The sequence below is a fragment of the Malaclemys terrapin genome, chromosome 1, assembly GCF_027887155.1.
Source record: "Malaclemys terrapin pileata isolate rMalTer1 chromosome 1, rMalTer1.hap1, whole genome shotgun sequence".
NCBI lineage: Eukaryota > Metazoa > Chordata > Testudines > Emydidae > Malaclemys > Malaclemys terrapin.
In genome coordinates, this window is record NC_071505.1 from 230,595,333 (window position 1) to 230,848,136 (window position 252,804).

Sequence of the window (252,804 nt, forward strand, 5' to 3'; positions counted from 1 at the left end):
ACATTAGACAGGGAGCTGCCTAAACTAGCCAATGGGAGATGCTGACAAAAGGGGTGTGTCCTAAGCCTCACCCCTCTCACAGAGATAGGCACCTAAATCCAGGCTGCAGGGTCATGACCGGGCTGCTATCCTTGCTTAGCGATCCATGAATGTGAACCCCTGTCCTAGAGTCAGGAGGCTTAGGCACCTAAGTAGTTTCTTATGGGAATGAGTTAGGCGCCTGCCTCACTCCATACAAGATGGCTAGTGGTAGTGATTGCTGGTGCCCATCTTATAACTTTTAGCTTAGCTGTCAGAGCGCTGACCTGAGTTCAGTTCCACCCTCTGCCATGGGGGTAAAGGATTTGAACAGGGGTCTCCCATGTCTCAGGAGAGTATTCTAACCACTGCACAATTCTGATGTGGGGCTCCCTCAATCTGTCCTGTTGAAGCTGTTCCACTATGGATAACTAATGAAAGAGTGATAAGAGACCCAGGAGACAGTCCCCCTGCTCCTACTTCCTAGGTGGGTGCTATAATCACCAGGCTACAGAGTCATTCCTATACTCGCTCACTCTTTTTGGCCTAAAACTATTTAAGTATTTATCCACAGGAGAAGGGCTTCAACAGGACAGACTGAGAAAGCCCCACATCAGAATATCCCATATCTCAGAGGTAAGAGCACTTAACTATGTGTCAAGCAGAGAGGGGGAAATAAACCTGGGTCTCACACACCCCAGGTGAGTGCGCTAATCACAAGGATTGATACGGTCTCCCACAGTATTCTTGCCAGCAAGTTAAAGAAGTATGGATTGGATGAATGGACAGTAAGGTGGATAGAAAGTTGGCTAGATCGTTGGGTTCAACAGGTAGTGATCAACTGCGCAAAGTCTAGTTGGCAGCCAATATCAAGTGGAGTGCCTCAGGGGTCAATCGTAGGGCTGATTTTGTTCAACATCTTCATTAATGATCTGGATGATGGGATGGATTGCACTCTTAGCAAGTTCATGGATAACACTAAGCTGGGGGGAGAGGTAGATACGCTGGAAGGTAGGGATAGGGTCCAGAGTGACCTAGACAAATTGGAGGATTGGGCCAAAAGAAATCTGATGAGGTTCAACAAGGACAAGTGCAGAGTCCTGTACTTAGAACGGAAGAATCCCATACACCGCTACAGGCTGGGGACCGACTGGCTAAGCAGCAGTTCTGCAGAAAAAAACCTGGCCATTACAGTGGATGAAAAGCTGGATATGAGTCAGCAGTGTGCCCTTGTTGCCAAGAAAGCTAACGGCATATTGGGCTGCATTAGTAGGAGCATTGGCAACAGATCAAGGGAAGTGATTATTCCCCTCTATTCAGCACTGGTGAGACCACATCTGGAGTGTTGCATCCAGTTTTGGGCCCCCCACTACAGAAAGGATGTGGACAAATAGGAGAGAGTTCAGTGGAGGGCAACGAAAATTATTAGGGGGCTGGGGCACATGACTTACGAGGAGAGGCTGAGGGAACTGGGGTTATTTAGTCTGCAGAAGAGAAGAGTGAGGGGGGATTTGATAGCAGTCTTCAACTACCCGAACGGGGGTTCCAAGGAGGATGGAGCTAAGCTGTTCTCAGTGGTGGCAGATGATAGAACAAGGAGCAATGGGCTCAAGTTGCAATGGGGGAGGTCTAGGTTGGATAATAGAAAAAACTATTTCACTAGGAGGGTGGTGAAGCACTGGAATGGGTTACCTAGGGAGGTGGTGGAATCTCCATCCTTAGAGATTTTTAAGGCCCGGCTTGACAAAGCCCTGGTTGGGATGATTTAGTTGGGGTTGGTCCTGCTTTGAGCAGGGGGTTGGACTAGATGACCTCCTGAGGTCTCTTCCAACCCTAATCTTCTATGATTCTGTGATTAAATTTACAAAATGGGCCAGATTTTGAATAGGACCTGGTGTGCCTGCCAGATTGGGTCCCACATGCAACTTAGGTGGACAAATGCCTATCTTTCCCTGATTCATGAATTGTGCTTAGGCTTAGGCAGGAGAAAGGCATCAGGACACTGGCCCTAGAATGAGGTGGAACTATGCATGCCCAGAGGCAGAAACATAGGTGCTGAGGGAACTTTTACACTGAGAACATGGGTGCTGAGTGAGTTACAATGTTCAGCAGGAGTTTTCTGTATTGCCGGGGAGCCTAAGTACCTTTGTGGATCCCACCCCCACTGCTTGATTCAACTGGATCACAACAGAGTTGGGGAGGAAACTATGTTACAAAACAAGAAACCCACCCCATAATACTCTGTGTAACTAAGTCAATCCTATCATGACCATTTTACTAAACATCACACCAATTTTTGTTTTAAATTGAGGATGACAGACACTGACTGGCCTCTGAATGCCCTGCCCTAGCAGTCTTTTTCAAACTAGGTAAGTAGGAAGCCTTGCATAATTTTCAATGCACTTTATTGCATCTTGGCATATGCCCTATGCCACAAGGCATTTGACACTTTAGCTTCATTAGTATTCCCAGCAGATTTCTTAACACTGGAATTATTGCTGGACAGAACACCAACCACCTTGCTGACCAAACGTTATGAAGGGGCTGAAGATTTTATTTCTCAACTGCGGTTACATAAAGTATTTTTGACATATGCTGGCCCTTGCATAGATACACAAACTGGGGAGGGTGCAAACAGCTATATCCTTGGGCAGAATGATGGTCTATGTCCCAACATCCCCTGTACCAGCGATCAGACCAATTAGTAGTAGAGGCAAGCGCTTGCTGCTGCCCTTAAGGGGTGGTGTAGTGGCAAGTTTTCCTTGTGTGCCAGATACCTCTTCAAATAGCAGCTGGCGCTTCCCCTGAGACCATAGCTCTACACTGCCCCCTACTGTGGGCCAGAGCCCAATGGGGACAATCTGGTCCAAAATTATTAGTACATATAAAAAATTATGACTAGCAGGCACAGCTGGTCTTTACTTAACTTGTCTTTTTTTTTTTTTTTTTTTTTTATGGCATTGTATTTCCTGTACCATGACGGTATGACTAGTCCCTGCATCTAGGAGAGTTGACTGTTGTGTAACTGTGGGAGAGAGGGATAGGGTCTTCTCTTGGATGGAGCATATAAAAAGCCATCTGAGGTCAGGAAGGGCCAAGAGAATCCCCTGGATTGCTATCATTTGTGTTACAGTATTCCAGCCGCCAACATTTTCCTAGGTGCATTTCACCAGCCTGACACTCCTGGGCTGCAATTCACAATTTATGGAATCCTGGGAGCCCTCGGCTAATGCTACACCATTGCAGTGCCTGGGGAAACAATCAACATTCTTTCACAATGAGTAAGACCTGCTGAGAACAAGAAATGGTGTCATCCAGTAATGGCTTTGTATTAATGAGTGAGTATAGATTATTGTACCATGGTGCTTTGATATGCATGAGAGGGCCTTGAAATAGCTCATGACAAAAAGACAGTCAACTTTATAGCGATAGAGAGCGCTTTATTTTTACATCATACTTTAAACATCACTTCAATATCTGTGCCATGTATAATGAATTATTATAACGTGACATTTTGATGCACATTTGGGAATGGAAAAGTGATACAATAGCACAATCAAGTGTTTGTAATTCATCCAAGCCCAGGTCGGGACACCAGGCAGCTAGGCTGGTGGGCGGACTGATTTTCTTCAGGTGTCTGATTGAATGTGCACTAGTTCCCCATTCCCTCCCTTTGCAAGCCCATCAATGGAAGCACATGCAAGAAAGAAGAGGCATTCTGCTCCTGCACGCATGCCTTGCTCACTCCAGGCAGGCTGAGGGCTGAGCCTTTGCCTGCATGGAAAGAGAAATCCACTGCTCAGTCGATCATCCCTGGCTCTTGACAGCCACCACTGGGGATAGAGTGAAGAATCCAGAAGTCCCTCTCATCCAGGGGAAAAAGAGAAAAAAATCTGACCCAAAATGTATTGATATGGATTTTCAATATGGAAGAGACCCTTCTCTGTTCCCAGCCCCACTCCCAAGACTCCTGGTGCTGAGTTTCCAAGTCCCCCACCTTCCTTTCTGTGATGAGTAGCAGTCTGAGGGCCGGACTGAGGGAATTGTTATTTATTCTTTGTATGGTGCCCAGTTACATAATAGATTCCTCACAGTGACATTTAATTAAACAAAGTTCTTGTCTCAAGGATCTTACAACCTACAGTTAAGACGTAACATAACAAGTGAGGGTGAGAACAAACAACAGTGGGCTAGGAGCCAGTCGGACAGCATTAAATAAATAAGATTATGCCATGACTCAGGTACCTGAAGCAGACTTCGTACAGACAATTATTCTTCTCTCCTCCTTTTTCCTTATGCCTTGTGGCAGGGGCAAGATTTTAGGAGGGATTTTAATGATGTCAGATTCTGGGAGAGCATTCCAGGCGTAGGTGGTAGAATGGAATAAGGCACAGTGATGTTTGTGTGGGAGAAACAGGGAGAAATCAGTCAACTTTAAGAGAGTGAAGAGGCTGGGGTAGTGCAGTGAGAGACCTGGGCAGAGATATAGAGCCTTGTAAACAAGGACAAGAACTTCAAACTCGATATACAATGTGATGAGGATCCTTTAAAGAGACAGAGGAATTGTAAAAGAGCAAAATTAGTGGAATGGAGAGAGAGAAGGAGGGAGGAAGAGAATATGGCACAAGAGAAAGAAAGAAAGAAAGAAAGAAAATGGAATATGGGGGATGAAGGAACAGATACTAAGCAGTGGAGGAAAAGAGGTGCCACATCTGCAACAGGAGTGAAGGGAGGGAAAGAAGGTATAGCAAAAGCAAAGAAGAGTGTGTGTGTGTGTGTGTGTCTGTCTGTCTGTCACCATCCATGGATGTGGAAAAATTGGAAACAGTCCAGCAGAGGACAACAAAAATTATTAGGGGGCTGAAGCACATGACTTATGAGGAGAGGCTGAGGGAACTGGGATTATTTAGTCTCCAGAAGAGAAGAATGAGGGGGGGATTTGATAGCTGCTTTCAACTACCTGCAGGGGGATTCCAAAGAAGATGGAGGTCGGCTGTTCTCAGTGGCGGCAGATGACAGAACAAGGAGTAATGGTCTCAAGTTGCAGTGGGGGAGATCTAGGTTGGATATTAGGAAACACTATTTCACTAGGACGGTGGTGAAGCACCGGAATGGGTTACCTAGGGAGGTGGTGGAATCTCCTTCCTTAGAGATTTATAAGGCCTGGCTTGACAAAGCCCTGGCTGGGATGATTTAGTTGGGGATTGGTCCTGCTTTCAGCGGGGTTTGGACTAGACGACCTCCTGAGGTCCCTTCCAACCCTGATATTCTATGATTCTATCCTCCTTCCCTCTCTCTCTACCAGAGAGATTATATAGAGCATCAGACAGCAATGTAATAGGTTAAGCCTATATCTCAAGGCCTGAGTGTATGCTGACTGTGTGTTCACATTCATACAGTGTTCCCAGGATCATTTTTGTTTCAAAAGAACTTTTTCAAAACACTTTGTAACATGATCACAGTTTATTTTCAACTTCACAGAATTTGGCCTCAACTAAAAAGACAAGACAGAAATAAAGACAGTGAAAGGACAAAAGGTTCAGTGGGGCAAAATAAATAACTAAAAATGGAGAAGTAGGACTGCCAAAAATAGACCCTTATGGGAAATCCAAAAGCAGAAAAACCGTCAGGTTCAAGTCAGCACACTTGAAAAAGTAATGTAAATCGGAGCATATCTCATTACAATTACATCTTTGTAACATGAAAACATAAATCAAATTCTGCCTTCAGAACTACATAAGTAGGCCATGGCAGAACTGGCCTTAAGAATTTTTTTTTTTAAACTAGGAATGCTGGAGTAAATAATAAAGAAGGCTTATGCAAGATCATAAGAAATTTTACAAGCCTACGCATTCTGAAAATCTGTTTTCACTTCTAGGGTTACCTTATTTATCTGCTTCTGCTAAAATTCCACTCTGGTACCATGCTGTAGAACCAAACATGGAGAAGAAAAAATTAGTTCTAAGCTCCAAAAGGTGTATAGAAAAATATTCAGATAGATAGTTTTGCAATTCAGTGAACGGTTCCTGTTCAAAACTGCTCCTGCATGGGCCGTACATTTATTTTGTTTGCTATAAACAGTTAATATTTAAGCAACATATGAATATTGTGGGATTCCTTTCACACCCAGGCCCGTTATCTGTTTAAAAAGAAAAAGAAAAAAGGTCAATCTCTAATTGATTGCTTTGGAAGCATTCATATCTCACGCAATCAGAACACACATTATAATTTATTAACCTGCCCACATCCCTAAAAAACTCTACCCCCAAGTAGAGCTCACTATAATCTGAAAAGGGAGAAGAGCCATGTGACTACATTAAGTTCAGGAGGGACTTTACAATTGCTAATAGTGATTGGCAGCAGTACAAAACCCTAAAGTTGATTCCAGATCATAGAACACAACTCAGTAATTCTCCTGTTCTACAAACTATCTGTGTTAGGGTTTATATAGCCCCCATTACCATAGGGTCTGAGTGCCTCACAGTCTTTTTACTGTAATTATTCTCACAACACCCCTGTGAGGTAGAAAAGTACCATCTCAGTTTTACAGTTGGAGAACTGAGGCACAGAGAGGCTAAGTGACTTGCTCCAAATCACACAGGAAGGTTGTGGTAGGGCAGGGAATTGAATCTGGGTTTCTGGTATCCCAGACTCATGTCCTAACCACTGGACTATCCTTCCAAAGTGTCTCTAGACTGATGATGTACTTGTATTTTACCCACTGTAGCACAGTAACTACCCTTTCATTTCATGCTATTGTCGTTGTGGTGATGCATAAAGTACAGACACTGCGTCCCCACCTAGCATGGGTATACATAGCAGTGTAGATGGTGAGGCACTGCTTAGGTGAGCACAGTACAGACACGCCTGAATAGTAGGGTAAATATCCTACACAGCTCTCTACACACCCAAGCTGTGCCTCCCCATCTACACTGCTATTGTTAGCAGTGTAGTGTCCCACAGCCAAAGACTTTCCTCTCCACAGTGAAAGGCTCTGACAGCGGAAGACAAGGCTGACCTTATGGGTGGGTGACATTGGTGACTGTCCAGCGTGCTGTGATTGGGGGGGGGGGGAGGCACAGTGATCAAGAGGCATGGAACAGGGCAGGAGAAGAGTCTGGGGTGCGAGCCCGGGGAAGGGAGCTCTGGGCAATGGTGGGGGAGGCAGTGGAGTCTGGAGACGATGAGCGGGAGCCTGGGGAAGCAGCAGGAGCCAGGAGTAATGAGGGTGCATGGTGGGGAGCCCAGGGAGGCAGCAGGGGCCAGAGGGGATGGATGGGGAGCACAAGGAGGCAGCAGGGGCCAGAGGGGATGGGTCAGGAGCCGGGGGAGGCAGCGTGGGCCAGGGGCAATGGAGGAATGGACGGGGAGGGAGCGGGGGCTGGGGCACCAAAATACAAGTTCACCCAGGGTGCCATTTTCCCTTAGGCTGGCCCTAGCAGGAGAAGGCTTTCCCTGCTGCCTTTCAGAGCCTTTCACTGCCATGTGTAGCTATACATCTCAGTGAATTTGGATGCAGCCTACCTTTTACTGTGGCACGTAGCTACATGTAACCTACATGCCACTGCAAGCATTGGCAAGGTCTAAGTGTTGACTCTGACTGCAATCTGTGAATTGTGTTCTATTCTCCCAGCAAATATTTTTTCAATACACCCGAAGGTGAAACAAAATGACCAACAAAGAGAGAGTAGTTTTGAATTCACTAGCTATAGCTAGAAATGTAATAATTAATTAGCTGAAACATGTCACTCACTTGTAAGGGAGTAAACAAACATTTCTTAATATGTTTTTGCCCTGCTGTCATTGGGTTTTAATAAAAAAGTTTTAGTTGTCTTATAAAAATGTAGCTACCCTGGGACTATTCAAAATGAGAGAACATACATAATTTATGACAGTACAATAGAAAAAAAGAGTGATGTTTGCAAAACTGATACAACATATAAAAAGAAGTAAGGGCCAAAAGGTTGAACAAAACTATAAAGGACATGAAAGTCCAGAACCATGAGGATCACAGCTGCATTTAAATCTGGGGGCAGAGGTGCCAGATTTGAACCAGCACTAACCAACCTAGAATGTTTAAATCTTTTTACTGAAAGAAACAAAATCCAATCACCTTGAAAATCTCCCCTGCCCGAGGTTCCTTTGCCAAAGCTGCCTTGTCTAGCCCATCATAGGCAGAAGTCACATACATTTCTGAATAATCTTTTCCACCAAAGCAGCAGGAGGTGATCCTTGAAGCAGGCAGCTTCACAGTCTGGATTCTTTTTCCTGGAGGAAAATATATTTACTTACTTTAAACTTTCTGGGGAAAATGTAACATGTAATTTGTTGTTAACCAACTGGACAGCCAGTACTGTGATTGTCAGACTGAGCCTTTTACAATATGAATATAGTGTTTCCCCATCAGAAAGAAGCAGTTTCCGTAAGGACAGTCTATGGGGAAATGTGCTCAATTGATTTGAAGGCACCATCTCTTACATTTTACTTTTAGCAAAGCTTCTGTCTTCTGTCTCCACACTGCTCCATTTCCTTTTTCACGTGCAGGCAATACTACGGTGTGTGAGGCAGTGAGATCAGAAACAGGCAGGCCATGTGTTGACTGAAGCACTAGTCTTGAAACTGCATGTCATGAAGGTGTTTCAGCACTGAAGAGACTCTTAAATCAATTGCAAGTTTAAAAAGCAAACATAAGGGACTGTACCATAGAGTACCCAACCCTAGATACTTTGGGTCAAATTCAGCTGCCCTGGACCAGCTATGGGGTTTTTATCCCTGTGTAGACATGCCCATAGAGAAACAGAGTTATATGGCAAGTAATCAAACACATATGGAATCAGAATTCTCAGCTGGTGTAAATCAATATAGCTCCCAGAAGTCAATGGAGCTGTGCCAATTTACACCAGCTGAGGGCTTGATCCCAAGATGTTTAACTCATAGTTAAAGCCTCAGTGTCCAATTAGCAGTGATAGTACCTCTACCCCAATATAACACGGGTTCGCATACAACACTGTAAAGCAGCACTCCAGCTTCCAGCCGGGGCACTCTGCTTCCCGCTGCCGGTGAGTGCGGGGAGGATGGGGAAAGGATGCCCCCTGGTACTCACCAGTGGCAGGAAGTGGAGCGCCGCAGCTGGGAGCTGGCGGAGTGGAGCGGGCTGGGGCCGGGCTGCTCCGCTTCCCGCCGCTGAGTGCCTATCAGGGGGCAGGGGGTGTGGATAGGGGCCAGGGGAGCAGAGGGGTTGGGTAAGGGGGTGGGGTCCTGGGGGTGATTAGGGACGGGGGTCTCTGGAGGGGGCTGTCAGGGGACAAGGAGCAGGGGGGCCAAAACAAGTTCGATATAACGCAGTCTCACCTATAGCGCGGTAAGATTTTTTGGCTCCGGAGGACCGTGTTATATTGGGGTAGATGTGTACTATTATTTATTAAGTGCTGGCAGTGTTCTTAGCTCTTGACAATGCACAAGGGCCCAGATCCACAAAGGTATTTAGATTCCTAAAGTCCAGTGATTTCCAAGATGGCTACAGTCCCCCTAGTACCTTCAACAGTTTTCCATCTAATAAGCAGAAGGAAGACAGGATTGTTCAGGCCTGGAAAAAGTGTAACTTAGACTTTTTTATTTAAGGTTTGATTTTATTCCCTTCCTGTGAGTTTTTAGGAGGGACTTGGAATGTGAGGAGACAGGAGAGTGGTGGATTGTGCCAGAGTAACAAACAGTAATTGTGCGTGACAGAAAGGAAGCATTCATCCCAAACTTCAGTTCATGCAGATGATCTCTTCAAACCTCTTGGGTGCAGCAACACCAAGCATTCCAAACTCTTCAGAATATCCCACCAACCTCAGCTTCTCAATTCTAAACTTGTCTTTCATGGAGCCAAGCTTCATTTTTACCTTTTCAACCTGCTTCATGATTTCAGCATTTTGTCATGGTTTTTGGACGCCATCACAAAACCTTTGTGCCATTATTCAGATAATGAAGGTTCCATTTCCAAAATTTCTCATTTAAAGCAAAATTTTACAAACTCCAATTGCTTTGGTCCTAATTCAACAAGGTACTTAAGTACATACTTAACTTGAAGCACATACATGAGAGCTTTGCTAATTCATGGCCTTTATCCAGTTCCCCATCTTCTTCTGCAATCACACCCAACATTCATTGTTTGCAAACTGAAAATACAGCATTGTATCCATGGCACGACTGAACTTGGGCTGGAAGGACTACCATTGAATGATTCCACATTTTACTTGTTATTATGCATTCTTACTATTCATTATTTGTATTGTCATAGCATCTAGACGCCCCAACCATGGACCAGGACCCCATTGTACTAGGTGCTGTACAAACACAGAACAATCCCTCCCACAAAAAGCTTACATCAATATAAGAACTTAAGAATGGCCGCACTGGTTCGGATCAATTGTCCATCTAGCCTACTATCCTGTCTTCTGACAGTGGCCAGTGCCAGATGCTTCAGAGGGAATGAACAGAACAGGGCCTGTCATCCCATCTTCTGGCAGTCAGGTTTAGGGGCCCCCTTAGCGTGGGGTTATATCCCTGACCATCTGGATTAATAGCCACTGATGGGTCTATCCTCCAAGAACATATCTAATTCTTTTTGAACCTAGTTATACTTTTGGCCTTCACAACATCCCCTGGCAATGAGTTCCACAGGTTGATGTGCGTTGTGTGAAGAAATACTTTCTTTTGTTTGTTTTAAACCTGATGTCTATTAATTTCATCAGGTGACTCCTGTTCTTGTGCTATATGAAGGGATAAATAACACTTCCATATTCACTTTCTCCAAACCATTAATGATTTTATAGACCTCTCTCCTATCCCCTCTCAGTCTTCTCTTTTCCAAGCTGAAAGGTCCCAGTCTTTTTAATGTCTCCTCCAATGGAAGCGGTTCCATACCCCTAATAATTTTTTTTGCCCTTCTCTGTACCTCTTCTAATTCAAATATATCTTTTTTGAGATGAGGTAACCAGAACTGCATGTAGTATAAGACAAGAGACAACAGATGGAGACAAACAGAGCGGGGAGTACAAGGAAACAATGAGACACTATTGGTCAGCATGATAGGCTATGGACTCAGCACTTCAGCAGTCTAACTGTTGCCAATTTTTTTTGTAGGTATTATGGCAAAGGAGAATTTTAAGGAGGGATTCGACGGAGGATAATGAGTTAGATTTGTGGATGTTGACAGGTTGATTATGAGTTTATGGTTGTTGCCATTTTCTTGTGCCTACTCCCCAGGGGAAGTGATCTGTTATCAGAATAGGCCACAAACAGAACACTTAATACAAAATAAGCCAACCCCAATAGAACAGAGGGAGCCTGCCTCAAGCAATGCATGTGGCACAAGTGATTCCCATCCTGAAATTGGGTTATTTACTACAGAATTCCAGCTCACCTTTGTGAGGGCTTACCTGTCTCAGGATCTATACGGATCACTCTCCCTCCATCAATACAGGCCACCCAAAGTTTCCCTTCTGCGTCAATACACATTCCATCAGGCATTTGTTCCTCCTTTTCTAATTGGTACAAAACTTTACAGCAGGCTGTGGAAGGAATTATGAAGTCAACACTGAATGTGATAGGTTAGCTATACCACTGTGATAGCTTCACTGTACCATATGCTAATTTAACAAATTCATTTAACATCTTCCACAGTCTCCTAAATGCTCTTGCAAACAAATCAACTCATTTTTGTGATGAAGGCAGACATCAAAATTTGATTTGCACATGTGCCTAGAGATGGCTGATGGGGCACAGTTAGTCTGATAAAAATAAACAGCCATTAGAACTGTTGTCTGAGGCTATACTGAATTCAGATGCCTGTGCTTTTACCAAGCATGAAGTACAGATCTTTGCTGTTGAAGAATTTGTTCTATCCATATTGCTCAATGTATGAGCCCTAGGCCAGTTTATGACTATCACAAGCACAATGACTTTACTTTAGGTACTCACCACTGATCTCTGCCTGTGTGTTTTTTTTCATATGCAAACCACAGAACTACTTAATTTAAATGTAGTTAATACATAATCTCTCCCAGACAAAGACCAAGAAGCCACTTTAATACGAAGAGAGACTGGCTTCTTGTTGACCAGCTATAAACTCATTATTTAATTGGGCTTTGGACACCAAGGACATGGTGGTCAAACTAGACACAGAGATTTACATGCTTAAACCACAATCCAGTGTGGTGTTCTGTGCAGACTGCTATGCCCACATGGAGTCCCATTGACCCAGTGAAGTAATTGGGGCTCTTCCCAGGTGCAGCAGTACACCTGTTTGGATTATAATGTAAGATCAGGACCCTAGTTTGCAGCCATAATGGACATTTGCCGGTATAAAACCAGGATGAAAGGAGATTCAGACTCACAGTGCTTTCATATTTTGGAAAGATAGGTGTCATGAAAAAATCTTCTCACCAGAAATTTATAAAAATAGGCAGAGGAAATCTACCTAGTTGTATTCCACTTCTAAATACTTCATTTATACATGCATAAAGTCTGCACAGACTAGTGTACAAAGGGAACCAATTCAGTCATTTGAATCACAATTGACATGACAATAATTAGTCTCAGTTGAATTGCTGCTATGTGAGATGGGCCAAAAAAAAGTTTCATTGAACATTTGTTCAAGTTTTTAAATGAATTTGGGTCAGTTGTACTCACACTCCAGTCTCCTTTCTGCAAAGACTGTAGTAAGCAAGGAATATTTGCCCAAGCCATGGATTTTACATGAATGCTACAGAACATTTGTGGAGAACTGTAAATTTATACTTGTGAGCATTCCTACTGGAAACCTGATTTTAAAAATATGCTTCTGTAATCAGGGAAGAGAAACATATGGTATGATCTTTTATGAGAGTTAATAGAAAGTGTACCAGTAGATGGCACTCAAGAATATGTAGCATTGTTTATGGGTTTTGTAGGATCGATACAATTCATTGTGATTGTGCACTGCAAACAGCTTCCTTTGTGCAACTCTTAACATCAGCTCTTAACTTGACCTAGCTGTCCAATCAAAACAGATTCTGAATTCTCACAATGAACTGTTCATGAACAAGCTAGAATCCAAGAAATGTTCACCAAATAATTTTGTGTCATAGATTGTGAATTTCTTTTTCTATTGACAATTTCTGAACAGAAAAATTTATAATTTGTCATCTACTTCACTGACAATTACATACCCAGCTCTTGCTGAAGGAAATCAAACTACATTGATTTAAAAACTGATTTAAGAAAAGCATCTATACCGATTTTTCCCGTGTGCACATCATAGTCAAAAGCATGGACAGCATACGCCAGACTATCAATATGAAAGAAGGTTCTGTGATCCAGTGACCAATCCAATCCATTAGAGATGTCCACCTGGTCTAACTGCTTCACTACAGAATAATCAGGAAAGAGCGTGTAGAGGGCACCTTGGCATCTCGCTCGCACACCAGGTTCTGTCTCCTCAGCCATGGTACCTAAAAGGATAATGGGATCAATCATTGGAAAGTACAGCAGCCTGGAGAATCTTTACACCCTGGTAACTACAATAATGACCTCCTCATGTTCTCCTTGGGGTATATACTTTTATTACTTAAAGGGACTCTGAACTTAAAATGCCTATACTGTAAACGTATTGTTACCTAGGTTATTAATAAAGACTTAGAACAACAGAAGTGAAAGATTTTTATAAATCCAATTTACATGTCACCATTAAAGCTGTTTCACTTGTTTACTTTTTGCATGTCTCTACTGGAAAAATGAAAGTGAAGCCAGTTTCACTGTTTGCTTGAGGTTTTGGTGGTGGTGTGCTGTGGATTTTTTTTTTTTTTTACAGTCACTTTCAAGTTGCTGTAATAATTGAGTTTTTAATGCCCATGGGGAATATTTAAGTTTTGTTTTTAATTTGTGGAAATCCTTCTATTGGTCTTAAATTTTATAAAAGCTTGTTTTACAATATTTGAGCCAACTTTTAAGTTGGGATTGTCCACTCATCACATACAGATATGAACAGCATATATAGAAAAATAATATTTCTCTTTCATTTTTCTAACTTTAGGCTGCTGCAAGACTAGGAAATAAGAATAAAGTTAACACCACCATCAACCCTTAATATAGTAAACTCCAGTCTGAAATTAGAATAACTATTGTTGGTAAATATTGAATAATAAACTGACAGACTATAGTTGACATAACACATTTGGACCTGTTTCTGGAACCACTGCCAAGCATAGAAATTACTGTCACAACTCTGTGGATCTGCTCCCAGTAGTAACTGCTGTGTTTGGTAGCAAGTGTTTGTAGAATCAGGCCTTTAATTTGAATCTATAAAGTAAATCTGAGTGTGGGGGCAGGGGGGGTGAATGCGTGAAATCCTGTCTGCCCCTGCAACATCCAGGACAGCCTCACTTTAGACTGTGAGTCCCTCCTCCTGACCTGTCTCACAATCAGAGGCATCCAAACACCACTTTCTGAGTCCATGCTTCTGCATTAATAGAAGTACCAATTCTCACACACTTCACCTATTGCTGAGTTAAGCTCAGCTGAAGAATCAAGTTCCCAGAGAATAAAAGTACAATACACATTAGAAATAGGCCTACTTCATTGAGAGTGAAAATCCTGCCAGAAACATACCAGCAAAAAATCTCCCCTTTGGATCCACTTTCCCATCATTGAACCTGTTGTTTGGTTTATCCTGTTCAAGTTCTGCAATAGTGGTTACTGACTCCATTTCCCAGTTTAAAAAGGCAAATCTGGTTCCCAAGGCAATGACATAACCCCCGCACTTTCGAAGGGCCACCGAGCCAACGCGAGCATCTGCAAACAAGAGAGAGAGGGGGAACGGGAGAAATTCAGTGAGTGTCAGATCATGTTATATCATAGGCTCTATATCCAGTTTGACATCACCATCTCACTAGATGTGCAGTGCCATTTCTTAGCTCTCTAATGGCATAGCTGAGATCAGTAACTGGATGGAGAAAAACTGGTTGAAGCTGAATCCAGGAAAGACTGAGATAATGTGAGTAGGAGAAGTGAGGCACTCTGAAGAACGTGCCACATCTATAACATTACCTTCCATTCAGATCATTAACATAGCTTGTAGTCTTAGTGTTCTCCTAGGCTCCTCACTACTTCTAAACACTCAAGCACCCAGAGCCAAGAAAAAAATCCATTTCATCTACCACTTCTGGGAAAACTGTGCCCTTTCGTGTTGACTTTGGACTTAGACACAGTGATCCATGCATTTCGAACCGCCACCTTGATAACTATAAATTCTCTGTCTTGTTGACTTGGGCCACCTCTTACTAAACAATTGATTGTAGGAATGCAGTTCACTGGTCTCAATAGAAAGTAAAAGGATGGCATGAAATACTATAAACTACTTGTGACTCTGTATAGGAAGAAAGATCACCATATGTACAGTAAGATATCACCACTGATGTAGCATCACTGTTGCACAATTGCGATAAATCTTATGCAAAGCATGCCTTGTAAGGTATCATTGGAAAGGTTGTGATTTGTTGAACAAAGTTATCCTGTTTATATTTATTATCATCGTGTATGAAATTATGGATCTTTGCTGTGTGTTTGTATCTTGAACATGTTGTGTTCCTAGGTAACACCCACAGGACAGATTTACATCAAGACCAGCCATGGTTGATGGGCCATTAAAAAGAATCAGCTCTTCCAGTGGGCCTCTCCTGAGGATGCCTCCGAGAGCATGTAGACAATGGATGCCTCATGACTCAGCAAGGGCACATAGAACATGTGATCCCTGACTCCATGTTTGAGACAGGAACTTTCCATACCCATGGGTTGGAGGGGGAAGGAGGTTATCAATGGGAGAGTGTGACATCATCGCCTTGCTTCTTTCCTGCGCCACATCTCTGAATTATGATTTCTAACAAAGAAGAGCTTTGAACAATGGACTGAGGACCCCAATATTTGAGATGAAACAGAGATTCATTACAAACTGGCAGATTTAACATCACTGCTATTATCCTGATCTACAAACTCTGAAATCAACTGTAATGGATATGATTCATTATAACCTCTTAATAATGCTCTTCCTTTTTATATATATATACCTTTAGTTTTTAGTAACTAAAGGATTGGCTACCAGCATGGTTTGGGGGTAAGATCTGAAGTATATTTTGACCTGGGGTATGTGTCTGGTTCCTTGGAATGAGAAAAATCTAATAGATGTGATTCTGATTTTAATAATCATTTATCACAGAACTCTGGTTTGTCTGGATGGTGTATGAGGGGCGAGAGGGCCTGAATGGGACTGTCTGTGGCTACATAACAACTAGTATAGCAGTTTGGAAGTACACATTTGTGAAACCTTATGATAGACTATACTGCCAGTTTGGGGAACATGCCCTGTTTTATGGCAGTCTGACCTGAGATTGGCGTTCTTAGCTGTGTACCATACTAGGTAGCATGACACTACTAACTAACTGACAAACTACTAACCTGGGACTGATGTGGCTACAGCTCCACTGCATACAAATGACTATCAGCAGAGATAGATCAACTATAACACAGGGGAAAAAACAACCTAAAAGAACAGAAACAAAGTAGCAAGCAAGTTTTAAGACTTAGCGTGGCACTGTCTTACCCACAGACACACTGTGCACTTCGTTGGTGACTGAGTTCCAGCGGCAAACTTTCTGTGAATTAATATCCACATATACAAGTGCATTTTCCCTTTCTTCCCATACTGGGCACTCTCCCATCCTGTTCTTCTCCTTCACAACAGACTCAATCTTAATAGAACACATGGCCTGAAAGGAGGAGAGCAAAAGATGAACCACATGAAAAATTCATTTTAACAAAAGAAGGCTTATTGTATTGAATTTTTATAGAAACATCATATTTAGAGCAGGAATTAGGGAACTATATGGTCCCATGGATGCCACATAGGATTAGTGAATATTTGGGGAATCCAGTACATCTAGTCTCTGGTACTTATATGGGTCCCATTATTATCTGATCTTAGCACCTCACAATCTAGGACTCGAATATTGAGACTTACAGTGTGAGGATCCCAGATTTATAAAACTGGACAAATTACCTTACACTAAAACTTGATAAAAACTCAAGGTGATATTTTCAAGCCTCGTATTTGCTAAGCAGGCTTCTGGAAAGAGAAAGGGAAAATAGGGAATAAACAAAAAAAGGGGCGGGGGAAGCCAAACATGAAAAAGAACTAAACTTTATAGTTAAACTAGGTGGGTGAGGCAATATCTTTTACTGGACCAACATCTGTTGGAGAAAGAGACAAGTTTTTGACCTTACACAGAGCTCGAAAGCTTGTCTCTCTCACCAACAGAAGTTGGTCCAGTAAAATATGTTACCTCACCCACCTTGTCTCTCTACTATCCTGGGACCAACATAACTACAGCTACACTGCATACAAACTTTATCATTAACATTCATTTTTCTACATGTATTTTCTGATGTTTCCCCGGAGTAATCCCTCCTTCCCCCAAATTCTAGGACATGGGTTTAATATTTTTGTAATGTTGCCAAGTGTTAATTCATACCGGGGATGTAATTGTAGTGTAGGAGTCGGGGGAGCGGTGTTTAAAAGGTAATAGGTAAAAATAGTATTTCAAGAACATAAGATCCCCTCTCATTAATATATATATATATGTGTGTGTGTGTGTGTGTGTGTGTGTGTGTGTGTGTGTGTGTATATTAATGAGAGGGATTTTATATATGCACCCACCTTATAGTAGCTCCATCTATCCACCAGTAGCTGAAAGCCTGTGCTACTACATAGGTGTAATATGTAAAGTCATGTGGTAAAAAAGCCAAAAATGGCTAAGAACTTAAAAGAGGGATGGTAGCTGACTGTGAAACCCAGCGATGATCAGCGACGGCTCCAGGCACCAGCGCTCCAAGCGCGTGCCTGGGGTGGCAAGCCGCGGGAGGCGCCCTGCTGGTCCCTGTGAGGGCGGCAGTCAGGCAGCCTTCGGCGGCTTGCCTGCGGGAGGTCCGCCGATCCCGCGGATTCGGCGGCAATTCGGCGGCAGGTACGCCGAAGCCGCGGGACCAGCGGACCTCCCACAGGCAAGCCGCCGAAGGCAGCCTGCCTGCCATGCTTGGGGCGGCAAAAAAGCTAGAGCTGCCCCTGGCGATGATTCAACCTGGTGATATTCTGAACAAGAAGAGCTCTCAACCATGCTTATAGCTGTTTCCCTTGCTTCACACTGACACAACAGACATCTAGGCTTCAGAGTGATGTTTGGGGTTATTGTGTGTACTGGATGTGTGGGTAGTTGTGTTGATTTGGGACTAGGAAGGTTGTGCTGGGAGATTTGTTTTGATTTGTGCAGGTGGCCAATGAGGGTTGTGCACTACCGTGAGGGGTTCTGTGTGTTTGGAGTTATTGTGTATGCTGGTTGTGTTGTTGTGGGGGGCTTGTGTTGGGCAGAGAGAGTTGTGTGGATTTCCATGGGTGACAAATGAGGGGTTTATAGTGAGGTGAGGCGCTGTGTGTGTTTGGGATTATTGTGTATGCTGGCTGTGTTGCTGTCTGGGTGATTGTGTTGATTTGTGTCTGGGGTGGTTGGTTGTGCTGGGAGATTGTGTGGGTGGCAAATGAGTGTATTGTGGTGAGGGGCTGTGTGTGTTTGGCATTATTATGTATGCTGATTGTATTGATTCGTTTCTAGAGGGAGTTGTGCTGGGAGATTTCTGTTTATCTGTGTAGGTGGTGAATAAGGGGTGTGTGCTGCAGTGAGAGGCTGTGTGTGTTTGGGGTTATTGTGTGTGCTGGTTGTGTGGTTTGGAAGAACTATGGCAGTGGGGCCAAGTAATCCGCCATTTTGTAGTCTCCCTCATACAACCAATTAAATTGTTGCATGCAAATTAGCTACAGAGTAAGGATGGTGATTGGCTGAGTAACCTCTGATCCCACAGTGGTCTAGGCTTTTGGCATGGCACAGATACATGCCTTGATGTTGCACAGGTGCAATTTGTAAAGCTGAAAAGTATGAAAATTTTAAAATTGGACAGTAACAGACTGTGAAACCCAGTGATGACTGAACCTGGTGATATTCTGAACAAAAAGAACTCTCAAGTATGCTTGTAGCTGTTTCTATCACTTCACACTGACACAACAGACATTCCAGGCTTCAGAGTGACATGCAGTGCTTGACTTTGCGACCTGAATAAGGTTCTTGTAACATATTTTGTGTTTGTAATTTCCTAGCTTTTTAAAAAAGCACACATTAAAAAATGAAGCTCCATTGTGTGGAATCATAGTGACTAGAGCTGGGTGGAGAATGTTTTGCAGTGGATTTTGAAACTTGGTCTTGTTCCAATTCAGAAAAGTTTGACATTCTCTGTGAAAATGGAATTACTGTTCTCCTCCCAGCTCTACTGGGAGCCTGGACTCTGGGGCAGTTTGTAAGCCACAAGAGCCTCAACTCTGAGAGAGCCCACTTGGCAGACTGTCCTGGAGCTGCGGATCCTGGAGGCCTGTGTTGCCAAGAATTCTCGAGCCTGGGAGCTAGGGCTCTCAGGACTTCCAGGCTCTCAGCTCCCCTTCAGCCCACCTGATGGCCTGATGAGGCACTGGGAACTTGAAAGCCGGGGTGCTCCAGCAGTTTGCCAGGCAGGCTGCCGTGTCAGGGGGGAGAGCTGGCAGGAAACCAGGCAGGATTCTTCTGTCAGAAGCCTGCTCAGTTTCCAGTGTAATTTCATCAAAATCAACATGGTCCCACAGAACATTTCGATTGTGACCAATCAGCAAAACCCAATGAAAAAATGTTTCATCAAAAAAAATGTGACCAGCTCTAATACTAACACCCACATAATTCATCAGCCAGGTTTGAACCTTTAGATCCACTGCCCAGACCTCTGCCACTTCAGCTAACAGGTTAAGCGAAAGTAGTTGTAGGTTGTCATCCTCTATGTGGACCTGCAGTAGAGGGGAATGGGACACTTTGCCAGTGTTTTCACAGATATTTGCTGACAGCAGAGGAATGGGGGCCCTCAGGGACCTTGGGTTCCATTACAAGCTCTGGAGGGGAGTACTGTCTAAGGGTCTCTTTTGTCTATTCCCACCCAAAATTGATCCCTTCTGCCCTGTCCCCTCCAACCAGTCCCTCTCATGTCTCTTTCCCATTCCAGGATCCTTGTCTCAGTCTCATTCTTCTGCCTATCCAGTCCCAACTTCCACTCCTCAGTTTTCTTTCTCATCCCATTCCTGGTCTCCTTTCCCAGCCAGTCCTAGTCTCCCTCTGGGCTCACTGTCCAAGTCCCAGTTTGCCCCACACTCTCATTCTCTCACCACCAACCATCGGCAGTGAGTGACTCCTGCATTTGAAGAGGCTGTGCGTGAGCACTGGAAGCTCCCTAGAAGTGGGGGGATGGGGCACCAGTTCCCGAACAGTGGCCTGCCCCATTCAGCCTCCTCCCCCTGAATCCCCACCCATGCTCCACCCCAGGCCCCACTCCTGCTTAGCCCTCACCCCAGAGGCTCACCCACGCACTCCACTCGCGCCTCTCCACCCCCTCTCCCGAGGCCTCCCCCCACCCACCGCTCACTCCTCGGAGGTGCAAGCAGCTGGCAGGGGGTCCTCAGTGGAAGAGGCGGCGCAGGGGAGGGAAGAGGCACCACACAGGCAGGGCCACGGGGAAGAGGATGAGTGGGAGCAGGGCCTCAGGGCTTAGCACGGGAAGGGCCCTGGCTCAGGCACTCTTTCGGTGGCAGTGATCCAAAAGCAGCAGACTGGCACACCTCCAAAGGGAGATGCACCGCATCCTGTTTGGGGAGGCGTAGCCTCTTATACCCGCCACCCACACTCCCAACTCTTTGTTCCCAGTCTCTTTGCCCAGCCACTTCAGTTCCCCCCTCCTGGCTCTTCATCCCATGTCTCTCCTCCCACACTAGCTCCCAGTCCTAGTCTCTCACCCTGGGCTGCTCATCCAATATCAGTCTCCCCACTCAAACTCTCCCAGGCTCTTTGACCCCAGCTCCCCTTTCCCTGGCCCTTGTTCCTGTCTCTTGGCCTAACCAATCCCAGATTTTCCTCCCTCCTGGGCTGCAATTCCATTCTCCCTGCTGAACCAGTCCCAGCCTCCTCTAACTCCTGACTCCTATTCCCAGTCTCCACTCTCTCCCAGTCCCAGTCTCCTTGCCCAGCCAATCCCAGTTTCCATCACCCACACCAAGATTTTTCCAAGGCTTATAAACTTGGTCACACTGGAGTGTTTTCTCACAGGGATAGCATCCTGGACACAAAACCCACCACTGTTCCAACAGCTAAAGCTAGTTTAAAAAAGATCACCAACATTTTTTAATATGGACACAACTTATTTTTCCCTAACCTCATTCTAAGAAATGGCTGAACCGTTTTGACAGAAAATTTTCAACGAAGTTCCACCTGAAGCAAACATTCAGTATGGAAAATTTCAGCCTGAATGGTTGAAGTTGGCAAAGTTGTAAGCAACTGAAAATAGGGTGAGAAGTGTCAGGGAAACTGTTCTGCAGGGTTCCAGCGACTTCTGAAACAGAAGACAGTGAATGCCACTAAAGGTCTCACAAACTAAAAGGATACTTCCCAATTCCTATACACTACATTCTTCTAGCAGGTATTTCCAATCTCCCCCACCCATTGGCCTACTATGATCCTCTCCCTTCATAATAAAAGGTGGAGACTCAGTGCTCCCATCCCACTGTGACAAACAAACTGACTTTTTGCTCCAGCTGACAAAACCTTCCTGAACTCCCTTGCCTCCCAGTAGTGACATCCCCAGCTCTGCTACCTGTGCTGTGGTAGTCTGGTTGGGTTCATCTACACAGCCCCTGGAAGCAAATCTGCCAGCCTGGGTCAACAGACTCGGGCTCATGCTACCACACTAAAAATAGTTGTGTAGATGTTCTGGTGCAGGCTGTACTTGGGTTCTGAAGCCTATGGAGAAGGGTGGGCTTCAGATCCCAAGCTCCAGTTAAAGCCACAACTTCAAAGCGCTGTCTACAGAGGTATTTTTAGAGCACTAGCAGAAGCCCAATCTGTCAACCGCATCTGGGAGGTTTGCTGCAGTAGGCTGTATAGACCTAGAGGTCTCCACACATCTAATTTTCCAAAGGGTTTCACATTTAACATGCCTAGTCTTAGTTTGTAAGATCTATGGGCAGGAATTATGGGGGAGATTCTCAAAAGCACAAACAGCAATTAGGTGCCTAATGATCATAGAAAGTCATTTGTGTTTTTGAAAGTCTCCCCCTTTATGTCTTCCTCTGTGTTTTGTACAGCATGCCACAGACATTATTTACTAAATCCCTCATATGGATCACGCCTGAGGTGAATGATCAGGAAAGTTAACATTCCAAAGAGAAACCAGTGAACCCTAACATACTTTCATGAAAATAACAACATCTGGTTCACTTTTTATGAAGGCATTATACATAATTATATGGACATTTTGGTCTCTTGACATCATGCCTCAGCCACTTTCAGACCAGACGTGGCCAACATGTATCATCAAAATCCTTTGCATATTGAAACATCTTGAACTTACCATTGCTTTGAGGAGGCAAGAAGTATATCTGATTAGGAACTAAAAGCCAAATGATATCAAAACATCCATTCTGATGTAAAAAAGAAACTGTATAATTAAAAATCTCTTTCCAAGAGTTCTCTTAAAATAGTATTTCTGAATTTTAAATATTGTGTGTCTTTAAAAATCATTGTTGAAGCAAAATTTGTGGCTTCAGTAGGTATTAGATATATCCAAAGAATCTACTATTAACCACTGGCTTCTAAGTGTGCTTTTTCCATCTCTCTTTCTCACACACACACACTCTCAATTTCAACTTCAGATTGAAATCTTGAACAAGGCAACAGCTGACACTTTAAGTTTCTGTCCAATTGAACCATAGTCTGTGAAAGATAATTAAGTAACTTTGGGAACACACACAATTTAAATAACACTGCAATTTTAACACAAACAAAAAGGCAGAATAGTCAAACCAAGCTATGGGGCACAAAGAGGAAATGTGATACTATTCATCTAATAAGGACTAATTAAAGAACACAGCTCCGGCAGATGAACTCAAGGACTGGGTTGGTGTCTTCTTTCCTATGCTGACCCAGTAAAACTGTCAGCAATTCAGAGATTAAAAATGTGTAATAGTTGATGTTATCTATACATAGCAGTTAGCTATTTACATTTTCTGTGCAGTCAGCAGTCACATGCATGATGAGGCATGAAACAAGGCCCTGAAAATGGTCTGTTTCATATTGCCAGCAGCAGCAGCAGGACAACCTGAGAGGTAGAAATGTCTTGCTCAACATTTTTCTCTGAGTTGTCATTGGGAACAGAGGAGGAAAATCCAGATATTTCACCATTCACGTTCCCCAATGACTGGCCCAGACTTTTTAAATTTAGAGACAAATGACTAGAGGGAAAAAATGAGGGGAAAAGGGATTTTGTAGTACAATGTCACGTGAGATCTCAAGGAAGGATAGTTTTGTGCTTAAGATACTGGGTTCTTTAAAATGGTGGTTAAAAAGCCATGTCTACACTATAAACACTTAGCCAGCACAGCTATACTGGCAGACCCCCTTGTGTAGCATATGTCAACAGAAGGAGTTTGTCTGTCAGCATAACACTGTGAATGTTATATATGTTCCATATGTTTTATGGAAATATGCTTATGAGTGTGAATATGATGTAACTGGAATATGCTTTATGCAAAAGATCTCTTGTAAGGTATCATAACAAAGGTTATAACCTACTGAATATATTCCTCCTATTTGTATGCATGTATCATTCTTGTATCTGAAACTAGAAATACGAAGTATAACTCTGAGGTCCTATTGTAATTATGCAAAGTGTGGGCCATTAATGATGGTTTAGAATCCTGATGGCTCCACTGACTAGGACAATTGGTTGTAAATGGTTTATTTACCTGCAAACTTTCTTGTGTATGTGTGGGCCAGCCCAGGAAGAATGGAGACTAGGGGCTTGTCTATACTTACGCGCTGGTTCGGCGGCAGGCAATCGAACTTCTGGGTTCGATTTATCGCGTCTAATCTGGACGCGATAAATCGAACTCAGAAGTGCTCCCCGTCGACTCCGGTAATCCTGCTCGCCGCGAGGAGTACGCGGAGTCGACGGGGGAGCCTGCCTGCCGGGTCTGGACCACGGTAAGTTCGAACTAAGGTACGTCGACTTCAGCTACGTTATTCACGTAGCTGAAGTTGCGTACCTTAGTTCGATTTGGGGGTTTAGTGTAGACCAAGCCTAGGAGTCTAACAGCGACATGTGACCATATCACATGATACTGGAATCCATCTTAATCCTTGTACTTTTCCACTGATGAGGCAGGGTGGGGATAGGGACAGACAAAATATTCCCACCTTGTGCTAAAACTATAAAAGGGGGTGGACCACGGCAAAGGGGGCTGCCAATCATGAGAAAACTCCTGCTTACCACCTGAGATGTCTGCTGGATCTAACAAAGATTGTACCAGGGGAAAAGATTGGGCCCAGACTAGGAAGGAGTCTAGTCTGTGAAAGAAGCTAATTGGAACATCTCAGCGGGTGAGATATTACCTGTAATCAGTTTCTTAATGTATTCGGCTTAGACTTGCATGTTTTTGCTTTACATTTTGCTTGGTGATTTACTTTGTTCTGTCTGTTATTACTTGAAACCACTTAAATCCTACTTTTTATACTTAATAAAATCACTTTTGTTTATTAATAAACCCAGAGTAAGTGATTAATACCTGGGGGAGCAAACAGCTGTGCATAACTCTCTATCGGTGATATAGAGGGTGAACAATTTATGAATTTACCCTGTATAAGCTTTATACAGAGTAAAACTGGGTGTCTGATTGTTGGAGGCAGGTAACTTGCTGAACTGTTTTCAGTTAAGTCTGCAGTTAAGTCTGTGTTGCAGCAGGCTAGCGTGTCTGGCTCAACAAGACAGGGTTCTGGAAGTCCCAAGCTGGCAGGGAAAACGGGCTCAGAGATAATTTCAGCACATCAGGTGACAGTCCCAACGGGATCTCTGTGACTGAACCCGTCAAACACCACCACCTCCCCTAATGACATAAGGTAAATCAGTGTTTCCCAACCTGTGTGCCATGGCACACTGTTTTGTCATCAGGCCCAAACAGGTGTGCTGCAGAATTTTTGTGTTTGTGTGTTTCACGAGCGTTTGTGCCAGGCTCAATTTCACAGCATGGAGCCTACCGGCCTTTCTTTCTTACAGCAAGCTGACTGAAAAATTTTCACCAAAGTTTTTACTATTTTAAAAAATCCCTTTTTGACTAAATGGAAATTTTGGGGGGAAAAAATTCTGTTTTCATCAAAAAAATGAAAACCAAAAGAATTTGTTCATTTTTCTTGGTCAAAAACTGAAAAATTGTCATATTTTAAATAAAAGCCTCAAAAAATCCATTTTCATCAAGAAATTTTCATCAAGAAAACACATTTCCCAACCAGCACTACTTTTCTGATGCCAAGATTATATGGCCATAAAGCTTAATACCATAGTGCCAACATGAAATGAAGCAATGCAAAGAAGTGAAGTAATAATCATAACAACAGAAATGAACGCACTGTTTTCTCACAGAGCAATCTGTATGCAGTATAGTCAGTCAGTCATCCCAGCTGGGAGGCAGCTATGAAAACAGCATCACAATGAAAAATTACAAGTCACATAGAGCTAGATGTAAATGCTCTGTGAACGTGCAAACATGGGGGAAGGAGGCTGTGAAAAACTCATCTTCACCCTGCCCAACAGCCAAGCACAATTGCTGTCCCTGTGCTCCACAAAGCACATGAAGTGCTTCTGCCCTGTGCCCCTTGAGGTGCAAGACACCCCAAGCAGGGCCCAGGCTTGCCAGTCATATGCACTGGCCAGCAAAGGTAACCCAGCATGCAGTGAGATGCATGTTTTACCCATTAAATCTCAGAAATTCTCCCAGAGTAGTGCACCTCTGCATCCCCCATCCCCACCAAAACAGGACCATATCTATAAAAACATGATTAACCCACAATTAGCACGTGTGTGTGCACGCGCACACACACAGAGTAAAAGTTTACCTCAACTTTTCCGTCTTTATCTTCAGTTAATTTGCTTCTTGTCCTATTGTTCTGTGAAATAGAAAAATTCTCTATTGAAATTGTCAACCTAATGGTATTCATAGATCATGATTATATCCCTCTGCAACACTACCTGTGGGTTCCCTGTTCCCTGATAGTATTTCCCCCCGCCCCCAACACCAACATTACACACACATACAGATCCTTTTTTCTCTCCTGATATCTTACCCTCCAAATCCTTATGCAATTGCTGTTGGGTTCTTTTACTTCTAGTTTTCCTAAACTGAATGTGATAGTGAAGACACTGAATTCATATACTAAGGCATTGTGACTTCTTGGCATGAGAGTCATATACTATTATAAATACACACACACACACACACACACACACACACACACACACACACACACACATTTTATTTACATATTACACACACCAGAGAGTTTGTCAATATGGCATTACAAATATTTACTAATTCTCTCTCTAGCTCTCTCCTTTTCTCTTAACTGCCCCACTTCTTCCCTCTAGGTATCCAACTTTACACCCACTTGAATCTCCTCCCTTTGGATGTAACCTGCATTTTGCAGTTTGACTCCTTTGTATTTGCCATTCTCCCCACTTTCAGGATCAACAACAAACTTGTTTGAATTTATACTGTTAATAAACAGGCATAAATGCCACTACTGACCTCTGTGGTATCCTACTTGGCAATGTTCTCTAAAAGTCAACTGAAGGGTTATCTTCATGTAACTTCCTTCTCGTTTGAAGAATCCCTCTTGAATGAAACTTGGATCAGGAAGATTTTGGATCCCAAGGCAGTAATTACTTTATTGCTTATTTCAATAGAAACTATTTCTCAGGTAAAGGAATATTTTGATTTTCCCAGGTCGGTTGGAAATAAATACACTCACCCGTGACTATAGATTTAGATCATGAGTAAAAAAAACCTTCAGGGCACAGCAGCTGCTCCTCCTGATATGGCTTTTCCTGTTGTTGAGTTCTTGCCCAACCCTACCTGAAATCAATGCAAGTAAGTCTCTGTTCAGGACATAGCAACATAAACAAACACATGCATTAAAACAAAAGTGAAGAAATTCCACTAAACTGGATGAATGGCAGCAGGGTAGGAAACATCAGGGGGAGGTGATTGCTGTTCTTTCTTTCAAATATGAATTGAAAAACATCTGTATGAAGAAGTTTAGAAGTTCCATTTAAGGGATGGGTATTCACCATACCTCATGCATAAAAATCTACCAGGCAGCTATTCCCCACTGGACAAGGTTTGGGAGCTGAAATGAAAGAAGCAGCCAGGTCCTCTGGGTGGGATTTGAGGTTGAGGTCATACAGCATTCCCACAGCACCTTACACCTGGCAAGCGGATGTGTTTTTTAGCAAATGATTCATCATTTTCCAATAAACGATTCATCATTTTCCACAGATTCCTTCACTGAAGTTCATCTGGTCCACCATATTTTAATAATGTTGAACACAGGCAAGTCCCTATGCTCGTTTCTATTAACTTGCCAATATTAATACCAAGTAGCAGTGCTCACCTTTGTGAACCTTGGGCCTGCAGGCCCAGAGTCTAGCAGGCTTTGGGCATAGAAGCTGTTTAGGGCTTTATGTCAGGGCATCTGGAAGTATTTGTTTGAGGGCACAGCTCCTTCCCATCACCATGGCATTGTGGCCAGGACAAAACAGCTGGAAGCAATCTTTGAAGAAATCAAATATACTAACATGTTGAAGTGCAAATATGTATTCTTTTATGTATATAGGCACCTGCTCCCATGTCGTGCACCCTATCCAGGAGCTTTACTAGCAACTATGGTGTACCACAGAGCGCAGGATGGAGAACATGCTGCGTGTGGATGCACTGCACAAGTTTACAGAAACCAGGATGGTTAATATGGACACATAGTACCACTGGAGGAGCAAAGAGAGCTAGACAGACTTCTAATAGTCGGACACTAGGAAAAGAATTAATGAGCCAAGTTCGCATACAGTGGGTTGGGCATCTATAGAGTGTGTTTTGAACAGATCAAAGCCAAGTCTCAGAACAAAATCACCGACAGCTCTTTTAGAGAAGCCAAAAAAAGCCAAAGCCATAGGCACACATAACAATTATCACAGTTGTGACAGATACATCAATTTCATAGATTTTAAGGTCAGAAGGGACCATTAGGATCATTTAGTTTGATCTCCTGTGTAACACAGGCCATAGAACTTCCCAAAAATAATTCCTAGAGCATGTATTTTAGAAAAACATCCAATCTTGATTTAAAAATGGTCAGTGATGGAGAATCCACTACAACCCCTTGGTAAATTGTTCCAGTGGTGAACTATTTTCTCCATTAAAATGTACATCTTATTTCCAGTGTGAATTTGTCTAACTTCAAGTTGCAGCCACTGGATTGTGTTATACCATTCTCTACTTGTGGCTCTTCTCTGAACCCTCTCCAGTTTATCAACATCCTTTTAGAATTGTCACTGGAACTGGGCACAGTATTCCAACAGTGCCAAAAACACAGGTAAAATAACCTCTCTACTTCTACTCAAGATTCCTCTGTTTATGCATCTCAGAATTGCGTTTGTTCTTTTGGCCTGAGTCTCACACTGGGAACTCATGTGCAGCTGATACACTGGTCTACAATTTTTGAGAAGTCGTCTGCTTCAAAGATAAAATGTGCTATTTATTATGTATTTTGATGTGCTGAATTCAAATATGACAATTAAAACAACTGATTGGCTACTGTTTCTAAGATATTTAAGTTTTTACATTTTATGTCTATGTAGATTGTGTAGATACTAAAGTTTTAATCATAAATTGTAAACCTAGGTCTTTTCATGTGTTTATGGGTGCTTTACATGATAATATTTCACCTGTCCTGTTTATGGAACACTTTAAAAATCAGCAAAAGGGTTATATAAATAAAATTTATTATGAAACAAAAGGCAAAAAACTATTATGTACATAGTTTAGTCCTATTCAGTGTCTACTCGGTGCTTCTTGGCTTCTCTCTTGTATTCATTAAATGGAGCATCTCTTGTCACTATCCAGCAATAGTCTGCGAGCATTGATGGGCTCCATTTGCCCTGATAGCGTTTCTCCATTGTTGCAATGTCTTGGTGAAATTGCTCGCCGTGCTCGTCGCTCACTGGTCTGCAGTTCGGTGGAAAAAAATCTAGATGAGAGTGCAAAAAATGTATTTTTAGTGACATGTTGCAACCAACGCTTTTGTATGCCTTGAGGAGGTTTTCCACCAACAACCTGTAGTTGTCTGCCTTGTTGTTTCCGAGAAAATTTATTGCCACTAACTGCAAGGCTTTCCATGCCATCTTTTCCTTGCCATGCAGTGCATGGTCAAATGCATCATCTCGAAGAAGTTCACAAATCTGAGGACCAACAAAGACACCTTCCTTTATCTCAGCTTCACTTAACCTTGGAAATTTTCCACAGAGGTACTTGAAAGCTGCTTGTGTTTTGTCAATGGCCTTGACAAAGTTCTTCATCAGACCCAGCTTGATGTGTAAGGGTGAGCTACCGACCCTGTCACAGGTGGTAACAAAATCTTCCTTGATTCAACAAGTGGTGGATGCTGAACACTTTTCCTCCCAGGCTCCAATGACTGTCAGAGTGGCCAATCTTTCTTGATGTAGTGGGAATCTCTTGCACAACTATCCCATGCGCAGAGAAAACAGCAGTACTTTGTGTAACCAGCCTGCAGACCAAGCAGGAGAGCAACAACCTTCAAATCGCCACAAAGCTGCCACTGATTTTGGTCATAGTTTATACACCTCAAAAGTTGTTTCATGTTGTCATAGGTTTCCTTCATATGGACTGCATGACCAACTGGAATTGATGGCAAAACATTGCCATTATGCAGTAAAACAGCTTTAAGACTCGTCTTCGATGAATCAATGAACAGTCTCCACTCCTCTGGATCGTGAACGATGTTGAGGGCTGCCATCACACCATCGATGTTGTTGCAGGCTACAAGATCACCTTCCATGAAGAAGAATGGGACAAGATCCTTTTGATGGTCACGGAACATGGAAACCCTAACATCACCTGCCAGGAGATTCCACTGCTGTAGTCTGGAGCCCCACAGCTCTGCCTTACTCTTGGGTAGTTCCAAACCCCTGACAAGGTCATTCAGTTCACCTTGTGTTATGAGGTGTGGTTCAGAGGAGGAGGATGGGAGAAAATGTGGGTCCTGTGACATTGATGGTTCAGGACCAGAACTTTCATCCTCTTCCTCGTCTGACTCAAGTGAGAACGATTCTGGTGCATCAAGAACCGGCAGTCCTTCTCCATGGGGTACGGGGCGTACAGCTGATGGAATGTTTGGATAATGCACAGTCCACTTTTTCTTCTTTGACACACCTTTCCCAACTGGAGGCACCATGCAGAAGTAACAATTGCTGGTATGATCTGCTGGCTCTCTCCAAATCATTGGCACCGCAAAAGGCATAGATTTTCTTTTCCTGCAAAAGGCATAGATTTTTCTTTGGGATGCAAAAGTCACTTCACCACAAACATAGCAGAAGTTATCTGCACTGTTCACACAAGTACGAGGCATCTCTGCTCACTTTGGCTAAACAGAAATGTGTCCCTTTGCAAAATCAAACACTGACAAATAAGAGAGCCCGACACTGTATGATTTCTAGAGCTGATATAGGGCAATTTGTTCAGCAGAGTGATGTAAGCTTCGTTATGATTGCATCATCCATGACTTCTAGGAATAACACGATGCAATTCATATCATGTATGACGCAATACCAGCTTCAGATTGCATCATTCATTGTTTTGCCTAAAAGGCAAGTACTGTCCAAACCCAGTCATAGATTTATTCATAGATCCAGTCAAAGATGTATTTTAGTCATTTCTGGTTTAAATTGAGATTCCTTCCCTTTATAACTCACGTACCTCTGCCATTCCCAAGCCAAGGGTCATATATACTGACCCAGTAGCATATCTTGAAAACTAGAACCAATCAACAATTTTAAGCCTCATTTTCGTTCTCAGTGACCCAGAATTAGTAAAGTTTGACTACATTTATTTCAGAAGCATTTTGGCTGTAGAGCAGTGTTATCCATCAACGCCCTCAAATCATTTTCAGTCATCACTTCCCAGGATAGCATTTCCCATCCTGTAAGTGTAGCCTACATTCTGTGTTTCTAGATGTATACATTTACCTTTAGCATATTGCTTGCTTGCACACAGTTTACCTAGCAATTTAGATTGTGTTGAATCAGTGACTAGTACTCTTCATTGTTTACCACTGCCCCAATTTTTGTGGCATTTGCAAACTTTACCGGTGATAATTTCATGTTCTCTTCCAGGTCATTGATAAAAATGTTAAATAATATAAATAGTATAAGTAACTGATCCCTGCAGGACCCCACTGATGATTCCCTGTTTATAGTAACAGTTTGAGACCTATCAGTTAGGCAGTTTTTAATCTATTTAATGTGCACCGTGTTATGTTCATTTATATCGTTCTAGTTTTTTAATCAAAATATCATGTGGCACCAAGTCAAATATCTTACAGAACTCTAAATATATTACATCAACACTATCACCTTTATCACCCAAATTTGTAATCTAAAAAAATAAAATAATAATAATAAAAGAGATATCCACAGTTTGACAGGATCTATATTCCATAAGCTCATGTTCATTTGCATGAATTACATTACCCTCCTCTAGTTCTTTATTAATCAAGTGTCATATCAGCCACTCCATTATCTTGCCCAGGATTGATGTCAGATCATCCCATTTATCTTTATAAAAATTGGCAAAAAGTTAGCTTTCTTCCAGTCTTCTTGAATTTGCACCAAAACTTATTGAAAATCAACATTAATAGTCCAGCGCGTTCCTCAGCCAGCTCTTTTAAAACTCTTGGATGCAAGCTATCTGAACCTGCTCATTAAAAATCTCTAACTTTAGTAGCTTCTGTTTAACATGCTCCAAAGAGATTAGTGGAATGGAAAGAGTGTTATCTTCACCATATGATCAGACGATATCATTTGTTTTTTCCTCCAAATACAGAACAAAAATATTTATTGAACTCTTCTGCCTTTTCTGCATTTTTATTAATAAATCTACCATTTCCTTCTAGTAATGGACCAATACCATTGTCAGGATTCTTTTTGTTCCTAATATATTTTTAAAAGTCCTTTTATTGTCATTAACTCTGTTGGCCCTATATTTCTCCTTGTGTCTGCTGGCTTCCTTTATCAATTTTTTGTAATTCTTAACTTCTGATCTATATTCATTACTATCAACTTTCACCTCTTCTATTTGTTATATTTTATTGTTTACAGCTGCTTTCACTTCCCATCTAAACCAGGTGTTTTTTTTAATTCTTCCTCAATTGTGACATTGTTGCTTTAGGGTATCAAGTAAAGTATTCTTAAATGATTCCCCATTATCATTCACATTTTTCTAATTGAATTCTTCCTCCCATCTGATTTTTCTCATAATTGTTTTCAGTTTTGGGAAATTGGCCCTAGTAAAGCACCAAGTACATATATTACTGGTCTGGACTTCATTCTGCTTCCACATTATAAGTGGAAATTATATAAATTATATATCTAGACTGCAGAGCTAGAATTGATATGCAAACTAGACACAATCAACTCCGGTTTGAATAAGGACTGGGAATGGCTGAGCCATTACAAACGTTGACTCTATCTCCCCTTGTAAGTACTCTCACACTTCTTATCACACTGTCTGTACTCGGCTAGCTTGATTATCACTTCAAAAGTTTTTTTTTTTTTTTCTCTTAATTAATTGGCCTCTCAGAGTTGGTAAGACAACTCCCACCTGTTTATGCTCTCTGTATGTGTGTATATATATCTCCTCATTATATGTTCCATTCTATATGCATCCGAAGAAGTGGGCTGTAGTCCACGAAAGCTTATGCTCTAATAAATTTGTTAGTCTCTAAGGTGCCACAAGTACTCCTGTTCTTCTTTTTGCACATTATAAGTGTTGTCAAATTATGGTCATTTGTACCTAAGCTACCATTAATTTTTAGTTCTGTGATCAGGTCCTCTTTATCTGTCAGGCCAAGGTTTAAGATGGAATTTCTAAACATAATAGATGACAATTTCCTAACTCAAAAAGTGTTGCAGCTAGCACAGAAGAATTCTAAGGATGTTTTAGTACTGTCAGCATGAGACCTCCAGCAATATCCTTGAAAGAAACCTTATTGAACTAAGTTTAAGTATCTTTGGAGTCCATTGAATTAAATGCAAAGGTTATGTATTATCGTGGATTGGGATTGAATATAATCTCTCTAGAGGGGAGATATGATGTGAACCCTGAGAAATGTTCTGAACTTCAGAGGACTGTATTAAAGAACGTGCCAGACAAGAATGGACTTTTGGGACAAACAGCATAAATAGTTTGCTTGGGGAATCTCTAGGTTGTGAATGCAAATTCTCTTCTTCCCCCCTCTTATACAAAAACCCAGCCATGTGTAGCTACATCTTGAACAGGAGACCATTGTCTGTTGATTACCTATTCCCAGAGTCTCAAGATCAAAGGCCAAGTTGAATAGAGAAATGGATGAACTGCCCAGCTGGTTATTTTGGTTCTGAGCTAAGGCTGTTAAACCTGTGACCACAGAAAAACCCCTTGGCAGGGTTTGAAGGACTGACTCCTACCAGAGCCCTAGTTGGAGTTGTGGGTGATCTCTGGTAATCTTATTAGCATGCAATTAGGTTCTTTTATTGTTTTTAGTATGTTTTCTCTATAGTATTTTCACCTTAAGAATAAATGTGCTTGCTTACAAAGAACTATATGGTAACTAATGAGTGCTGATCATTACTTTGTTCATAGCCTTCGAAAAGAAAGCCTGTTTAGGCAGTCTGGCTTTCTGGCGATATCACAGTGTAGGGAACTGTGTAACCTCGAAAAATTCCAATAAGAAGGGAGAGAGATGTGACAGCTGAAGAGCCGGGAGCCTAGAGTGGGTGCCTTTGGCGGACTTCAGAGGGGGAATACAGGTGCCGTTGCCCTGAACTGTACCAACAGTTACCATCTAAAGCTGGCAGCATTAAGAATAGAACCCTAGGACTTCTGGTTTCAGAAACAAAAGTCCTCATTACTTGAGCTAAAATGAGTATCTCCATTAGCTGAAAATAGCAATAAGGATTTTACCCTTTGTACACTGACTACTGAGAACAACAGTGCACAGTCAAGACAATGGATATGCTAAACCAATCACACTTGGAATGTATTTTTGGATTATTTATTTTTAAAAATTAGCATACATGTAATTTCAATTGCCCTGTAGCCATATGATAATATAGGGTAGTAAAATGTGTGTGTAGTTTGTGGATGTTGTGACGTTGCACCCATAATGCTTTATAGAAATATACTTATGAATGTAAATATGACATAACTGGAATATGTTTTATGCTACATATGCCATGTAACATATCTTTGCAAAGGTTATATTCTACTGAATGTATTCATCCTATTCGTATGCATGTATCATTTTTATATCTGAAGTTAGGAGCGTTGACTCTATGCTTGTATTTAAAGTATTTGCTGTACGAAGCACATAAAACAGATTTGGTCAACATAGTGTGAAGGGGTTATTCAAGTAATTGAGAGTACTTAACTAACAATGAACATTGAAAGACGCCAATCCACATCTGAGCTTTCCTGGGAACATTCAAACTAACATGTGAGCAATGGCATCTGCCTGTGGAGAACTGAGTCATGCATGGACATGTGACTTGCCCAGGTGACTGCAAAACTCCATCTTGTAGCTGTGATTCTACACAGGGGGAGAGAGCAGTTTCCACCCACAAGAGAGAGACTACATAAGCCCCTGGAAACCCCTCCATTTTGTCTTCAGCTGGCTCAAGAGATAGCCTTTCCACCCCAAAGAGATGCCTGAAAGAAACTGGAATAAAGGATAGTAACTACAGGGGTGTGAGTGATTGCTGGACCCAGACTAGGAAGGAGTCTAGTCTGTAAAAGAAGCTTATTGGAACATCTCCGAGGGTGAGATTTACCTGCATTTAGTTTCTTACTGTATTAGGCTTAGACTTGCGTGTTTTATTTTATTTTGCTTGGTAATTCACTTTGTTCTGTCTATTACTGGGAACCACTTAAATCCTACTTTTTATATTTAATAAAATCACTTTTTATTTAATTAACCCAGAGCAAGCAATTAATTCCTGGGGGAGCAAACAGCTGTGCATCTCTCTCTATCAGTGTTATAGAGGATGAACAATTTATGAGTTTACCCTGTATAAGCTTTATACAGAGTAAAATGGATTTATTTGGGGTTTGGACCCCATTGGGAACTGGGTATCTGGGTGTTGGAGACAGGAGCACTTCTTAAGCTGTTTTTAGTTAAGCTTGCAGCTTCTGGGGGATGTTGGTCAGACCTGGTTCTGTGTTTGTAGCAGGCTAGAGTGTCTGGCACAACCAGGCAAGGTACCGAAGTCCCAAGCTGCCAGGGAAAACGGGCTCAGAGGTAGTCCCAGCACATCGGGTGGCAGTCCCAAGGGGGTTTCTGTGACCCAACCCATCATATATGTATTTATTGAATTTACACTCAAAGATACTGTTGTGAGAAACAAATATGTGGGCTGTAGTCCATGAAAGCTTATGCTCTAATAAATTTGTTAGTCTCTAAGGTGCCACAAGTACTCCTGTTCTTTTTGCAAATATGACAATAGTAGTTCCATCGCTATGGCAACAATGATACATGGTTATTTCTAATAGACAATATAACTAATAAGACTACAACTATTAACTCACTGAACTTTCATTCGCTGCTAGACCCTCCCGCTGCAGGTTCTGCCACAGAAGAAATTATCTGGTTAGCAGAAGTACAACAGGATGAAGAAATGATTGGCACAGTTCCCTGTTTCTCTTCAAGAGTACTCATGAAGTGCTCTAGACCAGGGGAAGGCAACCTATGGCACGCGTGCCAAAGGCAGCATGCAAGCTGATTTTCAATGGCACTCTCACTGCCCAGGTCCTGGCCACTGGTCCGGGGGGTCTGCATTTTAATTTAATTTTAAATGAAGCTTCTTAAAAACATTTTTAAAACCTTATTTACTTTATATACAACAATAGTTTAGTTATATATTATAGACTTATAGAAAGAGACCTTCTAAAAACATTAAAATGTATTACTGGTATGTGAAACCTTAAATTAGAGTCAATAAATGAAGACTTGGCACACCACTGCTGAAAGGTTGCTGACCCCTGCTCTAGACTGACCTGCAGTCTGTAGAGCAAACAGAGGTGTTGATATAATCTGGGACCACATAGATCATTGTTGCAACCAAGGTCCTGGAGTGGCACCCAAATCTTGTATAAAGGGAGTCAAATGGGATGTCTAAGACAAGGTTATGGTTTACTGGTTATGATTATGCTGTCTATATGTGTGTATCAATTTTGTAGTTGAAGTTATGAATATTGGCTCTATACTGTCTGTATTTCAAACTTATGCTATGCTTCTGGGTGACATCCCAGACAAGCTGGTGTTAGCTCTGCCTAGCATGCTTGATGGCCCATTAAGGACCATCACCTATACAATGGACCCATTGAGAGAAGGCAAATATGCCTTGAGACTCAGCAAAGTATGCAGGGACTGGCCCATGTGACTCCAGACTCCATTTTCCTGTAATTTTCCACAGTAAGAACAAAGAGGTATTCTCACACCTGGAAAAGACTATATAAGGCTGATGCCTCCTCTCCATTTTGTCTTCAATCCTGCTTCTTACCTCTGGAGGGACTTTGCTACAAATGGAAGCTCTACACAAAGGACTGATGACCCATCCCAGCTGGGGATGTATTTCAGAGACTTGATTTGAATCTGCAGTTTATTCCATCTCTGGTGCAAGCCTGAACCAAGAACTTTGCCATTACTGTATGTAATTGATTCCATTTAACCAGTTCTAACTCTCATCTATATCTTTTTCCTTTTATGAATAAACCTTTAGATTTTAGATTCTAAAGGATTGACAACAGCGTGATTTGTGGGTAAGATCTGATTTGTATATTGACCTGGATCTGGGGCTTGGTCCTATGGGATCAGGAGAACCTTTTTTCTTTTATTGGGGTATTGGTTTTCATAACCATTTGACCCCATAACGAGTGGCACTGGTGGTGATACTGGGAAACTGGAGTGTCCAAGAGAATTGCTTGTGTGACCTGTGGTTAGCCAGTGGGGTGAGACCGAAGTCCTCTTAGTCTGGCTGGTTTGGTTTGCCTTAGAGGCAGAAAAACCCCAGCCTTGGGCTGTAACTGCTCTGTTTTTAGCAATTTGTCCTGAATTGGCACTCTCAGTTGGGTCCTGCCAGAACCGCATTGTCACAATGAGACTCAAGAGAAGTAAGGGTTACTTGCATCACCCAAAATGTGGATCAACAGCAGACTCTGCACGACTGCACCAAAGTGTTACCGTGCTATAAAAGGTGTCAGAGTAGCAGCCGTGTTAGTCTGTATCCGAAAAAAGAACAAGAGTACTTGTGGCACCTTAGAGGCTAACAAATTTATTTGAGCATAAGCTTTCGTAGGCTACAGCCCACTTCTTCGGATGTATGTAGTGGAAAACACAGTAGGAAGATAGATAGATACACACACACACACACACACACAGAGAGAGAGAGAGAGAACATGAAACAATGGGTGTTACCATACACACTATAATGATCTTGGGAGACAGGCCAGTCCTTGCTTATAGACAGCCCCCAAACCTGAAGCAAATACTCACCAGCAACCACACAACAAAAACATTATTCCAGGAACCTATCCTTGCAACAAAGCCCGTTGCCAACTCTGTCCACATATCTATTCAAGGGACACCATCATAGGACCTATTCACATCAGCCACACTATCAGAGGCTCGTTCACCTGCACATCTACCAATGTGATATATGCCATCACGTGCCAGCAATGCCCCTCTGCCATGTACATTGGCCAAACTGGACAGTCTCTATGTAAAAGAATAAATGGACACAAATCAGACGTCAAGAATTATAACATTCAAAAACCAGTTGGAGAACACTTCAATCTCCCTGGCCACTCGACTACAGACCTAAAAGTCACAATATTACAACAAAAAAACTTCAAAAACAGACTCCAACAAGAGCCTGCTGAATTGGAATTAATTTGCAAATTGGACACCATTAAATTAGGCTTTAATAAAGACTGGGAGTGGATGGGCCATTACACAAAGTAAAACTATTTCCCCATGCTTATTTTCCCCCCACACCTACAGTTCCTCATATCTCCTTCTCAATTGCTGGAAATGGGCCATTTTCATTACCACTACAAACAGTTCTTTTTCTCTCCTGCTGATAAAAGCTCACCTTAACTGATTACTCTCCTTATAGTAACACCCATTGTTTCATGCTCTCTCTGTGTGTATATATCTTCCTACTGTATTTACTACTACATGCATCAGATGAAGTGGGCTGTAGCCCATGAAAGCTTATGCTCAAATAAATTTGTTAGTCTCTAAGGTGCCACAAGTACTCCTGATCTTTTTATAAAAGGTTTGTTAATAAAATACTCATATCCAGAGTGTCTGCATTTGAACAACACAAAGAGGTATGTTTGCCAAGGAGTAAGTGGGATTTTATTTTGTTTTCATTTACACACTAGATATTTGCATATCGTAGCATGGGGGGGAGGGGAAATATACATGCCAATGCTTTCATTTTCTCCAGTCTATTAGCTTCTTTGACTACTTTCCTACTAGCCACATGCAACCAGTAGAGATACTTTCTAAATCACTCACACCATTCAACTTCCCAAGTTCTATCCATGCCTGATTGTACACGTTTTCTTTTCTGTGTTGGAAAAGAAATTCTCTGCTCCCTTCAATTTGCTGATTTATATTTATATATCCAGGACTTTTTGGCAATGCGCTGTTGAAATCAAAAATAGCAGAATCCCAAACAGGAACACAGTACTGATGAGATGTTTAACACCTCACCTCACCAAAAAAATATATTATTGATGTGACATCATGGTCAATTCAGCTGGTAATTTCTGCATTCCTAGCTCCAGCACAAACCAGAGAAGTCTTGTAGGACATGTGAGAGAGAGGAGTGTTGTTGCTATGCAGTGATGAATCACAGTGCAACACTAACCCCATCTGGCATCCTCTCCCTCTTGCGCTCAAGATCTGCATTACTTTTTCAGCTAATTTTTGAATCCACCTCAGATGCATGACAGAGTAAGACAGGACAGAGGGCAGGAGCAGGTGGGAGGAAAGAGGCTACTGAACAGAAGTGTTGAGACAAAGGAAGGAACAGACAAAGGAAGAGATACTAACAAAGAGATGGAGAAGAAACAGCTACAAAAAGGTAGAGGAAAGAAGAGGGAAAAGTAATGAGAAAGATGGGAGAATAGAGGAACCAACAAAGGCCTGGTCTGTATTAGTAGGAGCATTGCCAGAAGATCGAGGGAAGCGATTATTCCCCTCTATTCGGCACAGGTGAGGCCACATCTGGAGTATTGAGTCCAATTTTGGGCCCCCCACTACAGAAAGGATGTGAACAAATTGGAGAGTGTCCAGTGGAGGGCAATGAAAATGATTAGGGGGCTGGGGCACATGACTTTTGAGGAGAGGCTGAGGGAACTGGGCTTATTTAGTCGCAGAAGAGAAGATTGAGGGAGAATTTGATAACAGTCTTCAATTACCTGAAGGGGGGGGTTCCAAAGAGGATGGAGCTCGGCTGTTCTCAGTAGTGGAAGATGACAGAACAAGGAGCAATGGTCTCAAGTTGCAGTGTGGGAGGTCTAGGTTGGATATTAGGAAAAACTATTTCACTAAGAGGGGATTGTTAGATACATTAGAGACCTTTTCCCCTTGGCTTATCCAGAACAGCTTGTCCAGTTCTGGGAGATCACTTCAGCCAGTTCTCTGGGATTCAAAATACTCAGTTTGACTCCAGATTTCATCACTCAGCTTCCTTTATTTGGCATACAGCAAAGCTATGTTGGTTTGATCAGAGTCAAGTGTAGGGGATAGGTATAGGGCATACCACACATCCAAAGTTACACAGAAAACAGTTTTCTTTATATACATTACATTACACACTTTCAGATTGGATTGGTTACTTTGCGGGAACCAATCCTTGTACAGCATACTCTGTCCATATGGAACCTGATCTTTACATTCCAGGTTTATCTTGTCCATTGTCCTTAACATCCAGGTGTTGCTACTTATCTTAGCAAGCACAGACATCCTGACTCCAGCATACTGCTTGCAAAGCCCCTATTTACAACTTAATCTTCCATTTATCTTCTCAATCATACCCATGAGGATTGAGAAAATGAGGCAAGTTTCTTATGTCAAGCCAGGCCTACAATGGATACAATGATTTACAGTACTGGTCAAATTCTGTACTTCAGTTCCTAATTGTTCAACCAAATTTGGTGTGGCATGACATCAAGGTTTTATTGTCCTGAGTTTGGGATGGCCACATGGTTCATAAGTCATCCCAAAGAAGTGCTGATAAAAAAAAAACAGTTATACCATCCGACACCATCAGGTTAATCCATATATGCTACATCAATAGTTTTCAACCTGGGGTCTGCAGACTACATCTAAGGGATCTGCAAAAGGTTGTTGTTATCATAGAACAGTGGTTTTAACCATAGTCCATGGACTATGTCTACAATTTCCAAAGGGGTCCACACCTCCATTCCAAATATTTTAGGGATTCATAAATGAAAAAGGTTGAAAACCACTATGCTGCATGTTACCAAAAAGCTATTTTAGACAGAGTTAAAGATATGTATATTGGGGTACTATAATTTGTAATCTCCACCTGTAAGACCAGATTCCTTAGTTAGCATGAGACCAAATGTACAGGTTCTAAGTGGAAAATAACACAAACAAATTAAAACATTTTCAACACCCTTTCAGGAGGACTCACTGCTGACAGCCATGGTTAGTGACAGGAACATTTCCTATTGTACTTCTAATCCAGTATTAAAACTGTATTTTAAGAAATATAAACCCTAGTCGTGTGTGCATAGCAAACATGGAGGTAACAAATACACAGAGCAAGGTGTCACCTTACCCAACCAATAGCCTCATCTGACTGACTCCAGTGCCCTCTGCTGGGATAAAGACTCCCAAAGAGCTAACAGTGGATTTTTTAAAAGAATATACTCAATTGAAAAAAGTGACAGGGATAAAATGAGACAGGAGACAAAAACCTGGATTAAACCAACCTGGAGCATTAAGATTTCAAATACATCATTCTTAGTCTATGCAAATATACTTTTAGGACCAGAGTGCTGACTTGTACATATACATAAGTTAACATGCTGGCCAAATTCAGAAGGTTAGATGAAAAAAATGTAAACTAAATCCAAGCTAGATTTTTTTGTTGGTTGGTTCGTTTATGGGGTTTTGGGGGGAGGGAGGGAGACTTGGTGGGGACGGTTGTTAAAAACAGTAGAGATCCTGTTCTATGTAAGAATTAGATCACATAAAACCTGTCTACACTAGGAAATTACTTGTCCATTTTATGGGCAAAGGGTGAGCTGCATCAATATTATCAATAGTCCACGTGTAACACACACACACACACACACACACACACACACACCTTGCAAGACTTGCTATTGAAAATTTCAATTATTGAATGTGGGAAAGAAGATTGAAGACACAAGCACGTAATCCTTTCACAAGCATGCGTCATCACCAACAATTAACTTTGACAAAATAGACAAGCAAAAGCATAAAACAACAAAGCAGAAGGCAAAGCTGAAAAACAACAAAAATGTAAAATGAAAAATATATTTGAAAATCAAAATACAAAAATTAATTCCAAAAACTAAAATCAACAATTAGCAACATATCAATTATTAGTCTCCAGTCAGATATTTCAATGGGGCAAAATGCTTGCCCTATGTTCATACTGGCAGCAAAGAAACACTATTCTGTTCCCAACACATCTAAATGAGCTATTATGCAAAAACAGCAGTTATAAATACAGCAGCAAACCAAGAACATTAAGCACAGGACACAAAAACCTTAATTTTGTGCTGTAATGTAACACTATTATCAAGATTACCCAGACTTTGCTGAAGGGTTCCCCGTCAAATCCAACTCATTCGGCAATTGGCTGCATCCTGAATCTTTGCATTTATCAGACAGAAAAATAGCTTAATGTCAACCTATTATCACCAGCTCCTGCACAAACAAATGTTGCAAAGCATCTTTCACAACACAGCACCAATCTTCTGCCACAAAAGCATTCAAGTTCCTGACTAACTTTGTCAAATCAACTGTCACATAATGTGAATGCTGACACCCTTCCTTCTGCTTTTGGCTAGGATCAGCAAAAACAAAATGCTTTGTTACGAGGGATCATAAACTCAATTGTTATTTTTGAAAGGAAAGCATAAATTTTGATGAACATTCCTTCTCTTTTAATAATTCACTTGGTATTAGAAAAACTGCAAATTTGCTGCTGAATTTTAATTTTATTTAAAAAAAAATGAATTAGGGAGTGAAGTAACTTTTCACATTTGCACACTTTAAAGCAGGAAGAAACACATGTATGCTGTGCCAAAAATTGAGTACTTTTTTATAATGAAGACTGCCACGGCCTGTTCTGTACTATGTAACAGAATGGATACATCACACTAGAGGGGCAGACTGGATGGCAGAACCTACCCACCGAGGTCATCACTGCATGCTAACCATTGGTTAGTCAATATATGCAGTAGCCTCACCTATTGCAGCACAACCATTGTCAGAATAAACACACCACCATTGTATTTGAGGATGATAAGCAATACAACTATCCGGGTACATAGTCCCAAGGTTCAAAGCAACAACTCACTGTGTCACCCTGTGCTCATGTTCACAGGGTGCCGAGAGGCAACTCTGCCCATTCTAATGATTGTGGGAGGAAATGATCTGGGGCCAGGAAATCCGTTTTCTGGCAGACCCCGTGGTATTGTGTGATATGCAGAAGATAACGGATCCTGCTCACTCTAATAACCGACAGCTACTGTTTTTTATGGAGAAGTTTTTTCATGCCTCTGCAGAAGTTGCTGCCAAGAGATAGTGGTGTGTACTTCAGAGTCTGCTTTTAGCCTGGAGAAGATAGAGGCAGGGGATTACAAACAGAAGCACAAGAACAGAAGGGGACCATGGGGAGATGGAGGCACAGACCGAGCTGATGATGTTTTTCTGTGGCAGAGCTTTCCTATGCAGGCCACTGCTTCTGGACCAAGGACCACGAGCACACACTGGTGGAACCATGTTGTGCTGGAAACATGGGATGATAAACAGTGGGTCCAGAACTTTTGTGTGGAAAGCCAGGGTCCACCTGGAGCTGAGGGGAGTTTATCTTAGGTCTTGAGTAGCAAAACACCTGAGGAGAGAGCTCATAACCACTCTAGAAGCATGGTGCATAGCACTGTGGAAGCTCACAACCCCAGACTGTTACCAACCTGTTGGTAATCAATTCATGGTAGGCAAATCCATGATTGGCACAGTGGCCATGGAGGTTTGTGAAGCAATTAATGCTGTGCTGTCTTCCAAGGTTTTAAAAATTGGACAAATTTATTTAATAATTGTGGGGTTTGAATGGATGGGGTTCCTGAACTATGCAGGTGTGATCAATGGCACACACATACCCATCCTATGCAGCCATTTCAAGCAAGCAAGCACATTCACAGGAAAGGATACTACTCCAGGTCCTTGTAGAGTACCATGCATATTCATCATGGATACCTATATTGGATGTAAAAGCAGGGTGCATGATGCTTGAGTTTTCTGGAGATCTGGCCTATTTCAGCATGGGCAACTGTGTGTGAGTGGGGTGTGCTCTTCCTGGGGAGACCAGGCTGGGATGGAACAGAGACAGAGGACTGGCTGGAGTGTCTGAAAGCAGCTGGGCCCAGAGAATGCTTGCCTTAGGAAAAGATAAGCAAACAAACAGCCTGTTTATTGTTTTAAGATATGTTTTCTCTGAAATGTTTTGGTTCTAAAATAATACTTTGCTTTAAGAAGGCTGCCTGAGCACTGTATTAACCACTAGTCATGGCTCCCGAAAGGAGCAGCACTGCATGTATAGAGTCTTAGTGAGGCCTGGCTGAGGTAATCACAGTTCATGCACAGAAGACTGCAGCCCACAACTTGGTCTGAAAGCAGAATTGTGTGATCCCACTGAGGGTACATCTACACTACAGGGGGGAGTCGATTTAAGATACGCAAATTCAGCTACGTGAATAGCGTAGCTGAATTCGACATATCGCAGCCGACTTACCCCGCTGTGAGGACCGCGGCAAAATCGACCTCCGCGGCTTCCTGTCGACGGCGCTGACTCCCACCTCCGCTGGTGGAGTAAGAGCGTCGATTAGGGGATCGATTGTCGGGACGCGATAAATCGATCCCCGAGAGGTCGATTTCTACCCGCCGATTCAGGCGGGTAGTGTAGACCTAGCCTCAGAGAGGTGATAGGCCCGAGGCCTGAGAGAGGGTGCACTCAAGGAGAACCGGAGGGGTCAGAGGTGCAGTTAGCCCAGAGTTAACAGGAAAAACTAGATTGACACCTCCTCAAGTTAGGGTTGCCACCTGGGCAGTTTTCATTCTGTCTGGCTAATTAAAAGATTTAATGTGACAGTTTTTTCCCCCCTGCTTGGGAGGGGACACATTAGAGCACTCTGATACACATCTCCATAATCCAGACTGCGACACTGTCTTAGGCTAAGGTAAGAAAAAGGATGATAAACGTACACATATTGTAGGGCTTTTTTTGTGTAAAATGGTTCTCAACCATTTTAGCAATAAGTAGCTGTAGTCAGCACTAAGACCCTTTTTGTTGGTGGGGGAATGGCTTATGGCTGGTTTTTCTGCAACTCAAGAGATGACAATTCTATCTCAGACACTAGGAGTTGGTTCAGTTCTGTCGCTGTAATTTAAGAGGCAAGCTCATCCAATTTAGCTTGTACTGAAGTGTAAGATTAGATGAGACTAAATATACATGCATGCTGTTGCTTTGAAATCCTCTCTAACGCTTTACTCCAACTACTAAATAAAAATGCTTTGTTTTAAGAAGGCTGTTGGTCACTTTATTATTGGTCACAGGTTCATGAAGGAAAAAAGTGCAGATGCTCAAACCCAGTCTGGTCTGCAGGCTGCTACGTGGTTGGTGTACATACAAGTAGCATACTCAGGTCCCACACAAGGGGCTGGTCCACACTAACTCCCCAGTTCGAACTAAGATATGCAACTTCAGCTACGTGAATAACGTAGCTGAAATCAAAGTACCTTAGTTTGAACTTAAAGGTACTTACCAAAGGTCCACACGCGGCAGGCAGGCTCCCCCGTCGACTCCGCGTACTCCTCTCGCGGAGCAGGAGCACCGGCATCTACGGCGAGCACTTCCGGGATTGATTTATCGCGTCTTGTCTAGACGCGATAAATTGATCCCAGAAGATCGATTGCTTACCGCCGAACCGGGAGGTAAGTATAGACGTACCCTAAGAGTTGAAGGATTGCGAGATTCCACCCCAAGTCAGGTAAGGGCAAGAGCCCTGCCTCAGCGCATCCCTTCAGATGATACCAAAAGTGGGACAGATGTGCAGCTAGCCCTATAACTGTGACATATGCATAAGAGCCACTGTTTTCTGCTAGTTTGTGTTCAGATGTTATATCCTGCATAAGATTAAAAAAAAAAATACCAGTTAACTCTAATTAAAAAAAAAAAAAAAACTGACTACAAATTCAATCTGCAGGCATCAATTGTTGTATTGATTGCTGGTAGTTTAATAGATAAGAAACTGAATTGTATCAGCTTTACTGTATTCTCATAACATCCGATTTTGATGTTAAAATCTTCTGTTCTTGTACTTGGTCAGGAGATTGAGAAACTCAAGCATGTAATCCTTTCCGGTAGTTTGGTAGCCCCAAACCATAGCGACTGGCATCCTGTAAATACACAGCTGGTGTGCAATTATCTGGAAAGAGAGACACGCACATTTCATTCTGCCACTTACTAGTTTGGTCAGCCTTGTTCATTGCAAAATATTGTTGTGCTCCTGAAAAGTGAAGCAAGTAATAATTATTGTCCTTTCTCCCGGATCTGAAGCAAGTGATAATTACTGTCCTTCCTCCCCGACTGCCATTGAAGTCTGTAGCCTATCTGGAATAAAACACATTGCTTCCAAAACAGATGTTGCTGTTAACCCAAATAGGGAAATTTCAATCTCTGTTAGTCTCACATATTTATGAGAAGCTCCCAGTAATCCTGATATAGTCTCAATTTCTGTAACCCAATTGCCCTGGAAAATGCAACATTTTAAGGGGACTTTTATGCTCCTTCAGAAGTTGTTGGTCAAAATTGTTTTTGATTAAAAATTGGGTTTTCAACTAAAATTTTTCATGAAAGAAGTCTTGGCTTTCTGGGGTAAAGTTTGATTTTTCATCAAAAGCTAAAAAGCCAAAAAACTAAATATTACAATTTGGAAATGCTGCTGTGGAACTTCATGGGAGTTTTAGTTTGGTTGCCCCATGTCCTCATTCTCCTCTATAGGCCAGGCTCTTTTGTCAGACGACATCTCCCATGATACACGTTGGCCCGGGACTCTCCAACAGGGAGACCATAGTGCCTCATGGGAGATATAGTCTGACCAAGATGCCCAGCATATAGAGGAGGGGGGGGGGAGGGGGGGGGGGGGGAAAGGGATACGAGTCACTGTGGCAGCATTTCCAAATTGAAATTTTACAGTTTTCAGGCAAAGTTTTCCAGTATTTGAATTTTTATTGAAAAACTGAAATTTTCCAGATTTTTTTTTTTCTGGTCACCTGTACGTGTAGCACTTAGGAAGAACCATAATCGGTACTGTATAAAACCCTTAAGTGGATAAGATAGATTTCATTGTTGAATGGAAAAAACAAACAAAAACAGATGTTTGCGCAGGTGAACTGTATTAATGCCTCAGAACATAAACAAGGAACTTGAGAGGAAAACAGCTCCTCTCCTCTTTATTGCTCTGAGGAGAAGAAAAGCACAAGCCCTGCACCCCCAATGCTTTTACAGGTGAACTCGCGTGAGATGGATGGACATGGGAGATGTATGAAACCAGGTTCTTGCAGATGAAGAGCTATATTGCCTGGATAGTGCAAGCTAGTTTGCATTGCCCACTGTAGTTACTGGTCCTATTCTGAAGTTACAGGGATGGCTATGTTAGCTAATGCAGTTAGTAGACACCTTTCATAGGCACTAATTTAACCAATAAAAGTCTAAGTTACCTATGAAAACCAATAATATAAAACAAGCTATTTAAAATTAAACATCCTGGGCTAAGTTATATTACAGTAACAAATATTTGCTTTACTGTGAATGTACACTGGATAATTTATGTGAAGTTTTGAAAGCTGGTTTGAGAGAGATAGAAAGCAAATGAATGTAAAAAAATGTTTCATCAGTGACTCAATACGGTATAAGTAAGGCTACGATAATGTCATGGAGGTCACGGAATCTGTGACTTCCACTCACCTCTGTGACATTTTCTACCGCCGGGCTGGAGCTCCCAAACAGCCCTCCTCCCTTTCCCCCCATAGCTCCCAGCCCCTGCACTGGTGGGGGCAACCCTGCAGCTGTCCAGCTGTAGTTGGTGGCAGGCAGATCCTGCAGCTGCCAAGCTGTGGCAGGTGGCTGGGGGACCCTGCAGCTCCCAGCCGTGGCGGGCGACCCCCATTAGAGTCCAGCCACCTCAGGAGTGAGGAGACCCGCAGCCGCCCAGCCCTAGGGGCAGGAGGACTCTGTAGTTCCCACTCCCCACAACAGTGGGGAACCCCGGAGTGCCCACTGACCGTAGCAATGGGGGACCTGGGAGCCCAGCAGCAGTGGATGCTGAACCTGCCTCCCTATTTTGTCAGGGATATTGTTAGTGAAAGTCAGGGACAGGTCACGGGCTGCCATGAATTTTTGTTTATTGCCCACGACCTGTCCCTGACTTTTACTAACAATATCCCTGACAGAAACTAGAAGCTACAAATAGAAAGGGGATGGTAGAGCCAACAATACGAAAAAAATATGTTAAAGGCAAAAAAAGTACCACTGTTCAAGTTATATTCCAAAGTTTATTAAGATGAGAGTGATTTTAGTGTTATAGAAAATTACAGGAGATATTTAAAGTTACACAGGAGTCCAAGAAAATAAAGAATTTTGAAAAAAATTGATGCATTTCAAAAGTTGCCTCATTTATCCATTTCTGCCAGAAGTCTACCCACAGAGCTGTGGTTTCAAATGCAGGAGATGCAGAATTCCAGCTAAAATACGTGTTTAATATGTTTCTTGCTTAAGCTGTTCCTGCTTTTGGAGGTGTACTTTGTTCTGAAGAGTGAATATTTAACCTGCAAATGAATGCGGTGGGATTCCTTTCACCCCAAGTCCGGTTATCTATTTAAAAATAAGGGAGAGAGAGAGAGAAGATAATTGTGATGATTCATGTATCTTTCCATAGAGTAATTTGTTTTAGGACTGCGACCAACTTGATATCCTGCAATTTTCTACATTACAGCCCATCACCAGATATTAATTTCAATCCACTGCTGTTTCCAAAGAACTGTAATATCTAAGCCATGGTCCATTCTCCTGACGACCCTCTTTCAAACACACTTGGGCCTCAATCCTACAACTGATTGTGTACAGCTACAGGGGTGTGCCTGCATGCAGTTAATTGCAGGATCAGGGCTTTAAATCCACAAGGTCTGTGCAACAGGCTGGCCTTCCCCTACAAGAGCCAGGAGGCCTGGGGCTAGCCAACCCTGTTCAATCAGCCCTGCCTGTGCAACAATTAGCTGCCTGCCAGGATAAGGACTAATTGAGTCAGGGGACAAGGCTGAAACACCTGGGACCCATAAAAGGACTGAGAAAATTCAGTCTGGGGAAGGAACCACAGGGAGCAAGATGGGCTCCTGTGAAAGGCCCTGAAGTAGGGTGTGGAAGAAACAAGAGATTCAGCCCTCTATCCTAGGGCAGGGAAGACTGAAAGGTAGCCCAGAGGAGCGGAGTCTGTGAGGGGGGGCTCCAGGGAAAGCAGCCTGAGAGTCAGTGCTCTATCCCAGAGCAGAGAGACTTAAAGGTGGTCCAGAAGGGGCTGGGAACTGAGCCCAGAGGATAGGCCGAAGAGGAGCCCAAGCAGGGCAAAAGAACTTTGTTTGGGCTTCCGTTTCGCCAGAAGGGGGCTGAACTCAGAGTGAGAGTCACATGAATCTCTGGGAGAAACAGAAAACTTAGGGGAGAGACAATTGAGGCAGGGAGCACGTGCAGCACCACACTTGGTGAACAGAGGGCGCTACAAGGCATGTGTGCCCTATGCCAGTCACCAATTAAAAAACAAACTAGCAAACTAAGTTATAAATAACTGTTTGGTAGATAACACATTGTCTCCTACGTTGTCACTGATTAAAACAAAAATTCTCTACAAGTTTTTGCCCTGCTAATGTTGGGAATTTTTTTTAAAAGTAGAGGGTTTTTGGTACAGAAAATGATGATTGTACAAGACATTAGCTAAGTCAGTATTATTACAAGTTTAGAACCAGTCTACCATGTAAACATGAAAAGACTAGCAATTTTCTAAATACAGCAGTAGGGACCAAAAAACTAAAAGTAAAAAAACCAAGAACAATAGTTTTAAGTGATATGGTATGTTCAGACTGACCTCCACTTGACTTCAAATCAAAATGCATAAGAAAATTCTTTCTGGCCTTTTAACAGAAAGGAAATAATTTAATCACCTTGAAAATACCACCAGCCTGTGGTTGCCGTGAAAACGATTCATCATCCATTCCTTGACAGGCAGAAGTCACATACATTTCTGAATAATCCTTTCCACCAAAGCAGCAGGAAGTTGTCTTGTCAACAGGTAGCTTCACAGTCTGGATTCTTTTTCCTGGAGGGGGAAAAAAAATAGCTTTTTGTTGGTTTATTTTCTACAAAAAATTTAACAAAATTGCCAGTAACCAGCATAGAATCTATGTTGCACAGAAATACAGGGTTTGGGGTGGAGGGAAAAGGGGGAGACTTGTGTAATTTAGCAGGCTGAGGTTGGGAGGAATTCTGAGTTCCATTCTTGATTCTCTCACTCCCAGTATAGCCTTTGGCAAGTCACTTAATCTTTGTTTCCATAAATGGGGCCTGATCCAAAGCATACTGAAGTCAGTAGGTGTCTTTTTCCATTGTGTTAATAAATATTAGCCTTTCATTATTTTTGTATGTTAAACTCTCATAATTCTGTTATCTGTTACCCAAAATCCTCTTTATATTGTGTGCCTATAAATGCAAGATGAAGAAGAGAACAGAGTGTCAGCTATTCACCATTCACAAAGACTGGTAAAGTAAACTTTGCTTCTGTATTCTGCATAGTGCTGTATTAATCTTTGATAATCTTTAAATAATTCCATCTGAGCCTGTTATTTTGACATCCTGTATTATTATTAAATTCAAACATGCAACAATAGGCTTCAATGGGCTTTGGATCAGCCCCACATAAAACAGGGATGATAATGCTTATCTGAACTTTGTAAAACACTCAGATGTCTATATAAGTATTACAGAGACTCAGAATACTGACATTTAGTGGTCCATTTAGCCCAAGTATACGGTTTCTGGCAGTGGCCAGTACCAGATGCTTCAAAAGAAGTTTGAAAAAACTTCATAACAAACATGTATACAGGGGGAAATTCTTTTTAATTTCAGTCAGTAAGTACTTCTCTTAGGCCCTGAATCATGAGGGTTTATATGATAAATAGGATAAAATATGTAATGGGTATAGATATTTCATACTTTTCTTGAATTCTGCTAACGTCTTGTGTTTTCTTTAAATACATTTCCTCTCTCTCTCTCCCCCTCCTTTATGTTAGTAATCCTTGCAGAGAGAAACAATGTAATGATGTATTGAAAGTTTAAAATATAACATTTTATGGTGAAATACTTCAGGAGTGAAAACTCCTAGCTCCATTGTAGTCAAAAGGAGTTTTGCCATGACTTCACCAGGCCAAGATTTCACGGTTGTGTTTTGTTTACTATTTTAGTTGCCAACAAAGCATTTTTGCCTCACCCCACAAGCTACTCTTATTTCCTTTTCTAAATGAAGTACCAGCACAAACAACAATGGTTACTTGGTCCATGTTTGATAATCAAGTCCTTAAATGAGATTTCAAAAAAGGATGAGTGAGATTTTTCCATGTCTCATTGAAACACTTTGCAAATTTCTTGTCACAAGAGTTAGATGCATTTAAAAAACTACCTTAAAATTAATCCCACAAAGATAAGTCTGCTTCACTAATGGACAAAAAAGATTCCCATGTATATTCTGAATAGTCCACATGGTTTGAGAAGCATCTTGGGCTCCCTGCATCTATATAATAAATAGCATCTTACATTTTTACAATACCTAAAATAAACTGAAAACTGAGGGCATGTCTACACATCCCCACAGTTCAACTATGGGGGTGTGAAATGCAGCACACTCTACTGTGCTGCGCTGTAACTGCAAGTGCAAACTAGAGGTTCCTATTTTGTCTGAACTATGCAAACTAGATATCTTTTGATTTGCGCTTGCATATACTATAATCCCAAGGGCCACCTGACCACTATGTAATCCAGTTATCTCCAAGAATTGCTTAAAAAAAGAATGCCAAATAAACAAGTTTTCTTGTCTATCCACCCCCACACCCAATGCTCCCAAATCCAAATTTCACTGAATAATACCTGAAAATCTCCTTTCTAAAAATGTGTCATCTTCACCTTAACTGAATTGTTTCATGATTTTTTTTCTGCCACTGGCTAAAAATAAAGCCATAGAACTTTTTATCAGCCAGTTTGCAAATAAAAAGCCATCAAGTGGCCATTAACCACCCAAACCATAGAAGCAAAAGACATCTTTGCTTAGTCCAAACCGACAAAGGTGAGAATATTAGTAATCAAAAATAAACTAAGTGATAGGTACAGACTAAATATATCAAGTTAAATCCCTGGACTTTCAAATGTGTAGTCTGAATAAGACAGTAACACCATACTCCTTTCACTGAGAAGGACAAGTAGTGGGGAGCATCTATTCAAATAAAGACAGCAAGAAAACGAAACTCTACAATGGGGTAAAAAACCCTCAGAACAAAAACCCAACCACACACAAACATATTGTCAAGTGTCAAATGTCCAAGCCCACATCAGCCAAGTACATTTTGACTCCAGTTCTCTATTGACCTAAACGCCCTATAACTTTCTCCAGAGAAGAAAAACATAGGAATTGCCACTCTAGATCAGAGTGGCATCTAGTCTGATATCCTACCTCCAGCAATGCATAGCACCGGATACTTCAGAAGAAAGTGCAAGAAACACTATAATGGATAATTGTGGAATAACCTACCAAAAGGAGAAGTTTCTTCCTAAAACCAATCAGTTAGTGGTTTCCTTATGCTCTTACATGTGAGGGTTTATTCTCCTTATCTATATAAATGTTTAATCCATTCTGCTCTTGGACTCAATTCTATCTCATGCCAGTGAGTTCTATAGGTTGTGTTTAGGTAGCTTTTCTCAGCTTTCAATATGTTACTTTCCATTTTCATTGAAAATCCCTTGTACTTGTGTTATAAGAAAGGGTAAATAGGAGCAGCCAACTTACTTTTTCTATACCAGTCATTGTTTTGTACACCTCTACCATGACCCGTCTTATTCATCCCTTCAGTAAACAACCCCAAACTTTTCAATCTCTTTTAATTGTCAAATACTTTTAATTGTCTTCATCACCCATCACTGAATGGTTTTTACTTCTGCTATTTTTAACAGAAGAGAATACAGTATTTCACGTGTGCGCCAATGATTTTTATTAACATTTTCAGTATTATTTTCTATTCTATTTCTTGTGCATTCACATTCTGTTTGCATTTTTGACAGCTATTGTGCATTAGACAGGGAGGTTTTCATGGAGCTGTCCACAGTAATGCTCAGGTCTTCTTCCTAAGTAGTCAGTTAATTCAAAATCAAGCAATATGTATAGACAATACAATTAAAATACGTACTACCTTGTCTCTGTCAAAATAGAATTTCATAGGCGTTCATGCTGCCCGTTCACTTAGCTTTGTTAGGTCTCTCTGTAGTTCCTTACAGTCTTTTCTGAGCTTGACTTAACTTAATCATACCTCTCATACCAAGTCCCAAATGTGGGAAGTTACATGTGACAAAGATTCAAAATGAGGGAGGCAAATACCTGACTGTGCATTACGAATTATTCCTGCTGGAAAGTTAAAATGCTGTGGGACTCTTTAAAGAACTTTATAACCTCCGTTCCATGATTCTATATTTATGGTATAGATAATTTAAACAATAAAAGTGAGTGGAACATAGGTAACCTTTGTACATGTGTCAAAATGGGGCACTATCTAAATAAATTTGTGTCATCAGTCATTTTTGTCACTTCACTGCTTACCCCTTCTTCCAGACTATTTACCAATATGGTAACTCCTCAATTAAAGTCATCCCGGTTAATGTTGTTGATCAATTCGAGAACATGCTCATTTAAAGTTGCGCAATGCTCCCTTATAACATTGTTTGGAAGCTGCCTGCTTTGTCCACTGCTTGCAGAAAGAGCAGCCCGTTGGAGCTAGCTGGTGGGGCCTTGGAACCAGGGTGGACCAGCAGCCCCCCATTAGCTCCCCGCTACCCTAAGTTCTCTGTGCAGCAGCCACCCACAGGCTATCAATTGCTGGCAGTTCAGCTGTCCCTCCCCCACTGCCATGTGCTGCTCCTGCCCTCTGCCTTGGAGCTGTTCCTGGGAGCCTCCTGCTTGCTGTGCAGGTGGGGGGGGGGGGAAGAGGGAGCTAATGTCAGGGTGTCCCCCTCCCCAGCACCCCATCTCCACAGAGCAGGGGTGGGACACCACAGGGCTCAGAACGGAGGGAACCTGCTGGCAGCAGCTGCTGTCTCAACTTGCTGATCTACTTAAAAGGCATTGTACTTACAGTGGGGTCAGCGTACTTAAAGGGGCAATGCATATCTTTCTCTCTCTCACACACAGTGTGTGTCTCTGTCTGTCGGGAACAAACCATCCTGATGTGCAGAAAGAATAGCAAATACGGCAGGCAACCAGCTTGGCTTAACCGTGAAATCTTTGGTGCGCTTAAACTCAAAAAGGAAGCTTACAAGAAGTGGAAATTTGGACAGATGACTAGGGAGGAGTATAAAAATATTGCTAGAGCATTCAGGGGTATAATCAGGAAGGCCAAGGCACAATTGGAGTTGCAGCTAGCAAGGGATGTGAAGGGTGACAAGAAGGGTTTCTACAGGTATGTTAGCAACAAGAAGGTGGTCAGAGAAAGTGTGGGACCCTTACTGAATGGGGGAGGCAACATAGTGATAGATGATGTGAAAAAGGTGAAGTACTCAATGCTTTTTTTGCCTCAGTCTTCACAGACAAGGGCAGCTCCCAGACTGCTGCACTGGGCAACACAGCATGGGGAGGAGGTGAGCAGCCCTCAGTGGTGAAAGAACCGGTTAAAGACTATTTAGAAAAGCTGGACATGCACAAGTCCATGGGTCCAGATTTAATGCATCCAAGGGTGCTGAGGAAGTTGGCTGATGTGATTGCAGAGCCACTGGCCATTATCTCTGAAAATTCGTGGCAATCGGGGGAGGTCCCGGATGATTGGAAAAAGGCAAATATAGTACCCATATTTTAAAAAGGGAAAAAAGAGAACCCAGGGAACTACAGACCAGTCAGCGTCACTTCAGTCCCCAGCAAAATCATGGAGCAGGTCCTCAAGGAATCCATTTTGAAGCACTTGGAGGAGAGGAAGGTGATCAGGAACAGTCAACATGGATTCACCAAGGGCAAGTCATGCCTGACCAACCTGATTGCCTCTGTGGATATGGGGAAAGTGGTGGATGTGATATAACTTGACTTTAGCAAAGCTTTTGATATGGTCTCCCACATTATTCTTAACAACAAGTTAAAAAAGTATGGATTGGATGAATGGACTATAAGGTGGATAGAAAGCTGGCTAGATGGTCGGGCTCAATGGGTTGTGGTCAACGGCTCGATGTCTAGTTGGCAGCTGGTATCAAGTGGAGTGTCCCAGGGGTCAGTCCGGGGGCCGGTTTTGTTCAACATCTTTATTAATGATGATCTGGATGATGGGATTAATTGCACCCACAGCAAATTCGCAGATGACACTAAGCTGGGGAGAGAGGTAGATACGATGGAGGGTAGGGATAGGGTCCAGAGTGACCTAGACAAATTGGAGGATTAGGCCAAAATAAATCTGATGAAGTTCAACCAGGACAAGTGCAGAGTTCTGCACTTAGGAAGGAAGAATTCCATGCACTGTTACAGACTAGGGACTGACTGACTAAGCAGCAGTTCTGGAGAAAAGGACCTGGGGATTACAGTGGATGAAAAGCTGGATATGAATCAGCAGTGTGCCCTTGTCACCAAGAAGGCCAATGGTATATTGGGCTGTATTAGTAGGAGCATTGCCAGCAGATCGGGCAATTTCCCCTCTATTCGGAATATTCCCCTCTATTTGGCACTGGTGAGGCCACACCTGGAGTACTGCATCCAGTTTTGGTCCCCCCACTACAGAAGGGATGTGGACAAATTGGAGAGAGTCCAGTGGAGGGCAACGTAAATGATTAGGGGGATGGGGCACATGACTTACGAGGAGAGACTGAGGGAACTGGGGTTATTTAGTCTGCAGAAGAGAAGAGTGAGGGGGGATTTGATAGCAGCCTTCAATTACCTGAAGGGGGGTTCCAGAGAGGATGGAGCTAGGCTGTTCTCAGTGGTGGCAGATGACAGAACAAGAAACAATGGTCTCAAGTTGCAGTGGGGGAGGTCTAGGTTGGATATTAGGAAACACTATTTCACTAGGAGGGTGGTGAAGCACTGGAATGGGTTACCTAGTGAGGTGGTGGAATCTCTATCCTTAGAGGTTTTTAAGGCCCGGCTTGACAAAGCCTTGGCTGGGATGATTTAGTTGGTGTTGGTCCTGCTTTGAGCAGGGGATTGGACTGGATGACCTCTTGAGGTCTCTTCCAACCCTAATATTCTATAATTCTCTGCCTTGCTGTCTCCCCTCCCTCCATTTGTGCTGCCTTATAGAGTGTGAGGCTACATTAACAACAAGGTGTTAACCCTTGAGGGCTCAGCCGAGTGCTAGTTCATCATTTAGCAGCAAGGCATTCCCAGGAAAATATCCCACCCACTTCCACCCTCTGATTTCACCACCTCAACCAAGCTTCACAATCATCATTGCTGTGTACAGCATTAAATTGTTTAAAACTTATACTGTGTGTGTGTGTGTGCGCACGCGTGTACACATACATACATATACAAAAAAACAAAACAAAAAAAACAGTCATCTTTTGTCTGGCGAAAAAAATTTCCCTGGAACTTAAACCCCCCCCCCGCCCCGTTTACATTAATTCTTATGGGGAAATTGGATTCGTTTAACATCGTTTCCCTTAAAGTAGCATTTTTCAGGAACATAACTACAACGTTAAGCGAGGAGTTACTGCATAGTAAACACTGGTCTCAGACTGAAAAAAATGTAAGACTGCTAATTCAAACAAATGTAATAATCAACCAAAGGCCAACAAATATGGGGAATTATAGAAACAGTTCAGCTACACTACCATCTAATGGCCAAGCTGGAAAAATACTTGAGCAGCTTCTATTACTTAATGAATATGTAAAACCCATCAAGTTTGGTTGCTATCAGAACTCTTCAGTGGGTACACATTTTTATATGTTTAGCAGAAGCTAGCATGCTGATCACAAAGATTACATATCCATGACAAGACTAAACTTTTCATTTAAAGTTCTTCCTCTTAAACCATCCCACATCATTTTTTGTAGCCATTATCAAAGAAGATGTAAATATATTTACAAAATTCGTGTTGGAATGAGCATTTAACATAAGAGCTGTTCATCCACAGTAGATGAGCACAAACACACTTCCAGAAAAGCACATTATCCAACTACCCCTTAGCTTATTTTATGCAAAATTTCAGTTCATCCTCTGAGAGGACTTACCTGTCTCAGGGTCTAGCCGGATCACTCTCCCTCCATCATAACAGGCTATCCAGAGTTTGCCTTCTGTATCAATACACATTCCATCAGGGATGCTTTCTTCCTTTTCTAGCTTGTATATACTCCTGCGATTGGCTGCAAAAGGAAATCAATGGGCATCGTACACTAAGTGAGATATTAAGTTATTGTGAGTTAACATTTTCCTAAGTCATACTCCTAGAAATAGCTAAGAAGGATGATTTTCTAATACTGCACTGAATCCAGCTCCCTGCACTCTTGCAGATGAGAGAGTATATAAGTTCGGTTTGTTTCTGCAGATGGTTATTATTCAGCTTGACAGCCTGCAAGTCAGTCTGACTGTCAAAAACACAACAATTATTTTTGGTGCTCTCTTCTGATGTGTCAACCATATTTTTTTCCCTAACTATAAATTAGGGAACTATTGAATATATTATAGGAATTAATAATTTGGGTATTCCAAATTTGACTCTTTTCCATCTGTACAACATTTTATAAGCTGTCTGGGCCATTTCATAATTGGATTTTTTCAATCAAACTGAGAACTGGAGCCATCTCAATAAAGAGATTCCCAGAACACACCACCAATTGTTCCAACACAAAGCTGACATTCAAAATATATAAATCAACAAAGTTGGGAAAACCATGAACTCAAAGAGACACTGTCAATTAAAAAAAAAAAATTGCACTTTATATGAACATTTTACCACCCACTATTATTACAAGATATTAACAAAACAAAATCCAACTGTTCTAGTTTGTTTATTCTGCGTTTTGACAATTGACTGTCAGAGTCAGTTTGTTCGTAGGTTTCCTTTTCCTGCGTGGGGCTTTCTAAAATAGAAAAATGTGATTGTAAACCTCCAATATGGCAATGGGACTTGAGGCAGACATCGTACCTAAAACTACTTTAAACTCAATTTTAAAACTGACCAGATTTCAAACTGATGGCATCCCTTTAAAGCGAATTATTATGGCTCATGTCACTTTAAATCAAATTGTTAGAGTCCAAGTTGGTGGAGTTTTTCCATTTACCCATGCCTGTGAAAAGACCTTAAGGTTGTGGTGTTGGATTTTTGTTGTTGTTTTTCCCCCCATAAATGGGGGAAGATGATGTTTGAGTTACTACTTTTCAGCGGTTGGTTGGCTCTCTAGGATCTTCTTCAGTTAGGGATTTCCATTTTAAAATATGAATGCACATACTATAAAAGCGTAGCACATTTTATACTTTGAAAAGATGCACTAACTTCTCTGCTAATTCACCTACTGTTTCATAATAACAGACAGCATAACCACTGGAGTATAATGAGGCAAAAATGCTTCACACTTGATAACACAGGAACATTAGAAGTGAATTGTGAGTGTATAATCAATGAATGTACAATTTACAGGCTCAGCATAGATTGCAATGGATAAAATGAATTTTAACAATTATTCCAGATCAATTATTTGAACCCCCGATATATAATTCAATAATGTCCTAACATGAACCAACCCATCTAATTACTCTGAGCCAGGAACCTTCTTAGATGAGCTGTTTTTTTAACCCGATTTCTGCTAACTTGTTTTAAACAGAGTTTTGATGTCCAGCATGGATGAAACCAAACCACATTTAAACTAACTCAAAAAACAATATTCTAGGACCACCAGCGTAAGTAGGGCCTGGGTCACAATTGATTTTTTGCTTAATAGTTAAAGAAAAAACTGCACAGAAAGTAACTTTAAAATATTTTAGCATAAGAAAAGAATTCGTACAAATTTTTCCTGTTTGCAGGTCATAATCAAAGGCATCCACAGAGTAGGACAGGCTATCAATGTAAAAGAAAGTCTTGTGATCCAGTGACCAATCCAAGCCATTAGAGATGTCCACCTGATCAAAGTGCTTCACTACAGAATGATCAGGGAAGAGTGTATACAGAGCGCCTTGGTGTCTCTCTAGCACAGCAGGTCGAATCTCCTCAGCCATGGTACCTACAGGAATGAGAGGGTCATTCATTAGAAAGCACAGCTCCACAGAAATCAAATGCACTCCTTATACCACATCGCTCGCCCGCACTGCTTCCCGCCGCCCCCATTGGCCCAGGATGGTGAACCGCGGCCAGTGGGAGCAGCGATCGGCCAAACCTGCCGCATCAGCAGGTAAATAAACTGGCCCGGCCCACTAGGGTGCTTACCCTGGCGAGCCGCGTGCCAAAGGTTGCCAACCCCTGCCTTATATAGTGGCGATGACTGCCTCTGACATAAAACTTCCCTCTAAGTTTGACTAGGTTTTCTCCTTAAAACATTCAAAAAAGAGATTTAGTTAAAACCAAAAGGGAGAAGGCAAATTTGATTGTGTGCCTTTAACAAAAGATGACAAATAAAATTAAAGATTTTTTTTTAATTGCAATTGCAAAGGAGTTGAAGGCAATCGTGCTAGCATTGTTAATTACCTAGTGTTTTCAAACATTAAGATGGTCATCACAATTTAATGCCCTTCCTCCCTGAAAAACCCACAAACATAGGAAAAAATTGCACTAACTTTAGAATCAGGGCTACAGAAGTCTCAAAATCTTAAATGACAAGTTATGCCACAAATATAGAGATAATTTTGGGGGGGTTCGGTAAGAGAAAATTAATATACATTTGAAATTTCAAGGTTTAACTTCAGACACTCTCCCAGTTTTGAAAACACTTTGCTATATGCTTACATTGTTTTTACAAATATCTATATTCAGTGTATGGGAAACAAACAATAACTTGGCATGGCAAGTTTTCCACTGTAAACATATTTGCATTGGTATTTTCCAAGTGCATTCAAAACAAGTCATGCATGCCAACATCTGAGACAAGAGAATAATTTTTATACTATGCGAGTTCTAAATAAGAACTTCCCTTAAAAAAAAAAATAATAATAATAGAATAGTGCTCTGGGGTGATACATTTTTAAAAGTGGATTAAATCAATATTGCATTTTAGAATTAGATTTGGTGTGGTTTGGAAGTAAGAAGACTACCACGACTTGAACAGACACTTCGTGCATCTGCCAGGGTTCTTTACAAATTGTCCCTAAAATCTTAGTTCCCAGTCCTCTTCAGTAATTTTTTCCTATGTCCAGCATACCTGCAAAAAACCTCCCTGCAGGGTCCACTTTCCCATCATTGAATCTGTTGTTTGGTTTATCCTTGTCAACGTGAACAATGGTGGTTACTGACTGGTCTTTCCATTTTAAAGCAGCAAACCTGGTTCCTAGGGTAACAACATAATCCCCAGATTTCCGAAGGGCTACGCTGCTAACAGGAGCATCTAGAGACAACATAAGAAAACGGGGGTCAGGGGAGAAGTAAAATACTATAACTGTAGATAAAAGCAATCAGCCACCTGTAACCAACATATGATTGCTTATCACATTCATAACCAAGGTTAACAAATATTTCATTCATATCCAGATGCTATTTTTCTATTTGTAACGTTTTTGACCAAGTACTGCTCTAGCACAAACATGAATAATAATTGATAATTAATCTCACTTTAATTAATCTGGGCCTTCCTGGATGACATGGTCCATCTATCATTCACGAGCCAAGTAGCATTTGTCACGACACACAAGAAGCTTGTATTGTATGTACATGCTAGTACACACTTATGGAATTCCATTAATGAGAACTATGAACTAATATTGCACACACAAAAGTATTCAAATTATATATTGAATTAATTTATAGACTGCAAGCTCCTTGGGGAAGGCATCATATTGTCCTGTATAGATATAGAAGTACCTACCAAGGAAGGATAATTCAATGGTTAGGGCACTAGCCCCGGTCTTGAGTAACCTGGGTTCAACTCCCTGCCCTGGCACAGACTTCCTGTGTGACCTGAGCAAGTCATCCCCTCTCTGTGCGCCTCAGTTCTGTACGGTGCTGTACAATGGGGATAATAGTACTTATCTCACCAGGGTGTTGTGAAGATAAATGCATTACAGATTGTAGTGCTAAAAATCTACAGTAACAATAAACTAGCTGGGCCTTTGGGGGCTACTGCAATACTGCTAGTAATACTGTTATTATTGTTTATTTATATTACAGTAGACCCTAGAAGACCCAGTCCTGAACAGGACCCCATTCTGCTAGGCACAGAACAAAAAGCTTATATGGAAAACGAAGAGTTGATCAGATATGCTATAACAGGGATTGGCAACGTTTGGCACATGGCTCGCCAGGGTAAGCCCCTTGGCGGGCCGGGCCAGTTTGTTTACCTGCCGCGTCCGCAGGTTCGGCCGATCGCGGCTCCCACTGGCCACGGTTCGCTGCTCCAGGCCAATGGGGGTGGCGGGAAGTGGAGGACAGCACATCCCTCAGCCCGCGCCGCTTCCCGCCGCCTCCATTGGCCTGGAGCGGCGAACCGCGACCAATGGGAGCCATGATTGGCCGAACCTGTGGATGCAGCGGGTAAACAAACCGGCCTGGCCCACCAAGGGGCTTACCCTGGTGGGCCACGTGCCAAACATTGTTTATTTATAGCACAGGGATTGGCAATCAGGATGCATAAAAATCAATTTTTTAAAATTATCTTTTTATTTCAATTAAAAAGATTTCTCTTTTAAAAATAAAACCTGTTTAAAATTATGTTTGAAATTATAACAAACTATAATCTACTAAAATCACATAAATTAATTATAAAAATATAATATTCAAGAAGTACAAATTCTCTGCTAAAGTTTTAAAAGAAAGTCAAACCACTGAACTAGTGAAAGTAGCTGACAGAGCACCTGGAACTAGAGTTCGCTGAAGTGCTAAACCAGCTTTTGAGAGCAGTAGCCTCTTTTGCAGGTGCACAGAGAATATTTTCTTAATTTCAAATTTATTCAACTAGTTCAGCTCAATGACTAGCTCAGTCAAAGTTGAGAAACTGACCAGGAATTGAAATTTTCTTGAAAAAGCAAAAATGCTCGTTTTCCTCTTCCAATCTATGAATAAAAATCAGGTGTGAAAGAATGAAATCTACTAATTCTAAAATCTTGGAAGAACGTGGTGACCAGGAACAGTCACTTGAACTCAATAACTACAGATAATACTTCCTTTCTTTAATATAATGAGCTAGTTTTAAATGCAAAACATGTTTCAATAAACTTATTTTTTTATGTAGTATCCAGTACATGTAAGGTAGTTTTATTTAACTAAAAACATTTAAAAATGCTGTTTTTGTGCACTTAACTGAATTCCAATTTCTATACCAGGGGTCGGCAACGTTCGGCACGCGGCTCGCCAGGGTAAGCACTCTGGCGGGCTGGGCCAGTTTATTTACCTGCTGACGCAGCAGGTTCGGCCGATCGTGGCCCCCACTTGCCGTGGTTCGCCGTCCCGGGCCAATGGGGGCGGCGAGAAGCAGCGCGGGCCGAGGGATGTGCTGGCCGTGGCTTCCCGCTGCCCCCATTGGCCTGGGACGGCGAACCGCGGCCAGTGGGGGGCGCGATCAGACAAACCTACCACGTCAGCAGGTAAATAAACTGTCCCGGCCCGCCAGGGTGCTTACCCTGGTGAGCCGTGTGCCGAATGTTGCCAACCCCTGTTCTATACAAATACAGCTTGACACAAATCATCAGTTAAAAAAAATCTAAGTAAATAAGAAATGAGCCATTCATCATTTTTTAACAATAAAAAAAAAAGGTAAAAATTAAGACTGAATAAATGTATGTTAAGCTATATAAATGCTTAAATAAAGTGTGTCCATATATAGTGTATCCTACTGATTGGCAAAAAGTACCAAATTATATCAACCACTGAGAATCATCCTTTCTTTAGGAACATAGCAAAAAAGTATAAATGCAAAACAAGATTAAAATCGATTATTTAAATAAGATTTCCCGGTTGTTTATTTTAAATCAGGATTAAAATCGTGATTTAAATTGCTTTGATTTAACTCAATCCACCATATTTACAGTAGTGTGAAACTGAGTTTACCAGAATAATAATTAAAAAAATAAATGTGCAAGGTTAAGATATGTACTGAGTTTTCATTTACATTCTACAGCTAATTGCTACTAAACTGATGGGCATGTTTAGATAGGTAAACATAATACAGTACATAAAAATAGATACACAAAATGAGAAGGTAAGGCAATTCAGATGCTCATTTTAAGAACTATTTCTGTAATAAGTTGGAAGCTAACTGTGTGTGAGAACATCCAAATACTGTTACTATATTTAACTAAACTTAATATGATTTTTTGCCCATATTACTCCATATTATGCCCCTATCCCAGGGCACCCGCGGCACCCCCAGGCTGCTCTCTGCCCCAGAGCGCCCAAGATTTAGTCAGGGGTATATAGTACAAGTCATGGACAGGTCACGCCGGGGCTGGGAATTTTTGTTCACTGCCCGCGACCTGTCCATGACTTTTACTAAAAATACCCATGACTGAAACGTAGCCTTAATCATGACACGGGATGACAGTTTAAGCTGTAAGTAAGCCTAAACTCACTGCTCCAATTTAATTTTACAAAAGAGAACACTTCATTATTATAAAACAGCAACTTGTGTTCACATGGCCTGAAACAGCTACAAACACAGATTAAAGACGACTGGAGAAATTGTGTCACAAGCCTACCCTAGGAAGCTGGGGAAAAGAATGAGCTACTTACATAAAGAGAAATGTGGAACACAGACAGAAGCCAAAACGGGCCTGCAGCACAAAAAAAAGCTCTCAAAAAACTTTAGAAAAACTAAGACCGCAAAAGGGATTCTCACCTCATTAGGCTATTCAACTGACATGATCTCCAGGACAACATGGAGCTTACAGCTAAACTCCACTAACTGTAACTAAGATGTTTTTAAAAATAGGTCAGGCTTAAAGATCTTAAGGCTGTTAGGGTTCTAATAAAGAGTCAGAGGTGATAACCATAGAGTTCCTGTAAAAATACTTAAAGTGGAAAAATGACTAGATGTATAAAAAGGAGTTGCTATTGTGATGTTGCACTCCATATATTTTATGGAAATATGCTAATGAGTGTGAATATAATGTAACTGGAATATGCTTCATGCAAAAGGTTTCTTGTAACGTATCATTACAAAGCTTATAATCTACTGAGTGTGTTCGTCCTATTTGTATGCATGTATCAATCTTGTATCTGAAATTAGGAATATGAAATATAACTCAGATCCTATTGTAATTATGCAAAGTGTGGGGCAGACTCTTGATGGCTCCCATTGACTATGATGCCTCAGTTTACCTGCAAACCTCCACTGCATACGTGCGGGCCAGTCCTGAAAGAATGGAGGGGGGCTCACAGGACATGTGAACATGTCACATGATACTGGAATCCATCTTTAACCTGGTGCTTTTCCATTTAGAAGGAGGGGTGGGAACCCAGAGAGAGACAAAGGATTCCCACCTTGTGCCAAAGATATAAAAGGCGCTGGAACAGAACAAACTCGGTCCCAGTCATGAGAACATCCCTGCTTTTCACCTAAGATGTCTGCTGGAACTAACAAGGGCTGTACCAGGGGAAAGGATTGGGCCCAGACTAGGAAGGAGTCTAGTCTGTGAAAGAAGCTTATTGGAACATCTCTGAGGGTGAGATTTACCTGTATTCAATTTCTTAATGTATTAGGCTTAGACTCATGTATTTTGTTTAATTTTGCTTGGTAACTTACTTTGTTCTGTCTGTTATTACTTGGAACCACTTAAATCCTACTTTTTATACTTAATAAAATCACTTTTGTTTATTATTTAACCCAGAGTAAGTGATTAATACCTGGGGGAGCAAACAGCTGTGCATCTCTCTCTATCAGTGTTATAGAGGGCAGACAATTAAGTTGTTAACCAAGATGCAAAAACTGAATATAAAGTAACTAAGATAACTGCTGTACATAGAAATCTAAGCTTCATTCTCTCCATTAGATATTGTACCATTAGAACACAGAAAATATTAATGGAGTTTAGTAATATTGTAAAAAAAAAAAAAAATTAAAATAAAATGAGTAGGTGGCAGATCTTTCCAGGGATTTAAGTAGAGCAGAGAATTAGCAAATGATCCCTGGTTATTTTACGCTCAACTGACCTATTAGGTACAATTACAGGTGATTAACAAGGAATTAACAAAAACAGAAAAGAAAATTTTAGTAGAAAGATCTTGTTTCTATAAAAGCTATCTAGAAACAAAGTAAGGAAGAATAACCTCAACTGGTTATAGCCAGTAAAAGATGGGATAAATATCGGACAAGAACAGGGAAGAAGCATAGAAACTAATCACCAAAAGGTCTTTTTATAGGTTGTAAGAGAAATGCAATATAACATTTTGCACAAATTACTTCACAGTATAAATGAAATGCATGGGACTCAGGCATACGACTGGGCTAGCAGAGATGTGGAAACAGAAGCATAGATGCACACATTCTAATCCAGGGGTCGGCAACATTCGGCATGCAGCTCGCCAGGATAAGTATCCTGGCAGGCCAGGCCAGTTTTATTTACCTGCTGACACGGCAGGTTCGGCCGACTGCGGCCCCCACTGGCCGCGGTTCGCTGTCCCGGGCCAATGGGGGTGGCAAGAAGCGGTGCAGGCGAGCGATGTGCTGGCCGCGGCTTCTCGCCGCCCCCATTGGTCCGGGATGGCGAACCGCGGCCAGTGGGGGCCACGATCGGCTGAACCTGCGGCGTCAGCAGGTAAATAAAACTGGCCCGGCCCGCCAGGGTGCTTACCCTGGTGAGCCGCGTGCCAAACGTTGCTGACCCCTGTTCTAATCATTTTCTGCTAGGAAAGTATATGGAAAAAATATCCAACATGTCCAACAAGTATAGACAGTATCAAGGAACTCTATACTAGTATAAAAGAATTAGAAATGTCAGCAAAGGAGAACTCTATAACCTGCAAGATGCCAATTACTGCCTTTTGTCCAGTCCTCAAACCAGAAGTCTGAAGGAAGACATGACTACCTTCAAGTTTAAATTAAGTAACTACTAAATTTACTGCTGATGGACAGACTAAGTTAACCAAACCTTTATGAACTGGAATCACTTTCTTACAATACAGATTCATGATTAATAAAAAAAATTGTACAAAAAGGAAATCCTATTACTTAGAATTTTAAATTATCTATTCAAGTATGTTTTCATTCATACTAGACAGGTTAGATGATCTAAGTTTTATGCATGATGTTCACAAGTATATTACCTTGTTTTCACAATAATGAATGCTAGTGGCTTTTTGGAATGAATGTAAAGTTTATTAGATCTTGCAATTTAATGGTGCAGGATCAGAACCTATGTGGATACCATTTATGGTCTAAATAGATGGCCAAGGAAAATGGATTACAACTGGTACTATAAAATTCAAAAGACAGGAACAATTATATGTAACCAAATAGCAAAAACTTAAATATTAAATGAAACAAAACAGAAAAAAAAATAATGCTTAGGACTGGGTCCAGCCAATCATGAGTTTACTGGTCTTCAAGATACACTGCAAAGCCCACTCCTTTTCTCCAAAGGAGCGTGGGCATGAATTGTAGTGAATATTCTTTCTTCCCCTAACACTAAATGACATGGAATTATTCAGTATTTATGCACTTCTAATTTCTTTATGCACATGAGTCTGAGCTTTATGGAAAGGCATGTTTTATCAATCCAAAGAAAAAAATATATACTACAAAATTTACATTTTAGCAATCCACGGCATCTTTTAAAAGCAGCTTCTTACCCACAGAAACACTTTGCACTTGCTTGGTGAATGAATTCCATCGGCAAATCTTTTTACCACTTATATCCACATATATAAGTGAGCTTTCCTTTTCTTCCCAGACCGGAGATTCTCCAATTTTGCAATTCTCATTGACAACACATTCAATCTTAACGGATGACATTTCCTGAGAGAAAAAGAATTCCAAATCAGCAAAGCAAAACATTAATGTGTAAAAGGAAATCAGCTTGAAATCCAATTTAAAGCTGAAATGAAATTGAATGAAAAATATTAATGTTTATTTTTTCCCCTTCATGCTGTGAACATGGCAGTGCAGGATGCTCTCTAAAGAGAACCTTATCTACCTATTTTGGAGATTATCAAGTTGCTGCTATTCTTCCCTCATAGTAAGCAAATGAAGTGGACAGTGACTTCTGATCAGGACGCAGGAAAAAAACAAAAACAAAAACATCAACTTAACCCTGATTGTAGGTACTGAAGTCTTATAGAAGAGGTTTACCCTCAGGAAAATAGGACAGTTGCTGAAAAAGCAAATTAACTGGTAAAAGTGTGACTCTACTGAGGGTACAATCTGACTGATGGGTAGCTGCGTCCCCTCAATTCCCCAACCTGGGGTGCTTTTTAATTTTCACTTCTTTGCTGTGAGAGCGACCACTCCTGGTCTGCTCTCACACAGCCTCCTACATGTAAATCACTCCCAACGTTAGGGTATGAGTGCTATATCCAGCCACTCCTGAATTACACTTCAGGGCAACACCAGCAAACTCCCAGTCCCAGACTTCCCCCAGAAATGTGCATCTTGTACAGTCCAGCCCCCTCCTGGACAATACAAGCTCATATAAAGTCTGTCATTTCTTAATAGAAAATTATATTCATAAATCTTCTTATCCCAAATGGAGTTTCCAAAACACTTCAATCCAAACACACTCATTTAGATAAAACAACAAAACACATTATCTACAGAAAGACAGATTTTAAGTAACTACCCCTCTACCCCGATATAATGCTGTCCTCGGGAGACAAAAAAATCTTACCGCGTTATAGGTGAAACCGTGTTATATCGAACTTGCTTTGATCCACCGGAGTGCGCAGCCCCACCCCCCTGGAGTGCTGCTTTACCGCGTTATATCCAAATTCGTGTTATAGCGTGTTGCGTTATATCGGGGTAGTGGTGTACAAGTAATGAGGCACATTAAATCAGAATTAGTTACAAGGAAATAAAAGGTAAAACACAACTAACTTAACAAGCTAGATCAGTGATCCCCAAACTTTTCAGGGTCACTTGCCTCTTACACCTGTCCATGCTCCCCCTCCCTGAGCTGGGAGAAGGGCTGTGGCTCCTGGGGAGGGGAGGCGGGCAGGGGTTAGGGGGCCGAGGCTGGGAGTGGAGCCACAGTTGGGAGCAGGGCCGGGAGCAGGGCCAGGAGCGAGGCCAGAGAAGAGCTGAGGGGCGAAGCAGGGCTCGGTAGTACTTCCTCCCTTCCCCCTGGGGGGGCTGACCCAGACCTGCCACGCCACCCCAAATGTTCCTCCCTGCCCCCCCCAAAGAGGCACGCCCCACAGTTAGGGGACCTCAGAGCTAGCTGAACACAAAGGAAAGGTCTCTCTCCCTAGATCAAGGGTGGGCAAACTTTTTGGCCTGAGGGCCGCATCGTGTTTCAGAAAGTGTATGGAGGGCTGGTTAGGGGAAGCTGTGCCTTCCCAAACAGCCAGGCATGGCCCGGCCCCCATCCCCATCCGACCCCCCGTTTCTCACCCCCTGATGCCCCCACCACCCCAGACCCCTGCCCCATCCATCCCCCGCTCTCTGGCTCCTGAGTGCCCCCGGACCCCCCACCGCCCCATCCAACCCCCTCCCTCCTTCCTGACTGTCCCCCCGGGACCCCAACCCCATCCAACCATCCTTTCACCTTGTCCCCTGACCACCCCCGGAACCCCCACACTGACTGCCCCCTGCTGCTCCATCCAACCCCTCCTCTCATTCCTGACTGCCACCCCCACCCCAGCCCCATCCAACCACCCCTTCTCCCTAACCACCCATGGAAACCCCGCTCCCCCCTGTTCCCCGCCCCCTGACCACTCCCACCCCATCCTCACCCCCAGCCCCTGACCACCCCCGAACCTCCCTGCCCTCTATCCAACTCTCTTCCCCCGCCCCACAGCACGGCTGCCCCAGGAGAGGCAGCTGCGCCCCATGCAGCACAGAGCACCGCGTCAGGCCAGGCTCTGCAGCTGCGCTGCCCCAGGAGCTCACAGCCCCACTGCCCAGGCAGAGAACTGAGGCTGCAGGCAGGGCCGGCTCCAGGCACCAGGCACCCAAGCACATGCTTGGGGCGGCACCTGGTAAGGGGCGGTGGGGGGGAGCGCGGCATTCCGGGTGGGGGGGCGTTCCAGCGGCTCTCGGCGGGGGCGGGCTCTGGCGGCGCGGGGCGTTCTGGCGGCTCTCGGCGGCAGGCGGGGGCGGGCTCCGGCGGCACTGGGGCGCGTTCCGGCAGCTCTGCCACCGGAACGCGCCCCAGTGCCGCCGGAGCCCGCCGCCGACTGGGGCGCGTTCCGGCAGCTCTCGGCGGCGGGCGGGCTCTGGCGGCGTGGGGGGGCGTTAAGGCGGCTCTCAGCAGGGAGGGGCTCTGGCGGTGCGGGGGGGTGTTCCGGCGGCTCTCGGCAGGGGCGGGCTCCGGCGGCACTGGGGGGCGTTTCGGCGGGGGGCGGGCTCCGGCGGCGCTGGGTGGCGCTCGGCGGGGAGGGGCAGCGCGGGGCTGGGAGGGGTTCTGGCGGCACGGGGGGCAGGCTCCGGCATGCGGCGCTCGTCGGGGGGGGGGGGGCGGCGCGGGCGCGGCACTGGGGGGGGGTTCCGGCGGCGCTCGGCGGGGGGGGGGCGGCGCTCGGGGGGGGGTTCTGGCAGCGCTCAGCTGGGGGGCTCGGGGGGCGGCGCTTTTTTTTGCTGCTTGGGGCAGCAAAAAAGCTAGAGCCGGCCCTGGCTGCAGGGGAGGGAGGACAGCAGGGGAGGGGCTGGGGGCGAGCCTCCCAGGGCAGGAGCTCAGGGGCCGGGCAGAACGGTCCCGTGGGCCAGATCAGCCCTAGTTTGCCCACCTCTGTCCTAGATGTTCCAGCGGTCTTACTGGCTGAAACTCTTTTAGTCAGGATCTCTCCACCAGTCCAATGTTGCTTCTTTTCTTCTGCAGGGGGTTGATGATGATATTGGTAGAAAACAAGGGAGAGAAATTATTTGGGGGCATCTGCCCTCTCCTCTTATAGCCCTTTCTCTTGCACAAGAATCTCCAGCTGATGTTCCAGAGACAGAAAACCTGTGTCCAGAAACCTTAAACTGCTTCATTGTCAAAATGTAGATTTTTGTCACACCCTCTCATGCCAAAGAGTAGCCACTTAATCAGTAAAAAGCAACAGAGGGTCCTGTGGCACCTTTAAGACTAACTTAATCAGGTGATGGTCCATTTGATTTCACTGACACCTGGCTGAGGTGTTGGCTAGCCTTTTGCCTATGAGGAACTTATTTGTGTGACTGCTCTCCAGAACATGTCTTTGATAACATCCTACAGTGGAATCTTATATCTTTACATACAATGTTGCCACACACATTTTCACCAGGACAACTATCAGCAAATCATGAGTTTTCAAATGATACCTTACATGGTATGCTCTGAACAAAATTTAACAGTCTTGTAAAACAGGTGAACATGGAGTACAGACTGTCGATGAGTACCTAAGACAGATTCAGAAGCATGGTAAAAGCCTAAATGACTGACTCAGCGGAGGACTCCATTATTATGTTCTTCCCACACAATAGAAAAGTTTTCATTTTGGACAATTTAGGCCTTTTAGTCTGAGTTACTCATATACCGTGCTTTTACTTTTTTTTTACCGGGATTTTACTTTTCCCCCATGGGGGGTTTCTTTTCTTTTTTAAGCTTACACTTGATAGCGTAGTCAGGCCCCAAGGAGTTCATGATGTTTAATATGAACTTTAGTCCTCTAAATCCCACTGGTCACCTATACACTTGATGTATTGTGTTTTCAGAATTACTGATACTACTAATATAACTAGTGATAAGCACACATGCAAGTGTTTGCAGGATCAGATTGCTACATATATACAAAAAGAACAGGAGTACTCCTGGCACCTATATATAAATACAGAACATCTGTGCAAAACAGTATTTTCGGAATTTATTTATGGGCATGAATTTTTCCTTTGTTCATCTAATTGTACACAATTCACGGCAACTCTTCTCCCCCTCATGGCAAAAACCACCCTTATGTAAATATGTTAGGTACTATACGTGGTGCCTACATAAATAAATATCAGCAGTTGGCTTGTTGACAGTAGCCGTGGAGTCGTTTTGCTTCATATCAAAGTGGGTTATATCTTTCATGAATTCGAAAAACAAGATTCCGGAGTGAACACCGTATTACTGGCATTTAAGCCACTACCTGAGATCGTGAGACCAGCTGGCTCATTTTCTCTACATAGCTATGTAAATGTCTAGACATACGTTTATCTTTGAAATTATGTCTGAGCCACAGCAGGAGAACCTGTAGTACAATATTTGCCTAAGATAAGTCTTCCATGTCTCAAGGTCTCAAAAGTTGCCAAGGCAAATCAGACAAGAGAGAAGCTGCAGCTGGCAAAGGAAAATACTAAGTTTCAAACATGTTTCAGAGAGGCAACGTTTTATGTCCTAACTCTGAATGCAACATCTACTACCTTTCCAAATCACTGCTAGGCAAAACACTGCAAACAGTCACCGCATCCCGGCAGCACACGGCTAGCTTCCCCGTTCACCTTTCCATTTACTACACTCCCAGCATCTGATGCACTTCTAAGATTAATTTCCACCCACGGCTCGCATGTTAACCCCGGTCCCGCGAAACAACAGCCCGTTAAAATGAAGAAGTCCCTTGGGGAAACACGCACACGAATGCAGTCGCGCTGCCTTGGCCAAGCACGCGGCCAGCTGCACTCAAACCCCCCGTCTGAAGGAGCCCTGGGCTAGGGATCGGCCCCTTTCCAGACCCCTCCCGGTACCTGCTTCGGAGGAAGACACAAGAGCTGGGTGGGTTTCTTTGCTCCGGCGCTGGCTGCAGCCTCAGCGAGGACTAAGCACTTATAGCCCCTGACTCTGTTACTGGTTAACGCAGATCACTCGCTGCATTTTTCTACTCCCCGCCCTGGGGTCAGCGGGCCGGCTCAGCACTTGTCCCAGGCCTGTGCAGGGCAGAGCCGGCCGACCACTGGCCGGTCCGCGCCCTGCAGGCGGGGGTGGGGTGGGGTGAGGTGAGCCTGGGCGCCGCCCCCAGCCAAAGTCCCCCAGCAGCAGCCTCAGACCCTGCAAGCGCCTCTCCCGGGCGCGCGCTCCTCACGAGACTTCTCCACCCACGCCAGTGCCGGGACCGAGAGGCGCGCGCGCGCCCCCGGGATGGTCCCCAGTGCGTGCGCGTGGGGCCGCGCGGAGCCCGGGTACAGGGGCGCTGGGCAGTTGTCTCGCGGCGGGGCTGAGCCAGCCCCGGCCCAGGCAGCGCCTGTACTGTGGCTGCGGCGCCGCCGCGTCTGTGCTGCTTGCGGGGAGACTCGAAGGCGAGGCCGGGCCTTGCAGAGGCTGAGAGCCGCTCTAGTGCCTCTGCAGCCAGAGGTGGAAGCCCGCAACTGGGGCTCGATAAAGAGGAGCCACGGGGGCAGTTCAGTGATTAGGGAGCCCGCCTGGCATTCTCCAAGGCATGATTCCAGCCCGGTGTAAGGGCAGCTCCTCTCTTCCCACCTTCTTCACCCCTTTGCTCCCAGCCGGGTTGGTCTCTTCCTCCTCACCTGCTTTTTTGCCCTTCCCTGTTTGGGGCTCTTGGCTGTGTGGCAGCAAGGAGAGGTTACTCCTCACCTCACGCTAACTTGAGTTCTTCCAGACGGTTTGGACCTAGGGATGCCGGGCCGAGGACAGACATGCCCATGGGCAAAGTGGCATCTGCAGGCCTGCACAGAGCAGCATCCCATGCCTACAAAAAGGGCATGTAAGGAGGCCCGGACACACCTCCACTCCATTCCTCCCTGACTGCAAAGCAGAGCCTCCAGAGCCCAGGGGAAGGAGGGCAGGAGGTAAAGCCAGGGGTACCCTAAGGAGGAGGTGGGAGACAGAGAGTGCCAAAGCCCTTAGCCCTCTCACCTCACTCCCACCACATTCAGTAACATGTGTCCCCTGGCTAGTAGTGCTACTCCAGCCTCAGAGGTAGAGTGTTGCAGAGCTGACAGATCTCCCCCTGCCCATAAAGAAAGTGCAGCAACAGAGGAGCTCAGGGTGTTAGTGGTGCCAGCTGGCAGGGGCAGCACTGCCTCATCGGTGGGGCTCCCCATATGCTGCCTGTAGGGGAGATGCTAATTTAGGATGTGGAACTGGCTGTGTGGGAGGAGTGATGCTGAGGAGCTGGCTGTATAGGTGCTGGCTCCAGGGGGAGGACAGGCTGGGAACAGCATTGCCCCTGCCAGGCCTTTTTTTACTGCAGAGCCTGAACTCTGTCACCATTTCTTAGTAACACCTGAGGCAGAATGTGGGGGGCCAGGCTGACTCAATACCAGGTATCTGCTGGAACAAAGGGTCCAGCCTGGCTCTGTGGGGGCACCTGTGCATAGTAGGGTGGATGAATCAGAAAAGTGCCAGTCCCACCCACCAATTCAACTTCAGGTTTTAGGATTGGATCCAGTAAGGCCCTTCCCCATGCCCCCTTGACCCAGCCAACTCAACAGTTGCCCTACTGCTGTCTCACCTCAGTGGTAGTGTCTCTTCCCCCCCCAACTGCTCAACCCCACTGCACACCCCTAGATACCCAGCCCCTAAACTCTACCTCCTGCCCCCTCCATATAGGCCCGATTCCAGTTATTTCACACAGCTGACACAATATGATAACATTTGGGGAATCATTGGACTATTCAGTCACATGAGACATTGCAAACCATCTACATCATAGGCTGCAATTCCCACCATCTCTCGTAGATGAAAGGATGCCAACAATTAGACTTTACCCTTGATATCCCAAGTGACACCTCTGGCTAGAGTGCACCTAGAGGGGCAAAACATCTCAAAGAACTCAAGTTGCTGTAAGGCTACCTTTACTTCTTCAAGCATCTGTCCCTATGGGTGCTCTACCATAGGAGATTCCCAACCACAAACAGAACAAGGAGGTGGATGCTGAGGAGGCAAGTCCAAGATGGTTTTGAAGGACTGTGACACCAAAGGTAGCATCATCCTGGCAAGCAGGTAAGATGATATAATGCATGGCAAAGGTATGAATAGAAGACCAAGTTGCAGTCCTACAAATTTCTGTTATGGGAACATCTTTCACTATAGCTACTCCATTGGAGGGTGCTGTCAGAATATTTATAAGGAGTGCTCTATTCTCTGGGCTGGAATATAGTATTTTATCTGTCTGCTTACAGGGGGGCTGACTAGGGGCAGATGTTTGCCAGACTATGCAAGCAGGTGATAACAAAGCCTTGTTGATTGGTAGGGCAATTTTCACTGAAGAGACTCATCCATCTTCTTGTGTAATAGGTTGATCGTATCAAAGGGAAGATCTTGGATGGTACTTTGCACCTCTCTAGGGAAACCTGAAGGTTGTAAACACGATTTTCTCTCAGGGAAGATTGCACTTCTTTTCCCACCCCAATCCCCATTCCCTGGTGAAGGATTGAGCTAATGAAAGAAATTGACAAACCCACTTGTAAATTATCATATATAATCTGGTGACCCACTGGGCATGAATATCATTGTTTGAAGTACATATGGGTTGTGTAAAGAGAATTGTGTGCACACACTCTAGAAATATGTTCTTAAAGTATGTTTTGGAGGCAGTGAACAAACAAGCATACCTGGCTTAGACAAAGGAATGTGGATTTACCTGTCTGTGTCCAGGGTTGTAAACCATAGATAATGAAATTACATTTACATATAAGGAAAACAAAGCAATTAAGCTAACAAGCAGTGGAGGAAACAGCCTGGTGAGCACATGGGGACACAGCAGTCTGAATCCCCAAGAAGTATTCCTGGCTCTTGAGGCAATGACAATGGACTTTTGTCTTTTTTGTTCCCCTTATATTTCCCAGTCTGCTTATCTATAATTTAGGGGAAAATGGGGACAATATCCTCTGATTTTGTAAATGTTGGTGCCTCCTGCGTTGAGGGCAGGAGATGATAGTAGTGTAATTGATTACATTGATGTAAGTGAGAAACTGGTTTAGGCAAAGAAATTAATTTTAAGCTCAAGAAAGCGTGTTCTTTTTATTTTGTTTGTACCCTTTTTCTCTTTTATTCTTACTGGGTGTCACTTAAATCTGTGTTTATTAATAAACTTATTCCTGTTTTATTACAAAACCCTATCAGTGCTGTATATTCATGTGTAGGACCTCAGCTGAACTAACAGAGTGGTGTAAATACAGCCTTTTGGGAGGCAGCTAACTTAATTTCTGTGAAGGCCCCCTGAGAAGGGCTGAATGCTACAGAGAGATGTCCCTCAGGAACTGGGGTTCACTGATTGCCTGTCTTAACCTTGCTTTGCAGGTAACAGGGTCTCAAGGACTTTGCTGGTGAGGTGGAGAGACTGGTGCGGTAGGGCACTGTCTTACCATCTAAGCTCCAGCAAAGCTCTCTTGCTAAGGCAGAGAGTTGTAACCATGGCTCACTGTTTTAGGTTCCCCGAGGAAAGCGTTACACTCTCCATGAACCAAAACCAGAGGACTGAAAGAAAAAGAAATAAGATAACTAAACAAATAGAGGAAAAACTATAAATCTCTATGTTAAGAAAGTCAAGAAGCTGAGAAACAGCAGACATGTAATCACTCCATCTCGAGCTGCAGGCAGTTCAGAAGGAACTGGGTGGTGGCCTGTCCACACCTCCTTGTATGAAGCATGAAGTATTGCTGTACACAGGCATAGGCCTACAGACACAGCTTTGTGTCCTCCTGCTGCACCTTCCCCGTCCAGCACGCTCAGCCCCTGTCCCTGGCAGCCGTTCTACGGCTCCCCTGAGGAGAAGGGAGTTAATCTATTGTTGTAGAATCTTATCAGAGTGATCCCTGAAAAGGAATGAGGAAGGAGGTTTGTGGGTAGGAGGCATCAGAAACTCCATCAGATAGCTACCATAAATAATCTGTAAGACCCATTTGTCTATAGCTATGGCCTTCTGTTTTTGGCAAATTGGATAAGGCAGCCTCCATATAGACTTGATGATCATGATGGCCCCTTTTGGCCTTCAAGTCTGACCTCCTACACATTTCAGATCACAGAACTTCACCAATCGTCTCCTGTAATAGACCCATGACCTCTGGCTGAGTTACTAAAGTCCTCAAAGCATGATTTAAAGACTTCACGTTACAGAGAATTGACCATTTACACTAGTTTAAACCTGCAAGGGACCCGAGCCTATGTGGCAGAGGAAGGTGAAACCCCTCACCCCCCGAATTCTCTGCCAATCTGACCCAGGGGAAATTGCTTCCCAACCCCAAATACAGTGATCAGTTAGACCCTGAACAGGTGGGGAAGACCCAGCAGCCAGACACCTGGAAAAGAATTCTCTGTAATAACTCAGAGCCCTCCCCATCTAGTGTCCCATCACCAGCTATTAGAGATTTACTACTAGCAGTTGCAGATTGGCTATTTGCCATTGTAGGGCGTCTCAACATACCATCCCCTCCATAAACTTACCAAGCTCAGTCTTGAAACCAGTTGGGTTTTTTGCCCCTACAGCTCCCCTGGGAAGGCTATTCTAGAACTTCACTCCTCTGATGGTTAGAAATCTTCATCCAATTTCAAGCTTAAATTTGTTGGTGGCCAGTTTATATTCATTTGTTCTTCTGTCCACATTGGTGTTTAACTGAAATAACTCCTCTCCCTCCCTGGTATTTATCCCGTTGATGTATTTATAGAGAGCAATCCTATCTCCCTTCAGCCTTCTTTTGGTTAGGCTAAACAAGCAAAGCTCTTTGAGTCTCCTCTCAAAAGGTAGGTTTTCCATTCCTCTGTTCATCCTAGTAGCCCTTTCTCTGCACCTGTTCCGGTTTGAATTCAATCTTTCGTAAACATGGGAGACCAGAACTGCACACAATATTCCAGATGCGGTCTCACCAGTGCCTTGTATAATGGTACTAGCACTTCCCTGTCTTTACTGTTAATACCTCACCTGTTGCATCCTAAGACTGCATTAACCTTTTTCGTGGCTGCATTGTGTTGACAGCTCATACTTTTATGTTCAACCAATATACCCAGGTTTTTCTCCTCTATAACTTCCAACTGATAAATCCCCAGCGTATAGCAAAAATTCTTGTTGTTAGTCCTTAAGTGCATGACCTTCCATTTTGCACTATTAAATTTCACCCCATTTCTATTACTCCAGTTGTCAAGGTCATCCAGATCTTGTATGTGGCAGCAGTCTTGCTTTATACACCTTTCTGTGGTGTTTTCTGTTCGAGGCAGGGGCATAAATTCTCAGTGAATGAAGCATTGTTTTCAAGCCTTTGAGGAGTGAAGAGACTCATCTGTCTTCTTACGTAATAGGTTGATCATATCAAAGGTCAAATCTTGGATGGTACTTTGCACCTCTCTAGGTAAACCTGAAGATCGTAATCATGAGCATCTCCTCATAACAAGAAGAACAGGAGTACTTGTGGCACCTTAGAGACTAACAAATTTATTAGAGCATAAGCTTTCGTGGACTACAGCCCACTTCTTCGGATGCATAGTCATCCCCCTAGAAGCAGTATCTGCCTCGTCCACTGCAGCTAGGAGGGAAGTTTTGGCCACCAATCTGCCCTCATCCACTAAAGCTTGGAAGCAGGCCCTATTCTCCTCAGGGTGTTTGTCCTTAAATTCCAACAACTTATTATAATTTGTGAAATCATATTTGGCCAAGAGGGCCTGATAATTTGAGATTCTGAACTGCAGAGAAGTGGAAGAGAAGACCGTTCTCCCTTGAAAGTCAAGTCGGTTGTGTCCCTTATCAGTCTTTGAGTGCTGTTGCTTGGACCGTTCTATAGCTTCCTGTAGCACCAAAGAGTTAGGGTCGTGGGTAAGAGAACAAAAACTTTCTGCCCTTAGATGCAAGAAAATAGCCATTCTTGACCCTCTTGGGGCGGGAGCACAAAAAGTAGGTATGTGCCAAACTGTCTTTGTTGTGTCCATGATGTTGATGGGGAAGGCCACTGGACTGGGACTGGAAAACTACAGAATGTCTAGTAAACTGTGCTGAGGTTCCTAGACTTCCTCAGCTCAATCTGTAGCTCTGAAGCAACTCTGTGCATGAGCTCTTGATTTTGTTTAAAAAGTCATTTGGCAGAGACAGAGAAGACGGAGTTACCGCCTCATCTGGTGAAGATGAGATTGCTCCCAGAACTAGCAGATCAGGCTCACCTTTCCCTTCTGAATATTCTGACAGGGCCCATTGTGGGTGTCCAGGCAATGGCAAGTAGGACTCCTGCACCAATCCTGGGTGTCTAGGGTAGGGCTCCCGCTACCCCAATATTGCCAGTAGAATGGATCAACTGACAGAGGAGTCCCCATGGCACAGGATGGCACCTATTTCTTGGCCAGTCATACCTGGTCGAAGGTCAGAACCCCGATCTTCTGGGCCTCCTGTCTGGTGCCACCTCCTGTGTTATTCCACGCATGGAATGCATGTTGGGACCATCACGCAAAGAAGTAGTAACATCTATGTCTGTAGACCTACTTGATTTACTATTTGAAAGTAGTTGCAGGTGATTATGAACAATTGAGGTTCATGAGTTTTGGTAACTTTATTCCTCTCTAAAACTCCAGAAGGGGAATAAAGAGAGAAGAATGTAGGCTTCTGGTTGAGTCACTGGACCAGGACTTAACAGATCTTGCTCCTGCCACAGACTTCTTGTATGACCTTGGGCAAACCACTGTATCTCTCTGCCTCTGCTTCCCCGTGTATAAAACAGGCATAATAATAATGCTTCATTGCCTCATGAGGGGTTGTGAAGATAAGTACATAAGATAGATCCACCCACTGAGATTTTGCATTTTCTCCTGTATGCTTTGAGGTTTTCTTTCATGCTGGCTGACATTTTGGTTCTTAAGTTCTTTGGTTTTAGCAAATGCAAACAATATCTCCTATGATTCACATTAGTACTGAGCCTTCATGCTCTCCTCCTGCATCAGTCACGGGATTCTTTTTCTAAATACTGTGATGCTTTGTTTTTTCTTGGTTCTGTGGATTTCAGTTCACTACAGCCTCGTCCTCCGTTTTGAACCTTGCTATCCTCCTGGATTAAGACACCCAATTTATGAGAAATTTCTGCCTGTAATTCTCCATCACGTTCCTTTTCCATACTGGTCGCTATATACCAGCTGCTAAATCTCTCAGGCTTGAGAAGTTAGCAAGTGACAAAACAAAGAACATTTTAACTTTGCAAAGCTGCAGTATCTGTTTGGGCAAGGGCAGCTCTCTCTCATTAGCATTCCACCATCAAGTACCTCCACTTGGATTCAAATATCATTGTAGACTTTATTTTAAATTTAACTTTGTTATAGTGTTCAGGAATGAAACTCTCCCCCCACTCCACCCTTTCCCACAAGTCTGTCCTCTAAACAGCTGCTGGATTTCCTCTTAGAGATCACCTTGTTTTAGTTCAGGGGTTCTCAAACTGGGGGTTGGGACCCCTCAGGGGGTCGCGAGGTTATTACATGGGGGGGGGGGGTCGCAAGCGGTCAGCTTCCACCCCAAATCCCACTTTGCCTCCAGCTAGGGTGACCAGATGTCCCGATTTTATTGGGACAGTCCCGATTTTGGGGTCTTTTTCTTATATAGGCTCCTATTACCTCCCACCCCCTGTCCCGATTTTTCACATTTGCTGTCTGGTCACCCTACCTCCAGCATTTATAATGGTGTTAAATTTAAAACATTTTTTTTTATATTTATCGGGGGGGGGGTCACACTCAGAGGCTTGCTATGTGAAAGGGGTCACCAGTAAAAACATTTGAGAGCCACTGTTTTAGATTCTGTGCCAGGGCACGGGTGCAGAGGATCTGTGTGACTGAATAAACAGAGAGGAAGCCCTTCGCTAAGTGAAAAGTGCCTCGGTAGTAAAGACTTGCTTTGTATAGCTTATGCAAAGGAGAGAAGAGATATAGACAAGAAGAGAGTTCAGCTGGATGTGTTAACAAGGGTAGAGTAACTGCCATGTAGTGAATGACTGCTCATTACCTAGTAGTGATTTCACAGCAGCCCCACCCGGGCTTTGGCTGCTGTTCCCCTTTTCTTGCAAAACGTGAATCCCACAAATTTGCCAGTCATGAAATGTGGATAAAATTACAGCTTGCAAAAGTTCTTTAGTAGGAGATAGTTGCACCTCAAATCAATCTGGTCAGTTTCTTTACTCTTTGCAGTCGGGATTTTTATTCAGCTCTTGCTGCTTTTTTTCTTTAAAAAAAGAAGAACAGGAGTACTTGTGGCACCTTAGAGACTAACAAATTTATTAGAGCATAAGCTTTCGTGGACTACAGCCCACTTCTTTTTTTTCTTTAGCATGTCTTGTAAACATTAACACAAGCTACTGTTAGGGCATAGCGTAAGAGAAAATTAACAGCTCTTCTATGCTCTACTGAACTACAACACTAGTGCTGTCTTTTTCTAGCTTCCACAACAAATATTTTGAACTCTGAACTGTGGTTAGCCAGCATGATACTAAACATTTTTCCTGCATCAGTAGTTGTGGTTATAAAATGCTAATACAAGACTTTTAATTATGAAACAGAGGATGGAATTTACTGGTTCCTTAATGTTAAATACAAATGTTAAATGGATACATGAAAAATTAAGGTGCTGTAAACTAAAAAAGATTCACCACTGAGGACTTTTGCCTATGGAAGCACAGAGGGGAGTACCTAGGGTAGATTCACCCTCTGAGATTTTCCATTATCTCCTGCAAGCTTTGAGGTTTTCATTCATGCTAGCTGCTGAGGCTTTAAACTAGCAAAGATTCACCATGGAGGATTTTTGCTGATAGAAGCTGAGAGGGATGGTTCAGACAAGCTGCCAAACAATGAGCTGCAAGGGGGCTTCACCAGACAAGTGATCCCACTGGCCAGACTGGTTGCGGTGCTAGTATTTTTACTGCACCCACTCTAGTTCCAAGAGATATGGAGCACACACTGATGTGTACTAACTGAGAGCTCTGTCGAGTTAATACTTTAGGACGACCGAAATGTCAGAATACCTCACTCTTTTGGGACAAATAAGGAGACATGGGCTGAGTGGGAAGGTGCACCCCTTTTGCTACCCAATTCCTCACCTTATCCCTAGCAAAAGGCTTCCAGTGACACCTTTGACCACTGTCCTCACGTTCACTTTGAAAATATAGTCAACTTCCAGGATAGGGTGTAGGGAAGGGTTGAAGATTGCTACCTGCAGCCCCAGTACTTATTCTGGGCACTACCACTGTTAATAATAGGGGTTTTATCAATATGAATTTGGGATGGGTACACTGGTTTCACCACTTATGCTTACAAGTGAGTTAACCCAGATTACCCCAAACGAGTGCCAATAAAATCTATACACTACCCCCACAGCATTATGTATCTTGGCTATGCCCCCCTATTTACAGAGGGAACAGTTTCACAACTATTATTGATTCTGTTTTTTATCCTGGCACTTATGTCAGGGTCCCTTTGCACCATGCATCCCAAGCCTCAGAGGGAGAGAAATTCTAAATGTTAAAATTTCTAAAAATTACCCCAAATATCTTTTTTTTTATACTTAAAAGTTTTGATTTTGATTTCTGATACCTCTGTTAGGAGAGAGAGGTAAACACAATGTATCTTTTAAAAGGGGGAGGAGAGGACCTCAGGGAATTAGAGACCAGTTGTCTAACTTTGATAGCTGGGAAAATACTGGAAGAAATTATTAATCATTTATAATCACCTAGAAGATAATAGGATAGTAAGTAATAACCAGCATGGATTTATCAAGAACAAATCATGCCAAGCTGATCTAATTTCTTTCTTTGACTGTTACTGCCCTATTGGATGAGGGAAGCTGTCAATGTGATACTAGTAAGGTTTCTGACAGTACTATGTGACTTTCTCATAAGCAAACTAGGGAAATGTGGTCTAGATGAAATTACTGTAAGGTGGGTGCAAACCTAGTTGCAAGACCATACTTGGGGTAGTTATAAATAGTTTGCTGTCAAACTGGAGGGATGTATCTACTGGGGTCCTATAGTGGTCTGTTCTGGCTTCAATACTAGTGAATATTTTCACGAATGACTTAAGAGTGGAGCGTATGCTTGTAAAATTTGTGGATGACACCACGGTGGGAAGGGTTCTTAGCACTTCGGAGGACAAGACTAGAATTCAAAATTACCTTGACAAATTAGAGTGACCAGACAGCAAATGTGAAAAATCGGGACGGGGTGGAGGGTAATAGGAGCCTATATAAGAAAAAGATCCAAAAAATCAGGACTGTTCCTATAAAATCGGGACATCTGGTAACCCTACGACAAATTGGAGAACTGGTCTGAAATCAACAAGATGAAATTCAAGATGTGTAAAGTACTACACTTAAGGAAAAATAAAATGCACAAATACAAAGTGGGGAATAACTAGCTAGGAGGCAGTACTGAAGGATCTGGGGATTATAGAAGATCACAAATTGAATATGAGGCAACAATGTGATGCAGCTGCGAAAAGGACTAGCGTCATGGGTATATTAACAGGAGTGTTGTATGTAAGACCAGGGAAGTAATTTTCCTGCTCTACTTGACACTTACTTGGAGTACTGTGTCCAGTTCTGGGCACTACACTTTAAGAAAGATGTGAACAAACTGGAGAGAGTCCAGAGGTCAGCAACAAATGTAGAAAACCTGACCTGTGAGGAAAAATTAAAAAACCCACAAAATTGGGCCTATTTAGTCTGAGAAAAAAAGATTGGAAGGGGGCCTCATAAGGCTTCAGATACATGAAATGAGAGGAGAGATTGGTTGGCAAAACACAGGAGATGTGATCAAAGTGCATGATGAACTGAATACATCACATTGATGTCACTTCCACACAAATACGGGGGGGGGAGGGGGGGAGTACGTATATCTAAAAAATACTATTAATCTTTTTTGTTGTGGGCAGCCAATTACTACACAAAGAACTGAAGAGTTAATTCTTCTTTGAGTAGATGCAGCCACTTAGGTGTGGGCACACCCAGCATGCCAGGGCTGGAGAATTTTACCTAGCAGTACCCATGGGGGGTGGGAGGGGTGTGCTCACACCTCATGGCTTTAGCCTCTCCCCTGCCTATATGAGGTGGTGCTGTCCTGCCCCCCACCCCCCCAGGTCATTCTTACCACCAGTGGCTGGAGTCGGAGCTCTAAGGTTTTCAACCTTACAATCCTCTATTCAGTGACAACTTTTCTAGTTGTATATAGTTCGTTAGTATCCCTAGTAAAGTGTTAGACAGACTTAGTTTAATTGTTCCCTGGTGATGCCCTCACCAGGGTTTAAACATTATCTGTTGTGTGGGGGAATGATCCCCAACAACAATCCCCACACATGGCGCTTGTTATGCCTACGCGATGCCCACGGCAAAGAGCGGTGTTTGATTTGCAGATTGTTCATGAAACAGACTCAAGTTGCGGGGATCTTCATCTAAAACAACACCTGCTCTAACAGGCCACGTAGCCTGTTTTGGCACCAAGGCCCTCATCAGATTGCAGGTCACCCTCAGATTTGGAGTGTGCTGCTGCTTTGCATCTTGGAGCTGGCACATTGCCAAAGAAGGAGAAATTGTTCCTCATCAAGTGCACCGTGGAAAAAGTCACATAAGACCAACGGAGGCTGATCCAGGTCCTATGGGGACTCGTCTCCCCCCTCCAGAAAGCATGTGGATCTGCATGGGGTGAATACTGGTGTGTAGGATAGAGCAGGACCAGTCACCCACTCCCCAGCACTGTGCACAGAGGCCAAACACCCTGTATCGTTGAGTTCCAGCCCTGGGCGTCCGTTGAGTCCAGTACTGATGAGGGCGATGCCAGCACCAAAGGCTTCCATGCCGGTGGTGTATCAGGCAGCAGCAGATCACCTCTACTTTTCTGTCCCAACCTCTCCCTTGGTTCAGGACTTTGGCAGGGCTGTGCCCTTTATAGCCCCATTGGCTGTGTGGGCTGCTGAATTTATGGATCTGTTGATGCTGCACCCCGATATTTCCCTTCTATACACAGTGGAAATGGGGTTGGTATTGTACTTGGCATGAGGGACCTCCTCAGCACCTAGAACATCTTTGGTACCCCCTGTGGCTGGAAATGCCAATGTTGCCATAGCAACAGTCACCACTTTCCACTTTGGCACCATTAGTTACTTTGGTACTGATGACGACTTCAGGATCAACCTTGTTCCAGCACCGGAAACAACGGAGGCATAGTCAATGCTGGTGCTATCGTTTCCATCATCGGTGCCAGCCCCCTCATCATTCTGGGCTATGGACAAGTCGGACTGGCTGCTTGCACTATCAGGGTGGCCCCACGGCTGTCCCCCAGGTCTCCTCGGTTTCTGAGGTTGAATCTTATTCCTCTTGCTTTCCATGGCCTGAGCGAGGGGCATTCATGGAGTGCTATGGGTATCAAGATTGGTGCCTGTCTCGTGGTTGGGACAGGGGCCCCTGCTCCGGCACCTACTGGCTACCAATGCCCTAACCATACCAATGGCCTCCAGGGGCCACTGCTCGGACATATAGATCCCACGCCTCATGCTGCTTGAAGTCAAGATCATTGGCCAGGTCTGTAGCAGTGACCTTCGATCTGCCACAAGTCTTGGTACCAGTGAACCTTCCCCTCGAGGAGCCTCCAGATTCATCCTGCCTGGGCCTGTCAGCCTTGGAGCAGGATTCAGCTCTGGCACAGTTAACTGCCTCATTCTCATCCCTGGACAATTCCACGGTGCCAGGCTCTTCCTCCCCTTCGGTACCCCAGGATTTCAAGGTGCACTAGGACATGTGGTGCATGGCCGTTTCCCTGGGTATTCAAGCGGCATTCCTGTGGGAGAACAGTCACAAGTTAGTGGATATCCTACAGCCATCTGCCCCTGGGAGAGTCGCCTTTTTTATTAATGTTACGCTCTTTGAGCCTGCTAAGGTCCTTTGGAGCACCCTGGCTTGGCTACTGCCCGTAGCTAAGTACATGGAAAACCACTACTTCATTCCTACGCACGGATTTGTGGGTTTTTATTCTCATCAAGCCACAAATTCCTTGGCAATAACTAGTGAATGATGGAGCCTGACAGGGCAGGTTTAAGTCCACTCCCATGAAGAAGGATTCTAAGTGACTGGGAGAGGTGCTGAAAGCCATTGAGCCAAACAGAAAATCCTGCATATGACAGAAACCACTTCCAAGCCAGGGGTGTGACAGCACCCCTAGTTCCAGTACCCATGGTGACTGGACCTGATGGTCAGGCAGAGTTACACCTCCTCTTCCTTGCAAATGCAAATTGCTAATCAGCAGGCACAGCTGTCAAAGTACAACTTTGTCACCTGGATGACTGTCTAAATTCACAGACCAGCTGCCTGAGACCTGGAGGGAGGAATTCAGGCATTTGTCACCAGCAGTGTCCCAGTTGTCACTCCTTTCCACCCTATCCTTTCCATGTGAGGCCAGGCTGGCCTGCTTTCACAACGTTTGGGGTTTGATCACCACCAACAGCTGGGTCCTAAACACCATCGGATCAGGCTGTGCCATCCAGTTCATTCTACTCCTCCCTCTCTGTCCCTATTCAGGGACCCCTCTCACAAGATACTGCTCCTTGAGCAGGTTCATGCTCAGCTCGTATTGGAGTCGTGGATGAAGTTCCATTGGATCACTGGTGTCAGGGTTTCTGTTCCTGGTACTTTCTGGTGCCCAAATCCAAGGGAGGAGTAAGACCTCTCTCAGCATTTGTGGCCTCAACAAATACATCAGATCCCTGAGACTCCGAATGGTCACTCCATTGACTATCCTCCTCCATTATCTCAGAACAATTGGTTTGCTGTCCTGGATCTTCAGGATGCCTACTTTCATGTGGCAATTTTGCCACGCCACAGAAAATTCCTCTGATTTGTCGTAGCGGGGAGCCATTTCCAGTGTACGGCGCTTCCCTTTGGCTTCTCTTCTTCCCCTCAGATTTTTACCAAATGGCCATAGTCATGGCATATCTCAAGAAGAAAAGGATCCACATCTTCCTGTATCTAGATGACTGGTTACTGAGGGGCAGATCCAGAGAGGAACTCATTTCTCATATCAGCTCCACCCTGCGCTTGTTCAACCCTCTGGTCTCACCCTAAACAATGGAAAGTCAACTTTGGTTCCCACTCAGAAAATAGAGTTCTTTGGGGCCCTAATAGACTCTACCAATTCGAGAGCCCTTCTGCTGACCAACAGTTTTTCAGGCATTTGCCACCTCTGCCTCAGTCTGCAATCTCAGCCTTCCATGACAGTTTGGATGTGCCTGGGACTTTTGAACTGCATGTCCGCTTGCATGCAGGTGGTCCAGTTCACAAGGCTGCATCTTTGCCCTCTCCAAATGTGGCTCAGGACAGTTTACTGCCACTCTTCACTCCTTGGACAGATTTGGCAGTCTTCCTCCACTGGTCCTGGATTCCTTACAGAGTGGAGATGTCTTGAGAATGTTGGTTTGTCAGGGCATTCTTTTTGTCTGGCCCTTACGAACCAGGATTGTTATCACCAATGCCTCCCTGATGGGCAGGGGAGCACATCTGGGGTTGCTGAAAGTAGTCCGAGCAGAGTCCTCTCTGAATGTCAATGTGCTGGAGCGTCAGGCCATTTACAACGCATGTCACGCTTTTCAGGCCCATATTAGGGGTGCAGTGGTTCATATTTACCAACAATACCACTACAATGTATTATGTGAATAAGCAAGGAGGAGCACACTCAAAAGTGCTCTGCCAAGAGGCAATCAGGTTGAGGCAGTTTTGCATTGAGGAGAGTATCACTCCGATGGGTGACCACTTGGCGCAGGGTCTAGAATCATCTCACGGACCATCTCTGCAGGAATTTTTTTGCTGAGTCACGAGTAGTCTCTGAAGATAGCATCCTCCACACTATCTTTGCAACCTGGAGTGTTCAATGGATTGGCCTGTTTGCTATAAGGGACAACAGGAAAAGTCACCTGTTCTGCTCTCAGACCGGGCTCCCTGTCCGATGCCTTGCATCTCAGCTTGCAAGTAGCTCTCTTCTGTACTTCTAGTAGTTTTATAAGAGAAATCAGACTTTCAAGGCTGATTTTAAATTTAATATACCTTAGCAATCATTCAGTGCAATGGTCCCTAGAGAAGGTGTTTTCAAACTTCCCCCACTTGGGACCCCAAAACCTGGTGCAACTTCTTATGATCCAGTCTCACAATCCCTTGTGGTTGCAGGAGAAAATGGTGGCTGATTCGGGGCAAAGGGTGCTAGATGGAGTGAGTTTCTACTGGCTGGTATGGACCATGAGGCAAGTGCTGGTTGGGTATCAGTCTTCTGGTTGGAAGACCACATGTATTTGAGTTTGCTATTAGGGTTGCCAAAAATTCAGTGTCTTGTCATTGCTCAGCTAATGTGATTGGCGGTGAAACTTGGTAGTGAATTTTCTGTTTCTGTATTAATGTGAAATGTTGACAGTATAGTAGTATAACCATGTTAGAAATGTGAGCTTAATTTGATGCGGCATCAAGTTTACCCACTGGCATAAGCCTTTGTTATTCCGTCTAAACATTTTTAGCTTCTTAGGGAAGTGGGTATACGTTGTTCAGGACAGACTGTCTGCCTGAAAACTTATGTTGAAACGTGATTATGATACAGACTAGTAAATGGAAAATCAAAGAGACTTGTAGAAATTTGCTCTCTCCTTGGTCTACTTGCCACCTACTAAAATAAGTGTGATCAAAAAGCATCTGCTTCAATGTTCATGCTAGGAACCATTGTCGCTAAAGGTAACTTCTTGGCAGTGCCGATTCCTGCTCTATAGCCAGCTGACCATAGGTACTGATATTATAGTATCTAAATTACATCTAACAGCTAGACTAGTTAATTTTTTTTCTAAAGTAGGATATTGACTACGATGGGCAAATTCCTAAGAGTAGACCGCTATTAATGGATGCAACAGTATTAAACAAACATGACTCTTGCTCTTTAAAACATATTGCCAAGGGAGGAAAAGTTAAATGTGAAAAAGGCGCACTGATCCAAATTTTCAAATATAATAGGTTGGTTCTGAAAAGCAACTGATGCCCAAGGAAGATCAGAAAACGTTTTTCCTTTATTAGGGTTGATGCAAACAAATCTGGGTCTTCAGCCATGAGCCCTACTACCCAGCCTGCCACCTCCAACTTCTACTGGCTCCAAATTACTATGCCATTACTTAGGGTGGAGAGTGTTCAGAACTGGTGAAGGGGGGTGGCTTAGAGGAATTAGTAGGCTTTCCATTAAACAAAAGGAGAGGAAAATTTGTGATATGTCCTGCTTGAGACTAAGGGCTGGTCCACACTAACCCCACACTTCGAACTAAGATACGCAACTTCAGCTAAGTGAACAACATAGCTGACATCGAACCCGGCCGGACCCGGAGGTAAGTATAGACGTACCCCCACTTGCTCAGTACTACTCATCCCCCAACTTGCATACTACCTACTTCACTTCTCCACAGGTCAGAACCACCCCTCAGCTCTGAACTCTTCCAACCAAACACTCATGCTAAGAATACACTGTTGCGCCCCTTCCCCCCCACCACACGCTCCCTAACACTCAAAATTCTTCCCGAGTCTGGAAAAGCAGGGCAAAGCTAGCAGGAAGTCTGAGCAGTGACAGAGCAGTCTGGTGCTTTGTGGGGTATGTACTTTAGGGAAGGTTTCGGTCATCAGAAAAAACGTAGATATGTGCTATGATTAAATCAGTGAATGTGATACAGATGGAGTAGGAAAGAGTATCGACTTGTTTTGGGATTTTCCCTTTCCGGCTCTCTTTTGGGAATCAAAACAAGCAGATTCCTGACACTTAGGAATCAGTTGAGTTGCCTTAACCACCATTTGTCTAGAAAAGACAGGGGCTAATTGTCCTGATTTAATCCTCAACAAATCTTATGTGGCCTCTGAAGAAAGCAGCATCTGGTGCCAGTCAGGACCAGATAAAAAACAGTCCATGTCTTTGGGAGGGAAGCAAGTCAAAGGACAAAGGGAAGCTGCTAGCCATCTACTTCCAAATGTGGGGACAGTGAAGCTACGTATGCTGGGGTTAAGATTCTGGAGGACTGCAGTTGGAAAACCCCAGCTAGGGAATCTGAATTGTGACTGGGGGGAAAGTAAGGGAGGGGTTAGAATATTTTGGTACATTTACTCTTCCAGTTCAGGGGAGAATAAAAAAAATCTATTCCACCTTTGAGAGAGAGAGAGAGAGAGAGAAGGAATGGACCAGTGACTATTTTCAGGGCGCATCCCTTTGACAAACAAACAGCCCAACTCTTTTCCTTTGAGGGGCTAGCCCCTTGGAAACTGCATTGCCGTTCTGTCTCTTTGCTGCATGAAATTTCCTGAAGAGCCAGAAGTGACTCAACTGTAGGCAGGTGTACTGTGGCTCCAACCAGTGGCAACAGATGGTACTTCAGGGTGTTGTACATAAGGAAAACCCCCCACAGAGATGTGGCTTAGCTCCATTAATCCCTAACAACCATCCACCTCATTTGTACCGTGCCATAGCACCAGGTCTGTGTATGAACAAGTGTACATGGCCCATTTATATTTTGCCCCCCCATATTTAGTTGTACCCAGCCAGGCAAAAATGCAGGTCACTTTCCACAGTGAAGGAGGAACACAAGTGTTAAAGTAAGGCTTGTGTGGTAAACTGCCTGTATGTTTACCTTGATGGTGAGTAATAAAAAACAAAAAGTTAATTTTTTTTTACCAGAAAAGCCTGGATGAGATCAGTATCCAAAGTATCCTCTCCTATCACCATCTTTGGAGTTTCTTTTTCAGGAAGTTGTGCGGGAAACAGTTTTGCTAAAGTGCCAACTTGTTAAAATGCTTCTGAGTATGCAAAAATGTTAATTTGCACTTGACAGGTGTGGAATCACTTTTGTGAAATTGATTGGTTTAGCAACCTACCACACAAAGCATAAATCCCTGAATAAATCACAACAAATGAAAATACTGTTAGCAGTTTCATAATTTAATGAAAAAGTACTTGTAAAAAGGGGACATCTGTAAAAGACTGATTCCATCTTGGAAAATTGTGTGTGCGCGTGTGTGTGTATATATATATATATAAAAACAAAATGCAAAAAACAAAAATTAACAAATAAGGTTAAGAGGTAATACTTCAAACAGTTAGCCACCAAACACACAATAAAAACTAGCAAGTACATTTTGGGGACTATATTTAAGAACTACATAACCAAGGGCTCCTTCATGTATCTATTAAAATCATGCAAAAATTAGCAAAACTATTGCCCACACTGGAAAGAGTTACATCCCCAATGAAGCAATAATTTGGATTTTTGCTGAAGCACCATTTCCCTCCCCTCATCTTTTTCATATGCAGCTGGGCCTGAAACATGACTGCTCTGCTGGCCTCCAAGATAAATGTTCCCAAGATAAGCTCCACATAATTGTATGGCCAGAAAAAGGATTAATAATAAATATTGAAGGAGAACTAAGAATCAGAGCTAGAATACAAATGAGTGGATATTTGTTACTCATTTTGAATGACCCATGGCTTAGGAACAAAAAGTATTTCCCATTAAAATAAAGTATATGGAAACCTAAAAATGCTACTGCATATTTACACCAAAAGAAAATTGAAAATACATCTTTAGAAAGATGTACACAATTACACAAATATACAGAAAATCAAGAAGTGAAAGAAAATTAAGGATTCATGAAACAGGTCACAGAACTGCAAGGTTTATTTTGTATTTCACTACTGACGTGTTCTCTAGCCCCTGACCAGTAACTATCGTGAGGAATATTTCAAAGTTTAATCATCTAAATTATTTTGTTGTACTTTCCCAAACTAAGAGCAATACAATAAATTAAGGCTTTGAAGAAAATCAAGCTGTCATTTGTATTCTGCTAAATATCTTTATATTGGGAGTTTAATGATTTCCTTTTGGATGAAATTCACCACAAGCAAAGGAGGCTATAAAGCAAGGCCCTCTGCAATACCTGTGCTCCATTTCAGCCCTTGTTGTGGGACAGTGGGCTTTGCCCATTTATGACTGAAATGTCATTTCATCAGACAGAACAGAATTACTCTTGGTTAACAGAACTTATGAAAATGATAAGTTGGTTTTTTTATTCAAACAAAACAAACCACGTGCAGTAAAGAATAAAATGGGACTTTTTTCTGAGGTTGGGTGAAAGTTAGCATATTAGCATTTGCAACTTTTAAAACTTGTGCAAAGCACTTTTAGTTTGGGAAATACGAACTAATTAGAGGTGGCTAAGCAGCTTAATGTAGTCATATGTCTTACATATGCTTCCAGATTTATCTAGCAATAAAAATGTGCTTCAAATAAATGACTGGCTAAATTTTTTCAAACCTATGTTCCTAAAGTTAAGCTCCTAAACCCCTATTTAGTCACCTAGGCTTGGAAATTTTAGCCTATATAAAAAAGGTCAGACAAAATGATTTTTAGTTCAAGCTTATTTTTTTTAACATACCAGGTATAAATGCCTCCAGTTGTGAAATCTCAAGTTTCAAGAGGAACCTAGCATCATCAGTGATTGCCTAAAATTTAAGTGTCAAATAGCATTTTTCTTTGAAGTAGTACATCTACTTTTGTAAACACTATCCACAAATTTAGTCATCTTTACTTGTTAGCTGGGTAAAATATTTACAAGTGCATCCCACAACAAGCAACTATGTACAAAGATAAAAAACTGAAGTACTAGAAGTTGAATATTTACAAAATAAAGTGAATTACTGTAAAGAGAAACACAACCTTTAGCCGGAGCAAAGTATGGGGGCACATCTAGAGGTCAGTGAGTTTGGCAGCATTTGTGATACTTGCTTCTACCCTGCAGAGAGGGTTTACAAGCATCACTGGAGTTCTACCTTTCTGCAGAACAGGATCCCCATTTAGTAGTCACTTAGACCACAATCCAACAGAGAACTTAAACATGTGCTTTAAATTTAAAGTGTATGAATACTCCCACTGGAGTCAATGGAACTAGTCATGTGCTTAAAGTTTTAAGCACATGCTTAAGTTTTTGCTGATCAGGTGCAACAGGAATGCAGTTTTAGTGTCTGCATTAATCTTTTACAGCATGTTACAGAGCAATGCAAGGACTCCTTTAATACCTGGTCCAGCAGCACAAAATTGACATTTTTAACAATGCCTTACACAAAAGGCAGGTAAAAAGGAAGCAGCTCCTGGAGTTATGCAAAGATTAACAGCTCCATACTCTCCCAGATGTTAACCTGTAATAAAGCATATTGGATTTCTACACAACCTTGACTATCCCTTTAAAATCGCAGGCCAATTCACTACCAAAAACTACTCTCTCCTTTTTCACTGCATTGCTTCCTAATGTAGGTCCTGCACCGTTTTCTGAAACCCTCTGATGCCTAGGTTTGCACCGATACACTGGATTATGTAAAGGTTGAGTTACCCCTTAGGTGTTTATAATCACCTTTGTACTGAACTGTGAGAAATATTTTTTTTGTTTCTATTGTTACAATCTCTACCAAAGTCCTTACTTTGGCTTTCTCTCTCTGAGCTGCTTTTCCTTAATCTGACTTGCTCTTTATTCTCATCACTTTCAGCTTCAGAGTCACTTAGCTCCAAATCAGGGCAATACCCATCATTATCCTGGTATGGAGCTCCTCCTGTCTGGAATTCAAGAGTCTGTTTGCTCCACAAACGTTCTTTTGTAGAAAGCCTCCTTGTTGGCTTTTCACAGCACCTCAGATCTTCTGTGGTCCTCACCAAACTGTTGGTAGCCTCTTTAAAGGACCTGCTAAAATGTTCTATTGTAGATTTTCTAAAATTGCTTTGACTAGCCAAATGAGCAGTGAGCACAGATTCTTGTTCATATGGGGTCTGGCTGGACCTGTCTCTTTGAGTTACATCTCCAGCCCTGCCCATTAAACCATTGGATTTTGTAAGTCTTGAGTTCTCTTGCTGCATTTTTCCATTCCCAATGGAAGACTGTCCATGCAATGCAGCTTGAAGTGCTAATGGTTTACCAGATGACTGCCCACGGTGAAACTCTGGTGACTGTGCAGGTCCAGAATCTTTTCTTTCATTCCTACTCTTGCCAATTCCTACCAATAACCCATTACTTCGGTTGTCATGCTGATACCTAGAGTATGATTTTGCTTTAATTTCAAATGACTCCTTTGACATCTGCACATTCCTTTTGTTGTAAACTGTGGTGTTGTCTGGAGAAAGGGGTCTGTTGCCAGTTTTCAGAGAGTTATTTTTGCAGTCACCCAGCGCTGACTTGGGCATTTTTAATTTCAAGGTGATTCTGGGAGGTGGGTAGAACAGTGTGTTCTCTAGTGCACTTGTCAGAGAATGGCCTGAGAGAGAGAAAACAGAAAAGATGTATTTAAAAGGTGGTAAGACTTTCATTAAACTTAGTTAATAGTTTTTCTGCCTATGCACACATTAAGGGACATTTTCCATTAGTCTAACAATTACTACTGAGATGCATTTAGGATGTTAAGGAGAAGCCATTAATTAAAAATTAAATTGTTCCAAAGCACCAAACAGAATTTATGTAAGCATTTTAATATTTCTATTCTGTAAGGACAATTTTTTCTTCAAAATTTATAGTTTAAAGCTATGTATTCTTTAAAACATTTTTCACCCAATATATTACAGACTATATTATATAAATACACAGCCCCTGTATTCAGTTAAAAATAATCATACAGAGTACAGTCTTCCTCATTCCAGAAGCTTCAATCATTGTTTCATGACATTCACTAGAAAAATAAGGCACAAAGTTGTTTTTGGAACATTAGCATTCCAAGGCAGCTACTATCCATTTTTAACTTCATAAAACATTATGTGGAGTGGACGAATATGACAAATCTCAAACTGAGAAACTTGTCTGAGACATTCATGACATATGAAAGGAGACATGAGAATAGTGTGAATTTTTGTCAATCATTCTCTCCAGCTGTGTCTAAAGGAAATAATTAACAAGTTAACAATTTTCCTTCAACTGGGGAGAGACCAATAAAAGTGTGCAATATATAGCCACTGTGGGGAAAATGGGAGTATAGAACAGTAACCCAAAGAGAAAATCCCACAACCTACCTGATGCAGATACCAGTAATACAGCTGTGGTGCCTAGATGCTACAGTGATTGGTATCTCATCTGTATATGGCACCCCATAAATATCTAGGATAGGATGGAATACCAAAGTATGACTCTGGAGAAGATGAAAATGCTGTGCATGTGCTGCTAATTAAGAAAGCTGGCAAGGAGAGTGCATACTCAGAAGAACTCATTAAAAACCCAGGTTTAAAATGCCAACAGTGACATAGGCCAGACATACCCAGAGTCAGGATCTTTAGCAGATACAATTACTGTTATTTTGTATGTATACATTACCTGCAGCAATTTCCTGATTAATGAGCTGGACTTGCAAATTGAAGACTTGTTCATGTACTTTACTGTGCGACAGTTTCAGTTTCTCTCTTCTGCTCACCATGTAGCAGAGATTCCTTACCTATAGTAAAAAAAACCCAGAGATTTTAGAATTTTCTCTTTTTTTAAAAAGTGGTCAAGAATATTACATTAACATTTGAATTCTTGAACAAAGCATCTTCACACACGTAAAGCCCTATAATAGAAAAGCCATAGTGAATTTTATAGAATCATATGCAACTATAAGCCAAGTATTTTTAATTGCAAAGATTTAAAAAGAAAAAAAAAATTAAAGAAGATGCTAAAAGCGATCTGCAAATCAGTTGGTCAAATTCCCATCTATATTAGCAACAAGTGAACAAATAAGCAGGTTAAAAGAAAAGCCATCAAGCAGATTTTAGAACTCCCATTTTTCTCTCGTAAATCCCACACCACATAGTCCATTCGGATCACCAGCTGCTACTCTGGTACATTACTCCAGCTGCTACAGCACTTGTGTGGGGTCGGCCTGCAGGAAGGCTGATCGGTACTTTTATTTTTAAATACAGCCATATTGTGTTTTTCTGAAGTTACTGCAATTTTATAAAGTAATACATTGTACAAAAACATACAATAGTTTGTTTTTCTTAACAGCACACTTACCATGTTAGGAAACCATACTGACATGGGGATTTCATGAATCTTACTTAAGATTCAAGTTAAGGATGACCCCCGAGTCAGTCTGGCTATTAGGCCTCTTAGCTCTCATATTGCTGAAATGTGACAGAGTGACTTACGGGTCACCTTTAAAATGATGCTCTCAGTTCCCACCCAATTTTGAAAGGCTTTCGGAATTAGTCCTTTTGGATAATCACTTTAATAGTTTGATTTGGGGGAGGGAGGGGATTTAAGACTATTCCAGGGGTTATAGCCCTCTGCTTTCACTCACTCATTTACGTTAATAGCAACATTTCCACCCACTATAATGGTAGCAGAACCAGGTGCTAAATCTCTTGATAAAGTGTCAAAAATGTTGTGGACACAGACAGCTTGTGTTCTGTTGAACAATATTTGCTGAGTGTTTCCCCTGGCACACAATTAGACCTGTTCAAAAAAAGAATTTGTCCTATAAGAAACCCCAACATTTGTTTTAATCCCAAAATGAGACAAAAAGTTGAAATATTCCACAAAAAATTGTCAATAAGTTCAGAAAATTTTGTTCTCATTTCAAAATGTCACCACATTCAAAAAATTCATTGTGAAGAGTTTTCCTGTAAAAAAATAAAATTGTGAATTTGTGCTGAAATCAACACCACAGTTGTTTCTGGTGGAAGTTTACACATTAGTTCTCGGACGTCAAGGGACTTTTCAGACAAAGTTGGACATAATATACTTCTGATTTCATCAGAATAAAGTTGAAAAAAGCATTACAAGAAATTTTAAGCACAGCATTTAAGGCAAGAACCTTGCTCACCTACAGGTATGTAGTCAAAAAGTCTTTACCATCCACTCTTACCCTTTCTAGATCCTGCCTCAAGTGCATGAACATCCTCATGCGGGTATGAATGCTGTCTTCCTTTGGCTGCACCAAGCCGTTTTCTTCATCCTCCTTGGGAGGAAACAATGGTTTGTTAAGGTTACTTTTCCGCTTTAATTTCCAGTAATTATAAATGAAGTCCACAGCAATTTTAGGAAGGCCCAGTTCTGCTGCAACGTCTTCCACTTTAACTAATGAGTAGAACTCCTCCTCCAGCTCTCTCAGTTTCTGAGCACGCAAACTAGTTTTCTCACTCTCTGTTTGCTTCTGGTCTGCCATGCTCTTGGGGTTCTCATCAACGTCAGGCACCGAATTCTGCTTGTTTTTGCTATGCTTTAGGCAGTACGACTTGAACTTGACCTCATCCCCATCGTCCAAAATGGCCTTCATCTCTAGGCTATGCTCAAAGGCACAGGTGACATGAAAGGCAGTGATGCAGCTTTTCACAGAGCACTATGAGTGAAACACTAGAGTCAGCCAATAGTAGCAACGAAAGGAGAAAAGGACCAAGGAATGCTTATGTTACATAAAACCCACCCCTTTAAATACACTTTTCCATGTTATACTTAAAAATGTAATGAGCCTTAGGTACTCCTCAGCTGAGAAACTGAAGGCTAAGTTTCATCCCAAAGCAAGTCAATTCTTCCACATTAAAATCCCATAAATAATAAGTGTGTGTTATAATAGAAACTGCAATTTAATCTTAAGTAGGGAAATTCAAACTTATAAATATTTAGTACATCTTAGATCTGAGTAGATGACAAAACCAAATCTGAGCAGAATTAGGTTATTTGGCTAACAGTTCCAGTTTTTTCTACCTCTGATTTCACAGAACCTATAATTACATCCTGTTTCAAAAGGAATGCAAGTTTAGAACTTTTCTTCTTCTGTGAGTAAGATGTTAAATTGAAGACACTTCTGTCCATCTCTGGCAATTATCCACTTGGTAGTTAAACATCCCATAGCTTTATTCAAAGGCAGTTCTTTGTCTTGATCAGGACACTAGCTCAAGAGTTCCCCCCTTTTTTTTTCCTTCCCTTTTTCTTTTCCTGAGCCCACTTCAGAGATTCAGGTCCATGCACACACCCCTCTTTCTAAGAGACAGGGCAGGAAGGTGTGCCTGGTACCCAGGAGTCCAAGGGCAGGAGGTGCCTTTCTTGCTCCTCCCCACACAAGGGAATTGAACAGGGCAATGCTGAAGGGCTAGGGTCAGCCAGGGAGTGGAAGGTTGCATCTAGTGAGTGCTGATCCAGCCCCCTCCTGACCCTGTGAGCCCTTCAATGTGGCCCCATACACTTCTCTGCACAGGCTCTGTACGGCAGGGGAAGCAGACAGGGCTCTGTGTCCTCAGGCCACACTGAAGGACTGATGGGTTCAGGAGGGGGCACTGTTAGTACTCCCCAGCTACACCCTTCTGGTCCCCTGCCAGCCTCCTCGGCAGAGTAGGGTAACTGCCGGTTTGTGGCTGCTTCAGCAGTGAAAGAGCAAGATGGACAGGGAGACTAGTCCCAGTAGCTGGGAAAGCCCGCACAGAGCTCTGTCCCCTTCTTCTGCCAGACAGAGCCCCCTGCTGATCTCAGCCCCGTCAGGTCCACATGCTCCCACCCCCTGATCATCTCATCACTCCCCCGTGCACACACTTTGAAAATCTCCGCTCTAGCTCAAACGTTTCCTATGTCCACGACTGTTTAATGAGCTGTTGCTAAGAGCATGGCAGCTGCCCTGTTTGCCAACAGTCACTACCATTATGGAGCATTAGGAATGTGAAAAATGCTGTTTAAATCCAAATTCTATTTTTCATGCTCAGATAGACAGAAGTCATTGCAGAACTGGTACATACCTGAATGCAAGCACCAGTTTTAAGTTTGCATAAGCTACAGACTAAAGCCCATCGACTTGGCGGAATGTGAGACACTTTTGTGATTGGTTCCATCCTTTCTGGGCAAGCAATGCTAACCTGCAAACAACAATAGTGCAGGAAGCATTTATCAGGACAATTAAAAAAAAAAAAATCTACCTTTCAGTACATTAGTAAGAAAATAAATACCTCCAATAAAATCAAACTACATTGTTACAGCATCTGGTAAACTGGCAAAGAAACGTGAGAAGCAGTTGATTGCTTCTCATAGTTGAAAGCAGGAACTTGAAGTTTAGAGCTTGGGACCCTGCAGAGTCCAGCAGGTAGGAATGCACACAGAGCTTAGCCTATGGTTCAATATTAATCTTGATCCATCTTTCCATCACCACAATTTTTGGGTCATTCCCGTCTCATTACAATTATGTAAATCTATATTCCTTCACATTACTGAAATTCCTGATTTATTATCCATCTCCTTACATATATTTCTGACTATAGCCCATTTTATATATGCTCCAATTTTCCTCTTTCATTAAGAGATTTAGGATACTTTGAAAGATGCTATTTTGAAAGATAGAACATTGTTTTACACTGGCTGAATTTGTAAGGCTACTTTAGCAGTGATTAAATTCTTTTAAACCAAGATAATACAGAAATTCTCAGAAAATTACATTAACAGGAAATTAAAAATTACTGTCCAGTGATCTGAAAACACACTTTGCACGTACTGCATTAATTTCAATGATGTTCTCATTTCAGAACAATCACTATGTCATTATGCAACTTTGTGAAACCAGGTAAAGTACACAGCAACTGTTAAAGATATTAAACAGAGAAATTCAAATCACTCAACGAAAACTGTTGCTCTGTAGCTATACATTACACTGAGGATGCACGTGCTATTTTATCAGGAAATAAGTCAAGTGTGTAAGTAAAAAGGAAGGAAAACTAAATAAGTAATTGTCCATAAATTGTAGTGGCACCTCATGAACTAATGGCTTGCAACAGTAATGCTTCCATGTAAGTCAGTCAGATGCTTGTAACATGGCTAAAAAGTGCTTACTACAATAAAAGAAAGGAAAAGAATGCTATTCTTAGTTGTACATGACTTGGACGGTCCAATTTTTATAAATCATGCAAACCTCATCAGCATAACATCTAGTATTAAGTTATTATCTCCTTAACTCAACATTAAGATGGGGCACAGTAAGCGGTAAGGATAACGATGAGAAAAAGAATGTGTTAAAAAGGTACATAAATTAGTTTTACCTCTGGAATCCAGAGAGCACAGCTCACATGTGCCCACTTGGTCCCTGTCCTAGTAGCTTTCATGGCACCTCCTCTCTTTGGACACAGGAGACACTGAGGATGTATTCCCAGAACACAAGTGCGACACAACCAACTGCCTTCGGGAACCTTTAAGATTCCATAACATGCCTTGGGACAAAGGAAAATTCTCTCTGCTTCAGTGTATAGGTGAAACAATCAGAGGCTTACATCAATGACTATCATATTTTTAAAAAATTACACTCTACAACTCTTACCCAAACTCAACACTTTCTCTTGGATGTAATTAGTACCTCCTTATCAAACACACACAGATCAGAATAGACACAAATTAAATGTTAATTGTAATGGGGTGGGTGGCTTTCACAGGCAAAGAGAGCAGTTGGGTACCCAACTACCATTGAAAGTCACTAAAAGGTGGGCACTAACTGTCCTTTGTATCTTTGATAATCTCTCCATAAAAAGCTACAATTACAGTTAAAACAAAGTCAGGGAATGCAAAAGTTATGGTTCCTACAACAAATTATTTCTCCCTTTCTTTGTAAAATTTATGTTAAAATATACACAACATGTAAAACATGGTGCTGAAGGATGCTTACTTTTTCATTTGTCTTTCTACAATGGTAGTTCTGGATATTTAATCAAAGTTGATTTAAAAAAATTACATAAAAAAATAGCAATTTCCTGTGATTAAGAATACCATTTACAGTGGCTCCAGGTATATGTTTTGAAGGTCACTGAGGGCTCCCCCCATCTTTGCACCTTTGCTACAGCTGTTTGGCTGGAGACTGTTTTCTATCAGGTTGGATTACTACAACAACGCATAACTATGTTCGTTGTATCCTGCCAACTGAAATAGCTTTTTTTTTTCCTAAATGGAAGCTTAGAATTTTTAAAGTATTGCAGAGTGCAGCAAACATTGTGGAAACATCCTAGAATCTTCTCTGTGTCCACCATTTTCAGCTCTGAGGAATGCATGCTTTGCAAAGTTTGAGAAATGGAAATAGATATCCTGATACTCATTTTTAATATCTATGTGCTGTAAGTCTCAAACTACTAGTTTCCACAAATGTCTGATTCCACGTGGCTACTCTAACTAAGGCCCTGTTTATTAATAGATGTTTGTCAGAAGTTTTCTGCCATTCCTGCTTCAAGGGTTAGCAATGTCGAAAGCCCTACTTTTAGATGGGCCAAGCTGCAGCCACGGTTTTAAAACTCAATTTATTTGAGATGCTCTGAGCAGCATTAGAGGACACAGAGCTTAAAGAACCAGAATCCTGTATTCACTAGGGCCCGCAACACTACTGATAAATTAAAAACAAAAAAATCTAAGTCTCCCAAATGCCAACCAACCCTAAGGATTCTAGTGCCTCAAGGCACTCAATAGACTTCACAGAGTAAGGTCTGGTCTATACTACCCGCCTGAATCGGCGGGTAGAAATCGACCTCTCGGGGATCGATTTATCGCGTCCCGTTGGGACGCGACAATCGATCCCCGAATCGGCGCTCTAACTCCACCAGCGGAGGTGGTAGTAAGCGCCGCCGACAAAAAGCGGCAGAAGTCGATTTTGCCGCCGTCCTCACAACGGGGTAAGTCGGCTGCAATACGTCGAATTCAGCTACGCTATTCACGTAGCTGAATTTGCGTATCTTAAATCGACTCCCCGCTGTAGTGTAGATGTACCCTTAGTGTCTCTAGACTAAAGCAATACACATGTTGACATCTGAAATTATAATCACAGAAACATCTGAAAATTCAAAGTTCACACAGCAACTCAGCTCATCTCAGGAATATCACACATACACTTAGGCATTAGATAGAACATACAGTAACAAAATAATACCTGCCAGGATGCTGAGGTACAGTGGCTATGGAAAGTGAATTTTCCAATATGGACTATTAAAGTTGTAGTAGACATTTTCCCCTTAGATAAAATCCAGATTTTTAAAATATTCCCTTATGAGAAAGTCTATCCTTATTCTGAAAAAAATCCATATTCTCATGCTGGCTTTTTGATTTCAAGATCTCAGTATGAAAATTAAGCATAAGAATACAAAGAGCAGCAAAATGAGGAAGACAAAATTCTTTTGAATCTGTCAGAATATTTATAATAAACACCAAACAAAGTCAAATTAATCTCGCAACATTGTAAACTTTTTTTTTAAAAATCTGAGTGGCAAGGTCGAAAGATGTAACAGTACTTAAAAAAAAAAAACAATAGAGGGAGCTCTTGCCTAAGAAATGATTTAGCAAGTCAGCTTTTCATTTTATGTGATATTTTAAATTGGAATAGGAAAAGGTACAGAATGAGGCAACAAAAATTAGGGGTATGGAATAGCTTTCATATGAGGAGAGATTAAGAAGACCGGGACTGTTCAGCTTGGAAAAAAAGATAACTAAGGGAGGGGACATGAGAGAGGTCTATAAAATCATGACTGGTGTGGAAAAAGTCAATAAGTGTTATTTACTCCTTATAACACAAGAAGTAGGGATCACCCAATGGAATTAATAGGCATGTTTAAAACAAACAAAAGGAAGCATTGCTTCACACAACGCACAGTCAACCTGTGGAACTCTTTGCCAGAGGATGTTGTGAAGGCCAAGTCTGTAACAGGATTCAAAAAAAGAACTAGGTAAATTCCTGGAGGTCCATTAATGGCTATTAGCCAGGATGGGCAGGGATGGTGTCCCTAGCCTCTTTTTGCCAGAAGCTGGGAATGGGCAACAGGGGATGGATCACTTGATAATTACCTGTTAATTCCCTCTAGGGCACCTTGCATTGGCCACTGTCGGAAGACAGAATACTGGGCTAGATGGACCTTTGGTCTGACTCAGGATAGCCATTCTTATGTTAAATTCACACTTAGATTTTTACTGCTACTACTACTCAGTTTACAACAGTTTTAGTAGCTGAAGTCCAATTTCAAATTCCTTTGATTCAGAATTTTCTAGTTAATGGCTTCATTTCCTACTCTAGGAAGCCTAAACTAAGTGCAGGTCTATACTTAAAAAGCTGCATTGGCACAGCTGCAGCGCTTTAGTGAAGAGCATCTCCCATCAGCATTGTTAAGCCACCTCCCCGAGAGGCGGTAGCTATATTTGCTGTAGATATAGCACTGTCTACACTGGGAGTTAGGTTGATATAACTGCATCACTCAGGGCTGTGGATTTTTCATATCCCTGAGCGATGCAGTTATACCAATGTAAGTGTGTAGTGTAGACCTGGGGTAAGAAAAACTGACTTTTTGAAAAGTGGCTTCAGGTTTTTTTGTTAGTGAAATAAACTAGAGAAACTCTGTTACATTTTTCTTTGTGCTATCTAGAGGGGTAAACTACAAAAGATGCTATATTACACCATTTGAGTCTGTGAATGTGGTGACTAAAAGTCAATGCATTCACTCAGAGCTTTGCTAAATTAGAGGTACCAAAAACCACACACACACCACCACCACCACTGGGGAAAAATTTGATAACGGTTACTACGCTAATCCTGCTAACACTAATGTCCAGCACAACAAAGCATGATTTTAAGAGGCCTATGTAAGTTATGTTCACTGAGTGTTCAGTTATAATTGTCACAAAATAAGAAAAGTCTTAGTCTAATTTCAAAAACATTTACAGCATCATCTTTTCCAAAGGAGGACTCTGTAGAAATCAGAACCCTGCTGTCTGTTCTACGAGTAGGAATCCCTGTATTTAGGCGGTGCCCTACTGAACTCATCCAGTTTCAAGATCAAGTTAATGTTTGCAATGTCATAATAAAAAATATCCCTGGCTGACAGGCACCTGGAACAAGCTTGCTAACACTTCTGAAAAAAATCAGTCCACTTACTTAGGTGCCTAAATTTGGCTTAGATGCCCAGCTTTAGGCAGTCAGGTTCTGGCTCCAATTAACTGGCCAAACAAGGATGGAAAACCTCAGTCACTTCCTTAACCAAGGCTCTATAGTTCTTAGCATCTTTCTACCTTCAAAGCACCTTAAAAAAGAAAAACTAATTCATCCTTACAATATACTTGTGACATTGGCAAGTATCATCCCCATTTTAAGGATGGGGAAAGAATTTGCGCTGGGCCACAGAGAAGTGCTTGCCAGAGCTGGGATTAGACCTGCATTCCCCCTGTCCTCAGACCACATCACTTCGATATTCACGATGCTAGACAGCATAACCAACTATCTGTAGGAATACAAAAGTCCACCTTCAAACAGTAGCAGTCTCTAGAAGATCCTAAAAGCCCTCCAAATTGCTATTTAAAGCTAGTTCAAATTACACACCCACCAACAAAAACAATTTCAACATCTCTTCAGACACAAACCTGATGGACACAAACATTACACTTGTCACAAAACACCATATCATTCCCATCTTCACTGTCAGGGGACCGGCACACGTCACAGATCACATTTTCATCGTATTCTATGCCCAGCCCTTCCTCAGTCTCAATAGCATGGTTCATATTCTCATGACATTGCCGTTCCAGGACTTCTACTGTCTTCTCCATTGTGTTCTCATCAAGGGGCCCACATCCTGCAAGAGGGGAAGGGATTAGAATGCATATACAATCTATGAGTAAAGATAAGACACAGGAAAACACAAAAGAGAAATACACTTCTATCAACTAATAAAGGAAACAGAGCCCACTTTTTCATCTTTATGTAAATCCTGACGCAAAACGTTTATTTACAAAATGTTTATTCTCCACTAGTTACATTTGGTTTAATAAAGTTCACTGGCTAACTTCAAAACTATAACAAAATAATAAACAAACCAAATCTTGGAGTAAAAAGCTAAACTACAGTAACTTTTCTTCAAGACCACAACTTAAGCAAATAAAGCAACATGTGGAAGAGAGACCACAACAATGCCATGTGGTACAATGTGCTTTTCAAAAAGTCATTTACTCCCAAAAGTAATTTTCTATCAAAGAAAGCTTATATCTTGCTATAAAATCCCACAAAATATTCCACCAACACATCTATGTCAGAGTGATTAGCATGATGGCAGGGAAAAATTGATTTTTAATAAAAAGATAAATGAATACACTATCAAGCAGTTATGAACAAATCTGGGTTTTGTCCATATCACCCTGTCTTCATTCACATTCTTTCTTAAAAAACACACACTTAGTCCATTCAGATTAATGTAAATCCACTGTAAGAGAAGCCTGTTTTAAAAGGATCTGCCATGCTAAAATCAGATTGTCACAACATCTTGAGTATTGTGAATTTAGAATGCAAGCTCCAGGAGGCAGAGACTGTGTCTTCCTCAAAGTCAAACTATAAGTCCACATTTTGTACCGACACTGTGCATATTTATTTATAAGGAATGAAAATACAAGCTTTTTTCTTATACACAAGGGGAATTTCAAGTTTTAGGGACTTAAAAAATGGTTTCTAACCCACTTGATATTTGAGTCCGCAAAAGCTGCACGTAATCATGAAGGATATGAAGAAAAAAGTTCTTAGCCACAATTTGTAAATCTTTCAAATTAAGCTAATATAGCAAATGACTGCTGTAAACGCTTTCTTGACAGAATGTCAGCATTCTAAAGTTATTTTTCCCTAACATTTTTCTTCTGAACTCATCTCTACAAATACGCAAGACCACTTACTGAATTCCCAACTCAATTTTTAATAATTAAATTGCATTGTAAAATTACCCATTTCCGTAAGCTCTTCATTTAACTCTTGAAGCCAAAAGATATCCATGTCATCCAAGTCATAGCGACACACAGATTCTGCCAGTTCTAGAATATTGATGTAACCAGGTTCTGTGGGCTCTTGGCTGGAACAATGGATGTACTTCCTAGGTCGTGTATACAGTACTTCCTTCACCTTTTCTGCTACAACCCTAAATGTAAAATTAAGAGAAATGGCATGGTTAGCTTTAATTCTTTGGTTAGGGCCCATTCCTGCAAAATGTTAAGTGTCTGGTATCAGGTGCAAAATGCCCTCCGTTTCCATTGACTTCCAATGGCCCAATGACTGACAAGAGCACCAGGGTGGTCTTTTTGCAATGAAAATGTCTGCTCAGGAACTCTGTTAAGGTCACTAGCTGACAAGTGGAGTGTTGGTTCCTACTGAGCCCTCACTCAGTGAACTAGAGGATTGGTTATCAGAAAGTCTTTAGATCACACTGTAGGTGGTAAGAAAGAGAAGATTGATGACAAGAAACTAAACTACACAGAAGTGTGACAACTCTACTCAGCCTGAGGAACTGGGCAGACAGATGGATTAAATTTAACTAAGTAGTAAGACCATGCATAATACAGAACAAGAAATGTTTCTTACTGATGGATTCTGAATTAACTGATTTTCATAGTACTTCAGTAAAGAGATTATATTCAGCTAAAAAGAGTTAAAACACAACAGAATTAGGACGCTCAATTGTGCTGCATTAAAATGAAATTATGGTCAAAAACCTAAATTTAGGCACCTAAAAGTAGGATTTTCGAAAGTGCTTAAGTGACTTGAGAACACAAGTCCTACTGACTTCAGTGGAACTTGTGCTCTGAAATTACTTAACCTTTTTTGAAAATCTCACCTATTGGTGCTTAAAACATTGAAAATTTTGAACTATGTCAAAATTCACTTTTATTTGCATATCTACATCTCAAATATTACATTCCACTTGGAATGAGCAGTTGAACCAACTGATTGCATACTGTATTATTGTACTACAAAAATATATTGAGTAAGATCTTATGCAAGCTTGTAATGTTCTGAATGTGACGGTCATTAGGAGAGATGTATACAAACTATGGTTATGAATTTACGTATTTATGTATACCAAAACTGTGTTCAATCTGTACTACAACTTCAGCTACACGTCACAACAGGGCAGTGAGCAGTCAAGCAAGAAGGGCCCCTCTCAATCCAGCGTTTACTTGAATCCTGTTTCATGTAACCAGTCCACTGTCCAGCCCAAGAAAAGACAACTGATGTACCATTAGACTTCATGAGACGACACTGAGACATCCCACACCCAGGATACCAAGTCAAGAGGGGATTCCCCCACCCTGAATAACCATGCATAAGGCTACGAGTTGTCACAGAGGTCACAGATTCCATGATTATTTGTGACCTCTGTGACTTCAGGACTCCGGTTGTCCACCTCCCTGGGTCGGGGGGCTGTGGCTTCCATTAATTCTTGTTTATTGCCCATGACTTTTCCTAAAAATAACCAGACAAAATCTTAACCTGAACCATGAAGTCAGTGTTGTCAGAGAGAGAGAAAAAAAAAAAGCCTTTTAAAAGCAGGTTTGGGATTGAGTTTTTATCCAGAAACTGAGGGATAGTCTAAGCGGGAGGCTATCCATGAATGCTGGATCTCCCCCTATAGCTGGGGGTATGCTAGAAAACTGTTAAAAGGGGATAAGTAACTTGTATTGTTTTATCTAAAAGGGAAGAGTAAAGCCTGAGGTTGCATCTTTATGTTCACTTTCTTTTACTATTTTATCCTTGAATCTGTGTTTTTTCTATTAAACAAACTGTTGGTTTATTTATACCTCAAGTAGATGTCTGTTGTGCAACCTATATGGAGTGTGTATGCCAAATAAAGCTGGTATTGGGGGGGGGGGGGTCTAGTTTCATGCCTTCAGGAGTGACAAACCAGAGGGGACCAGCCTGATTGTCTGGTACTTAAAAACTCAAGGAGAATGGATTTGGGGAGATTTGAGACTGCAAGGGCTGTTGGTATCACCTTGCAAGGATAACTAGGCTGAGAGAGCAGGGTGAGACTTTCTGCTTGTTGGCTGGCTACTGATGTCGGAGACCTGAACCAGAGATACTGCATAAAAGATCCAAGGTACAGGGCAGATGGTGACAGAACCCCTTACTGGTCTGGGTGATCCCCAAAGTGTCAGTCATCACATTTCAAAAAGGGAAAGTAGTTAGAGGTCTTCTTGGAGGGGCCCACAAATGATTAGCAACTCTGAAAACTGTAATTATTTAAGTCCCCAAGTCAAAGAGGCTCTGCTAGTGCACAGAGGTCCACCAATGCAAAACTAATTGCAGGATCAAGAGCATTAGACTGGAAAATAGAAGGAAAACGTACACTGAAGTGGTAGAGAGTTTAGGAGAATGAATAGTATATATATATATACACACACACACATATATATACATACACATACACACACACATACACACTTCGACTGTAATAGATTTATTTTACAGTGAAAGTTCCCAGACGCTTATGTCAGGGCAGAAACAGGTTACTGGAGATGGCTAGGAAGGATGCTCATGCCCCCCAAAAATGATTCTGGGAGGTTCTTGCCTTCCTCTGAAGCTTTGACAGATATCAGTCACTGCTGGAGACTAGATCCTGTCTGAGGTGGATTAAGTGTTTGCTGCATTATTACAATTTATGTTGTCCTGTTTTTATGGGTAGATTTATGTAATATAACCAATGCAACAAAATACTGTTTTCTATTTGGAATTGTATTTGACTGGTCACAATAAGTTAGATGACCGTTTTATGCAGTGCACCAAATGCTCAAAGAAAGCATTTTTCTTTGTTTTTCAGTTTGATCCTAGTTATGAGTAGTGCATGTTTGCTTTCCGCCTTCAGTTCAGATCTGCCTATTCTCTCCAGCCCCAAGTACCACTGACATCTCCAAAGAGGTAATACGCCTCTACCCCGATATAACGCTGTCCTCAGGAGCCAAAAAAATCTTAAGCGAGGTTCTTACCCACGAAAGCTTATGCTCCTAATACTTCTGTTAGTCTTAAAGGTGCCACAGGACCCTCTGTTGCTTTTTACAGATTCAGACTAACACGGCTACCCCTCTGATACTTAAAAAAATCTTACCTGATTATAGGTGAAACCACGTTATATCGAACTTGCTTTGATCCGCCAGAGCGCGCTGCCCCGCCCCCCTGGAGCGCTGCTTTACCGCGTTATATCCGAATTCGTGTTATATCGGGTCACATCATACCAGGGTAGAGGTGTATTTTAATTTTTAAAAGATTTTTGGACTTGGGAGGCAGTTGTACTACAGGTTTAAGTATACTAAGCAAGCAAGCAAGCAAGCATTAGCTGCAATTAGATTGTAAATCCTTGAGACTCATTTGTCCAGTACCAAACACATTCAATGTTTAAGACTAATTACCTAAGAGAAGGCTGTGGAATCGTGTCGGGACTGGCAGGGACCTGAACACCCTTTTCCCATTCTTGTTTCCATGTGTCGGCAAAGAGGTAATATTCATCAGGGTTAACATGGTGAGAGTCTGGGAGTTTCATGGCACTAATGAGGTCCTTCCGGAACACCTGCAAAGAAAACCCAGATATCCTATTTAAGAGAAGACAGGTGTATTAAATGGAGTCTAAATCATTCTCCCGTCCCCTAACACAATAACCAACCTGTTAACACATTTAATGTGGTCTATTTGTCACGTATTCTTAAAGTCTTTCTAAATTGTAATTTTTCAACCCACTGCCCCATACACCCCTTGTTCACTGTCTTGCAGCAGAAGCTACGTGTCCTTCCCTACTACTGCTCCCTCCCTCCCCTCACACAAGAGCCTTTCTTCCTCCTGAGGCCTCCCCAATCCCACTGAGCACCAGGAAATCCCACCCTCACCAGACTGGGAGCCTCACACATTGCTAGTCCATACCCTCCGAGATATTAGAATCATAGAATATCAGGGTTGGAAGGGACCTCAGGAGGTCATCTAGTCCAACCCCCTGCTCAAAGCAGGGCCAATTCCCAACTAAATCATCCCAGCCTGGGCTTTGTCAAGCCTGACCTTAAAAACCTCTAAGGAAGGAGATTCCACCACCTCCCTAGGTAACCCATTCCAGTGCTTCACCATCCTCCTAGTGAAAAAGTTTTTCCTAATATCCAACCTAAACCTCCCCAACTGCAACTTGAGACCATTACTCCTTAGTCCCATTTCTCCACAGAAAACCACTGTGGGCTTTATACTAGGGCTGTCAAGCAATTAAAAAAAATGATTAATAGCGTAATTAATTGCACTGTTAAATAATAGAATACCATTTATTTAAATATTTGTGCATGTTTTCTACATTTTAAAATATATTGATTTCAATTACAACATAGAATACGACATGTACAGTGCTCACTTTATATTTATTTTTAATTACTAGTATTTTGTTTTTTACCATGAAAATAGTATTTTTCAATTCATTTAATACAAGTACAGCAGTGAAATGTCTTTATCATGAAAGTTGAACTTACAAATGTAGAATTATGTACAAAAAAGCTGCATTCAAAAATAAAACTGTAAAATTTTAGAGCCTGCAAGTCCACTCAGTCCTACTTCTTGTTTAGCCAATTGCTCAGACAAACAAGTTTGTTTACATTTGCAGGAGATAACGCTGCCCACTTCTTGTTTACAATGTCACCTGAAAGTGACAACAGGCGTTCTCATGGCACTGTTGCAGCCAGTGTCGCAAGATATTTACGTGCCAGATGCGCTAAAGATTCATATGTCCATTCATGCTTCAGTCGCCATTCCAGGGGACATGCGTCCATGCTGATGACGGGTTCTGCTTGATAACAGTACAAAGCAGTGTGGACCAATGCATGTTCATTTTCATCATCTGAGTCAGATGCCACCAGCAGAAGGTTGATTTTCTTTTTTGGTGGTTCAGGATCTGTGGTTTCCGCGTCAGTGCGTTGCTTTTTAAGACTTCGGAAAGCATACTCCACACCTCGTCCCTCTCAGATTTTGGAAGGCACTTAAGAGTCTTAAACCTTGGGTCGAATGCTGTAGTTATCTTTAGAAATCTCACATTGGTACCTTCTTTGTGTTTTTATCAAATCTGAAGTGAAAGGGTTCTTAAAATGAACAACATGTGCTGGGTCATCATCATCCCAGACTGCTATAACATGAAATATATGGCAGAATGCAGGTAAAACAGAGCAGGGGGATATACAATTCTCCCCCAAGGAGTTCAGGCACAAGTTTAATTAATGCTTTTTTTTTTTTTTTTTTTTTTTAAAAAGAGCGTCATCAGCATGGAAGTATGTCCCCTGGAATGGTGGCCGAAGCATCAAAGGGCATATGAATGTTTAGCATATCTGGCACGTAAATACCTTGCAATGCCAGCTACAAAAGTGCCATGCAAATGCCTGTTCCCTTTCTGGTGACACTGTAAACAAGAAGAGGGCAGTATTATGTCCTGTACATATAAACAAACTTGTTTGTCTTAGCGATTGGCTGAACAAGAAGTAGGACTGAGTGAGCTTCTAGGCTCTGAAGTTTTACATTGTTTTGTTTTTGAGTGCAGTTATGTAACAACAACAAAAATCTACATTTGTAAGTTGCACTTTCATGACAAAGAGATTGCACTACAGTACTTGTATGAGGTGAATTGAAAAATATATTTCTTTTGTTTATCATTTTTACAGTGCAAATATTTATAATAAAAATAATATACACTTTGATTTCAATTACAACACAGTATACAATATATATAAAAAATTAGAAAAACATCCAAAATATTTAATGCATTTCAATTGGTATTCTGTTGGTTAACAGTGCGATTAAAACTGCAATGAATTGCAATATACTCGTTCATAAGCCGAATTTTTTTTAGTAAAAAAGGGAAGCACCAGAGAAGGGGGTCGGCTTATGAACGGGTATAGATAGGGAGAGGTGGGACACAGCCCCTCCCCTCAACAGAGGGAGCAAGGAGAGGCAGCAGAGCCAGAAGGGAAGAGGCGGGGCCAGAGTCTCTCCGCTTCTGGCCACGTTGCTCTCTCCCAGCCTCCGAAGCAGCTGCAGCTCCAGGGCTGGCAGGCTGCAGCCACGCCGCTCAGCCCCACGCCCCCCCAAAGCAGGCTGCCGCCGCACCGCCCAATCTGGCCCACCAGAACAGGCTGTGGCTGCACTGCCCAGCCTGCCAGAGCAGCTCCAGCCAGGCCAGAGACATCCTCCCCTGACCCTCCCCAGATAAGGGGGGGGAAGAGATGGTATGGGGAGAGTGTGGAGGTCCCGGGCTAGGGGAAGAGTCATGTGGGGGGTGGTCACAGGGGTTACTCCCCTGACTCCCAGCTTCTCCCCCAAAAAATTTCCCCACCAGTTGCTGTCCTAGCCTGTCAGGGTAAGCAGCTGGCGCGCCGGAACACCTTTGTCTACTTAGGTTTACCTCCGTGCCTGCGGACGCTCGAGGTAAACAAACCATCTCGGCCCGCCAACAGCTTATCCTGATGGCCTGGAAGCCAAAATTTGCTGACCCCTGAATTATAGTGTCGGCTTATGAATGTGTTATAAAAATTTCCATTTTTTACTTATCCATCTTTGGGGGTAGGGGGAGGATCAACTTATAAACGAACTGGCTTATGATCGAGTATATACAGTAATTTTGTTTAATCGCTATTACTTTTTTTTTAATTAATCAAGAGAGTTAACTGCAATTAATCAACAGCCTACTTTATACCCATTTCCCTCTACCTCTATCTTGAGGTTTACTATCTCCCTGCTGCTCGCTCGCTCCAGACTGAAGTAATGGTCAATTAGCAGCAACTAGAGAAGGCAGTGTGTAGGTAATCAGTCCCAACACGGGTGGTGAAGTAGGGTCACTCAGAACCCTAGGCAAGAGTCCCTACTCACCTCTGCCTCGGTGGCCACAGACACTCTTCTCCTACCTCAGCCTCCTCAACCTACCCAACACCCTCGAGACACTGGTCTGTCCTCAGTGTATAGGACACTGAAACTAGACAGTATCTTAAGAATTAAAGTTAAACTAAAGACTTTACAATGCTCAACATTATATTCAGGATTCTGTGCATCTTACGACAGCAACCATACAATCCTGTTTCAGCATTATTCAGTACAAGCCATATAATGCAATACATGCTTTCTAAAAAAAAAATAATCACAAACACTGAGTAATCGCACTAAGTTCTTTTTGCACTAATATGGTTTAAAAAAAGGAATTAAGTTTCTTGAAACTAAACACACAATGTTGTTTTAACGGAATATGCTCCAGAGACTGCCTCCTCTAGTTTGTCTCTTCAAAAAGGTAGGTACACACAATTTAGCAAAGTGATTTAAGTGAAGGGCACATTTACAGTTTGAATTAGCTAGAAGTTAATAAATGCACTGGTAAACTACGAATGTATTTATACATTGAGCAAAAGCAGTTACCATGGCTTGTTTCAAAGAAACTGGCCTCAGGTGGACATCATGGCTGATCATGCTCAACAAAACAAAAAAACCCTGTAAGCCAAAAGTGATCTAATGGGCAAAAATCAAAAGAAGGGAAAATTAGCTCTGATGGATTGGTGGAACTCTTGGTACCTCTGAGACAATGTCAGATAAAAACAATAAGTAGATGTTTCAGATTCACAGCTTTTTATCCTCTTCAATCTGATGGTATTAGCCATTTTAAGACTGGTTTAGAATCCTCTTCAGAATTTTATTGACCTGCACCCTCAGTGTGAAATAGATTCTGAAGCTGTGTAGGATGATACAGCTAAACATGCTTTTTTGCAAACTCATTGTAAAAAGAATCGGAGAATTTCTAACCATGGGCCTACTGGAAAAAGAGTAACAACCATTTTTTTTTTCTAAAGCAAGTGATCTAGCAAACTTTAAATATGAATTGGGTCTAGTTATTAAAACTCCATTTTAAATCAATCAGGCAGACAGACAGTTTCATTATTATACAAGCATGTTTGTATTATTTTAAAATGAACACAACCATGTCTGTCTATTAAGGTTGGCTGCCAGTAATCTGGGGCAGAAATGGCAGCTCATAATACCACATCAGCCTATTTTATAGCTAGAAGAAGCAGCACACATTAAACAGAAGCTTAACAAAAATAAACTATAACAGACCCCAGAGTCTCCACCACCTAATGTCCTTATATTAGAGCACTCAGTTTACAGAAGTCTTCTGTTGTAAGATTCCTCAGGTAACCAAACCTTTAGAAGCTAACTACTAACTTTAAAGTCAAACTTTGGAGAGTAATTTATAACCAATTACAGCACTGGCCCCAGACATGTTGTTAAAGCTTGCCCTAGCTATACCATTGTTGATTAGAAGCATACCGGTAATAACAACTAGCTCTGAAGTTTCCCTATACTGGAACGAGAACACTGCAGGGAAACTGAAATCTGTTGAAACACCCCATTTTTCTAAGCAGTGTAATATAATAAATAAAACAAAGTGTTTTATACCAATTCAAACCCACGTGATTTCCATCTTTACTGTGGAAGAGGACTGGGGGGGGGGGGGGGGAATGTATAAGAAATACTAGCATGGCACACTTCTGAAGAGTCCTGGAAAAACTCAATATATTTAAAAATAGCAGTTACTGGCTTAATTATTTGAGAAGACACTATTTAATGTTATTTAAGGCAGTGCTTTACACACTACCACTTGTAAGTACTGGGTGAAACTAAAACCACAGAAAACTTCATATCAAAACAGAGTGATTACTAGTACTAGCAGTGAAAACACTATTAGAGAAGTCAGTATTCTCACAACACAGCTTTAAGGCGAGTTCTTCTTCTCATCATCCATTATATATGAGAGTTGTGTCATCTATATTTTTAGAACACAAGTCCCTTGGGACCTGGACTATTTTTTTTTCCTTTGTTGCACAGTACCAACCACACAGTCTGTGCTCAGCAATATTAAGTACCAGATACTCTGCTTCAGACACTAAAATAGATTTATAGTAGCGGTATCACTAGTGGCCAATCAATCAGATGTAATTGTTAGGCATATAGGGGCTCTAAAGCAGGGGTAGTCAATAGGCAGACCATGGGCCAAATCTGCACCACCTGACGCTTTTGAACAGACCCTGAAATCTTTTTATTTATCATTCTTGTTATTTTCTCTGGAGTCTGGACCTTGACTATACGTTGACCAAGAAATGTGGACCTTGACAAAAAAAAAATAAAAATAAAAATAATTGACTACCCCGCTCTAAATCATAAGGAACCCAACACCTGACCAAAGTTTCCTTGGCACACAGTTTTCTTTCATAGTTACAGAAATGCTGTAACTTAGCTTTTCTTTCAGAGATCTGCCATTGTTACAAAGCCATCTATAGTTCTGTCCATCAGCCACAAACCTGGTTTTTCACCTTTGACCAAGCAGCCTCTTCCAACCGTTAAAAGCTCTCACTCAGAGAGCAAAAACGTATCGAATATTAGTCACCTTACAATTCTTTGTTACTACAAAGACCTGGTGCAAGTAGGAGAATTAATTCATTATTATTAAGTTATTAATTCAGTTAAATTATTTTCAGCATGTGTCCTCAATACTGTCACTATGCCAAACAGATTTGGCAAAGAATGGACCTCTTTCAAAAGGGAACAGTGTCTGGAAATCTAGCTTTCCTTATAGTTGTACATATTTTGGAGCAGTCTTAAAATTCCCCCTCGTTGGCCAGATCTTTGGAGCAGTAGTGATTCCAAGGGATTATGTTCTATCTGCACTCTTAGGAAGTGAAGGCAGTGATCTCTATCTAAAACAGGAAATATAACCTCAAATCTGAGTCATCCCAAGGGACTGCAAGTTTACCAAAAATCACTTTAGATCCTAAAATATGAAGTCTGTAGAAAAACAGACCTCAAAAAGTCACTTGCATATGTAACCTCTATGCACATTTAAGATGCAAGCTAATCTGAAGATAGTACAGTAGCTGCATGTGAGTCAAATAATTTCAATATGGTCCTGATACAAAGCAGAGACTTTAAATACATGATTATAGGACAATCTAGAATCCTGAAGATGAAACTTATCAGTAAGACAGGAAGTTGGGAATGTTTATTATTGCCCAGTATACATTTGAAGGACATAATTACTTATAATATAAATAAATATTTAGGTATCTCTTACAAACAAATCCAGTGTCCCCGTGTAACACTTTAAAAAGGCAATTTCATATAGTTATTGAAAGCTATATGGAAATGGAGTACTTACGAATAAAAGGATGTTCTCCTTATTTCTTAGGTTAAGCACATGCTGAATTCTAATTAGCTACTCAATATCCATATCCTACAACACAGCTATCAGAACTTGTCTATGCAGAGCAGCAATAGCACTATTGCGGTGATTTCTAAAGCACACTAATGTGTGTCATGCACTAACTGGTCTTTGTGGACTCCGCTGGTATGCACTAAAGTTCCCTAGTGCACTTTTAACTTAGTACTGTAACAGTTTGAAAAACAGTATTAAGTTAAAATATGCTACAGCACTTTTAATGAGCACCAGCAGGATCTACATGGATCAGTTAGCGTGCAACAGATGCGCTTTAAAGTCACACCCTCATAGTGCACATTACCCCATGATGTAGACAAGCCCTTAGTATCTAGTCCCCTCCTCACCCATTTACCTCACACACACAAAGCCAGTTACTAAGTTTCCGTAATTGTTCTTCTAGATGTGTTGCTCATGTCCATTCCAATATAGTTGTATACTCACCCTGAGCACCACCGCCAGAAAGTTTTTCCCTCAGTGGTATCCAACAGGTCGACTCTGGTGCCCCCATGGCGTCAGTATAAAGAGGCTTGCCGACCCGTCGCCCCCTCAGTTCCTTCTTGCCAGCTAACTCTGACAGATGGGCTGGTGGCGGGGAGCGGGGTTGGAATGGACATGCGCAACACATCTCGAAGAATAGTTATGGAAGTTTACTAACCATTTTTAATTTGAGTGCTTGCTCATGTCCATTCCAATGTAGGTGACTCCCAAACAGTTGCGGCGGTGGAGGGTTCGGAGTTCATTGGCATGCTGATTGTAATACCGCTCGGCCAAAACCCACGTCATGTCTAGCATGCTGGGTGATGGCATAATGAGATGCCAAGGTATGGACTGACTTCCATGTTGCTGCTCTACAGATGTCCTGGATAGAAACTTGGGCTACGAACGCAGCCGAAGATGCTTGAACCCTGGTAGAATGCACCATTAGGGCAGGACCACCTTTGCCGGGTCATAGCATGTGCTGATATAGAAAGTGATCCATGATGAGATTCTCTGGCCAAGACTGGAAGGCCTTTCATCATGTCTGCAATGGCCACAAAAAGCAGTGTAGATTTTCAAAATGATTTAGTCCTTTCTATATAGGAGGCTAATACACATCTGACATCCAGGGATGGAGTCTCTGTTCCTCTCTATTGGCATGAGACTTTGGATAGAAGACCAGAAGGAAAATATCCTAGTTACTGGATGTGGCTGCAATAGAACCTTGATCTCGAAGAAGACTGTATAAGGCAGCTCCAATTAAGAACTAGGATTTCTGAGACCCTTCTGGCAGAAGTAATGGCCACTAGGAAGTCTGCCTTGCAGGATAAGTAGAGCAGAGCACCACATTGCCAGTGGTTCAAATGGAGGGTCATGTCAGCCACATCAACACCGAGTGACCCTGTGGCCCAGGAAGAAGCAGAACTGAAGACACTTCCTGTTGTGCCTTATCATGAACAGGTCTATGTGGGGAGTCCCTCATTTCTGGAAGAGGTGTCTCACGATGTCTGGATCGATGGACCACTTATGATGGCTGGAGAAGGATCTGCTGAGGTGATCCGCTACCTTGTTCTGTGATCCCAGCAGACAGGAGGCCTTGAGGTGGATTGAGTGGGCTATGCAGAATTCCCACAAGCAGAGAGCTTCCTGGCACAGGTGAGAGGAGCATACCCCGTGGGCCCCCACACACACCCACACACACCTGTTTATATAAAACATTGCTGTCGTGTTGTCTGTGAGGACTGATGCACACTTGCCCTCCAAGTGGTTTTGAAATGCCTGGCAGGCTAGGCGAACTGCCCTGAGCTCCCTAACGTTGATGTGTAGCACGAGGTCCTCGGGAGACCAGAGGCCCAGAGTTCTGAGGGGTCCTAAACGAGCTCCCCAGTCCATCACTGAAGCATCTGTGACGAGACACACTGACGGATGAGGTCTCAAGAAAGGGACTCCATCACACACTGCCCAGCCGGTCCAGCCACCAACGAAGGGAAGCGATCACTGATGGGAGAAGCGTGACTACTGTGTCCAAGTGGTGTCAGCCCGGTGCATATACCGGCACCAACCACGCCTGAAGAGATCTGAGCCGTAGTCTTGCATGTTGGACCACACAGGTGCATGATGCCATGTGGCCCAAGAGCTTTAGGCAGTGATGAGGCAGTTCCTGAGGCTTTTGTGTGAGTGCCCCTATCAGTTGGAACCAGGCTTCCAGGAGGAAAAATCTGGCTTGGACTGAGTCAAGAATTGCTCCCCAATAAATTCTACCCTTTGAACCGGGAGAGGGTAGACTTCTGGGTATTAATAGGCCCAAGTTCTGGAAAGTGGACTGCATTACCTTTACATCTGTCTCTACTTGGGCCTTGGTCCAACCTCCGATCAGCCAGTCATTGAGGTATGGGTAGACCTGAACCCTTTGTTTCCTCAGGAAGGTCGCAACGACTGCCATGCACTTTGTGAACACCCGCTGACTGGCCGAACGGGAGTAATGCAAACTGGAAGTACACATGGTATTAGCAGAAGTGTTGTAAGGAAGACATGAAACGTAATTCTTCTGTTCTAGTCCGTGATGATTAAGCCTCAACTAGAGTATTGTATCCAGTTCTGGGCACCACATTTCAGGAAAGATGTGGATAATTTGGAGAAAGTCCAGAGAAGAGCAACAAAAATGATTGAAGATCTAGAAGACATGACCTATGAGGGAAGATTGAAAAAAAAAAGAGGGGACGTAACAGTTTTCAAGCATAGTAACTCCTCACTTAACGTTGTAGTTATGTTCTTGAAACATGCGACTTTAAGTGAAAAGATGTTAAGTGAATCCAATTTCCCTATAAAAGAATTAATGTAAATGGGGGGTGGGGGAGGGTTAGGTTCCAGGGAAATGTCTTTCACCAGATAAAAGACATTATATATACATACAGTAAAAGTTTAAAACAATTTAATACTATACTCAGCAATGACGACCGTGAAGCTTGGTTGAGGTGGTGGAGTCAGAGGGTGAATGAAGGCGGATCGTCCAGCTGTTTCTCTTGCTGTTCTTTCCAAAGTGCCAGAGGGTGCTTAACCCCCAGCTCTGCTCCAGGCCCACCCGCACTCCACCCCTTCCCTCAAGGCCCCACTCCTGCCCCGCCTCTTCCTGCCCCTGTTCCACCCCCTCCCCCAGAGTACACTAGGTCCTTACTCCTCTCCCCTCCCAAGCCTCCTGAACGCCACGAAACAGCTGATTGTTGTAGGCAGGAGGCGCAGGGATGGAGGGGGAGGCTGCGCACCTCCTACCTGCAGCAATCAGCTGTTTCAAGGTGTTCAGGAGACTGGGGGGGGGGGGGAAATCGGGGGGCAGGGAGAGGAGACTGCGCACTGAGTCCTCATTCCTCTCCCCAGCCTCCTGAACGCCTCGAAACAGCTGATTACTGCAGGTGGGAGGTGCAGGGAGGGAGGACAAAGTTGCTGATCCACGGGGCCACCGGCGGGTGGGAGGCGGTGGGGGTGGGGGTAGGGGAGCTGATGGGGGGCTGCCGGCCCACCCTGGTTCCAAGCCCCCACGGCCAAACAACCTTATAATCAAACATTGTGCAACTTTAAATTAGTATGTTCTCTAATAGATCAGTGACATAACGAAACAATGTTAACCTGGATGACATTAACTGAGGAGTTCTGTATGTAAAAGGTTGTTACAAGGAGGGAGAAATTTTTCTCTTAACCTCTGAGGATAGGACAAGAAGCAAAGGCCTTAAATTCCAGCTAGGGAGGTTTAGGTTGAACATTAGGAAAAACTTCTTAAATGTCAGGGTGATTAAGCACAGGAATAAATTGGCTAGGGAGGTTGTAGAATCTCCGCCATTGGAGATTTTTAAGAGCAGGTTAGACAAACACCTGTCAGGGATGGTCTAGATAATACTTAGTCCTGCCTTGAGTGTTGAGGACTGGACTAGATGACCTCTCCAATCCTATGATTCACGATTAATCTGAGCAACCTTCTGGGTCCCTGAAGGACTGAAAATAAGCGTCCTTCAAATCAAGGGCAGCGTACCAGTCCCCTGGATCCAGGGAGGGAATGATAGAGGCTAAAGAGATCATGAAGAAACTGAAGTTCTGCATGAACTGGTTGAGCTTCTGCAGGTCCAGAATCGGTCTGAGTGTGCCAATGGCCTTCGGGATTAGGAAATAATGGGAGAAGAACCCCGCAGCCCCATAGATCCTGTGGAATCTCCTCCACAGCTCCAAACCTTAGGAGCAATTGCATCTCTTGACAAAGAAGTTGCTTGTGAAAAGGGTCCCTGAAGAGGGACAGAGAGAGAGGGTGGAAAGGAGGGGAACAACTGAACTGAAGGGTGTATCCCACTGCTGCTATGCGTAGTACCCACCTGCCCAAGGTAATGTGGGCTCACGCCCGATAAAAGTGGAAAAAACAGTTCACAAAAACTGGGTCCATACTTCAGCCTAGTAAATTGCCCCGAGCATCCCATCAAAAGGCCTGGTTGGATCCTGCTAAGTGTCTGGGGGAGGAGAGAGAGGGAGCAGGCATGGACACAGATGAGGATTGGGGCAGAGGTCTCCTAAAACCCTTACTCTTCCTCCTATTGTAGTCCTGCTGGGCAGGAAGCAGGAAGAACAGAGCAGATAGCTGAGGTTTATAGGGCTTCCTCGAGGGAGCCAGTGTATGCAGTCTGGCTCCTGGACCTAACCTTTCCTAAGCAGAAGAGTTGAAGGCACAGGTCAGAAGAGGAAGAAAACATTTCAGAACAACTTCTAGAATGTGCTCTCTGAAAAACTAGATCCTGTGTTTACTAAGCAAGAAACTAAGACAAACTGACACAAAATGCTGTTTTACTTGGTAAAACAGGAGCACTACTTTCCTATCCCAAAAAAATAAAAACAACAAACAAGAAAATATTCAATAAAGATCTTCATGTGGTCATATCTCATTAACGGAATATCTTTTGTAAAGCATGTCCTTAACTGTTATTATAGTTAAGCACCTCCCTATTAGAAAGAAAGGCAAGCTCAAAATCAAGTACTATTTTTGTTTATTTATTTAGTAAGGAAAATATACAGAATATTCTAACCAGAGCCACAAATACCAGTCAATTCAACTAGAAGCAGCTGCTATGCTGATGTGGTTGTTCCAAGAAGCCATTTTACTAGACAAATACCAAAAAAAATTTTAAAAAATCCTACGTTAGAAAGTGTCAGCTAGAAGAGTGGGGAAAACAAGGCTGTGTTTATGCTCCACTAACAAGCTCTTTCATAACACTTTACATGCTCAAATCACTGTATACACTTCATTGTATATTCTCCATATAGATAATTATAGAATTTCTCCCATCCTTTCTGCTAACCTTGCCTTTTCATTAGACTGTCCTTCCCACAAAGCTGCTCCACAACCATTGTCTGTGATCCCTTGTGGACGTAGTATTTGGCTAGTCATCCTAGGCAGCCTTATAGGAACAAGTTCTCCAGTATCAATCTCATTCACTATAGGGCAAAGCCACACAGCAGCTCTGCAAGTGCTTCAGCAGCCCCCAGTTTAGTCGTTCATTTGATATTCTACGCATGAAACAAAGATTACAATATAGCATAACATCCTAAAAGGTTGCTTAATGCCAAAGGCAAATCTATGCCTTTTATTCTTGTCATAACTATAAAGGGAAGGGTAACAGCTCTCCTGTGTACAGTACTATAAAATCCCTCCTGGCCAGAGAGACTCCAAAATCCTTTTACCTGTAAAGGGTTAAGAAGCTCAGGTAACCTGGCTGACATCTGACCCAGAGGACCAATAAGGGGACAAGATACTTTCAAATCTGGGGGGGGGGGGGCGGGGGGGGAGGCTTTTGTTTTGTGCTCTTTGTTTGGGAAGTTGTTCGTTCTTGGGACTGAGAGGGACCAGACATCAATCCAGGTTCTCCAAATCTTTCTGAACAAGTCCCTCATATTTCAAACTTGTAAGTAAACAGCCAGGCAAGGCGTGTTAGTTTATCTTGGTTTTCTCAACTTGTACATGTACCTTTTGCTAGAGTGTTTATCTCTGTTTGCTGTACTTTGAACCTAAGGCTAGAGGGGGGTCCTCTGAGCTCTTTAAGTTTGATTACCCTGTAAAGTTATTTTCCATCCTGATTTTACAGAGATGTTTACCTTTTTCTTTAATTAAAAGCCTTCTTTTTAAGAACCCGATTGATTTCTCCTTGTTTTTAGATCCAAGGGGTTTGGATCTGTATTCACCAGGGACGTGGTGAAGAGTTTCTCAAGGCTTCCCAGGGAAGGGAATTAGCTTTGGGAATGGTGGCAGCGGACCAGATCTAAGCTGGTAGTTAAGCTTAGAAGTTTTCATGCAGGCCCCCACATTTGTACCCTAAAGTTCAGAGTGGGGAAGCAGCCTTGACAATTCTTAAATAGACAAATGCTTGTCTTGCCAAACTACTGAAGGTAATAAACACAGTTGTCTGCCTCTTACAAGTCTCCTGAAAGAGGAGATGATCTTATTTATAACACACATGCCCACAATTTGCTATTGTAGCACATAAGTTTAAAATTACAGTAATTAAAAACAGATCAGTGTGTTACTGGACACAAAAACAAATATCCATATTCATACCCAGAGCACTCTGTGAGAGAAGTGAAATCAGTAAAAGAATGAAAGTTTGTAGGGACTCAAAGCATGAAGGGAGGGATTTTAGTCCTGCTTTATTTGCAAGCCTCAATGAAACCTTAGCCCAATGGTCCCCAAACTTTTGATCTCGCGTCCCCCTGCCCTTACCTCTGGAGCCAGGGCCAGGAGCAGGGTCGCAGCAGAGCCACCCATAGTTAAGGTTGCTGGACACATCTTGTTATAGACCCTGTTGTCAGTTGCTTATAAAAAAATATATATATATGGACTGAAGTTTTCGATGCCAGGTGCCTGCGCCTGAGGCTGATTTTATTTATTTATTTTTAAGTTTCAGTTGTTTCTCAGAATGGGGTTAGGGAAAATACATTTGCTTGGGTAAAAAGTTTAGTACAACTATTTGAAGCTCTTGCATTTCCATATTTTGGAGTAGGGATTTGAAATTCGTTAAGAGGGAACTGCTCTGGTGTCAGGGTTGTGCCTCTTACCATCCCAGTGAAAGTTTGCCCAGGTCTGTCCAAGTTATAAGACTCTGAAAATCAGTTTGCACAAAACTCCTGGGGGAATTCTGTGCCACTGCGCAATGCAGAATTTTGCAGAAATTAATGTTGTGCATGCAGAATTTCCTTTCCCCCACAGAAATGGGCTTCAGTGCTGCTGGTTGCCACTAGGAGCCGCTGGACTTAGCAGAGCCTGGCTCACACACAGAACACACTGCTGGGAGGTGGGGGGGGGGGGAAAAGAGAGGAGAAGGGAGCTAGAGGGTTACTAGCAGCTGCAGTTCCACACATGCCTTGAGTAGTGTGACCAGACAGCAAGTGTGAAAAATCGGGACAGGGCTTGGGAGGTAATAAACGCTTATAGAAGAAAATGCCCCAAATCTTGGGATGTCCCTATAAAATCGGGATGCCTAGTCACCCTAGCCTTCAGGGAAGGAGAGGGCAGTGCATGCACAGGAAACTCCATGCAAGCCTGGGACCGAGCATCAGGCTGTTTCTCCCTCTGGATCCCTGGGCTCTAAGGCATAGGGGGGTGGGGTGTCTGGGCTGGGGGGGGGGGGGGGAAGGCTATGCAGCTGGGCGCTAAAGGGGAGGGGTTGTGGGTGTCTGGCTCCCCGGCTGGGCTGGTGGGAGGTGGACACAGAGAAACAGGAACTGGGTTGTCATTAGCGTTTCTTTAACTCTCTACTCCTGGGGGAAATTTTTTGTGTGTCTCTGTATTGTTGCAGACATACTTGCTGACAGGCATTCTGAAATAAACTACCAAAATAATTCGAACTGGCGTGATTATGTAGTGTGATTTTGACAAATACAATTCGCAGAATTTTAAAATATTGTGCGCAGAATTTTTTTTTGGGGGGGTGTGTGCAAAATTCCCCTAGGAATAGCACTTGCTTAGTAGAGACTTATTAGCTATATTCTCCAAAAGTTCCACCTATACTAAGCATGCACTCTCCCCTCACTGCACTTATGTGGGGAATGAACTGCACATTTGACAACACACAAAGCAAATGAGTATGTTCAATCCTAAGGCTACAGGAGTAGTAAGACTTTCCCTGCACCTGCTCCTTCCAGTAGTGGGGGATTCACTGTGCTGGCAGGCACCAATATTGAGATGATAGCTTCCAAGATTATTCAGCACACAAGAGACTGGCACCTAGGCATTGAGGAGGAAAAGAAAACAGCACCCACACTGGAATGCAGAAGGGTAAGAAACAAGGAGGTGGACATGGAGAAGAGAACAAAGAGGCTGGGGAGGAAGAGGGGCTGAAGTCCAACTACTAAAAGCACATTCCCCTGGAGAACCATTTGTAAAATCATGTGCTTAGTGATCATTGCCACCCCCAAGGACCAAAGTCTTTGTCGTGGGGTTAAACCCAGCATAGCAGGTACATAACCTAGGATATAATTTTCAGCAGAGGTTTTGCAGCTGAAACCAAGCACCATTTTAATTCGTGTCCACCTCTATCCACAGCTGCCTGACTATTGGACAATCCCATAGCATAAGCATTAAGGTTCCTTTTTATGTTACAGTGTCAACAAAGAGGATAAGGCCTTTATCTTGTGCAATCTCTGTGGCATCCAATACATTTTGAGTAAAATTGTTTGTTGTATCAAGCACAGCCTATGACAGAGGCATTTTTAACATTACGTAATATGCTCTGACACAGATTATTTTAGGACTCAAATCTCCTTCCTGCACTTTCACAAAACTCCAAACCAATGGAATTTCTCTTCATTAACAAAGTATACACAGTGGACATGGGCCTGGGGAGTTTATGGAGCATTTCCAAGGTACCCACTAGTTCAGAGGTCTCTGGGCGAAACTGATATTTCAGCAAGCATCTTAGTTGTAATTACTGCCACTCCACCGAGGGTAGCAGGTTATAACATTGCTTTAGCATTAGGAAAGGGACAGCCCTCAACACTGATTATCTGGGAAATCCAAAGGATGCCTCCGCCCAGCCAGTTCTTCCAAATTATAAGTCTGTTCCCAATTTGCAACTCTGGGTTCCCTCAAATAGGTGTTTTTTGACAGCTAGGATGAAATTGATCCCTCTTAGTTAGGATAGCCTAGATCTATATCTCAGCCACCACTGAAGACATCTTATTTTTCTCCACTGGACAAAATGAGGAACTGCGCAGGCCCACAGGGGGAATTGGGTGCATTAATGCACATTCAGTTTTCACCCACATAGATACAAAGGTGTCAAATTGGTTCCACCACATTATCTGTGACATGATAAAAGCATAATAGTAATTATGTAGGTTTGGGAGCCCAACCCACCCACCTCACCCCTTGCATACAGGGAATTGGAGGTTTGTGTTGTTTAAAACAACAACAAAAAACACAATCCTGGGTGTTGACCAGCGCCCCACAGGAAGGCTCTAATAATGCTTTTAAACCTTTTAAAATAAGATGAAGGGATATGTACCAAAAGACCACTTAGAACATACAGAAGCCTAGGCAAAATATTCATTTTTATTACATTAACCCCTCACCACAGGCTGAGGAAGAGGGTGCAACCTATTTATATGACAATTTATCTTCACTAGTTTGATATTTCTTGGTACTTTTTACCTATTTGCTTTTAAATTAAAACAATTATCTTGTAATAAAAATATCAAACATAATATTCCCACATATTAATGTTTTGACCATTTCTAATCTTTGTATAAAATATGCTTTTCAATAGATACAGCCAAAGATTGCTTGTTTACTAAGGTTTGAGGCTTTGTAGGGACCATACTGCTCTGAGATGAAGGCTCCCCAAGGAACTACATATATGCATTACCAAAAGTTATTGTGTTTATATGATCCAATTGCACATTATGGACAGCTGCAAAGCATACATTGCCCAGCAGTGGGCACTTTTCACACTATAATTCTGCACAGACCAGATGTATGTGTCCTTTAATATCGGTCTCATTTTTCAAAGGCTCTTGGCATCTTGGTATTTAAGTGATAAATTTCAATTAGAGGACTAGTTTTTCCCCCACTTAAGTTTACGTAAAATCATTCAAATTGGTGGGTTACCTCTAGAGCCAAAGTAGAATTTTTCTACCAAATTTCAAGTGAACCAGATACAGGGTTTCTGAATTGTGACACTTAAAAGTGTTCAAAATCTAAAGACACACACAAAGCAATTCCCACATTAAAACTGCTTCAATACTGAAGTTGTAGTTGCAGTTGTAAATGGTTTGACTGATAACTCTAAAAGGGTTTAAGAAAGCTAGAAACCCAGGAAATGCTGTGTTAAGTTTGCACTTCTCAAACAAGGCACCCGAAGTACCATGAACTCTGCCCCAAAATGATGTTCCAAGAAAAAAAACTCAATCCTCCCTTATTCATCCATAAAATACTTAATTTTATTCTTGACTACAATTGATAAGATTCTAGTTTTTGAGAAGTGGCTATTGCTGCTTTATGGTCTTCTTTACAGGAAGATAGGAATTGCCATGCTGGACCAAACTCAAGATCAAGTCTAGTCCAGTACCCGATCTCTGATAGCGACCATTACCAGATGCTTCAAAGAAGGCGTAAGAGCCTGAGAGTAGATAGATATATGGTAATCAGTCCTCCACGCTAGGTCCCATCATGGCCTCTAGTAATTGAAGACTGGCTTCAGTCCTGAAACATATGGTTTAATATCCCTTCCAAAAATGGTTAACTGCAACTGTGTATATTCTTGAGATCTTTATAAAAATGTCCAAATCCTTTTTGAATCTTGCTAAGTTCTTAGTGTCAACAACATTCTACAGCAATTAGTTCCACAGCCTCATTACATGTAACATGGAAAAATAATTATCAGTTTTGAATTTCCTCCCTTTTAATTTCATTTAATATCCCCTTGTTCTTGTGTTATGAGACAGGAAGAACAGAAGCTCTAAAAGTACCTTCTGTAGACCGTTCATTATTTTATACTTGTATCATGTCCCCTCTTATTCATCTCATTCTTTTCAGTCTCCTTAGATGAGAGTTTTTCCTTGGCCTTTGATCATTCTCATCACCCTTCTCTGAACCCCCGTCTAGTAATTCTACGTCTTGCGATAGTGGTGCAGCCTCATTTGGAAAAGTGTGCAGTACTGTGACTGGTCACCCAGATTTACACAAAAGAATAACAGCCTCCATATTATTCACCATCACATTACTTATGTATCCCAGCACTTTGTTTTTGACCACGGCTGCATCCTGTGCAGAAATCTTCATTGAGTTATCTAAGCACAGGTTGCCTTCCTGAATTAATATACTTAAGCTGGAAGTTTTTTCCTTCACTGTGCATTAATTTGCTTTTATCAACATTTAATTTAAAATATGCCATCACACTGCCCATTCATACATGGAACCCACGAGAGGTTTATAAGTTCTCACGGGAATCATGCCCAACTTCTCTCATTCAGAGTCTGATCTTGAAAGGTGCATAAATGCTTGCAGACAGTGATCAACAGCTTGCAAGATCAGGCCCTATGATTTCATGTGGCAGGTTACACTGGTCTACAATTTTTCAGAAGTCGTCTGCTTCAGAGATAAAATGTGCTATTTATTATGTATTTTGATGTGCTGAATTCAAATATGACAATTAAAACAACTGATTGGCTACTGTTTCTAAGATATTTAAGTTTTTACATTTTATGTCTATGTAGATTGTGTAGATACTAAAGTTTTAATCATAAATTGTAAACCTAGGTCTTTTCATGTGTTTATGGTTGCTTTATATGATAATATTTCACCTGTCCTGTTTATGTAACACTTTAAAAATCAGCAAAAGGGTTATATAAATAAAATGTATTATGAAACAAAAGGCAAAAAACTATTATGTACATAGTTTAGTCCTATTCAGTGTCTACTCGGCGCTTCTTGACTTGTCTCTTGTATTCATTAAATGGAGCATCTCTTGTCACTGTCCAGCAATAGTCTGCAAGCATTGATGGGCTCCATTTGCCCTGATAGCGTTTCTCCATTGTTGCAATGTCCTGGTGAAATTGCTCGCCGTGCTCGTCGCTCACTGCTCCGCAGTTCGGTGGAAAAAAAAATAAATAAATCTAGATGAGAGTGCAAAAAAATATATCTTTAGTGACATGTTGCAACCAAGGCTTTTGTATGCCTTGAGGAGGTTTTCCACCAACAACCTGTAGTTGTCTGCCTTGTTGTTTCCGAGAAAATTTATTGCAACTAACTGGAAGGCTTTCCATGCTGTTTTTTCCTTGCCACGCAGTGCATGGTCAAATGCATCATCTCGAAGAAGTTCACGAATCTGAGGACCAACAAAGACACCTTCCTTTATCTTATCCTATCTCCTAGAACTGGAAGGGACCTTGAAGGTCATCGAGTCCAGCCCCCTGCCTTCACTAGCAGGACCAAGTACTGATTTTGCCCCAGAACCCTAAGTAGCCCCCTCAAGGACTGAACTCACAACCCTGGGTTTAGCAGGCCAATGCTCAAACCACTGAGCTATCCCTCCCCCTTAGCTTCACTTAACCTTGAAAATTTTCCACGGAGGTACTTGAAAGCTGCTTGTGTTTTGTCAATGGCCTTGACAAAGTTCTTCATCAGACCCAGCTTGATGTGTAAGGGTGGTAACAAAATCTTCCTTGATTCAACAAGTGGTGGATGCTGAACACTTTTCCTCCCAGGCTCCAATGACTGTCAGAATGGCCAATCTTTCTTGACGTAGTGGGAATCTCTTGCACAACTATCCCATTCGCAGAGAAAACAGCAGTACTTTGTGTATCCAGTCTGCAGACTAACCAAGAGCGCAACAACCTTCAAATCGCCACAAAGCTGCCACTGATGTTGGTTATAGTTTATGCACCTCAAAAGGGGGGGAGAAAACAAGGGGGGGTGGAAATGTAGGGGGATCAATAAAACAGGATTACATCCAACACTAGGTCCCACAGGCCCAGTGGTACCACAATACGAAAGGGCAGATACTGAGCAGTGTCTCTACACTAAGTTTTGGGCAAAGTTCCAGTCTGGCAGTGAGTCTCAGGTGCTCCTAGTCATCTTTGGTGCCAGTAAACTTTTCTCAACAAACCCCTCTGGTGCCCTATTCTGCCACTCTCTGAAAATCCACACAGAGTGACAACCTCCCACTTAGCTAGCTACAGCTTCCCTTCTTATTCCCAATGCAAAGTTACCAGCCCCAGTACTTTCAGACCCATACAGCTCTAAGCAACAGACATACTGGGTCCAACTCTGGTTTGTCTTTCTTGGGTGATTCCTCCCTGGCACAGTGCTCCTCCTGTCTCCTGTCCTCCGGCAACCCCGGTTGGCCACTCTGTCCCTCCAGGCTTCAGGCAAGTTCTTGGCTGCCTAGATATCTTTAAATAATATCTCCACCCCATCCTCATTGTTTAGATCTGTAACTAGGGGCCTTGATTTCAAAAGGGAAAACTTAAAAAAAATTAAGGAGATTAGTTAGGGAAATGGACTGGCCTGAAAAACACAAGGATCTGAATGTGGAGGGGGCTCGGAATTACTTTAAATCAAAATTGCAGAAGCTATCTGAAGCCTGCATCCCAAGCAAGGGGAAAAAATTGGTAGAGAAGAGTTGCAGACCAAGCTGGATGTAGAGAAAGCCTACAAGGACTGAAAGATGAGATAGATAGCAAGGAAAGCTACCCTCTTGCAGGTCAGAAAACAGGGATAAAGTGAGGACTGTCAAAACCCAAGCAGAGCTGGACCTTGCAAAGGAGATTAGAACCAATAGTAACCGTTTGATAACCACATAAATAAAAAGAAAACAAAGAAAGAAGTTGGACCACTAAACACTGAGGATGGGGTGGAGATTAAAGATAATCTAGGCATGCCCCAACACCTAAACAAATACTTGGCCTCAGTTTTTAATAAGGAAAATTAGGATCTTATAGTGGCAGGGTGGCTAATGGAAATGAGGATAATGAAGTAGAAATTACCACATCTGAGGTGGACGTCAAATTTACATCTTAACGCAACTAAATCGGGGGGCCCAGATAATCTCCATCCAAAAATATTAAAGGAACGGACACATGAAATTCCAAGCCCAATAGCATGAATTTCTAATGAATCTGTACACTTGGGGGTTGTACCCTATGACTGGAGAATTGCTAATACAGTCCCTAGTTTCAAGAAAGGAAAAAAGTGATCTGGGAAACTACAAGCCTACTAGTTGGATCTTAATTGCATGCAAGGTCTTGAAACAAATTTTGAAAGAGAAAATAGTTAAGGACGTGGAAATTAATGGTAATTGGGACAAAATACTATGTGGTTTTAAAAAGGTAGACCCTGCCAGACCAACCTGCTCTCTTTGTTTGAGGAGGCGGATACAACAACAGGTCATACTAAAAGGTGAACCGAGAGCTGGAGGGAGATTACTAATGGAGTTCCCTCAGGGATCAGTCTTGGGACCTGTCTTATTTAACATGTTTATTAATGACTTGGCACAAAAAGTGGGAGCGTTATAATAAAATTTGCAGATGACACAAAGTTGAGAGGTACTGCAAATACAGAGGCTATCATACAAGATTTGGGTGAGTTTGTAAACTGGAGTAATAAAAATGGGATGAAATTTAACAGTGCAAAATCATGCACTTAGGGATTAGCAACAAGAATTTTTGTTATAATCTGGGGATTTATCAGTTGGAAGTGACAGAGAGAAGAAAGACCTGGTATATTTGTTGAACACGGAATGACCATGTGCCGCCAATGCAATGCGGACATGAAAAAGGCTAATGCAGTCCTAGGATATATCAGGCGAGGGATTTCCCATACAGACAGGGAAGTGTTAGTATCATTATACAAGGCGCCGGTGAGACCACATCTGGAATACTGCATGCAATTCTGGTCTCCCATGTTTAAGAAAGACGCATTCAAACTGGAACAGGTGCAGACAAGGGTTATTAGGATGATCAGAGGAACGGAAAACCTACCTTATGAGAAGAGACTCAAAGAGCTTGGTTTGTTTAGCCTAATCAAAAGAAGGCTGAGGGGAGATATGCTTGTGCTCTATAAATACATCAGAGTAAATAACTCCTCCTCCCCCCCCCCCGGTATTTAAGTGAAGCGCCAATGTTGACACAAGAAAAAATTAATATAAACTGGTTATCGATTAATCTCAAGCCTAAACTTGATGACAGTTTCTAACAAGGAGTGAAGTGCTTCAACAGCCTTTGAGGGGAATAGTGGGGGCCAAAAAAAAAATCAAACTATCTTCAAGACTGAGCATGAGAAGTTTATGGTATGATAAGGATACGGTATGATAAGACTGCCTACAATGGCACGCAGCCAATCTGCAACAGCTAGTAGCAAATATCTCCAACGGCTGGTGATGGGACACAGCTCTGAGTTACTACAGAGAATTCTTTCCCAGGGGTCTGGCTGCTGGGTCTTACCCACATGCTCAGGCTCTAACTGATCGCCATATTTGGGGTCAGGAAGAAATTTTCCCCTGTGTCAGATTGGTAGAGACCCTGGGGTTTTTTTGCCTTCCCCTGCAGCATGAGTCACTCGCAGCTTTTAACTAGTGTAAATGGCAGATTCTCTATAACTTGAAGACTTTAAATCATGATTTGAGAACTTCAGTAACTCAACCAGCAGTTAGGGGGTCTATTTCAGGTGTGAGTGGATGAGGTTCTGTGGCCTGCATTGTTCAGGAGGTCAGACTAGATGATCATGATGGTCTCTTCTGGCCTTGAAGTCTATGAGACAAAGTCACATGAATAGAGAGAAAGGGGGAAGGGTTGAGGTTGGACCCAAGCAGTTTGGTAATGTTCCCTTAAGAAAGGTTTAAAAGAAGAAATGAAAAATCAGGACATTCTACAAGAAAATTGTATTTTTTGAAATTGAGATTTTTTTTTTTTTTTAAATCAAGTTGCCAGTGTCCCTTTAAAACATAATAGCAGGAAAGCAGGATTTCAAGCACTATTAGAATAGTTGGTCTGATGAAGTTCACAGACACTCAGTTTTTTTTCCATCAGACTACACTCTAGCTTCATTGAAAAAGGAGATTCATACTTGGAACATGGTTTGGTTTGCCAATAAGACTGAGTGCATGTTTTGGGGCTAAAGATACGTACTCACAGTTAAGAGACAGAAAATGTAACGTGTAAAGGAAACTAAAGTATGAGAGACATATGCCTAATTTTAGCTTCCAATAGCTACTACATGCAGCTATACATTTGAGGAGTCTTCATATTTATTGTTGTTCATATGTACGTGTGTATAAAGACAGGTGGAAGGGAGTTGGAGCAAAAACAGCAGAGACAGGAGAGTCTCCTGCAGGAAGACATGGGAGAGTCACAGCTTAAGGAACCAGGGGAACTGGGTGGTAAGAGCATGCCTGGGTAAAGGGATGATACAGAATTTTTAAAATAGTGGCAGACATTAATAGTCTCATTCATTGCAGTTCATATTCACCTTTCTGGTAAGAAGGCTGAATTTACTGTACAGAGCAAATCCTTAGCAAGATTTCAGTGGTTAAAACTAGAATCTAAGCATATTATTGAAGGGTGTGATTTCATAAGGAAACATTTTACCAAAAAAGACAAGACTTTTTCTTGGCAGTGCAAATGACAGGCCACTACATATACTGTTGGTCAATCTTCCGCCATGCTTCAAAACAATTGAACAATTTCTCTTTTAAAAACATATACTAACATTGGGGAACTTAATTAACACTTGCTAAAAACTAACTTTGGGAGAACAAGATACACATTTTAAACACTGCCTTTTCCCACCAAACCAAATACATTAAGCCAGTAAGCAGCATTTAATTAAGGGACTTCCACCTGCTCTTGAATTCTTACAAGGACAGGCAATCACTGGTCCATTCACAAAATGTAGTCAGCATTTCATTGTGCGCGCGCCCCTGCAAATATAGAAGAATTTTGCTGCATATGTTTTCCTGGATGAACCCAATCTAGACATTTATACAACTCCCATCCCAGCAGGTGCTAAAAAGCCTATCATTTTGTACAGCATACATTGTTACCTTGAGCCATGAATCTCAAGGTATTTAAATCCATGGTTTAAATTCTGAAGTATCAAAACATTTTCCCCATGCTGTCAGTTCACACTTCCCTCGGCTATCAATAGTCACACCGGCACACATGGGCATTTATGGTTTTTCGGCGGGGGGGGGGGGGGGGGGGGGTTTGGAAGGGAGGTTCTCAGCCAGCAGGGGGACGGACTAGGTTGACATGGTCAAGCACAGGGAAGTGGAACCAACTGGTGACAGGCGTGTAGAAAGGGTGAGGCAGCAGAAGGACACGGCAGAGTTAAGAGCTAGATTTGAAGGGATGAGGCTGGAACAAAAAAGCTTAGAGACAAAAAATACATACATTACAAAATAATCAGATTACCACAATCTAAACTTTAACCATTGTTCTCACCTCAGCAGGTTTCTTTTGTTCATTTGCTGGAGTTTTTGATTTACTCCTGTATTTGGAACAAGAGGAAAAGGAAGTGGAAGGACCTATTTAAAAAAAACAAAAAATACAAGAGTTTAGTGATAACTCACTGAATTTCACATAATTCCTCAATGTATTACAAGGCACTATAGACTTGAATCATCTTTCTGGGTCAGCTGTACCCAAACAGGAACTCTCATGAAGTCTGTAGGTCCGACCACAGCCTCTTCTCAATATGTGTACTTTCAGAAAGAGTAAGTGAAACAGTGATCAGAATATTCCCTGCTCTGCCTGATGCACAGCAAGTTAGAGCAGAGAGGACACGATTATGCACATTCCTTCCCTTTCCACCAGCAACGTTCCCTCTAATTTTTTACATTCATGTGCAGAATCAATTGTGTTATGTGCACCCATATGGAGGTGATCTGTGGTGAGGGTGTGGCTGAGGGGTTCGGAGTGTGAGGGGGGCTCAGGGCTGGGGACAGAGGGTTGAGGTGCAGAGGGTGAAGGCTCTGGAGGGGGGTGCAGGCTCCCAGGTGGGACTGGGGACAAGGGAATTGGGGTGCAGGAGGAGCTCAGGGCTAGGGCAGAGGGTTGAGGGCTCTGGCTGGGGTGTGGACTCTGGGGTGGGGCTGGGGATGAAGGGTTCAGGAGGGGGCTCAGGGCTGTGGCAGAGGGTTGGGATGCGGGGGGTGCGGGCTCTGGGGTGGGACCAGAGATGAGGGGTTTGGGGTGTAGGCTGCCCTGGGGATGCAATGGGGGAGGAGAGAGAAAGAACTCCCCCCACCCCTCTTGCCACAGCAGCTCGGGGCTGGGGGAGTGGCACCTCTCCTCTCCTCAGCAGCTCCGCCGGGGCCAGGCCAGAGGAGGGGCACCTCTCCTTGCCTGCAAGGCCTTGAGAGCCTGCTGCACAGCCACGCAGCTTACAGGGAACTTAGCTTTCCACCCAATGCAGGCAATACTGGAGGGAGCAAGAGTACAAGAGGACTGAGGGAGACTAGAGAATCAAGATGGTGTTAAACTAAAGTGCAGAGATGCACAAAAATCACTGTCACTGCACTGCAAGTTTTTAAGAAAATACTGGCTCAATCTGTGATGCAATATATCATCTTTGTGTGACTCAAATGCAACATCAGCTGCTTGTAGTGTCAGATTTATGCAATGCTTAATAAAAAACAGATCAGTCACTGCCCTGAAGAGTTTACACAATTTGATCCAGGGCCTCTACACCCACAACTCAGTATCTCAAAGGGAAAGACAAAAATATAAACCAAAAAAGTGTGCCAAGAAAATTAAGACTAAGTTTAAGACATTTGGTAGATATCTTTTCCATTTAGATCTCAATCCTGCAAGCTGATCTGCATGGGTAGAATCCTGAACCCTTGTGGAGCTCAATTGCCATTTATATAAATGCTAAAAAGGATGTCCCATTCATCTCAAGGCACACTTAACATGAATGTAAAAAACACATCTTAAGTGAAGTATTTTCAGATACAGATACCTTCTCCTGCAAAGTTCTCTACCCCTACAATTAAAATTTTTCCACTGAGGCTCTTCACAGGCATAGACAATCCTTCACATGGATCAGCTTTCAGAATTAGGGCCTCATAACACAAACACATGGTTTAAAAATGTATTTCTGACTACATCCAATTTTCCTCGAGAGCGCACACTCTCCTGTATTATGGAATTTTCTCTGAAAAGGAAAGATGTATACATTATGTTTAAATTCTGCACAAGATTCATATTTTCTTCCTGAAATTATCAGGGTTTTGTAATTTCATCTCTCTGATACTAGATTTCAGTATTTTGAATTCTGGAGAAAAGCAAAAAAAAAGGAAATCAAACTTAAAACAAAAAAAAAAGCCAAGAGGTAAAACAGTTTGCCCTCAAACCACAGGAGGAAACCACAAGAGGGTGATAAGACCAAGGGAAGATTAATGCATACTACTTACTCTCATTGTCTGAACTGTCACTGGTGCTTAGATGCCTGTGGCGTTTCATCCTGACGCATCCTAAAGACAGAAAGAAAGTTTTGATACCATCCATTCTACCAGGCAATCAAAGGACTTGCTTACCCACTTCCCTGCAGTTTGGACTATGAGGCTGTGACTAGCAGTGCATACCAACTTCTCCGTGTGATGCTGCAGGCGCAAACTAAGAAGTTCCTAATTTGCCTCAATTAATCCTGTTTCAAAATGATTACATTAAATGAAAAATAGGAACCTTTTAGTTCACATCTGCAGCATTCACACAGGGGAGTTACCATGCAGCACTTTGGTGCACACTGCTATTCACACTAACGTAATCCAAACTGCGGGGCAGTGTCGACATGCCCAGTCTCTGTGGATCCTGCTGGTTCACAGCAGGCTAGTCACACAAAGCAGGATTTCTCTAAAGAGTTTTTTCAAGTATTTAAATATCTGGTGATCTAGCAATAGTTAATCACAAACAAAAGGTCAGTGGCCTGACACACAGAGCTCTATTTATGAGATTTAATATCCTTAGAGTTAATCACAAACAAAATGTCCCCTTTAAACTTTTTTTTTTTTTTTAGAAGCTAGTTCAACCTGCTCAACACTGGTTGCTTTCTATATCCCATCTGCTCAGCTAAAGGAAGAGTTGCCATGGTGGCAGTTGCTAGTGGAGTAGGCAGAAGCACAGAAATAAGATGGCAATAGACTAAGACAGGGAGATAGATATAAGTACAAACCACCTTTAGAAAAAAGAAAAGAGGGTTGTGTGAACATGTAAGGGTTTATTTTAAATTGAGGGTATTCAGACAACACTGAAGAATTGTAATTTAAATAGTTAGACCAGAGATTTATTTAAAAGAAAAGCTTAGATACCAGAAGTGCCCTTTCAGAAGTCTGAAAAATGACAGTGTCAATAACAAATCTATGACTGCATCATTGGTTTCAGAATCCAACGTTTTTTAGGCTGCTATTTTAAAAAGTTTAGAAGACAAGAAGAGAGGAAGGAAAATTTGACCCAAAAGAAAAGAGAATCATTTAAAATATATCTGACATTCCAATCAAATAGTGTCAGCATCAATCCAAATACATTTTTACAGGTCTATATGCCCCAGTGACAGTGTAATAAAAAATTAATAGTTGACTAAAGTGATCGCCTTCTCACAAAATTAAGGGATCTTGGACATCTAAACTGGGTATCTGCACCCCTGTATCCCAATGCCTCACCATGCTTGACTGAAAGGCAGCAGCACCACGTTAAAGTGTTTGCTGTACCAGAATTGCTTGTCCATACTGTAAGCTTACTTTATTAAATGAAAACTTCCTTCCTATAAAACTGCTAAAAAAAAGACTAGCAAAGTTTGTATTAAACACTTATCAATGGTTCTTGAGATTACCCAAAACCCTTGTAATAAACAGAATTTCCAATACAGGGAGCCTTTCAGAAGGCTTTGAATACTAGTGGAATTGTTAAATTTCTCGAAATCTCAAACTGAAAACTAATGAAGGGCTTTGTAGCGAAAAGGGTGTGGCCTCCTTCCGAGCATGACAGGCAGGGATGGCCACTTACACCCTGGTGGGTAAAGCCAGGCAAGCCAGGCCCGCACCCCTGGAAGAAGTATAAAAGGCTGACCCTGCAGCTCAGTCTGGCTGGAGCTGCCAAGGGAAACAGACACTTCTCCCCTACTGCTGGAGCAGGATGCAGAGGAGGACCTCTGCTGTCCCAAGGACTTGCTTGAGCTTCCAGAGTGCCCCACCATTCCAGACTCCAAGAAGCTGCTGGGACTAGCATTGGCGGTATTTCCTGGGGAGATGGATGCAGGTACACCCCGGGGGAGGAAGTAGTCCAGGGACACTGGAATGAGACAAGGGGGCGTGGACTCCCTCTGAGATTGACAGGGAGGGACGGCCAGGCATTTTTACAGGCTTGACTTTACAGAATATAATCTTAATAGCAAATTTATGTTTAAAGCATACCTTTGATGTCCTTCCTCTAAAGAGAAAGATTTATAGACAGAGAAATTGAGGGGAAAAACTGCATTATTAAAGTTAAGATTTCAAAATTCTTTGTGCGAGGACACCTATTCTACTGAAGTCTTTTTTGGCTGAGGTGGCATTTGTGTAAGTTTGTGCAGGAGACAGTGTTGCCAAGTTTTAATACACGCTAAAGTAAAACAGCTGCTAACAAGGTTAATGTAATGTGTACAATGGGTAATATAATCCTAAACAAAACTGAATTATGAACTGAACTACACTAGAAAAGAATCAGAGGGGTAGCTGTGTTAGTCTGGATCTGTAAAAAGCAACAAAGAGTCCTGTGGCACTTTATAGACTAACAGACATATTGGAGCATGAGCTTTCGTGGGTGAATGCCCACTTCTTCTGACAAAGTGGGTATTCACCCACGAAAACTTATGCTCCAATATATCTGTTAGTCTACTAGAAAAGAAAACAATCACCACACCTATGGCTATTTTAGTCTTAACTTGGCCTTAGGGGGGAGGGATAGCTCAGTGGTTTGAGCATTGGCCTGCTAAACCCAGGGTTGTGAGTTCAATCCTTGAGGGGGCCACTTGGGGATCTGGGGCAAAATCAGTATTTGGTCCTGCTAGTGAAGGCAGGGGGCTGGACTTGATGACCTTTCAAGGTCCCTTCCAGTTCTAGGAGATGGGATATCTCCATTATTATTATTATTATTATTTTACTATGCAAGATTCACCTGAAGCTAATAACTCAAATAGTGACTCTTTCCACACTGAAGCAGCTTTGTAGAAACAAAGCAGCCACACCCCAGCCCAAGCTTATGTCCCAATAGGAGATCTTCCTCACACTTTCCAGCCCTGCAGAATTTCAACTACACACAGAAAATAAGCATAGAGTGGGGGCTAGCATCAGACCAATGAACTGTTATGTGAATCCTTTTGGGCATGAGAATCTCAAGGACTCCAAAAGTGTTAGAGTTGGAGGGGTTCCACTTTAAATAAGTTTCTGGGGCAGTGTGTTTGTAGGGATATTAGACTTAGGCCTCGTCTACGCTGCCACTTTACAGCGCTGCAACTTTCTCGCTCAGGGGTGTGAAAAAACACACCTCTGACCGCTGCAAGTTACAGCGCTGTAACATGGTAGTGTAGACAGCGCTCATGCGCTGGTAGCTACTCCCCTCATGGAGGTGCCGCAACTACACAGCCACATTAAAGTGCTGCCGGAGCAGCACTTTGTTACTAGTGAAGATGTGCCCTTAGGGTTAGCTGTTGGCGATGTGATAGTTGCTGATGAAGATTACCTTTGTCTTCCCTAAGACTGGAGTTTAAGGTTTGACCAACAAAGCCCTAAATGGCTTGGTGCTCTCCTGCCTAAGAGCTCACATGTCACCTCATGCCAAAAATCACCAGAGATGTTCAAGCTGAAGTCCCCTCAGTATAAAAGGGCTGGCTTTCTCTACAACAGGATGCTCTCCTGGCTTTGAAGCTTGCTCCCCCTTGGTTTGAAATAGCTCTAATCTGTTGACTTTCTGGATATGCTGCAAAGAGGGACACTGCTGGAAGGCTACTTCTTGGGTGGGCATAGGGTACTATTCCTCACTTGCCTTTTAATAGATGGTTTGAGTGGTTGCTGCTGGTTTTGTTTTTATATTCAGTTGAGCTTTTTAAGCAATTGTTAAAGGTGCTGAAAGTTTGGGATCAGTTATAAATCTACAGTGTGATAGAACTGCTTTGTTATGTGCTATGAACTCAGCTGTTTAAACGAGTGCAACATAAACATTTGCCTGAAGGGGATAAACATGTCAAGGGACAGCACTATAATAGAAATAGTACACAAAGCCTAGTCTGCATTTGGCAAAGATACTTGGTAGACAGGAGATGCCAAATTTAATTACGGCTTATACAGAGAGATATGAGCTGGAATGGCAAACATAATAGCTACTTTCATTTACAGATATAGAGAAAGGAAAGAAAGCAGCTAAGCTCTAAAGTGTTTAGCACAACTATGAAAACAATTCCATAGTTAAAATGTTTTTTTGGTTTGTTTTTTTTTAAACCTATTAATTAGGTTTCTTGGAACATTCTCATAATAGCTCAGACAGTGGATTTACACCTCTGTTCCAGCCTGTAAAGGGAAAAAAAACAACTCATTGCTCAAAGGACAACATCCGTCGGTTAGCAATATTGTTATATTCCAGTCTGAGTCCAGCAATAACTGTAAATACAGTAGCACAGAGCAAAAATTTTTACACCACTAACATACCATATGGGTGAAACATCCAAGCTAACAGACTGCAAGGTATCTAACAGGTCAGAAGTTCCATGCATTTTTACGCCTGGGTATTAAGAACATAAGAACAGCCATACTGGGTCAGACCAAAGGTCCATCTAGCCCAGTATCCGGTCTTCCAGTAGTGGCCAATGCCAGGTGCCCCAGAGGGAATGAACAGAACAGGTAATCATCAAGTGATCCATGCCCTGTTGCCCATTCCCAGATACAATATAAAACCAAAAAGTTTTAGCATCATCCTGGTGGGACCATCTGCTTAGCTCCTCTAGAATTCAAGTTATACTACATGGATTGTCCTCTGAGGAAGACAGTTTCTCGGAGTAATCTTCCTTGAAAATTTTCCTATGTGAGCCCCACAGAGTGAGACCACCAAATCAGTTCCAAGATCAAATGTGCGAGTGCAGAGCAATCTCAGAATGGCAGTCCAACACTGCATCAGAAGATGTGTTTAAATGCAATTTGTATTGCTACACTAAAGTATGCAGAAAAGCTCAAGACGCTGCCCTGCACAACTTGTATGAAAGACATTTTGCTCTTGCCAACCATAGAAGAGTAAGCTTTCATCCCAAAAATGTGGTGGTCTCATCTTGTCAAGTAAGTCTCCTGGATACTTAGGCCACCAGGAAAGGGGTGCCAGAGTCACACACTCTTTAGGATTCGAATAAGTATGGTTCTTGAGATCTAAAAGTAACTAACTTTTGGGGGGCAGGCTGAGAGAACAGCTTAGCCACTTCCCAGTCTACACAGAAAACAAAAGGGTCCCCTCCGTTAAACAAAAAAAACCCTGCAACTCTCCTCATATTAAAAAACAGCTGCCAAGAACCTTGTCTTTAGAGTAAGGAACCAAATGGGAACCCAAGTTTCAAATGGCTGATTTATCAAATCGTTCAACAGCAGGCTAAAATGAACCAAGGAGGCAATGTGTCAGCGGATCTAAAAACAAACCCAGAAAACCCAATGCTTCCCAATCCCTTTGAAAAGAAACTGAGTCAGATCTTTTACTACGGAGTGCCTGCTTCTCAGATTCAGGGAAAATTAACTCAATCCCTTTGCAAAAAAGGAAGTTAATTCATACCTGAATGTGGCAATGCATAAGGATTTTCCTCTCTAGACTAGCCCACAAATGTCCTCCGAGTATGATACACTGCAATAGTTTCATATTGAAACAGCAACTCAATTAAGTTCTCCCTTTCAAATGTCATACCATGAACACAGGTAAAGCAAGGTGCTAAGCAAGCATTAGACCAGGGGTCGGCAACGTTTGGCACGTGGCTCACCAGGGTAAGCATGCTGGTGGGCCAGGACAGTTTGTTTACCTGCTGACATGGCAGGTTCGGCCGATCGCGGCCCCCACTGGCCGTGGTTCGCCATCCCGGGCCAATGGGGGCGGCGGGAAGCCACGGCCAGCACATCCCTCGCCCGCGCCAAGTTCCAAAGGCTTGTGATAAGTAATTCTAAGTTCCCAATATAGTCTTCAGGACACCTATAAGGACTTGTTTTTATTTAGCCTGAGTAGAGGCTATTGCTTTCCAGAACATCTATACAAGAACTGCGATCACCCATCAGGCCAGGATCATTATTGGCAGGGAGAAATTGAGTTTGGAAAGGAGAAGGCTGCTAAATGGTAATCCTCATGGATCCCCCACTATGGGAACCTATTTGGAGTCAATCTGAGCCCTCATAGAGTTTCTTCCATTTGCCAAAGATATTTAATAGATTTGAGAATGAGAACTCATCCTACAGAATGGTCAGGAAGAGAAAGCAATACTTGATAAAGCACCAGTGGAGTTAGATCTCCATTTTCTTGAGTATCTCAGAAATGGACAGGGTTCCCGCTGAAGGAAGTGGGCAGAAACAGCTTGAAGAGAAGCACTAGACAGTGAGTGGGAGGGCAGGTGAGCACCAGGGTCCTCAAGTGTAGGAAAACTTAGTATTGAAATCCTACCCAAAGAATGTAACAAATCCTGTAAAACCAGGTGTGGGTTCAGCATGCTGATATACTCCGTGGTAACTGATGTCTCATGACCAGGCTGTTCTACTGCTGGGAGCACAGTATGTTAAAGGATCAGATGTGAGAGCCAATGTCCCAAGACTAGGCAAGCCATATTATATATAACTACAAAATAGCTCCAAGTATTTAACCTGAAATTTGTATGCTTTGTAGGAAGGAATCCATCACCAAATGGAAATAGCCTACATGATCGGGCATTCTAGCTATGTCTACAAAAGGCCTCACACCCTATGCTGGAAGGCAATGTTGTAGAGAGCAGCTATATTGGTGTCACACATTCTCGGAATTCACGCATGATAGGAAATCTCCAAAAAGCGAAGATGCTGTTACTCTTTTTAATTATTCATTTTATAGAACTCCTGAGAGAAGGATAAACTCTGATTCTACCTTACACAAGTAGCACTATATTTAATAATCAAGGGTCAGAAATAAAATGAAACCCAGTATGTTCTTACTCAGCAAGTTTAAACCTAAAGCAGAACCAATTTTGATGCAACACTCATGTGACAGAGCTCTGTCAACTTTGTCAGGTCATTACTTCATGGCAGATGAAGACATAATTTAGGTGAGACTGCTCATGTAAGTACTAACACTAATAAGAGATTCTGCACAGAGATTCTAATTCTAGAAGCACTAACTTCAAACTAGGAATGAACAAGCAGGCACTAGTTAAACCAATAAGACACAGAAGACAAATTCAAAAGGCACCTCCTTTTCTTCTGCACACACACGGTTTATGAGAAAAACATGCCCTCAATACAGCAAGTTATTAAAGTAGCTACTGGATCAGGAAGGAGAACAAATATGACATTAAACACTTGCAAATTATACATCTTGCTATCAAGTTGGAGAGAACATGGATAAGTCACCAAGTGAGTGTGTATTTATGTCTCCCCCACCTCCCTGTATCTGGTCACAGGGCTTATGTTTTTGCACTCTCCAGCATCATGGATACATTTTATAGCAGGAAAGCAATGATTGGAATCCAGAGGAGGAGATAATATCCAAAAAAGAAGAAACCAGAAAAACATACAATATTTAGGACTTAAAAAAGGGATGCACTTTTTGCACAGATATAACTTCCAGTCTATGGAACTCACTCACCTAAAACAAATTGCTATGTTTTTGTACGGTCAAATAAAATTAAAAACTGTCGTCATGACATTTTCCTAAATCTCAAATTAAAAAATACTTAGGCTCACCAACAACAACTCTTATAGACATTTCAGCTCTACCCTGATGCAGGTTACTGCAAACAAAAAGCTTCCTACTGTAATGCTTCAAAAGACACAATTTGCTGCAAATTACAGGTACTAGCAGTCAACATGTTGCAGCTGTTGTCACTGTATTTAAGTGCAGCAACAGGAGGGTTAACAAGAACTCTGAAAAACAGGATGATAAAGAAGTTACAAATACAAACATGCATTTTTTAAAAAATAAACTAAATACAAACACAGAAGCTGGTCATCTACCCTAAGCTGCCCACATTCACATTTACAGTTGAGTCTGACTCAGATTCCAGCTTGTTGATATAGCTTTAAATTGTAATCTGAAAGGCTTTTTACCTGCCAAAACAAGGAGTTCATCTTCTCAGGGTTCTGTTTGCCTTTAAACAGCTGATGACCTCACAAACCCTTGAAGAAAAGGAAGGCTGCAGCTCCTAATGAGGTCATCAGCTGTTTAAAGAAAAAAGAAAACCGAGAACCTGAACCTGGGTCTTAACAGGTAACAACAAAGTCATCCATGGACCTAGACACCTCCCACCACCAGAGGAATTCTGGTGGTTTAGGATGAAATTATGGTCAACTATGGTCAGCTCTCCAATTCCCCTCTCTTCTCCCCTGCTGGCACCCATCTTCAAGGAACACTGGAACCGGTTCCTGTGCTGCCACCCTGATTTGACTGAAAAATTAAACTGTGTGCACTCATATGCTATGGACTCTTGGGGACAGATTTTCAAGCATTTGGTATTTAGGTGCCTAGTAGGAGTTTTCAAAAGCTTCTAGGCACGTAACTCCCACAAAGGGAATTAGACGCTTTTGAAAACCCCACTAAACTTCTTTCAGCATCTTTAGGCAATACTTTTGAAAAATCTGGCCATTAGACTCTCCCAATCTGATGTGGTAAAGATTAATTTGAGGGAGGAGGAGAACATGGATGATAATCCCATAGAAGGGCCCATTTAATGCTGCTACTTCTGCACACAGCCTTTTTCCAGAAGCACATAAGGAACAGTGCAAGCCTCAGTCTCATTCTCCAATCCCACTGAGCCACAAGAGAAATGCTCTGTGCAAACGCTGAACAGAGAAATACTGTGGAAAGAAACCAAAGTAAATTGTGGGGTGGTGGAGTGAATGATTCTCAAAAGGGGTGGGGAAATGGAACAGGGGAGAGAAATAAATTGCTTAGTTCAAGGATAGTGGGTGTATCTGAATCTCTTTTGGATACTACTCCAATTAACAGTAGGTTAGGCAAGGCTGGTAGTTAAATGAAACTCTCCCCCACTCCAGCCAACATCTGAATTCCCCCAATCTATAAGGTTTGTGGTAGATAGGAAGAGGTCTGCCCTACAGGAAAGATAAAACTAGAGTACTACCCATTAAACATGATCACGTATAGATGCCCATTGTTTTCCAGCTAGACATCTCTCTCACCAAAATTCAGCTGTGTCAAATAGTTGTTTTTAGTGCAAATCCAACAAAGTCGCCCCCTCCCCCCCGATTACCATTATCCCATAGAGTAACCAGGTTTGACCAAAAGATAAGAAAAATCAGGATTGATTAATTTAGTTTCTTAAAAACAAGTTGAAAATGTTAATGTAAAAGCATATTGGCATAGAACATTGGCACTCTACCAAGGCATCCTTTCTGTTCAGAAATCAAAAGAATAGATCGTTGAAAGACAGGAGAAGCAAATAATGTCCCAAAACAACCGTAGCTATCAAAGTGCACTTTATTTGCAGTGCAAATGATTCAAAAAAAGACATAACAAGTCCAGGCAAAGGAAAGCGTTATACAGTGATTAATGACTGAATTGTTATCTCTAAAGCAGTGGTTCTCAACTAGGGGTCCGAGGCCACCTGGGAGGTCGCGAGCAGGTTTCGGGAGGCTTACAAGCAGGGCCAGCATTAGATTTGCTGGGGCCCAGGGCAGAAAAATGAGCAACTTAGTCTTGCGGAGCTCCATGTGGCATGGGGCCCAGGCAGTTGTCCTGCTTGCTACCCCTTAATGCTGGCCCTGGCTTTTATGTGCCAAAAAACAGTAGTTGTGGCAGAGGTGGGTCATGCAGTTTTTATAGTATGTTGGGGAGGGGGGATGCTCAGAGAGAAAAAGGTTGAGAACCCCACTCTAAAGTAGAGAGAGATCCCCAGGCTTCCTCTGTACTAAAATAAATATACTTTTAAATTACCCCTCGGAATGTTAGATTTGCTATTGAAGCAGTAGCGTCCATCAAAGTGTTTGAGAACTGTTTCTAGAAAGAGAAGTGTAGTCCCTGCTCCTCAAACAGTTCTTATCATTCTAAAAGTTTGCCACAAAGCAGTGGGGCCACAAACTTCTATGCAGCACGTCAATTCCCACTTCCCATCGTCACACCGAAGTGTTGTGAATCTCCCATACATTTTATGCCAAGATACATAGTTGCACTAAAGGTTTTTATTCTACTCTCCATTTGTTTCAGACGGATTTCCACAAAGTGGGGGAGAGAACACACACACACACACACACAAGGTTAGGTCAGTTCCAAACTGAGAGGATGTGCCTAACAAGGATTCCCTAGATTTAAAAAAACCTTTCAAATCTCCAAATTCAAGACTATTAGTTAATTACAGTAAGTTCTGTAGTAAGATTTTTAGGAAACAAAGGTGCTTATACAGTAACTTTAAAAAAAATATCAATGCAAGGTTTTGCTTAGTGACAGATGGGTAAACATTTTTTATTTTATTTTAGATCCTCTTATTTATTCCTCCTTGTTTTTCTCCAAGGCGCTCACTCTGGGAATATTTAATTCCTTTAATTTTTAGGGACTGCTATAAACAACTAACTATGCCATTACAGGCCCACAGTTCAAGAGTCCATGGCACCTTGTTTCCTCTAGGAATTATATTTCCATTCACCCAGGTTTTGATAATTGGCATGCTTTTCCCCAGTGAGATATTACGTGTCTATTATCTCAAACTCAAAACATTTTCACGACAGATCTGGAGTTTGTTTCTTCCCACTTAGGGAAACAATTCAGAATATATAGTCAACGTGCACTGCTATTTTTCTGAATGCAACAGCTAATGAGATGAATTCCTATTTCCAAAAAGGCAACCAAGTTTAAACACTCACTTGGAGAGCCATTACAAGTGTGGTCCTAATCTGAGATGCTGAACTATTACAAGTGGCATTTTATTAATCAGATTATCTTCCCATATGTTTTCAAGGTCAGGTCTTCTGACTTCAGTGATGAAAAACTTACTGCATTTTACTCCTGTTAACACTGTAGTCAGCCCAGCTAAGAGAATACATAGATTAAATTATTCTTGTGCAGCAGCATCATTGCTTATTAAATTCCAGCCCATTATATCTCTGCAAACTCTCAAAGCAGTGGAATTGCACAAAAGTATACAAGAATATAATTTTGTTGCAGAACTTTGGGTGATGCACAAGAGGAAGATAACTATTCTCAGAGCTCAGCTTGCGTTTGTAGAAACGGTAATTAAAGACTAAAATGGGCATAATTTATACAGAAATAATTGGGTCAACACCATTTCATAATCATTGTCAAAACAGAAGCACACTTTGAACTGCAGCACTTTGAACTAGTAGCCCTGAAATACAGAAGGCTACATCTCTTCTCTGCCGCTCCCTAGACCTCCAGGCTGCAGACAATGGCTAAACATCAACTTCCTTTTCCCGCATCAAACAAAAAGTAGAGCTAAAGCTGTACTTTGTCAGGGCAGGATTTTACAGTTCTACATACACAGATACAACTGAGAGGGACCCCTCCTCCCCGCCATTATACAGGACTGCTTGAAAATGAATAATTAGTTACAGGTGCTGCCACTAATTAGATACTGGCAGATCATTGAGGACACCAGGTCCTCCGAGCAGAGACTTTGTATTTTAACCCTTTAATGCTACATTTCCAGAAGAGGAATCAGTGGAGAAAATTCACTTCACTACATGTCCATGCAAAGTACAGAAATAGTTTTGCCTGCTTAAAAAAAAAAAAAATTAAACTCATCACAAACCTGCACAGAAATTAGTATTTGAACACATACAAAACTTTTATCCAAACACACAATTGGCGTGCTTGATTTCAGACAAGCTACTATATGGATTGTATACACAGTTCAAGACAATATGAGCAGTCCATATTTGGAGATAAAACACACAGAATAAAGACAGGAGGAAGTCACCTTATCATCACCTCCAGGAGCAGGATTTCTCTCTACAGTGTACTTGCTAGTGCTTGGTCTAGTGCAGTGGCCTAGTGGTCTAGTGCAGTGGTTCTCAAAGTTGATCCGACGCTTGTTTGGGGAAAGCCCCTGGTGACCGACCGAACCTGCAGACGCGGCAGGTAAACAAATGCGGCAGGTAAAACAAACCGGCCCGGCCAGCCAGGGGCCTTCCCTGAACAAGCGGTGGACCGACTTTGAGAACCACTGGTCTAGTGTACTTTATAAGTGTCCAAAGTGATGTGGCTTCCACCACTTTACTTGAGAAACTACAGATCTTTTTGTAATTCCTATTGAAACACCAATGCTTCAAAGTAGCATACCTAAAGTAAGATTTGGTTCAACTTACTAGGCATATGTGACAGTACTCAAGTAATGTAAGAAGAGAGTTGGGGGTTATGTTTTGGGTTTATTTAGTTTTTGGGGTTTTGGTACTTGAAATATTAAGGGCCTTTGGCATCTGTGGTAGTCTTGGCTTTCTGGGGGATAGGGTGAGTAAAGACCAGGCTCCATATTTTATTCACCTTGTTACATATCATAGCCCACATGATATGTAAAGTCAACACATCTGCCTGCAGTATCCTAGCATTACAGGATAAATAGGCTTGGAATATTTAAAAAAAATTAAATTCATTTCAATAAATATCAATGTTTATTTTTAAGCTTTTTTGATTATTGATTTAAATTTTTACAGTTGCACAATTTTCTGGGAGTTCAGACATTTAGTTTTAGTAGATGTTGAGATTCAAAATGTTAATACTTTAACAGTTAAACTGTCAATATCACGTCAAAATATTCAAAGTAAATATCCTTAAATAAATTATAATAAATTCTCAAACAGCATTTTTCTTATTTTGCCTATCTATACATTTTTGTTAATAGCGATGAACATATTTCTTCATCAGGATACGAGTATGGTAAAATTGACATTCACTGACATTTACCAATAAAAAAAAGTTCCCTAGAAACCTAAGGGTAGAGATCAAAGCGAATTGTAACTCTGAATTTACCAGAGAAACATCTGCAGGCTAGAATCCAATTATTAACAGCCTTCCTTTGTATATTTCTTTCCTTTAATGATAATCTACAAAGCTCATTTATAAAAAGATATTAAAACACTGAATATGTAAATTTAAGTTGAACACTTAAAAAACAAAACAAAACAAAATAGTTCCTCCTTATATGCCAGGTCATGAAGTAGGTGTTTTTCCTTGGTGTTTCAGAGTTTAACTACAATCCAAATTTAGGTTTTGGCAGGTGAGTGAAGGATGAAATGATTTTATAAAGTCTACGTTTAGTTTTAAGCTTTGCAATTCACTTAAGAAAAAAAGATTTAGAAGAATAATCATTCAATTGGCACCTCAGTTGAGTATCTGAGTATTAATATTCCCTTAAACAAGCCCATCTATGAAGAACTAGCTACCACATTTATTGGAAGGCAATCACTAGACATACCAAAAAATAAAAAGAAATTTCTTATTAATGTATTAAAATTTAACTATTTTTGTTATAGTTTATTGAATATCCATATGAATAGACACCATTTTTATAACAAAAATGAATGTAATATTATATTAGCCCAGTCATGTTTTGGAACTATGAGATGGAGGATGCCTGTGTTGGATATCTGAAGTATTTATTATTCAGCTGACTGAGGTGTTTAACTTTTCTAAGAAATGCTGAAACCTGCTTTCATGGGAATGATCTCTGCTCTGAACTGTATTTGTATATGTGTCCACTATAATACAGTAGCTCCTCACTTAACAATGTAGTTATGTTCCTGAAAAATGCGACTTTAAGCGAAATGATGTTAAGCAAATCCAATTTCCCCATAAGAATTAATGTAAATGAGGGAGTTAGGTTCCAGGGAAATTTTTTTTTACCAGACAAAAGACATACATACACACACACTATAAGTTTTAAACAAACAATTTAATATTGGTACACAGTGATGATGACTGTGAAGCTTGGTTGAGGTGGAGGAGTCAGAGGGTGGGATATTTCCCTTACTACTAAATGATGAAGTAACAATTGGCTAAGCCCTCAAGGGTTAACTCTCTCATTCTACAAGGCAGCAGGAATGAGTGCAATATGTGCATTTCCCCTTTAAGTACACTGCCTTGTTAATTAGATCAGCTTGCTGAGACCACAGCTGCTGCAAGCTCCCTCTATCCTGAGCCCTGGTGCGTCTCCCCCCACCCCCCACACTCTATGGAAGATGGGGTAAGCAGGATGCAGGAGCAGGGGGGAGGGGACACCCTGAGATTAGCCCCCCCCTTCTTCCCTTGTCCCCCGCACAGCAAGCAGCTCCAAGGCAGAGGGCAGGAGCAACACATGGCAGTGGGGGGAGGGACAGTTGCAATTGCTAGCCTGCTGGACAGCTGCAGCACAGGGAACTTAGGGGAGCAGGAGCTGATAGGGTGAGCTGATATGGGGGCTGCCGGTCCACCCTGGTTCCAAGCCCCCACCGGCTAGCTGCAACGGGCTGCTCTTCCTGCAAGCAGTAGACAAGGCAGGCAGCTGCCAAACGACAAAGGGAACATTACACAACTTTAAACGAGCATGTTCCCTAATTGATCAGCAATGTAACAACGAAACAACATTAACCGGGACAACTTTAAGTGAGGAGTTACTGTAATCTAATCAAAAATACAGAAAAGAAAAGCTATGACCCCACATTCATTTCCGAGTATATTTCTGTAATGGCCAGTCCCAGATACCTCAGCTTCCTTGGCAGGAATTCTGTTTAGTTGGTCTTCTGAAACTGATGAATGGTCTTGAACAACGTAAGAGTGTTGGGATAGAAGAAATTTTTCCTCAACCAACTATTCATACTCAGAATCTCAATGCTTTCTCTACGCCTATAATTCTTCAAGGAAAGAGAAGTCGATATTTTGTGCCCTATATAGAGATTGTCATACCAGATAGACTTCAAACATTTCTTCAGGATGGTCAACCATTATATTGAAACCCATCCCTAGCAGTCAATACACTCCATGTCTTCCAGCCAGAAAAGTCCAATAAAAATGGAAAAGAAGAAACACAATATAGAAGAGTAGCAATGCAAGTAGAAACTAAGGAACCAATGCATGGGAATGTTGCCAAAGTGGAAAAAAGCATTTAAAAAAAAAAAGTTACTACACTGTCCATTTCTCATTGGAATGAGAGAACTTCTGGCAAGAAGTTCAGCACCATACTGACAAATTTGTGTTGCACCACTCTTCTCTAGTGGAAAAAGAACACCATGCCGGATCTTGTCAGGGGCGGAAGAGACGCTATTACTTAGCCTAAAGTTTCTCAACCTTTTTCAAGTTGGGGACCCCTTATTCAGAATTGAAAATTTTCACAGCACCCTTACATTTACTATAAAAGTAGAAGTAATAAAATAAGTTTAAAAATGTGTAATAAAATCTACTGCATTTGACCTCAGGAACTTTGAAGGTTTTGACCACTCTGAAATTATGGTAAATTGATTTTCTTTAGAATTATCAAGTTTTCAATATCTTGCATGCCCTTAACTGTGTGTGTTTTTCAAGCAGTGGGTCATGACCCCCCCTCCCCCCCCAGGAGGGTCATGAAAGGCAATTTCTGCCACAATATGTATTTTGAGAAGGAACAAAGTACAAAAACAATATCTGAAATTTGGCCTTAAGGTTTCTTACATCAAGCTTCGGCATGGAGTAACTTTTTTAATGGCCAAGTTAATCCCCTCGAATATATGTTTATAATGGAAGTGCAAAGAAACCTTTAGCCACAGCAGCACAAATGGTGCCATGAAAATACTACATGGGTTATAAGTGGAAACAAAACCACAACCCTTGTGTCGTAGCTGAACCAGCAATCAAACTAATGTGCTATTCTTTGCACTGTTCATGAAAAGCTTACATTTGTTTTCTCCATTGGATACTAGGGTTGAACACTTGTTCAGGGAAAGCCCCTGGCATGCCGGGCCAGTTTGTTTACTTGCTGCGTCCGCAGGTTCGGCCGACTGCAGCTCCCACTGGCCGCGGTTCGCTGCTCCAGGCCAATGGGGGCTGCGGGAAGCAGCGCAGGCCGAGGGATGTGCTGGCCGCAGCTTTCCCTGAACAAGCAGCGGACCGGGTTTGAGACTCACTGCTATAGAAGGCCTAACATGAAAATACAATAGACACAGATACTATTAGATTTAGGCGATGTCTAAACTAGCACTTTTGTTGGTAAAACTTGTCAACAGTGTGAAAAACAAACGAACAACAAACAAAAAAACCACACACCCCAACCAACAAAAGTTTTGCCGACAAAAGTGCTGGTGTGGATAACACTATGTCGGCGGGAGATGTTCTCCCGCCGACATAGCTACCACTGCTCGTTAGGGATGGTTTAATTATGCTGGCAGGAGAGCTCTCCTCTGCTGGCATAAAGCGGCTACACGATAGACTGCACAGCAGCGCTTCTGTAAAGTCTGTAGTGTAGACATAGCCTTAGACTGAGTAGGAAGACAGGACTTGAGATACCTGGCTGTAGATTACTAAAAGAACTCAGTACTTCTATGCATTATGGAAGGGGATATGAAATTTCTTGCTTTGGTTTAGATATATTTCTAAACCCCACACATGGTTAATTCTGGAATTGGGTTTTTGGTTTGCTTTTTTATGCTGAAGAATCTTAACGTACATATATAAAAAAACCTCAAATTCAAACAGAAATATCATTCTTAGTAAGGCATTCTTGATAACTGACAATACCTTAAGCACTAGGTTTACAGCTATTACCCTGAAAACTGGACACTTACGTGTAAGGTGTCTTACGTTTTGTTTTTACAATTATGCACGATACTTACAGAAAAGTTCAGAACTGGAACATTTTTGCAACTCTTTTCCTTGTAATGAAGTACATATTAGAATCAAGAGTAAGACCAAGAATAGGGTAGGCCCATTATTCAGTGAGGAGGGAGAGCCAACAGAAAACACAGCAACAGCCAAAGTCTTAAGCATCTTTTGTTTCACTTTTCACCAAAAAGGTTAGCAGCGATCAGACAACTATCATAGTGAACATTTCTTTAAATGGAGCAGGAACTGCAGCTAAAATAGGGAAAGAACACATTAAGAATTACTTAGACAAGCTAGATGGCTTCAAGTTAGCAGAGTCTGACAAAATACACCCTAGACTACTTAAAGAATTGGCTAAAGAGCTCTCCAAGTCATTAGTGATTATCTTTGAGAACTTGGAGGACAGAAGAGATCCCAGAGGACTGAAAAAGGACAAATATAGTACCAGTCTATAAAAGGGGGAGTAAGAACAATGCAGCTAATTATAGACCTTTCAGGTTAACTTTGATACCCAGAAAGATAACTGAGTAAATAATCAATTCATAAGCACCTAGAAGACAAGGAACAGTCAGCATGGATGTATCAAGAACACAGGGGTGGCGCTTGCAAGCAGGAACAGCATGCAGAGACCCCTGCACGCCCTCCCTCCCGCAGGGCGTCAGGGGCGTGCTGGTTGCTTCCAGGAGCAGCACAGGACCGGAGCAGGCAGGGAGCCTACCTTAGCCCCACTGCGTCACCGGACTTTTAGAGGCCAGAGATCACGATCAACTGGCAGAGGCTCCAGGATCGACCAATCGATCACAATCAACCAATTGGTGACCACTGCCTTAGAACAGCTCCACAGACTGACACCACCACCACCAGCTCACCTTAAAGAGGCCACCCCCCTCCATATCAACAATTTAGCCAGTATTCAACATGATGTTAGGCAACCCCACAGGAGAAGAGGGAGTACGGAAGAAAAAAGGTCTGTTTTAAACACCACAATAATTTTATCATGAAGAAAACAAAATTATGCAAGACAGGTGCTAAAACGACTCAGTTCATGACTATTTTTATGACTACAGAAGTAACTGTCCCTTATCTGCATTCGAAGACCCACTGGCCCAGTTATGATTTTCAGCACTAGCACTTATGAACTGTGCACTACCTTTATCCACAGAAGGAATCCCTGACATTTACCAAGAAGTCAGAAAAGAGACTTCCATTTTGGCCTCAAAATAAGGTGTGGAACACAATCAAGAAGGTAATAATTCTGGAAGTAGAGACAGAGTGCCCCCACACAGTAAGCTAGACCTAAATAGCCTCACTTCTGTGGCTACACATTTCATGGCAGTATCCAGAAAATAATTCTTCCTTAAAAGATTATTTAAATAGTCAGTATCCCTTACTACTATGAAAGGGAAGCCTCGTCTAACATAACACTCCCTTCGTGCACCATCTCAGTCTGACAGAATTAACATGGAGTTCTAAGAAACAAGAAGTGAAATCCTGGCACCACTGAAGCTAGCAGGAGTTTTGCCATTGACTTCAATGGGTTCAAGATTTTGCAATCTACTGACTTCACTAGCTCCTAGCAGAAATCTAAAAGACACCAATGAGATTTGCTTTTTAAGACGTGCTTAGCTTTGCTGTGTCCCAGGCCAACAAAGACTTAGATCAAGTTAGGATTAAAAGCCTTTGTTTACAGAGGTTGACTCTAGTAGGAAGGAGTATTATGAAGAGTAAAATTATGACTTAATAAAATAGTCTAAAAACTTCAAGGTCTTCATAGTCTCCCTCCATTAGCTTAAAAAAAATTAAGAGAACAGTTTTGAGAGACTGACATATAAAGCAAACATCTTAAAGCAAGCACAGCTTCCACTGGAGATCAGCAAGGATTAAAGTAGAAATGTAAATAAACGCAGAAGTCATGCCTACCACTGAGTTTCCGTGACATTACAGTAACTGGGATAATTTATCAATTTCTCAGCCTCAACATAGATAGAAGCATCAATTCTGAGAACTAAAGTATATGTCTCCCCTCCAAAAGAAACAGCACTAATAAAATGATTAAGAGGTCATTTATGCTTACTGTAGGAGCCATGTTCAAGAGAAATTGTACACCCATTGAAATTACAATAGAGGAGCTTTGTACCAAATCTTCCATGTCTGAAAACTTTGCATTCAAAATAGAGGACATTAAAAAAGTATTAAAAAAAGATGATTTATTCTGAAAAGTGATTACATAAAAAAGCACATTAAGATATCTGTTCACTGGATATTGTACCTGCTTATTTTAATGACAAAAATTAGCTTTCACTGTTTTACTCTTGATAGTCCTGCAAAGCTAACAGCGATTGTAAGAACCAGAGCTGAATTCTGCTCTCTAGTGAACTATCACCATAGCTAAAATTCAAAATTCTGATCAGTTACAACTATGCTAACCAATTAAAGGAAAAAAAGGTTGCACAGGTGTCATTGACGACATTATCTGAGTACAAGGTGGCCCAGATACTCCTTAGGACATAATTAGACCTGAAGAAACTTATTACTGATGACAATGCCTGATAAAGAAGCCAGTTTGACTTTCACATCCCAGTCACAGCATGATAGGCTGAGAGTAAAGCCATTTCTGTATTAAAACATGTATACCAGTGTAACTAAGTTGATTTAGCTACATCAGTTCAAACCCTTAGACAGACTTGAGGCTGTATAAATTATTCTAAAACCAATTTAGCTTATAACATTTTCTCCTTTTGTATAGTTCTTCCAAAAAAGCAACAAAACATTTTACAAATAGAAAAATTATAAAACCACAAAACCTAGTAAAAAGGCATTTGGAAAAAAGTGTAGTATCTGAAGCTAATCTTAAACAATTTGGAAATTAACTAGACCTCAAGTTGATATGGCCCTTTGAGCTTTTATTTTTCCTGCAACAGAGCAAAACCATAATTAGTAATCACTCAAAGCCACATATAGCTGTAAATGCCAATCAAAAATTAGTAATAGGAGAACAACAGAAAGATCTAGTAGGAAGGTCAGTTACAACTATACAGATGTATATATAAATGTGTACACACACAAGTTCTATGACAATTGAAAAACAAAATAGAACAAGACCACCTACTTATATGGAAGCAGAATTATGATGATCTACATCTTTTATATTTGTCATCTGAAGTGCATTCTCAAAAAAAAAAACAGCACAGTCAGAGAGAATATTTCTTCTCCCCCACTTAATTTAATAAAAAACTCTCACCAACAGAAGTTGGTCCAATAAAGATTGCCTCACCACCTTCTCTTTTATATGATTTCCATGCATGCTAACAAAGACAGCAACTTTAAGTAGATGGTACTTTATACCCCATTCATGTGTCTGCCAGGAAATTATACCACTAACAGACAATCTTCTACCTGACCTAACGCATTTCCATTAAGTCCACCCTAAAAAGAGCTGACAGAGGTGCTGGAATGTTTGCAGGCTTATTACAAACAAAACCCGGAAGAATTCCCTTGCTGGAGTATAGCTCTGGGGTAAAGATAAATCTGACCCAGATGATTTATATGGTATCTGAGCAAACGGTTTGGCAGCGCAAAAAAAAAAAAAAAAAAAAAAAAGGTGGGGAAAGAGGTGACTTTCTAGAATCATCATAAAATAATTTGGAAAATCAGCATCAAGATGTTAGAAGGTAAAAACACCAAATGGAAGAACTGCAAGTGTCAAATGCATGGTTGGAAAGGTAAATGGGACATAAAAGACAACACATTCAAGCATTTTTAAATAGCTTTGACATTTGATTTATCCTATTCCCCCCACTCCATCTCAGCACTTAAAGTGGCTCATTTTTGGTTCAAAAATGCAGCAAGCCCTGGAAAGAAATGAGAAAACTAGAATGATAATTTAATCACTTTTTTTAAGGCAGTGAACTAGTATCTTCAAAAGCAGTTAGATGCCCAGGCAGTCTGGTTGATGCTGAGTTGGCAGCTTTTTAAAAAACTTCAGAACTCAGCCATCCTGTTTTCCATGATTTTACTTCCATAGTTTTCTGCCATTTTTTTGGCCACAATCTGACACTACCTTATTCACAAACCAGATTTAGGGTAGAAATATGGATATTCAGTTGTAAACTCTATAGGAGAAGGCATAAACTAAGGATTAGGTCCATAAATTATGTTTTAACCTCTTCCTCCTGTGCTGGCTCAACCCATGAGCTTTATATTTGGTAAATCATATTAGCTAAACACCACAAATATTTCATAGTTTCTCTGAATAGTTTTACTTTATCTGTGTGTGGCCCATTTCTGTTTAATTAGATCAAGCCAGATTTCCACTGAGACTGCAAGAGTAGCATCATCAACATCCATCCATCTAATCCCTTGGGAACACCTTTCAACTGCCATTGTAAATTCAGCCTGTAGACAGCCTTGTTGTGTAAAATGCTGTATTTTGATTCAAGTCTCTCTCATGCTCAGTGCAAATTTCAATACACTTATGGTAGCTGGATGAAAATAGAGAATTTTCCAGAGACTTTGACGAAGTATCATTGGGAAGCTACTTTAAAGCCTTTTTAAGACACCAATCAGGTGTTTCATTAATAAAAGTGCTGGAAATTTAAAAAAATCATTTGCATTGTGTTTTAGAGTTACTAGGTCTTACTTCTTTATAAGGTTTAAGTAAGTATACTGAACACCCATGTGTCAGAATTTTAGGGTGACTTCACCCACAAAATTTTTAACTTTTTCATTTTATTTTTGTTATTTGAGTAGATGGAAAAAGGCCAACCAAAAACTGTAGAGAAAAGTATCTTCAGCAAATTGGACACAATATTCTGCCATTTTCCCCATAGAAGAACCAACCGCATTAAACAAGAATGCATTTGCTCCATGTATGTATGCTTGTAGCCATTATTAGATCACTCACATTTTTCCAACCATTTAGTATTAATATCAGTGTTGATTCTTTCAGTTCTTCCTTCAATTTGATTCACTTTTACCACATTTAGATGTGAAACTGAGTTCAAATTTGTCTAGAGTAGTACATGCAGGGCAAGGTGCTTCACTTGCCTCTTTACAATGCTCATTTCATGCTACACTGAAGGTGATTATGATGTTAGCATAAGATAAGATTGCAACTTCATTATCAAATTCAAGTCTCTGTCTTTTAAATGATAATCACCAGTTTGTTCTTTGCCATTTATTTGAGAGACAAACAGACTGTTGTTGAACAAAGCTGGATGTCGAAGAGTTGATGGAATGTCCAAAACAGTGGCTTAAATTATTACAGCATAATAGCAATGCTGACCAAACCATCAAAAGTCTCACTTGCTGGTGGAAGCTCAGTGTTCTGCTCTTCCTGTCCAACAGGGAAATTTTAATTCAGTGGCACATTTGCTCTTTAGGAATCCAGAAAAACTGATTTTCTGCACTTCTTGAGCAGAGATGGTCAAAAAAAAAAAAAAAAAATTTGTCTGACTGATTTCCCAGAGCCTGAAAGCCCTGGCAGCTGCTGAGTAAATTTCAATCAAGCGGTCGGGGTCCAGAGAGCAGATTTTGTTTTGGAAACACCATATTCCAGGGGGAAACCCTCTCCCGCACCCCACCCCGATTTCCAGTTCACAGGGCTTAAAAATATTGGATTCATTCTGACTGAAACAAAACCAAATTTCAAAACCACAATTTCCCACAGCTCTGCTCTTGAGATGACCACAAATTTCACCTATCTGGCTGTTTATCAATGTTTACATTTCATTTTAGAATTATCATTTGTTTTGATTACTTCATTGCATTCAGTCATGTGAGGGAAAGAAGCCTCTCTCTGTTTTTCCCCTCCTTGGTGCTGCAGATGTGGAAGATCTATTCTCTACTCTTTCCCCATCTTCCATCTTGGAGCCGCCTCCTCAACGAATAACTCCTGTGCCTGCCTCTGCTGTTCCTTAGCGCTTTCCTAAGGAGCCACAAAAATGAAACTCACATTCTGCTGAAGCGGAAAGCACGTGCCCAGGAAAACTTTTTTTTGTGATCAGGCCCAAATTTGGATGGGATTTCTCCATACTAGGTCACCATAACGGGTGATAAGTCCCGTTGGAATCAATTTGATATTAAGATATGCAAGTTAATGCTAAAATGATATTAAAAAGAAAAATAAGAAACAACAGGATGTTAGAGAATAAAAAAAAGTCACAAATAATCCCACCAAGGACTTGTAATGCTTTTCCTTGTCAGGAGTATACACCTTCCTGGTTCATTATCACTTTTGTATGTGGTCATTCAAAATCTAGAAAGAACTGGTGTGAAGCAATGGGGGCAGCAGGGGAAATATTGCCACTTATTTTGCAATATATGCTACGAGGTGTGTTCGTAAAATATTTGGTGTACTGGAACAATGAATTGCTTACAATTTAATTACCCCATTTACATTTGAAGCCTGTCAAATCATTTAGAAGTAAACTTGTGAATATTTTCATGAATGAAAGCCCTAAATTCAGTTCATTATGATTCTGTGTGAGAGAGAGAAAGAGACAGAGACAGAGAGATGGAGAGGAGTCTACTCAGTCAATCCCCCTAATTTTTGCACAAACCATTATTAATCTGGAAGTTTGTAACAGAGGTACCATATTCATTATTTTCATGTTTTAAAAGTTTGTCATTCAATCAGGGAGATGAAACAATACCACATGACCAACCACTTACTACAAACAACAAGGAACTGAACATTTCATGAACAACCCATACACTGAGATTTCTTCCTTGAAATTATTTGCTGAATACTTACAAATAGCTAACACATGCCAAAACATCAAAATTAATTTGTGAACTTGCTAAACAAAGAAAGGGTTACATTCATAATTATTACACAAATTAGTTACTTATAACCAATGCTTTTGTTATAGTCTTCAGTTATATTTGTATAGTGATACACCAATCCCTCTCTGAGACAGAATAAAATACAAGTTATGTGTCAGGCGTTAACTGTTTTAGCAGCCGGGAGTGCATGTATAAGCCATTTTTTGAGTCTCTCCTCACAGCTAGGATTAAAACATAAGGAGGCATTTGCAGTGTCATATGCAATGTTCAGTCTCCAGTTTGACAAACAGTGCTACGGTAAGATGACAAACAGTGTACTTAAAGAATGAAAACAACTCTAAAGTTTTCAAACAAAGTTTAACAAGCTGTGACATACACAGCAATATCTAATCTGGGAGCAATTTGTAAAAAATTGCACTATCATTAATTTATCACCCTACCTTCTGCAAATACTACAAACAGGCCAGCTTGCTGCCAGTTCAAGCTTCACAGCCATGTGAATAGTCCAAGTTCTCTATTATCTATATTAAACAATAACTTGTAGGATAACTCTACAAAGGCTCAAGCATTCAGCATGTCTAAGATCATGTGTCCTAATGCCGTTCCAATACCAAAACTGTTAGTCTCCTACTAGTTGAAATGTAGAGCTCTGAAATACTGAAATGTAGAGCTCTGAAATACTGAAATACGCTCAACTTCTCACAAGAGAGGGGAGATTTGAAATTCAATGAAATATGAAAGAGTGAACAGCTCAAAAAAAGAGGGGACTGGTTAGTAATTACACCAGGGGCAGGCAAACTTTTTGGCCTGAGGGCCGCATCGGGTTTCCAAAATTGTATGGAGGGGCGGTTAGGGGAGGCTGTGCCTCCCCAAACAGCCAGGTGTGGCCCGGCCCCCGATCTGACCCCCCCTGCTTCTCGCCCCCTGACAGTCCCCCAGGACTCCTGCCCCATCCAACCCCCCGCCCCTGTTCACTGTCCCCTGACAGCCCCCAGAACCGCTACCCCAAGTGCCCCCACCACTCCCATCCAACCCTTCCTCTCATTCCTGACTGCCCCGCCGGGACTCCTGCCCCATCCAACTACCCCTTCTCCCTATCCCCTGACCACCCCAGAACCCCTGCCCCTGACTGCGCCCCGCCGCCCCAGCCAACCCCCTCTCCTTCCTGACTGCCCCCCCTGGGGACCCCTATCCCCATTCAACCCCCGTTCCCCACCCTCTGACTGCCCCAACCCCTATCTACACCCCCATCCCCTGACCACCATCCCAAACTCCCCTGCCCTCTATCCAACCCCCCCGCTCCCTTACCACGCTGCCTGCAGCACTGGTGGCGCGCCAGCCACACCACCGTGCAGCATAGAGCACCGGGCTCTGCAGCTGTGCTGCCCCAGGAGCTCGCAGCCCACCGCCCAGAGCATTGCGCCGGCAGTGGAGCGAGCTGAGGCTGCGGAGGAGGGGCCAGGAGCTCAGGGGCCAGGCAGGAGGGTTCCGTGGGCCATAGTTTGCCCACCTCTGAATTACACGGACATACGGAGGTGAAAAAATACAATCCTGAGGTTCGACTTCTCTCCATTGAAGTCAATACCTGGCTGTGACATTACACACTTAACCCCTCCTGCAAGATGTTAGCTTATAGATAGCAATCTCAAAAGACAATAAAATACAGAACAATATTTATAATATATTGATGGGGGGGTGGTATTTCACATTTGCAGCTGTACCCAGGAGACAGCACAAAGAGCAAGGTTATTTTAGAATAACATTAAATCTAAGTGATCAGTTGCATTAAGGTAGCTACATATTCTCAGACCAAGATTTTTAAAACAGGAGCCTAAAGTGAAGCTGTTAAATCTATATTTAGGAAGCCAGACAAATGACCCAATTTTCAAGAGCGACAAGTACCCCACAGCTCCCGTTAACCTCAAGAAGCCTCATTCTTACCTGATGCATTCTCCACAGACCTATATTCTGTCAGTTCTGAGTGCAAAATGTTATCAGCTTTTGAAAATGCAATCATCATCTGTTAGCTTTCATTACATAAACAGAAACACCCCTGATGAGGGATGCTATTAACTTGGTAGTTTCCAAGTTTTCAATAGAGTATGCTCAAAATTTTGATTATAAACTCCAACTTCATTATGTTTCAAACACTAAAACAAAATTATTTTAAAATTGAGACAGCAAAGAGATACACCAAACATAAAATGGTAGAATGGAGTCATTTTTCTCTTTAAAAATTCCAGAAGTATTGAAATTATTCACCTATAACTGTCCAGAAAACTAAATCTTTACCACAGGAGTAAGTGGTAAATTTGGCTATGTTCACCATTTGTCAGCAACAAAGTGACTAAAACCCCACTTTCAGATGCAATGCACATTTAGCTACAGAATTGGTAATGACATCTCCATAATTTCAGATAGATGCACAGTAAGAACATACCAACCTGCCTTAACTGGCTCTTTAAAGTATCCTTCATAAACATATATGATGTTCTAAACAAAGTATCTTCGTTTTAAGTAGCAAACTAACATCTGATTACACACACACACGCTTAATTCAGAGCCCCACAAATTCACTTGTCTAGGCCCCAGGCAAATAACTTACCTTCAAACAAGAGTGTAGAAGAGATACACTGTTTGTTATTTTTGTTTGACCTGTACCAGTTTTCATCCAAAGCTCACTAAATGTGTTCTACAAAGTGGGTAAGAACTATTATCTGTATCCTATAGATATAAAGAAAAGTTGTACTCTTCATCAGGTCATATACAATGAGTTAACTATATAAGTGGGACTAAAATCCAAGCCTCCAGACCAGGGGTCGGCAACGTTCGGCACCCTGGCGGGCCGGGCCAGTTTTATTTACCTGCTGACGCGGCAGGTTCGGCCGACCGCGGCCCCCACTGGCCGCAGTTCGCCATCCCGGGCCAATGGGGGCGGTGAGAAGCGGCGCGGGCGAGCGATGTGCTGGGGGTGGTGAGAAGCGGCGCGGGCGAGCGATGTGCTGGGGGCGGCTTCTCGCCGCCCCCATTGGCCCAGAACGGCGAACCGCGGCCAGTGGGGGCCACAATCGGCCGAACCTGCCACATCAGCAGGTAAATAAAACTGCCCCGGCCCGCCAGGGTGCTTACCCTGGCGAGCCGCGTGCCGAACGTTGCCGACCCCTGCTCCAGACTCTAGGCAGCACGATCAAGTGAGCATGAAGTTTTAAAGTTTCCAAAGATTGTTTAGATATCTTACCTACAGAAATATTGTGAGGTTTAAACAGACATCTTATTTTAAATCTCATGTTTATTATTCTTTTAAATCAACAGAACACATTAAAATTAAATTAGTTCTCGTAACCACGCAGCTGCTATCATGCCAACAAGGGATTAGAAACACCATTTAACTTACAGGAAAATGCAAATGTAAAACCAAAGGTAATGGTAGAGGCCTTAGGGGCAGTAATAGGATCTCAAACTACTTTTACTCATTTTTTAAATTGGCTCGATTTCAAGTTGACTGTATCCCTTTTATAATATAGGCACTGGGGATGAAACTTACAAGGGGGACTTAAGGAACAGGAGTACTTGTGGCACCTTAGAGACTAACAAATTTATTAGAGCATAAGCTTTTGTGGACTACAGCCCACTTCTTCGGATGCATATAGAATGGAACATATATATGCATCCACCTGTTTATGCTCTCTGTATGTGTGTATATATATCTCCTCAATATATGTTCCATTCTATATGCATCTGAAGAAGTGGGCTGTAGTCCACAAAAGCTTATGCTCTAATAAATTTGTTAGTCTCTAAGGTGCCACAAGTACTCCTGTTCCTTTTGCGGATACAGACTAACACGGCTGCTACTCTGAAAGGGGGACTTAGGCATCCATGACATTCACAAAAAATGATTGCTCTGCTGCTTCCTAACCCTGTAGAAACCTAAAGTCCGCACCAGTAAAGCCCCTACGGTGCCTACATTTTGACAGCTGGACATGTGTAAAGCCAGCTCAGTGATGACACTGCCCACCAACTTAGTGCCTAAATCACACCCACCTACGCCCCAGTGGGATTCTCAAACGAGGCATTCCACGCTTATCTTGCCTTGGGGCCCAATTCAGGAGACAAGTTCTGAGCATCCCTAAACCTACACAACAGATGCAACAAGTGGCAGTCGTGCCACCCCCTCCTTCCCAGTAACCTTTAGCACAATGGTTACTGGAATACTCACCAAGAGTCTTGGGAGACCAAGGTTCAATCCCCACTGTGCCTGATACAGAGCTGGGTCTTTAATTTGGATCGTCTACCTCCCAGAAGAGTGCCCCAACACTGGACTATGGGGTATTTGGGGGCAGGTCTCAATCTCTCCTGTTGAAGCCACAACCATAAATATTTTAAAGAACTGCTAAGAGCAAAATGCACTCAACGTTCTCCACAAGAGTAGAAGTTCAGCAATAAAGAACAATAGCTTTTGGAAAACATACTCTAAGTAAGTTACAGGTAAACTGCCATTTTTAAAAATGACAAGACAAGATAAAAAAATATATAATTTAGTTTTACCTTATTAAAATAACAAGGATGACAGCCTCGGAGATCCCAAGAAATGAAACACAAACTTTATGGTTTCTTTGTCAGAGTGAGTTCACAAGCAACAGGTAGAAAGGGAAAGAGGGCTTAACCCCAATCTTGCCCAGAGGCCCCCTAATGCAAACACTTATACTCACGGAAGATTCTACTGATTTCAATAGACCCCTGATCTGGCAATACATTTCGACACCACTACAGGTGTTCATGTGTCATCTCCTTTGCAAATCTTTGCTTCAGGTACCTGTTATATTACTTGCTCACTCTAGAAAGAAAACAAGGAAAACAGCTGCTCAGATTTCTCAGAATCTTAAGGAAGCAGTTTTTGTAAAGGTGACCTAAAAATAAAGGGGGATGGAGAGGTTATAGCTTTTTTTGGTGATTTATAGTCCACACAAAAAATGAAAGATTTTCCCACCTCTGCAAAGGTTTTGTTCCCCTTGCTTTCCTTAAGACTTAAAAATATAAAGGTATGTCATGTCTAGTCTGACTGGAATTCACACAAAAAAGACCCAAATCGTTTCAGAGCACACCCTACTGTGAAATATTTTTTTTTTTAAATCGACTCATTTGAAAACTCATTTTTCTACTAGAAGAGCCTTTCAATATCATTTACTTTAAAAAAAGCTTGTAAGGTATTTCTGATTTCCACTTTATAATTTTTAAGGGTCTTCTGGGCAGTCTTAAGAGTTACACTACCAAGCTCAGATCTTTCCGTTCTTCTCTGTGCACATGCCCATGCCCCCAGCATTTTAGCTTAATCAGAGCTGAAATTGAAAATATCCTCATGTATTGTTCGGGAATAGTAGATGCAATTGAGCTCCCCCCCAAACAGCATATCACAGGTGTGTCACCTACATGATGTAAGAAGTGCAAGTGATTAACAAAACAGTGAATCTTGTCATACACAAACTGCTGTCAAATGCACGAAGAAAAACTAAAAAGAACAGCTCTCTAATCTCTGCCAGTTATAACATTAGGTGTTACTTATAGCAATAGTAGATACAAAATTTTCATATGGGAATGACATTTTCAACTGGATGGTGGCTTTTCAATTACAGGACTGCCAACCAAAACAGTTGTCTCCCCTCCGCCACATATATAAACAAATGGAAAGCAGGATAAATGCAGATTTTTTTTTTAAACCTAGATTTTCAATTGTTTAGTCCAAAGTATCATTGGATTAAATTTAAAGCTCACATCACCTAGAAATATGCTTCCACCCTGAGTTCTGAATCATGTATAGTTAACCTTTTCACAACACCAAAAATGCCTGATTCACAGAAATTATGTTTTAAAGAAAGTGCAGTATTTAAAAAATATGAAAATGGAAGAGTAAATATCTCTAGCTGCACCATGATATTTTAACACTCTTCCATGGCTTGTCATACAATATAGTTGATTTGTAAGCATTATTATTTGCATTACAGTAACACCTACTCATTGTGTTGGGAGCTCTGCAAGTGTAAAATAAGACAGGCCTGTCTCAAACAGCATGACAACATTAACCAAATACAATATGAAGGGTACTGAAAGATGTTTTCTGGAACGGCAGCAATAGAAACTTCCACTTTCTAATTCCAGCGCTAACGTGACATTTATCAGAGGGGTAGCAGTGTTAGTCTGTATCCACAAAAACAATGAGGAGTCCGGTGGCACCTTAAAGACTAACAGATTTATTTGGACATAAGCTTTTGTGGGTAAAAAACCCACTTCTTCAGATGCATGGAGTGAAAGTTATAGATGCAGGCATAAATGTGACATTTGGCACTCTGTCGGGATTCCCCATTGTAAAGTAATGATACTACTTACCTGCATCGCACTAGGCTATGATTAATGTATTTCTAACACTGTGTACATGTAAAGATGATGCAAGTATGTATTACTTTAGCTAAACTACTATCTAGTAAGAAGTTTTTAAAGCTAAAAGATCAAGTATTTCAGATTCATGAAAAATCTGTCTGATTTACCTGCACTCATCAAGTGAGAAATACTGCCAACACATACTATAAAGACATTAAGACAACTCTTCCACATAAGCTACATACTTTTCAGTCTGACTTTATTCCTCATGGCAGAACATGTCCTCATTTATTCCCAAGGCAATTCTCATTTTGCATACTAGGCTAACCTCCCACCACACCCAAATGCACTCTTTCATGATTAAGCAGACTGGTGCAGAAACTAACAAGTCTTCACATCTATCTGCAATGAACAAAGAACATTTCAGCATGGACTTCTCTTATTAGGCGTATGCGCAGAGCATGGTGTAACAAGGCCCTGATCGGTTCTTTTGGCATTACCACAGTATTTATAATTTAAGTGCCAAGAGATCATAATAAAAAATACATAAGTGCACGCTGACCTGGTGAGCCGAACCACAAATCACCTTTGCTTTCAGCTTGATTAGCACAAGGGGCTCATCTACACAAATTACGTTTTCGTGCAGGGGGGCATTTATTTCTTACACCCACTAATCAATTTAAACTACATCAAAATAAGCCACTCTAAACAGAAATAACTGTGCCCCCACAGGATTTTCACAAGTTTAACTAAAATCGGTTTTAAAAGATCACAATGCTACTTAAACTGGTGCAACTTTCTTGAACTGAAAAGGCCTTAAGTGGCAGTACCCCTGCCTGCGAGAGCCTTAATTCAGCACACAATGCGGGAGCCGAGAGAGAGAAAAGCAGAGAGAAATCAAAGGGACGCTTGCGGCTCATGCACTTGTTATTGCCCCTTTGTCGACACACGTGGGGGCCGAAAGGGAGAGAAAAGCTCTGCGAGGAGCTGCCGAGCGAGCCAGCCCCAGGCTCACCCCACAGGATCCACCCACCCCCCCACACCCCGATGCTGCGCCGCCGCCAGGCGCGGCTGCCTTCGCCCCGGTCGCTGGCGCCCCCGCCCCAAATGCTGCCTCGGGTCCCGCTCCGGGGCCGGTGCCCGGGAGCCGCTCGGGGAGACGAGCCCCGCTCGGGGCCCTGCTGCCGCTGCTGCCCCCGGCCCTGCCGGGAGAGGGAGCCGCGCAGCCCCGCGGCCTTGGCGCCAACTGCCCCGCGCCGCCTCCACGAGGCTCCCGCCCGCAGGGCCCCGCTCACCTTCTGGCCGCGCCCGCGTGCCCCGGCGTGTGCGGCCGCAGCGGCTCCGGGGCGCTCAGGGCCGCTCCCCGCCGCTCATCGCCCTCCCCGGCCGGGCGTCTCCGCTGCCGCCGCCGCCTCCCCAGTCCCCGGCCGCGCGCGCGCCTAGGCCCCGGCCGCCCCGCTCATGCCGGCCCCGCGGCTCGCTGCTGGCGCTGGCTCTGGCAGGCGGCGGAGGCCGCACACAGGAGCCCTATTGTACCAGGGCCGCCGCGGCGCCAGGCCCCGCCCCTTCCCGGCCCGGCCGGCGCGTCCCGCCGCCGCTGCGCAGAGCGGCCTCCAGCCCCAGGGCCGCCCCCCGGCGCGCCAGGGCCCCCTTGCCCGGGACCCAGCCCTTCGGGGGATCGGGTCCTAAACGCCACCCGCGGGCCAGGTAGCGGGGGCCGGGGACCCCCTCGGTACCACCCACCGTCGGCTCCTTGGCTGTGCCACAAGGGCGGAGGCTGCTCGGATCCATCCCCCTCCCCAGCGAGAGCGCACAAGGGCCGCCCTTGAACAACGGAGCAGGTGGCAGAAGGGGAAGCCCAAGCGGAGACGGGAGCTGGCTCAGGCCACACAAACCCTCCAGCCAGCCCGCCAAGAGGCACGATTCGAGCTGGGGACTGCCAGCCTCAGGCCTGGGGAAAGCAGCTGCTGGGCTGTTTTTAACCATCCTGGGGCACCTTGGCCCTGCTCCCCCACCCACTGAATCGCATAACAGCCCACTGAACTTCATGGGCTTACTCACATGTGGAAGCATTTGTGGGATCATAGTTTTACTACTTCCTCAGAAAGTGGTTTGTTTTTAAATAGCACTTAGTGCCTTCTCAACGCACTTTAATTCTCAGTACTTGACATGTATACATTACATTTGCCATCTTTAACAAGTGGTGGCATGCCACTATGGCTGCCACTGCCCTGTCTGAAAGAAGCATGCCTCAGGGGACCTTGGTGCACAATACAAAATGGCCTAATTGGCAACCAAAACCTGAACAAAACTGAAAACAAATCCAATTCAAATAAAACGAACCAAAACAAATGAGAATTACATCATGCCCTGAACTTCAGCAGACCATCAAAGAGAAGGCTCAGCCACCAAGCTGGCACATTTTATCTTTAAAAAAAAAAAAAAAAAAGTATCTCAATCTGATTTCACCTACCTCAATGGATGTAAAGTAAGCGGTGCTTTCCATAAAGCATTTACCTGAGCCCCTGAAACTTCGGGACTTTAAGAATAAGAGTCAGCACTGTGAATTGCACCCAGAAATTAATAGGAAACAAGTTCAGACAGTTGGTCTGATTTTAAGTACACATTATTAGTTACATTTCCATGTGATAAATTCCAGCTTAGAATAAGACACAATATCTGTCTCAAAGAATTTATGCTCTAAGGTACTGATCTTGCAGATAGATATGGGAATAACTTTATGCACATGAGTAAATGGGGCTACATGTATAGTTACTGATAAAAGCGCAAGTTTAGGGCCTAAATTTACAATCTCCAGCCCACCATACTTACAAAACAGACAGCTGCAGGCTGCACCTGTATCAAAGTATAGATTATCTTTTAAGTGACAAAAAAACAATGGATGGCCACATGTAAAGTCTGGCCAGTGACCAGCTTCGGTTTTACCTATTTTGACCTATTTCAAATAAAAAGCCCTCATCCATTGCTCTGAGAAACATTACAGTACAATATGCAATTGAAACAAAGGATGGCAAAAATTGCTATGGGCCACTACTGTTACCTGAGAATCAAAGAGCAGTGAAATGGCTCCAGTAGGCCATCAGATAGCAAATGTTTTTGGCAAAAGATCAACAAAATACCTTCAATAATAGGTGCAGACACCACCCCAGATAATTCCTTATGCCAAGTATCAGTTATGTCATAGATAGGTTTGGAGGCAAATAAAACACATCTATCTTAGGTACTTATATAGCCTCCATCACCCATAGTATGTGAGTACTTCACAATCCTTAATGGATATATCCTCACGCCATCCTGTGAGGTAGGGAGGTACTGCTAATCCTGTTTCCCAGATGTGAGGCTCAGTTCACCCAAGGTCATGCAGGAAGCCTGTAGCCATGTGCTAGGCTAGAACCCTAAATGCTACCAGCGGTTCTCAAACTTTAGCAACCCAAGGACCCCCATTTTGATTTAAAATTTTTCATGGACCCCTAAGCCCCAGGCCCTGCTTCAACTCCACCCCTTCCCCCAAGCCCTCCCCCACCACTTCCTGGCCCCGCTCCACCCGTGCCCCTCCTCTTCCCAACCCCTCCCCTGAGCATGCCCCATCCCTGCTCTTTCCTCTCCCTCCCAGTGCCTCCTGCACACCACTGAACAGCTGGTCTGCAGCATGCAGGAGGCACTGGGAGGGTGGGGGAGGAGTTGATCAGCAGGGCCAGTGGCCTCGGACATGATTCCATCCCATCCCCACTCCTCCCCTTCCCTTCCAGTGCCTCCTGCAGGCTGCTACACAGCTGTTCCACGGCATGCAGGAGATGCTGGGAGGGAGAGGGAGGAGTTGATCGGCATGGTCTGTGGAACCCAGTTTGAGAAACACTGCATTAGACCATCCTTTCTCTCAGTTAGCCACTAGAAAGATAGTGAAGCTGTATAATATGGGTAGAATAAGAAGGGGATGACGAGCATAGTGTGATGACTGCACCCTAGAAAGTCTCACAATCTTCCACAAGGACTTTATGAACACAATGAACAAGAGGGGTGGCAAAACAGAACCTTTAGTTAACTTTTGCATAGCATAGGGTATATTTTTGATAAAAGATTTGATTAGATAGAAACCACATTAAAATGGTGATGATAACTATGTGGTCATTTTTTTCACGTACCAGTGATCACCTCATTCTATATTCTGTCCATTATTGTACGTTTCCCAGAACAAATGCTAGCATGTTGTGACGGTTTGGATCACAGAAACCCCTTTGGGACTGCCACCTGATGTGCTTAGACTACCTCTGAGCCTGTTTTCCCTGCCAGCTTGGGACTTCAGTGCCCTGCCTGGTTTGAGCCAGACACACTAGCCTGCTACAAACACAGACCCAGGTATGAGCCACGTCCCCCAAAAGCTGCAGGCTTAACTGAAAACAGCTTAAGAAGTGCTCCTGTCTCCAGCACTTAGATACCCAGCTCCCAATGGGGTCCAAACCCCCAAAAAATCCATTTTACCCTGCATAAAGCTTATACAGGGTAAACTCATAAATTGTTCGCCCTCTATAACAGTGATAGAGAGATATGCACAGCTGTTTGCCCCTCCCCCCAGGTATTAATACATACTCTGGGTTAATTAATAAGTAAAAAGTGATTTTATTAAATACAAAAAGTGGGATTTAAGTGGTCCCATCACTTGCGGAGTTTCCTACACCAAGTTACAATGGCCTGGGGATCAGGATGGACAATATTTATTGCTAGACGAGTGACAAGTTTCGGGTTCAAGATCTAGAGACTTAACGGATAGAATTAAGTTTAGGGGAATATATGATGGATTTTAGCCCCAGTTGGTTCCTCAGTTATTAGACCTTAAAAATTGCATTATGTCAGTTAAATATGGACATGCTAATTCCAATCACTTTTCAGGCCCATTTAGTTGGATTTATAGTGTTTAGAAAGCCAGTCATAGGTGCTGGAACTGGGGGTGCTGCCGAACCCCCTGGCTTGAAGTGGTTTCCATTATATACAGGGTTTACAGTTTGGTTCAATGGCTCTCACGCCCCCACTATACAAATTGTTCCACCAACCCTAGAGCCAGTCTTTACAAAGGATGAATGTGACAAATAATACTAATTCACATTTTAAAAACAAACATTTCTATGATAAATTTTCAATGAACTTGGTTGCATATACAACACAGTGGGCTGAGGCCACAGGAGACAATTGACATGGCAAATATGAGGACACAAAGTCAATGGGACTACACATTTCAATAACTGCTTTCCAGTGTGAGCCAGGATTTCATGATCTGGTCCTACATATACAATCTATACTATGGAAGAAAGAAATACAATAACATTCTCAATCTGTTCCTAGGAAATGCGACAAGATGAACAAATATAAAGCAGATATGATGTTGTTCTTTTCAGAGATGTCAAAGCAGTTTCCAAGTTCTAGGCTGAAAGGATGAACTATAGATGCTCCAGACATCTAGAGAATATGAGGAATTTGCAGGCCCTGATGTTAACATGCCAATAAAATATAGCACAAACACTGAAAATCATCCCTAGGGAAGAACACTCTGGAAACTGAAAATAGAAAAGAGAGGGGCAGGATAAAATGTAAATATATATATATACCATACTAGGGCTGAAATGAGTAATTATTCAGCTGTATAGAGTAGGCTCCATACAGTATATTAAACCAATAACAAGGTTACATTGAAATAATGTTTAACATCTGAGAAATAAGGTCATTCAGAGTTTAGCATGAATGGAACTGGGGAAAGGATATATAATCTGGAAGCCTGACAGTATTTCAGTGACCAATTTTGGGAAGCAGAGGGACATTTTCTACCAACTCTACAGTCCAGGTGCAAAAGTGTCACAGGTGATCAGGCACCTATGAAGTACAAATGTCACAGGATCAGTCACCTGAACCAAGAACAGAAATTCACAAATATTATGCTCAACATACTCCCTTACTTCAAGAGCATTAACGCCAATTCTGAAGACTGCCAAAAATGTTATTCACTGGTAAGAATTGATGTAGTTGGTGGAACCTTAATGCAGTACCCTTCAAACTGATGAATGAGCATTGACAGGTATTATCAAAAAGTAGGAAAGGTACCCCACTTCCCCATGTTTTCACTGCCCCGTTATTTACTTTTTTATATCATTGGAATGTTATAGTAGAGAAAAATTACCTGGCAATTAAAATCTAATGACTGCTGAAGGTTTCTTCTGAGAAGAGGTTGATGCAAAGTAAAATCTTAATGAAAAGTCATGTAAACTACAATCTTTTTGTGGCTGAAATTAAGTTTTTGTGACATGCAATATTAGCAATGAAGCAAAGAAAGAAGAAGTTACTTACCTTGTGCAGTAACGATGGTTCTTCGAGATATGTGTCCCTGTGGGTGCTCCACTCTAGGTGTTGGTGCGTCCCTGCGCCGGAGATAGGAGATTTTTCGCAACAGTACTCTGTCGGGGGAAGGGCGTGCACAGGGGTCATCTCATGCAGATGGCGCCTCCTGTAGCACGCGCACCCCCGACCGTCCTCTCCGTTCCTTCTCCACAGCAGAGCTCAGCTGTGTGAACTCCGAAATAGAGGGGAGGAGGGTGGATAGTGGAGCAACCACAGGGACACACATCTCGAAGAACCATTGTTACTGCACAAAGTGAGTAACTTCTTCTTCGAGTGTATCCCTGTGGGTGCTCCACTCTAGGTGCTTGTAGAGCAGTACCCCACCAGTGGTTGTAGGGGTTCGGAGTTATGTATAAGTGTGTGATGAGAGCACAGTGAGGCCAACGATAGAGTCTGAGACAAGGCCTTGGGTGATAGCATAATGCTTTGCAAAAAAGTGTGCTCTGATGTCCAAGTTGCAGCTCTACAAATATTTATTAAGGGGACATTATTCAAGAATACAGTCGATGTCGCCATGGCTCGTGTTGAGTGGGATCTGATGCCCACGGGGGATTCTTTGTTATGCAGGTGGTAGCAAGTTTGAATACAGGAAGAGACCCATTTGGAGAGTCTCTGGATCGATATTGTAGAGCCCTTGGAGCGCTCTGCTGTAGAGACGAATAGTCTTGGTGACTTGCAAAACTGTTTAGTTCTGTCCAAGTAGAAGGCTACAGCCCATCTGATATCTAGTATGTGTAACATTGCTTTTCGAGAGTCCTTATGTGGCTTGGGAGAGAAGGTAGTTAAGTGTATGATATGGTTAATATGAAAGTTTGTAGCCACTTTGGGCACACTTTTGGGTGAGGGCATAACATGATTTTGTCTTTGGTAAATACAGTTTACAGCGGTTCAGCCATCAATGCTCCTATTTCTTTGACACGTCTTGCAGACGTGATTGCTACTAGGAATGCGACCTTCATTGACATATGTTAGAGCGAGCAGGTTGCTAGAGGTTCGAAGGGTGGTCTTGTGAGACATTTGAGCACAAGATTGAGATCCCATGGTGGTGCAGGTTGGCGTACTTCTAGGTAGATGTTCTGTATACCTGCTAGAAAGCATCATGTACTCAGATGAGTGGATATTGAAGCCCCTTCTATCTGTTCGTGAAGGGCCGTGATGGCAGCCAGGTGTACTTGAATAGAACTTATGGCTAACCCCATTTCCTTCAGTTTTAATAGGTAGTCTAGGATCATAGATAGATGCGCTTTGGTCGCATCCAGCTGTTTTTGCTGACACCAAAGGGAGAATCTTCTCCACTTGTGGCAGTATTTCTAGTGGTGAGGCAATGGCTATTTAATAATACCTGTTTTACTTTCTCTGAACAGTTCAGTTCCCCATGCTGGAACCACACAGGAGCCATGCTTTGAGATGGAGCTTTGCTGGGTCTGAATGGAGTGTCAGGCCCTTGTTCTGGGAAAGGAGGTCCATCCGTAAAGGCAGCGGTTGTGGGGCATAGACCACTAGATGTGAGAGGTACGGAAACCAAATCTGTCTGGACCATGTGGGAACAATGAGAATGATATATGCGTTGTCGAGTCGTATCTTGCGGACAGGGCTGACGAGAAGGGGGGGAATCCGGTACAAATTACCGGGGCCCAGCAGTCTGGAAGGGGGCCCGGGGCCCAGCTTCCCCGGCTTCCCCGGCTTCCCCCACCCTCTCGTCGGCCCTGTTTAGCTGGTCCACCCTTGCTGGGGGGGCCCGAAAAAAATTTTCACCGGGGCCCGAACCCGCTCTCGGCGGCCCTGCTTGCGGATGACCCGTGGGATCAGCGGGAAGGCGTACATGAGCAATGCGTTCCACAGGATGAGGAAGGCATCCCCTAACAATCCTGGTGCCAGGCCTGCCCTGGAGCAAAATAGTGGACATTTGTGATTTGTCGCTGAGGCGAAAAGGTCGATTACCAGGTGACCCCATTTTTGGAATATCGTGCAGAGAACACTGTAGTGGATTTCCCACTCATGTTCCTGTGAGAAGTGCCTGCTGAGGTTGTCGGCTGTAGTGTTTTGGCATCCTGGTAGGTATGATGCTGTGATGTTTATATTGTTGTGGATGCACAAGTTCCATAAGTTCATGGCTTCTACGCATAGCGAGTAAGACTTGGCTCCCACCTGAAGATTGATGTAAAACATGCATGCCACATTGTCGGTGAGAATAGAGATTAAGGTTTCTCGTATTAGTGGGAGGAAGTGTCGGCATGCATTGTGTACTGCGCGTAGTTCCAGGAGATTGATATGCAGTCGGGTTTCCGCCGTGGACCACTTGCCTTCTACATTGTGGTGACCCAAGTGGGCGCCCCAACCTATCAGGGAGGCATCTGTTGTAATAGTCACTGATGGGAGGTCTTGTTGAAAGGGAATCCCGGAGCATACATTCCCTGGTTGTGTCCACCACTGTAGGGAGAGTATAACCCTTGGTGGTAGTGTCACGCGTCTGTTGAGAGGGTGTTTGCTGGGTGCATAGACCGTGCTCAACCGTGCTGTAGACAGCGCATATGGAGTCTGGCATACTTTACTACGAAAGTTGTAGCTGCCGTATGTCCCAGAGTCTGAAGGCATGTCCTCACTGAAGTTGGTGGGCTGATGGTCACTGTGGAAATAAGATTGGTCAATGTAGTGAACCTGTGGTTTGGTAATGTTGCCTTGGCTTGTATGGAGTCTAGGTCAGCGTCGATAAACTCCAATTGCTGGGTTGGTTCCAGGGTGGATTTCTTTTCGTTTATCTGTGGACCTAGCCGGAGAAACAGGTATATTGTGGTCTTCAACATGCCTGCCATTTCTTGTCGGTTGGCACCCTTGAGAAGGCAGTCGTCCAAATAGGGGAAGATTATGACTCCTTTGTGTCATAAATGTGCTGCTACCATTGCGAGTGTTTTTGAGAATATTCAGGGAGCAGTGGACAGTCCGAAGGGAAGGACCCTGTATTGGTAGTGGTAGGGTCTTACTGTGAACCGCAGGAATGGTCCATTGGCAGGATGTATTGTAATATGGAAGTATGCATCTTGAAGGTCGAGGGCTGCAAACCAGTCCCCCCTATCTAGCGCTGGGATTATTGTCACCAGAGTGACCATTTTGAACTTGTGGTTGTGTACGAACCTGTTGAGTTTTCGGAAATCTAAGAGTGGTCTCCATCCCCCTCCTTTCTTTTCTGTCAGGAAATATTTGGAATAAAAGCCCCTCCCTCGGTATTGATGTGGTACTGGTTCTACAGCACCCAGCAGTAGGAGGTGGACTACTTCCTGTTGCAGAAGGTGCTCGTGAGAGGGGTCCCTGAGGAGGGACAGGGGAGGGGGAGGAGGATGGTTGTGAAAGGAATGGTGAAGCCAGATTGTATGATCTCCAAAACCCATTGATTTGTGGTTATCACAGCCCAGGCACGGTAAAATGGGTGTAGGCGGTGACCAAAATTGTGGGATGGGGTATCTGTTGGCGCTAGAGGTGTGGGGAGGTCGTGCATACCCTTGACCAATACTTCAAAATTGTGGCATAGATGTAGATGGACAGGTGGACAAGGCCTGGTTCTGTGGAGCTCGTTGTCTCTGAGCCTGTTGTTTGGGTCTGTTCTGAGTGAAGTATCATGGTTGTTGATGGTTAAATGAGGTGTCTCATGACCTCTGGTATGGTGTAAAGCGTTTGTCAGGCGGAGGATGTATGCTTAGCGTACGCAGCATCACTCGGGAGGCCTTCAGGGTATGGAAGACGTCATCTGTTTGAGACGAGAATAATTTATCCCTATCGAATGGAAAGTCCTCCACTTTTAGCTGTAGTTCTTTCGGAATTCCCGAAGCTTGCAACCATGATGTTCTTCTCATAACTACAGCTGTTGCGGTTGTTCGGGCAGCTGTGTCCGCTACATCCATTGAGGCTTGCAGTGCTGTGCGCGGGCTATTAACTGACCCTCATTAATGATGCCGTTAAGTTGAGGACGTTTATGCTCGGGGAGGTGTTCCACGAGCTCTTGTATTTTACTATAGTTAGAGTAGTCGTAATTTGCTAGTAGAGCAGAATAGTTGGCAACTCTAAGCAGAAGGGTGGCTGGCGAGTAAACTTTCTGCCCAAAGAGGTCCAGTCTCTTGTGTTCTTTATCTTGTGGTGTGGAGCGGAAATGAGGCTGTTTACTGCGCTGATTGGCAGCCTCTACCACCAGAGAGCAGGCTGGAGGGTGTGAAAACAAAAATTCTGTGTCTTTGGCTGGAACGAAGTATTTCCTGTCAGCTCATTTGTTGGTGGGTAGTGCTGATGCTGGTGTTTGCCATATTACCTCTGCAGGCTCCATTATAGCCTCATCCATGGGGAGGGCGATCTTAGTCGATGATGCGGGTTGTAGGATTTTTAACAACTTATGTTGTTTCTCCTGCACCTCATGTAAGGCAATTTCTTGGCTGTTTGCTATTCTTCTGAAGAGTTCTTGGAACTGTTTCAGATCATCTGGTGCCATAGAGGTGGACGGCGTCACTGCTTCGTCTGGTGCAGAAGATGAGTGTGGGGCAGGTGGTGAATCATCCATGTCTGCCTGTGAGAGTATCTCTTCCTCTTCTATCACTGTCTCGGGGGGGCGGAATCAGAGGTTTCTCTGTGTGGTAATGATGGATGTACTCAGAACCTCTTATGGCTGGGGAAGGGGGACCAGAATAGGGGTTCTGCTATGTGGACCAAGGACCCCATTGTGGCCATTGCACGGGGTAAGATGGTAATGGGTAAGGCCAGTGCTGTGCATACCAGGGCTGTGAATGCTCGGAGGGATGATGCTTAGGTTTCATAGCGTTCCATGTAGGTCTCATCTGTAATGGGGAGGAACGTTGTGAGGAAAAGCAGTTGTCCTGCACATCTCCTTCCTCTCCACTATGCATGGGGATTAGTGCAGGAGATGAAGGAGGGTACCGTGCCATGTAGCTCGGGGAGTGTTTGGTGCCGAGCAGCGGTGACTGCGGTGCCAAAGAAAGCGCTAAGTCATCAGGATGCAGGAGTGGCGCTGATCCCGCCTTAGGGTTGCGGTCGACTGTTGGAGCGCTGACCGTTGCTGGATTTGACTTGTTAGCCAGCATCAAGTCTTGGGTCGGTGCCAGTGGTAGCAGCATTGATCGCGGTGCCGCTGCCTGTGCTGCGCTCGGCCCCAGGGTAGTCGGTGCCATGGAGGAGACTTGATGTCTCAATTCCGGTGCTGCGCGTTGGGGCTCAGCAGAGGTCCGCTGAGAGACGGTGCCGGAGGAGACGGGTGCCTCATAAGTGCTCACTCTGGATGAGTGGAGCACTGAGGGTAAAGACCTCGCTGGGGAAGCTCTCTTTTTCTGAGAGACCCTTGCTGGAGAGGTTGAAGCTCGCTTCCTGAAGGTTTTGGAAGTCGGAGCCTTATCGGAGCTCAGGGATCTTGTTTTATGAGACTCCCCAGAGGACGTCTCTTGCAGAGGTTGGAGGGATTTCTGCAGAAGAATCATTTTCAAGTGGAGCTCCCTATCACGTCTTGCTCTTGCTGTCAAGTTGGTGCAATGTATGCATTTCTGGAAGATATGAGTTTCTCCCAGACAGCGGATGCAGGATGTGTGGCCATCAGAGCGCATGCTATAGGAGGCGCCAATGGCTGCATGAGACGACCCCTGTGCGCGCCCTTCCCCCGACTGAGTACTGCTGCGAAAAATCTCTGATCTCCAGCACAGGGACACACTGACACCTAGAGCGGAGCTCCCACAGGGACACCACTCAAAGAAGAACCTCAAACTTCAAGATGATCTTTTATCTCTAAGCTTGAATCCAATACCTTTAGTGCCTTGGTGCAGCTCTCCAAAAGGTGCCCACAGATTATTAGGGCAGCCCCTCAGTTTAGTCAGAAGTGTGCTTCAAAAAACTCACAGTGCATGAAGTCTCTCAAAAGTGATGTTGTGTGGGGGGACTCAGTTCTGAACAGGACCAATGGTGTCCAGACATGCTAAAAAGAGTACTCCCATGTTAATGAAGCAGCGTAACTCTTCTCAGAGAGGAACTACTGAAATAAGTTTCCCAGTTTCTGTTGTTAAGTTCCTTTAAAATGTTCTCTTTTCTATCCCTGCTGATATTTATAATGGCCTTTTGAGCAGGCCCAAGAGTGCACCAATAATGCTGTGGAAGCAAGTGCATATGCTGACTAGATAAAACTGAGGGACTTTCAAATATTTTATCTGGTGGGGGTAGAGAAGAATTAGCCTTGACCTGGGAGTAATGTGTAGAGCCTTTAGTAAAGCTTTTGACACAGTCCGACATGACATTATCATAAGAAAACCAAAGAAATATGGTCTAGATGCAATTACTATAAGGTGGGGGCACAACTAGTTCAAAATACAAACTCAGTAATTACTAGTGCATGATTTGCTGTCATACTGGGAGGACACATCAAGTAGGGTACTGCAGGGATACCTTCAGAGTTTGGCATTATTCAGTATTTTCATTAATGACTTGGACAATGCAGAGGAGAGTATGCTTATAAAATTTGCTGATGACATCAAGCTGGGAGGGTTGCAAGCACTTTTGGAGGACAGGATTAGAATTCAAAGTGATCTTAATAAATTGGAGAATTGATCTGAAATCAACAAGATGTAATTCAGTAAAGACAAGTACTACATTTAGGGAAAAATCAAATGCACAACTAAAAATGGGGAATAACTGACTGGGCAGTAGTACTGCAGAAAATAATCTGGGGGTTATAGTGGATCACAAATGGAATATGAGTCAACCGTATGATGCTGTTGTAAAAAAGGGAAGTGTCATTCTGAGGTATATTAACAGAAGTGTCATATGTAAGACACGGGAGGTAACTGTTCAGCTCTATGTGGCACTGGTGAAGCCTCAGCTGGAGTAGTGTGTCCAGTTTTGGGCACCACACTTAAAGAAAGATGTGGACAAATTAGAGATGAGCAACAAAAAGAATTTTAGAAAACCTGACCTATGAGGAAAGGTTAAAAAAAACGTGCAAAAAAGACAACTCAGGAGGGACCCGATAACAGTCTTCAAATACATAAAATATGTTATAAAGAAGATGGTGATCAATTGTTCTCCACATCCACCAAGGGAGAAGAGGACACCAAGGACAAGAAGTAATTGTCTTAGTTTGTGGCAAGGGAGATTTGTTAGATATTAGGAAAAATCTTTAAGGATCATTAAGCACTGACACAGGTTACTTAGGGAGGCTGTGAACTCCCCATCACTGTATAACAGGTTAGACAAACACCTGCCAGGGATGTCCAAGTATACTTATTCCTGCCTCAGTGCAGGGGAATGGACTAGATGACCTCTTGAGGTCCCTTTCAGCCCTATATTTCTATGAAATACAGACCTCAAGCCCAATCTTAAACACCCCTTGCACAGAATTCCCGCTTATTTCAATGGTATTTGTGTATAGTGCTTTGCATCAAATTTGACACTCCTTCTGAAAGAAGTTAAATATCTCTCAGTCTTTTATCAAATTGTCTCTTGACTTCTACATCATTATGGTAGTAGAAATCAGATGAGATACTTTTTACAATTTCTTAAGGATAGAACTTTTCGGCCAGCACACAGCAAGTCCCCACTCCAGAATTTACTACCTTTGGTGGACTATCAAACCTTGTGCTCATAGAGCTCCAGGATACAATGCAATGTCTGATTAGCACTTTTTTTGTTAATCTTTTTGTTAATCCCCCAAGATAAATGTTTAGTCATATTGGACACAAACAAAATGTGTAATTTAAAGTGTGCACTGGGCTTCCTGTTGCTGCTGACCTCCTAAATTTCACAGTAATTCTTGTAGGCTTGGAAAGCCCTCTCAATAATTAGGAGGAGCAAGAATGGCACAGGAGTTTAGTGATAAAGGGAAAAGTTTTAAAATATGCATCTGAGACATGCACATGCACTTTATGAAATACGCATCTGTGGCATTCTGGTATTTCTTAAAAAATTCACACCAATATCACCTGCAAGCTTTATAAAATCCCTTCAAAAACCCATACCAAAAGGTGGACCTTCACCAGTTTAAAGACATAAGGTTGTGACTACCACTACAGTGAAGATGCATGCATGAAAAAGAAATCTACATTAATGAAACCTAAGTACTTACAAACATGGAAACATTTAAGACAAGTAAAATACATATCCAAATGTTCAGAGCCAATAGTCTTAAATATCTCAAAGAATAATTTTGTCCCTGTTTATTAGCAAGGGCTACTAAAACATTATTTGTATTATAAGTAGTGAAGTATGAGGATGCCTTTCAGCATGGGCAGCAGGTATTGTAGGCACGGGAAGGCTCTGCCTTCCCAAACAGCCTGATGTCCCCCTTCCCATACTCCACCCCCAGGTTCCATCCTGCCTGCTGTTCCCTTTGTGCCAAAGGCTGGGGGCCGCAGTGTGCCCCTGGGGCTGTGCCATGCTACCCGTCCTCCTGGCACTGGGACCGTGCTGCCTGCCCAGCACTGGGGGTGCTTTGGCCGAGCCACCACTGGCAGTAAGAAGGAACTGAGGAGGGGCTGGGTCAGCCGGGGCATATATTCAGCACCATGAAGATGCCATTCCAAGGGCTCCACACCCAATCCCATGGGAACTACTCAGGGAAAACTTTCCAATGACTGTGCACATGGCCCGCGCACACCCTAATTGGAATCAATATGAGCAATCACTCAAAGAAGAATATTGAGTATTTGCAAATTGAGCCATAATCTCTTCTCTGGTTGGCAGTTTGAAATGTTCTCTTTATAGACTTGAGGTCTAAGAACATAAGAACATAAGAAAGGCTGTATCGGGTAAGACCAAAGGTCCATCTAGCCCAGTATTCTGTCTCCTGACAGTGGCCAATGCCAGGTGCCCCACAGGGAGTGAACCTAACAGGCAATGATCAAGTGATCTCTCTCCTGCCATCCATCTCCATCCTCTGACAGACAGAGGCTAGGGACACCATTCCTTACCCGTCCTGGCTAATAGCCATTAATGGACTTAACCACCATGAATTTATCCAGTTCTCTTTTAAATTCTGTTATAGTCCTAGCCTGCACAACCTTCTCAGGTAAGGAGTTCCACAAGTTGACTGTGCACTGCGTGAAGAAGAACTTCCTTTTATTTGTTTTAAACCTGCTGCCTATTAATTTCATTTGATGACCTCTAGTTCTTGTATTATGGGAATAAGTAAATAACTTTTCCTTATCCACATCACTCATGATTTTATATACCTCTATCATATCCCCACTTAGTCTCCTCTTTTCCAAGCTCAAGAGTCCTAGCCACTTTAATCTCTCCCCATATGGGACCCGTTCCAAACCCTTAATCATTTTAGTTGCCCTTTTCTGAACCTTTTCTAGTGCCAGTATATCTTTTTTGAGATGAGGAGACCACATCTGTACGCAGTATTCGAGATGAGGGCGTACCATCGATTTATATAAGGGTAATAATATATTCTCAGTCTTATTCTCTATCCCCTTTTTAATGATTCCTAACATCCTGTTTGCCTTTTTGACCGCCTCTGCACACTGCGTGGACATTTTCAGAGAACTATCCACAGTGACTCCAAGATCTTTTTCCTGACTTGTTGTAGCTAAATTAGCCCCCATTATATTGTATGTATAGTTGGGGTTATTTTTTCCAATGTGCATTACTTTACATTTATCCACATTAAATTTATTTGCCATTTTGTTGCCCAGTCACTTAGTTTTGAGAGATCTTTTTGAAGTTCTTCACAGTCTGCTTTGGACTTAACTATCTTTAGCAGTTTAGTATCATCTGCAAACTTTGCCACCTCACTGTTTACCCCTTTCTCCAGATCATTTATGAATAAGTTGAATAGGATCGGTCCGAGGACTGACCCTTTGGGAACACCACTATTTATCCCTCCATTCTGAGAATTTACCATTTATCCCTACCCTTTGTTCCCTGTCTTTTAACCAGTTCTCAGTCCATAAAAGAACCTTCCCTTTTATCCCATGGCAGCTTAATTTACATAAGAGCCTTTGGTGAGGGACCTTGTCAAAGGCTTTCTGGAAATCTAAGTACACTATGTCCACTGGATCCCCCTTGTCCACATGTTTGTTGACCCCTTCAAAGAATTCTAATAGATTAGTAAGACACGATTTCCCTTTACAGAAACCATGTTGACTATTGCTCAACAGTTTATGTTTTTCTATGCGTCGGACAATTTTATTCTTAACTATTGTTTCAACTAATTTGCCTGGTACAGACGTTAAACTTACCGGTCTGTAATTGCCGGGATCACCTCTTGAGCCCTTTTTAAATATTGGCGTTACATTAGCTAACTTCCAGTCATTGGGTACAGAAGCCGATTTAAAGGACAGGTTACAAACCTTAGTTAACAATTCCGCAACTTCACATTTGAGTTCTTTCAGAACTCTTGGGTGAATGCCATCTGGTCCCGGTGACTTGTTAATGTTAAGTTTATCAATTAATTCCAAAACCTTCTCTCGTGACACTTCAATCCGTGACAGTTCCTCAGATTTTTCACCTACAAAAGCCAGCTCAGGTTTGGGAATCTCCCTAACATCCTCAGCCGTGAAGACTGAAGCAAAGAATCCATTTAGTTTCTCCGCAATGACTTTCTCATCTTTAAGCGCTCCTTTTGTATCTCGATCATCAAGGGGCCCCACTGGTTGTTTAGCAGGCTTCCTGCTTCTGATGTACTTAAAAAAACATTTTATTACCTTTGGAGTTTTTGGCTAGCCGTTCTTCAAACTCCTCTTTGGCTTTTCTTATTACATTCTTGCACTTAATTTGGCAGCGTTTATGCTCCTTTCTATTTGCCTCACTAGGATTTGACTTCCACTTTTTAAAGGAAGTCTTTTTATCTCTCACTGCTTCTTTTACATGGTTGTTAAGCCACGGTGGCTCTTTTTTAGTTCTTTTACTGTGTTTCTTAATTTGGGGTATACATTGAAGTTGGGTCTCTATTATGGTGTCTTTAAAAAGCGCCCATGCAGCTTGCAGGGATTTCACTTTAGTCACTGTACCTTTTAACTTCTGTTTAACTAACCCCCTCATTTTTGCATAGCTCCCCTTTTGAATTAAATGCCACAGTGTTGGGCTGTTGAGATGTTCTTCCCACCACAGGGATGTTGAACGCTATTGTATTATGGTCACTATTTCCAAGCGGTCCTGCTATAGTTACCTCTTGGACCAGCTCCTGTGCTCCACTCAGGACTAAATCTAGAGTTGCCTCTCCCCTTGTGGGTTCCCGTACCAGCTGCTCCATGAAGCAGTCATTTAAAGTATCGAGAAATTTTATCTCTGCATTTTGTCCTGAAGTGAAATGTTCCCAGTCAATATGGGGATAATTGAAATCCCCCACTATTATTGAGTTCTTAATTTTGATAGCCTCTCTAATTTCCCTTAGCATTTCATCATCACTATCACCGTCCAGGTCAGGTGGTCAATAATAAATCCCTAATGTTATATTCTTATTAGAGCATGAAATTTCTATCCATAGAGATTCTATGGAACATGCAGATTTGCTTAAGATTTTTACTTCATTTGATTGTACATTTTCTTTCACATATAGTGCCACTCCCCCCGCCCCCTGCACGACCTGTTCTGTCCTTCCGATATATTTTGTACCCCGGAATGATTGTGTCCGATTGATTGCTCTCAGTCCACCAGGTTTCTGTGATGCCAATTATATCAATATCCTCCTTTATCACAAGGCACTCTAGTTCACCCATCTTATTATTTAGACTTCTAGCATTTGTGTACAAGCACTTTAAAAACTTGTCACTATTTGTCTGCCCTTTTCTGATGTATCAGATTCTTTTTTATGTGAATGTTTATCATCTGATCTGGCCCCTACTTTATCCTCTTCCATCCTCTGCTCCTGACTATAACCTGGAGATTCTCTATCATTAGACTCTCCCCTAAGAGAAGTCTCTGGCATAGCTGGCTATTACTTTTCTCCATGACAACTAGGGAGCTCATCCATTCTGTTGGCTCCTCAATTTTTTGTGCTACTTGCATTGCTTCCATCCTTGCAAGCTCAGCCTTGAGTTTATCATGGGGTGCCAATGGCACCTTTCTACAGGGATGGATAACTGGAAGGACCTGCATGCTTAGCCAGATCGTATGTTCATCCTGTGAGCAACCCAACCCTTGAAACATGTCATGGTATTCCCAACAGAATGCCTCATAGCCAAGTTCAATATGATCGTGTAGTGAGAGCACCCAGATTGAGTTTCTCACATGCAGCCAGACCTAAAATTGGTGTCACTTCCTTTGGCACTACAATGAAAGGGAGCCTGCTTGTAGATGGTGTTTTTATGGTTGATATTAGCAATGCACCACCCCTTCACTGGTTTAGTTGTTCCAGAATAACCAGTTACTTTTATTTTTGTTGCTCCCAGTTTTGGTCTTATTTATAGTCTCTAAATCTTGTTCAGACAGAACACGAACCTGAGCTCCTGTGTCCAGTTTCAGTGGAATTCCATTCACTGTCGTATGCAGTATCCAGTCCTTCTCATCAGGATAAATCCCAGTACATCTATAAAAAACTCCTCAATGAGACGGTTTTTAACTGACTACACATGACTTTTCTGCATTTAGGATCTGCAGCATTTTGCAAAAATGATTATTTTCCCCAGTTTTGACAGAGTTTCCCAAAGGCAACACACTGTTTGGGGCTATGCTGTGATCCACACCTTCCACATGACCGCCTGTGTCCAATTTTCCCTCTAGACGTGGTTTTCGTAGCAAATGGTTCCACTCTTTGATTTGACCTATTCTGACTATATTCGTTTGTACTTAGTACTTGGATAACCCCTTCTGGTGAATTCAGTTCTTTGGCTTGGGCTGTCACAGTTTCTGCTGCCCTACATATTTGGAGAACTTTTTCTAAAGTGAAGTTTCCACAAAGCACTCTCTCTCTGTCAACACATCCTCTTTAACACCCCAACTGATTCTGGCTCTGGCCACAGACTGTCATCTCACCAAAGTCACAGGTTTTACTGCATTTCCTTAATTCTGTGACATATTGCTCTATGGTGTCTTTTTCTTTGCGCAAGCCTGTAAAAACATATCTTATGTTTTATTCCTTTTTGGCATGCAATGTTCTTCAAATTTAGTCAGTATTTTACTTAACTTCATGCTTTCGCCTTTTTCAAACTTAAAGTTGTTATAAATATCCAATGCTTCCTCCCAAAACATGGGGGGGGAGGGGGGGGAAAAAAGAGGAAAAAAAAAAGATTTCACTTGATCATTTTTCTCCTTTGCCTCTAGGGCTGCTAAACACAATTCAAATCTCTATCTAAACATTTTCCAGTTCTCTGCAACATTGTCTGACAATTGCAGACTGGATGGATGGATGTTGCAACACATCTATTTTGGGCTTTTCCTCTCTTCTTAAGCTAGTCAAGCTATTATATTGCTTGCTAAATGCATGCAAAAGCCTCATGCCTGGTGCTCCATGTGCTTCTCTGGTGCCTCCCCTTGTGTCTGCTTTCAGTTGCAAACACTGGAGTTCAAAATGACCGCAGTTTCCTTCTCATTCAGCACTTCTGACACCATGTAACAATCTTGGGGTTCACTAAATAACAAACCAGTGAATGAGAAAAGAATAAAATTTTAATAAAAACAAACTGGAGAGCATCTGGTGAGCTACTGAACAAGCCCTGTAGTGTTACCAGTCCCTATCTCCAGGGCACATCTCCAAATTTCTGTGTTCATAATACTGTCCCTTACGAGGGAGCATCTCTAAATTACAATCTTCTACAAATATCTCTCTACATGTATGTTTACATATAAGGAGAGTTTGGATGCTGCTTTTCAAGAGCTACTCCTAGCCTTCAAGTCTCATTTATTAAACAAGCACAACATTTGTTTACTAGAAGAACTAGCTCTCAGTTTGTACTACTAGTTATTAACTCAGATTAATACTTACACCAGGAAAACAATTTGCTTCTTACACATGTCCAAAGATGAATATACACAATTTAATAATGCATTGCATTTTTGCAGGGTTTTTTTTTTTTTTTGGTAAAGTAGGTACAAGCTTGATTGTGCAGGGCCTACACATGTAACTCCAGCACCTGGTCTTTGTTTAATTGACTAGGAAACAGTAAATAGCTCCTATTTGCACATTAGTCATGCCATAATGTTTCTAAAAATAATCTAATGGAATACGGTAGTCATTCAACTACTGAGAGGCAGAACATTTCTGGGAAAGTTTTGCATGCCTCCAATGCTTTGAGAAGGGAGAAATTATATTACATGACCAGTGCAATAATCCTCCCAAAATACACTCCCATCAGCTTTAGCAATAAGAAATCAAGTGCAAAAAAGGCTAGCTCAATTGTTAAATATTACTGATATAATTTAAATAGCCTGCAGAAAGCTTAGTAACTGAATTTCTAAAGCTGTGTTCCTTTTGCATCACTTCTACAGTTTTAGCCCACGCATGGGTAGATTTCTCCATTTTTGTAAAGGGCATGATTGTATCTCTGCCTTTTATCAATTTAAGATTTTTATACCCTTGCTAATATCACACTTGTGTCCCTCAGGGGTCTGTACTGGGACCATTACGGTTCAACCTATTCATAAATGATCTGGAAAAAGGGGGTAAATGATGAGCTGGCAAAATTGGCAGATGATACAAAACTACTCAAGATAGTTAAGTCACACACCGCAAAGAATTACAAAGGGATCTCACAAAACTGGATGGCTGGGCAACAAAATGGCAGATAAAATTAAGTGATGCACATTGGAAAACAATCCCAGCTGTACATATAAAATGATGTCCCACTCAAGAAACAGATCTTGGAGTCAATGTGGATAGTTCTCTGAAAACGTCTGGTCAATGTGCAGCAGCAGTCAAAAAAGCTAACAATGGTAGGAATCATTAAGAAAGGGATAGATAAGAAGACAGAAAATATATTGCCTCTATATAAACTCAGGGTATGCCCACATCTTGAATACTGCGTGCAGATCTGGTTACGCCCCCAATCTCAAAAAGATATATTGGAACTGGAAAAGGCACAAAAAAGGGGGGGATGATTAGGAGTATGGAACAGTTTCCCTATGGAGGAGAGATTAATAAGATTGGGACTTCTGATCTTGGAAAAGAGACAACTAAGGGGGATATAATAGAGGTCTATAAAATCACGACTGGTGTGGAAAAAGTAAATAAGAAAATGTTATTTACTCCTTCTCATAACACAAGAACTAGGGGTCACCAAATGAAATTAATAGGCTGCAGGTTTAAAACAAACAAAAGGAAGTATTTCTTCACACAATGCACAGTCAACCTGTGGAACTCTTTGCCAGAAGATGTTGTGAAGGCCAAGACTATAAAAGGGTTCCAAAAAAAAAAAAAACACCACACCACACCCCCACTCTATACACTCATGGAAGATAAAGTCCATCAATGGCTATTAGCCAGGATAGGCAGGGATGCAAAACCATGCTCTGAAGTGTCTCCTAGCCTCTCTTTGCCAGAAGCTGGGAATGGGCAACGGGATGGATCACCCCATAATTGCCTGTTCTGTTCATTCCCCTCTTAAGCACTTGGCATTGGCCACTGTTGGAAGACAGGATACTGGGCTAGATGGATCATTGGTCTGACCCAGTATAGCCATTCTCAGGTTCTTTCCCCAGCATAGCTACTGTTCCTCAGTAGCAACTCATTTCTATATTTACTACATAAATGGTTGGCTAAACAAAACAAAAAAAACCCTCATCTTTTGAGATGAGCTGATGACTACAAAAACCAGCTCAGTGCTTTCTCCACTAAGTAGTAAGTAATTTGACAGTTTAAAATTCCTCCCCTTTAACTACTATATATCAGTTAACATTTTTAAAATACAGTTTTAGCTATACTACTGCATAGAGTATTTTAAATTCTTATGAAATGAACTGTTTTGAAAATGTTTATTGCAAGTCACATTTCACAACTACTAGACAAATTACATACAAAAACTATCAAAATATACAAAAAGCTGCATGAAGCAAATACTGTTACACTATACATATAACAACTGAGGTGAGCTTACTTCATTAGGAATAGAAGTGTTCCTAATATTTGTTAGCAGTAAGGTTTATTAAATAAAGTTCAAAGATTCAGAAATATACTGTTATCAAGCAGTTATAATTCCATTAGGTATTTAAATATTACAAAAGAAACAAGAGTGCTATAAAAAGAAAAACCCTTTAATTGCATTTGACAGTTTAGTTACCCACCACTTGTAAAAACAGCATTTTCCTTAAGTTGGTGGAAATTTCCCCAATATTTCAAACCTAAATCTGTTTGTCATATGAAAGTTAATGCAGAACTAGTTACTCATTCCTGTACAGACAATTAAAAACAGAACTTCACCCTGATTAACAAGCAGAAATTGTTCTGGGTGGGGGTGGGGGGGAAGAGAAGAACTAAATCCTCGTTTACATATAGCACATGGCTTAATGTACTGATCACAAAAGGGTTTAAGAATAGGATGACCAATTATATTTAGACAGTTTATTACATGAAGACAGGTTTGAAATATATCGCATGCAGGATTCTAAAGCATAGTGACTGTCAGGATAGAAACATACATCAGGACAGAAAGATCTGTTGTGTGGTCAATATCATTTCCACTCCATTTACTGAAACATTTTACCCTCCACCCAAGTCTCAGCATGGCAGATGCAGTATACTGGAATGATAATTTGAATGACCACTTCCAAATAAAAAAAACGTACTAATTTCTACCACCAACTAGTATTTAATGGCAGAATAATCTTGTTTTGACCTGTCAAATCAAAACAGAACCCTACCATGTCCATGGCAGATTTTTCTGAGCATCAGCACAGTTTACAAATTAGTCAGCTCAAGAGATGCTCCTTCTCTAGAGATAGAAGGAAAAAGTTTCCTTTCAATTTGTGTACCTTCCTTCTATTAAAAAAAAGTGGAGTTAAGAGCATGCATTATCTAGTGACAGCAAAACGGCAGACTTCAGAACCTACATATACTCTTATTTACATTATGGCCCTTGCAAAGGCTGGGAGTAATGCAGACGGACATACCCCTTTCTTTCCTTCACCAATCCCGAAGTATTTCAACCAGCCTCCTTTGGTATTCTGAAGCCACAGCATTGACTGACTATCAAGACAGTCATTTCCTGCTCTATTTGCAAGATGGCTGGAGGATAAAACTACCAGACTATATAAAGTCAATGAGGTTTTTTTTTGTTTTTTCTTTTTTAAAAGGAAAATCACAACATAGCATTTTACATTAAATGGTACTGGGAAGCTTATGTTTACACCAGCAAGTCACATCGAATCTGAATAGTTGTGGGTTTGCACCTCATATGATAGGAGAGCAGTCAGTTGATAAGTCCAGTAAATTTGTGACATAATGAAGCTAAGTTTCTGCTGTCTGAATAGAGGGCCTATGGAACCCTAATCTGAACTCTTGTAAAACCTTGCAGAAGCTCAATCTGAATGTTGAGGATCCAATATTCTCATGTGTATGCATTAAGATTCATTACGTTGTAGTGAACGTTCTTATGCTGAAATGATGCATCTAGTAAATGCCACCAGGAATACTACATAGCTCATCTATTAAAAAAAACTACAAGTCAGACAGCTATAGTAAAAAAAAGTTACATTCCTTTAGTCTCAAATTAATGCTTTCTCGGTCTGTTTCTAGAAGTAACTGACTAATGTTAGTTTTACAGTCAATCAATTATCTGCAGCCACTAGAGATCTGTGTCCATATCCTTCATCATGATGGGAGGAGCACACTCAGTGGAGGTGCATGCATCCAAACACTGCTTGAAAAGTATCTCCCCGATTCTAGGCTGTGGTGTGGTCTAAACAATGGCAGTTGTCAAAGACCCATTATGGCAGCTGGGTTATAAGGAAGCCTCAGGCTTATCTTCTACACTAGCCCAAAAGAGAGATGAGACAGGAGCCACTATACCACTGGAGACACTCCTAAACGGGGGGCTGGGAGGAGAGGGCACAAAGCATCTGCAGCATAGCTCCCAGGCTCTTTACACTATTTTTAATGTAATTCAAATTAATGTTAGTATAGTACATTAACATTTAAGACTATCTGCTATAGAACACTTGGTGCAATTAATTTTTTTATGAATACAAAGACTGAAGCAGAGTAAAGTCAGCTGTGAAAGCATGCTATTTAAAAGAAAACAATTGAAGAAACTTTAGCTCAGTTAGCAATGACATTTTTCCTGATTAAGATAATTTTGCGTATGGGAAAGTACTGTGAATTCGACAAAGTTACCTTCTCTAACATACCATTGACACATACCGGCAGCAGTGTGTTTCAGTTAAGAAATTACTTTTTTTAAAATACATAAAATGTGGTCTAGCATTGTACCTACTTTCTAAAAATCCTACAAATGAAAAGATTTGAGGAATGTTCACATCAGAATAGAATTAAAGTTTCACTAGAATCATAAATTACTAGAAAGTGTGTTGTTTCTTAAGTGGTACATAAGTATCACATGTACATGTGAAACTACATTGTTCGTTGTAATTCACATGATGCAGTATTAAATTTACCAATTCCTTTTATAAAAAAACATATGCAATACAAAGGTCAATCAGAAAAAAAACCCCACACACTTTTGCTACTAATGCAGCATTACACAGTCAAACCAAAGCTATATCCAAGTGGTGAGACAGGTCATGCAGAAGAACATCTTCAAGTCACATTCCCATCTGCATGTCAGCAAAGTTGTAGAAGCTGTCTACATCTTGAGAGGCGGAAGCTTTGTTCTCCGATGCAAAAACCTATATATTTGAAACAAGGAAGTAGTTACTTGTCACGGATATATACAAATGCAAGTCATCTCTGCTCATTCAAGAGCCTTACATGACAAATGTTTGTATTTCTAGAGATTTATTCATATAACAGGCATAATTCATTTTTTAAAGGAAATTAAAATAGTTTCAGGACTCAGTATATGAAGCAAAGAAATTCGAGACTTCATTTGTCAAGCAAAACGATCTTTCCCTTATAGAAAATAGCTCCTGTTTAAGCAGTCCATCCTAAAACACAGTTTTAAAATTTTAGACTAGACTATTTAAAAGTCACTTCAACCATCATCCTGTAGGGGGAAGAAAAGCTATGAGGTACCATCAAACTCACTTAAGGAAACAGAGCAAGTACTCCACCACTTTCCCCTCCCTCCCAAGCCACACAAAACCGAGAAAGGCATTTCTCTCCTCTTCTCCCACATATACCTCCTCGGGTATATTTTCAAAATTTCAGAAGTACTTTCTCAGCAAAAGTGGTTTCCAACTTTTTGCCAACATCCAAATTGTTTAATATTTAAAATTTTACAAAAAACTCTAATTGTGCAAAGTAGCTGTCCTTGAAGATAGTTGAAAAAAAAATATATTGATTTTAGTTAATTAACTAAGCCTGCCTGCATCCATCAGGCAGCCAAGATATATCTAAAACAATGCAATGTAAGTTATCAGGGAAATGGTTTGGCAGTTTATATCTAGCCTTAAAAAGCAAGTTTGTCTTCCAACCCAAAGCTGGATTTTAGAGAGTCTATTTTATGCATCCTAGGAGGAAGTTAAGATGTGACTAAATGACAATGTACAGTGACTGAGTTATCCAAGGTATCAAAATTAGAGACTGATCATTCTCGGTGATCATTCAAGCTCAAACATCTCAGGATCACCATACCAGAACATAACACTGTCCCAGCTAACATCAAGCTCAACTCCAGCTCTCAATCTTAGTTTTGCGATGAGATTGGAGAGAAGGGTTTGTGTTCTTATATTGGGCCAACCACTACCCTCCTTCATTTTGATATCAGGATAAACACCTCTCCTGTCAGTGCAAAAGGCCTATTTTGATGATCCACTTTCAGAGTCCAGTTAACATGGAGCCTCTGACCCCCAATAAGGAATAATATCTAATAGATCTATTAATGCTTTGGTTGGATATCATGATCCATTTTTGGCCATGAATACAATGGGTCTTTAAGACCGTTTTCCTCCCACACTTGTCCTCACAGGACATCATGGTTTTCAGACAGACCGCAAAAGCTTTGTATCAAGACAAAACTGGGGAGCAGCATAACCCCCATCCGTAAAATGGCAATCTTCGACAGAGAGATTAAGTGACTGTCCAACATCACAAAGGAAGCCTATGGTAGAGCCAGTAACTGAACTGAGTGAAGTCCAATCCTTAACAGTTAACTTCTTCCAATGTGAATAATGCACCTATGGCAGAAATTTCAGTCTAAAGTCAGACCACTTACCAGAATTTTTTGTAAGTGTGAACTGTGGCTGTGCAACTAATAATGAATGACTTCTTACAATGACCCCTACAAACATCCAGAGTGGTGACCAGAATTGTTTCAGGTGAAGAATCTAGTTAATCACAGTTGTTTACACCCAGTGACCAAATTAAGTATTTCTAACAGCACTCTTCAAATCTTGCAGATAAAATAGCCTGTTTAGAATCCAAGCGTGCTCTCCATGGTATTAGATTTGTATATGGAGGTGGTGAGTTTTTCCTGATAGAGTTTCAGTCAGTGGCACATTCTGCATACCCCTGAGCAAGAGATGTAAACTGATCCATGCCCCAGCTGGTTGGTGAAGGCCAGCAGAGTGGTGCTAGAACCATTTCTGAAGTGGAGAATACCTCCTTGCAGAAGCAAGTCTGAAGTTGGTTATTTCCATAATTAAAAAGTTGTGTTTCCTACTAAAAGTGATATGAAATATATTTCATAATATGCATTTTAAAAGTTAAATTATGGGGAAAAAATCCTTCATTACACAAATGCTTGTTTTATTATGTAAATGGTCTTTGGACTATGTGCAAACAAAAATATTTCTCAGACAACCCCATGTTCCAGTTACTTATTTAATGCAACAAGCATTTTCACATGGATGAGAGCATGAAGTTTTCCAGGGAAGAGTGCTGTGTGTAGAAATCAGCTTTAAGTGAGAAAGCAGGGTGTCATTTCCGATTTAGGTCTCGAATTGATGGCACAGACATGCTACTTGAAGGTAGTCCAGAGACTGTCTCATTTGTACATGTTAAATTAGCTAGGTAATCAGAATTTTAACAATACACAGTGTTGGAGAAGGGGACTTTAATACTCTGTCCATGGCCACACCCAACATCATGATATGCCATTCCATATCATTTTCAGAAGTAATTCAATTTGATAATAACTGAAACAACTTCAGCCTTTGAATAAGGAACTGTAACCTAGAATAAGGAACTGGGAATAGCCAACCAACTTCAACCTCATTTCCGGAGAAAAGCATGCCAGCATCTCAAAGAAGCAATTTTTAGACCACTGCTCAAGCAACTCTATGCTAAGAAATTCATAGGGCAACTTCCTCTTTGGGTAAAGTCAATAAAGTTGTAGCAAGGCTACATCAGAACTAACTGGATTTCTCTAGTCTCATTGACCTACGTTGGTTTGGTTTTAAGCCTGGCTGTGCTATGGTTGATCTTATGAACTATGTTCCCTTTAAGTTGCGGTCACCCAAGAATCAATCAAGTCCCGCGAACTTGATTAGCAGAGCCATGCACATCCAGCAATGTGTGTTCAGGTGCCCCTCCTCCCTGCTGCTCTGCAGCCGCATTGCTCCTGCCCTCTGCCTTGGAGCCCCTGGCCAGCTGCTCCCAGGACCCTCCTGCTTGCTATACAGAGTGGGGGGGGGTGCTGATGTCAGGGTATCCCCTTCCCACCCCTGCTCATGTACCCCATCTCTGCAGAGTGGGGATGGGGGGGCAGGACTCAAGAGCAGGATGGAGCTGCTGAGGTCTGAATGAGCTTTCTGGTGCTTAAAGAGACAGCCACACGCACACCTCCCAACACATACTTGTGTTATTGTTACTTCTTGTTACTTCCTGCAATGCACATATATTCTCTGTAATTTTATTCTTCTAAAGTGTTATTTTAGTGTTTTGACTGATCAGTGCATTTCATAAATTTAAGTATAAGAGAGAAATAAAATTCTTTGAATAGTGAGTTCTAAAATGCCTAACCTGTCCTGGCTGGAGTAATTATCCCCATGGGAACTTAAAAAAAAAAATTATATGTAGGTTTTTTGTTTCTACTGGTGGTGCACATCCACACAGTACCTTGATATTGGTGCACATAAAATTCATTCCACACACTGATGGGAAAAAAATTAGAAGGAACATTGCTCATGACAATGGATAAAGAAAAATGGTCTTGAAAAGTTGGCATCTTCTCACAATAAACCAACTTAAAGGCTGCTAACAAAAGACTGGGCAGATTGAATAAGTCAAGGAGTTGTTCTTTTGAGGAAAACTAAGGAGTAGTTTTGGGCACCTTAGGGCTAATTCTGGCAGTGTCTACACTACAGATTTCCTCCTGTCCATGTAAGTGCCCTACACCGGCAATATAACTACTCCACCTCCACAAGAGGCATCACAGTGTCTGTGTAAATATTGCATCCCTTACACCCAACTTTGGCTGTCTTGTCAATTTCAGGGCAGGAGCCACGAAACTGATGAGAAATCAGGACAGCTAGAGCACAGCTTCCCCCAACTCCCTGAAGAGCTAAGCAGCTGGACCCCGCTCCCAGCTGGGGCAAGAAGCCCCAGCAGCTTCCCCCCTGCTGCTCCTGCCCCCAGGCAGGGGCCCCCGAGAAGTTAGGGCAGCTAAACCCCGCTCCCCAGGGATAGGAAGCCCCAGGTGGCTTCCCCTGGTTCCTGGTGGGGAATGGGGGTGGGAGGTAGCGCATCAGGAGCCCAGGAACCTGTGGGGCAGCAGCTGAGAGACCAGGCGCTCAGCTCCCCACACTGCCCATCTTAGTTCAGGGGAAGCACTCCTCATGAGGATGTGCAACACTGACCCCAGGAGGGTAGTGTAGACATGCATATGTAATTACTGCAGTGGTTGTAAGTCAACCTAATATAGGCTGACTTAGGTTTTCAGTGTAGACATACCCTTAGCTTAATGTATGCCCCAAAGAGGTATAAAAAAAGCTAAGCGAACAGATTAAAGGTTATTGGGATATTATTCAGTTTCTTGCTGTATCATATGATGCATCTCCTTTGAAATGTTCATGTATTAAGAACTTAGACAAACTACAAACACTATCCCAGAAAAAGCATTATTAGAACAAATGAAGAAGACGCTATCTGAAAAATGGTAATGTGGTGTGAGAAAGCTAAACTATGAGGATGTTTAAGTTCTAGGGAAAAGCCTTGGTCCATCTTTAGATTAGCACCATGACTGTCTTACAAATACAGTAGAACTTGAAAGGTATCTAGGATCACTCTGCAGAAAAAACAGCCGTCTCATCCTACTTCTCAGCCAAGAATTAAGAGCAGATTGCTCCAGCGTGGTCTACTTTGTAAGTCCCAGAACACAGCCCTACCTTACTGTACATTAGGTAAGTTATTTTTGCAACCACAAGTTTTAAATAGAAAGCTTAAGTTCTTCAGAAATTGATGATTTAGCATCCCCACTTCACTTGGCAGGGAAAGTTTCCTACTTCCTGCTGGTGAGTGTACTTTTCTTTGGAGTAAATTAAGTTATGTGAGTTTCAAAAAATTAAGACTGATGTTTTCAGGTCTTGCTGGCTGACAAAACCTTAGCAAATGAAAAATAAGGTTTCTAGATCATGAAATATTTTTCAGGCAGATTCTGGTCATAATTATTTCCTCAAGAGAAAATAGCTCACCTTGGTTCCACTGAAGACATCATTTATAATGCTTCGACATCCTTCTACGGCACCATCTCCATTAAACTCCAAAGCAACAACAGGACCTACAAAGAGAGTTTCACCTCTAATAATGTTTTTTAGATTTCCATCTTAAATGGAACATTAGAGATTGGCTGTTTTCTTTATCCCTTTCAGAGCCCTGAGTTTTGTTCACATAAAGCCTCACAGTTCCTATTGCAACCATCATCCTCCATGATAAGGATTAGTAATGGAGCTGTAAAAATACAAACGTTGTCTGAAAAAAGGATGTGTACAAAGGAAAACATCTGCAATTCCATATTGGGAAAACAGCTGCTGTAGAAACAACTGAACAATGCAGATTTCCAGTTGAATTTCTTGAAAAGCAGTTGGTCATAAACGGACCAGAAAATGAAGGAAAGTCTTATAGTACGGAGATTCTTATTCATGCTGACTGATGGACAGCTGTGAGATGGCTCAAAGTTCGTTAGGATGGGACCTAGTCCTTCAGAAATTTGCTATTTAGCTTTTGCTATTCTATGTTTGCAGAACAACAACAAAGCGGTTTGTATGCTAAGCGTTAGGAAGACTAAAATCTATACTTAACTGCTCACTATGGCTGTATTTGATTTCTCCAAAGAACGTATACAATGGGACTACTTCACCACTTACAAATATGAACACTAACTTTGAAGCTAGAGGTCTTCAACAGCATTCGCTTCTGTTTTAAATCCTTTAACGGTAGTGAATCATGGCTAATGACAAACTGGGATTCTATTTTAGTCTGCCATGCCAAGTTCTAGCTTTTTTCTTTTTGAATTAAAGATTTAATACAACACCTTTGTGGTTTGCCAGCAGCAGGGACTGAACATGCAAGATCGGGATCTAAAAGCATGAATTTATTTCCTAAGCTAAGAGAACAAGGTCTGCTAGATATTTGGGTTGCCATAGCCTTAGACCCATGTGGTCCTGTCACTAGAAGTGAACCACACTGGGTTAGATCCCCTTTGGAGCATTGCCTGGAGGGATCAGGAAGGAATTCACCACTTCATTCGGGGCCTGATGCAAAGCCTACTGAAGAAAAATAGAAAGACCTCCCATTGATTTCAGTGAGCTATAGATTGTACTGCTCCTGTGGCTCAAGCTATTTCCCTTCTTTTGAAGTATTATCTACAGCCAGAGGGAATAAACTAAGATGGACTAGAAACTGAGTTTTAAGTGTCAGAAGGGGGGGGGGGAGAAGGACAAACAAAAAAAAGACCTTTTAAGTGATATTTTAAGAAGCCTTACCTTTTTCAAGCAAAGGGATGAAGTCAGATGCACTCTGCTGGAACACTCTTTGAGCATCCTCTGCTTTCATTGAAACTTCCTTAGTCTGAACCAACAAAAAGCCTTTGCCAGTCATCTGTTAATAAACAAGGGTACCCATGTTAAACAGCTGTTAATATCATTGATATATAGTGAGGACAGATGTTTGGCTGTTCTGAAAGCAAAAGTCCAAATAAATTACATGGGAATAGAATACACAATTTTCCCCTCTGAATATTAAATCTTCTCAATTTATTCTCTTCTTCCCTAGTTTACAAAGGAAAAGCACTCTCTTCACCACACCTGAAGATTGAATGGAATGAAAAGAAGACATCCAATCTTTGCTTCTGTTCTATTCCCCTACCTGAAACTAAAGTTTTTTCTTGTACATTTTTTAATTTGAAACTACATGTGCTGAGCATCTACAAATGCTACTGAAGCTAACTGCCTGACTTGCAAAGGTGTTTAACACCATTAGCTTTTCTTTAGCTGCAACGGACACCAAACCTGGATCAGGCTCCTCTCTAACCCACAACTACAGCATCTGGCTTTTATCTACTAGTCAAGATTTTTTTTTTTTTTTAAGCCATCCACAAGTTTATGGTTTTAGTTCTAAAAAGGAAAACACTTCTCTGTACAGAGAAGCTATGTAAAGATATTGTATCCATACTTTCAAGAAAGCTTCCAACTGGACTCTTACCCAAGTACAAATAAATTACTTGTGCACATAAAATGGCACTTTAAAAGTAACTTTTGGTGCTCCCATATATCCCTCAAGTTCGATAGGTATCAGAATAAGATTGAACAATCTCAGCTCATGTTCAGATGGCAGTTATGGGTACATTATAAATACCCAAATCAATGCAAGAAAATGCATCATGAAAAACAAGTTTGGGGGTCATAGTTTACATTTTTTCAACACACCAAAACTAGATACTGAAAAGTGTTTTAGTAGATATCCAGAAGCAAGCCAGTTTGAACTTCAGTATCTTCACTTCAATAAGCTATGAGAATTTGCAATTTATTCCAAAAGATATGAAATTGGAAAGTCAAGAAGCTGGAAATAGAAAAAGGTGTCTTACCTCATCAATTAACTTTCTAGCATTTGCAGTTGTATAGTCTCCAGCGAAGAAAACTGCCAGACATGATTCTTCACTGCTCTTCTGCCTCCCACCCCGGGTTATTGGAATTATGCTCTTCATGGTATCTGTAGAAATTCTGATTACTTTTAGTTCCTCAGATGTAGGAATGGGGACATAATCCTGAACTATGGCATCTTCAGGTAGAAGACTCCAATTGTTTTCTCCGGACACTGGTGTAAAGTCATGGATGTTGCTCCATGTGTTATTGAAGATACTCAGTCCAGCATCTTTGAATTGTAAAGCCAGCTCTGGATAGTAGTACTGGAAACAGCCAAATTTCATACCTGTGGATGACTCGATAATGGGTTGGGTGGCACAGCACAAGAATACTTCCAACTTTCTGCAGTCCCGGGTGCGAAATTGTTGGCACGCCACCACGCATTTACAATCTTTGCAGTCACGGAAAAACACACTGCCTTTTACGGGTCCTAGAAAGATTCGGCAGCTTGTACAATCATCAACAGTGATTGTTGCAGAATGGTCAAAAATGTAGATATTACAGTTCTCACAGTCCTGAATGACAAATTGTTGCCCTGCAACTTTTCCAGGTAAACGACCCACAGTTTCATCCTTAAGTCCAGAAAACGTGTAGTCTTTGGGATCAACCTAGGAAAAATATATAACAATAGTTTTAAAAGTGACAAAAGCAATAGCTGGTATTAAGAACAAGCAGAGAAACCGGAACAAACTAAATTCAATCAGAGACTGAGCATCATGGAACTGGCCAGGACACCCCCTCTTCAGAAGAGACTTTTGTCTGGGATTTTGTCGGTAATGGGAGGCAGAAAGATGGTCTGACAGTGCCTTTATTAAAAGATCTGGATTCAATTCCTGACTCTACCACAGATTTCCCGTATGATCTTGGGGAAAACATGCTTCAATGCCTCAGCTATACAATGTGATGGCAATCTTTTCCTTCTCCCTCCCTTTCTCTGCCTGGTCTATGGATTGTCTTACGAAGAGCGCACAATCCCTTCTCCAATGTTTTTATACGGTAGTTTACACACTGTACAATGTACCCTAGGTGCTGCTGAAATAGAAATCTATCATAGATACTGGTCAGCATACCCACATCTCATGGGTCTTCGTGCTTTTCAGCTTGTCTTTTCTTCCACTACCTCGCTACCTGATCCCTGGCAAGGAATTGGGCAATATTTTGATCAGCATATTTTGCATTTGTTAAAAAGTTATCCCTCTCTAGCCTGCAACATCACAAGGCAGGAAACTGTTACTCTAGACTGTATACTCTATAGCTAATAGAGAATGCAGATTTTCTAATTGAGACTGTGGACAAACATTGGCTGGGCTGGCACAAAGTCAGCTTTATAGCCTCTGTCTCCTGACATCACTCTCTTGTTCAGGAGGGCCCCCTTTTAAAAAAAAGGAAGTTGTTCATTAAAACAGGACTCTTCATCCAGTTAAGAGAATGACTAATTATCAGCCAATTACAATTTATGGTTTGGTAGTGAACTTAACAGAGAAACAAATGCTATACTGCAAGATAACTAAGGTTAGTTTTTGCTACATAAGAATAAAGAAAGTTTAAGTGTTACAGCAGCTTCCATTCTGCCCTCGTGTGTATGTGTTAAAATGGCATCTTACAGTAGTTGATCACTTAACACTTGAAAGTGTAGGATATTCTTACATGAGAGGTCACATCAAAAGCCTGGCATTCAACTCCATACTATATCCAGTGTCAGCCTGATAGCCTTGGAGCATTTGCCAAGCTGTTAGTAATTCTAAGTTCTATATAGTCAGATTTAGGAGTATTACATGTCCTATTTTTCCAAAAAGAATAACCTCCCTCTATGCAATTTTAGAAGGTTACATAGACAATGCAGGAAAAATGGTATAGACACGAGTGAGCCGAGATCCAGAAATGCCTCTTGCCAGAATATCCTTCCTCACTCTGGAAATCTTAGAAGAGATTTATCCAAAAATAGATGTTAAAACTGAAGACTTCAGTAAGGAATTTATAATCTTTTCAAGAAAAATGTTCTTTTTTACATGGTAGATAGCTAGAGAGAAAATTAGTCTGATGGAGTGCTACATGCAGCCACTGAGGCGTGTTCTTTCTAAAGTTTTGTTCCCTTTTCTTTGTAAACTCAAGTTGGCCAGTCTCCTTAAATTGTGCTGGCAGGCCTTAAGACAGACAGCCCCGTAACAAGGAGATGAGCTTGGCTTTCAGACTACTGCAAACTCTTGGGGCATAGACTGTTTTCTATGTCTGTACAGTGCCTAGAATAATGGGGCCCAAACCCAGCTGAACTCTAGACATTTCCTAATACTATTAAACTTGTATGATGTGGTAAACACTTTCATCAGTAAAGAACGAACAATTATGATTACAGAGACCAAATTTCAGGACTCTCCCCCCAAATGCACACCACTCCAGACTACACCACAACTGGAAGCTAAGAAGAGAAAAGCAGGGGAATACCGGTGACCATTCCAGAGACTTTCAAGGAAGGGGTGGTACAGTGCCAGGGGGACTCCATGAACTACACTCTGTGGTGCTGTTTCAAAGCACAACAGTTGTTTTGGGCAGGAATGGTACAAATGTTATTGTGATTTGAACTTAAATGGACTAGAGAGCAGTGGCAGGTCTCACAGAATGCATTCAGAGAACCTGAAGTTAAAAAACAAACAAACAAACAAAAAACCACCAACCACACACACCACCCCACACATTTGCTCATATTTATTGCAAGCGTTTAATAGAAGACTTCAAGGGAATAATTTGGATAGTGTTGGGATAAACTGTTACAATGGAGTGTGGAAACAAAAGGATAAGATCTCTCCAAGAAAGGAGAAGATGAAAGTTTAAGTTATGACTTCCACTGTTCAGCATGAATATATGCTTTTTTTTTTAAATATATAAAGACTTCAAAATAATGCAGCTTCAGATATCTTTAGGAAGTCATGTAGACATACCATATTTCAATACAATTAGTTTTTCTTAAAATCTTGTGTAAAAACTAGAAAAAGTGCGTCATTCGATAAAGCTTAGTCTAATTTGTAGTTCAATCTCAAGTGACAGTGACTTAGTGGAAACAAGTGTTCCTGAATCACTTAGTCATAATCATATGTGTTAAGAGTGAATGAACAGTCAGCTTGTGACTTCCTGAATTGAGTGCTCAATTGTGCTTAACATTTCACATGCCAGCGAGAGAGTGCGCATTGTTAAATGCAAAAGAAGCATTGTTGCAACACAAATTAACTGCCTTGATTTTATTGTGTCACAACATGAAGTTTGTCAATTTCCTTTATAGGAAAATTGCAAAGCAAAAAATGAAGACCAAGTTAACTGAAACTACGGTGGAAGAGGCAAGTTGCACAGAAGTGCTTTTAAACTCCCCAAAAACGTTAATTTTCCCCTCACAAAATTCCCTTGGTGCTTTCTGATTCATTGAAGACAGTCTGGAGTGCAACAGCACTAGTAATGTCAAATGTATGCATGCTGAGAACTAAGGCCCCCATCTACTGCGCAGAAACTTGCCAGTGTAAAGCAGCTTTCTGCGCTGTACCTCCAGAGGTGTACACACTGCCACACCACTTAGTGCGCAGAAACTGCGCCATTGTAGCACTCTAAAAAAAATTAAAATAAAAATCCACCCCGAGGAGAGGCATAGAGCTTTCTGCGCCAGGGCTACAGCACTGCAGTGCCAGTGCAGACATCGTGGTGATTACAGTGCTGCAATTGGCCTCCGGGAAGTGTCCCACAATGCCTGTTCTCACCTCTCACCATCAGTTTGAACTCTACTGCCTTGCCCTCAGGTGACTAACCTACAAAGAGCTGGACGCGATACTCGGTGGCAACCCCACCTCTACTAGGAAAGCCCCTGTGTACTTTGTTGGCTCGTGTGCCAGTTGAGAGTGGACTAAGCCAGGAGAAGGAAATCTTGGATGAAGAGGGTGAGGGGGACTCACAGGCAGAGGATGACTCGGAGGCCAGAGATGCATGCAGTCAGGAGCTCTTTTCTACCCCGGAGGAGCCTAGCCAGTCACAGCAATCGGATCTTGGCAAAGTGTAAACAGGAGAGGAGGCCCCTGGTAAGTGGATCTGATTTTGGGAAATTGCTGAAGCGAGTTGTTGGGGGCAGGAGGGTTGGAGAAAGCAGGCTTGTCTCCCACCACATGCCTAGTCTGAGCGACAGAACAGGCTATTGATACACTCCCTCACTTCAAGGGAATCTCCCTCAGAGATCTCCAGGAAACGCTCGTGGAGATACTGGGCAATCCACTGCCACAGGTTCCTCGGCAGAGCTGCTTTGTTTCTTGCCCCATTAATGTAACCTTCCCGTGCTACTTTGCGATCACTGGGGGGTTGGGGGTGGCATTGCTGCACACAGGGGCCAGGGCAGAAGCTGCAGGCTTGGAGAAGACCCTCACTTGATTCCCTGCTCACCCTCAGCAGTGAGAGATCTTCCATAATGATCACATCCTGTGCAAAGTGGGGACAGGAATGATTATCAGGCCCCACCAACAGTGCTGGCTCTACTCAAGAGCCACATGCCCAGTGTACAGCAGGGTCCAGGAAAAGTGATTTACCCTGCCCCTGGGGCTACTCCCCATTTTGGGGGTCTTGTGGCTCGTGTGTGCTTGCCTGGGGTCAGACAGCTAGTGACTGGTGTGAGTACTGGCTGCATTTTAAAGCACTGAATCAGTGTTGTCTGTGTTGCAAACAATACTGCTTCTGTAAAATGTTGCATTTAAACTTCACAGAGATAACAAAGAGGGAGCTGGGCTCCCCAGGTTATCAGCGGCAGAAAGGCTGTGCAGAATTAGAAAGTGGCCAAGAAGAACTAAGGAAGACTTTCTCCATGAGGTTATGATGCACTCTGCTGCCAAGAAACAAACTGAAGGAGTGGTGGGACAGCGAGAAGAGGGACGGAAAGGAGAATGCAGCACACCAGAAAGAAGGCACAGAGTGGCTCTTCAACATTATGGAGCACAAAGTGGACATGCTCCAGGCGATACTAGCTTTTCAAACCGAGCAGCTCCGTGCGCGCCCTCCCCTGCAGCTGCTGTCGCAAAACTCTTTTTCATGTTTCCCCCCCCACACACTGCCAACATACCGTTATCAACCTCCTGGCTCCACTCTCTATCTGCAGCATTCCACTCCTCACAATCCAGCCATGTGGACTCCCACTACCCACTGCACTCAATACCCATCCCTCTGCAGTTTGGCCCTACTGAAGTATAGCACTAGGTGCATTGTGCTCCCAAAGAAGAAGGTTGGGTATGATCCTTGGACATACACAAATCCGTAGCTGTCCCAGGACCCCTCCTCCTCTGGAGACCTTCCCTTCCCCCACCCCACTGATGTATTTTTGTCATTTGACTCTCTCCTCCAGTGGTTGTTTTTTAATAAAAGAGTTGTGTTGGTTTGAAAGCAATCTTTATTCTATTAAGTGAAAGCAAAAAGAGCACTGCAAAGCAACATACAATTATGTAAAGGCCCCTTCTTGCATCATGCGCACCAATCAACTCCTAGCATTACAAGCACTGCAATCCCAAGCATAGCAACAAATATTAGTGGCTTTCAGCTTCAAATTGTTGCCTCAAGGCATCCCTGATTCATATGGCCCCGTGCTGTGCCCCTCTAATAGCCTTGGTCTCTGGATGTTCAAACTCAGCTTCCATGAGCTGAGCCTCTGCAGTCCAGCCCTGAGCGAAGCTTTCACCTTTCCCTTCACAAATATTATGGCGCATACAACACACAGCTATAAGCATAGGAATACGGTCATCGGCCAGGTCCAGCTTCCCATACAGGCATTGCCAGCGGGCTTTTAAACAGCCAAATGTATACTCATTCTGCACTTGCTCAGCCTGTTGTTGAACCACTCCTTGCTGCTGTCAAGTTGTCCCATGTATGGCTTCATAAACTACAGCATTAAGGGGTAGGCGGGGTATCCTAGGATCACAATGGGCATTTTGACTTCCCCTATGGTGATCTTCTGGTCCAGGAAGAAAGTCCTTGCTTGTAGCTTTTTGAACAGGCCAGTGTTCCAAAAGATATGTGCGTCACGAACCTTTCCAGACCAGCCTGCGTTAATGTCTGTGAAACGCCCATGGTGATCCACAAGCGCCTGGAGAATCATTGAGAAATACCCCTTGCGATTAATGTACTCTGTGGCTAGGTGGTCTGGTGCCAGAATTGAATATGCGTGCCATCTATCGCCCCTCCGCAGTTAGGGAAGTCCATTTGTGCAAAGCCATCCACAATGTCACGGTCTTTCGGAGCAGGATGCAGTTAATGGCTCTGCACACTTCCAGCAACGACGACGACTCCAACAGTTGACTTTCCCACTCCGAACTGGTTAGCAGTCTGGAGTAGCCAGCTTCCACAGTGCAATCACCATGCGCTTCTCCAGCGACAGGGCAGCTCTCATTCTCGTGGCTTTCCTCATCTGAAAGTTCTGCAGCCACTGCTAATCATCACAGACATGCATCCCGATGGGATTCCATCACTCAATGCTTGTTTCCTGAGCCCAAAAGCCCACAGTTCCACTGTGATCAGCACCCCCGTGAAAGACACAAGCAATCTCGTGTCGTAGCTACTATGCGTGGCAAGATCAATGTCACACTCCTCTTACCTTTGTAGTTTAAGGAATAACTCCACTGCCACTCGTGACGTGTTGGTCAGAGTGAGCAGCATACTGGTCAGGAGTTCAGGATCCATTCCTGCAGCCTGAAAGAGGCAGGGCATGCAGTACACAAACTGTTGAAAGATGTCGCCAAATGCAGACAGAAGCACAGGGATTGCTGGAATGCAAAGCAATGCATCACAGGGCATTGGGACTGGACCCAGGATGTCCCGCGACCCCCTCCAACCCCACAAGTCTTAGTGGCAAAAGAGAAAGAGGTGCTCTGTGGGATAGCTGCTCAGAGTGCACCGCTCTGAATAGCGCTGCAAGTGTGAACACACTATTGTGCAGGCAGCTATCAGTGTGAACACACAACAGCTGTTTTCCTTCTGCGCTTTCTGACCAGCGCTGTAACTTTACCACTGTAGACATGCCCTAAATCTTGTATGTATTTTGTGGGAAGGAAGGGGGCAGGGTGTTAAAATATTGTTACAGAGACACTGTCCACTTGAGGTTTATTTCAATTGACTTCCAAAATTCAGTTTCTGCTATAGTACATTTAAAAAAAAATTCTAATTTTTAAAAATTAGGAAGAGTTAACAGCACCCCTGTTGTTCATAGGGTCTTTTCAGTAAAAGAATCTGACAGCCAGGAAATACAGGGGAAACACTGAGTTTCTGTACAGGAAATACTGTCAAATGCAAGAGGCTAATGAAAGCAAAATCTTTTCCCCTGTTAAAAATGACTACAACAGAAAAGTTAGGTGTTACTTGGTGTAATTGCATGAAGTCAGTCATTTTAGAATAAAGTTTAGGTCAAAGTTCCTTTAAGAACTTCTGCGCTGAATGCAGCTACTGTTGAGATAGTCAGTACAGAAGTTCCTACCTAATTCAGGGTATGTCTACACTACGGGATTAATCCGAATTTAGATAATTCGGATTTGAGAAACAGGTTGTATAAAGTCGAAATGAGTGCGGCCACACTAGCACAGTAATTCGGTGGTGTGCGTCCAAGTACCGGGGCTAGCGTCGATTTCTGCACCGTTGCACTGTGGGTAGCAATTCCATAGCTATCCCATAGTTCCCGCAGTCTCCCGCGCCCATTGGGATTGTGGGTTAAGATCCCAGTGCCTGATGGGACAAAAAACATCGTCGCAGGTGGTTCTGGGTACAGCCTCACTTCCTCCCTCCCTCCCTCCCTGCATGAAAGCAACGGACGGCAGACAACCATTTTCGCGCCTTTTTTCCTGGGTGGGTGAACACTGCAGACTCCATACCACGGCAAGCATGGAGCCCGCTGAGGTCAAGACAGCACTCATGAATATTGCAAACACCTCGCGCGTTCTCGTGGAGTTTATGCTCAGCCAGGACCAGAAAAACGAGGCGAGGAGGCAGCGGCGGCGGCAGCGCAGCGACAAGCATGATGAGGACATGGACACGGACACGGACACAGAATTCAGTGAAACCACAGGCCCCGGTGCTTTGGAGATCATGTTGTTAATGGGGCAGATTCTATCCATGGAACGCCGATTCTGGGCAAGGGAAACAAGCACAGACTGGTGGGACCGCATAGTGTTGCAGGTCTGGGACGATTCCCAGTGGCTGCGGAACTTTCGCATGCGTAAGGGCACTTTCATGGAACTTTGTGACTTGCTGTCTCCTGCCCTGAAACGCCAGAATACCAAGCTGAGAGCAGCCCTCACAGTTGAGAAGCGCGTGGCGATAGCCCTGTGGAAGCTTGCAACGCCAGACAGCTACCGGTCAGTCGGGAATCAATTTGGAGTGGGCAAATCTACGGTGGGGGCTGCTGTGATGCAAGTAGCCAAAGCAATCACTCAGGTGCTGCTACGAAAGTTAGTGACTCTGGGAAATGTGCAGGCTATAGTGGATGGTTTTGCTGCAATGGGATTCCCTAACTGTGGTGGGGCAATAGACGGAACCCATATCCCTATCTTGGCACCGGAGCACCAAGCCACCGAGTACATAAACCGCAAGGGGTACTTTTCAATGGTGCTGCAAGCACTTGTGGATCACAAGGGACGTTTCACCAACATCAACGCGGGCTGGGCGGGAAGGGTTCATGACGCTCGCGTCTTCAGGAACACTACTCTGTTTAAAGGGCTGCAGCAAGGGACTTACTTTCCGGACCAGAAAATAACCGTTGGGGATGTTGAAATGCCCATAGTTATTCTTGGGGACCCAGCCTACCCCTTAATGCCATGGCTTATGAAGCCATACACAGGCAGCCTGGACAGGAGTCAGGAGCTGTTTAACTACAGGCTAAGCAAGTGCAGAATGGTGGTAGAATGTGCATTTGGCCGTTTAAAAGGTCGCTGGCGTTCATTATTGACTCGCTCTGACCTCAGCCAAAGAAATCTCCCCATTGTTATTTCTGCTTGCTGTGTGCTCCACAATCTCTGTGAAAGTAAGGGGGAGACCTTTATGGCGGGGTGGGAGGCTGAGGCAAATCGCCTGGCTGCTGATTACGCGCAGCCAGACACCAGGGCGATTAGAAGATCACACCATGAAGCGCTGTGCATCAGAGAAGCTTTGAAAACCAGTTTCATGGCTGGCCAGGCTACCGTGTGAAATATCTGTTTGTTTCTCCTTCATGAAAACCCTCCCCCTTTACTGACTGATTTTCTGTAAGGAACCCACCCTGCCCCTTCCCCCATCTTTCTTTCAAACCAAATAAAGTCACTATCATTTAAAAACCATTTATTCTTTATTAATAGATTAGAAAAAGAGGGAGGGAACCCGGGTGGTATTTGGGAGGAGGATTGCTGGGAAGGAAAAAGCCACAAAGAAAAGGTTAAAAAAATGACAGCCTTTTGCTTGGGCTGTCTACTGGGGTGGAATGGGAAGGTGTACGGAGCCTCCCCCCCCCGTGTTCTTACACGTCTGGGTGAGGAGGATACGGAACATGGGGAGGGGGGAGGGTGGAACAGGGGCTGAAGCGGCAGTCTGTTTTCCAGCAGCCGTTCCTGAACCTCCACCAGACGCCGGAGCAGCCCCAGCGTTGCATCCTTCATCCTCTGGTCTTCCTGCCGCCATCTCTCATCTCGATCGTCTCTCCTCTCCTCACGTTGGTCCCTCCTCTCCTCACGTTGGTCCCTCCTCTCCTCACGTTCACTGACTTCTTTCCTATACTTTGAAACTGTTTCCTTCCACTCATTCAGATGAGCTCTGTCACTCCTGCTGGATTGCATAATTTCAGAAAACATGTCCTCCCGCGTCTTCTTCTTACGACGCCTTATCTGTGATAACCTTCGGGATGGAGGAGGGAGGCTTGAGGAATTTGCAGCTGCTGTCGGGAGGGGAAAAAAGAGAGAATTGTTTTAAAAGCTACATTTTGCAGAACAATGCTTATACTCTTTCACGGTGACCAACACTGTTCACATTACATAGCACATGTGATTTCTGTGCAAGGTCGCATTTTGCCTCTTAATGCTGAGTGCCTGTGGCTTTGCTGCTAGAGATCACAGGTCTGGGCAACAGAATTCGGCTTGCATGCGGCCATGGTAAGCCATTGTTTTACAGCTTCTGCACCCTCCTTTCCCACATACCAAGCATAGCCTGTAGAGTGCTGCAGAAGCCTGGCCAATCTCAGCCAGTTGGGGGGGGGCAGTGGGGGGGGCTTGTCTGGGCCCCTTCAGGCAAGTAGAGTGCTGCGGTTTTTCTGTTAACATTCAGCAGCACCAGAAAACAAACTAACCCCCCCCCCCCCCCCCCCGCCATGAATTCTCTGGGATGATCACGGTACCCCTCCCCCCACCGCGTGGCTGGTATCAGGGAAGATCCCTGCAGGCACCAAACTACCCCCCCCCCCCGCCGCCGACCCCCCCCCTCGCCATGAATTCTCTGGGATGATCACGGTACCCTCCCCGCACCGCGTGGCTGGTAACAGGGAAGATCCCTGCTAGCCAAACGCGAAAAACTCAGGGCCAATTTCCCATCTGCGCTTGGCTAACTGCAGGGAAGGATTTATTTTCCGCCACAGGCAAACAGCCCAGTAGGAACGGCCACCTCTGTCCCCTTAATTAAGTTCCCGTATTTCAACCAGGTTACCAGGAGTGATATCACTCTCCTGAGGATTACACAACAAGATAAAGAACGGATGTTGCTTGAATGCCAGCAAACACCAGGACCATACGCTGCCAGGCTTTGTCAGGCAATGATACCAGATTACTTGCTGCAAGCATGGCGTGGTCAAGTGTCCTACCATGGAGGAGGGAATAAGGATGCACTGCCCAGAAACCTTCTGGCAAGGCTTTCGGAGTACCTCCAGGAGAGCTTCATGGAGATGTCCCTGGAGGATTTCCGCTCCATCCCCAGACACGTTAACAGACTTTTCCAGTAGCTACAGACTTTTCCAGTAGCTGAACAGACCGCGAATGCAAAGTCAGGCAAAGTAATCATTAAAAACCGTTTGCTTTTAAAACAAGTTTTATATTTTAAAAGGTAAACTCACCTGAGGTCCCTTCCATGGGGTCAGAGTCTTGGGTACTGGCTTGGGAGGCTTGGGAGGGTACTTCAGTCAGGGTGATAAAAAGATCCTGGCTGTTGGGGAGAATGGAGTGCTGTGTGCTCTCTGCAAGCTCATCCTCCTCCTCCTCCTCCTCTACCCCATCGGCAGAATCCTCAGGCATCGAGACTATCCCCGACCCAGAATCCACGAACAAAGGTGGGGTAGTGGTGGCAGCCCCCCCTAGAATTGCATGCAGCTCGGCGTAGTAGCGGCATGTCCGCGGCTCTGACCCGGAGCGACCGTTTGCCTCCTTTGTTTTTTGATAGGCTTGTCTGAGCTCCTTGACCTTCACGCGGCACTGCTCAGAGTCCCTATTGTGGCCTCTCTCCATCATGCCCTTGGAAATTTTCGAAGTTCTGCAAGCACTGAATCCTCTCCCCATACAGCGATCAGATCCAGTACCTCCCTCACGGTCCATGCTGGTGCTCTTTTTCGATTATCAGCCTGCATGGTTACCTGTGCTGATGAGGTATCTGTGGTCACCTGTGCTCTCCACGCTGGGCAAACAGGAAATGAAGTTCAAATGTTCGCGGGGCTTTTCCTGTCTACCTGGCCAGTGCATCCGAGTTCGGATTGCTGTCCAGAGCGGTCACAATGATGCACTGTGGGATAGCTCCCGGAGGCCAATACCATCGAATTGCGGCCACACTAACCCTAATTCGAATTGCTAAAATCGATTTTGGCGCTACTCCGCTCGTTGGGGTGGAGTACAGAAATCGATTTAAAGGGCCCTTTACATCGAATTAAATGGCGTCGTTGTGTGGACGGTTACAGGGTTAATTCGAATTAAAGCTGATAAATCCGAATTAAAGTCGTAGTGTAGACCAGGCCTCAGTTTCTTTGCAGCTCTCTATTCACACAGTAGGGCAAACAGGATTTAACTTAGGGTATGTCTACACTACGAGAGTAGTTCGATTTTACTTAAATCGAATATGTGGAATCGATATTACAAAGTCAAATGTGTGTATCCACACTAAGGACAGTAATTCGACTGTGTGAGTCCACACTAACGGGGCAAGCGTCAACATTGGAAGCGGTGCACTGTGGGCAGCTATCCCACAGTTCCCGCAGTCCCCGCTGCCCATTAGAATTCTGAGTTGAGCCCCCAATGCCTGCTGGGGAAAAAAAAAAAAAAGTGTCGAGGGTGGTTTTGGGTAACTGTTGTCATCCAACCATCACTCCTGCCCTCCCTCCCTGAAAGCGCCGGCGGGCAATCAGTTCACGCACTTTTCTGGTGAGTGACAGCGCGGACGCTACAGCACTGTGAGCATGGAGCCCGCTGCAACCATCGCTGCAGTTATGGCCGTTGTCAACACCTCGCACCTTATCATCCACCTTTTCCAGAGGCAGATGCTGAGAAATCGGGCGAGGATGCTACGGCAGCGTGGTGAGGACATGAAGTCTGAGAGTGACACAAACCTGTCAAAGCACGGGACCCCGCGCCATGGGCATCATGGTGGCAATGGGTCATGTTGATGCTGTGGAACGGCGATTCTGGGCACGGGAAACAAGCACAGACTGGTGGGACCGCATAAGTGCTGCAGGTCTGGGATGAATCACAGTGGCTGCGAAACTTTCGCATGCGGAAGGGAACTTTCCTGGAACTTTGTGAGTTGCTGTCCCCTGCCCTGAAGTGCAAGGACACCCGGATGCGAGCAGCCCTCACTGTCCAGAAGCGAGTGGCCATAGCCCTCTGGAAGCTTGCAACGCCAGACAGCTACCGGTCAGTCGTGAACCACTTTGGCGTGGGCAAATCTACTGTGGGGGTTGTTGTGATGCAAGTAGCCAACGCAATTGTTGAGGTACTGCTGTCAAAGGTAGTGACCTTGGGAAACGTGAAGGTCATCATAGATGGCTTCACTGCGATGGGATTCCCAAACTGCGGTGGGGCTATAGATGGAACTCACATCCCTAGCCTGGGACCGGACCACCAGGCCAGCCAGTACATTAACCGAAAGGGCTACTTTTCAATGGTGCTGCAAGCACTGGTGGACCATAGGGGACGTTTTACAAACATCAATGTCAGATGGCCGGGCAAGGTTCATGATGCTCGTGTTTTCAGGAACTCTGGTCTGTTTAGACAGCTGCAGGAAGGTATTTACTTCCCGGACCACAAAATAACTGTTGGGGATGTGGAGATGCCTATAGTCATCCTCGGGGACCCAGCCTACCCACTAATGCCCTGGCTCATGAAGCCCTATACAGGCGCCCTGGACAGTGAAAAAACTCTTCAACTACCGGCTGAGCAAGTGCAGAATGGTGGTGGAATGTGCTTTTGGACGTCTCAAGGGGAGATGGAGAAGCTTACTGACTCGCTGTGATCTCAGCGAAACCAATATCCCCATTGTTATTGCAGCTTGCTGTGTGCTCCACAATCTCTGTGAGAGCAAGGGGGAGACCTTTATGGCGGGGTGGGAGGTTGAGGCCAATAGCCTGGCTGCTGATTACACCCAGCCAGACAGCCGTGCGATTAGAAGAGCCCAGTGGGACGCGCTGTGCATCCGGGAGGCTTTGAAAGCTAGGTTCTTGAGTGAGCAGGGTAACCTGTGACTATTAAGTTTGTTTACAGAGAAGCTGAACCTTCCCCCGTTTCTTTACCCAGTGAATGTTCACTATCCTCTCCGGTTTCATACCCCGTTCCCCCCCCCTTCCAACACACGTTTAAAAATAAAATCACTGGAAATTTGTTAATGAACACCATTTTCTTTATTACTGTTTTCACGGTAAAGTGTTGAAACTGGGACACAGACTGTGGTGGGGAGCGGGTGTAGTGTAGTGATGCAAAGGATGCTTCTAAACTTGAGGAATGACAGGCTCCTGCTTCTAGAGTGGTCCGCACTGGTGGACTGGTTGTTTCAACGGAGCCTGCCACCCCTCCTGTTTGGGACTCTGTGGGGGGGGCTATGACTTTGTGGCAAGGGGAGAACGGTTACAGATCCCCTGCTGGGTGGCTCTGTGATCCAGGATAAGGACTGCTGCATAACATCTCTAACCGCCCTCCCCCGCCACAAAGTCACATAGGGCCCCCCCCCCCCCCCCACACACACACACACAGAAAATGAAAACCACCTCCCAGACTGACCAGGGTGCCTAGTGACTGCAATGTGTGTGTGACCTGCTGCTGAACCTGCCCGTGTCTGTACCCTGGTAAAGGTGACTGTCCTGTCCAATTACCAACCCCCTTCCCCCCACCAAACAGACTCTCCTCTAAAAAACATGACGGAAACAGTAATTAACAGAAACATTTTTTAGCAACTACACAGTTAGGGGATGAAACTGGGATGGGGGCTTGGGTGAGGCGGGAAGGAAAGGACTTATCAAGTTTTGGGGAATGACAGCCTTCTGCTACTTGAGCAGTCTGCAGGGGTGGAGTGACAGTTTTCACGGAGTCTGCCGCCCCTCCTTCTTGGTACTTTCGGTGAGGGGGGTATGGGACTTTGTGGCGGGTGACAGTGGTTACAGATAGACTGCAGCGGAGCTCTGTCCTCCTGCCTCCGGTCCTGAAGAACATCCACAAGGCGCCGGAGCGTGTCCATTTGCTCCCTCATTAGTCCAAGCAGCGTTTGAGTCGCCTGCTGGTCTTCCTGCCGCCACCTCTCCTCCCATTCGCTGTGTGCTCGCTGGTATTGCGACATGTTCTCCCTCCACTGAGTCTGCTGGGTTGCCTCGGCTCAGGAGCAGACCATAAGTTCTGAGAACATGCCGTCCCGTGTCCTTTTCTTTCTACGCCCAATCTGCGCCAGCCTCTGGGAGTGTGATGCCAGGGTAGGTCGGGAGACAGTCACAGCTGTGGGATGGGAAAAGGAGTGAATTCCTCAAAGATAAATTTTTTTTGTGAACAAAGAACATAGTCTTTCTCTGTGAACAAGACCATGCACAGCACCTATCACATGCGCACTCAGGACAAGGTCGAATTTTTGGCCTTCGCATTCAGTGCCTGGGGTCTTGCAGTGCAGATCAGACAAGCCGGGCAGGACAGCGGAATTTGGGTAGCAGGCTGACATGGTAAGCCATAGACTTGTGGCTGCTTAAAACTTTAATAAGAGCACTGCCCTCCTTTCACGTTCAAAGCAATGCTCCTAGCGTTGGCCAGTTCCTGCTGCCAGCAATCTGGCAAGCATGAACTCTGCCCCTGTCCCACCCCGTTGCGGCTGTCCCCAGGAAAGATCCCTGTATGCAGGGCCGGCTCTAGGATTTTTCCTGCCCAAAGCAAAAAGAATTTTGCCCCCCCCCCCGGTTCTTTAATTACCCCACCCCCGGCCCCGCCTCAACTCCGCCCCTTCCCCAAATCCCCAGCCCTGCCTCCTCCCCCCAGGCTCTCAAGTCTAGGAGGGGGAGAAGCGGCGCCGCGGTGCGGCCACTCGGAGTCTCCCCCTCCCTCCCAGGTTTGAGAACCTGGGAGGCAGGGGGAGACCCTGAGCCGCCGCGGCGCGCGAAACAGCTGATTTGCGCGCCGCTGCTCCCTGGGAGGGAGGGCGAGTAGCGGCGCGCAAATCAGCTGTTTCGTGCGCCGTGGCAGCAGCAGCGGAGGTGAGCTAGGGCGGCCGGGGCACATTTTTAGGGGTGGCATTCTGGTGTCGGCCATGCCGCCCCTAAAAATGTGCCGCCCCAAGCACCAGCTTGTTTTGCTGGTGCCTAGAGCTGGCCCTGCCTGTATGCTGCCCCTCTCCCGCCTCCACCGCATGGCTGTAAACCGCCGGTTACAGTTCTGTAAAGGAACAGGCAAGCAGTTCCAATACTAACATTCCCCTAATTCAAAGCAGGTCACCATGAGCGACATCACTCTGATGAGGATTTCAGAGACCGACAAAGAACACATGCTTCGTGAAAGCCTGCAAAGACCAGGGCCATATGCCGCCATGCTCTGCAAGGCAATGATCCCGGAGTACTTGCTGCTAGCCTGGCGCGGAAACGTTTCCTACTACGAAGGATACAACAAGGCCACTCTCCCAAGGAACCTCATGCAAAGGTTTTCCAACTACCTCCAGGAGAGCTTCATGGAGATGTCCCATGAGGATTTCAGCTCTATCTGCGGACATATAGACCGAATTTTACTGTAGCTGCACTGGCTTGGACTAAATAGTAGAGCACCTAGGGCAAACCAATCATGATAAACCCACTGTTAATATTAATGTTCTGTTCAAAATAAATGTTTACATGTTTAAAACACTTACCAACTGATCCTTCCCCTGATTCTGGGTCCGGGTTAATGACTGGGGACGGTTGGTAGGGGATCTCTGTGAGGGTGATGAAGAGATCCTGGCTGTCTGGGAAATCAGCGTTGTAAGCGCTGTCAACTGCCTCGTCCTCCTCATCTCCTTCCTCATCTTCCCCGTCCGCTAACATCTCCGAGGAAGTGGCCGTCGACAATATCCCATCCTCAGAGTCCACGGTCAGTGATTGGGTAGTGGTGGCGGCCGCACCTAGGATGGAATGCAGTGCCTCGTAGAAACGGCATGTCTGGGGCTGGGATCCAGAGCGTCCGTTTGCCTCTTTGGTCTTTTGGTACCCTTGTCTCAGCTCCTTGATTTTCACGTGGCACTGTGTTGCATCCCCGCTGTATCCTCTTTCTGTCATGGCTTTTGAGATCTTCTCCTAGATCTTTGCATTCCGTCTTTTCGATCGCAGCTCCGAAAGCATGGACTCATCGCCCCACACAGCGATCAGATCCAAGACTTCCCGATCAGTCCATGCTGGGGCCCTCTTTCTATTCCAAGATTGCATGGTCACCTCTGCTGGAGAACTCTGCATCGTTGCCAGTGCTACTGAGCTCGCCACGATGTCCAAACAGGAAATGAGATTCAAACTGCCCAGACAGGAAAAGGAATTCAAATTTTCCCAGGGCTTTTCCTGTGTGGCTGGTCAGAGCATCCGAGCTCGGACTGCTGTCCAGAGCGTCAACAGAGTGGTGCACTGTGGGATAGCTCCTGGAGCTATTAGCGTCGATTTCCATCCACACTTGGCCATGTCGAATTTAGCGCTACTCCCCTCGTTGGGGAGGAGTACAGAAGTCAAATTTAAGAGACCTCCATGTCGAACTAAATAGCTTTGTTGTGTGGATGGGTGCAGAGTTAATTCGATTTAACGCTGCTAAATTCGACATAACCTCCTAGTGTAGGCCAGGCGTTAGAAGTGAGCCTTAGGGATTTAAGCACACAGCTCCCATAACAAATTGGTATTAAGTGGTTAAATCCACCTTCGTTACAGTTTATCCCTAGTTGCTTAACTAGTTCAGTTTGATAGCCTGCTGTTTGCTACATTACGAAAGGTAGACAAGCCTACAAGCAATGGATTCCTCAAAGAAATCAATGCATCTACATGCAGTTCTCTTTACTCAGAAAGATTCTTTACCCAACCATGTATGCTAGAAATTCCATAGCAAGAGTTTTTACATCCCTGGGAGTAGTACGTGTCAGAATTCAGTTATCGAGCAAGTTTGTGGCTGAACAAGTCTCATCTATGTTACCCATCAGTGTCTAAACAGGATATTTTAAAAGCCATGCTATGTTTCCCTCCCCCACCCCACCCTCCTTCACCGTTACTGAGAAGCCCTTTAGCTTTAACAATATTTGAAGCTGTTTCTACAGTTTAGTAAAAATCCTAACATTGACAGGGTTTACAGAAAAAAAAAAAAGTGAAAAATTAGTAAGTACAAAAGCAAAAAAGCCAGGGTCTCAACATTTCAAAATGGAAAGTGTTCCCAGGATGACCAAGGATTTGAACAGCTACCTGAACTTTCCTAAAGCAGCTTGTGCCAGCGTGCCTAGTCTTTGCCTGTCCCATCAAACTAGCAAGTCTTACAACTCAGCCCATCATGATGCATCACTGTGGACTAGTAACCACTGCAATTCTCAATGGATCATGGTTGGTTCTTGTTTACTGAGGATGACAGAATTTAATGGGCTTCCTACCCCAAACTACTGACATTAAATGAGGTCTTTGAACTAGGCTATTATAAATTAAGAACAGGTGCCCAAATATGAGGGTGAAAGCTAAAGCCACAAAGCAACCTGGTAGAACTCCACAGTTCTTAATGTTTAAAGTGTAGCAGACAGCAACATTAGAAATAAGGGATGTTTGTTTTTGAAAAGCTCTTGCTTTTCAATAGTATCTACTAGACTTCTGAAGAACACTCGAGCATCTCACCAATCCAGAAGTTGGGATGTCAACTGAGAAGATCCAAGCTCCAGAGAATACTCCTACCAGAACCTGAAGAGACAGACTCAGTAAACTGCAAAGTGGTGCTAACATCAGACCTAGGACATTTGAAGACAAGACTGCCAAGACCTGATTAGGACTACTAGAGATATCTTGGCTCCACTACCAACAGATCTCCTGAAATAAAGGAAACAGAATGAACAGAGGAGTTCTTGATTCCAGTCCAAGAAAAGGGAATATGCCAACACCACTTGTATGACCCTGAAGCAGAACTGAGGAGTCTCTCTCCTTGGTAATAAAGTCACCTAGGCCTTGTCTACACTACGAGAGTAGTTCGATTTTACTTAAATCGAATTTTTGGAATCGATATTGCAAAGTCGAACGTGTGTGTCCACACTAAGGACAGTAATTCGACTTTGTGAGTCCACACTAACGGGGAAAGCGTCGACATTGGAAGCTGTGCACTGTGGGCAGCTATCCCACAGTTCCCGGAGTCCCCGCTGCCCATTGGAATTCTGGGTGGAGCCGCAAATGCCTTCTGGGTAAAAAAAATGTGTCCAGGGTGCTTTTGGGTAACTGTCGTCATCCGTCCATCACTCCCGCCCTCCCTCCCTGAAAGCGCCGGCGGGAAATCAGTTCGCGCACTTTTCTAGTCAGTGACAGCGCGGACGCCACAGCACTGCGAGCATGGAGCACACTGCGACCATCGCTGCAGTTGTGGCCGCTCTCAACGCCTCGCAGCTTATCATACACCTTTCCCTGAGGCAGATGCAGATAAGTCAGGCGAGGAGGCTACGTCACCGCGGTGATGGCCTGAAGTCTGAGAGTAGCACAGACCTCTCAGAAAGCAGGGGACCCAGCGCCGAGGACATCACGGTCGCAATGGGTCATGTTGATGCCGTGGAACGGCGATTCTGGGCACGGGAAACAAGCACTGAATGGTGGGACCGCATAGTGCTGCAGGTCTGGGATGAATCCCAGTGGCTGCGAAACTTTCGCATGCAGAAGGGAACTTTCCTGGAACTTTGTGAGTTGCTGTCCCCTGCCCTGAAGCGCAATGACACCCGGATGCGAGTAGCCCTGACTGTCCAGAAGCGAGTGGCCATAGCCCTCTGGAAGCTTGCAACGCCAGACAGCTACCGGTCAGTCGTGAACCAGTTTGGGGTGGGCAAATCTACTGTGGGGGTTGTTGTGATGCAAGTAGCCAAGGCAATCGTTGATGTACTGCTGCCAAAGGTAGTGACCCTGGGAAACGTGGAGGCGATCATAGATGGCTTCGCAGCGATGGGATTCCCAAACTGCGGTGGGGCCATAGATGGAACTCACATCCCTATCCTGGCACCGGACCACCAGGCCAGCCAGTACATTAACAGAAAGGGCTACTTTTCCATGGTGCTGCAAGCACTGGTGGACCACAGGGGACGTTTTACCAACATCTACGTCGGATGGCCGGGCAAGGTTCATGACGCTCGTGTTTTCAGGAACTCTGGTCTGTTTAGACGGCTGCAGCAAGGTATTTACTTCCCGGACCACAAAATAACTGTTGGGGATGTGGAGATGCCTATAGTCATCCTCGGGGACCCAGCCTACCCGCTAATGCCCTGGCTCATGAAGCCCTATACTGGCGCCCTGGACACCGAAAAAGAACTCTTCAACTACCGGCTGAGCAAGTGCAGAATGGTGGTGGAGTGTGCTTTTGGCCGTCTCAAGGGGAGATGGAGAAGCTTGCTGACTCGCTGTGATCTCAGCGAAACCAATATCCCCATTGTTATAGCAGCTTGCTGTGTGCTCCACAATCTCTGTGAGAGCAAGGGGGAGACCTTTATGGCGGGGTGGGAGGTTGAGGAAAATAGCCTGGCTTCTGATTACGCACAGCCAGACAGCCGGGCGATTAGAAGAGACCAGCGGGACGCGCTGTGCATCCGGGAGGCTTTGAAAGCTAGGTTCCTGAGTGAGCAGGGTAACCTGTGACTGTAAAGTTTGTGTACAGAGAAGCCGAACCTGCCCCCGTTTCTTTACCCAGTTAATGTTGACTATCCTCTCCAGTTACATACCCCCTTCCCCCCCCCTTCCAACACACGTTTCGAAATAAAATCAGTTCTACTTTGTTAATGAACACCGTTTTCTTTACTACTGTTTTCGCGGGAATTTTTTAAAACTGGGACGCGGATTGTGGTGCGGAGCGGGTGTAGTGTAGTGACGCAAAGAAAGCTTCTAAACTCAAGGATTGACAGGCTCCGCTGTGGTGGGCTGGTTCTTTCAACGGAGCCTGTCACCCCTCCTGATCGGGACTGTGTGTATGGGGGGGCTATGTGACTTTGTGGCAGGGGGAGGACGGTTACAGATCTCCTGCTGTGTGGCTCTGTGATCCTGCATAAGGACCGCCGCTTAAGATCTGTAACTGCCCTCCCCCGCCACAAAGTCACAGAGCAACCAACCCCCCACTACAGAACATGAAAACCACCTCCCAGACTGACCAGGGCAACTAGTCACTGCACTGTGTATGTGCCCTGCTGCTGTACCTGCCCCCGCCTATGTACCCTGCCAAAGGTGACTGTCCTGTCCAATTACCATCCCCCTTTCCCCCCCTCCTCCAAAAGAACATGATGGAAACATTAGTTAACAGAAACATATTTTTTATCATCAACTACACATGGAACTGGGAGGTGAAACTTGGACGGGGGCTTGTGTCAGGCGGGAAGGAAAGAACTTGTCAAATTTTGGGGAATGAGAGCCTTCTGCTACTAGAGCTCTCTGCAGGGGTGGAGTGAGAGTTTGCGTGGACTCTGCCGCCTCTCCTTCTGTGCACTTTGGGTAAGGGGGGTATGGGACTTGGTGGCGGGGGAGGGCGGTTAGAGATGGACTGCAGTGGGGCTCTGTCCTCCTGCCTCCGTTCCTGCAGAACATCCACAAGGCGCCGGAGCGTGTCCGTTTGCTCCCTCAGTAGTCCAAGCAGGGTTTGAGTCGCCTGCTGGTCTTCCTGCCGCCACCTCTCCTCCCGATCCATGTTTGCTTGCTGCATTTGGGACAAGTTCTCCCGCCACTGGGTCTGCTGTGCTGCCTGGGCTCAGGAGCAGGCCATAAGCTCTGAGAACATGTCCTCCCGTGTCCTCTTCTTCCTATGCCTAATCCTCGCTAGCCTCTGGGAGTGTGATGCCAGGCTAGGTTGTGAGACAGTCGCAGATGGGGCTGTGGGAATGGGAAAAAGGGAGTGAATTCCTCAGAAAGATAAATGTAGTTGAGAACAAAGAACATAGTCTTTCTCTGTGAACAAGACCATGCACAGCACCTATCACATGCGCACTCAGCACAAGGTCGAATTCTCGGCCTTCACATTCAGTGCCTGGGGTCTTGCACAGCACATTTGAGAACCGTGTCAGGACAACGGAATTTCTGTTGCAGGCAGACATGGTAAGCCGTAGACTCGTGGCAGCTTAAAACTTTAATATTAGCAATGGCCTCATTTCACATTGAAATCAATGTCGGTCCCTGCTGCCAGCAATCCGGCAAGCAGGAAGTCTGCTCCTGTCCCACACCCTCGCGGCTGTCCCCGGGAACGATCCCTTTCGGCTGCCCCTCTCCCGCCTCCACCGCGTGGCTGCAAACCAGCGGTTACAGTTCTGTAAAGGAACGGTAAAGCAGTCCCAACACTAACATTCCCCTACCTCATTCAAAGCAGGTCACCATGAGCGACATCACCCTCATGAGGATCTCTGACAGCGAGAAAGAGAGAATGCTCCGGGAAAGCCTCCAAAGACCAGGGCTGTATGCCGCCCTGCTGTGCAGAGCAATGATTCCCGAGTACTTGCTTGTCTCGTGGCGCGGCAACGTGTCGTACTACGGAGGACCCAATAAGGCCGCTATCCCCAGGAACCTAATGCAACGGATTTCCAATTACCTCCAGGAGAGCTTCCTCGAGATGTCACAGGAGGATTTCTGCTCCATCCCCGGACATATAGACCGCATTTTACTCTAGCTGCTGTAGCAGTGACTAAACAGTAGAGCGGCTTGGGCAGGACAATCATGCAAAACTGGACATTGCTAGATTTTTTTTTCAATAGTTGCACTGCCCATGACTGAACCGTTAAGCGCCTAGGGCAAACTAATCATGAGAAACCCATTTTTTTAATTGTTAATATTCCTGTTCTGTTAAAAATAAATGTTTAGATGTTTACAACACTTACTGGCTGATCCTTCCCCAGATTCTGTGTCCGGGGTAACGGCTGGGGACGGTTGGTAGGGGATCTCTGTAAGGGTGATGAAGAGATCCTGGCTGTCGGGGAAACCAGCGTTGTGAGTGCTGTCGACTGCCTCGTCCACCTCTTCTCCTTCCTCATCTTCCCCGTCCGCTAACATGTCCGAGGATCCGGCCGTGGACAATATCCCATCCTCAGAGTCCACGGTCACTGGTGGGGTAGTGGTGGCGGCCGCACCTAGGATGGAATGCAGTGCCTCGTAGAAACGGGATGTCTGGGGATGGGATCCGGAGCGTCCGTTTGCCTCTTTGGTCTTCTGGTAGCCTTGTCTCAGCTCCTTGATTTTCACGCGGCACTGCGTTGCATCCCGGCTGTATCCTCTCTCTGACATGTCTTTAGAGATCTTCTCGTAGATCTTTGCATTCCGTTTCTTGGAGCGCAGCTCGGAAAGCACGGACTCATCACCCCACACAGCGATGAGATCCAAGACTTCCCGATCAGTCCATGCTGGGGCCCTCTTTCTATTCTGAGATTGCACGGCCATCACTGCTGGAGAGCTCTGCATCATTGCCAGTGCTGCTGAGCTCGCCACAATGTCCAGACAGGAAATGAGATTCAAACTGGCCAGACAGGAAAAGGAATTCAAATTCAAATTTTCCCGGGGCTTTTCCTGTGTGGCTGTTCAGAGCATCCGAGCTCGTACTGCTGTCCAGAGCGTCAACAGAGTGGTGCACTGTGGGATAGCTCCCGGAGCTATTAGCGTCGATTTCCATCCACACCTAGCCTAATTCGACATGGCCATGTCGAATTTAGCGCTACTCCTCTCGTCGGGGAGGAGTACAGAAGTCGAATTAAAGAGACCTCTATATCGAACTAAATACCTTCGCGGTGTGGACGGGTGCAGGGTTAATTCGATGTAACGGCGCTAACTTCGACATAAACGCCTAGTGTAGACCAGGCCCTAGTCAGGATTTTCTGCCCTTGCAGAACAGGTAACAGAAAACTGAAAAACTCTGTTCAAAGACTCTTCCTAGATACAGGGAAAAGTCTCAGACTAGACAAACGGCTCTCAAAAAAAAAAAAAAAAAAATCAATAACCCTGATGTTTAGTATTCACCTCCTACAGAGTCCACAAACCTTAAAAAGACTGGAAAACAAGGTGAAGATCCCAGTCTCTCCACCTGGAAATATTACAGTATATATCAGGGGTGGGCAAACTTTTTGGCCTGAGGGTCACATTGGGTTTCAGAAATTGTATGGAGGGTCGGTTAGGGGAGGCTGTGCCTCCCCAAACAGCCAGGCGTGGCCCAGCCCCCACCCCCATCCAACTCTCCCCCACCCCCGCTTCTTGCTCCGACGGGCCCCCCCCGGACCTCCTGCCCCATCCACCCCTCCTGCCCTGTCCCCTGACTACCCCCAGGTCCCCTGCCCCTAACTGCCCCCCCGCTATCCCATCCAACCCCCCCTTCCTTCCTGAATGCCCCCCCCGGGACCCCTGCTCGAGCCAAACACCTCTTCTCCCTGACTGCCCCCAGACCCCCTACCCCCACTGCTACATCCAACCCCCCTCTTCTTCCTGACTGCCCCCCCGCTCCCTGACACCCCCAGAACCCTTGCCCACCCCCCACCGCCCCATCTTCTCCTTCCTGACTGCCCCACCCCCTGGAACGCCTGCCCCCATTCAACTCCCCTGTTCCCTGCCCTCTGACTGCCCCCACCCCTATCCACACCCCTGGCCCCTGACCACCCCCAAACTCCCCTGCCCTCTATCCAACCCTCCCTCCCCTCCCCCTTACCGTGCTGCCTGGAACACCGGTGGCTGATGGCGCTACAGACACGCTGCCCGGCTGAAGCCAGCCACACACTGCACAGCACAGAGCATTGGGTCAGGCCAGGCTCTGCAGCTGCACTACCCCAGGAGCTTGCAGCGCCACTGCCCAGAGCATTGCACGCACGGCACAGTGAGCTGAGGCTGTGGGGGAGGGGCTGGGGCGAGCAGGAGCTCAAGGGCCGGGCAGAACGGTCCCACAGGCTGCATGTGGTATATATGGTAACGCAGGTGACAACTGAACTCCCTGATGAGTGTTTTCAGTGACCTGAAACATATGTGGTTCAGGTGTAAATAGCATCAAGAAAGTGTTGTATCTTTGTAATTAGTTTTATAGATAAAGGCATTACCTAATTACACTGTCATGGAACCTCTCTGTGGACTAGAGTCTAGACAGAGACAAGGATACACTCAGACCCGACAGTAGGAGAAGGTCAGGTACCAACTTTCCAGCTTAAAGGATGGCATTCCATGGATACTTGCAGCCAGTTGGCCAGTAACAGGACTTAAATTTGTCCAATGAGAAGAGGTAATTTGCCAATTATAGTACCAATGTAGCAATTTTAATGTACTGTGGAACCAAGGAATAGGTGTTCTTAATCTCATCTGAAAATATCAGATCTACAAGTTAAGTGGGCATTGTCGCTACTTGAGTGTCCAGGGTCAGGTAAATTTAAAACAATACGAAAACACTTCTGAGGCATCTGCACTAGAAACAAATTAGCTGCTACAGAAAGATGAAGGAAGAAAGTCCTAGATCTTCCTGGCACTGCAGCAGAACAGGCTCCAGAACCGAAGCATCAGAGATGTGACACCAGAAGGCCTAACCAAGTTGCAACAGAGGCTTTCAATACCAAGGAAGCGTACTCCCAGAAGTGACTGCTAATGTTTTTATTTTGAAAGAGTTGCTCCCAGGAAATTTGGGGGATGTCAATTTTAGTAAATTGCACATAAGTAGAAGCATGCAAATCCAGCCTCTGTAGATGATATTGGAGCAGATCCGAGAAAGAACTTCAATTTGGGTCTGGGAATGGTTTTCAAGATTTCAGTGCTGAGGGTGTTTCAGCACTCAAGGACACTTTGGTTAGGGAACCCCGTTGAGGGGTTCCAGAACCCAAGGCAGCAGTTCTGGGTATGCCTCATAATTCTGGCCATGCCTCATAATTCTGGCCTGGAACTAGAAAGTGTTGTACTGATTTCATCTGGAGGACCTCACACAAAAAGGAACATCTAGGCCCTAGAGCAGGAGTGGGCAAAATTTGTGGCCTGAGGGCCACATCAGGTTTCTGAAATTATATGGAGGGCCTCCCCAAACAGCCAGGCGTGGCCCAGCCCCCAACCCCTATCCAACCCCCCCCACTTCTTGCCCCTTGACAGCCCCCCTGGGACTCCTGCCCCATCCAACCCCCCGTTCCCTGTCCTGACAGCCCCCCAGGACTCCTTCCCCATCCACGCCTCCCTGTCCCCTGACCGCGCCCCCCCCCCCACCTTTGACTGCCGACTGCCGCCCCATCCAACCCCTCCTCTCCTTTCTGATTGACTGCCTGCTCCCCCTGGGACCGCTACCCCATCCAACCACCCCTTGTCCCTGACTGCCCCCAGAACCCCTGCCCCTGACTGCCCCCTGCTGCCCCATCCAACCCCCCTCCTTCCTGACTGCCCCCCCAGGACACCTGCCCCCATTCAACCGCCCTGTTGCCCACCCTCTGACCACCCCAACCCCTATCCACACCCCCACCCCAACCACCCCAAACTCCCCTGCCCCCTTTGGTCAGGCAGCCGTGCTGGAGCCAGCCATGCCACCATGCAACACAGAGCACCGGGTCAGGCCGCAGCTCTACTGCTGGGGGGGGGGGGAGGGGAGGGGGATGTGGCCCACGGGTCGTACTGTGCCCACCTCTGCCCTAGAGCCTCAGCCGACTATCCCTGCAGGCCCTGGGAGAAAGCTATTGTTGACACAGTCTCATGTAAACACTACTCAGAGGTTAAGCATCTGATACCAAAAACGACTCTGGGACAGGAAACCCAGTTTTTAAGTGCCAACTCAGTAGTCCCCAGCAGACCAGGTGACTCTGGTGCCACCCATAAGAACAGCAATCAACAATGCCAGGTTCTCAGCACCGGACTCCATCTAGATAGCTCTGAGGACTATCAGCCACTTATGCGAGACAGGCTCACAGCATGCAATTTTCCTGATCCTGCAATGCTAAATTCTTAGCATTGGACTGCTAAGCCCAGAGAGTTGATAGTTCCACAAAAATCAAGGGAGCTGGCACTTCAGCACCTGAGTGAGCCAGTGTTTGCAAGTCAGTGAACTTGGTGACAGTCATGATGGGGATAACACCACTTTACTAAGTGACATTTCAGAGATTGTCAGATGGGTTCAGGGCTATTGACTATCCGCAAACCCAAAGGACCTGGGTATATGTGTCTAGTAGTAGCGAGCCACTTTGACAAATGGTTTACCCAAGTTATTGGTGCTATACCTTTGGCAACTAGCTATGTTGACTCAGATGGATCCCATTGTCACTTGAGTACAAAACCTCACACTAGTGGTTCACCAGTCACTGATGCTGGATCTTTGACACTGGGGGAAACTAGAGACATCTGTACACCAAGCCACTTCAAGCAAGTGGCAGTCAGTTGTACTGGATCCTCCACAGCAGATTGTCAGAGACGGGCCTGGAGACTGAATGCCACTTCAGTTTGAAGTTTGTAAGCACTTACTTGAAGCAGTCTAAGGTATTAAAATCCTGGTACCTATGGGGACATTAATACTCAATGTAGTGTGCTGCAGACCACTTTAATGACGAATTCTAGGCACTGGACTCTGATCCAGATGAATGCAGGGACCTTGGTACCACTTAGAGATCACTGAACCACTACCGGTTCACTAAAGTCAGCAGTGCCAGAACTCTGGCATCAGATCAGGTAGACCTGGAGGGGGGATCCAGCAATCTTTGTGCTGTGTCAGTGCTGAAGCCTCAGCAACGGGCTCAGTCAGTTGGTTAAGACCAGGAACCTGGATGCCATTTAACCTGAGAGACAAACTACAATCTCTCTTTTTTTAAACCCATTTAGGTATGTCGTAGACTTACTGAATGTTAACGCCTTACCACCATATGTGATGTAGTAATTTTGGCTCTGATCAGAACGTGTTCTTACATCTACCACAAGGTATTTAAAGTATGGTTCGATGTAATGGAATATTAAGTATTGAGACACTAACAATCCCTCCATAATACATTAGTTATCCTGCAACATACACAATTAAAAAAAACTTGTTTGAATCTTGATAAAAGCAAACTGGTTGAATATAGCACTACACAATGCAGAAATTTTTAACAGTTATGTCCACATGCTGTTTCCACCTAACCATTATACAATTATGTTCTTGTATCATCTTCTCACCCCACCAAGTTCCAGTACCATCTTCTGCCCAAGGCAACAACCTGCTATATTTCAGAAGTAGTCAATCATCCTCTAACTAATACAAAACATGACAGTTTAAGACAAATATAACATCCAGCATCTCTGTAGTTAGTGTACCACACTACATGTTTTGGTGACTGCATTGTAGGCATGCCAAAAAGTATCTACTTGCAATAGCTTGACTCAGGTCATCAAATCTCTCCTCTTCATCTGAAGCTAATACAGACTTTTAAAGGGTCACTGAAATTTAGCACCCTTTTTGAGTATTATTTGTTATAAATAAAATGTAAGATTTTTTTATAACTGAAATATCAGAAAACATTTTTGGTTTTTCTAGTTTGTTTTCTGTGTGGCTCTCTCACCAAGTGAGAGAAAACACATCTTTAAGCATTAGGAAAGCATGGATGTAAAACTACAAATGTTAGCAGGAGGATCCAGAAAAAAAGGGTAGTACCGTCAGTTTGGTTTTTTGTTTTTTTTCCCAAACTGACTAGATTTCTGTCTGACATTGGCTCTGTACAGAAACTTGGGGGGACAATGCACAAGAAATTGCTACACAGAAACAATATTTGGAAACATTAAGATGACAAACTAAAGATTTAGAACTGAAGTGCAATCTGTTTTACTGTGTTGTCATTACTGCAATGCTGATTATGAAAAAAAGTAAATCTGACGGTGTGGCTCTTCTCTTTAGCTCAGCCCTACACTAAGAAAAATATCAGAAGATCTCATTTTTAAGATTTGCAAACATTACACTAAACAAAACCATGCAACTTACAGTAACGGGGGAAAAAAAATCAACTTTCACACTTCAGTCACTGTGGCCAGATTCTGTATCTACGGCACTGTCTAGAATGCAATAAAGAGTGCTTCTTTTACAGTATTCAAGACTTGTGATGTCAAAGAGTTCTTGAAAACAGAAAGCTCTATTCAACTCTTAGTTCACAGGAAGGCCACTAAAGTCTAAGCAGAAAGATTCAGGTACACACGCATAGATATTTTCTACACATTTTTAGACGTATAAAGTTTCCAACAGTTTTTTCTTTAAAATAACTGGCAACTCCTATAGCCGACAGACAGCATTACGTAGAATAAAAGTGGTCTTACTGACCTGACAGACTGAAGTTAGAAATAGTATCCAGTACATGTGAACTTCCCCACCCAAAGCAGTGTGTTAACAACCCACACTATTAAAAGTGACCAAAAATGAATGCCAGAAGACATCTAGTGAAACTATTTATAAAGCTGAGGTTTTGGGGTTTTGCACAAAATAGAAAGACCTACGTATCTTGTAAATGTTCTGCTTTACTCTGACTGTATGAAGAATTGTCATGAAATGCAGAATTTTCATATTTGTTTGGTCCTTTCACACAACAATGAGGGAGAGGACAACATTAAAGACCGCATAATATGGCAGGAAACCTAGGAACAGTATCTAAAGCTATTACTTTAAAAAAAAAGCTTACGTTTTGAGTGTGGGCCCCTTTAAAAGTCTGTCAATTACACTTCATGTATGTTGGTACACTAAATGCCAAATTCTCGGTTTTAAAGTTAACTATTTTCCCCCATAGTCATTTACTACTATTTCTCAACTTTAATACAACACAAAAACAGTAGCATTGAGTACACTGGGCAGCCAACACAAACAGAAAGAGGAAAGAGTGATGAATGTTTGAAACAGTTTCTATATAGCTTTTCTTGAGACATTCAAAAATTAAATATTTAACCCTGCTGTTTTCAGTATGGTCCTCTGAACTCAAAAGCCAGGAATCATTACATATGATGTTTGGAAAGAGGAAGCCTTTGCACAACTGTCTACAGACACTATGTGCAACAACTTAATATTTAAGTATGAGATTCTCTTTCATACATAGAATTGTTTAAACCTTTGTATGATCTATTAGAAAAGTTAACCCCAAACATAGTCTACTCTAATGTCTGAGACACTGACTGCTCCTAATGTGTTCACCTCCTGCAAAAGAAGCTCACCTAAACACTGAAGGGAGGTGGGGAGGAGAGAAAAGTGTCAGGTTTTCTCCTAATGACTTGTTTTGACTTTCCTCCTTCCTCTGGATTAGGAAATAACTGTAGTTCTTTTATATTAAACTTATCCCTGTGGCTGAATATGACAGGTTCACAAAATGTAGTTTACTAATTTAACCGCTTTAATTTTAAACGAAATTAGTGTTTGGGTGGCTTCTGTAATAACCTCATTGTAAAAGAGAAGAACCATTCTGACTATGTTTAAAAAAACAGTAACAGATAACTAACACTGTGGCAAGGGAGTAATAGTTATACAAGTAACATGGTCTGCCTCCTCCCTTTGCAACCACTGTATTAACCAGTGGCTCTCAAACTTTTTTAGTGGTGACCCCTTTCACATAACAAGCCTCTGAGTGCGACCCCCCCTTATAAATTAAAAACACCTTTTTATATATTTAACACCATTATACATACTGGAGGCAAAGCGGGATTTGGGGTGGTGGCTGACAGCTTGCAGCCCCCCATGTAATAACCTCGTGACCCCCTGAGGGGTCCCGACTCCCAGTTTAAGAACCCCGGGTATTAGCCAAGCTGTGCCATAAGTATTCCCTAGGTCTAGGAAATCAAAGTATCAAGTCTGACATGAAGCAGCCTCCTTTGTCCTTACCCTACAATCTTTGTACATACTTAACCCCATATTTTAGCTTAATCCACTAGAGAGCTTTAGGTGTCACACCAGGGCATCTGACCATGTTTAAAATGAGAATACAAGCCTGGAAGAAAAAAAAAAGTTTAGTGTTTCTCCCTTTATGGCTTGTAAACATGGTCTCAGTTTGGTTTTCACACACTGAAACTGAATTTCTAGTCTGCTCTATTTTTTCCAGAAAGGCTATGGAGAATTACCAAGTATCAAGGAAGTGAAACATGAAGCAGCGAGTGAAAAGGAGAAGGATTTTTATTCAAATTCTTTTTTGTTTAGAGACCTCTGTGATGGGTTGGATCACAGAAACCCTGACAACTGATGTGCCAAGACTACTTCTGCCCCTGCTTTCCCTGCCATCTTGGGACTCCAGCACCCTGTCTTGTTGAGCCAGACACACCAGTCTGCTCCAACACAGATCCAGGGTCTGAACCACGTGCCCCAAAGCTGCAGACTTAACTGAAAGCAACTTAAGAAGTGTTCCTGTCTTTAACACTCAGATGCCCAACTCCCAATGGGGTCCAAACCCCAAATAAATCCGTTTTTATCTTGTATAAAGCTTATACAGGGTAAACTCATAAGTTGTTCGCCCTCTATACCCCCCCCCCCCCGTATTAATGCATATTCTGGATTAAATAAATAAACAACAAGCAATTTTATTAAATACAGAAAGGAGGATTTAAGTGATTCCAAGTAGTAGCAGACAGAACAAAGTGAATTACCAAGCAAAATAAAATAGAATACACCAGTTTCTTACTGTATTAGACAGACCTAACAGATAAAATCTCACCCTCAGAAATGTTTCAATAAGTTTCTTTCACAGACTGGATGCCTTCCTAGTCAGGGCACAATCCTTTCCCCGGTACAGCCCTTGTTCCAGCTCAGGTGGTAGGTAGGGCATTTCTCATGACCCCTTAGTTCTGTTCCACCCCCTTATATAGCTTTGGCACAAGGCAGGAATCTTTTGTCTCTCTGGGCCCCCACTGCACCCTTCTAAATGGAAAAGCACCAGGTTAAAGATGGATTCCAGTTCAGGTGACATGATCACATCACTGTAAGACTTCATTACCCACTTGCCAGCACACAGGTATACAGGAAGACTTACAAGTCTTACAACTGTCCAGGTTAATGGGAGCCATCAAGATTCCAAACCACCATTAATGGCCTACACTTTGCATAATTATGATAGGCCCTCAGAGTTATATTTCATATTTCTAGTTTCAGATACAATAATGATACAGTCATACAAGTAGGATGAACACACTCAGTAGATTATAAGTTTTATAATACCTTAAAAGAGACCTTTTGCATGAAGCATATTCCAGTTACATTATAGTCACACTCATTAGCATATTTTCATAAAATCCATATAGAGTGCAACATCACAACCTCTCTCTCAATGGCCTCTCAACCAGCTGGAGGAGAATCCTTAGCAAAGATCCTGCCACTTTATGAGTCGAACACCTCTCAGCCTCCAAAACAACTTCCAGAAAATAAAAGGAAGAAGTGTCAGGAATATAAAATACTGCCTAAGAGACTACAACATGCAAGTTTTAAAAAAAGCCTTCCACACATCCTTGACACATCATAATAGCTAGGGCCTGATGAAGTTTAGCTATGCATGGGTAAAGAGGCATTTAAGTCAATAAGACTGTTTGGTTCTGTAGCTGCTGTTGAATTTTGTTTTTCTAACGTGTGTCTGGAGTGCCCCAGGACATCCACCCCCTTTTAATTATGGTTAGAAAGCCAAGGGATTAATAGAAATAAAGGTACAAACTCAGTTCTGCCCTGTCTGCCACTACTTCACATGTAGTTCACAGTCACCATCTAACTTAGTGCCAAAAAAGGAGCAAGCTACCAATGAAACAGGAGAGAGAAAAAAAACAGCCTCATTCTACTATAATATGTTTTACATGAATTACACCTTACATTGAAAGCTGGCAGAATGTGGCTGCCCAACTAGTAAGCAATACCTTCCAAAGCAGGGTAGTTTGCCCCAGTTGCCTGTTACATTCCACCCTAAAACAAATGAGTTGGTTTTAAACTTTTAAGTTATAAGTCCTTAATGGCATATAATGGGCTGGGACATTGCTACATGAGACTGAATCTTTCCATAAGTGACACCACCTAATTTGCGATTAGTAAAGATACTCCACCGACAAAGCTTCCTGTTTCTATGGGCTGCTGGCAGGGCATTCTCCATGGGAGGTCCTCAGCGCTGAAATTCATTTCTCACCCTTTGGTGAAATGCTAGAGATCAGGTCTCCTAGCATTCAGGGTATGCTACCACTTCGTGGCAAGTATAAAAACAAGAAACGGAACTGGAAGATACAATTTAGTACTATCTGCCCAGGATGGGAAAAGCGCCCCACGGGAGAATGCACAGAAAATATTTTTTATTAAAAACAAAAAACAATCAACACTACTGCACAGGGTGGTTGTTAGCTGTAGCCTGAGGGAGCAGTTTGGAGGGGGGGCGTTATAATTTAGCTTTCTAAAGGGGGTCAGCAGCGGCACCCTCACCAAATCTAAAACAAAACCCAACCCACTCGAGAGGAAAGACAAGATGGGGGGGGGGGAGGAGAGAAGAGAATAGCTATGGCAGAGCCCCACGGGAGCGACGCCTGAGCCGCCGCCACGCCAGGGTGCGGGAGATGGGGGGAGCCGGGAGGAGAACAGCTCGCCAGGCTGGGGGGCTGCGGCGGAGGCTCTGCCAAAGGGGGGGCGTCTTGGGTGCTGCTGCAGGGAGAAGGGGGGTGGGGCGGGGCGGTACCTTGGCTCGCTGGTCCCAGCTGTACTGCGGCGGCGGCTTCTCCTCGTCCGCGGCCGGGGGGTCCTGGCCCGCCCCGCCCTGCGCGCCCCCCTTCGCCTCTTTCCGCCTCTTGGAGAAGAAGCAGCCCATGGTCCCGCCGCGCGCCCCCCCGGAGGCGCCTCCAGACAGCCAGGCACCCCCCCGCCGCGCGCCCGCACCGACCCAGCCACCCCACCCTGGCCTCTCCCCGCGCGCCGCTGCTTCCGACTTCTCCCACACCCGTCTCCCCTGGATACCGCGGCCCCGCCCCCTCCACCTGCACCCAATGGCAGCTCGGCTCAGCTAATCAGCCTCGCCTGCCGCAAGAGCGCCGAGCTCGAGACGCTTTTAAAGAGACAGGCGCCGTTTTGCCTGGCCCCGCCTCCTCCCCTACCCCTGCTGGGGGAAAGAGGGAAGCAAATAAATAAACACTTTCCCGCCCTCTTCTTCTGTGCCCGCCCCTGCCTGTTTCGTTAGTTCCCATCTGGCAGCTTTAAAGTTTAAAAAAAATATTATTACAAGTTTGGCCCTGTTTATAACAGCAACAAAGAGCAGCAGCCCCCGGGGATGTGCCACCGCCCTGTCGGTCAAAATAAATCCTGATTATTTTTCTTTTCGGAATTTTTAATTCTGGAATTTCATAGAAATGTCACCCAGCTTTAGGAGTCAGGGTTAAAACCACCGGCCATCTGCAGCCACAGCAAAACGCCTGACCGACCCAGGTTGAAATGGGGCACCATTGATTGAAAACCCTTCAACACTCCTACAAACAGGACAGTGCACAGCAAGATCCATGGGGAGAGGAATTGTTCTGCAGTTGCCACCCCCTATAATGTTTAGAATGAAGCTGCTGATTTAGGGTTCACATCTTCAAGCTTTCTATGTTCATCAAGACTAAAACTTCCTTTAAAAAAAATAAAAACGCAGAATTTGTCCTAATCACATGATTCCAGTGGCTGGGGCTCTAAGAAAAACACCAAATATCATAGGCTCACAATAAAATTCTGAGGGTTATCAGCACTGAGAAAATATAGCTGTGTGTGTTTTGGAGAGTTACCAACAATATATAGGGTGCCAGATTCTGCCTGGTGCTTATACACAGGTGCAGAGTGTGTGCGCACATATGTAGACATGCGTGGACACAATTCCTGGTTTTGTACTTAGGGGTGCACAAGGCTTACTTCCTCCCTATGCCCTTGAAGTCACACAGAGTGCCAAATGGGAAAGAGAAGCCAGGATCTAAGCCCTGGTCAAACCAGTTGCACACGGAGTAAGCTGAACCCTCTAAGAGAAATAGCACACATCCATGTCCTGCCGCTATGATTCTGCATCACCTCTTTCTACGTACCTACCAGACATAGTTGTGCCCAGTGTTTTAGTAGAACTTTACAGTGTAGAAAAGATTGTTTTTTTTTACATTGCACTTACCCAGCACCTGTCATCTGAAGATCTAAGTTCAGGATAAACATTCATTAATTAAGTTTCACAACACCCTTAGGAGGGAAGTGCCTAATTACAACAGTTTGTTTAAATTAAAAGTCAGTATAGTAATGGCTGGTAGTAACTGAGTTATTACTGCAATCATATTGCTACTGTACTTCAGGCTACAATTTTATCAAGTCTCAACTCATAAGTAGGGCTTGGCCTTGTTAGTATTTAGATAGGAAACTAAATGCTGAAAAATTACTTATGATTTCTCAGTAAGTGGCATGCTGCCTTCTTAGTCAGCAGGAACTAATGCTCCAGTGTGGTGGCAAGGGGCACCGTGCAAATGTATCTTGCATGAAAGGTAACACCAAGATCCTGACCACTTGTGGCCATTACAAATTCCATAGCACTTTTTGCAAGAAATTTTAGCCATAACACCATGGAAAACTTCCAGCGCAGCTTATTAAATTGTTCCGTAATTTGGTCTTTGTTTCAAAGGAATAAGTTATTCTTCACTTCCCCATTAAAACGCCACTGTGTGGTGTTTCCCATACTAACTGGGTGATGCATTTCCACTCCAGAGCTGGCTGTATTTCAGTACTGGAGGAAATAATTTCTGTACATATGATCTACAGTATAAAGTCCTTTGTGATGAAAAGTGCTCTATAAACTATATTGTAAATGCAAGATAACAATTTAGTAGTAAGACAGTTATCGTTATTGCATAACATTATTATTAAATAACATTTACCAAATAAAATTATTCCTTACATCTAAAAAATGTTATTTTTATAAATAAAAAACTATCAGTGTTTTAAAATAAGAACAGAAGAGAGGCTGGCTGGCTCAGGGATTGCTAAAGTGCTACATAAATTTTCACCTCTATATTAAGTCCACAATTTCATCCAGGAGCTGCTAAGTACATGAAAGAGGGAAGGTGGGGTGATGTTAGTCAGGGAAAGACCATGGCTCTATTCCTCTGCAATGGGCAATGGAGCTAGCTGGGTAGGCTGTGGGAAGGGGGATACTCACACTGCAGTTACTGAAAGAGTGGCTGAATTTCATCTGCAATATGCACTACCCAGAAATTCTAGGAAGTCTGACTGAATCAACTAGAATTACTTCTGGAGGTTGTTACTGCATTGTGGCTCATGCTCCAGTGTGGCCCTTCCTCACTCCTTCTCCTGCTGTCCCTTGTGATATGTAGGCAGGACTTAAAATCCACATTCAGGGCCTAAATGCAGCTAGGAACTGTATCTTTATTTTACAATAAAAATGCTTTAAACCATTTTAAAATAATTTAATAATTTAAAAATATTCAAAAACCCACACTCCATCACCCTACATATAAATACAGTCAAATCTGGAAAAAAACATTTGGAGAAGTCTGTCTTAATAGTAGGCTGGCTAGCATCAAAAAGACTATGACTTTTCATGGGAACCCCCTGAAAGTCATATTGTTTGTCATGGAAGTTATGGTTGTAACAGTCTTAAGTCCCAGCCCTACAACTTCTAGCTGATGGGTGGACTGCAGTGCTTGTGCTAAAACATGTACAAGAAGTCAAGGGACTGGGACCTTAGTTACAACCACCAGGCCTAGATATGGCCTATTAATAACACATATCCCCTTTCCAGTAGGACATAGCACTTACCTGCAACCCTGATGAATTATAAGATATCAGGCCTTAAAATAAGGATATCTTTGTGTAGGGAAAGCTATTTTAACATTTTTTGTAAGAAGCCTCTAAAATGTATCTAGTTTATTTTCCATCTCAATCTTTTGATGTTAGACTCATGATTTTAAAGTCTTGTCTACACTATCAAGTTTTGTTGACAAAAGACAATTTTTGTCGACAAAACAATAAATAAAGATATCCTGTCTCCTAGAACTGGAAGGGAGCTTGAAAGGTCATCAAGTCCAGCCCCCTGCCTTCACTAGCAGGACCAAGTACTGATTTTGCCCCAGATCCCTAAGTGGCCCCCTCAAGGATTGAACTTACAACCCTGGGTTTAGCAGGCCAATGCTCAAACCACTGAGCTATTCCTCCCTCAATGAATGCATATACACTGTGATGTGACTTTTGTCGGGAAAAATGGTCGGTTTTGGTGAAAAAATACAACCACCCCGACAAGAGACATACGACTTTTTCCTCTAAACTTTTCTCGACAAAGTGCCAGTGTAGACACCACGCCTGATTTCATCGCTTTAATTGGTCTCCAGGAGGTGTCCCACAATGCCGATCATGACCGTTCTGGTCAGCAGTTTGAACTCCACTGCCCTGCAGCCAGGTAAACAATCATCCGCTCCTCCCCCTAAGAAGCCCCAGGAATTTTTGAAATTCCATTTCCTGCTGGCTCGGAATGGAGAGGTCTCATAGCATCTTCCCAGGTGACCATGGTGGGTTATCACACCAAACGCTCTCCTGCTTGGACCACTGCAGAGCTGTTGGATCTGATCAGTATTTGAGGAGAGGAGACTGTGCAGTCACAGCTGCGCTTGAGCCATAGGAATTAAGATACCTATGGGCACATTTCTCTAGGCTTGTGCAAAAAGGACTATGATCGGGACATGCTGCAGTGCAGAGCGAAGATAAAGGAACTGAGGCAGTTGTACCATAAAGCGAGGGAGGCAAACTGTCACTCCAGTGCTTCACCTAAGGCCTGCCGTTTCTATAAGGAGCCGGACACTATCCTTGGTGGCGACACCACCTCCACCGCCAAGAGCCCCGTGGATACTTCAGTGGGCCTGGAGTCAGCCAAAAGAGGACCAAACCCAGAGGACGAAGTTATTGATGAAGATGTGGAGTTAGACGACAATGTGGAGTTCCCAGCGGGGTCGCCTGGTGGGGCAGGCAGCCAGGAACTGTTCTCCACTCCAGAGTTGTCTAGCCAATCTAAGCAGTTGCTCTCTGGTGAGCAAGAAACAGGAGAGGAGACGCCTGGTAAGTGGCTGTGGTTTGTGTAGTGTGGCGGTGTGGGTTCAGGGTATAGAAATGTACAAGGCTGGTTGTGTTTCTGTGAGCTGGACATTTCTCTGTGTACTAATCAGTACAGCAGAACAGGGTGTTGATGCACGCCGAGATCTCACGGGAATCCTCCAGAGAGATCTCTAGGAAAGTTTCCTGGAGGTACTCGTCAATCCTCTGCCGAAGGTTCCATGGCAGAGCAGCTTTGTTCCTTCCCCCATTGTAGGAAACTTTCCCGCACCATTCGGCAATTACTTGTGCAGGGACCAAAGCAGCACATAGGTGAGCAGCATAGAGAGCAGGGCGGAAGCCACAAACATGGACCAAATATACCCTCATTTCCCTGCTTACCCTTAGCAGTGAGATATCTGCTAGAATGACTCCCGCCTGTGGAAAAGTGTGGGAGAATTTTAGAATTTTTCCCTGGTCGGCTGCACCATGACCCTTGCAGAGCGTGTGTTCATTTCCACATGTAGAGCACCCCCTCCTCAGCCAACACTCAGTGGCGTAGCCAGCTTCTAAGAAGAGGGGGAGCAAACATAAAAAAGGCGCCCCCCTTGGCTGGCTCCTCCTCCGGCCACTCCGTCCCTCCCCCCCATGGCTCCTCCGGCCCTGCCATGCCACCCCCGTGGTCCCCCCCTTCACTCCTCTGGCCGCGGCTGCTGGCTGCCATGCTGTGCCCCCCCGCCCCACTCCTCTGGACATGCCCGCCATCCCCCGTTGCTGCCGGCCGCCAGCCTGCGCCTCCCCCCGCTCCTCCGGCTGCTCGCCCACCACCCACCCATAGCTGCCGGCGGTGCTGCGGCCTGCGGGCAGCCAGCCTGCGCCCCCTCCGGGCTTCGGCCGCACTGCGGGCTGCATGGTGCGCCCCCCTCCTGCCCCCTGCTCCTCCAGCCGCGGCAGCATGGTGCACCTCTCCCGCTCCTCCGGCCGCGGCAGCATGGTGCGCCTCCCTCTGCTCCTCCGGCCGCGCGCGCCCGCCGCCCCCCCATGGCTGCTGGCCATGCTGCAGGTGGCCAGCCTGCGCCCCCCCTCACTCCTCCGGCCACCTTTGGAAAGGCGCTGCTTTGGGGAAATTTGCTGAGGGGAAGCGGTTGCTTCCCCTGCACCCCGCTAGCTACGCTACTGCCAACACTCACCATGCTTTGGCTGTTCGCAGAGATGTGTTCTTGCCAAGGGTCAGTGAGAAAGTGATTGTTATGTTGCAAAAGGTGTATTTAACTGAAATGTTTCAATGCTGTGCGTGAATTTAACAATCCCACTTCTGTGCATAATCCCTTGTGCTTCGGCAGATGTGGTCTTCAGGAACATCCCACACACTCCGGCCAAGTGTCTCCGCCAGATTAGAGAGTGCCCAAGATGCAGCAAAGAAGACATGTTCTGGGAGGTACTGCACTGCTCCAATACAGAGAAAGGGGAATGGAAGGAGTGCTGGGAAGCCGAATGGCAGGACAGAAAAGAGAATCAGGAGTTTGTTAAGGACGCAACTGAGTGGATGATTAAAGTCATGGAAGAGCAAACGCAGATGCTGAAGTCCTTAATAATGCTGCAGACTGAGCAGATCCGGGCCCGCCTTCCCCTGCAGCATTCAGAACTCTTTTCTGTGCCCCAACCCCAAACTCTACCCGTATAGTCCTTTTGACTTTCCGCGGCTTCTTGGTTTCCCCTTCTCTCCGCCCTCTCGGACAACTTTCAAAATGATAGCTGGATCTACACAGAGCTGTGAAAGTCTGCCCTTTCCTGGTTCCTCCTTTCCCTCCAAGCATCTTTGTGTGTTGGTGTGTCTCTGTGTGTGTGTGTGTGTGTGTGTGTGTGTGTGTGTGTATGTGTGCGTGCTGTTTCTTGTGCAATAAAAGCAAAGTTTTTGAATGGTAACTCATCTTTATTTGGTTCCTACAAATTGAGATATCAGGCACTACCAATACATACACAGGCAGTTTAAATCATTTGCTTACTGGAATGTAAGGCCCCAAATGTCACCATCACTTCCTAGGAAAACAACATGTAATGTAACATTGCAGTACCAATCATAGAGATACACATTACTGGTTCTCATTTTCAAAGTGTTGCCTCAAAGCCTCCCTGATTCAAATTGCCTCCCTTGGGGCTCCTCTGGTAGCCCTGGTATCTGGCTGCTCAAAATCAGCAGCCAAGCCATTTGCCTCAACACTCCACTCCTGAGCAAACCTTTCACCCTTAGCTTCACAGAGATTATGCAATGTACAGCACTCGATTTTGACCATGGGAATATTATCCTCATTGAGGTCTAACCTGCCATACAGGCATCCCCAGCGCGCCTTTAATCTGCCAAAGGCACATTCAACTATCATCCAGCACCTATTCAGCCTGTTGCTGAACCACTTCCCTACTGCTGTCCAGGTGTCCCGTGTAAGGTTTCATGAGCCACAGCTGTAAGGGGTACGCCAGGTCTCCCAGGATCACTATGAGCATTTCAACACCCCCCACTGTAACCTTCTGGTTTGGAAAGAAAGTCCTCGCTTGTAGCTTCCTGTACAGGCCAGTGTTCCTGAACATGCGTGCATCATGCACCTTTTTAGACCACCACACGTTGATGTCAGTGAAACTCCCACAGTGATCCACAAGCGCCTGCAAGACATGGAGAAGTACCCCTTCCTATTGATGTACTCCATCACAAGGTGGTCTGGTGCCAAAATTGAAATATGTGTGCCATCTATCGCCCCTCCACAGTTAGGGAAACCCATTTCTGCAAACCCATTCAGAGCCACCGTCTTTCGTAGCAGGATGCTATTCATTGCCCTGCACACTTGCATTAACACAGCCCCGACGATCGACTTCCCCACTCCAAATTGACTTGCGACCGACTGGTAGCAGTCTGGAGTCACCAGCTTCCACACAGCGATTGCCACACACTTCTCTACCGATAGGGCAGCTCTCATTCTGGTGTCCTTGCACCATAGTGCTGAGGAAAGCTCCAGACACAGTTCCAGGAAAAAAGCAACAGAGGGTCCTGTGGCACCTTTGAGACTACCAGAAGTATTGGGAGCATAAGCTTTCGTGCACCTGAAGAAGTGAGGTTCTTACCCACGAAAGCTTATGCTCCCAATACTTCTGTTAGTCTCAAAGGTGCCACAGGACCCTCTGTTGCTTTTTACAGATTCGGACTAACACGGCTACCCCTCTGATACTTGAGTTCCAGGAAGGTGGCTTTCTGCATATACCATTGCTCATCATCCCAGACCTGCATGACAATACGAACCCACCATTCAGTGCTTGTTTCCCGAATCCAAAAGTGATGGTCTACCCTATGCAGCTATTCTGTGAATGCCAAAAGCAATCCAAAGTTGCTCCTATCCATATCACACAGCATGTCAGGCACCTAGGAGTCTTCTTCAGTAGGAACTTCATGAGTGATGTATTCATGACAGTTAACAGAGCATAGGAGAGCAGTGAAGGATCCATCCCTTTTCACAAAGATGCCGGGGTGCACAGCAAAGAAGGCCTGTTGAAAAATGCTGTGGAAGAAAGCCAGAAGCCCATGGAGTGCTGGGCAGAAAGCAATGCATCACAGGACATTGAGCCCGATCCCAAGATGTGCCATGATCTGCTCCGCCTTCCCACAACACCTAGCGACAGAAGGTGTCAAGCTTGACTGTGGGATAGGTACCCACAGTGCATTGCTCACACTGTCGATGATAGTGCCCCAACTGTGGCTGCCACTCTGCGGACAGAGGGAGCGAGTGGGAACATGACATTCCGATTTTCACTATGCCGATTTTTGAATGTCAACATCACCTTTGTTGACAAGACTTGGTCGTGCAGACAAGACCTAAGACACCTCACTTTACAGGCTAAAGGATATAAAAAATAGTACCAGTACATTCCCCTCCTCTCTGTCAATCTCCCTCTCCCCTTCCCTCTGCCTCTGCTCTCTCTGACCTTCCTCCAAAGCCTTCACCCCTTTACCCCTCCCTGTTTCTCTTCTCTCCTTTCTCCTCCTGTCCTCTCTATCTCTGAGGGCTCTTCTTTGTTTTTTCCTTTGTCACTTCCCCTCTCCCACTCCCTCCTCCTTTTCTCTCCACTCCCTTTTGTCTCTGTTTCTGTCCTTCTTTCCCCCACCTCTTGTCCCTCTTTCCATCTCTAAGCTCTCTCCTCTTTCCCTTAGTCTCTCTTCCCACACTTTTTGGCTCTCTCCCTATGTGGGATGTTTTTCTCACAACCTCTTCTCAGCTCAGCAAAGGGTCAGGGAAAACCCCTTGGGGTTAGTTGTGCTGTATTTCCAAGTTGCCTTCATGCCCTTGTCTTCAGCAGGAAAAAGGTGAGTAGTCTACTCGAGTAAGTTAGCTAACTCAAGATAAAATCCTAGTGCAGACAAGGCAGTTTGTACTTTTCACACAAGCTCCCAGGATGGTTGAGTTAAAGTCTATGTGGGAGCCTAATGTTGCTTGACAGAAATTTTAAGCAAATAATGGAGAATATTTGTGGAAAGCGAATTTTGAATTCATAAATGTGAGTGTCTTCACACTAGAAACCTGATTCCAAGAGTGATACTCAACCAACAAAAACATTAACATACTAGGGGTCCATTCAAAACAGCCTTACTCAGAATACTCAGAAGTGACTGCTTATGAACTCAAGGTAGTCCTAGTATTTGTGGTTTTTCACTCCTAGAGCACCATCTCCTGAGTTTTGTAGGTTTTCCTTTTGAGTGTGTGTGGAGCTGCATGATAGACACTTGGCACACATTGCTTAGGATTTGGTATTTTATTTGTTCTCCAGACACCAGTGGGTGTGTTGATTAGCTGTGGTCAAACCTACATACCAGTGCTGTAGGGCTAGTCTATACTTGAGTTAACAATTGGGTTTTAATATAACTAATATAATTGAACATTCCAGTGCAGACAAAGGCACAGTAATTTTAGCTAGTCGGGATTAATTCATTCCAGTGTAGACAAGCCTTGGAGAGAAGGAATGTGAGAAATTAGGCCCAACTGGACACTTTGGTTCTCATCATCCTATTTCTCCCTGCTGGGCGTTTTTATGGCAGAGTGAGCAATGCAGTTGCACATTCCTAAAGCAGAAAACAAAAGACACGAGCTGAAGGGATGTAATGGAGCTCTTGGCACTAGGCTCCGCACTAGATCAAGCAGAGCTGTGTCCAGCAGGCCATTTCTCAAAACCCAGAAGGCAAATAAAAAGAACCACAAATTTATTACCAGTACTTTAAAAATCTCATTATTTTCTGGCCCTGTTATGATTTTTGCATGCTTCAGGTTGATCTTTTAAATGTTAGGGTTTTAGCTGAAATTGATACAATTGCTTTGAAAATTAATCTCACATGGATTTAGATTCATCCAAGTTGGTGCAGGGAGATGTAAATTACACCTGCATTGTTTGCTTGGTCTCCTGTGCTCCAGGGGGTATTTGTTCCAAGAGAGGGTAGGTGGCATTGCTACTGCCCTGCTCATTCTCTGAATTTCAGCTAGGGGAAGATATCTTTAAATTGCATCTGGATCTAAACAGGAGCCTACTTTAGGGAGACAGATTGGAGAGGTGCTGAAAAAGCACATTCCACAACCACCATAGCCCTGCCCCCTACTCAACCAGTGCCCAACACTTTGGGATCAGACTGGCCCTTTTCTGATCTCTCTACAGACCTTCTAATGAGAGAGGCCTCTGCCAAGACATACAGCAGCAGAAGCCAACATAGACCCTACAATGAATCTGGGCCAATGTTTGTGGTTTGATATCATGCTAACTTTGTTCAACCGTGATCCTTTTGGCCAGCAAAAGAGTGTGTCTTTTGTGGTAGCCCTCAGCTGAGAGGAGTTGACTATGAAGATGGCTTTGATGGTGGGGTAATTTAAAATAGGGGACAGTGCACAGATGTACTCGTGTCCCAGGTTACAGAGAACTTTTAATTAATTTGCTATGTTAATGTAAAAAACTAACTGTAATACTTAACAGTCCAGATTTGTCAGTGGTTTACCCAAAAGTGATCTTCCAAACTTTCCCAACCTGCATTGGTTCCTTGCAGAAAAAGAAATTATCCCTAAAATTATTTTTCTATTTCTGGTGTTTCAGCATTCTAGACAGGAATATGGAGAGCTCCATACAGGATATTACAGATGTGAAAGCCTAGGGATTGGGAGGAGAAAAATCACAATTTAAAATAACTCATAAGGGGCATTACATGAAGCTATGGATAGCTTTGAAAAGTAAATAAGACAATGCTCTCCATGTAATAATATAATTCACAGAAATTCTAAAAGCATACTAAACCCTGCTTTGTTGAGAGCAAGAAGGTTGGCCACAATGCAGATAGTATCCCGCAAACTTTGCTGAAAAGGGTTGTGTCATCTTTAAATTCCCCCGAACAACTACCCGAGAAAGGCAGAAGAGTCTTCTGTTTAATGTTATATCCAAGTACCATGTAATAAAAATAAAATATATCAACCAGTTATTTGACTTTATTGGTACAGCAACTCAAGAAACCATGGCAATGAATCAGGAAAAAATGTAAGTACATTGATTTCCATGGGGCTTAAGCACATGCTAAAAGTTACACACCTACTTAAAGTTAAGCATGAGCTTATGTCAGTGGTTCCCAAACTTGTTCCGCTGCTTGTGCAGGGAAAGCCCCTGGCGGGCCGGGCCGGTTTGTGTACCTACCGCATCCACAGCTTCAGCCAATCGCGGTTCCCAGTGGCCGCAGTTCACTGCTTCAGGCCAATGGGAGCTGCTGGAAGTGGTGCGGTCCGAGCTCCTCTTATAGCCTGGTTGACTGCAATAAGATGCATCTGCCAACCCTAGTCTGCAGTATTTATCCTTATGCAGGCTTTTAAATTTAGGGTGGGTTGGAGGACCACTGCATTCTGATGCAGGGTCCTAGAAAATGCTACCTCCTTACAATACAATAAAGTAGATTAGGAAATCTAGGAATGTATCTGTGAAGGGGTATCTGCTAGTGTTGTTTTAAACTTTACCCCTTTTTTTGTGCCCAGACTAACTTTTGGCTGTGCCAAGACACTTATCTTTTCTTCATCAGTGTAACAAAATGCCCACTCATCCTACCACTTAACAGGTTATTCTTTACTTTGTTACCAGCACGCTATCAACTATGCTCCATTACATTAACTTCAGGAGATTATGCAGGGCCTACATCCATGCACAATTTGGCCACACACGTTTATAGCATACCCAGTCCATATTGATCAGGGAGGCAACAGCTCAAGATGAAAAATAAGCCAGAGCCTCAGATATAGCCGCACTACCATTAAGCCAGTGGACTACACCAAAACTAGTGATTTTAAATGGTAATTTATAATAAAATGATGCTATTAAATTACATAAATGTGAGATTCTGCTTAGATTTTCTCTATCAGCAGACTCTGTGATAAACAAACATACTGTTTTTGGAAATACTGCTATGTCACTATGGATCTCTGTGGAATAAATTATTCCACTTGTTGATAACACAGAACAACAGGGGACTCTGTAAATACAGAAGATGACACAGCAAATATTTAAGCAATTAATAATTTGAAGCATCTGAACCCTAAAGCTTGCTTTCAACTCTGTGTAATATAGATTCATAGATTCATAGACTCTAGGACTGGAAGGGACCTCAAGAGGTCATCGAGTCCAGTCCCCTGCCCTCATGGCAGGACCAAATACTGTCTAGACCATCCCTGATAGACATTTATCTAACCTACTCTTAAATATCTCCAGAGATGGAGATTCCATAACCTCCCTAGGCAATTTATTCCAGTGTTTAACCACCCTGACCATTAGGAACTTTTTCCTAATGTCCAACCTAAACCTCCCTTGCTGTAGTTTAAGCCCATTACTTCTTGTTCTATCCTTAGAGGAAAGTTTTCTCCCACCTCCTTATGACACCCTTTTAGATACCTGAAGACTGCTATCATGTCTCCTCTCAGTCTTCTCTTTTCCAAACTAAACAAACCCAATTCTTTCAGCCTTCCTTCATAGGTCATGTTCTCTAGACCTTTAATCATTCTTGTTGCTCTTCTTTGGACCCTCTCCAATTTCTCCACATCTTTCTTGAAATGCAGTGCCCAGAACTGGACACAATACTCCAGTTGAGGCCTAACCAGCGCAGAATAGACGGAAGAATGACTTCTCGTGTCTTGCTCACAACACATGTGTTAATGTATCCCAGAATCACGTTTGCTTTTTTTGCAACAGCATCACACTGTTGACTCATATTGACTCATATTATAATAGACTGTTCCCTCAGCTGCCCAGTGTTGATCATATTAGTGCTCATTGCCAACAGCCTCAGACTATGACGGACCTAAGAAGCAAACATCCTCAGGGGGGGAAATAATCCAGAAATAAAAACTGGAAATAAAACATATTTATATAGCTGGGTAGGGAGAAAATAAAGAAAATACAGTACTGGAAAGTGGACATTTATACAGAAGAGGTACAATCTACCTACAATCTAGGCTAATCCTATGTGTGGAACCACCTTCATCTGAGATACCCGTAGGCAAAGTATTGGTTTTAATGTTCCTAAAACCAAATCCTGAGGGAGTTCTGTGATACCATGAGAGGTGTGTACCCTCCATTTAATCCACCTGTATCCTAGAGGCTGATTGATCCTGACACAGGGAGAGGAGGGGATGCACAGCCATGCTGTGGGAACCAGGTACAGAGCTGCTTGGAGAGGAAATGGGTATTGGGAAAAGGCTGGGACCTAATGAAAAGGAGGTCTATGGCCATTCCTCCCTGAGTAGCCTTGCATGGATCTTAGTCCCTCTCGTATGTCACTGGAGCTGCAGTAACCCCTGCACAGTATCTATGCGGGAGAGAGGCACGAGGCAAGGCTAAAAAAGAGAAGACAAATTGGTGTATTATGAGGATGGATCATGCAGTGAGATTTTAATCAGCCAAGGAGGAACCTGCCCTGGCATGGATCCTGCGAGGCATTGCACATACTCAGTGCTACCCCAGTTTCATATAAGGCCCTACCAAATTCACGGTCCATTCTGGTCAATTTAATGGCCATAGGATTTGAAAATTAGTAAATTTCAAGTTTTCAGATTTTTACATCTGAAATTTCAAGGTGTTGTAACTGTGGTGGTCCCGATGCAAAACAGGGATGTGGGGGGTTACAAAGCTGCTGTAGGCAGGGCCAACTTTAGGACCTGCGGGGCCCGATTCCAATACCTGGCAGCGGTCCAGGTCTTTGGCGGCGGGGGCTCCGCTCTGTGTCTTCTGCACACTGAAGGACCCCCCGCCGCCGAAATGCCGCTGAAGACCCCGGAGCGGACTTCTCCCCCCCCCCTGCCAAAATGCCGCCGGAGCAGACCGCCACCGGGTGAGCCTAAGGCGCAGGACCCTCTTAGGCATGGGCGCGGGGCCCTCTTATCCGCGGGGCCCGATTCTGGGGAGTTGGGAGAATCGGCCTAAAGCCGGCCCTGGTTATAGGGGTTCGCGGGATTGCCACCCTCACTTCTGTGCTGCCTTCAGAGCTGGGCAGCCAGAGGAGGCTCCAGGAGGTGGAGATGATCGCCCCTGTGCTTCTGGGAGTGCCCCAGCCAGAGGCTCCTAGCTGCTCGTCCTGGCTGGGCTGGGGAGGGATAGGACTTGCTTTTCCCCTGCATGGCCCCTCTTGGGTGGAGATCAAACCAGGAGCCATGGAAGCACCCTAAAAGTGTGGGGGGACCCACAGGTGCCCGAACCATGGCTCCAACCCCCTACTCCATGCCATGCTGCACCCCCGAGATCCTGCCCTCAGGGCTGTCCTTAGGCATACGCAGCTGCGTAGGGCACCATGAAATTTGGGGCACCAAATTGCCCCAAATTTCATGGTGCCCTAGGCAGCTGTGTGCTGCATAAGCGGCAGCACCAGTCCCAGTGACCAGCCCTATCCCTCGTCCGGCCCCCCCTGCAAGGGGCAGGGCCGTCCCTAGGGGGAGGGGGTCCTCAGACAACTCCCTCCGCCCTGTCTCTTACCCTTCCTCCCTGCTCTGCCTCCGGCCCGCCCCCATTCCACCTTGTCACACCCCAATGGCCTCTTCCCTCAAGGGGTCCCCCTGGGGGAGACAGGTCAGCATTGTATATTGCTAACGCTGTTGCAAGCATCGCAGGGCATTTTGGGAAGGGTCAAAGGTGTGAGTGTGATCCCGCACTCACCGGCAGCGGCGGGAAGCAGAGCAACCAGGCCCCAGCCCGCTCTACGCTGCCAGCTCCCAGCTGCAGCGCTCCACTTCCCGCTTCCAGTGAGTGCAGGAAGTGGAGAGATGTGGCCCCAGCCCGCTCTGCTTCCCTTGTCCCGGCCCCAGCCATGTCGCTTGGGCAGCAGAGCGCTGCGGTTGGGAGCTGGCAGAGTACAGCGGGCAGGGGCCAGGCTTCTCCGCTTCCCGCCGCTGCCGGTAAGTGGTGGGGGGGATCCCTTCCCCAAGCCCCCTTCCCCCCAGCAACACGGCTGGGACCGGGGTGAGGGAAGCGGAGCGGGCTGCTCCTGGCCCTCTGCTAATCCCCCAGGCCACTCTGGGCCTGTGGGGCCCCCAAAAGTGGCTCCCCACAGCTCCTGCCTCCCAGACCGTGGGGGGGGAGGCCTATGGCCCACACAGCCCCCCATGGAGGGGCTGCATAGGGCACCCAAATGGCTAGGGATGGCCCTGCCTGCCCTTGTGCTGTCCATTTCCCCCAAGTCCCTACCCTCACACCGCCTCTTCCCCCCAAAACCTCTCCCCCCACTCCCTCTTCTCTGCCCCCTCCCCCTGTTGCTCACCCTTGCTGTGGCTCCAGTCAGCACTGTCGACCGGGCCATTAAAAGTCCGGTCGGCGGTGCTGCAGGTCTAAGGCTTGCTAGCCCCTACCTGTCCTGGCACCACGCTGCACCCCGGAAGCAGCCAACAGGTCTGGCTCCTAGGTGGGGGTGGGGGAGACACAGGGCTCCGTGTGCTGCCCCTGCCCCAAGCACCGGCTCTGCACTCTCATTGGCCGGGAACTCCAGCCAATGGGAGCGGGAGGCTAGTGCCTGCAGGCAAGAGCAGTGAGCGGAGCCCCCTAGCCCCCTCCACCTAGGAGACGGACCTGCTAGCTGCTTCCGGGGTGCAGCGTGGACCCAGAACAGCCAGGGAGCCTGCCTTAGCCCCGCTGCGCCACTGAGTGGAAGCCACCTGAGGTAAGCCTGCATCTGAACCCCAAGCCCCAACCCCCTGCCCTGAGCCCCGCCCCAAAACTTAAGCCCCCTCCTGCACACCAAACTCCTCATCCGTGGCCCCAGCCCAGAGCCCATACCTCCTCCCACACCCCAACCCCCTGCCTCAACCCACAGTCCCCTCCCACATTCTGAATCCCTTGGCCCCACCCCCTCAGCCTGGAGCCCACTCCTGCATCCCCACCCCTAATCCCCAGCCCCACCCCAGAACCTGCATGCCCAGCTGGAACCCTCACTCCCTCCCACACCCCAACCCCTTTTCCAGCCCCATGCAAGTGCGTGAGGGTGGGGTAGAGCAAGCTGCCAAGGGAGGGGGAATGTAGTGAGTGGGGGCCGGGGCCTCAGGGAAGGGCAGGGCTAGGGTGCTCAGTTTTATGCGATTAGAAAGTTGGCAACCCTAGAGACTCCCAGAGCTCCCTCTTCGTGACTCAGCCCTCCGACCAGGTCATTGTAGTAGTCCTTCCCTTCTGGGGTATGAAAGTCCCACTGGATCAGCTGTCTGCATGCTATTTAAGACAGACTTCCAATCCAAAGCCAAGTCCTGTGCCACTTTCCCAGCAGCTGGCAGGGGAACCCACTATTCCAGATTTCCAGATTCCAGGGACCTTATGTCCAGCAATTATGGTCTGCTTGCTCCCAGGCCCTGTTGCTATTTCCCTGGACTCTCTCCTACTTCCCTTCTCTATCTTCTACCCCCTCCCCTCCCTGGGGTTTATCAGCCCAAACATCTGCTTCCCAGGGAATAACTGTAGACTACTTCCCCTCTCTGACTTCTTGGCAGACACTGTAGCCCCCAAACAAACTTCCCTTCTTTCTGAAAGTGACTGCAGACTACTTCCCCTGCAGCCCCTTTCTGTTCTCGGATTCATCTCTTTATACAAGTCCAGCCTGTGCCTTCATCTTCCATTCAGCTTTATTGGACCCTGGCTCTCCTCCAGGTGCAGAACACAAGATTAATTGATTTAATTTAAACTGCTATCTATTGTGTGGGTTGGACACTCCATCACAAAATGGAACCGAACAGGGAATTTTGATGGAGAGAATCTAAGTATTTTAACTGGAATTTGGCTAGGACACCAGGACTCCTGTTCTTAGAGATAGTGGTATGAGAATGTTAAGAATCACAGGTGGTCATGCCTTACTTTTGCACCTCACCTGAAGGACAGCAGTAGTTTCTGTACCACATTACTCTCTATCCCCACAGAATAGCATTGTTTCAAAGAGAAGAATATCACCTGCTAAATCACTAACCATACTGCAGAGGTATCATGACGGATGTATTTTTATAAATCAGTAAATAAAAATAATGCTGTTGAATCTCATAGGCAAAAGGAAAATTCTGTGCTGACAGAGTATAAAAGAACAATCAAAATAGGACATTCCCAAACTTTTCCAGGTAGAAAGCTCATTTAATGCCAAATTCTGATACCTTTTCTCATGTTGAGTAGTACCTTACTCTGCAAGTAATCCCACTGAGATCAGTGGGATTATTCGTGCAGTATGGTTCTACTCACTGAGAATGAGGGTGGCCAACTCAGTCTCTTAGTGATCAAACACACTGTGTTGGCAGTGCACAGTAAATTCCTTGGCAGTGTACTCCCATTAGACAAGCTGACTTAATTACGTCCCACATGAAACTTCTAAAGGGACATAAACAATCATAGTCTCACTAGCAATTCAAAGCAGACATCTTATCACATGCACACCCATGATAAGGGTGATTTGTGTCAGATTTATGTGTATATAACTGGGGTATATAAAGTTGGTATATAATAAAGTATTTTGGGCATATCACTGCTCATGCATTGACTTCAATGGAGCCAATTCTGGATTAAATCTGATGCCTGTGCAGAGGGCAAGCCATTCACCAATGGATGAAAGGCCATATTCTGGTGCGAGGCGTGACGTATGTTATAACTTAAATATTTAAACATATAATGCTCACAGTATACTAAAATAATTAATGAGAATGTGTGACATCAGACAGTCTGAAGAAGTTAACCTTTAATTGTTAAGGTAACTTTTAAGGAACAGATCTTAAGTACTGAACTAATCTCTTTGATGTTTAAAATGTTTGCAAATGCAGGCGGTATCAGTCTGACTAGTCTCATTGGTACATGTTCAAATATTTACAGGTAATTGCACATGAGAAGACTGCAATCTCAAGGCTGTTCAAACTCAAGGAGTCTACACATTTAAAAGGACTTCAGATAAACACCTTAGGTGTGTTAGGAGTGATTACTTAAAACTGTTAATGTCTTGAAATGTCTGTTAATGGTTAACTGAATTCTGGGCGAGGTTATGTTTTGAAATAGGATACAGTGTGGACTAAAGCTAAATTGATTTCAAGACCTTGCAGTGATGACAGCCAACGTATTAGAGAACTGGGAGAGGAAAAACATCAAGAGAAGGAGACAGTTAATTTTTACTAATTTACAAGGATTTTGTACTGGTTTGAGGAATGGTATTGTACAAATAGGGTACAGAAAAGACAGAATATTCCAATTATATGCAGTATATTTTCCAACCCAACTCATCAGAGCATATGTGATAAGATAATATGAAGGAGAGAAAAGAAGAGTTGGAGGAGCAGGTACACTTTTACAACAGGACAAGATTTTTAAATAGAGTAGCTGACAACACCTACACAAAAGGTTAAACAGCAGCACTGAGAGAACCAGGATCCTCCAACATGGTTAATTAAACATGTTTGACCAAAGGCTTTGAGGGGTTTTTTAGTACAATATTACAGATAGAATAAATTTACTAGGACTTGTGATCCAAAATAACATGCTCATGTTTATGCTGGGTTATCTAGATACATAACTCCCACGAAAAGGGGAAATGTGGAACAGTTCTAGCCATAGTCAAGGTCAAAGCCTGCTCCAGAGCTGCTTACCAGAGCTGGTCAAAAAATGGTACACTTTACAATTTTTTAAATTTTGTTTTCTGAAATGTTTCATGAAAAATTTCAAGATGTTCTGATGTTTTTTACAACCCCCATCCTCCCCACCCCCACCCTGAAAAGCCAAACATTTTTCATTTCTGGGTTTCCCCCTGTTGTCTCCTCTTCTTCCTCTTCTTCTCCCTCCCACCCCTTTCCCAGTTCCATTTTGCCACTGAAAAAAGAAACAAGAGAGTGGAAAGGGGAAAAACAAAAAATAAAAATAAAAAATAAAAAGAATAATTGAAAAATTTGAGAGTATAAAAACAACAAAAATTTTCCAGCAAAACATTCATTTTCAGAAAAGGCTACTTTTTAATAAAAGAAAAATGTTGACCAGTTCTACTTTACATTTCACAGAAAACAGCATCAAGACCTCATCCTGTTTCTCACCTTGAGGAAACAGCAGATAAATTACTATCTATTTCTGAAGTTTAGTTTAACTGTTTTACTTCCTGGAACCAAATCTCCAAGATAGCACAAAAGGCATCTGAATGGAAAGTCTTAGTTAGAGCCATTAAATGTTAACTCCATTTTTATTTTGTATGTTTTTCTGCCATGTGTATACCTCTTTGGTCCAAGGGAAGTGCACCTATAAATATGCATTCAATACATATTTGGTAATAAACATATGGGGGAAGTGTTCAAAAGCACCTAAGGATCCAGGTGCTTCTAAATCTCTTAGGGATTTTTGAAACTCTCCCCGATTATTAACAGTATGAGTAACTGGTGAACATATTTATATTCTGAGTAGTCGCCTATTTCCAGAAATAAAACTACTATATGACATATCTCACTTATTCAAGGTGAAGAAGTGTGCATGTGTATTACCCTTTGTGGGACTCACAGTAGCTAAAAAAGACTCTTGTATGTCTAGGAAAGTCGTTGGGATCAAATTGGAGTGCTGAGCAAAAGACTGTGGGCCACTGGTGCTTGACAGGCTCAACCTTATGTTGTGGGTAGTGTGGAGTTGTACCTCTACTGGGAATGCTCCAGAGAGATTGAGTTCTCCTAGACACATAGGTATGCAGGAGTAGCATCTCTCAAAATACTCCCTACCAGCTCAACAGTCTAATGTGACTAGAGGTGGAGCTATTTCACTACTGCCTTCCTATCCCCTTTGAGGTGGCTTGCATAGGGTTACCATATTTGAACTTTCAAAAAAGAGGACACTCCACGGGGGGGATTGCCCCGCTCCCAGCCACTCCCTCCCACTTCCCGCTCCCTGACTGCCCCGCATAGAACCCCCCAACCCATCCAACACCCCCCTGCTCCTTGTCCCCAGATCACCCCCTCCCGGGACCCCTGCCCCTAACCACCCCCAGGGACTCCACCCCCTATCTAAGCCTCCCTTCTCCTTGTCCCCGACTGCCCCCTCCTGAGACCCCCCCCACCCTAACTGCCCCCCTAGGATCCCACTCCCTACCTGTCCCGACTGTTCTGACTCCTATCCACACCCTCGCTAGATCCCCGGGACTCCCAAACCTATCCAACTGCTCCCTGTTCCTGAATGCCCCACCCGAACCCCCAACCCATCTAACCCCCCTGCTCCCTGTCCCTTGACTGCCCCAACCCCTCTCCACAGCCCCCCCCCCGGAGCCCGCAACCTATCGAACCCCCCTGGTCCCTGCCCTGACTCATCTAATCCCCCCCCGCTCCCTGTACCCTGACTGCCCCCCGGGATCCCATGCCCCTTCTCCAACTCCCTGGCCCCCACAACTATGAAAGCTAAAACTTGCCTTTAAAAAAAAAAAGCTGAGATTGTCACATAATCCCATAACTTCAGAAGCTGGGACTTTGAGAAAAACACCAAACATAGCAAGACTGGCAATAAAATTGTGATTAGTGGCAAAACTGCATTATCTGTGCTCTTGTATGCTGCCAATCACAGTGCTCCTTCAGCTCCTTTATGCTAGAATTCATTCATTTGTAAAGCAAAGTCTAGGTTGGTGTTTTGCATTTATCACAGCACTTGTTCATTAGAGATAGATTGTGCCCCTTGGCATAGCTGTGAATAAGGGTCTTTTCATTAAAAAGCTGCACCATCCCAGGAAGATCCCAGGGAGGAAGTGTGATTCAGAGAATCACAATGCCCCCAAATGCATGCACTCCCCTCTTGCTCCAAGGGGAGGGGGAAAGGGAGTGATTTACCTCACCTTTGCAAGGTTGCAGTCAGGGCCGGCTGTTTCGGCTCTCAAACCTGGGAGGGAGGGGGAGACTCTGAGTGGCCGTGGCGCGGGCGCCGCTTCTCCCCCTCCCTCCCTCCTAGGCTTGAGAGCCTGGGGGGAGGAGGCAGGGCTGGGGATTTGGGGAAGGGGCGGAGTTGAGGCGTGGCCGGGGGTGGGGTATTTAAAGAACGGGGGGAGCGGCCAAAATTGTTTTTGCTTTGGGCGGCAAAAATCCTAGAGCCGGCCCTGGTTGCAGTTGACTTCCCCATGTATGTTCAGCTTAGAGTGTCTGGCTGAGCGCCCAGCCCTGCCCGGTACTGCCAGCAAGATGATCTGAAGCCGCAGGGGAGGGGGGAAGCAGGGAAGGGGCTTTAGCTGCCGCTGCTAGCCCTGCCCCCTTGTGGAGTGCGCAGCTCCCCCCCCAGCACTGCCGGCGCGGTGATCTGAGGCTGCAGGGGAGGAGGGGAGCCAGGGAGGGGCTTTGGCTGCCAGAGAGGCCCCAATCCGAGCAGCTCAGTCCGGCCCGGCCCCGCTGTCAGCCGCTTTTCAGTCTTTAAATAGCCGTCTGGGGGGAAATCGCGGACATTTTTAGATGTTTACAAATCCCCCCCGGATGGCTATTTAAAGACCAAAAAGCCAGATGTGTCCGGGGAAACCCGGATGTATGGTAACCCTAGGCCTGCAACCCTTGGCACACAAGGAGGGAGTAGTCCCTACACTCAGTAGGGCATGGAGACAGCAATTATGCTTAGCCACTGTAGAGAGTTTGCAAACTGGAAAGAAAGATTCTTGCAACCTCCCTCATTGCAGCTGCCTAGCATAATCTGTTCCTGTAAGGACAGAGCGAATGCACTGTCCCTTCATATATCAAAAACTGTCAAGGTGATACAGTGGATAACTCTGAAGGCCCAATCCTTACTCAGCCAAAAGAGCTGTGGGAGATTTGCCTGAATAAGGACTACAATAACTCCTCACTTAACGTGGTAGTTATGTTCCTGAAAAATGCGACTTTAAGCGAAATGATATTAAGCAAATCCAATTTCCCCATAAGAATTAATGTAAATGAGGGGGTTAGGTTCCAGGGAAATTTTTTTCACCAGATAAAAGACTATATATATATGTGTGTGTGTGTGTATATATATATATATATATACACACACACACACACAGTATAAGTTTTGAACAAACAATTTAATACTGGTACACGGTGATGATGATTGTGAAGCTTGGTTGAGGTGGAGGAGGGTGGGATATTTCCCTTAGTGCTAAATGATGAACTAGCAATTGGCTGAGCCCTCAAGGGTTAACTTTTTCTCTACACAAGGCAGCAGGAATGGAGGGAGATATGCACATTTCCCTTAAGTACACTGCCTTGTTAATTAGATCAGCTTGCTGAGACATGGAGGCAGCCATTTTATATTTGATTCTTACTAATAGGGAGGATTTGGTTGAGAATCTAAGATTGAAGGCAACTTGGGTGAAAGTGATCATAAAATGATAGATGTAATGATTCCAAGGAACAGGAAGAGTTAGAGCAGCCAGATAAGGATAACGGACTTCCAAAAAAGCAGACTTTAACAAACTCCGAGAAGAGAACTATTAACAACTAGGGAGAAGGACCAAGGTCACTAGGCCTCACTGTACATTTACAAATGCATAGCTGGAAACAAGTCTTGCTTAACTGTGTTAGCATTATCAAAATACTTATTAGAGTGATAACATCATGTTTAGCATTTAGATTTTATGGAAGGCTTGTAGGATGCTTCAAATCTACTTACAATGTCTGTATCCCATGTTATAAGGTAATGTTTAAATGTTTGCTCTGTAACTATAAAAATGTTTGTTAAGACTGTAAACTCCCCACAGTCAGGGGAGAAGCATTACCAAGTGTGAAGTATTAGTTTACTCCAAGAAGTGTCATATCCTGCCCATCAGGAAGGGCTATTGAATCCAAATGGGCTACTGTGGAACAAAGACTTTGTTGAATGCTCAACCCATCCACCCATGGAGAGGTTACTGCTGGAGCACTTGTCCCTTCACCTTAGATTCTGGGGTGAGAGGGGATAAAAATCCCTGATAAGGAGAATCTGGGTTTCTTTATGCTGTCTGAACTCTGAGGGGCAAAGATTCCTAGACATAAACAAGCGATCCCCAAGCTGCTTGGCTTGGGTTAGCCCCA

The 252,804-nt window shown here is 43.5% G+C and overlaps 4 protein-coding genes across 11 annotated transcripts; all 4 read right to left on the reverse strand.

Moving 5' to 3' along the window:
* Positions 1–5,468: 5,468 nt before the first annotated feature.
* On the reverse strand, positions 5,469–42,511 carry LOC128825931 (regucalcin-like). 5 transcript variants are annotated; one of them, XM_054008840.1, is made up of 9 exons: positions 42,178–42,511; positions 27,006–27,109; positions 26,094–26,144; positions 16,640–16,805; positions 14,653–14,835; positions 13,281–13,496; positions 11,445–11,576; positions 8,132–8,286; positions 5,469–6,157 (listed from the first exon to the last, which is right to left on the reverse strand). In XM_054008840.1, exons 4-9 carry the CDS (start codon positions 16,800–16,802, stop codon positions 6,107–6,109), a joined length of 900 nt encoding a protein of 299 aa, XP_053864815.1. In that variant the 5' UTR covers positions 16,803–16,805; positions 26,094–26,144; positions 27,006–27,109; positions 42,178–42,511; the 3' UTR covers positions 5,469–6,106. The 5 variants fall into 5 exon arrangements, with proteins under 5 accessions (XP_053864815.1, XP_053864805.1, XP_053864824.1 ...); XM_054008830.1 differs by having other exon boundaries at positions 26,783–27,109; XM_054008849.1 differs by lacking the exons at positions 26,094–26,144; positions 27,006–27,109; positions 42,178–42,511 and adding an exon at positions 21,364–21,451.
* A 5,675-nt stretch (positions 42,512–48,186) lies between these two features.
* Positions 48,187–72,122, reverse strand: LOC128825962 (regucalcin). 2 transcript variants are annotated; one of them, XM_054008878.1, is made up of 8 exons: positions 71,897–72,122; positions 69,943–70,028; positions 66,853–67,018; positions 60,278–60,460; positions 58,931–59,146; positions 57,161–57,292; positions 49,866–50,020; positions 48,187–48,525 (listed from the first exon to the last, which is right to left on the reverse strand). In XM_054008878.1, the coding sequence occupies exons 3-8, from the start codon at positions 67,013–67,015 to the stop codon at positions 48,475–48,477; spliced, it is 900 nt and encodes a 299-aa protein (XP_053864853.1). In that variant the 5' UTR covers positions 67,016–67,018; positions 69,943–70,028; positions 71,897–72,122; the 3' UTR covers positions 48,187–48,474. The 2 variants fall into 2 exon arrangements, with proteins under 2 accessions (XP_053864853.1, XP_053864844.1); XM_054008869.1 differs by lacking the exon at positions 69,943–70,028 and having other exon boundaries at positions 71,897–72,119.
* A 17,899-nt stretch (positions 72,123–90,021) lies between these two features.
* JADE3 (jade family PHD finger 3) lies at positions 90,022–165,987 on the reverse strand. Of its 3 annotated transcripts, XM_054008900.1 has the most exons (12): positions 162,563–162,587; positions 162,070–162,206; positions 134,516–134,575; positions 132,543–132,625; positions 108,247–108,404; positions 104,794–104,984; positions 103,450–103,661; positions 99,117–99,284; positions 97,830–97,946; positions 95,969–96,442; positions 94,438–94,555; positions 90,022–93,394 (listed from the first exon to the last, which is right to left on the reverse strand). In XM_054008900.1, the coding sequence occupies exons 3-12, from the start codon at positions 134,562–134,564 to the stop codon at positions 92,499–92,501; spliced, it is 2,466 nt and encodes an 821-aa protein (XP_053864875.1). In that variant the 5' UTR covers positions 134,565–134,575; positions 162,070–162,206; positions 162,563–162,587; the 3' UTR covers positions 90,022–92,498. The 3 variants fall into 3 exon arrangements, with proteins under 3 accessions (XP_053864875.1, XP_053864884.1, XP_053864866.1); XM_054008909.1 differs by lacking the exons at positions 162,070–162,206; positions 162,563–162,587 and adding an exon at positions 165,969–165,987; XM_054008891.1 differs by lacking the exons at positions 162,070–162,206; positions 162,563–162,587 and adding an exon at positions 165,521–165,764.
* Positions 165,988–186,501: 20,514 nt separating this feature from the next.
* On the reverse strand, positions 186,502–230,136 carry RP2 (RP2 activator of ARL3 GTPase). Its single transcript, XM_054008924.1, has 5 exons — positions 229,926–230,136; positions 196,679–197,344; positions 195,579–195,693; positions 194,289–194,374; positions 186,502–189,383 (listed from the first exon to the last, which is right to left on the reverse strand). Exons 1-5 carry the CDS (start codon positions 230,052–230,054, stop codon positions 189,300–189,302), a joined length of 1,080 nt encoding a protein of 359 aa, XP_053864899.1. The 5' UTR covers positions 230,055–230,136; the 3' UTR covers positions 186,502–189,299.
* Positions 230,137–252,804: the final 22,668 nt, after the last annotated feature.

Bases quoted from the DNA above. Each gene is read 5' to 3' on its own strand.
- LOC128825931 (XM_054008823.1), bottom strand. The intron at 8,287-11,444 runs GTAAGCCCTCAC...ATTTTCCTCCAG, and splicing joins CCGTATAGATCCTGAGACAG to GAAAAAGAATCCAGACTGTG. The intron at 6,158-8,131 runs GTGATTGGATTT...CTTTTTAAACAG, and splicing joins GGGCAGGGGAGATTTTCAAG to ATAACGGGCCTGGGTGTGAA.
- LOC128825962 (XM_054008878.1), bottom strand. From the start codon at position 67,015: ATGTCATCCGTTAAGATTGAATGTGTTGTCAATGAGAATTGCAAAATT. The intron at 60,461-66,852 runs GTAAGAAGCTGC...TGTTGTCTCTAG, and splicing joins AGTGCAAAGTGTTTCTGTGG to ATGCTCCTGTTAGCAGCGTA. The intron at 48,526-49,865 runs GTGATTAAATTA...ATTTTTAAATAG, and splicing joins AGGCTGGTGGTATTTTCAAG to ATAACCGGACTTGGGGTGAA.
- JADE3 (XM_054008909.1), bottom strand. From the start codon at position 134,564: ATGAAACGCCACAGGCATCTAAGCACCAGTGACAGTTCAGACAATGAG. The intron at 108,405-132,542 runs GTGAGAACAATG...TTTTCTTTGCAG, and splicing joins AACAAAAGAAACCTGCTGAG to GTGTTCCGGAAGGACCTCAT. The intron at 94,556-95,968 runs GTAAGAGTGGAT...TTTTTACTATAG, and splicing joins TGAGGCAGGATCTAGAAAGG to GTAAGGAATCTCTGCTACAT.
- RP2 (XM_054008924.1), bottom strand. From the start codon at position 230,054: ATGGGCTGCTTCTTCTCCAAGAGGCGGAAAGAGGCGAAGGGGGGCGCG. The intron at 195,694-196,678 runs GTAAGACACCTT...GTTTATTAACAG, and splicing joins CTAGAAAGTTAATTGATGAG to ATGACTGGCAAAGGCTTTTT. The intron at 189,384-194,288 runs GTGAGCTATTTT...TCAAATATATAG, and splicing joins ATGTCTTCAGTGGAACCAAG to GTTTTTGCATCGGAGAACAA.